Genomic DNA, 264392 nt, shown 5'->3' on the forward strand with positions numbered 1-264392 from the left:
ACAGAGTGTTGCCATGCTGTGCTTCCATCAGACACTCCCAAAGATTAAATGCAAACACCAGAACCCAAAACAATCCTCCTGTGCCTCCTGGTATACAACCTGCATTCAGATAGCAAGAAGATAGAAATTCCCACAGGGAAAGATGGTTTCAATTTCCTTTGCAGGAGCAAATGATTGCTTTGGCCCCAATACCCTGAGAAAGGCAAGGAGCCAGAGGTACTTGTATGGGAAAAGGTGCAGGATGTCACACATGCCCAGGGGTATGGAATACAATATACGTTACTTCTTGCTGACTCTGCTGCCTAAATACTTCAGTGCTGCAATGAAGTAGATGTTTTGAGATCACTCTACTCAGAACGTAATTCCCCTTTCTGGAGGAATTTATCCCACACTAACAGCTCCTGACTCACACCAAAGTCAGGGTGGACTTCGCTCAGTGTACAACTTCCACCTCTGCACAATGGCTCCTCACAGGAAATGTTTACCTTTCAGATACAAACAGAATAGAGTCCTTACTCCTCTGGAAATACGACATGAACACAAAGGGGAACACCCAGAATCCAGGGTTCTAAGCCCCATTTCAGGCATCTGATAACTGCCCTGCCAGCGAGCTTTGGAAGAGCACGCAGCTACTGCAGTCACTGCCTCTCTGCAAATGTCATCATAAGGTCACATTCACTGACTCAAACTGAAAGAGGAATCAGTCAGAGGGAACATGAAATGCTAATACGAAGTGAACACAACCCAAAGACTACATAAACAAATACACATTTCTTGGAGGAAGAGGGAAAGCATAAACATTATCTTTTAGATACTCTTTGCTGTGCAAATACTGTTTATCTTATGTTATAAAGTATGTTAGTAAGAATTCTAATGAAAGACTTGTCTTTTTCTTGACATTTACAAAATCCACAAAATTCAGAGATGTTGGTGCAACCCCATTGCTCCAAGGCTCTTGCAGGGCAGCAGGAGGATGGGGATGGCAATGAGAGACACAGGCTGCTGTGAATAGCAAAGGTTCCAGGAAAAACAGTGTCTCCAAAACAGCGATGATGGAAAAGTGAAATTGATTTTGATGGGAAACAACTTTTCCACCGTTTTTTTAAAGCAGTCTTTGGAAATATACAATGGGTGTTTACCTCTCCATTCAATCCCTTAGGCTAGTTTGTGAACAGTCTCTTTTGATGCATTTCTCTGGTACCCTCTGGTACCTTTGACTGATTCGCTTCTAACTGTTGTGACTGCTGTATGCAATAGGGCTCATTGCATTGCTCTCCTTCCCTTCCGTCAATGGCATGAGAACAACAGGCTTTCTAGATATAGACCTATCTTTACTTTACTATTGCCACAGACAAACAGCCCTCAAAAAACAAGACGCCCCTACTTAAATTCATCAGGTTGCAGAACTCTGAGCACAGTGAAGTTCAAGGAATTAAGACTTTCTATATGCTTGGAGTTAAACCAATGCTAGCAGGTGCTACCAGAGTGGCAAGGCAGAGAAGGACCCTCCTGTGCACAGCCCCAGGGAGAAGTGAGTGGTTTTGGTTCCTGAGAGATGTGCTCCAGCCTTGTTTGGGATGAATGCTGAAGGTGGCTTCTGGCCACCCTAACTGGAAGCAGGTTTGCTGCCACGGTGCTCAGACACTCAAAGCAGGGGGACAAGCTGTTATCCACATTGACTCTTGCCATGTTATGCTGGCCTGCTCCCCATGATGAGATGGCCATGCCTGGGATGGTTGCTGTGCAGAAGAGCAGCGAAAGAACCAGAATAGACTGTGCTAAAGGACACTGCACCATCATCTCTATTTACCCCGTGCTGTTTTTGCTGTGTGGTCAAATTCATATGTAATAAATACAACATCTGAAAACCTGACCAAATGAACTGTCCTTTATCCTACCACTGAGAAAGCTTCCTTGTCCTGCACTGGCTGCTTTGAGCACACATGAGAGAGGACCAGAGGTTTATGCCTTCTTTAAGTTCAAATCACAATGCAACAGGTTTGTTTTGCAGGGCTGACATTTAATTATTTGCCCTACATCTCTCAGGTTAAATTTAGAGCTAAATTTAGGACAAGCGTCTGGACAGAATGTCATATGACACCAGTGTATATCTGTTGTACAACATGCCATACAAACATGTAACGTTCAACTTGGTTAAAAATAACCGTACGCTTACCTAATTCAGCAGGCTTCTGGACTCTATCTACTGAGCTGGTAAGCAGACAGTCCCAAGTATAGTGAGGGAAGAGACATCACTAAAAGCAAGAAGACAGAAAAAATATCTTTTTCTGTATTTGTTCTGTCTGTCTTTTTGTATCAAGTAGTGACCACTGTCTCATAGTAATTTATGCATAACATAGACTATCGTAAAAAAAGACTTGAATAGGTAAATTAGAGTGGAATTGTGAAAAGAATTGTAGAGTTTTTTACCACCAAAGTGAAAGATCTCTGATTCTTCAAGAGCAGAGTTAAATGGCTGTTAAAAGTCCCACCCTAAGCCTGGAAGAGGACGGAATCTTTCACAGTTACAAAGAGGCTTGCTTCATACATACATGCTACAAGTTCAGTTACAGCAGGGCTAGATGACACTAGTCAGCGTGGCTGAGACAGGGAGACCCAGATCCAAACTAAGCATTGTTAGCTTCCTGAGCTGTGTTTGGAGATAATAGCTCAAGGGTAAACCTGAGCACAGGAAAAATAAAACCAAATCTGTTATACCAGTGTCAAAACCACAAAGGAAGAGGGAGAATCTGTTGAACACCTTTATGGATGAGAACGAGCACAACAGCACAGATGAAGGCTGGAGTAAAGAGTTGAAATTCAGCCAAGTTGCCTTGATGTTACTGAGAGCTGTCACGATAAGCAGGACATATTTGCTCCATTTGAGCTGCTCCCTTGCTTTTGTCCTTTAGCATTTATCTAGGCCCACCTTACTGATAAGGAAAGGCTAAGGGTGTTTTCACCAGGCCTTGGATGGTGGGACCGTCAGCACTCTGGCCACATGCAGGTGATGGCCATCAGTGCTGAGCTCTCCTCCAGTGCGAGGAGCTGGCAGCCTTCATGGCTCCTTGCTGTGGAAATATCCTTGTAGGTCCCCAGCTAGCACACAGGGTTCCTGTCCACCCGTGTCCCTGTAGCTACAGCCTGGCAGAGAGAGGGTCACTGGGATAAGACAGAAAATGCTGAACGCTGCTGACCATCAAATGGAGGGGCCAACAGCTGCAATGTGCAAATCAACTTGTTAACAGGGTACACTGGGAGCACCAAGGCAGTGTGCAGTGCTGCTGAGCAAGCACTGAGGGAGTGTGAGGAACTGATGCTCCTGTAGCAGCTGAGCAAGGAGAGGGTTTTGTTTCAAGGCATTAGAAATGGGATACAAACAGCTCCTTGGGTCACTAGGCTAAAGCTGGTCCAGCCCAAACGGAAGGGGTTGGTATCTGACAGTTGCCCAGTAGCTGATGGGAGCGTGTGCAGACTCGGTCTGGGTGTGGGGGCAAGATGATCAATCACATCATGGGCTACAGTGGGTAGTGCCTGGTCTCCTCAGCCAAAAAACTCTCATCCTCTGATCTTTTGGAACCAGAACATTACCATGTCAGTGTAGGGAAATCTATCCATCCACTTGTGCTTGCTCTCCAGATACCAAAGCACTTTGCTATGAGGGCATGCCAGCACAACAACTTTCAAAAGTTCTTAAATCATCTTTACCATTTTTTCCTTTAATGAGTAATTTCCTTTTGACCTGAGACTGTGAGACTATTTAGATGTCTTAACCTACTCATGCTATATATATATATGAGTGTAGATGGGTGCATGCAGAATATCAAAGGTATTTTTACTGAAATGCTGCAAAGACTGAGTAATTTATTGGTTGGCACATTCTATTTTTCATTAAAATGGTTTTGCCTTCTCTGCTGTGATTGTATGTCATGTCTGTCACATTGGTTGTGGTCACAGTTACGTACCATATATTAGTCTCTGATATAATCTTATTTTTCTGTTGGTTGGTACCTAGAAATCAATCAGGCCAGTGTTTATCTTAAGTAGACCCCATAGGCTGACTCTGACAGTGGTGGTTTAGGAGCGTTTGCAAGAAGCTTCTGGCAGGATAAATTTTTCCCCTCAGAGATGTCCTGCAAGCTCATAAAGACTGGTGTAAGTCTTCAAAACTTGGCGCTTTGCAACCTTTCCAGATATTTTTCTGATTATTTACTTCTCAACAAGCCCTGTTTTCATGTAATGCTGAACCCAAATTTGAATCTTGCGAAATTCTTTATCTCCGTGATATTTTGAAGCAACAAGTCCCAGAGCTGCAAATAATACATTTCTGTGCTATTGTTCTCAAACTTTTGGCAACCTCTTGCTGTGTACCAGCAGAGACCCACATGTGGCTTTGAATACCAGGAGCAGGGACCTCCCTCACCGATGGATGCTGGCACTGTGAGCCAGGCACTAGGGGAAAGCAAGGCTGCATGCACCAACCTAGCTTTTGACACGTTGAGTCACACGGAAATAACACTGGGGCACGCTGCGAACACTGAGTTCAAGCTGCACAGGAAACTGTGGCTAGGCTGAACTGGAGCAAGCAGAAAAAAGAGTTTGTCTTAGGAAGTATATATCTTTACCATTGTGGGTGGACAGGTCAGAGTTCTGTGCTGTCTAAGCATCCTCAGAAAAAAATTCATCATAAAGATTTGCAGTGCAGTATGCATATTAGCAGACATCCAACAAAATTACATAAAAATAGAGCTACTGCTACATATAAATAGAATGGCATAACTCATATATAAGCATGGGACTCTGCACCTCTTTTACTTATTTCATAGAGGAAAAACACTCTTTGCTGTGCAAATCAAACAAAATACTGCTGAGAGAACTGCAGTTTGGAGGAAGATTTAAAAAAGATAAAATTTGTGTTTTTCTGCATACGCTGCAGTAGATACACATGCATGAACACACAGATACAAAGAGAGGACTGGGAACTGTGTGTAAAAAAGAACAGCACCAAGCAAGTCGAGCAGCTTCCAAAAAATCAGGGAAATCTAACCCTATCCCTCCAATTCTGTTTGCAGCATTTGCATTCTGGAAGTATCCTGGGAACTGACTATATTGAATTTTTTGCAGTTGATTTTGAAGCTTTCAGGCTGAAATTTTCCCAAGGTGTAACATGTGGCAAGGAGGGGACATTTGCCCAGATAAGGGTGTTAACATGACTTGGCAGATCTCTGCATAGTGGCACACAGAAGAAACATTTGCCAGGGCAAGCCTCGAGGCCCATGATCACCTGCCCCACCATCTCTGCCTGGACGTGAACAAAGCTGCTAGGGGAATAAGGACTGTGGCCATGGCCAGGAATGCAGCTTCCCACAGCTCCCCCCTGCTCTGCAGAGATCAGCAGGAGGTTTGCATCCATCTTGAAATTTATATTGCTCCAAATCATAGTTAGGTGTAACTAAAACAAATGAGGTTGATTGTGTTGATGCAGGCAGAAGCTGTTAAAAACTTTTCTACCCTAACTCTGCTCCCTCCCTTTGCAGAAGTCATCAAAATACGTGCAGCTTAATGCATAGAGCAATGGGTGATGGGAAAGGCACCCACCAAGCTCCCAACTCATCATGAGTGACTGGGGGTCCCCAGCAATCTCACATGAGGTATTTGCCACAGCTGCAGAACAGCAAAAGAAATGTTCTGCTGACCCAGTTGGGTGAATACAGGTAGGTGACTTGATTTCAAACCCCACCATACCCTTGAATTTAAAAGAAGAAACCTTTACAGGGACCATGCTGGTTGGAGATTTTCAGAAGCAGCAGTGTTCCTAAGGAATTTAGGACAAAAGGAAGAATGACTGGGTAGTAACTTCCCTGTACATGTAAACCAGCTCTATCGGTAAACTTAGTGCTGTGCATTTAAGGGTGGCAGCCCAGAAAATAAAATCAAACTAGGATGATGTCAGTAGGCACTGACTGAATTTAAATGTCTTGCAACATAGGGAAGGGAGATTGTAGAAGGCAGTGAGATGATTCATCATTGCAAAATCAGAATTTATAGCAGATAATATAAAGTCAATAAAAACAAAAAGACAGAACAACACCATGCATAACATGACACATATGTGCACAACTGGTTGACTCAGCCCCAGAAAAGCCTAGGACAGATCTGGGAAACTGAGTATGTGCAGCTGCTGCTCACGCCTGGGTCCATCCAATCTATCCTTCAATTGTAGTGCGCCCACCACTGTGGTATCTATTTACATAACACAGAGCTCTGACAAATACATGTATTGACCTGCTTTATCTAAACTGCTGCCCAAACCTACTTGCCTAGCTGCCTACATCTAGCTGACTTGCCCATCGGCCTTCGCAAAATGGTGCAAAAATTCTGAGGGGCACAGTCCTTTCCATGTGTGCTGGCAGCATTTCTTTCCAATAAAGTATCTCTTCAAAAGAATCAGCAACATACCAGACATGCCCATTAGTTTTGCACAGTTCAAGACCATTCTCTTGCAGCTTGCCCTCAAAGACCTCTACCCCCAGTAATAAAAGACTCTAGACTTCTAAAATTTATAACCATAAACAAATCAAATGCATAAAATCACTTAAGACACTTTGAATGGGACCAATCCTGGAACAGAAGCCTCATTTTTCATCCTATATCTGCCAGGCTTCTTCTGTGCCCAGTGGAAAATTAGTAGCTGGAGCCATATCTCATTTTCCCATTTGTAAAACCTATGAGACCAGGTACTTTCTCCAAGACTCCAGCAGTGGTGTCCACTGAATTAATCTCTGCAGAGATGGTAGGACAAACATTTAATCTGAAGAAAACCCCCAGGAGCTGTTTAGCATCCATCCATACAGAAGGATCCATTGAAGAGACCATCGCATTCTGAATTCTAAATGTATGTCAGTCTTGCCTATCAGGATCCGGGCTTGCAGATTTATAAAATTTCAAATCTTTGGAGTTAAATATTGGTGTTAAACTTAAAAGCAGTGTGATATAAAGGCTGCCATGTTGGCAACTTCTGGGTTGGATCTTCCTGTTGGAAAACCCGCCTGCCTTCTGAATGCTTTTCACCATTGTGCAATATGATGCAATGTATCTGCTGCCTGGCCCCCAAGTAGAGTACTAAAGTATAACCTTTGCACCAACTTGTCAAGAAGCTGGACAGGTCTGTTTTATATTCCCCCAGTCTGTATTTAGTCCACTTTGTCCTCATAAGGAGCCCTGCCCATATAGATATAGATATTTATACAAACACCCATTCATTTTGAATGCAGAACATTTCAAAGTACAGTCATCTCTGTAAACACTCAGACCAAAACCCCTTTGGCATTGAAAGTGCTGATGCCAGAGCAATGAAAGAAAGGTTTTCTTTGTCTCAACACAACCCTTTCTCATCTTCGCTATCATGGACTACAGAGCAGAGCTATGTGATTGTATGACAGTCCACCATATATCATTACTATTATCACGGTTAAAAAAATCTCATCACTGCAAGCTGATATTTCTCATACAAGGTCTGATTCCAGAAGCAAATTCTCAATCTGTTTGTAAACATGCAGTGTAGTCTTTCTTTTAAAAGCAAAATCTAATAAAATAACATCCGTTTTCTTGTTACATTTCCATTTAACTTAATATTGAGCCTAAAAGAAATCTTGACATAACAAAAATGACTGAAATGACCCTGCTTCATAAAATAAACTTTTCCAAGTAGTGTAACTGCTTTTGAAACCAATCAAGCTTTATAAAAATCTGAATATCAAACTTCCCCTGTCATCAATTCATAAATTTTTAAAGAACTTTTCAAACCATCACTGCATTCAATATGCTTGTGACAAATCTACTAGAGAAAAGGAGATGGATCCTGCCCTCAGCTCTTCTAACTTACCTGATTATAACATCAATTAATAAAAATGATTGCCTTGCAGTTTACATCAGCAACATTGAGCTTATGACTTGGCCAAACAATTAAATAATTGTGTCTCAACAGAAAGTCAGTAACTAGAAATATTGTCAAAAGAAACCTGATGGAAGTTGTTTCCTGACCAGTCTTTGCTGGCAAATAAGTAATGTTAGCTTTTAAAAAACATGTCAGTTGAGTAATTTCCTGGCTGATGCAAACTGCTTGTCCCACATTGGTGGTCTGCCAGCAGAGAGAGTCCAAGTCTGGAATGAAGATAACCAAGGCGACCTACGATTGTGTCCTGCATGGCCTAGGTGATAGCATCATCAGTACTAACATATGGCCAGTCCCTTTCTCTGGACCCCAGGGGATGGGAGGAGAAATGGTCACCTCCAACCCTTTCTAAGAGATGAGGGATGGGTCTTGCTCTCTTTACTCTCATAGTGTGGGTGTGAGGCCAGAAAGATTGGCAGTCCTGCATGATGTTTGGTTTTTTCTGCATATCCTCTTCTTTAACAGCTTTACACAGAGAAGGTCAGCTATGAACTCTTTTCTAAGGGCAAAATGCCTGCTGAAGCCAAAGGCCATTTCACCATGACAGGTGAACACCAAGTAACAAATTCCTTATTTGGGTGATGCTTTGGTTGATTTGATTGACTGTCCTGTATTTTGCCAGGGAATAGGAAGACAAGGGTATCACTCACATCCCCATCACCTGTGAGGTCGGACAAATCTCTTTGCTTATTCATGTGTATGTCAGAGAATCTCAGGGAACGGCATTCTCTCCTTAACTCAAGGAAAACTCAACTCTTAAATAAACTTCTACCCTCTCAGCACACAGTGTGTGTGTCAGCCAAGCTCACCCCAGATGTTTCCAGCTATTTGTCTGTTGTCATTTGCATCCAAGTTTGAGCCCCTAGAGGAGTGAGCATGTGCCACTCTTGTTCTTCAGGAAAATTACCTTAGTACAGAGTATCGACAGCTGAGGTGAGGAGGTGTCATGAGTGCAGGAAGCCAAGCATACAGTAGGTTCAAAGTGTCTGTTCAAATTTAGGGTGACACATATTTTTATATGGGGACTTCCCCCAAAGAAAATCATAGATCAAAAAATTATGCATTTTTTAATACATACAGCAGCCCAAAAGCAGTTATTCATTTTGAGAAAAAGGAAACAAATTAGGAATGCAATCAAAGAAGAAAAACATACTCTGTTACAGAAATAACTCTTAGTTCCAAGTCTTCAACAATAGCATCTGCAGTTACGGACAGCTCCTGTTTCATTCATGGCATGTTTCAAGTCCTACCTCAGGTACTCCCTCCTCTGTGCAGAAAGTGTGATGTGCCTTGGCACCTGCCCAACCCCTTTCCCCAGATCTGTCCCACGTAACTGTAGGCACTGAGCAATGCTTTACCGTCTTATCACCTTACACCCCCCTGAATCATGAGAGAGAGAGAGGAGGTACCTCCTTGGCACTGCAGAGCTTGGGTGGGCTGCACTGAACTCTCAGGATGTTTATTTTTGTTCATCAGCTTCAGAGTTGGTTAATTTTCTAACTTTGGCACCTCTTTGAAATGCCTAGGGTTAACCAGGATGCCCTCCCCTCAGTTAAAAACCTCGCATAAGGTTACATCTTTTGGGAGGTTAGACCCATACCTAGAAAGTTTGTCTCACACCAGCCAGTGTGCAACAACTTACTATTCATTTAAATCAACGTGCACCAAAAACAGCATAATGGCAGCACTGAGCGAGGCTTGGCTACAGTCTGGGTATTTCCCAGCTTGACCCAGCCAGCTGAATGGGTGTCAGGGACTCTGAGCGCTGCTCAGACCCACATGGTAGTGTCCCACCAGCCTCGCCAGTCATAATGGTGCAAGTACATCCCAGCCCACCACTGTCCCCTTTGCTGCTCCTTAGCTGCACCCCTGATTGAAGTGTCTCTTCTGACTTTATGCTCCTTGGGGGATGTGGCAGGATGGGACCCTGGGTCATGATGGTTCCTAGCATGGCCTGAGGAAGTCTCATGGTTTCTTTTAACAAAATGGGAACTTCTTAAAACTCTCACACCCCTGTTCTGGTTTGGGGTCACCACATAATGTGTGTGCCTGTACTGCAAAGGTGAAGGGATGGAACTTGAGAGATTGGCCAGCTTTAGGACAAAGAGTTCTTGTACTCTGACTTGGCTTTATGCAAGCACAAAGGGATTTGCTGTGTGCCTTTACTGACTTGAAAAGCCAGTTGTGTTCCCAGCAAGATGCTGGAAAACAGTGCAAACACACTCCAGAAGACTCCATTTACAATGAGAGAGGTCAGAGTCAATCGGGTCACAGCAGACCTCGTGCCAAAAGGCAAGAAATTAAAGCAAGGATGGAAGCCGTGTCCCAGTGGAAAGTGGAGCTGGCACCAACCACAACAAGATGTAAGCATCCTTCTCACTCTGTGCTAAGAGGGAGAGCCCTGGCATCAGGGTGTAGCCCTGCTTCATCCCTCGGTGACCCTCTTCTGGCTGTTCATGGGGAGTGTTTGCACACTCACACATGTTGCACTCAGTAGAAAATTTAAGCAGCAGGCATACTGCATTGGAGCAAGGGAAGAGCTGCAAGCAATAGTATTTCTCCAAGGGAGAGTAGTGTGCTCGCTGCCTCTCTCACTTTCTCACAAGTGCGCATCCTGCATGCAGTGGCAGGATTGACTTTCGTGTTTTACCATGACCCGTGAGTCAGTGCTGCAGCCTGCATAGGCTGAAGGCTAGGTCTTTGCTTGTGCTGTAAAATCCTTTGGGTTAGGTTCAGCAATGACACTGGGGCCAGTTATTACATGAGAATCTTATCCCCATGTGTGTCCACATTCCCAGTGTGGACACTCCAATCATTTGGGACTTGATCTGCTGGGAGCAAATAAATCTATCCAGGACGCTGGATAGTCCGGCAGTTTACCAAGTCCCTGAATAGGGTGCCTCATCCACCTGTTAAATGCAGCATTTCATTTCTTTTGTGCCAGAATAGGAATCAATTAAGTTTGATAAGTTTTTTTAAGGCTAACGGTGTGAACAGGAAACAAGCAATCCAAACTACCAAGCAGAAGTAGAGCTGAATGAAATGACAGGGAGAGAAAAATAAACTGGTAGCAGAGCTTGAAAAATTGAGTCAGGTAAAGGGCTAAGCTCCCCCTGCCACAATATCAGACTGTAACATAGGGCTGCCTCTGCCTGTACATGGTCTCATCCAACTTCATGTATCTCCGTTGTTCCAATTATTTGCTTAGTAAAATAAATAAGCGTGATAGTAGAGTATTGGTAATAAAAGCAAGGTACTAAAAGGGACCCATTGATCTTTAAGTCTTGTCCCCTGCTGTTGTTAGTAAACTTTATGTACAATCTTCATTGAGAATATAACGACACCCATCAAAAATGAGCGAGGAAACCTGGGCTAGAAACACTAAGGGGCTGTAAGAACTGCTGATGGGCAATGCAAATCCTGATTTATAGCCAAAGGGGACTCAAGATTTGGGAGCTCAGGTTCCTTCTGCAGTCAGTGGGGATCTAGCCTGGCTGTCAATAAAGAAACTGTGCAAAAATGTGAACAGTGGAGCACTGCCTCCCCCTCCTCTAGTCATGTTTAAAATACAGCTGCAGCCCCATGGTGAGGAACCCTCCATGTTTAACCTCCAGGACATCAGCTGGTGATCAGCCACTTCTGATGGGGCTCAGCTGCGAGCAAAAGCATGAAGCTTCTCAGTCTGAGCAGTGCTGGGCGCATGGGGACACAGAGCTTGCAGCTCCCAGGAGACTCTTAATGCCTATGGGAGACTGCTAAGTGATTTAGGCACCTCCAGCATTAGAGGGCTTTCAAGAGGCTGTAGCTTGCAATGACAATATGCAAAGGGACAGTATCCAACATGGCTCTAGCCCCAGCTCCCATTACACCCAGTGATATATTGTTCAAAACCTCTGTCCTCTGATTACAAACTTTCTTCTAATTGACTCATGGCCCTTTATTTCTTTCGCTGCCAACTTTGTCCTTCAGTTTAACTGACTCTTCATTCTCCCTGGTGTTATGCCCTTGCTTTATTTATAGAAAGCACTGATTTACACTCTGGGATACCTTCTCACTAGCATTAAGCCAGCCAAATTCCCCTTGTCCCAGACAGGCTTTTGGTTCCTCTACTCTGCGCAGCTCTCCCTGCCTGCACCTGTCTGGTCCAAACCTGCCTTTCATGAACACTGCACACAGTATTTGGGAGTAGATCTCACTACTGTCTAGTACCACAGGATGTTAATAATTCCTATTATTAAGTATTATGATTATTAGCATTCCTATTATTTCAGGAGGCCATTGGGAGGCTCAACTATCAGAACTGCCAGATTTCCCCCCGAAAGGAGAGTTGCTTTTATATACTCCTCCAACATCATGGAAATGCTCTTTGTGTGGCATAGCACAGTTAAAAGCTCCTTTGACACTAAAGGAGACCTTTAACAACATCATTAGTTCTCACTGTTTGAACTAACTCTTCTAAAATAGTGTTGTGTATTTCTTAATTTTCTTTGCAGGCAGCAAAAGCTAGAGAGGAATGTTGCTAAATATGAAGTATATGAAGATTTCCTACTGAAAACCAGTGACAAATTGCCTGACAGTAAGCGTTACTCTAAGGCGCCTGCTGGCTCTTTTACTGTAATAAGAGCAGCTGTCGTTGCCTCCCTTTGCTCCTGAGCTGTGGTCCGGTAAATGCAGTCACCAGCCATCAGCTGTGCAGAGAGGTGTGCTGGTAGTGTAGCTGGCAGCTGATGGCAGAAACAGAAGGGACTGAGTCAGACCCACTTTCCTGTGGCTGAGCCTGTGTGCCTGGTCAGCACTGTCAAGCTGTGGGTAGAGGACTAGGGAGCCAGATCCCTTCTGTAGTAGCTGTGGCCCAGTTTGACTACGGGATCTGCATAATCTTATTGCTGGGAACTAGGAGCACACAATTCTCCAGTTGATACCAGCACAAGGCACAGAAATCTTCAACTCACCAATACAACTGTGCTTGGGAAGAAATAAGTCAGGACTGCATAGTGCAGCTTAGCAGCATCACAGCAATTAACTGATCATGTTGTTTGCTCAGGAATTGGGTTAGGCCAAGATGACATGAAGTTGCTGAAAAGATTTGCAAAGCATACGTTTCATTTCTGCCTCACTGAGCTTGTCTACTATTGAAGGTGGGGTATAAAGCATGCCTTTTGCACAGAGAGCTCTTACACCTGCAGACTTCAACCATGCACCGCAGTCAGCAGGGCTGCGGTGCCTGAGGATGAGGACAGTGATGCTTGGATAGCTCCACCACAATATCACTGCAAGCGCAGACTGGATTGAAAGGGGCTATAAGTATACTGAGCCTCCTGATGCCCTTGCTTATCATTCCCATCGTTGGCTGTTAGCTCTGTTGTGCTCCTGGTCCCACATAAGCATACAACATTCAGGGAGAGCCAACCTGAAGAACCCTGCCCAGACAAATTGCAGCCCATTAGCCTTAACACTTTTCTCAGACCACACAGGCACATCCTCAGCCCCCAGGACTTCAGGGTGGGCCAACATGGTTGACCATAGTTGGATTCTCTCCCTCCAGGCAACTGCGAATCTTGCCCTAAAATGGCTCCAGAGCAGTATGGATGGGAAACAGCTCTGAACTTATGCTTCCACCCTTTTTTGAGTGACACAGTCTGGTATTCTCCACTTATTTATTAGAGGATTAGAGTTGCAGTAGAAGAAGCTCCAGACTGTTATAGCTCAATGCTTTTCAGCAAATTGGTTGTGACCCCTGTAGCCCCATGCAAGGCAACTAGGAGGGTTGGGATATGTTGAAACATTTATTACACTATAAAATTAATATAGTCCTGACCTGCCCCCTCCCATATGTCTAAGGTCAACTATGCTCTGTCAGCTTCTCCAAACAAGCAAGTCAGTCCAACAAGCTTTGATACTTTCTTCTCTTGTTTTTATAACAAATACACTTGGGACAAGGGAGTATTTGTGTTAGAATGAGGGGGGCCACCACCCAGTGGAGGCTGTTAAACATGGATCCAGCTTGCAGAAGGCTCATTTGGTGTAGATAAACCCATTTGTGTTTTAAGGTTGTATTTAAACACTTAGGTTATTTTCCTTTAAGTACATTCACTGGTGTGTTGTTTACATACAGGTAAAGGACCTATCTGTCATTACTAAAGTCTCTAATCCTGCTGAGTTACACATACCTTACAGAAGATGCATTAAATACACTTTCTTAAATGCATCTTAAATCTCACCTGAATCCTTTCAGGCATTCTGGGTCTTTGGGTTTTCAGTCCAGTCTCAGTCTGAAGTGATAATTCTGCACCAAAAGGTTTATCAGCAAGAGCTATTTGACACCTAGTCAGGTGTTAAGCCTATAAATAGTTTATCTCTTGGCAACATTTAGACCTTGAGCCATGAAAAGTCACTGGCTTGCTTTCACTATTAGATCAAGTCTGTCTGAAGAAATAGCCTGTTTAAAGAACACAGAAGTCCCCGTGCAGCCTTTAAAAAACAAAAAAACAAAAAAACAAAAAAAACCACAAAAACCAAAAAACAAAACAAAAAAGCCCACAAAAGCCAAACCAAAACCCAAAACAAACAGGTTGTCTTAAAAGCCCATTTCACTCATTGGTGCAAAGTCTCACACTGGATTAATTTCCTTGTTGGGTCACTGCAGACTTTCAATGTATTAATTCTCTGTTCATGGAGCAACACCTTACTTGGTGAAGAGTTTTCTTTCTTTCCATCCTTTTCACCATGTTTTCTAGAAATTAGATTCCCCTGAATTAGAAGCTTAAAGCTCTCAGTAGTAGAGCTATGAAGTCCAATACATTTCCCTGACAAAACCTTGACATGAAATCACTTCAGCCGCCTTGTTTTCTTACCTTTACACATTCTCTGAGTAAAATGGGGTTGTTTCCTTTTGTCAGACGTCCACCCACAGAGGCACTTTACGTAATTTTCTCACACCTCAGATTAGCTGATGCTTTGGACTCAGAAGATTAAGCAGCAGTCTCCACTGTTCAGGCAGGAATGGGGAAGGAGGCGTGATGTGTTTCTTTCCTATTCAAAGTTGCAGGGCAAGAACCTGAAGATGTGAAATTCCCACATTTAAAAACTATTCAAGCACAAAGAACTCCCAATTTATATTTTTGGAATTCATGATTCTTGAGATGACCTCCAGATGCAGTAGAGGGGAGCAAGCTGAGTGCTGAGATACGAGTGCTCCTAACTAGTCATCTTGAATCAATTCCCACTGCCAGACATACTCCCCAGCAGTGAGATTAAGCTGTTATGCAGAGATCCTGTTCATTCAGGGATTTTGTAAGGTGTGGGCACTTCCTCAGAGGTCCATGAGCACTCAGAATAACACATGCTGCAGGAAGAAATCTGTACATCGGCAAGATTTGGCCCCTACCATGCAAACGAAGGACAATAAGGTACATGTGATAGATGATAGGTGACACCTATATCCACTTTTTGGTCCATTTCACTTGTGCCCTTCTATGGATTATTTGGAACACTGTGGGGTCCCCGTGGTGACAGCTATTATCAGGAAGCACAAGACTCCCTTAGCTACAAACCAGAACTTGATAAAGAATTTAGTCATCCTGTCAGATGACTACAAAAAAAAGCCAGCATGACCTGGAAGCCTTGCCATGGGAACATGATACCACAAAAACTGTAATGTTATTAAGCATGTTCTTTATGGTTTATTGGGCGGTATTTAGGTCAACAGAGCCACACCACCTAAAAATCAAATTCTTTGTGGTGCTGAATGCCATCTTCTTGCAAGAAATCCTTAGGGCCCAGGCTCACATATAACAGCTGAAGAGGGGAATGTTTATCCAGTTATTGCTGACCATAAATATAAAATATATCCCCCTCATTTGAAAAGGCTAGAAAAAATCCCTGTTGTCAAATGAGTAGTGTCAGTGGCCACTGCACAGCCTGGATCACCTCACTGTTGGAATTCTCTCATGGATATCAGCTGGGTTCCTGGAGGGGGGCCAAGTGCAATCCAGGCCACAGTGGTACACAGAAGTGGTAACTGAAGCCTAATTTTGAGCCATGTGTAAAAAATGCTGCTACTGAAGCTGATTTCTATGGCTAAAATATTACTCCTTATATTTTTGGTTAAATCAATCATCCTTATTAATTATTTTAGTTGAGATTAATTGGGAAACTGTGCCTTTTACTGGGAATAGAAAGCAGTTCTGCAAAAGCCTGTCTCCTCAGATCATCGCCCTAGATCCGATACTCCAGGCTAGGTTCTAGGGAGGCTCAAGTGGCACCCACCAGGCTTGGACTGCGCCCAGGAGTTACTGTCCCGGCACCGACCTTTCTGCGTGGCAATGGCTGAGTGCTGATGCCAAAGCTGGTCGAGGTTTACCTCGGCATTGGTGGTAAGAGAAGAAGGTGACGTCTGCCAGCAAAGGCAGAGCTGTACAGCCCCTTGCAGAGCCTTGGTGCTTGTGGACCAGCCTAACCTAATTTGCAAATACAGTAAATTTGCAAATACAGTTATAGTCACTTGGAAAGCCATTTGGTAATGAAGCCATCACAGCTGGCCACCTCTGCAAGTGAGCAGCACAACAGTGGGTGAGGTTTCTGCTTTTTTCAGCCAGATGCTGAAACTTTCAAACAATGGGCAACAGCTCATGGAAAAAACCAAAGCTGGAACTACCCATCACCTGGGAGAAAGGTCAGTTCAGACAGCAGGTGAGCGAGTTGCACAGAGGCCAGCCAGAGTCACAGGGAGGAAATGGGGACAAAGACAAAAGCAGCAGCAGCATTGGGAAGCTCCCAAAAGAAAAAGAGGATCTCCCAAAGGGATCTGTCCTGGGCTGGAGCCCTGCTCTCTCACCATGGGAGGAATGGCCTTTTCTGGGAACTTGGCAATCCCAGACTCACTGTGGGGGGCAGAAATTCATGGAGGGTTTTTGTGCCAGGGCAGAGCCAGGCACAAGGCGGGCTGCTGTCAGCCACTCCCTCACAGGCAGCCCTGGCAGAGGGTGGGATTGCTATCAAGCCTGGACAAGAGGCCGGTAAGTAACAAACACGCTTTGAACATGGCACATGTGTGGCACTCCTCCATGAGGAGCACGCACCCCCCAGGGTCAGCTAAACTCCCAGTGACTCACCCTGCTCACCAAAGCACTCTGGCAAACACAGTACCACCCAGACTAGCAGCATCACCAGCGAGATCAGGAGTATCCCAGCAGTGGGAAGCGTCTTGCACAAACAGCCAGGAACACGGAGATCCAAACTGTCCCTCAGCTCTACCAGCAAGGTATGAAGAGACTGAGAAAAAGTCACGTGACACCATGCTTCAGTTTCCCCACAAAGAACAGTATTTCTCCACCTCTCACATTTTCTCTGAAAGTTAGTAGATACATTAAACAACTGAAATACTGGGGGCAGGGTGGCCGGGGCAAGATGCTAAAAAGGGATATATATCAGCAGCAGCACATGCAGCTATGCATGTGTGGTATGCACATTGCAAAAAGCATTGCTAGTCTCTTCTTGCTGCCAGTCTGTAACACTAATGGCAGTGGATCAGGCTCCTTTTAGGTGATCTGACAATAGACAGCATATAAAGCCAGGACGGGGAGACTTTACTTCTTGGCTGAGATGTGTCACAACATGTTCTTTAAAGCTGATCTTTTCAGGATTCAGCTGCTGGGAATGTAAATCTGAGGAGTAGAATATCATTAGAGAAAATCACATAGCACACAGTCTGCTAGGATAAATAAATCCACTTGGAGACTGCCTAAGTTTAGCTATATATGGACAGTTCTAGAAAGCGAGAACTGCAGTGTTTTTTCCATCAATATTTCAAGGGCTTTCTCCAGCCTCTCCCAAAGCCCTGTATTAAAGTGGTTTAGCAGAATAATCCTGCCTTAACAGGGAGATAACAGAGACACAGAGAAGTGCTTGGTCAGAGGAGGAGCCAGGGCAAGGGCCAAGAATAGTGTCCAAAGACAGTTCCCAAACTGTTACAGCTTTAGGTCTAACTCTCAGCCTTGCCTCAGCTCTCTCAATCTTCAGTCAAAATCCTGGCCCTACTGAGACAAGATAAATTATTTTACCTTGCAAAAATAAAGTAGGTGGAAATCAGTTCAGTCTCAAAACCCGGATCGTGGACTTAGTCTGCATCTGTATGCATTTAATAGCAAAGTCAGGAAATACTGAAGGAGGATATGTTAATAACAATAAATAATCCCAGTACTGTCCAAGACTAGTTAATTGGCTACAGAAACAGAGTCCTTTCTTCACTTTTTGTGATCCACCATGCCTGCATTCCTGGCTACAGTGTGTGTCTGCAAGGGGCAGCACAGCCCCATGAGGGTGAGGGCACAGGCTGAGGAGGGCAAACCTATAGACTCAAATCCTGTAGGTTAGGAGGGGACTTGAGTCAATTAATAGTTTCCTGCAGAGAAATCCTCTCCTTTTCATCACTAGGATTAACTTCTTTAAAAATTCATGTCATACACTTAGTGATACAGCCTGATGAATCTGGAAAGTTGCAGTCTGGTTTTGGAGACCCGACTCGGTGTGAGATGCTACAAAGAAGCCACAAAACAAGCTACCAGTGGGCAGTGGTGGAATAATACAGTGTGGTGAGAAAAAGTGGAAAGCATCCACATGGCACTATTTTAGATTAACGTACTGCTGCTTCAACAGATTAAAATTGCAAAGCTCAGCATCAGGCTAGCTGGTTTTCCTTAACTAATTATTCTTCTAATGCTCTTTTTCATTTGTTTTCCCTGCATATCCAAGCTTGGTAAAAATAGATGTAACTGCTGCATAGTGGAAACACTCTGGTGATAAAAAACATTGACATTATGCTGGTCATGCTGAGAATGAGTGGGATCAATGTATATTTTGGTACACTCTGATTCAGGCCACCTGCTTTGGAATTAGTGCAGAACACCTCATTTTAGTTCCTTCTTCTCTGAGAGAAAGAAGGGGTTACAAAATGGACAGAGTATTACATGCTGGATCATTGTGGGAATGGTGAAGAATGATGCTACTGGAATCACTCACAGTACCAAAACCATTTCATGATCCTTCAGAGGCTTTTCAGTGGGAGGCCAGTGGTGTTCAGAGGCATTTGGCCTCTTGCTTTCCCCACACTAGCTCCTCGGCCTATCCAGCTCACTTTGCCTATGGAGTTTACATAAGTCCCTCAAAACTGCCCCTGAACCTGGAGTCGAACAAGGCTGTGCTGAGCCCAGCCCTCACCCTCCTCCCCTCAGTGCACCCAGCTCCCTCCCCAGCCCATTATTCAAGGGCTGAGACCACCTGGCAGCTCCAAGAGCACCAGCAGCCAAAAGAGGAGAATGGGGTTCAATGCTCCCCACTTTCACTCTTTCTCCTTCCTACACTCCCTCCCCAGTGGCAATCCAGCCCTGGGGAGGCTCCTCAGCTCTGGGATGGAAGAGGTAGCAGAGGGCATCAGGACCAGAGGCTTTCCAGGGCCAGATGGTGTGAGCAGGAATGGAGGAGCAAGAAAGGGCAGGATGTGAACCCAGCATTGCAGATCCCATGATATCATGGCAGTACTTTGGTACTGGTCAGTAACACGCATGCTGCACTGTGTTATCACAGCATCCATCACTCTGTATGAGAGGAGATTCATTACCTGTAGAACACAGGGGCTCTAGAGACTTATGCCTGGTGAACATGTTGCCCAAGATTTCCAACGTCATAACAGCAAATTCCATTCACAGCCCTCCTGCATGCTGCCCAATCTCTATACTAGAGCAAGCTTGCTGGAAAACTACCAAACTGGAAAGGAAGTATCTGACACTGCTTTGCACCAGGCTGCAGCGAACCAAGCCCTTGACTTCTTCCTCACACCAGTCTAAACAGGAGAGATGGTTGCTCAAGTTTTGTTTCCTAAGAGTCACTGAATTAGACATTCCTAAGTGACTCACCAGCTGATGAAGCTAGAGGTGCTTATTGCAGGCAGCGTCAAGTTCTTTCAGGTCTAGCCTCAAATTCCTCATCTTTTGTCTCAGTCCAAAGGTAGCATCAGTTTTAATAGCTCTGGCATCGAACCACTCCTGAACACCAGCCCTTTTTGAATCACCAAGAATTATCCAGCTAGTAAAAACACCGTGGGACAGCAGCTGAATACTGTTCATGCCCTGTGCTTATTGCCCAGAATGCTAGCCTTTAGGACAGGTAGGCGTGGGGTGGTAAGAGCTAGCACTGGTGCCTTGGCTAGCAGGAGTTGACCTGGGCCCAGAGCCCAGGAGTGCAGATTCACACATGATCTCCAAAATGTCCTACCACTGTGCTGCAGATCCTTCTCTCTTGCCTTGTGAATCCCAAGGCCCACCCTGGGCAGCTGCTGAAACAGGGCTTGGTGCTGCCTCCATCTCACTCTTGCCCAAGCGCTGCCATGAGATATAATTTGGACCTCTCATCCTGAAGACAGGGAAGGAGCCTCAGATTAATTTCTAATCACCATGCCATTGATAAGAGATTAATATTGTGTCCCTGTGCTACAGAACTTTATAAAAAACCCAGTGACTGCTGCTCTGTTCTGGGGCAGGCTGCATGTAGGCCTGGGTGCCAGTGGCCCTGGCTCCTTGGTGGAAACACCACATCTCTTCAATCCCAAATCAGCTGCCCAAGCTATGGGAAGGTAAGGGACATCACACAAACTCTTTCTATAACGTTCCTAGCAGCAATCTTTAGGTAACCCCTTATAGTGACTGTGGGGTTTGTGAGCAAAGGGAACTAAGTATCCAGCTCTGGGATCAGGTCCCACTTCACAGGCCTTTTTTTTGCACTTTCTATAAAAATTGCCTTCTGATCACAGGGAAGATGAGGAAAATAGCTTTTCTTCAGCTGGTACCACAGCCCCATGTCCAACCAGTCCATTAGAAAACAAATAGCAATTGTTTCTTCTTCCAGAAAAGTGTGATGTAGCAGTTCACTGACTCAGTCAGTGACTGAGATTCTGCTAAGTTCCACATTTCAGATTTTCCAAGGATTTTCTGATACTATAGTTACTATTTATAGTGCTGCCGTATAGTTAAAGACCCAGAATGAACCAGTACCCCTGCGGACAAAGCCATCAAAACTACCCCACTTGTGCTCATTTGGAGAAGGACATGGATTTCCTTTGGAGCTGAAGGCTCAATTCAATAGTATTTGGAAGCTGATATTGTTTGATAAATAGGAATTATCAGAGATCAGTTCACAGCTTAGAAACCTTTAAAAACATTTCCTTTATAACAAACTACTGCACAATCAACCAGGTCAAAGTCAGAACAACAACTGACAGCAAGCTAAGTTGTACAGTCAGATAAAGAAGAAAATAATAATACGTTTAAAGACCTGAGGAAGGCAAATGGTTTTGTTGCTGATGTGTTAAGAGAAATGATAGAAGAGCAGTTTATGCAATGGGCCGTTCTTCATTCTCCCTTCTCCCAGTCGCTGCCTTTGCTTCTGTGACTTGGGTGGTGTGGCTAGAGCACTTGTTGGTGAAGGCTGAGGCAAAAAAGTCATTGAGTACCTCAGCTTTCTCTATATCCTGGGTAATTAGGTCTCCCGCTTCCTTCTTGAGAGGGCCCACATTTTCCCTAGTCTTCCTTTTATCACCAACATAACTATAGAAGCTTTTCTTGTTGCCCTTGACATCCCTGGAGAGACTTAATTCTATCAGGGCTTTAGCTTTCTGAACCTGATCCCTGGCTGCTTGCTTAATTTATCTGTATTCCTCCCAGGCTACCTGTCCTTGCTTCCAACGTCTGAAGGCTTCCTTTTTGTGTTTGAGTTTGACCAGGAGCTCCTTGTTCTTCCATGGAGGCCTCCTGGCTTTTTTGCCTGACTTCCTCTTTGTTGGGATGCATTGCTCCTGAGCTTGGAGGAGGTGATCCTTGAATATCAACCAGCTTTGTTGGGCCCTTCTTCCCCAGGGCTTTATCCCATGGTACTCTACCAAGCAGATCTCTGAAGAGGCCAAAGTCTGCTGTCCTGAAGTCCAGGGTAGTGAGCTTCTGTGTGCCCTCCTCACTGTCCTAAGGATCTTGAACACCACCGTTTCATGGTCACTGCAGCCAAGGCTAACCTTGAGCTTCACATTCCCCAGCAGCCATTCCTGGTTGGTGAGAACAAGGTCCAGCATAGAACCTCTCCTCTTTGGCTCCTCTATCACTTGGAGAAGGAAGTTATCATCAATCCATTCCAGGAACCTCCTGGATTTCTTATGCCCTGCTGTGCTGTCCCTCTAACAGATATTAGGGTAGTTGAAGTCCCCCATGAGGACCAGGGCTTGTGAACGTGAGGCTGCTCCTATCTGTCTATAGAGCACCTCATCTGCTCAGTCTTCCTGGCTGGGTGCTCTGTAGCAGACCCCCACTGTAATGTCACCTGCCCCTGCCCTCCCTTTAATCCTAACTCATAAACTCTCAGTTGGATCATCATCCATCCAGAGCTCCATGCACTCTAGCTGGTCATTGACATAGAGGATGACATCCCCTCCTTGTGTCCCCTGCCTGTCCTTCCTAAAGAGCCTGTATCCTTCCATGCCAACACTCCAGTCATAGGAGCCATCCCACCACGTTTCTATGATACCCATAAGATCACAGCCCTGCAGGCGTGCACACGCCTCTGATTCCTCTTGTTTATTCCCCATGCTATCTGCGCTTGCATGGAGGCATTTAAGTTGGGCCCCAATGAAGCTGACTTACTGGCTGGAGTGGCTGGGATTCCTTTGTGCTGTTCTTCAGGTGCTCTAATGTTGTGCAGGTTCCCTTCCACCCCATTGCTACCGAGCCTATTTCCAGAATGAACCACGTTTTACAATGAGCAGTAGCTACGTTCCAAGTTGATACACAGTACAATTCTGAATCAGAGAAATCTTTAACAATGCTATTAAGGAACCACTGTTTGAATGCTGGCTTTGCTAGTTCAGTAAAATGGGGATTTAATCAGGCATTAATACCATTCCAGCTGGGTTACATCTGGATGGATGCTTTGAACTGTCTCTTCCCCTCAAAAGTCAAGAGGACTGTCGTGACTGAAGATGTGTTCTTCCCTTCCCTAAGAACAATAGCTTGCATGGTTCAGTTTAAGATATATTGATGACTAGGAATACAGTGGGATAAAAATGCATAATGCAGAAACACAAAGCAGGCATGTTACTTATAAAGTGCTTCTTAAACCACATAGGTATCCGTATTTCAACAGAATGGTCTTATCACCTTACTCAGTAGAAGCAACCGTGCTGAGACTTAAAGCTGCTGATCTAGAGACCTAGTTGACTCTGGTCATATTTAAACTCTGTTGCCCAAACTGAATAACAGCTACTAGTTAAAAAAAAAATCTTATGTTCAAAACTATTAAGTGGTCACAGTCTTTGGCAGCAATTAAGCAACAGCACAAAACAAAGCAAAAAAAAGTGTAAAAGAATATTAATAGTCATTAGGCTAATTGATGTTTCTGAAAAACTGCAGAAGCTTTGCAGTACAGACACTTGCAGGAACCAGACTGCTAGTAATGGTAAGTTCACACCACCATCTCAGAAGCCTACCTTCCTTACTAAAACTGGTCACAGGAAGAGGACTCCTCCACACAGGTGGTGGCATTACCAGCTTCCAAGGTGCCTGGAATAGCTAGGTGGAATAGCTAGCCTTTTGGATATCCTGGACAATAGCAGTGAGACAATGAGAGCAGTAAATACTGTGGTTCTAAGGACTGTATTCCTAAAGGACTGGAGAGACTGGATAATATCAGTTAACCTCAGATCAGCCAAATTAAGGTAGAACAAAGCAATGCATCTATTGGCAATAAAGGCAATGTTCTAATTGATTTTTTTTATTGAAGCTGAGGCAGTTTGACAGGTTGTGCCGCAGCACAGGTCCTCCTGACACCCACCCTGGGGCTGATGGGCTCCAACATGCCAGTGAGTCTGCCCCAGTACAGGATTTCGGAAGCCTCCTGCAGCTGCTTGGGGTACCAACAGATGTTGTTAGCAGTGGAACTACAAGTGTATCAGTTCCAGCCAGCCATGCCACAGACTGTGGAGGATTCAGTTGCTGGAAATTCAGAAAAATGTTGGTTTCCACCCAATTTGGATCAAACCCATCTAAAAAAAATCCAAAAATTTCCCACCACCTCTCACTTTTTGGTTGGCTCTGCTTACTACCTGCATGCGTTGTTCTTCATGCAGGGACCCCACCCTGCAGAGAGGTCAAAGGCGTACAGTAATATATCGCATACCAAGCCCAAGATCCAAGACAGAGACAAATACAGATTTGCCTCAAACCAAGCAATTAAAATCTTGTTTTATACTGTTGAAACTTAATCTTAAGATCACTCAGTATTAGAGCAATGGGGTCAAACACTTGAAGTTTTATATTTTTTAAGCAAGATTGATTATGTTAAATTAATATAAAAAGCCTTCAAGAATATTAAAATCCTAAACAAGATTTTTAATAATATCTATCAATTGAATTGCTTAATAGAAAAGGCATCAAGAAAACTGTGTTTTATTTTTACACTAATAAAAAGTCATCAATTGGTGGGATAGCAATCTGATAAAGCTGTATCTATTTATAAAACTATACGCTTAAAAAAAAGTTTGTATTCATAAAGCAAGATCATCACACTCAAGAGAGATTTTTCCCATCATATACCATGTTCTGTGTAGAACAGCCATATCTCTTCCACTCAAAACATATTCTCCAGGGTCAAGGGAAAGAGAAGGAAAGGAATGGGAAGAGAATAGGATAAAAATCAATCTCTCATGAAGTACACCAGATGCTAAGAATGTTGTGTTTCAAAGATTACTCCAACCTGTTAGTTCTGGGATCAGTACGAGAGCTCTATGGAGGACTGATTAACTCACATCTGCCTGTTGCCAGTTGTTGGGTTTTTTGCAATATTCCTTCTTTACAGCTGCTTCTGACTGCTGGCAGAGATGAAAGCTGGTCCCCGGCTGCAATTCAAACCGGCAATTCCTACATTTCACAAATTAACCTACTGCCAAACGGCTGCATGCCCTCATTAGCTACAGACCTGGTACACACATATCTCATTAAAACAAGATACTTATCAACATTATAGGATTAAACATGCACAATCGTAGCTCAGTTCAGTTTCCTAGTTGAAAAAGCATCTTTTTTTACCTGTCACTCAGTGAATGTCTTGTTCTCAGTGTTAAAGAAAATTAAATATGGGTAATGTTTTATGTTATGGATTAAACTAAATCCAGCCTACTTTTGGTTCATACTCTCAACTCCTTCACAGGAACCTGAGGAGGAATTGTAAACTTTAAGTAGGGCTTCTGCCCTACAGACTGGGAAAATTATTGAAAACATCGAATACTGACAGCAAAAATGTACTTACTGACCTACTCTCAGGCAACGGAAGTACATAAAACTGAGTAAGACCACTGACTGTATAAAAGCTTATGAAGCTCAAGAGTAAAAATTAAGACCAAGTATCTGGTAGATTCCTCTTAAATTTTATAGCCCCCATATTTCTAACAGTCATTACTTGAATTTAGTAGATTCCCATGTTTCTGCACTCTTGCCTCGGCTCAGTCATCCCATGAAAACGTTCTTTCAGCTCTTGAAGAGACTCTCTAGGATTGCAGTGTGAGTCTAAGTGAAGAAGTGGGAATCCCTAAATCATTGTTTGCTGAAAAATGGGAGGATTAATCAGGTGCAAGCAAATGCTGTTCTTACTCTTTTTGTTTCACCCTTTTTATAGCCTTACTTTCTGGACTGGGTTTCTTTTACCATTAGTGTTTAGAGCAAGAGCAAGAAACTAAAGCCAGGAAAGGGCAGGTGCTGTGGGCACTATCCCCTGCTGTCTTTCACGGCTGTGCCCAATGCCCCAGAGGGACATGGAGACTTGGCTGGAGAGCCCATGCCTACAGCTTTCCCCTGGGTTTGTACTTTTGCAGGGACCAATAGAACATAAGCAAACTGGGATCCAGCTGCCCCAGCTTCTTCGGCGAAGCCCAACAGAGGGAAGCAATGTCACCTCTGGGTTGTGCCTGTGGATATCCACCCCCAAGATGTGCTTGGCAAACAGCAACATGTGCCCAAACTCCCATGGCCCTGCTGCTGCCCCATGCAAGATCTGCATGCAGGTAACCAGCATCAATGGAGACCTGGTCTCAGCCTGTGACCATCGCAATTAGGAGTCTATGGAGTGTAAGCACCTTAATTAGACCTTAATTATAAAAGTGAAGCACCTGAGTGAGACTTCCCAAAAAAAGAAACCCACAAGAGGTGTCCGCTGAGGCCATTTACCAACAAAAATGTGGAGAGTTAAAATATCCTTGTTTCAGGCAGGAGGTACATGGAGGAAACAATCCAGAGCTGCTGTGTCTGGACAGCTTTGGAAGAGTAACAGGGGTTTGTTCAGCTGATTACAAAATGCTAGTCCTCACTGTCAAGACACACATCTGTCCACTTGCTTCACACCACAGTTTTGGCTAGAAGTATTCCAGCTTGCTTTGTCGCTAGGGTAGACTTAAAGCACAACTTTGATCATCTTCATCCCCAGAACTGAATGTACGCAGATCCACATGAGTGCACAAGGACAAAACGGATGGAAAATGCTCCGGATTTAAGTGAGGATGAAGTCTAGTCTGCTTGATGTTCTTCGTTGCTGAGATATGAGTTATCAAAAAACAAAAAAAGATAAGTTTGGGCAAGTAAAAGAGGCAATGCAACTATCCAATGCTCATAATTTCACCCACAAGCCACAAAGAGGAACATTTACAGATACATTAACTTGGCCTGTGACACCTCTTGCCGAGGCTAACGAAGCACGGTGTATTACACTGACGGTTCGTAATTACTCTGGTCACAGTCCCTCTCGTTTCCTGCCCAGGCGCTTCCCCCGCAGAGGCCCAGGGCTGGCCCCCGGGAGGGGGGGGGCGCCGGAGGCCCGGCCCAGCCCGGCCCGGCCCGGCCCGGCCCGGCCCGGCCCAGCCCAGCCTCTCCCTCCTGCTTTGCAAGGGCACCTGTGCCATCTAGCGACCGCTCCCCCGCGCTGCCGAGACGCGCCACCCGGCGCAGCCGCCGCGGAGGTGGGATCCCGGTGGTGATCCGGAGAGTAATCAGGTGGCTACCTGCTAGTAACTTAGCTGTGTAAAGATGTACCTGGGGTGGAAGGCGCACAAACTCTATTGCGTCCATAGGCACACAATCATCGAGTCATTAAACACCAGGGAGAGATGAACATAAGTTATTCTTTCTGCCCGTTTCTTTTCCCGTTACCTGTGAAAAAGAAAGCGCTGCAGTTTTGCCCTCCGGGTACAACGCAATGGAAATCAACTCAGCAGGCATTCAAAACTCCCTCAATGTCTCTTTAAGTGCTTCAAAGCACTTGGATGTTTCCCTCTGGAGAGAAAACACAAATATGCATTAAACCAGAATTGTTATTCGAGAAGTAAATCAAGCATGGAACGCCTTAATATTGTGTTTGCCTTCTCTAATTAATAAGCCTCTACTTAATCACAGCTTTTGTAAGCCGCTATTCAGACAGGTCTGCAAGAGCAAGATGGTCTCTGCTTATCAGAGACCACAAACCCCTTACTGTCGTATCTGCAGCAAACTTAAAGATCTTCAGTGCAGGATGCCAAAAACTACATGTGACCAGAAGAGAGCAAAGGGAAAATGGTATCTTCAGTGCTGGTGATTCCTGTTGTAGCAGAGAATTTTGTAAGGGTGTCGTGGTTTAGCTCCGGTCAGCAACCAAGCACCACACAGCCGCTCGCTCACTCCCCCCTGGTGGGACGAGGGAGAGAATCGGAAGAGTAAAAGTGAGGTAACTCATGGTTTGAGATAAAGACAGTTTAATAGGTAAAGCAGAAACTGCACACGGAAGCAAAGCAAAACAAGGAATTCATTCACTACTTCCCATGGGCAGGTAGGGGTTCAGCCATCTCTAGGAAAGCAGGGCTCCATCACGCGTAACAGTTACTTGGGAAGACAAACACCACCACTCTCAATAATCCCCCTTCCTTCTTCTTCCCCAGCTTTATATACTGAGCATGATGTCATATAGTCTGGAATATCCCATTGGTCACTTTGGGTCAGCTGTCCTGGCTGTGTCCCCTCCCAGCTTCTTGTGCCCCCGGCAGAGCACGGGGAGCTGAAAAAGTCCTTGACCAGTGTAAGTGCTACTTAGCAACAACTAAAACATCTCCATATTATCATTGCTGTTTCCAGCAAAACTCCAAAACACGGCCCCATACTAGCTACTACAAAGAAATTTAACCCTACCCCAGCTGAAACCAGGACAAAGGGTTATCTAGATGTTTTCATCTAGAAAGTCACTGTACTCCACCATACAGAGGAAGGCAAAAAAAGGAAATAAATAGCAAATAACACCCCAAACCCACCAGTTCTGGTTAGCCTGAATTTTACTGCATTTAAGAAAGGCACCAGATTTTTGAGATATTTTTCCAGGCCAATGGAAATAACAGTATTTTATCTGACATTGCACCTGTATGGCTTCAGAAGACTCAAAAAGTTATAACGATTATATATCTTTACGAGAAAAGTCCTTCCCCAATATTTGCAGATCAGTACACTCTTAAATAGGAGGCCTGCTGTCTCCCACAGGAGACAGGATACTGACCTAGGCAGGCCTTTGATCTGGCCAGACAACCTGTCCTTGAGCTCTGCCTAAGGTATACAGAACAGGAGAGTCACTTGCTAAGTAAAACTCCTGGAAACAGCACTGACAATTTGATAGGAACCTAAAAAGCATATCAAAGCTGCTACATGCAACAGCCTGAAACATCTTTACTGCCACGTAATGCTTTTAGTACGGCTGAAGGAGCCACCAGACAGCACAGCCAGGCTGCTGTGTTTCAGGACAGAGCAGCTGAACGCATCTTTGAGGCAGTGAGCAAGGTGCAACAGAGATGCTGAAAACGAGCACTCCTGCCTGATGTGCCTCCAGGTAATGTGGCAGCTTTTTTAGGTGCTGAAATCAGCAAGAGTCCAGGAAACTTTCCTAGTCATACTACAACTGTGGCCAGTGGAGTACAATGTAGAGGTGAAACAAACCTGACTGTCCCAGAAAAGCCCCTCCTCTCTCTTCTTCTATCAATGTTTTGATCTGTCCCAAGTCTTCTCCCAGTTCTGATCCTCTTCCCTGCAGGTGAGATGGAGGTGGGTGCCAGCAGAGGCTAGCAGCCTCCAGCGCTGAGGCCAGCTCAAACACAGCTATTGCCAGTGGGAGGGTGGCGGGAGCAGCCTTTGGCATCCTGCCCCACTCAGCAGCAAGGTATGCTAGCTGTACGGGGGCGGAAACGCGGCAGGTTTCAGCAATATAAACAAGTATTGCATTAATGCCATTTGACAGGAAGAAAGGCCAAGCTTAGGGCCTCTCTTAGCTCCCCTTAACGTGTACCTACATACTTGGAAAAGCTGTCAGGCAGGTACAGAGGATTTTGCTGGGAAGGGGAAGACACTGAAGGGAAATGCATCACCCAGACTAGGAATCCCCTGTCTTTAGCGGCTTAAATTCAAAGAGCACTGTCCTATGGTGAATCTTTTTTAAAAAAATCATATTAACAAGAGACGTTTTAATAACTTAGATGTTTGCTCCATTATTCACACTGTGAATTATCAGGAATGTCGTTATTAGGAGTACTTATCGCCTTCTTGATCACTACAATGCAACTGTACCTGGCAAGAGTCTGTTTTGGTGCAATAGCTGAATACACAAATATGGGGAAAGCTGCAAATGTAAAAAGAAGAGATTCAATAGGGATTTTATATTCAGCCATGGTAAGAACCAACAAGAGACAGAGTAACAACTCATGCTCTGTTATTGTAATAATGCCTAGAGAAGTGGGGCAGAAGGGTGGGGTGGTAACTACAGCCAGCAGTGAGTGACTTTGAGGTGTACAGTGCTGAAGCAGAATTCAGAGGAGAGCAAGGCTCTTCCTTTTATCTTACTGTATCTCATTTCCCTCTTGCAAGGAGCAGGTAGGATTCCACAAGGAGAATAACCACTGCTCATGCAGCAGCATCGTTCTGGTTAAGTTTTGTACATGGGACAAACAGCATCTCCGTAAGAGACCTCTGCGTGAAACTAATACTGGAGTTAATCACTGTATCAGCTTATCGTTCCATGTATCCACTCCTGCATTGTGCCGTGCACTTTATAATGCAACAGCAAAGTGAATTTGTTTCCTTAAAATTCAGTGCTGGCTAAGGAAATATGTACTATGAGATTTGCCAGGATGGATAAAGGTAACGGCTAAAGCAGACAGACGACTTGTTCACTTCTCGCAATGGCAGCAGCCTTTTGAATTTTAAGGTTTGCTTCCAGAACCTGAGAAAAGTTTTTGAACCATCATGGCATTTTTGTGCAAGGGGCACACAAACACAATGCCTGATATTCATCATTCACCAGATAAAACCAAAATCTTTTAATGTTTTAATTGGGAAAGACGCCTGTCTATCCCACACACACAATTCAGCCTGCTGAACTCCCAGGGTTTTAAAATGACAAATGATTTGACACCCAAATGGGATCAGGCTTATGGGACTTGGACAATTTTGCTTGATGCTTGTTAAGCAACCAGCACACAGGGGCCCGCTCTGCACCTGGCAGTTCTGGCTATTTTAGTAGTATTGGATCACTAACTAATGAGAGCTGTCAGGAATTGGCAAGCACCACTTGTAAAGCTGTCACTCGAATACAGGTCCCCCCCTCAACACTCTAAGGTATTTAATCAATTTTTAAAAAATAAGTGTTTACTTTTCACATTAACTCATCTGAAAAGTTATGCTGATAGCTTAAAAACAAAGCAGAGAGGAAGAACATGTAGTTCTAGCAATTTCAAGGTCGCAAAAAAATCTTTTTCTTGAATTCCCTCCTCACTAACTCCTCCGCTTTGGCAGTTTGGTAGAGCAAAGCACATTTACCAGCCCTGCCTGTACCTGTGCAATAGTCCTCTGTTGGGGAAACAATGCCATACATTCAAGAGCCCGACTTGCTTTTCAGAGCATATAAAAGGATCATAAATATAAGTACGCTAAAGAGCGGGAATGTTTGTTCATGGCATTGTTTGCCCAGCAGTGGAAGCAGTGTCTCATGGTTGTTTGCTCTTGCATCGTAACCCAGCTCTGGGAGGCTGTAATTCATCGTGAACTGAATTCTGGTTTCACCCTCTGTATATGAGGAACAGTTTAATTAAAATGCAGGAAAAACCAACACAGCTTCCATTGACCTATAGTAGATAAACCTCTTTCAGTCAGACCGATGCCTTACAAGAGCCAGTTTTCCCAGACTAGGTTTTTGGTTTGTTGTTTGGGGTTTTTTTAAAATAATAAGGCATTGCAGTGTAATGAAGTATAATGGAAAATGTCACATTACTTCCACTGCAAGCAGAAAGCTGCCACTGGCTGTTGGTAAAACCCAGACCTTTGTGTACAGAAAAGTGGTGGGATAAATGATGCTACCCTTTTCTAATAAAACAGTTCCTCATAAATGTTTCTCAATGTTGATTTTGTGCTGTCATTGATCATATTTTAAATAGGAGAAAACAACATGGAATTTCAGTTTGATAAAGCTGTCCTCATTTTTACGCTCCAAATATCAGGTCTTGATTCCCTTCTTTTCCTTTTTTTGCCAACGAACCAATGTCATTTTTGTTGTCCTTGGGTGGGAAATAGGAAGAAGAAAGGTAAGTCAGTATCAGCTATCATGTTTCAAGGCTTAATGGAAGGTGCATTTTTTTAGCTGAGATTTAGTTGAGATTGAGATTTTCTTGTTTCTTTTGAAACGTGTGATGACAACATTTTTTCCAGCTCACATTCATTTATTATTTGGTAAATGTATACTTCATTTTTGTTGATGAATGAGACAAACAGCTCCGGGGGGGTGGGGGGGTAGGGGGGTGGAACGAATGACAGTACTTTTTTCTTATATAAATATATGTAGTTGTGTTAACTAAAAGCTAGGTCACATTGTGTGTACATGTATACACATATATAACTGAATGATGTACTAGAAAATAGACTTTTGAAAACTTCTATGATGAAAGGGACATACTTTCCAATCATGTTTATACATGTATATATTCACAAGACGAAACTTTTTTCCCAGCTGGAACTTAGGAGATTTTGAGAACCTACAAAAGCAAAGAACAAAATAGTGAGAAATATTGCAGCAAACATAATTCTCAAAAATTTTTTTAACTCACCAAGAAAACCACACTGTGAGGTCATCTCAGAACTGAGAGAATGGAAATGACCCCACTTGAGCCAGCTTAGAACTAACACTATAAGAAACAGTCTGAAATGACTGCACCTTACACCTTGCACCTTATAGGACTCTCATTACCAACACTGGTACAGAAACCTAATAGAGTTATATCCCTGTGGTATAGAAGGAACTTGATTAATTGTATTCTTATCTCCAAATAGCCTCATTTAGCATTAGTAGCTTAGCACTAGTAGCTAAAGTAGTTGAAGCCTCAGGCCGCAAGAGCCAACTGAGAGTAAACTTTCTGATAAAACTAATGCTGCTAACACAGAACTAGCTGAATCTGGCAGATGCGAGCAGAATGAAGAAGATAAACACCAAAGAAACAATTCCAAGAGAAAGAAGGCGGCCAGCCCAGTGACAGTGAAAACCAATAAGAAATCAAGAGACCACCAACCAGGATTAAGGGATTGGACTCGGGGATCGGGTGATGGGTGGTATGGTGTCATGGTTTTAGCTGGGACAGAGTTAATTTTCTTCACTGCAGCTGGCACAGTGCTGTGCTTTGGACTTAGTATGAAAACAATGTTGATAACACACCGATGTTTTAGTTGTTGCTGGGCAGTGCTTGTACTAGCCAAGGACGTTTTTAGCTTCCCATGCTCTGCCGGGTGCACGAGAAGCTGGGAGGGGAGGGGGCACAGCTAAGAGAGCTGATTCAAACTGGCCAAAGGGATATTCCATATCATGTAACGTCATGCCCCATATATTTTCTGGGGGGAGCTGGCTGGGGGCGGGCAGCAATTGTGGCTCGGGGACCAGAGGTGTTGGTCGGCTGGTGGTGAGCGGTTGCATCACTTCTTGTTTGGGCTTTTTTCCCTCCTTCTGAGGTTTCATATATCTCTCGCTTTCATTATTTTCTTTTTCATTGCATTACTATTATTATTATTATTGTTACTACTGTTTATTTTAATTATTAAACTGTTCTTATCTCAACCCATAAATTTTCTTACTTTGGCCCTTCTAATTCTCTCCCCCATCTCACAGGGGTAGGGGAGTGAGTGAACAGCTGTGTGGTATTTAGTTGCTGACTGGGTCTAAACCACAACATATAAGTATAATTGAAGGGCAGGATCTGGCGTAGGGGTCCCTCTGGAGAGGTACCCAGCTTGAGCTGTAACCTGAGAACTAATGAAAGAGAAATTGGAAACCTTCACTTGGATTTTACATTAATCAGTGGGATCCTAGAGTCAGACCCTATTATGGTGGCCAGTGTGCATAAATCCCTAACAGTCTGGCGACCTAGATGGTACATTAGGTAACCAATGTCGGAATGTCCCATCTCCAAACATTCAGTCGGTGCCAGTGGGTGAGTTGAACTGGGATCTTTAGTGGCAGGAGGTACTGAACCTGATGAGTCTTAAATTCCTGCTTCAAAATTTTAAATTTTGGTAAAATAGTGCACTGAAGGAGAATTGAGTGGGCTGATCAGCATAAGCCACAAAATTTTAGAATGGCAAATACTTTTGGCATAGAGAAGGGGACGACTTCAGCTGAAGTATGGGAAAACTTGGGTAAAATTGATGGTACCAAAGGAATAGGGAGAAAGAGATTAGCAACATTATGCCAAGAGGATTGGCCACTCCTTACACGAGAGGGCAATCCAGCAGAAAGGTGGAAACTGTTTGACCAACAGGAATTAACTTTCCTGCATCAACATTTGGAGGACAAGTTCCCTGGACAAATGGAGTATTGGTATGTATGGGATAATTGGGCATTCACTAGGTGAAAAGCAAAGCAATGAAAAAATGGAAAAAGTTCCTTTAGAAATAGCGAGAGTATACAATCTGTTAAAACACCTGTGGATTCTGCTCCACCCTATGCTCTGCTACTTTGGCTTCTATAACTGCCCACTCTCATCCACTCCTATTTTCCAGACACCCTTACCAGTGGTGCCAGTACTGTGGACAGCTGTGCCTGATCCAGGCATGGTGCCTCAGGTAGCCAGTAGAAGGGTCTACCAACCTTGGTGTCCCCAGGATTTGATTGCTTGGAGTCAACAGACTCCCAGACCTAGGGAGGACCCATAGAAAGTGTTACAAGTCATGAAGGGAATACTATGGGCATACAATCCTGCTTGGGGAGATGTGCAGATGCTCCTTGAAGTCCTATTCACGCCAGACAAAAAGCACGCAATTCTTGATGCGAACCATCACTGGACAGAAAAAGGGGGAGATGCAGCTGCCCAGACAGCCCGGCTGACTGTGGATCTTGGGTGGAATCGTAATGCAGATGCAGTCTACAGACAAATTAGCCAGACAAAGCTTTGAAGAGGCTATACCTTTGGCAGGACAAAAACCTGCAAATTGGTCTAAAATAAGAGAGTGTCAACAGAAGCCTGAGGAACACCCCTCAACTTTTCTCTCTAGATTATTTAGACAAGTCAGATTGGTTGGAGGAGGAATAGATCCAGAAGCAGAAGCTAATAGACCTCTCATGGTCTCTAGTTTTGTGGATCAAACAGCTCTGGATATTAAAAAATATTTTTCTAAACACGTCCCCAGCTGGACAGGGAAGTCAATGAACAAGGCAGTGTGTTTGGCTATGTTTGTATACAATGGTCTAGATGAGGAAGGGGTTAAAGAAAAGAGATGTCAGAGGGAAGAGAAAGTAAGTGTCTTCGTGGGTGTGCTGAGGGAAGGGTTTGGAGAAAGTAGAGAGAGAGGCTGGGGAAGAGCAAGAGAAGGCAGATGGAATCAAAGTGAACGTGATTTCTGTCTGGGAGCTAATGACTGTTGTGCTTACTGTGGGGAACAGGGGCATTACAAACAGGAATGTCCCACGAGGCCGAGAGGGCCCTGAGGACCCGGATTTGGGAGCAATCAAATGAATATCGCCAAACAGCAATGACAGGAGGAGGGAGAGTCAGAAAAATGTCAGGGTATATATGGGTCTTGGAGTACTAAACTGAATAATAAGGGTCAAATTGTGGGAAAAATAGAAGACAAAGAAATACCATTCCTAGTGGACACAAGAGCCACTTTATCACTTTTGAATTTCAAGCGTAAGGGGCAGTTCTCAACATATAGAGTATTGCTTCAAGCAGTCACAGATAAAAAGGAATAATCACTTAGCTAGCCAATGTTGCTACAGACAGGTGGCCAGGGGGTGTGGGGAAGATGTGTGATTGCAGAAGAATCACAGAATGGTAGGGGCTGGAAGGTACCTCTGGAGACCATCATGTCCAACGCCCCTGCTCGAGCAGGCACACCTAGAGCAGGGGGCACAGGACCATATCCAGGCATGGTTTTTAATGTCTCCAGGGAAGGAGACTCCGCAACCTCTCTGGGCAGCCTGTTCCACTGCTCTGGCACCCTCACAGGAAAGAAGTTTTTTCTCATACTGAAGTGGAACTTCCTGTGTCCCAACTTGTGCCCACTGCCCCTTGTCCGGTTGTTGGGCACTAATGAAAAGAGTCTAGTCCCATCGTTCTGACACCCACCCTTCAGATATTTATAGGTATTGATGAAATCCCCCCACAGTCTTCTTTTCTCCAGGCTAAACAAACCCAAGTCTCTCAGCCTTTCCTCATAAGGGAGTTGCTCCAGTCCCCTGATCATCTTCGTAGCTCTCTGCTGGACTTGCTCAAGGAGTTCCACATCCTTCTTAAACTGGGGGGCCCAAAACTGGACACACTACTCCAAATGTGGTCTCACTAGGGCTGAATAGAGGGGGAAGATAAACTCCCTCCCTCGACCTGCTGGCCACACTCCTTTTAATGCACCCCAGCATTCTGTTGGCCTTCTTGGCCACAAGGGCACAGTGGCTGGCTCAGGGTCAGCTTGCTGTCCACCAGCACTCCCAGGTCCTTCTCAACAGAGCTGCTTTCCAGTAGTTCAGCCCCCACCCTGTACTGGTGCATGGGGTTGTTCCTCCCCAGGTGCAGGACCTTGCACTTGCTCTTGTTGAATTTCATCAGGTTACCCTCAGCCCAGCTCTCTGGCCTATGTGTTTGTTGGGATAAGACCTATTACAATCCCTAAAAACCCAGATCTGTCTGTCCTCAGAAAGGGTAGAACTTACAGTAGCAAGGGTCTGTCTCACTGCTGAAAACTCACTCAAAATTCCTGGAGTTCCACCTGAATTTATTAAAGTACCTTCAAAATTGTGGAGCTCCTCTGGAATGGATCTGAGTTTGCTGAAATTGGCATGAACAGTCTCCACAAAAACAAAGGGAGGAAAGCCCATAGCAATCAAGCAGTATCAAACTCTCAAGGAAGCAGAAAAAAAGTATTCAGAAACAAATCAATCCATACCTGAAAAAGGGGGTTTTATGATAATGGAGTTCCCCACATAATACCCCTATTTTACCTGTAAGCAAAAACAGGTTAGACAAAGAAGGCGATCCAGAAGATAAGTTTGTATGGGATCTCAGAGCAATAAATCAGCATGTGATTGTACCTCATGTGGTGGTTCTGGACCCATCAACAATATTATTACAAATTCCACCTTGGGCAAAATACCTTACTGTTATTGATTTAACAGCTACATTTTTTAGTATTCCTATAGCAGAAGACAGCCGGCATCTGTTTGCATTTACGTGGAAAGGCCAACAACTAACAGGGACCCGCTTGCCCCAAGGGTTCACTGGGTCTCTTTATGATGTTCCCCCATTTATTTAAAGATGACTTGAAAGATATTATATTACCTGGAGGTTCTATACTTGTACAACACGTAGATGATTTGTTACTTGCCAGTAAGTCATATGAAGATTGCTTGAAAAATACTATTTGTCTATGTACTGCTTTAGCAGAAAAAGGTCACTGTGCATCTCTTTCTAAGCTTCAGATGTGTCAGCAGGATGTAAAATATTTAGGATTTACATTAAAAGAAGGACAAAGATTAGTAGAGCCAGAATGGGTCCAGGCTATTCTGGTAACAGAAACAATTGCGAGGGTTTTTAGGCACAGTAGCATACTGCAGACCCTGGATACAAGGGCTAGGGGAGTTAAGTAAGCCATCGACAGAAGCTACCAAGGCAGAGGAATTGGAGCCTTTACATTGGGGTCCAGAGAGAGAAAAGGCTTTCCAAGCTATAAAAGGAGCTTTAGCTTCTGCTGGGGCACTGGGATTGCTGGATTACTCCAAGGCCTTTGAACTATTTGTGCATTAGGACAAAGGAATTGCCAGCAGAGTCCTTACTCAAACGCTAGGTCCACACCGCCGCCCTGTGGCTTATTACTCAGCTCAGCTGGATCCTGTAGTGGCAGGGAATAATTCCTGTGTTAAAGTGGTAGCAGCAACAGCACCTGTCATAGAAAGAAGCAGCCCATTAGTCCTGGGTCACCCGCCAACTATGTATGTCCTGCATGAAGTAGAACTGGATCCTACGCAACACACTACACAAGCATTGTCCTCACAAAGAGCACATCGCTATGAATTAATGATTTTAAATATGGATGTTATTTTAAAGAGATGTGACGTTTTGAATCCAGCAACTTTACTGCCTGTTCCCTCTGACAGTGAGATGCACCATGACTGTGCTAAGGTAGTGTTTCACTCCCGCCGCCTATGGGAAGATCTGCAGGATCAACCGCTATAGGACTCGGATCTAACCCTTTTCACCGACGGATCTTCATACTCTGTGAATGGAAGATGACATGAGCTATGCAGTGGTGAGAAACTTGAAAAGGTACTTGAAGCAGAACCTCCACAACCACAAAGTTACAAAATTTGTTCTTTAGATGGGGATTATCACTGTGGTTTAGTAGTTTATTTAGTTCCTTGCTAAAAGGTCTTTTACCTGTGGTTATTATGCTTCTGACAGCCTGCTGTGTTTTCACTTGTATTTGGAATTGTTTACAGAATATGCTTATGAAATCTATACAAGGTACTGAAGAGCCTTCATACAAAACCGAATATAGATGGGCAGGGATGCCTGAAAAAAACCAAAGGGAGAACTATTGTAGAAGAAACTTGATTAATCGTATTCTTCTCTCCGAATAGCCTCATTTAGCATTAGTAGCTTAGCACTAGTAGCTAAAGTAGTTGACTCGGGGATCGGGTGTTGGGTGGTATAGGTATAACTGAAGGGTAGGATCTGGGGTAGAGGTCCCTTTCTGGAGGCACCCAACTCAAGCTGTAACCTGAGAACTAATAAAAGAGGAATTGGAAACCTTCACTCAGCCTCTACACTGATCACTGATCATAGGTTGGACCCTATTATGGCGGCCAGCATGCATAAAACCATAGCACCTGTCAGTACTGAAATTGTTTTTACTGGTGTAGGTATTCCCACGAGGAAAGGAAAATAAACTCTATCCTATGAAAACATCCACACTACTGATTACACTGGTATAATTACATCAATAATAAAAGAACATCAGACCTCTAATTACCCCAGTGGTACCAAAGCCCATATGTATTTTGCAGTGCCCTTTCTCCTTTTCCAACACAGGATTTGTGTCTGTGTTCTGTAACTGCAGCCCTCACCTACAGAAATTTGGCAATTTGTACCTTCTAAAGTTGGTTGCTCTGGAAACAGGCTACAATTTCTTCCAGCTTCACAGCACGAGCTGCTTTAACTCCAAGACAAACAAGTGTAGCAGCTCTGTTCACTTGCTTCTCCAGGCCAATGAACTTGCCTCAGGAGTCACAGACTATTTTCCTCTTTCTTATCCACCCTGTGAGGCCAACCCCATGAGGAGATTTTGATTGACTTGAGAAAACACTGAAGCCCTGAAGTACCTTTCACAAAAGGAAGCTGGAATAGGAAATCTCCCATGGGCCAGAAAAATATCACACAACTGCCTGAGTACCAGGAGGCGGCGTGGAAGGGATCTATAGAGTGTTACAAAATCAGGGCTATTTCTTAAAAGAGAGCCCTTCTGTCTGGTGTCTCCATTCTTCTCCTCAATCCTATGACCTCTGACAACATCCTACTGTTCTGCAAAGACTACTGGATATTACGTACTTATTGTTGCTTGCTACATTATCAGTCTTTTACTAGTCACTCAGCTTATGGTGTTCTGAGCATCTTCTTTCACCAAGCCATTCATCAAACAATCTGGAATCACTCAGGCACCCAAAATGCACCCTGCTAGCACAGGACAAAGCAGTGGGTGTTTTAACAACAAGAAAGCAGTGTTTCTTACCAGATTTTGCCCCTGGGATCAGGCAAGATCATCAGAAAGTGTCCATTTCCTTCCTTCTTTCCCTTTACAGACCTGGGTGCACAGACTGACTGCGGTAAGCGTGCAGTACCCGGCCCTTTCTCCGTTAGGTGCAAATTAGTTCCCCATGCCACATGGCCAGCCGTGTGCCTGGGCTGCTGGCATATGGCAAGGCAGCACTCCAGGTTCTGCTTTGCTAACTTGCTGTTTTATTAACATACAGGGGAGGAGAAAAAGAAAAGACTGGAGAATATCAGGAAACTTTGCTGTCCAATATGTGAGATCCTGTCCAAACTATCTCCTCAGCAGATGTCTTAAACTACAGGGACTCTTCCTTCTCTTGATAGGCATGTGACAGTTCAGGAACTCTGTGGCAAGGGTGTCAACTGACCTCATGGATTCACAAAATAGAAATGAAGGCTCAGAAGCTATTAGGGTTTCAGTTTTCTGTTACATAGTACTGGCTGCTCTGTATCAGTTTGGCCCCTACCAACAAAGCTCATGCTTTTATTAATCTACTTGGAAGTTGCTGTTATAGCCAAAATAGACTTAATTAGTCCTTTAATTAATGGGTATTTTAGCAGACATAAGCTGCCACAAAATACAAGATTACTTGTTTGAGGCCTTAGTGTAACTGCTGTGACAGAAGAGCATTACAGAAACCATTTAATACTACATATTTCATTAAATACTACAATTAAATTGCCCGTATGCACTTGATGTAAAACTGTTCATGCCTAATTTGCACCAGTGATACACATGCAAATAAGCAGAGCTGGAGAAAACATTATCCTTTGCCTTTCTCTCTTCCTGCAGTAACCTAGTTCATATTGGAGGAGGGCAGCCAAGTGGTAAAACTTTCCAGTTACTGTTTAATAATTTGTTTAAATTAGCTAAAGTAATCTAAGGTTTCTCCTCCAGGTAGAGGACTCAGGGTATCTTAGTAAGATAAGGACAAGGCAACGAAGGCAGCCGCAAGAGAGCTTTCAGAGTGCTAGACCAGTATTCTTTTTAACACACTGAGATATTTTTAGGGTCCAGGCTCAGCTTGAGCTCCTGTGGGGGTGCAGCATCAGTAGATTAAGCATTGAGAGCTCATGCTGAGCACATCAGATATCGCAGGAGAAAACCAGCAGCGCAGCATGCCACAGGCGAGGATGAAGAAGGCGAGGAGGAGGGCAGAAGTGTCATAGTCCATCTTGGGGAGACTGAGCAAGACAGTGGGGTGGGAGTGCGAGAACTATGCTGTTAAACAGGGAAACAAAAGCAGCTGAACAACTTCACAGCAATTATGGAAATAACAATATTCAAGAGTCCTCTAATGCAGTTCTCATGGTCACGTGGAATTAGAAATTGCCAAAACTGTCCTACCTCATGCAGATTTTCAGACAACAGAGGAGATACATAGCTCTAGTGTCAGGATCCAGCTCTAATTTTGCTGATGAATTGTAAACAGAAATATATCACAAGATGCAGAAAAGCCCCCCTGGTCTTCAGTCTCTTCAGAAACACAAAACCAATGCAAGTTTCCTTTCAATAATGTAAGAATGTGATTAAAATGGCACAGAAAAAGAACGAGGGTGTGTTGCCATTGCTCAGTTCCCTTTTTTCCAGCTTTCCTTACAAGTAACTCTTTAAATTCTTGTTTTTATTTTACAGATGTCACATTAACCCGAAGATGTGTTGTCTTCTCACATGGGTGAGGAAACAGAACCTTACCATCTTTCCCAAAAAAAAACTTCCGCCCTCTATGCTGAATGGCATGAGGCAAGCAGTGCATTGCAAGGAAAGCTTCATACGTAATTGATAAGCTCTGTATGCTTATGATTAAATTGCCACAGCTCTTCTTCAGTGATGCAAGAAAGCAAGAGAAAAGCCCTCCAGAGATGGGGGAGCAGTGGAGGCCTTCAATTATTTACATAGGTGAAAGAGTTTGCTATTCTCACACAACCAACGAGTGGTTGGAGGGGCACTCCACTCCATAGACAAATTTCTCTTTGACTGAGTAAACCGATGCTCCTATCACAGCAGCAACACTGGTTCTATACCGTATGAGACACAAAACCTCAGCCCGATCTAGAGCCAGAGGTGAAGGTTCCTTGTGCTCCTGCCAGTACAGATCCCACTGCTATGTCTTACCTTTTGGGTGCTTTTTCCCCTCTCCTTGCATGCTAAGTGCAAAATGCATCAGCTGTAAGGCATTCAGAAGTCTCAAGTGATTGAAAAAACAGACACAGGCTTTGGGTTTTATAGCATGTATAATTTAACAAAAATTCAAAATATATTTTTCTGACATATTTTTAAAAATAGTTTTAAAAGTTATTTGCCCAGGCCAGGTTAAAATGATTTAAAAGCATAATTATCAGGAAGCACTCTTCAAAAGTGACATTTCACAACATCCGCATCTTTTCTATAAAAGCATAGATCATATTTCTAACATGTTTTCAAACACAAACTTAACTCCAAATTTTAATTAAGAACATACTGAGTAGCAACACTTATTCCTCAAAAATTTACACGTCTGAAGGTCAGTCCTGGCCCATTGTCACCTTCATTTTTTTGCACATTCTAAAATATATTAACACAGGACTAAGGGAATTAGATCCAGTGGAGAACAGAACAGAGACATATTATCAAAGGAGAAAGAAAATTGGGAGAGATTTCTGTAACCAGAATTGTGGACCTGCTGCCTCTCCCACTGAACTGGCTGCAGTAAAAGCCAAACCTCCTGTTACCACCAGCTCAGATTGTACTCACTGTATACAGCCTACCTCCCCCTTTCTTTTAAGGACATTAAAATTAAAATAAAGTTTTATCATTAGAGTATGCCCACAGTGAATTTTACCCAGTAACTTTTACCCATCTCACAAAAAGGAGTAATAAACAGACTATTTAAAAACTGATTACAGAGTTATTAGTACTTACTCTCTAGTCCAGAGAGTAAGAAAAAATAAGTAAGGATGTAAGGAATCAATATCCGGATTCAACAGTAACTAACCACATGTTAACAAAGCCCTTTAAATCAACATTTTGCTTTGTGCCTGCACAACCAAGACACAGGCAACATCCTCTGATACTACGTGTCTTCTAGTGGAGTTCCTCCATAAGCACTGACAGCCTTGATAAGGATTGACCTTGCTTCCGTTGCACTGAGTGATCTTGCTTAGTTACCTAATTTAATTTTATTGATTTCTTCTTCTTGGCTTGCTGTTTGGACACGGTACCCAGAGCAGATTCTGAAATACCCGCTGATGTCTGAGGTAGAAGCAGTTTTCCAGACTGTGTTGGATACTTGGTTTTCATAAGGACTTTAAACAGTGGCTGGGACAACATATATTTTAGTTGTTTTTTCATCCCCTTCAGCATCTTTTGCTTCTGGCTTTCTTCTTGCTCACTAGCTTTTTTTCCTTGGGGCAGAAATCAAAGATACAGAATGTTACAAGAGAAGAACTTCCATTGGCCTCTTTCACCAGGCTTTTGTAGTGCTAGGGGCAGATGCTAATCATCTTCCTCTAACAAGGTCACTCAACTCCCATACAGTCTTCCAGTCATCTGTGACACTTCTCAGATCACCCAGGCTGTCCACAAGCTAACAAGATCAAGAAGAGTCTTAACTACTGAGTAACCACCCCAGGTATCATTCTCCTAAATCATTCAGTTGACTCTCAGCCCAGAAGAGACTCTGGAACAAAAGGAAAAGGGGCCCAGAAGATAAGGTATTAACCCAGGGCTTCTAGCTCAGGTAGAAGCTTCTTCTGTGTATCTTGTTACTTTACACATGCCTCATTTCAGCACATGTAAAACAGGAAGCCCTTTTCTCCTTAAACATAAAGACCGGAGACGGTTAATATGGTCAGAGGCCTGAACTCCAGAGAAAAAATGAAATCAAGGTTGCAGTAACATAAATTGAAAAGACATTACTAAATTCTTGTTAACAGTGTAAGATGCATTTAATTTATGAGATGAATGGCTGAGATTTTAATTAGTCCCCAACAAGCTATGGAAGAATTAGATACTGAATACATTTTAGAGCATCAATCTGGCAAGATTCTGGGTGACAATTACAAAGTACTTCACTCGAGAGCCACAACTTACTTGGACTGGATGTACTGTTTTGAAACTCATTTCAAAGCACAGCATACTCAGACTATTTGAAAACAAGACAGCAGAATGCTAATTATCTGAGAGCGCTCCTGAACAGTTTTGACAGAGACGATTAGTTCTCAACCACTTTGTAAGCAAGCACAAGCTAATCCAGCCATGAATAAGTGAAAAAAAGAATAATCTGCACATGCTTCAAAATTAAGGCATCTGCATATGTAGCAGATAACAGGTTAGAGACAACTTAAGCTGGTGACCCAGGCAGTACCCCTGTTCAGCATGCCTTCAAAGAACTCAAAGGATATCATACCTTCAGCTCCTAAAATCTGAACATAATGTGGCATTTTATGGTGCATCTAAGCAGTGCAAAGCTTCATGGCATTGAACCATTAAGCTTCATGGCACCTGTAGTTGCACAGCCCTACACATTCTCTCAGGCACAGCCTGCAGAATGTTTAATTTTAAAAATATAAGGAATTATTTACTTCTCACACACCACCAAAGACCTCAGCAACCTGAACATAAGTTTTGGTCATTTAGCCCACAGCACTCAACCTACATAAGGCTCAATTTTTGGTGTTTGCTAGTGTTTCCTGTGTGTTCCCAGACAGAGCTGTCAGGCTCCTGTCCTGCTGCCTGACTACAGGGGGGGTGGGAGAGATAAGCAAAAGTGAGGAAATAGCTTTTTCTTTGACACAGAGGGGACACAACTCAAGCAGGACATACTGGGCTGTGAGTTTACCCTAAAATGTTTGCCAGCAGCTAAACAGTCCTTGGCCTATGACATGTGGAATTGTCTGTGGTTTGCCACAATTGTCACACCTCACTCCCTCAGCTCCAGCACTATCTACAGCACAGTCATCCTGAAAAGATAAGCAACACCACATACTAAGTAATGACATTCCTGCCCCTTCTGCCCTGCAGGTTTTAAGAATTCCCCTGCCATGGCAGGGCTTCTTTGGGACACCAGTGCTATGGGACCAACCGAGCATACCCATAAACAAGCATTTCTACTTGCCCATAAACATGTCATCATCAAGATCGATCTCAAGAGCCTCTGCAGCTTGCTGGAGCCAGGAGTTGTGTTGCTTTGCCCGACTGTTGAAAAATTCTGTCTTCTCAATTTGCCGTGCCAAATTCATCCGCTCCTGCAACAAAAGTACACTTTAGATGTTATGATCAGGTTTAAATGCAGAGCACTTTAGCAGAATCAGTGTTTGAGAAGATGCATTGCAATGCAACTGAGGTGCAGAGACACTTTTGTTCCCTACTGGTGTCCCAGCAGATGCCCCATGTAATAACGACACGTCATCATTTGCTGAAGTGTTTTCCTTCTTCAGATCCATGATAGAATCTGACTTCTAAAACATCTCAACTACTAAACATGCCTGAATGTTAACTCCTCATTCTTTAAACGAATCATGACAAACACTTCAGAGACATGAAGGACAAATCATGATTCAGATACCAATCATTTACAAGCTACATATTCAGCTGGATCTTAAAGTTACTAGTCTTTGCAATAAGGGGCAGCTGCTAGCTTCATCCCACTCTGAAGAAGTCAGCTCCTGCAGGCCATAGGGAAGGAGCTACTCATGTCTTCAGAAATGCACCTGATCTTATAGGCACAGGACAAAATGTCCTGTCCTACTTCCCAGCTGCACACAGGTGGAACAAAGATGTTCAGCAAACCTAACCTGACCTGCAGTCTTCCAGCTGGGCCAAGCTGTCTTAAATACCTAATTCATTATGGGAAGAAAATTTGCACTGACAGTAAATAATCAAGTTCTGCTGTTTGGAATGTGCCTACAGTTGCCCAAAACAAACCTGTACAGGACACCCGGACCACCCCAAGGGAATGGTCTGGTGCTACACAGTAAGAGCACCAGCCAGGACTGTGAGGATAATTAAAAGGAAGAGAGAGGAAATTAAACTTGCAGCTGACTAATAAAACAAGCCAGTCACTTCTCCTCAGATCAGTACAAGAAATTTTAACTCATTTTTCCATCTTTGTAAAATCTGACTCCTCTTTTTATCTCTTCTCTACCCTGGTTCACCAATTCTATTCTACTCAAGTGTTAATACCTTCAGACTTTTCCTGAACTTGAATGAAGGCATGCAGAAGCAGGGAAGGGGTGTGCCAGAGACAGACATAAAGAACCAGCAGCACTATTGGTCCCAGCTACAATGGTTTTGTGATTAAGCCCAGGGCAAAGTGTAAATGAGACCTAACTATGGGAAGGGCCTAGGAGGCTGGAGTCCTGTCATTACAATTACAAAAACATCTTTTCTGGAGAAAGGAGCACTGTTATAGATAGGAATATATAGGAGAGAAGATTGTGAGATGGTGGCAGGAAAATTTAAGTGTGGAAACAATATTTATTTGTCCATTAATTGACAGAGCACAATAACAGCCAAGAACTACTCATCAAGAAACACAGAAGGGACCTCTGAAGAAGCACTCTACAAACAACAGATTTCATTCAGTAACCAGAAACATTTGGCAGGTGGAGGGGAGTGGGGGGAAAGATGGGAAAAAAAAAATCTAATTCTCTTTGTTACTACCAAAAGTAGAAAAATGAGTCTGTGGAAGCACTTCTTTGATTTTCTTCCTTTTTCAGAAAGCTCTGTTTCCTGAAAAATTCACACTAAACACCCCATCTGCAGCAAGCCCAGGCTTTGAAACTTGCTGACATTATTCCCAGGGTGAGGATACTGGTAGACCCTGGGCTCAGTCAGAGCCAACTGGATAAGCATGAAGCAGAATACCTTAAGGAAGATACCTGTTGCATTATCTGACTGCTTGCATTTGTCTCCGTTCTCAATGACTATGCAATACGCAGCAGACACTCCAACCCCAGATGGATTCCTTTCAAATGCAGTACTTAAATATGTCCCATTTGTACATGGCTGATGTCACCCAAACTGTTAAGAGAATGCTAGACATTAAATGGCCTCTTATTTGAGAAGTACTGTGGTGACTAGAAGCTTTCTAAATTGTTTTGTAAATCCTAACCATTGGCTATCTTGTGGGAGTTAGTGAACCACTGAGCTCTCCTTAAAAGGGCAATAACCTAGAAAAAGGAAACATACCTGGTTTGACGGGGCTAAATGGCAGCTGTGGCCTCACAGTATAGGAACTTTTAGAAAAGCAGACAACTCACTACTTCAGCTGAGAAGAGACAGATGAAGACCAGTGAAGTTCCCTGGACCTGCCACTGTTCTCTAGTCCTAACACAACAGGCTTTAAACAACATACTTAACAGAGCCATCCTAGCTCCCCCGCCACAAAACATACTCGCTTCCCTGCACTGTTTCTGGGAATCTAGTCAGAAGCTCTACATAACAACGTGCAAGAAAAATTCAAGTGATGTTTATTTCAACACCTTTCTTGGGCCAGTTATTGAGGAGAATCATAAATATTGCTTAAAAATAGATAAAACTGTGGTTAACTTCATTTTCAAATCCACGTCCTGAAGACGTGGAAAGAACGTGATGGGTAATGCAGTAGTATGAGTAACCGAGCAACTACTCGGGCTGCAAAGAGATTGTTGTTTCTTTACCTTGATAGCAGTCATGCATTTGGTTTCAACTGGGAAAAATGGCAGCTCTTCACTCTTCTCCAATGTTTTATAAATCTTCCTAAAATTGATCAAGTCATCAGGGCCGATTAGCAATAGGCTGAGGCCTTCGTTGGCAGCTCGGGCTGTTCTGCCGCTTCTGTGTACGTACAACTCAGAAGTACGAGGGACCTGCAAACATTCAGAAAAACCATTAAGCTGGTCATGAAAAGCTAGCAGCAGCCTGTCATGCTTTGGCCAAGAGGTTGCCAGAGAATATTGGTTTTTATATACACAGGGTACATTGCATGTAATGCAGCTGAAGGTAAAGTAAAAGATGATGTCTGGAGATACTTTTTGTTCTGTGGTCCAGTATTCTTCCTTGCATAATATTTTGTGAGTCCTAACTTCCAATCCTCGGCCATTTCATTTGCAAAGCAGGAAAAAATTGTATGTGTCCTCAGGGAAGAGTTAACAGCTGAGTCATGTGACAACTTTGATATCAAAGTTAAAGAAAAAGCAAGGAGAATCATATCTGTTATGTCATTTCTCATACATAATCACAGATTCACAAAGCACTACCTATCACAGTCAGTCGCTGCAGCAATAAGATCCCTAAGTACAAAGCACTGTATGAGAGTTAAATTAATAATGATTAAATCTCTATGCTTGGGACTATATAATACACATAGTGTATGTGTATATATGACACATAGGACCAAGAATCACAGCTTTATAGCGTTCAGAGTTTGGATCAGCAAAATCTTATTTCAAAACCAAAACAGTAAAAGCAAAAACATTAAAAATATTTAACCTGGTAGTGGATGACATGCTGCACGTTGGGTATATCAAGACCACGAGCTGCAACATCTGTTGTCAGGAGGACACAGCTGAGAAAGTGATAACATTTAATGAACATGAAATTGAAGAGTAAACCATCTGTTAAGGAACATAAGATACAGCGACCTAGAATTCTACAACAGCAATTTAAAGAACAGATTTGTACTATATCATCTGCTGGAAATATGCTATTTGTTTGCCCTTACAGAAAACGATACCCAATATTACATCAGAGGCAGTCTTGAAACAGCAATTCTTAAAGTAAAAAAAAAATTGCAGATGTTACCTTCAGCAGGCCTATTCTGTTTCTAACAAAAAAAATCACTACCGTACTGGATCCTGTTTTCCTATGCTTTTATTCTCTCCCAATTCACAGGAACACTAGTGCATATCACTATTCAGTGACCTAATCCAACCACTTGGCAGTGGGGTATGCTCCCCTTCATTACAGTTCTCAGTGCTCTGCCCAGGCTGGGTTTTAAAACATCTTTAGCTTGATATGGCCATACCATTAACAACACAGTTGATGTTTTGGCAGGACAGAAAGGTTATTACAAGTTTCACCAGTTGAGAAAAATCACATTATTAACATTGTAGATTTCATTAACAGCTTTTTGGGACTGAAATATCTTCTACCAAGCTGCACTCAAGTAAGTTCTCTCAGTAAATTAAAAGCTAGAAATATAAAGGAAAGGGATTCTATTCTGACAATTAGTATTTCTCCTTACCCCTAGAAATTAAGAACTACTCAAAAAAAGCAGCCAACATTACTTTATGTAAACAGTCTACTACAGAGATGAAAGTCTGTCTATGGTATGGAAGAATTAGTTTTTAAAAAAATCTCCCAGGAACTGAAACAAGTTACTTGCAGGTAACGGGAATTTGTTAAGATTTTATGCCAGCTGACTGCATACTCTATTGCTACAAGGTTCAAAGCAGAAATAAACAGAAAATTTTATGATCTGCAATCTGCAGGAGGCTGTGATAGATGGTCTCATATACTTCTTGCCTCGAAAATATGCAGACTCTGAAAACGTCCTGTCTGGCCTAGGCCAATACTATCGATATTACATTCTGCCAAGAGATACTGCAGATCTATCATGGCAATTCAACCCCTCTTCTTCCTGCCCAAGTCTATTACCAAAGTACACATGCCCATGTGGTCAGACAGCACACAGCACTTCACAGAAGGACTAAACTGTGAGGCTTCTGGAGTATGGAAGTACTGAGACCACCAACCTCCTCTCAAAGGCCATCCCAAAGCCACCAGGAAACAATAATTCTTAAAATGGCAGGACAGGCCTCCCTGGGTAAACCTGACTGCCCACTGCTGCTGAAAGGCACCACTGCCCCTTCTCTTGCATTGCTCCAGGATACTTTAATCCTCAGGAAACTAACTCATCTACCTAAACCTGCAAAACCCTAACCCAGCAAAAAGTGCTTAGTTTTCTGATGGCTTAGTGAGATGAAACAACTCAGAGAAGGATCAAATGAGCTGCAGAAGTAGGGCACAGGGGCAGAGAGGTGTGCAGGACGGTTATAAAAGCGTATGGCTGAGAACAGGGCAAGTGACAGCTCGCTCAGCAGCAATGAGCTGCCAGACCACAGATAATTCAGGCTCCAGTGGACCTCAAGAGGCCTCTAATCCAATCTCTGTCTCAAAGCAGGATTAGCTATAAGGTTGGACCAGGTTGCTCAGGGCTTTATCCAGTTGAGCCTTGAAAACATCTAAGAATGAACAGCCTGTTCCAGTGCCTGACTGTCCTCAGAGAGAAAAAGCTCTTTCTTATATCCAGCCTGAATCCCTCGTTCCAACTTCCACCTGTTATCCCTCATCCACCTACCACCTACCACTTTGAAGAGCCTGGCTCCATCTTCTTGATAACCTTCTTTTAAGATATCAGAGGGCTGCCATTAGGTCCCCACAAAGTCTTTTTCCCAGGTAATATAAACCCAGTGCCCTCAGCCTCTCCCCTTGCAAGCCAAGTGCTTCTTGACCATATTGGTGGCTTTCCACCTAAGTCACTCCAGTTCATCACCTCAGCTATCCTGTGAAACCTCATCCTTAGTCATTAATAACCTGAGCTCACGAATGGGGCACTCGTATCCCCATCTAACTCCCCCAACCTGCTCCTACTCTAACAGAACTGTCTCCTCTCCCCACTACCCTTTAAATGATTTTTTTTTTTTTCTACTTCCTAGTAGAGGAGAAAAGTCAACTCACCTCTCTCGCTCTGCAAACCTTTCCAGATTTTTCAGCCTTTGCTTTTGGTGCATATTGGCATGCAAAGGAAGAGGATCGCACTTTAAGATTGTGAGGAGAGAACTGAGGCGTTTTACACAGTCTATGCTGTTTGCGAAGACCATGGTTCTTCCCGGATACTGGAGAAGAAAGTAATAGAGATAATAGTCCTTTTCGTCTGTGTTGCAGTGGATTCTAGTTTCTGTCAGAGTCTCAACAGTAGCCTCTTTCCTTGTTAAGTCTATCACTTTGGGTTTGCCCTTTATTCCTACTTTTTCCATTAACAACTCTAGTTTGGTCTTCTTGTCCAGCTTTTTGGCATTCTTTTTCTGTATTACTCTTGTAGGAGTCTGATGGACTAAAGTCAAAGTGGCTGAAAAAACAAAAGTCTGTCGTTGAGGGTTATACTGTGAATCATTTAAGATTTCCAGCAACTGAGACAGCTCTAAGAAGTGACCTTTCTCAACCATTCGGTCTGCTTCATCAATCACAAGGCACCTGTCAAATAGAAAACACACAGTAAAAATACACTTGTGCAGATAAATACAAGTCTGATACAATCAAAAGAACTTTTCCTGCTAAACACACAGGGGAAGTTCTGCATATAAAACTCAAAGGAACACCAGTTATGTCAGAGTAGCTACAGCAGCCTTCCATGTTTCTTTTTGAAAAATCAGGTTTCTAAAGGGAAAATGAGGTTTTGCTACTGGCTTTATATTGATAGAAGGAAATGTCAAGTAACTACAGTGTATTTCAATTGAACACTGGCAAAGAAATAAGTAAGTGATCTTCCACAGTCTAAATTATTTAAGCAGTTAGTAAACATTATCAGTGCACAGTGACGCCCAGTTCAGCATCCAGCAGTTAGTCTAAAAGACACCTTTACCTGAGGTGCCGAAGATTTGAAAGATGTGGGTGTCTCTCTTTAACTAACTCCCACAGACGGCCTGGGGTGGCAATTACAATTTCTGGCTTTCGATTCAGTACACGTTCTTGCTTCTGTGCAGCCATGCCTCCAACTAGAATTGCAGTCTTTATGCCTAGAACATATAAAAAATAGTTTTTATCTCACTAACTTACCAGTGAATGTCTTTACATACAATTAGTCAAAGAACTATTTTAAGAAGTCTATACCACAACTTCCAGCAAACATTTTGGCCAGGAAACTTCAGGGGTTTTACATAACACCAAACACGCAGCAATGCCCTCAATTTTGCAGAAAAGTCCTCATTATAGTCAGACAACAAAAATAAAGCAGTCTTTCTTTTAGTGCACCTGTCTTCCAACAGGAGGAAGAATCACGTATGTCCTCTACAGCTGTTAGCTGTTTACGTGTACTTCCATATCTGTGCTAATAACTACTTGTTTGCTATGGAATAATCCTAACAAGAATTCTCCCTCCCAATTAATGATTCTCTGGACCACACAGCAGCGCAGACCCTAAATCAGCTTTAAGCAATTTGCTCAGGTACTAAAAGGAGTTTAGCTTTGGAAGCACAGACTCCACACATAGCTTATTTCATCCTACTTTTTCAAAGAATACACTGGCCCATGACAAACTCAAAGCTACTGTGGAAGACTCCTCCAGCATCCAAGCTACCAGAGATGTCTCTTCCCTACTACTTGTGGAACCCCATGGTTCCAGGTGGGAATTTTTTTCAAAGTGATTTGAAACAATAAAGCAAGCCCACATCAAAACGTATTTTGTCTCCTGTTGCAGCAACTATATATCACTTGGGCAGCAGATTTTTATACACAAACAGCAACTGCTCCTATCAGAACTGTACTAACATAAATCGATTGTTTCAGGCTAGGAGTTAAATTTGGCGTGTAATCAGCTGTAGACTGATGAGCACAGCAGGACATATAGACACCAAAGGAAGATGTACTTAAAAGCAGTTCACTGCGCTATATATCCTCTTCAATAAATAAACAATTACTACTTCTGGAGAAGTGGGGAGTTTTTTATCCCTATTGTCGCTATCTTGAACAGTTTCACATCCTCAGTCATGCATTTAACAGAGGTGCTGACCTCTGGTCTGGAAGAGAAAGGAACAGGATGGAACTGCTTTCATCAGGCATGTTACCCAGCAATATGCTGTGGCCTGACTGCTGTAAGAGGAAAGTCAGACAATCCAGCAATGCCTTCTGCCCTTAAAATTTATGGCCCTAATTTATTTTTTAATAGAGCAAAATGATCCATTATCTATATAGATTGATATATCTGTCAAAAAAGGAAGTTGTGAAAAAATATGTATATAATGAAATCTTTTATATATATAACCTAATCATCCAAAACCAGGACAAAGTTAGCTGTAGCTGCATATCTAGTCCTGATTCTGTGTTGCTAAAGCATGAGTCAAAAGCTGTCTGAAGGAAGAACATTTTAAAGCAAAATATCTGACATTAACTGTTTACTTCCACATGCATCTCACTGAGGAATCTTAATGCACTTCTCAAATATTAGCGACTACAAACCCTAACCCTTCAAAAGCCAGCCCAATTTTATGATGCAGAAGAAACTGTGGCACACATTCTGGCTCAATGTCCAATGCCAAGACCCAAAACCAGTGTAATCTGGGACATGGCCCATGGGGTCGACATACCTGTAAACTTTGCAACTGCATCAATGTGGTGTTTTACTTGTACAGCTAATTCTCTTGTGGGAGTAAGGACCAGTCCTAAGAGAGGTCTCTTTTTATGAGCGCCAACAGTGTGTGTCTCATCACTCAAATCAAATTCAGCATTTTCCAGCACCTTCACACAGCCTGTTGTGAAAGATGCATCATCTTCATCTCCACTGTCTTCAACCTGCTGATGGGTTAGTTTTTCTGCTTCATCCTCATTTTCCCATCTTGTTTCATCATGATGTTGATGGGACTCTTTAGAAACGCTGTCATTTCTGGTTGTTGAGCTATTTGATTTTTGCCACTGCAGCACAGAGTGAATCATTGGAATTGCAAATGCAAGCGTTTTGCCGCTTCCTAAAAAAAAAAACCAAACAAGAAGAGTAATAAAAGACCAACAAGTCATTTATTTGAAAATACGAGAAAAGCAACAGCCAATCACACACTGGTCTTAAAACATACAGTTGGAACAGACCCAAACTCTTGATTTTTAGAAGACCAGAAACTTGCAGCAATAGCATCTTTTCTCCTGTTCCCTCTATACATTTCCTTGAGGTCACCAGTAGCTAGTAGTTCCTGGGGAACAGGTATTTTTCCAATCTCTAGCAGGTCAGGCAGATTCATTTGTTCTGAAAGTGGTTTTTAAAAGCTGCTGTTGCAGCCAAGATATTTTTAAAGAACTGTATGCCCGTAAGGAGAATAGCATGCCCTAATTGACAGTTCTGATCAATGTTATCCAAATAAAGGAATAGCAAATGAGGCCAAGGACAAACTGGAATGTACCTGAAGGATTTGCTTCCATCTTCAATTTACGATACTGTGTTTATGACGTTCTAAGAAACTGTATTTTGAAATACTCCATTGTCGAATTTCCTGATTTACCACCAGCTCACATTTTTATAACCAAAACATGTAAATCTGATTTAAAACAGATAATCCACTTTGGAGAGAGGGGGGGTGTCAAATACAAAAATGACAGAATCACAGAATGGTGGGGGTTGGAAGGGACCTCTGGAGACCATCATGTCCAACACCCCTGCTCGAGCAGGCACACCTAGAGCAGGGGGCACAGGACCATATCCAGGCATGGTTTTTAATGTCTCCAGGGAAGGAGACTCCGCAACCTCTCTGGGCAGCCTGTTCCACTGCTCTGGCACCCTCACAGGAAAGAAGTTTTTTCTCATACTGAAGTGGAACTTCCTGTGTCCCAACTTGTGCCCACTGCCCCTTGTCCTGTCATTGGGCACTAATGAAAAGAGTCTAGTCCCATCGTTCTGACACCCACCCTTCAGATATTTATAGGTATTGATGAAATCCCCCCGCAGTCTTCTCTTTTCCAGGCCGAACAAACCCAAGCCTCTCAGCCTTTCCTCAAAAGGGAGATGCTCCAGTCCCCTGATCATCTTGGCAGCTCTCTGCTGGACTTGCTCAAGGAGTTCCACATCCTTCTTAAACTGGGGGGCCCAAAACTGGACACACTACTCCAGATGTGGTCTCACTAGGATGGAAAGTGCTCCCCTAACTTTAATTTCAGGGGTTCACTGTACCAAACCGCAAGTCACATCCCTGCCACATATTCCCTTCTGAACTATCTGTCACTAATAAAGATGTTAGGAGAAGCCTGGCAGCACATCCACCCCAGTGAAGGTTCTCATAAATATATCAATTCATAGATCACAAAAGCAGCATCCAGAGCACAAGACACTAACTACGCCACTCCTATAACAGGCCACTGCTGGAAAGCAGTCCTCTGGAAATCTCATCTCAATTCCTTGAGCACTGTTTGTCCATATCACGAACCCGTAAGAGTTTGCCAAATTCAGCAACACAGAATTTTGCTTATTTAGGGGAGAACCTTACTATTAGTTAAACAGCTAAGCCCAGCATCCTGACCAATACTGCTGCAAAGTCTCATTTCCACTTCCCCACCTTTCTGCATGTCTGGGAGGTCTCTTCTAACTTCTGCACTTGAAGCACAAAATGCTTATAATCTGCATTTGCAGAGCACTTATAAAGTAAGATTCTGTATTACAGGAACATGTTTTTAAGTTGAAGAACACTGCTGATCTTGAATTAAATGTAATGCAATTTGGCTAGTGCAAATGTCAGTACTGCACCCAGCTAGATTATGGCTGTGATAATCAGAACTATTCTGCAGGCACTAGATTCACCCCAAAAATTAAACAAATAATCACCTCACAGAGCACATTATCTCCACAACACGCAGATCACATACCATAGCCAGGCCTGCAAAACCAGGACAAAAGTATATCTTGGTACCCCCAGATACTACAGCTCAAGCTAATTCATGTGCCTTTAAATGGTTTTAGACTGTAAGATTTTACAAAGATAAAATTTGGTTCCTTAACCAAAAACTTCACTAGTTCTAGATGGTAATGAACAGAACTGGTTAGATCTGCTGAGAAAACAACAAGCCGTGACATTCCCTACGTCTGATTCCACAGGGATCTACTGCCCTATCATAATCTTGCCATTCTCCCCTACGTTGCTATCAAAAAGGGAAGATGAATAGCTGTTTCACTTGTCACCTTCCTCCCTCAGGCCCAACGAGAAGGGAAGCTGTAGGATACCAAAAAAAAAAAAAAAAACACCAAACAAAACCAAAAACCCAAAACAAAAAAAACCAAAACAACCCAAAAATACAAACTGGAGAGTTTCGGCCTCTCCAAGCTGCAGCACTTTGTAGCAGACAATTGTCCACGCCTTCTCCCAAGTTTCTACAGGAACACCAATGACCTACTGGGCTCTCTGGAGAGAACCTGGCTTTCTTTCATGAAAGAAGAAAATAGATGAGCAAAACACAGTTCTACTACCTCAGGGTTATGCAAAATTAGACAGCAACAACACAACCTGCCACCAACCGTGCTTTCCATTCTGCAGCTAGAGAGAGTTTTGCTTTCCAGTGCTGCCTAAATGGCACTTTTTTGCAGTACAAAAACAGCATTGAAATTTTCAGTTCCATTTTCAAAAACACTCCTTGCGGGGTTTTCTAATCTGATTAAAGATAATAGCATCAGCCTAGCTTCTAATTAAAATAGAAATGCAAATGACTGCATATCTTATTAGCTACTGTGCCTTCATGTTCGAGAGCAGTAAATGGCTTTATAAGACAAGCAGTGAGATAAGGCAACTGGAACAGATGAAAAGAATGCAAAGGAAGCCTTTAAGCCAACGCAGCTTCCAATTGTGCTTCCTAGTTTTAGTTTTTATGGGGAAAAAAATATTGCACTGCTAAAGGACACAAAACTTCAAAGGAAGGTGTGAGCAGCAAAAAAAGTTGGAGGGAAAGTAATGCTCTGAGACTGGACAGCATCGTTTAAGTAAAAGAGCAGCTATAACAAATTTCACAAAAGCTAGCAAAGCTCAAAGACAAAGGCATGAGCTGATCACAAGCTGGACGAGGGACAGTACCTCTCCAGTTAATGGATCAACGTAATAATTCAAGCACAAGCAGTGAGAAGGGCTAGTGACAACATACAGGCCGAGCCCAAAGACAGGGCACAAGGTGGGCCTGGTTTGCTGTGTTAAAGGCCTAGACCATATTCACAATGCCTAACACTGTGCCTAGTGTTTATTTACCACTCCAAGCTAGTACTGCATCATCTTCAGAGAAACCTAGTTTTCTGCTTTGCCTTGGCATGGGGACATGCACAGAAGTTAGGCTGCTGGAACATGACTTTGTTTCAATAATTCTGCCCTTTGTAGCATATCGCCTTACAGATCCCAAAATAGGAAACAATTTGGGAAACAACAGAAAAAGAGACTTCTGTCAAAAGCATAAGAACTCATGGAGACTTCAAAGCTTTGCACACTGTATTTTGTAAGGATGGAACGTCCTCTTTTTGTAAGTTACAAAGTTTTAATACTTCACAATGAATCATTACCAATATATTGGATATGCAGAAGATACAGTCTCTTCCCCTACATATAAATGCCTCTTCTACTATGTACAAAAACTTGTAACAATAAGCTATGTTTAAAGAGGGGAGATGGAAGCTCCCAGCATATACAACCAGTTTAACAGATATGTACCTGTTTCTGCAGCTCCAAGAACATCCATATTATCCCGGATAGCAGAAGGCAAGGCTAAGGCTTGAATCGGAGTTGGAGCACTAAACCCCAGGTAGCTCAAGGCCCGCAACACTGGTTCAGGTACAAACAGGTCTCTCCATGCAGACACATCAACTTTGTGATCAGCTGAGGCAGATAAAACTTCTGTTGTCCAGTTTTTAACTTTTTTAGAAGTAGTTACTGATGAAAGAGCTTCTTGAGCTTGAGAAGACTTAGTTTTAGCTACCTTTTTTTTCTTTTTCTTTGAAGCGTCTTTTGTGCTTGAAGTGCTCTCAGCTACACATCCATGGTCCTCACAATTTGCCTCTTTATCAACAGGCACATCAACATCTGTTGCATTAGGATCACCACTTTTATCTGCCTTGGTTCTCAAATCTTTATTTTTCTTTTTCTTTTTGGGAGGGACGACAGGTTCCTCTTCCTCCTCCTCACTGCCGCCTTCTGAAACACCCTCAGCCTTTCTCTTCTTCTCTTTTATTTTCCCCACTTTGGAAGAACTTACTAGTTTGTACTCTGTAAGTTCCTCCAGGCATACTATATCTCCAAACTCCTCATCAGCAAATAGGTTGGGGTCGATGTGCACAGCTTTCCATTTTCCTATTACTTCAATGCCTTTTTGTTTAAGTTTAAAGGAAGATTTAAATCTCCCTCCTCTTTTGGCCTTCATTTTTACCTACAAAAAAACCTGAAAATAAAAAATCTGGGTATCAGATCACAAGAATGAGGATTACATCGATGATGTCCAAACTCGCGGGAACGCAAGGCGTAATTCTTTTCCTTCGGGGGGAATAATATGTCACGGCCTTAAATACAGCAACAGCAGGCCAGGCCTGCGGCCTGGCTCCTGGAACAGCTCCGGGATCAAAGCTAAAGCGGCCGGAGCAAACCCCCGAGGCGGCGAGGCGCTCCCGCCCCTGCGCGCCCCAGGCACCCCCCGCCAGAGGCCCGGCCCGGCCTCCGCCGCCGCTCGGGGGGACCCCGGGCACCTGCCGGCACCCCGAGCGGCCCCACCGGCCTGCAGCCCCGCGGCGAGGGGCTCCCGCCGGCGCTTACCGCGCTCCGCAGACCCGGGACCGAGGGCGACCGAGGGAGTGAGAGGGGGTGTGAGGGACGGCGAGCCCGGACGTCCGCCCCGCTACCGCCGCCGCCCGCCTCGTGCGCTCACGGAGGCCGCCATTGCCGCGCCACGTCACTGCGCGGCGCCCGCGGCGCCCACGAGCGCGTCCCAGGGGTCGGTGGGAGGGGGCGGCATGCGCATGCGCCCCCGCGGCGGGGCGGGGCTGAGGGGCGGCGCGCAGCCGGCGGTGCGTGGCCGTGCTCGCCCGGGGGCCGATCTCCGTGGCGCGGGGGGGGGGGGAGGGGGCTCCTCTCAGCAGCCCCGCGACCCAGGCGCTCTGCGCGGCCCCGTGAGCGCTCCAGGCTCCCGCGGCATTCGGCTGTACGTGTGGTGAGCTTAAGGAGGCGAGCCGTAAGCATGTAAGCAGCTAAGGGGAAGGAATGAGCATGCTCCCTCTTCTTCCCCGTTACTGCGTTACTGGGGAGCAGCATCTGCTTGCTGGTGTTACCATCGACCTTACCTGTTACTGCAGCCTACGTTTTAAACAAAGCAAACGGCAGGCTAACTGTGGCTTGCAGCCCCCTTGGACTGACAGCGCTGATGGTGACAGCTGCTTCACGAGCGTGGCAGAGGACGTACCTTTTTTTCTAATCGGGCACTGCCTTTATCTTTCACAAGTACATTAGTAGCTGCGGTGCTGTTTGCGTGAATGGTACTGAAGCGTAGGTTAGGCGTACTGCTGCAGCCCTCACAAGGAATAGGAAAATTTGTTTACCTCCCTTCAACTGAAAATTTTCTTTCGAACTAATAACTTCTCTACAGATCATTTGTGTATTATTGTGTGCATAATACACCTCGCTCAGGAAAGAATGCATAAAGGGCCTCTTAAATTTCAACTCTAAAATTAGCAGCTAAGGTTGAATGTCATCAGCCTTGCTCGTTCAATAAAAACTTGTTATTCATGCTTGCTTATGTGTTAATGTATTCTTTATTATTCCCTGTTCAGAAGAATATTGGGGGCAAAATAATGCAGTTTGGAGAAAAGTTGCAAATGGCTTATAGAAGCAAAAGCGTACCACTGAGGTCACAGCATGATTTTTTTTCCTCCTCCTGTGTGATCAAGTGCTCTTTGCAGCTTGGTCTTGGTGTAGGAAGACGATGTCATAAATTATATACTATGATAATGGAAGATTTTAATTTCTGCTAAAAGACTGGCAGATGCTCTCAACAACCTCTTTTGCTGAGACATGGGGAAGAGAGGAAAAAAACAGGAGGTTTCTAGGTGATAGAGACCAGGATAGTAGATTAAGGTGAAATTACAGCAACAATTACAATTATTTCTTCTCTGTGGTATCTGCAAGTGTTTCTTGGGTTTGTGAGAAGATGGGAAAATGGGGGGTTGTGGTGTTCTGGTTTTTCATCTTTTTTTCTAATATGTTGAGGCAAAGGGCAGAAACGAGCACAAAAAAGCATTTTCAAGAACAGTTTCTGTTCAGGTAATCGTCGTTAGAGATCTGCCAATGCACAACATGAGCAGTTGTTTCCAGTTCTTATCCTCATGTAAGCAAGGCTAAAAAGCATTTGGTGCTTTGTCCGCATGTTCTGTAAGACATGAGTTGGAATCGCTGAGAGTCCCGGAGAGAGTTCAGGGAGCAGGGTTTGATACGGTAGCTTTGTCACTGCCACCAGCAAACCTCATTTACGTAGTGCTGGAGATGGCGATGGCTGACAGTGCTAGCTCACTGGTAAGAGCTGTGACTGCATTTTCATGGTCAAGTTTAATGGGGGGTCTCAGCAGCCTTTATGCATTCCTTCATTAAAAGTATCTTTCCTTCCAGGTTGTGTGGATTAACATTTGTAAGTGACAATTTTTCTAGTTTGCAATTTTTCCACTTTACCTCTTTTTGTTTTACTGGGTATTAGCAAAAGCAAATTTGCAGAAGCAAAAGAAACTGATTACTCTCAAATTCCAGTGTGGCTGACTTAATGCTGATCCTGAATAAAGAGTGAAAAAAAACGTGGACAGGAGAGTTCTTAGCTGTTAATCTGTCCCTACAGGTAAGTTCCTTGCTCACAGTGAGCTCTGTCCTGAAAGAACGATTTAACACGGAAATGACTTGCCAAATGATGTTGAATTATGCTTTTTAATGTAATTACAGATGTATTTTTACAGGGCATAGGAGTATCCTGATTTCTTCCTGAAGAATCCATTTGTCAATGCAGCTGACTTTTCTTCTTGATCAGTATTGAGCTCCATATGCTATTTATAGACTAAGGGACTGAATTGCAGGCCCTAAATCTTAATTTGAAAGAAAGCACATGCCTATTCCTAATGAACATGGAAGTTCGGAATGGTCTTACCTACGCAGAGATGGCAACTCTTCTTACTGCCATGGTTTGAACTGGTTGTACAAGAGGCATTAATGTACTGAGTCATTTTGAAAAGGGATAACCAAGGGAACTAAACATTTGATTAGTTTTAGAGCAAGATTAATCTTTCTGAGCCTTTGTAACCTGAAAGTGACACAGCTTTGGTGTGTTGTGACAAGGCTTTGTCAACAAGAAGTGCACATTTGTGTCCTACCAGGGAGTCAGGTGTTACACTCCTGGTAAGGACAATTCCATTATTGACAGGGCCAAGCGAGCTCTTGGTTAAAATGCCAGTAACAAATGAAGCAGAAGTCAGCTCCGCCACACACTCCCCACCCCGCACTTCTTTAGATCATCAGTTATTCAAATACCAGGAAGTTGTGAATTGAAGATAATAACATGGATTAATAATGGTTAAAGAGTCATGCCATTTGTATGCTTGCATAGCTCACGCCAGTAAATATATATTTGATTATTTTATCGATAATTTCCAGATGATTTAAGCCAATATGTCTGAGGGCCCAAGAGAAATCGAGGAGTTTGATGTCTTTATTACAGAACTTTAGCTGACAACAGAGGCTTCTGTCCTTCCCAGCTGTAAACTTACAGTCCTGCAGATCAGTAGACAAGAGGTCATGGTTTGGTCCCTATTGTGCAATATTAGATATTATATGCTTTGTCAATTAATACTTTGATGTTTTGTAAAATATAAAAGACTCCTACTAAGGTAGGTCAAGCCAGATATATCTTTGAGGCACATATTTAGTTTTGGGATTCAGGTAGCTGAATTCAGTGCCAGGAACAGTTGAATCTGCATGCCAGAAACTGACATAGGTTTTCACTTAGTAATCAAGTTTTTCAGTTTCTCTCGTTTTTTCTATGTCTCTTGCAGGAAGATCAGTATCTGCTTAACCTACTAATTTTAATAGCCATTACTGCTAATAATATAAATCACATTACGGTGACATTCTTAAATACTCAACATTCTTTTAATACTCATGGTGCATTTTGCATAAGAAAAATGTGCAGCCACTGGCCTGTGGGGTACTTGATGCCTCCTGTGCTTGGCAGGCTGTAGAATTTGCTCTTCTGTCTTTTCTGGCAAGCCTGATGAGGCCCGTCATCCTGGTCCTGAAGTGGGAAGGTAAAATCTTGGTTCTCCTGGACTCAAGGCCTTTGTTCTCATATTCAGAAGTTCTGGAATATCATTCTAGGACTGGCAAGATCTCAAGACATAACACCATAAAAATAATAACTCTGGGAGATGGGTTATTAACTGGAGGAGAGTTTTAGGTTGGATTCTTCTTTTTGTCTTCTGCAGCATTCTGGAACATCTGTCCTGTGTTTCTCCAACTGATTAGTTCTCTATTGTTAAACTTAATTTAAAAATGTATACTCCATTGCCTATGCTGCCTTTGGTTTACTTTTTCTTTCTTTGTTCTTTCTTCTAACGTTGCAGATGAGCTGCTTACTTATCTGTGTGAAGCATTTTTGGTATATAGTATGCTTTGTGAAAGACATAGTGCTGCTTCTTCAGCTAATGTGTTCACAAAGCCAGGAAAACAACATAATCTCCAGGCATGGGATTTAAGAGTACTGGCACATTTAACTCTAGTTGTAATAGCAAAGACTTTTTCAAGTCCACATACAGCAAGGTGAGGATTTTTCTGTGTGACTGAAGAATAGCAAAGACACCTTCATTTAAGATGAGGGAAACATTTGCAATGGTTGCAAATGCAGTCAGATGCAACAGATACTTCAGAATGTATTTTAAAGGGAAGAGTGATAAAGAGGGTTATGAAGATAATAGGAAAAGAAATAAAAAGCTGTATTGGCTAACCAAGGGGAAATGGGAAGTCAGGCCATCTCACTTGATAGGGTAACTCATTTTCTGGGCAGAAAAATGAAGTTCATCTGGACATCCTTAAAATATTTTTGATATGAGAATTGATTAATGATGAGGAATAGAAGAGGACTTCGAGGTGAAAGGAGTTTGCTAAAGAGGAAGGGAGATGCATGTTTCATGTGGGGGAGCACATTGGTGTGTATATGGATAGATTAGCCTACCAGGTATATGGAGTTTACTCAAGGAGTTTCTTAAGTCTTGTGGCCTAATCTTATTTCATTAACAACTGTGATACAATATTAAATTTGCTGATGACACAGTTATTAATACAGAGGGGAATTATCGGGCAGATTGAAAGGACCTCAAGGACCACAATAATTGGATGAATTTACTTATACAAAGTGCAGCACCATTCAGCTAAGGCTGATAGTGAGAATTTATACTACTAAGATGGGAGTTAATTAGTTTTAGATCACTGTGGATGAGAATGACCTCATGTGTTAATTGATCACAAAATAACTGTGAGCTGCCAATGTAGTATATTCGGTAAACTAATTCCTGTACAGACATTATTTCTTCACAGGAGGCATTACTTCCCTGAAATTTTCCTTTGCAATACTATTTTCAGATCACCTTAATTCAAGAGAGGTGAAGTCAAACTGCTGCAGATGCTGAGAGGACATGCTAGGGTGATCAGGGGAATTAAGAGCCTCTTTTAGGAGTGAAGACTAAATGCTGAGCTTAGCTTGTTTAACCCAGGATTACAGCAGATATGACTGCAGTCTTTAAATACCAGGAAAGGAAGACTAATTTAAAGGACAACACTGGCACAAGAAGAAACTTGGTAAACTGGCCAACGGTAATTTTAGGTAGGAAATCTGGTTTCTATGGCAACCAATGAGTAAAGAATAGTTGAAGGCAAAAAGTTGTTAGTTTTAATATTAAGTTTGATGTGCATATGACAGTGTTCATGGCTGTCATAGCAAGGAACTGGACTCATCGGCTACCTCTATGTTATAACAGTGCCAGTCTTTGGCTCCGAGGCAGACTGTGCCTTGACCATCTCCATACTGGTAAGCTTTCTTAACCTCCCGAGGCAGGGTGCTTGCATCCTTACTGCCCACAGAGAGGTGTCTGGGCTGGCACTAACCCAGGGAACCATGTGGGGGAGTGCAGGCTGGCCTTGGGGACCGCACTGGCAATTACACTGTGCGAAAGATTGAGCTCCAGTCCCTGTACCATGCCCAGTATCATTTAATCTGTTACTGGTTCCAGAGATGTTTTCCCTTCCCTGGTCATTGTAAAGGGTTAAGAAAATTCCTGGTAGAATACGGGTACAGCCCTCGCTACTGAAATACTGATGGCACTGAGATTTTTGCCGTTATCGATCCTATTTCTAAAATGTAAATAAATTCTGCTTTATGCAGATATTTGAAAAAAAATAGTAAACCTGGGCAAAAAATAGGTGTTCTTTTTTACGATAGAAAATAAGTCACTTAAACTTCATAAAGTAATTTCCTATTATATCCTACTCTCAGGTCAAAAATTGTAAAAGTAGCTGGAAGATACAAAGAAAAATGGCACTTCCTATTTGCTCTGTTGTTAGTCTGTCTTTGTGCATGTGCCATTACTTTTGGACAGAGGGTAGCAGATTAGACACTGCAGGAGGAGAACATTACTAGTTCTTACAGAAAGACACAACGAATGCAGTGATTGCAATCTTAAAAATTTTATATATTACATAAAACCAAACACAAATTTAAGGATCTTTTCTGTGTTCTTGTAAAATATTTTTTTTGTTTTTTAGATCTTATTGGAGGGTGCTGAGTTAATACAGGAGACCAGTTCACAGACGATGAAAGCACAGTGAGTACATTCCAGTGTTTTCATACCCCTTTTAATTATATAGCTGTTACAAGAAGATGACCGAAGTGGCAAAAGAACAATCAGCAATTTTCTGTAAATGACAATAGTAAAATGAAGCAACAGTTTCTTAGCAACAAACTGGAAAACATGCTAAATATTTTTTTCTGCTGAAGTTTGTGTATGCTACGTTCCAAGCATTGTTCTGAAGCAGACCCAGATTTTTGTGTGTGGTTCTTTTAGATTAATGTTCTTACAGGTTTGCCTCGATACAGAGTATTTCTGAAGAACCAGTGGTCGTGGAGACATTCTTACCTGGAGTACGAATGGAATGAAAAATCTTGTTTTGTAAGGCTAAGGCAGTAGATGGAACATTAAAGCTGCATTTTTAAAGGGTTTGGTGAACTGTAAAAAAAAAAGGCAAACCATTGCAGTGAGAGGTTGCTCATTTGGGAACAGCTGATCCAGCTCTGGCCGTCTCCATGGTGGTGAACAGACTGAATTGAACTTCTGCATAGTTTAGGTGCTGAGTCCTGAGCAGAACTGTGATTACACAGGTCATAATCATCTACACAGTGTACATTATGAAAGTATATTTATTTTTCGTGGAATATTAAATTAACAGAAAAAGGGGAAAAGAAGAATGAAATGTTTAATTTAATTTTGACCTTCATGGAAACTCTTCAGTAGTCTAAATAAAAAAAGGAAGCAAAAAAAAAACTCCAAAAGAAAGCGTTACTATCAAGTTGACCCAAAATGTATTGCCTCCCCCCCCCAACATAATCCAATAATCCAAAAATATTCTGCTGAATTTTTCCTCCTCTTTTGCTTTGGCCAATGCAAAAGAAATTCTGGAATTTAATCTACAGTGTGCACATTTTGCCTGAAAGCATTACTTGGTATGTCCTTCTATATCCCCCAAACCAACCAGTTCCTTCATATTCCAGCTGATTCAGGCATTGCAGTTCATGCTGAGACTTCCTAAATTTTCAAGTTCTCTGTGAATAACTGGATTTACAGGTTAATTCTTTGGGAACATGTAAAATGTGAATTGCAACCTTTTTAGAGCAGTTTCTAGAAGGCAGACATCTAACTGCTGGGTAGCAAAGCAGAACTGTGCATCTGTGCAACAGGACAAATCCCTTCACCTAAGAGTCCTTAGGTTGAGTCAGTGTACCTGAAGAATCCTTCAGGTACAAACTCCTCCCATCTATTTTGTCTTCTTTCTGATCTTCACCTGTGTTGCATTTAAAGTTTACTGCTTTAGAAGGCATGAATAATGCTATTTCTTTTCTTCCACTAGGTATGAGTGCCATTTTCCCAGGTGCTCTGCAGTTGTCTCCATCAAAGGATTATTTAAAATCAGCCCTGTTTTGGCTTTGCAAGCTTACAAAGCTCCTATGTTAAAATGGAGGTTCCAATTCACTCTGGATTTCACAAAAGCAGTACGAAATAGCTCTTTATTCTGTACAATAGCTATGACAAGGTTAGAATGAAGCTGAAAGCAGTGCTTTATTTGGGAGAAGAGAGTAGTGGAAAAGGGAGGAGCTGAAAACAGCAGCAGTGGAAGGGAAGTCATGCGTGACTTTCATCACAGATGAGAATGACAGGCCACTTGGGGAGAATGTGCCTGCAGATTTACTACCAGAGGGGAGTAATTGTTATATATGTGGTTTGGGAACAACATATGCAAGCTTTTTTTTTTTTTTCTATCTGGCAAATGTGTGTGTCAAAAAGAGATACGTTTATATTGATTCTGGGCAAGCTAATTCCTTCTGTGATCTTTATTCTGGTCCAGTATTCAATTTACATTTTTTTAAAAAATCTTATTTTTATTCTGCTTTTCACATTTCCAGGATATTTGTAGATCTCTTTGACGTATCTGCTGATTTTAAAATTAATGGGAGTTGCTCCTGCACAGTGTTTCTTGGACTGAGCTGTAAGCACAGATTTTTAAAGGGAGCTGTTTATGTGTTTATAAAAACCCCTCTTCTGTAGTGGCTTACAAAATTTATGTAAAATATAATATGATAAATCAGCCTAACTGTATATCTAAGCTCCACATTCTTCAGTCTTTAAAACTGAGTTACGAAATACCTGATTTCAAAACTCCAATGAGTTCCTAATTCAGGACACGCAAAAGAAAATGCCTTTGGTCTCATAAGATCTTTAAGATTCATGAGAACTATTTGCAAGGTGAAACAACCACAAATTGGCTGTTGAAGAAATTGCAAAAGGATTTTTCCTAACTAATTGAGATTGGGATTTCAGTATGTTTTCCTAATACTTATTATCAGCAGAAGCATGCATGTCCGGATTCTGAATTAGAGAACATTTTATAAAACCTTCCCCCCCGCCCCCCGTGGAGCTACTTTGTTAACTACTCAGAGAGGACTTAGGTTCAATATTATATTTACTGTCTGATGATGTTCCCTAGTTAAAAGGATAATGCAAAGGAGATGTTCAAAATAGCGCTTCTCATTTTAATTTGTCATCATGTCTTGAAAACTCCAAATGGTTTTGGTTTTCTATTACATAACAGTTTAATTATTTCTATGTATTTTGGATTGGGTTTTTCTGCTAGTAATTCTGTTGTATGTTTGAAATTAATGGAGATGCTTTAATTTTTAACTGTTTTACAGGTTTAACTGAGCACAGGATTTGGCCTAATTAGTACACAGATATGTAACACACAAAGGACCACATTTATTTTTTGCTAAATAAAAGCTGAGGTACTTACCAACCATAACATAGTTAAACAAATTCTGGGCAATATACTAGATAGTGTTATCTAATCCTTATAATTCGTGGACATATTTTTATACTTTATCAACAAAACTTACTTATACAATATTTACAGGGTTTTTATAACTCCTGATGTGAGTGCAATTGTTTAGTTGTGTTCCATGTAATCATTGCAAGGCCTGGAGAATTACTTAGCTCAGTAAATGCTATGCCTAGCTGTGGGTGGTGATTCTTGCCCTGCGTGCATTTTGCATCACTAACCCACCCCAGAAGAAGCCATCTTACTAAATTTTTTTAAAAAGATAGCATCTTCCATGCTTATTTGTCCACCAGTCAGGGCTAAAAATGGCATACTTTTATTTTGAAATAAATACTCTCCCTTGTAACCCCAGTGTACTTAGTGAGCCAGGATAAATCCTACAGCGTCCAAGGCCTAGCTGGATATCCACCATTGAGATGTGCCCTGCTCTAAGTATGAGCACTGTGTGACCTGAGGCAGGGAGAGGGCTGTAAAGGTGAAGAAGTTATGAAGACTGGAAGTGAAGCCTTCGGTGTCGATTCACAGTTGACCGTCAAAGGGATATTTGTGTTTGTTTGGTTGTTGGTTTTTTTTTTAATGAATATAAAAGCATTCATTGGAAAAGGAACCTGCTTCGGACTTTTCATTAAAATCAGCACGCTTATAGGTTTTTTTCTGTGTAACTGAGGTTTGGAATAGCTGTGACGGCGGGGCAGGATACCGGTGAGGTGTCCTGGGACAGCTGGCAAGGGATGCCGCTCGAGCCGAGGGGACGGCAGCAGCGGGCGAGGAGCCCAGGCGGGGAGGCCGCAGCAGCGGGAGAGGCGCTTCAGGGCGCCTGTAGCTGGAGGCCACAGTTGTGGAAGAGGAGCCCCGCGGGCGGCCGGAGCAGGCCCGGGGGAGCGCGGCGGGGCGGCGTGAGGGGTCGGGCCCTGAGGCGGCGGGTGGCGGCCGCCGCGCACTTCGGGTGCCGCCGCGCTCGGGAGCCGTTTTGCCCCGCCGAGGCCGCGGCAGCGCCGCGTTGCCCCGGCGACCGGCTGGGCGGTGCTGGGGCGGCCCCACCGCCGGTGCCGGCGCCCTGCGGGCCGCGGGGCTGCCCCGGCCCGGGCGCCGTGGCGCTCGCTCGCCTCCCCCCGCTGCCGGGGTGGGCGCCCAGGGGGGCTGCGCGGCGGGAGCGGGACGGGGGCGGGGAGCGGCACTGCACCACCGCGACCGTTCCTCCTCCCGGGGCGGCACCCGGGCACGGCGGCGGGGGGCTGCTCCGCTCCGCGCCGTGCCCCGGCGGTGAGAGACGAGCCCCGCAGCCCGGGCGCTGCGCGGAGAGCCTCCGCCATCCTCGCCCCGCGCCCGGGGGCAGCCTGGCCCCCTCCCGCCTGGCGACCCGCGGCGAGGGGAAACTTGGCTGGAAACTTCCCCCGCCACCGCCGAGGTACCAGCGGCTGCAGCGGGCTCCCGGCGCCGGGGGCTGCAGCGGCGGCCCCGCTCGCTGCCCGCCCGGGCCGGGGAAAGTTTCCCGTCAGGAGGCCCGGCGGGGGCGAGCGGCGGCCGCTGCCGCAGTGTGCGCGCTGAGGCGAGGCGGCGGCGGCCTCCCGGCGGCGGGAGGAGGCAGGCGGCGGCGGCGGCGGGCGGGCGCCCTCGGGGAGGGTGTTGCGCCGTGTCGGTCCTGCCTCCCTCGGTGCGATGTGAGGCTCGCGGGGAGCAGCGGTTGCCAAAGGCTTTAGTTGTTACATGCCTCCGATAATCTTCTTCTCCAGAATGGATTTTAATCAGAGCAATTTATTTGGATACATAGAAGACCTGCAGGAACTAACTATTATAGAGAGGCCAGTACGCAGGAGCCTGAAGGTATATACTTCAAAATGGAACGATGCTTTAAAATCCGTTTGAAATTGTGTCTCTTTTATTTATGCGCGGCTAACTGAATAGGTAGTTTATCCTTTACAGCACCAGGATACTATAATTTGTTTTCAGTCATTTTGGAGTAAGCGACTTCGAATTCTATATAGCAGGAACTTAGTATTTTCATTATAAGAATATTAAGCTGGAAAAAAAATGGACTAATTTAGGACTTTAATTTATATGTGACTTGATTACACTTTAAGTGATTGACAGTGGCAGTGTCTGGTGTGGAACTGTACTTCTGTTACATCCCATATTTTCCTGCTGAAGGATTTATTTGAGAGACTTCAAGGATTAAATACAAATTACTCATAGAACTATCTTTGGATCTGGGGAGGAAGGGGTTGTTTTAAGAAGATTAAAATTGGGAAATAGTGAGGCATTGTAAACTCATAATCTCTATTTCATGCTTGACAGACACCAGAAGAAATAGAAAGATTGACAGTTGATGAAGAACTCAGTGATATTGAAAGGGCTGTTTATCTACTCAGGTATTGCCTAAAATATTACTGTGAAACGTTGCTGACCATTGTGCTTACATATAGCTTTTTTAGTGTTTTACTTTTCACTCCTTTTATTTTATGTCTTTCGGTAGTAGTTTTTCTTACTTTTTGATACGTTAAACATACAGACAAGATAAAAATGGGTACTGTAATTAAAAAAAAATGTATAGAAAAGGATGCCCATGTACATGTATAAACATTTATTTCATGAGTTTCTAATATGGCCCTCGCCAACACTGAGTTATACTTAATAGTCTTTTCCCCTGCAGTTGATTTTGCAAGATTCCTTGACTGCTAACATTAATAACACCAGTCATTCAGTGACTTCATATTCACTCTAAGGCATAAGCAGTTACCACAGACTGATAAGAGCTGTTCGAGCGTACTGTCTATGTCTGGGCTTTCAGAAGAGGAAACTTGAGGGATTAGTTTTATACTCCTTAGGAAATACTGTAGAAGACACTATATAATACTTCCCTGTGTTCTGGTTTTTCATTTTATGTCCTCCTCCTTGTTCTTCAAAGTACTTGCAGCTACCTGAGTAACTTAAATTTTGATAGTTTAAAATACAGATCTTTCAATTACTCTGTAAGTCATCTTTGAGAGCACAAACGTTCTGAGGGATTTTGATTTGAATATGCATTTTTAAACAATACCTAGTAATTGGAGAACCAGCTGCAGCTCCCTCTTGGTTTGCTTATTCTGCTATTTTAATTGCTCTTCCAGTCTATGCCTGTGCTCAATGTTTAGAGTACCTTAATTTTCTCAGTGCCTTAATTTTCTCTTTTTCGGGCGCGTGGCATTATTTTTAGGTAAGGATTTTTGTCCACTGATACTACTTTTGTACTGAATTTTGACTTCAGGAACTATTAGCAAAGCAAGTTTTAAAATCCATTATTTAATAAAGTTCAGCATTAAAAAAAACCAAACCAACAAACAAAGTGGTCCGTTGAGTCCAGGGAAATTCAGAGGAAACAGTTTGCATGTGGTGCATATTATTGCAAAGGATGCATATCAATTTTGGTTTTTACCTCAACACAATCACCAGAGTTAACCTTTTTTTTTTTTTTTTTAACCTCCTCCTTTCTCTCCCTGTGTGGCAGCAAATTTCTTTGCTCTTTTCCCAATTAGAGATCATGTTTCCAGCAATATGTCTTTACTGGATCATTGCCTTATTAAAGGGTAAAAGGTTCCACTTTGTATCTTTCATCTGACTAATTGCTTTTCAACCTGGCCTTGAACTTCTGACATCTTCACCTGCTTTCTCTCTACTTGAGCAGCTGTTCTGGGGACATAATATTCTTTTCCTTGTGATGAAGTTTTCATTTTTGCCTCTGCATTGTCCTCATTGCTGAAAGGTAGCTTCATCTCTGCTTGATAAGCTTTTTGTAGGGCAATCACTTGCTGTGATTGTCCAGGTATGTTAATACAATAATCCAGTGGAGCTTTTGCTGTTCAATAGTGTATTGCATTTCCTGTACTGAGTGGAGTATAAGCAAGCAGAGTTGAAAAGCTGCCTGTAACATAGGTAGTATCCTTTATATAATGTACAAAGGTATGCATTTTTGGCTTGTCTGGCATTTCTTAATCTATTATAACACAAGACTCCTGCCTGCTCCTGTTTGACAATAATGTCAGTCTGGTCTTTTCATGCCTCATTTTCTCATACAGATGTGTTATTTGCTGACCTTCAGGTTGTCCCTTAAGTGGGGCCCTCCTTGATGATATCCAAAAAGACACTGCCTTTTCTGAAAATCCCACTGTAAAAATTGCTTTGGTGAGATTGAAATGAATTGTTAATGATGTGTGTGTTGTGCTCTGTTTAGGAAGGATGATGCTATCTCTGTATACATTAAAGAAGTACAGTAATAGAAATAAAATCTCTTCCCTTAAATATCTAGAGATAGTATAAAAATACTTAATGTTGTGTCACATTGTCTTTTCTATTGTCACTTATTTATGTAACCCTAATCTGCAAGTTGGAGGTTTTTAGTTTATTGAGGAGGATCTCTTTAGTGTTGCTGGTACAGTACAATGGAGCTGACTAATACTGAGACCTTTGTATGATACAGCCAAGCTAATGTTTAGTAATTATTTTTTGTGAAAGTCCAGAAGGAGTCCTCACATTTTAATGGCTTTCATTCTGAACAAAAAAGCCCAACCATTTTCTTCTCTTTTTGCATTCTCTCTTCCCTCCAGAACCTGTCCCCAGCTTCTCTTCCCAACCCTTGAACTTGGATACTCTGGTCTGCTAATATGCAGAGTTGTTGTATGTTTAGTAGAATCTTGTTTTTCTAGATTTCTGCTTCTGAGGTCTTCTGCTGTTGTAATCTGAAAACATCTTAGTTGGAGAGAATAGTACAGCCTTTTACTATCTGAGGTTTTTGTTGCTTGAATAGTGGTGGGTTGTGCGGTTTTTTGGTTGTTGGTTTGTTTTTTTTCCCTGCTGTCCTGTGACTGGTTCTTGCTATACAGTGTTTATGAAAAGGTATTAATTTCCCAACTTCCGTCAGTTTCATCAGTTCATTCTTCTTTTTCACCTCTTGTGTTACTTCTTATTTTCCAGCAATACTACTGAGTTCCTGGCATGCTCTTTTACTTCTTGATATTGTAAAGATATTTATTTTGCTTATCTAGTATGTATTTGTATCCATCCAATGATTAGTTTGTATTTCCGCAACCTCTTGTCTGTCTGTATCTAGCCATGATGTATTGTCACAGATTTTGTAAATTTCTGGTCATTGCCTTCTCCTGAGTATGACATAAATATATGCCTACAAATGTTCTTAGCACATCATGAGTATGTTAACACACTAATCCTGTTTGAAACCTCACTTTCACAGAAATGCGGCTTCATTTTAATTGGTTTCCTATTTTTACCTGTCATAGTTTGGTTTTACGTTCTAAAGTGCTAATTGTAATTTTGATAATCCTAAAAGTTTATATATATATATATAAAATTATTATTTTTAGGGGATGACTTTGCTTTCAGTCTCCCCTTTTCTGCCAGTACTATTCTTCAGATAACTGTAATGAGGTAGACTGACAAGATGATCTAGCTAAAGCTGATCATTTTTAGTCAGATTTGTTTTCAGCTAAATCAGCTCCTTGATTTGGCTCATCATGTGGATATAGAAACAGTTGTGCAAGCAAAGGGAAAGGATTCAGTAGCTCTCCCGGTGGCCAGAGTCACTTTAATATGACATACGCATGAGTGAACTTCAGCTTTAGATAATTGTTGCACTTTTAATTGGGGAACATTCTGCAATTAGGCTAAGCAAGTTCTAATTTAATAAGAATGTGGTAGCAAATTGGACTGTCATTTGTAATCTCAATTAACCTTGATTCTGGTTGAGGAACTGGGCTTCCTTAGGCCACGTTGTCAGGGATGTTTATGAACTTACCACGGAAATGAAATGGATTTAGGTACCTAAAGAGGGAGAGGCATCTGAGTGCCCAGGATCTGTGTTTTAGAGCTTCAGCCTGAGTGCTTGGGGGTTTCTGGAGGGTCTAACTGGAATCACTGAGGAGTTGTATTCTGACTGTATTTTGGATGTAGCTGGCCCAACAGAAGAACAAGGGGAGCAAAATAGTGATGTGCATCTCAACCATGTCGGTGTCAAGATTGATGATTTGTCGTAAAACTGTCAGCAGATTAAGAAAAGCTGCCAGACTTTTCACTGAGATGACTGAACAGTTTGCATTCCACTTCAGGGCATCGTGACCTCTATGAAGATGATGGCAATAAGCAGCTCAGGGACAGTGATTTTTATTCCTTCTATGAACTTTTGCCTGTAGTCTTAGTTTCCATGTTTGCTGATGTTTGATTGATGTTATTACTTATTTTTATTTGTCATACTGCATGCCTTTTATGGCAGACAGCCACCAGCAAAATATGTGTTCTTTGCCTGAGGTGAATCTGGTTTGGATACAAGGATGCTTACTGGTATGTACACTGTAGCGTGGTTTGTTTTCTGAGGACTTTTCTGTTAGATTTCCCTGGGGGTTTTACATTGTTGCGTGTATTGTGTTATTTTGTATTCAGCTACTTTTTTGTTTATTTGTGCCTGCTTAGTGTTAAAGCTTCCAGACCTTGACATTTCTGACATACTCAAAATAACAGGGTAATAATGAGTTATCAAGGTGGAAGATTGAATTATGCACCCTTTTGGGAACATACTGTACTTTGGTTTTGGAGTGATCCTATCTCTGTGTAACAACCAACACAATCCCCCTCTGAAACGTTGAGCAGAGTTTTGAAGACACAATAGATACTTTATCTATATTGGAAATAATTCAATGTCTATAAATTTAGCATGTCTTAAAAAAAGTTGTACTTTATTGTAGTCATCTTTGATTAGCTAAAGGGTTCTCAAATTCTAAACATCTTTTTATACAGTATATGTTGTTAATTGTGACTGTCAAACCCACTATTTAAAAGTGTTTTTTTTCTTTTAGTTTTTAGTTTTATCGTGTTAGTTTTGGAGATTTTATTTTTTCTGCAGGTGCAGGCAACTCACCTTTGAATTTAAATGAGAGCTTTAATTTAAATGTACGTTTAGGAGCTGATTTTCTAATATAAACATTGTGTTGATTTTTTTTTTTTGTTACATAATTGTGAGAACTGGCTACTCTATCCAGATTACACAGCTTCTGAATTAATGATCCTGAAACATACATAGTATAGTGAAAGATCCAGCCGTCATGCTAAGCACATGGGAAAAAAATTCTCCAAACATACTGGCAAGCTGTAAATACTTAACATAAAAAGTATTTCTAAAGCCTTTTTTTTTTTTTTTTTTCTGTGCATAATGTAATAGTGTCTTTTATTTTGTAAATTACAACTTAAAATCTATAAAAGTTTAATCCTGATTCTCTTGGTTGCATAAATTGGTTGCTTGACCTTGACTCTGTATGCAAATAAATTAATGTATATGAAATTGATTATTTCACCTTAAAGTGAAAGGTGTACCAGTAGTCTTCTCAAATGATGCTAAGTCACATACTTTTATTAAAATTTAGATTTGTGCAAATACTTCTGTTGATGATATTTGCTGAGTTGAAACTACAACTGAGGAATCAGCTGTAAATATACCGAGCAGAGTTAATATAGTGATCTGGGACACCTCAAAAAAAAAAAAAAAGAAAAAAAAAAAAAAAAAGAGACAGAATAATCTTCATTTCCATTTTCCATTTTCTTTTTCAGGCCACAGTCAGCGCAGGAAGATGGCAGTGCCAGTCCTCTCCCTGTTCTAGTATTTGTGCTACATTTGCCCTTGTGCCTGCACAGCACATTGAGGAATTTGAGGCAAACCATAAAAATAAGAGTTAGTTTTAAAGCAGATCAACTGTGTGATCCAGGACTTTGTGCACCTGAAAAAAAAGCCCTGTGCCAGCACAAGAGAAGTGTGCAGCAGCATGGGAACTGGGCTTTGGGAGTGGGTCAAATGGCTTTGAGACTTAGCACTATGTTTGGCTGGTTCATGGTATTCATGGAGCTAAGTTCTTCTGTGTATAGTTTCACAGTGAAATTAAGCTGAATGAAGCTCTTCCTAGATCAGAAAGAGTAGCTCTTGTCTCCTTTCCTTACATGACTGCGTGTTTCTGATATGTTTTGTGCACCAGCACTATTGCAGCCATGCAGTCTTGGTCAGATTAGGGAACTGATACCAATTCTAACAAATTTTTCAGGTACTTGCTTCCAACAAAATGTGCAACTGCATGACTGCTCATGCTACGGTAAGTGGAGCATGAGCAGAGAAGATGTCACAGCTGATAGATCACTCTCCCATCAATAGCAGAAGAGGTTTAGTTCAGGTTATGCTAATCTTGAATCTATACTTTGAATCTGTGAAGCCAAGTACTGGTTGAAGTGATGAGAGAGTATGACGTATCAGCTGTAGTGTATGTAACGAGCCCTTTGACAGTAAATGGACTTCTGGAAGTCTACGTGAGAGCTGCGATGAGTGAGATCGGTGGTAGCCCTCCTTATGCATTGTCAAATTCTCCTCTGGAGATGTCATTTCTATGTATGTTTCAGAGCATCTTTGTGCATGGCATGATAAGGAGAAACTAGGTAGTTGTGTGGATGCCTTTTTAAATAGTAAACACAGTTGAAGGAACTGTGGGTTTTCTTAACTTCTAAAAATTGTTCTGTTGCCCTGGGAAAACCTTATCATGCTCTCCTAGAAAAGATCTACCTAGGGATATCCAGCTAAATATTTACAATGTTTCTTTCTACATGACAAGTCCCATACAGGAATAGTATGTTGCCCAGCAGGAGGCTGAGTTTGTTTTTGTGCAGATGATTAGTGGCATTTAAGAAATAACTTTAACAGCGCCACAGTTCATTTTGAGATGGCGCATAATTAATGTGTAAATATAATAATTCTCCTTTATATCACCTTCCTTAAGAAGCTCCAATTGTTTATAACAACATTTTGTACTGGTAGGGAGCTTTTATTCTCATGCTTACTCAATATTACTAGTTTATGTTTGTATCCTTTGCCTGACTTGGAAAGAGTATTGCACTAGTTCATGTCAGGACCTGGAGATGCAGCCAACGGAAACTGCTTGAGGATGTAGATGGGAAAATGTAGTGTTTTGTGTTAGAATATATCAAAGTACAGACCCCTCAAAGAGTAGGTCAAGCTGTCATTTATGGCAAGTCTGAGAACACTTTCACACGATGGTGCCTTGTAATATAATGACTGTCATATGCAGTGACTGAAACAAATATCTAGAGGATTTTCTTGCAAAATCCTGGTGTTTTGAGGACTACTTTGTTGTAGGCATAGGGAGCCCTTCACATTTCATGGTGAGATACTTCCATGGCCCTGCACTCTGACTCTACTTCATGTGTTGCTGACAGAGAAGCAGCAGTAGTTAGTACTGGTCCAGCTGCTCTACTCCCAAAAGCAGGAGTAGACATTTCAGTTTTGTGAGTGTCAGGGTAGTAGCATGCACCGTTACCTGTCCCAAAAATCTGAATACTCTGAAACTCTTCAGAATAGTGATTCTTAGTCCTGAGACACCACGTTTTTTACATTCAGAGTTCTTTCAGATATTCCTCTGAATCTCCACAAATTGGGGCAGATAACACTACATTATGTATTCATTCACATTGCTGCACTTTGTAAACTTTGTGTGAAGGGGAGTTGTTTTACTGAGGTGAAATTCTGATTATAATTTAAGGACTTCAGGAGCTTGGACTGCAGGCTTGGGCCTGTGTCTGTGCCTCAGCTGATATGCTATGGCAGGAATAATTTGGAATGAGACAATAAATAGCTTCATTGAGATTTAAGATTAATCTTGTTCTCTGGGGTATACTTGTAGAGCTGTTTTATTTATCTGTTTTTAGAGTTAACTTTAGCAACATTAATGTTTTTGTCATTCTCTGTTCCACCAGCTAGCTGGTAGTCTAAATGCCAACACTGTGGTAAAGTTACATGGGATGTTTGTCAAACCTCAGACCCCAAAGCTTTATGTCACAGGAAAGAAACCAGGATTATTTCACCACTTATACAGAAATTTTTTCACCAGGAACACAGAATGGGAATGTAGAAGGTTCTTGAGACTGGGCAATTCAAGGAGGTCTCCATTATTCATTGAGAAGTTTGCCTAACTTGGTAGGGGTTGTCTTATTTAATCTCTCAGGGGCAGCTTTTTGTATAATAAAAGTTCTCTTTTGGTCTTGAAGACAAACTGAAAAGGAAATTGGAAGTGAGGAATTCTCTTGGCATAGTCTGGCAAAAACCACATTACAGCTAAGGAACCAACTGTTTAAATTATACACAATTATAGGACACTCTGTCTGGAAAAGAAGGTTGCTTCAGATTCCAAAACTGACGCCACAAGTGGCATCTGTAGCCAGAGACGGTTATGCCCTCAGGGAAAGATATTTGAAGATAGACTAGTGATGCAAAAGTAACAAGAATCTTTTAATTTGAACGTGATAGTGATGGGAATGCTACCTAACTGAGTTGGTTTTGAAACTCACACTTTGAGAATTAACATGTCACTGGCATTATTACATCTTGATTCCTTCCTCCCCCCCCCACCCCCCCACCCCGCAGTATCTAACTACCTTCCTAGATCAGCTAGATCAGGTTGGGTTTGGGTGTTTCTAGCCTGAACAATAACAGTATCCTTTTCAGGCTTTGAAAATAAGGGTTGTCTAACTCCTATGCCTCAGTCTGTTAAAACTAGTTTTACATGGCTATCACATTCACTGCACTTCTTGAAGTTGCTCCTCTCTCCATTAATAACCTTGCTGGTCTCACAGAGAAGCTTTTTGACAAGTTGGAGTCCTTCCCACTGAATGTTAATTCCTTATAACCTATCAGACAAACACCCCTGTCTATGGAAGGAAAATGTCTTTCTGCTTTATGAGTCATAATAAAATTGAATGAGAAAAGAACAAAAAAAACATTTGGAAACTTCTGTTAGATACCTTAGATATATCTGAGCCACGCTTTATTGCCTCTGGCTGATACTTTTATACAAGCGGGAAAATGTACCAGATATTTCATATCAATGTTATTATTTGAATAGACTCTTGATGATGCAGATATTCTTGTTTAAATTCTAACTTTTAGCTTTTTTTGCATTCAGATAAATGTTTCTGCATGTTTCCTTTTGCAAAGTATTACCCTACAAGGGGTTAATGTTAAGGAATAAAAATATCAGGCTCTGGATATATTTCTCCGTATCTTGGTAGCAATTGTTTCGGGAGCAGTTTTCTTTATTCTGTGTTGTTGCATGGCTGTGGGTTCTGAGAATGTGTACAACTCTCATGTGCGGATTAGCTGAGTCATTCCTTGTCAGTCATACCAATTCATACCAGGAGCAAGAGGAATTGCCGTACTTTCTTGAACTTGTTAACTATTGTTGGAAACGTCTTGCCCATCTACTCCTTACCTGTGAATGGATTTTAGATACCTACCTCTTTCCTCACAGGCTCTATGGATAGAGAACACTTCTTAGTTATTGTATAATTCCAAAATGACACACTTTGTTTACAGAAACATGCTACAGTGTGATTTTAGTCCCAGCATTTCTCTGTAATTCCTACTTATCTGTTCTACTGTTCCTAAAATTACTATAACACAAGATAGTCAGATTCAGGCTGTGTGTAAGCAGGGGTAGATGAACTAATATGAATGGAATTGCATCATTTTAAGTGTGTATGAATCCAAGCTGAGCATAGTAACTAGGGGTCTTGTTTTATTGACTTTATCTACTCAGAGTAGCCAGGAAAAGATTTGTATGTCTTCAGATATTTTTTAAATTTACATTTTATGTAAGATTATATAAAGGCGACCAGCATCACCACATAATGTATAATGTTGAAGAAAGACTGAAGCCTCAAAGAACATAGTCTTATGTTCTTTCTAATGGGGGAAAAAGGTCATTTATCAATTCTTCTTGTCCTTATCCATTTTTCAGTAATCATCTAGTTTTAAGAGAATTCATTTGGCTTTGCAAAGAGATCAATACAGACATTTTTTCCTACGGCATTTTTCTCATAGGTTTTTAAGTTAAATATTCTGCTTGATGGTGAGAAAAAAGCCATAGGATTTTTTTTTTTAATTTCCCCAGTGTGTCTTAAATCAGAATGATATAATTAATTTTTATTTTTTTAAACAGTAACTTACTGTAAGTTTGAATAGAATTGGAAAAGTTGCAACAGGTTTTTCTGTAGCAGTCCAGCAACATGGGAAAGGGTATAAGCAGAAAGTCTTGGAAACCTTTCTTTTATTTTTGCTTATGAGACTAGCTTTGTGTAAAAATTGTCAATTATGCTTTGAGTCCACATTTCTTGAAGTAAAAACAGTGAATTAATTTGGGTAGGTATCAGTTAGCTCCCCCCTGCCCTCCCCACCCTGATGACTATTGTTGAACAACAAAGAACGACATTAAGCACTTGAGCCATCAGTTTATGCTAAGATTAAATAGAAGTTGTTCAAAGCTGCTCCAACACACTTCTCTTTACCAGCTGACAAAGAGCAAGAAAGTTGGCTTCAAGCTGGGCCAAAGCATTGATAACTCAATTGATAGAAACAGAGCTGCACAGTAGGAGGTGTGCTGTTACACTCAGTAATACCAATACATTTTGCTTGCAAGGGGTTATGTCCACAAAATGGAGTGATTTACTGTTTGCCTGTGCTGCATGGCAAGTGCAGCTGACCAGCTTGTGGTCTGACTTTCCAAAGTAGTATATGCTCTCTTGTTTTTTTTATTTTTCTTTTTTTCTTCTTTTTCCCCCTAGTGAAATTGCCAGATAACTTCTGTTACCAAGAATATATTGAAAAGGCCAGACTTGGACAGTAGAGAAATGCTTTAAAAATGCTAACTATGTTCTTGTTGTGAATATGAATTGGGCGTGTTGTCTCTGACAGAATAAACATATGTAAAGGAGAAATGTGAAGGGCATCTGCTTTAATATACATATTTACATGGTAATATTACTTACATTGTTGTGCAGGCCTAGAGATAAAAATGCTGGCTTTAAAGGGAGAAACAGAAAAGATGCCATTTTCACTGCTGAAATTGTAACTGAGTTTTTTGAGGAGGAGGATTTATGTCCATATTAAATAGCAAAACATGAGTCACAGCCTCATTGCTGCTTGCACCAAAATTCTTCTGTTATAAACAGTTAATCTCCTTTATGTAATTTCATTTAAAATCTCAGGATTAGGAGACATATTTTTCTGCCATTTTGGGAGCTAGAAGTTAGTTAAGGTATGGTCTTCAGGGCAAGATTGATTTTTACTTTTGCTTTTTAAAGCTGCATTAAGTGCTAACCACTAAGTCAGTGGAGAAAAGAATGACAACTACTTTAAATTAAAGTGCTGCTTTGGTACATGTTTTAACCCAAGGGTATGGCTATTTCCTTTTATTCTTATCACCATTTAAGGCCAACTTTAAGTGCATTTTAAGGGTTACTTGTAACTTCTTTTGATCTTTGCATGCCTGTTGTATTGCACAGAAAGAAAATACTTGCACCATGAGTTTGTAATAAATGATTAGGTGCTTATTGGTATGGAAAAATCAACTCTTAAGGGCAGATAACTACATTTGTGCTTTGATCACTGAAACTGTCCCACCCATTTGAAAGTGAGGTGTTAGAGATCAATAAAATTAATATCCAAATATTTGTATATTATGTATTGCCAATTCTGAAGGCTTTACGTACTTACTTTTCCAGTGCCTCATCTTACTTCCTGATTAAATGGAGAGGATTTTTTTTTTTTAAATGAACAATTGGAAAGTGGCAGCTTTTGGATTTATTGTGTATAATGCCTCATACCTATATGACCCATGAGCTGAAGATTCTAAGTAGATTTTACTACTTGTTAGGCCATTTGAGGTGTTCATGACTCACTTTATGTACTTTTTGGTGAAGAATGCAAGTACTAGGTATTTTTTTATTCTGTTGATCCCCCTTTTTGAGTCCAACATACAGAAGACTGATTTTATTTTTCCCCAAATGCTATTCTTTCCCTTGCAAGTGCTTGTATCTTAATTTCCTTTTCTTTGCCATCATCCCTATGACTGAGGGTTTGCCTTAAGCTCATTATCTTCAGAAGAATGCACACTGAAAACCGGTTGAAATGGTTTGTGTGACACCTGTGAAGACTATGTTGGCCCTGTGATATTGTATAAAACTTTGGAGTTCTGGATGCACTGAAGTAGTATTGATATTCTAAGCACTGTGTGCTGTTTTTAAGGTAAATTCTACCTGTAAATATGCATTTGCATGGATTCCATATCTAATAAAATATCCATACCTAATAAAAGTATTATTCATGAAAATAACACATTGTGTTAATATTCCATGAGTTTAGACTAAAAATTTACTGTCCCACACCGTTTGGTGGTCAGTTAATCCTGCTCATTTTCAGTAACAAACAAACCAAAGGCGGGGGGGAGTGGTGTGCAAATGGTATTGTATCAGTTGTTGCCTTTTAGTGTAATTATCTTTTTCCATGTTACTTTTGCTGCCATAGAAGGATATTGATACTAACATAGTAAATAGATAAGCCAGGTGTTCTGCTGGTTAGTATTGGTATGCTGTGAAGGGTCTATGCAGTTTGAGCACATTTGACACACATTCAAAGGAAAGAGATAATATTTTTTTCCAGAGATGATTCTGAACTAATTTTAGTAAATGTGGGTGGAATTACTGGTAAAATCTTTATTTATTCTTTCCATTGCAGAATGTCAAACTCTTTTTGGGATAATTACACCATTAGAAATAAGTTAAAATATGAGTATGTGAGGAAAAAATAGTCTAACAAAAGGATGTTTAAGATCATTGTAGTGATTTTGAAGGTAGGGAACGTTACATGCATTATAATTACCGAAGCCTAGTTGGGTAGGCAGGAGGATTCTGATGGTGTGCTCATAATGCTTTTAACAGGAAGGTAAATATGGATGAATTATCTGTATATATCATACTTATTTTTATCTGCTGTTAGAAATTATTCTGCCAGAAAGCTGGAAATTTGCAAGACTTGTGTCATCACTTCAATCTGTTTATTATGTTAATTGTATTATCTGGTTTGATTATCTGTCCACTCCAAGCTGTATGCTGTCAATGGAACAAACCTCATATATTTCTGAGAGACATGACTGACTCGTTCTTCATTTTAATTAAGTAGCTGAATTTCATCCTACTTTCCAAAGTGAATATGAATCGAGTAAAGCAGTTTTTTGTTTGACAGAAAGTGAATGATCAACAGCTTAAAAATGAAGTAATTTTTAGTTATTTGCATGTTTACCTCACAAAGGTGCCTTTGATCTATGGTTGCTTCTAAATGGATGAGAAAGCAATGCCAGAGTTAGATGTTTGACACTGTGTTTCTGATGCATGTAACCGCATCTGTCTGAAGTAGATGTCCAATACTACTTGAAAGTATATAAATTATGAACAGGAGGTGAACAAGCAAGGCTTTCTGCTTCTGAGCTGTCTAAAAGCTAGCTTAGGTCAGCAGTAAGTTTAGAGTTTTGTGTTTGTTTTCTAATTATTTATTTCTTTTGGGTCACCAGGCCCTTTGAGGATGACAGCAATAATTTGGTAGAAATTCTGAAGTCATTCTGAGGTCACAGTCAGATTTCTTTGGTTGGGGAAAAAAGACCTGCTTCTACATCTAAAGCTTCAGAAAAGTTTCTAAAATTTCAGCTATATTTTTCAGTACTCACAATTTTACTCCCTTATTTTTCAAATTGAAGCATGAATTCAGCTTATATTATTACATATGGTATCTCTTTACCTGCAGTATCTCTGTAGATAAATAGATATATTTTTCTTGCATGTGGGGGAAAATTCTGTGAGCAATAGCTTCAAACCCTTGGGTTCAGCCTCATTACCCTTTTTATTTCTCTTTTCCTTGTGGCTTTTCACTTATTTACTGTAGTCAGTACACTGTAGTTCCATTCATTCGGTACTCGGCATTCTTTACGTCTTTACTGTTTTTTTACATTTGAATTTTCTTTTGATTCAGTCTGTGTGATTTTGATGGTCAACTCAATTACAAAGTATGTTTTATGTATAATTTGTACATGTTATAGTGGTTGATGCAGGAACTTAGATCTTTTTTTTTGGTTGTTCTGGATCTTATAAGCCTATTCTAAAAAGTATTAATTTTTTGGAAGATGGCTCAAAAGTCCTACTTTTACTTTAAGTCTTAGATGGTTGTGGTTATTTCAGCCTTTTAACATCTTCTTCAGTATAAAGCAGACTCTTGCTTATATGGAAAAGGCTTTTTTATAAAGCAATACAGATATAGATAAATAGACCAGTAACAGTTACTTTCTTAACCTTTGATGTGCTTTTCTTAATGGTACGCAGAGGAGTTCCTAATAGAATTAGTATAGCATAGTTGGGTTTTGAAGGATTGAAGAGACTCATAACAACAGTTGAGATGAAGGGAAGTGATATCTTCTGTTAGAGCACTCAATAAATCTTGAAAAAATAGACAATTATTTTAGACCTGCTAGGCCATTTCCTAAAGGAGAGGGTGAAATGTACAGGTACTGCTTTCTGGACCAAGAACCTTTAAATATTTCTGAGTAGATTCTCATTGACTTTCTCAACTATTAGATTAGAGTTGCTATGAAAAAATACATAATTCATACAGGATGGAATATGTTATGGTCAGATAGGATGAGAATGCATGACAGAAAGACAAAGAGATCAGTAATGAAGTGGGAGCTGTTGGATCTATTGTGTATAATGCCCCAGACTTTTAAGATGAGTTGAAGACTCTAGATTTGAGCACTTGTTAGGTCATTCAGTGTGTTTGTATCTCATGCCACAAATCACTAACTCTGTAGATGAAATATGCTGATACAAAAAATAAGACTGGAGAATGAAAAGAGATCCTGTATCTAAATTAAACTATAAGATAAATTTAGGTCAGCAGAAGTAATTTACTCTTCCAGAATTTGGTTAGCATCTGTGATTTTTTTTTCTCACTTTCTGTGTAGAAAAATTACAGGCCTTGTACTTTTTCAGATGACTTCTTATATCATATAATGCATGCTGTGAAATGACAAATCTTGTTGAAAGTGAAAATTATAAATTTTGAGTCAGTGAATGAGGATTGGGCAGAGGGAAAAATACCAGCTACTAGCTCATTTTTGTTATATCACCTAGGAATTGGAAATTGCATTATCTTGATCTTGGAGTGAAAAAAGTGGTTTTAATTTTCAAAATCAGACTTAATGTAAAAAACACCAAGATGAATTCTACCCAGAGACCATACAAAATGCAGTATGTATGATAAGTAACGCATACTCCCATAAAGGAGAGGAAACAGTTATCTTCTAGGAGATAGTAATGTTCATAATTGGGTAATATTTGGGAGGAAAAATGTGTTCCTTTTAAGGCACTGTTTCTATTCTTGAAACTTTTCTTAAAATTCAAGGGAGAAGAGCTTAATGTTTCCTCATAGTAATTAGTGTCTAAACTCACAGAAACTGATGATAATAGGAAGAATGAAGTTATTGTGCCATTATAGTACATCTGTTTTGGCACAGGAACAGAAAGGAGTATTTGTATGAACTAGAAATCCTTTCTCTCTTTGACAGTTGTTCAGCAAGCAAACAGAAATAAGAAACTTCAGTTGACCAAACTGATCCTGGTAAACACAGTTACTATGAATACAAAACTACTGTGCCGCTAAATCTGGGTTTTCCATTCTAACTTTAATTGCACTAGACGTTTCATGTGCAATGGTGCATGTTCAGATATGTACTAAGATCAGATTAATTTCTTTTTTTAATATATAGATCATGTAGATTTTATTCAGATGTGCTATAAAATTACCACGAGCACATATAACTGAAGTAGAGGATGAGAAAGCGGTTTTGAAAATGAGATTTTAATAGAAGAGGGTTACAATGTCAGTTGCAAGGAGGTGTTCGTATTGTGATACCATCAGGACTTCTGACTTCTTGAAAATGGATATTAATCAGGTGGTACATTTTCAGATAAAATTTTTTCTATCGTATTTTCAGCAAAATTGTAGAAGCCTGAAAACGAAGCTTCTTTTCTTTATTTGCTCTGGCTAGACAGGTAACAGAGGGAAAAAGGGAAGGGTTAAAGGGCAAAGCTGCTTAATTCTCTGGCCCCATCACAGTCGTGGACTTAGATACAGTCTGGTTTATATCCCTATTCTAGAATCTTGCATATTATCATAAATGTCACACAGATGAAGGCTTGCATGCATAAATGTTATACTGTATTAGTACATACGGGAAAAGGCCATTGGCTTCTAGGACAATTTGAATTAGTTTTGAGGTTGTTGCATATGGTGCCCAGCTAACTGTGGTCTTCGGAAGGTGTTCTGACAGTGAAGAAAGTGCAGCATACCGCTTAGGAGCCCAAATATTGTATTTTCATACATAAGATTGGGTTACAATACATAAAATAGTTAATATGATACATAAGTCTGTAATTATGTATATATGTGTCTAAATGAGTAATGATTTTTAAATTTTTATACTAGCTTTTTTTTGAGAAAAAGCTTCTTTTTTAACAGTTACTGTACAATGCCAGAAATATAAGCCGTTTGATACATTAGATATCTGATTTTAAAAATATATCTCAAATATCTCATGCACCTTTGCAGTTTCAAATCCTAGGGCAAATCCTCAGATACTTCTGTTTGTCATTTGCGACATGGTAGAAGATAATGCACAAACAATTTTTTACGGCTGTTATGGTCTATAAAATCTCTTTTGTAATATATAGTTTCAGGACCGTTAATATTTGTGCAGCACATGCTTCTCAGTCTTTATTCAACCAAGGCTCTTAAAAGAAGTTATTTTAATGAAATGACAGATTCTTCCATGGGGCTGTGTCTGTTTATAATGTACTTATTACAATATATGTCAAATAGATGTTCAGCCACTCCTGTTACATAATTTATGTTTACAAAAGTATACTTAAAATGTAAGCATACATAACATGAAATGAAAGGAAAGTTATTGCTTTACACCAGTATTAAGAAAGGGTTGTACTTTCACAGAAAATACCAGATTGTATTTTACCAAGGGAGTATTCACCTTGAAATAAAATGAAAATTAGTCTTAAAATCACTCATCAATATTTGTGATTTCAAGACATTTTTCTACTTTCTAGATTTTTTCCTTTTTGTTACCAAACCCCTGAAATTAAATAATCAAAGACAAAATACAAAAATAAAACATGTAAAAGTGTTAGTTTTTACTTAGCAAGAGTAGTATGTAAAAGCATTTTAACAAATTTTAAGTCTGTGTCTCCCCGTCTGCAAGGGAAAGATTGCTATATAAAAGTCTTCACAATAAAAATAAAGAAGATTCTCTAAGAAAGTCTTATGGGCTGAGCACTTTTATGTTATTGACAGAAATATTAATCTGGATTTCTAGTTTTCTTAGCAACCAGTATATTGTACAGGAGAACAGAAATTCTGGTAGGAGAATTTAAACGGAGTCATTTGGAATAGGCTAAGTCCTGCCAGATACTGAACTCTTATATAAATAGGAAATTAAGTTTAGGATTTACAAATCACAGTTAAAGAATAGTTTAGGTGGTTGGGGACCCCTGGAGGTCATTTGGTCCAATGCCTTGCTCAAAGCAGGGCCAGCTGCCAAGGCTAATGTAATTTGGTGTTAGATCAGGTTGTTCAAGACTTTGTCCAGATGAGTTTTGAATGTCTCCAAGGATCCCCCAGCCTCTGAGCACCCTATTTCAATGTTTAACAATGTTCTTTGTGAATTTCTTTTTCCTCATATCTAATTAGTTATTGAATACTATATTCACTTCATTAATCAAGGTTTTCTAATCCCTCACGCATTGAAGTTGGTAAATTTTTACTTCTGTTTTCAGGAAGCGCAGATTTAGGCCAACACAAAACATTTTGGGGTTTTGCACTGAGAATAGTGTCACTTACAGGGTGTTAACGCTGTAATCCCCTGCAGCCACCCATCAGAACCGCGAAGCCAGACTTCAGTGGTTGATTCAGCGATGTTTAGCAAATAGTGTTTGCTGAACTGATACAGTTAGCCACAGTGTTAAATAAAAGTCAGTTCATAAACACAGTGCTCTAGTTACAGCTTGGGTATACATTGTACCTCAGTCTTCTTTACAATGCTGTATTCTGCTCCTATCATCGTGCTTTGCAGGCTAGTGCAAATGAAGGAGAGCGAGCGAGATGTAAATCTATCTTCTCGTTTTCAGGCTCCTTTGTGGTAATATTCTTCTGGGAACATTCAGTGACTAATCTTTCTTCATGCTCTAGAAGGAGCTGTAGTCCTTCATTCCCTTTCCAGATACAAATTCCTAATTGACTACCCAGGGACTTTTTAAACCTTTTTGTTCTTATTTTGCAGAATTTGTTTTTAAAAATTATTTAAAAATTAAACTCACATTGAATTTTTAAGCACCCATTTTACATAGTTAGTTATTTTAAATATAAAAAAATCTTGCTGTCTGCCCTGAGCTTGCTGAAAGTTTGCAAATCCGGAAACACCTACCCTGGGTATAATTGTAGAAACATAGTATAGTTATGGTGGGAAGGGACCTCTGGAGATCACCTAGTCCACCTCCCCGCTCAAAGAAGTGTCTCTACCGCCTGTCTGGCCAACTCAATCCAATGTTTGAGCACTCTGGCATAGAATAACTTTTTTAAAGTGCAATTTCCTGTATGTTGAACTTGTCCCCATTGCCTCTTGTCCTGTCGCTGGGCACCACTGGGAAGAATCTGCCTCAGTCTTCTTTACTGCCTCACATCAGATTTTATACCTATTAAATAAGGACACCAAGCCTTCTCTTCTTGAGACTAAAAATCCCTGTTGTCTAAGCTTCTGCTTAAATATTCGATGCTGTAATCCCTTAATCATTTTAGTGGCTCTTCGATGGACTCACTGCTGTCTATGAGTTTCTTGTGCTGACAGAGAAGAAGAATTGCCTCCCTTGAGCTGCTGGCGATACTCTTCGTAGTGCAGCCCAGGATGCTGTCAGCTGCCTTTGCCACAAGGATGCATTGCTGGCTCCTGGTCAGCTTGGTGTCCATTGGAACCTCTGGGTCCTTTCCTGCCAAGCTACTTTCCAGTTGGCTGGCCCCCAGCCTGTACTGGTGCACAGGGTTATTCCTCCACAACTGCAGGGCTTGCATTTCCCATTGTTGGACTTCCTAAGATCCGTGTTGGTTTTTTTCTCCTGCTTGTTGAGACAGCACAACTATCTGGTCTATCAACCCCTCCTCCAGGTTTTGAGTCATCTACATACCAGCTGAGGGTGCGCTCTGTCCCATCATCCAGGTTGTTAATGAAGGTGTTAAACACTATTGCCCCCCATGTAGAACCCTGAGGTAAACCGCTCATGGCTGGCTACCAGCAGGCTGCCTTGCCACTGATCACAACCCTTTAAGCTTGATAGTTCAGCCAGTTTTCAGTCCACATCACTTTCCATTTACCTACTCTGTACGTCATCAACTTATCTATGAGGATATTGATGTCAAAAGCCTTGCTAAAATAAGATGAACAACTTCCACCATCCAAACCAGTCATCTTGTTGTAGAAGGCTGTCATGTTTTTTGGTCAGGTGTGATTTCCCCTTCACAAATCCAGGCTGACTACTCCCAGTCACTTTTTTGGTCCTTTGTATGTTTGTAAATGGTTTCTAGGAGGATTTGCTCCAGTCTCAAGGCAGTCACAAATACAATGTAGACTTCATTTTATGAGGGTAGAAAAGTAAAAAATGCAGGGGCCAGAGGGAGAGGCTTAGTGCTATGCTTGTGCTTGAGAAGTACCAGCTCTTCAATGAACCTAGTAGCTAGACCAGCTCTGGTACCGCCAGCTGGCAGCGAGCAGCTGGTGTTGCAGAGGCAGTGAGTACTAGGACAGAAGTGTTCAGGTGTGAGAGCTTTCCCCCTGGCTGAGGATTCCCAGCACTGTAAAGTCACTGGGATCTCCTGTAAGATGATCTTAGAAGATGAGTCCTGAAGTTTTATATTTAAATGGTATTATCTATGTGGATTTTGCTAGCACAAAAGAGGTTGAGCTAAACTGCTTCTAAGTATAGGGCTCTGCTGAGTTCTATAGTTAGCACTGTTAATAAAGGGCTAGCACCTTCGTTACACTGAGTGTACTGCGACTCTGAAGAAAAGATTTAGCATTTATTTTATGTATTAGTATAAAAATGTCTAAATCTGAGCATTTAGCAGTAATTCGCTATAATCCTGAAGTCTTTCATATTTAAAGAAAATCTATGGTGCAGCTTCTTTGGTAGAAATAGAAGAAAAATCTACAGCAGTTGGAAAATTACAGGCTGTGTAGGTGTTGAAATGCCTCCTGCTTCACATTCTTAACTGGCAGCAAGCCAGATACTAAGCATTTCTGGTTTAAAGGGAAATACTCCCCATTTCTTTAAATTTCTGATGGATAAAGGTTGCATTTTGGTTGCATTTTTTAGTAGTTAGGATTTCTTCCATCTTGATACAACATGAATAAAATTTTCAATTAAATAGCTTCTCCAAGTTACCTTGACCGTCTGCATTATTGCTGGATAGTACAAAGGTATGCATCTTTTCCTTGCAAGTCATATCATAAGAAGTTGTAGACCTCATCCACTCTGTGACCCTTTTCAACACTGGGAGCTCTAGATTTCTCACTTTTGCTTTAAAAAAAATATCACATAATAAAGTTGTTATGTGATATTCAGAAATCTGCCATAAACATGAAAGGCTTTAATATTAATGGACTTAAAATATATAATAAAATGCAAAATAATGCAAAAATGTTGCAATCTCTAAATAGATCAGATATTAATCGTTAATTTAAGTCCATTTTCAGTACTTGACAGAATACTGTCCTTTCACTGAGTTTAAATGTTACTTGGAGATGTGTTTTTATGCAGAGAGCTCACACATATTTACCAAATAATATTGCAGGGATGCTAATATTAAAATCCATCTGAAAGTTTGTACTCTCATCCACTCTTGCTGTTTTTGAATGGCATTAAAAAGGGCTTTGGTGTAGCTTTGCCCTGTCAAGACTTGTTGACGCTCTTGTGTTTACAGACAACAGTTAAAAATACAGAGTGGAGTATATGCTAAGTAGTCAGAAAATTGGTTCCTATTACTTTTTGAGAAAATCACATTAGCTTACTTTTACATCAGTAGTAGTCTTAACAGAGAATTTAAAAACTACAAAAATACTGATACATTTTCTTAGTTGGAATACATACTGTATTTAAAAAATGCAATAATAATAAAAAAGCAGTATTGGATTAATAATTTCCTGTATGCCTAAAGTAAGGTAGATACCAATACAAAAAGATAACCCATATTTAAAAAGTACAGGAAATGGTGCTTGTATTTATGCTCTGTCAAGCCTTAAAATGATGTATCTTAAATTTATCCTGTTTTCAGCTTGTTAAATTTTGTTTATAAATATTTTTGTTACTACAGTGAAATTCACAATATCAGAGTGTATTTTTTCCTTTTTTCTCCTCTGTTGACCTCCATCCCTGGCTGTGCCTTTTGTTCACTCTGTGTTATTGCAAAGGTATAGGCACCATAAAGGTGAAGTCTCTGTGCTGGGAATGATTCCCCAGTTTTGCTCAGTGGGTCAGGATGTTGCAGCCCTGATGGCAGCGATGTGCGATACCCTCAGTAGAGTACTCACAGCTTTCTGCTCACTTGTTAGATATTGTAGAATTTCTGATAACTCTTATATTTGGGTTCTTATCTTTGTAATATTTAAGGTGTATATGGTCCATTAAAAAAAAAGACAAAAATAGTGGTTCCTGGTATTCATGGTGTATAGCGCCCATTTAGAACGGTTATTGCCGTGACTAAGTTTGTGATGGATCCTTCTTGATTCCTTTGGAACTCCGGGAAGTAGGAATGTTTTATTTTGTCCCAGATCAGTTATATTAGTTAGGTGCTATAATTAAACAAGCATTTTTAAAGATGTTACTATATTGCTAGGTAAGAAATCAATGGGACTACTTGCAGTGGTGAAGTTATGCATAAACATGAATGCCTGTAGGACTAAGGCTTGTAATGTGTTTCTGTGGGCAGGAGCCATCATTTAATTACAGTACAGGTACATGCAGGGGAGCTAGTCCTTGTGTCTGCCTTTGTAGGCAGTAGAGGAGAACAGGCACTTGGATGGCACTGTCCATCTCATCTGTTTAGGCTGAGAGATTTTGTTCTTTATTGAGTCCTATTTCTCGTCATTGATTTTAAAAGGAAATTATTTTAGAGGCAAACACCCATAATCTAAGATTAGGTTAATTCTGTCATGTATGCTTTAGACACACACTTTCAAATTACAGGCTTTTTGTGTTATTCTGTTGGAAAAAAAAAAAAGACACACATCTGCCATAGCAAGATTTACTCTTTCTGGAAGGGGAAGGTTTTGCTGGGCCAGAGGTTTTCCCATGTTAAGACCCTTATACTGACTGATAGTTTGTAGTGAGTTAGGTAGTTACACCCTTCTGCAGAACGGAAGCCTAACACAGAAGTGAACTGGGGTGTGTGTGACTCCACCTTGCAAAGCGGATTTGAACTCCTGAATTCCTGCCTTCCAGCCTGTACTTAATCTTCCAGAACGTACTGCTTTCTAACATGGAAAATTATCTTTGTGAGGATAGTGAAGAATACTTTCTTTCAAAAATATGCTGAAATTGCAGTTTGCTGAACACAATTAAGTTAGTGTTGGAGATACCTAATTGTTGTTTGAATGTTTTCACTGGGAAATTATGGAGTGCAAAGAAAAAAATCTTCCCAGTAGGATATTACAATATTTCTGTTGGGGTATTTTAGCTTTGATTTTAATCAAAGCTTTTGCTATTTGCTTATTTTACAAACCTATCCTCATTTTAAAAGCTCATGTGTTCCACTAAGGAAACTTGGAATGATGACAGGATGGGGAGTGCTGTATGGAAGTATATAAAAGTAGTTTTAGTATGATTATACACATAATTTAACAAAAAACCCCCATATTATACATTTAATTGTAATGTCACACTAAGAAAAATGCTTGCATGTGTACAGTTGAGCTTTGCATGCTTATTTAAAATGAGTTACTTAGGTGTTGGAACAAATTTGAATTTGTTTAGCAAAATGGATTTTTGTGCATTTAAGCAGGAAAAAGGATGTGTTGATGTTTAGTTTTATTTTTAGTTTTGGCATCCAGATCCTTTTTCTTTCTGATTCCATTCTAGAAAGTTATCCACTTGGGTAGCCTTTGTTTTCATCTCATGCCCTTTCTTCATCATTGCTGCTTACCCTGTCTCTTTCATCCTGCCCTTTTTTTTTTTCTTTTTTAATTGGGGAATATCAATGAGAGGGACAGGATGAGGAGAAATGTACAAGATCTGTAATCTAACCAAGCTTTTGCATCCTTCTTTAATCATGTTTGTCAATATATATCTGATTATATGTCTGTTTTCCCTACAAAAAGGAAAAAAGGTAGATTTCTGTTGTATGTTGTGTGTAGTTTTCACTTATATCATCTATTTGTCCCCTTCCTGTGTTTTAACACTTGTATTGTTAAAATATAAAATCTTCCACAAAACCACTGCCTTGATCATACAGTTTGAAAAGATATTTTGTTTTATAATTTTTTTTTTCTAAAGCTACACTAAAAATTAGAACATTCCATATTAGGAATGGTACAGAATAGCTTTATGGTTGATATTTTAATATTGTTTTCTACTACATATTATATGAAAAAAGTAATGCCTCTCTTATTATATGAAGAACCTGGGTAGTTTGGGTTTGTTTTTTGTTGTTGGGTTTTTTTTTAATGAAAGCTATGAGCTTATAACCATCATAGAGAGTAATGTATTGTATATGTGTATTTTTGTAAGTTCTGGCCAGGATATCCAAGGAACAAGTGTGGTGGCAAATCTTCCAGTCCTGATGCGACAGAACCCTGCAGAAACACTTCGTCGTGTTTTACCGAAAATCAGAGTAAGTTGTGTGTAATGAGGTTGGAATGTATCTTTTTCTGCCAGTATAAGTATTTTAACAAAGGCAAAAATAATTCCACTTCCATTGCAAACGCATTCTCTAGTAGAGGTACATCCAGTAGATCTTCCACATTAATTCACCAAATTTACAAAGTATTGCAGGTATTATGTTTTCTGAAGATTGTTACAGCTGGAAAAGAAAACAGAATTAATACTATTTACATATTCTGAAGATTTACCAGTGTTTTGACAGCTTTTTGAGAACTCTTCTTGAGGACCAGCCAGTCATAATGGTTCATTTTGATGTTCTCAATTGCCTTCCATCCAAACATTAAGATTTTCATGCTGCTATCCAGAAAATTATCCTTTGCTTTTAGCTGTCTGAAGTTTCATGTGCTGCCCTCCACATTTTTAGTAAGTCAGTACTAGCTGTGATAGATGCATAATGGCCACATATTTTATCCAGTAGTTTTATATACAGATATATTTGTATAAAGGATATTTGGGTGGTTTAACCTGCAGAAGAGGAGGCTCCAGGGAGACTTTATTGCAGCCTTTCAGTACTTAAAGGGGGCTTATAAGAAAGATGGGGACAGACTTTTTAATAGGGCCTGTAGCGATAGGACAAGGGGTAATGTGTTTCAACTAAAAGAGGGTAGATATAGACTAGATAAAAGGAAGAAATTTTTTATGATGAGGGTGGTGAAACACTGGCACAGGTTGCCCAGAGAGGTGGTAGATGCCCCATTCCTGGAAACATTCAAAGTTATGTTGGACGGGGCTGTGAGCAACCTGATCTAGTTGAAGATGTCCCTGCCCATGGCAGAGGGATTGGACTAGATGACCTTTAAAGGTCCCTTCCAACCCAAACCATTCTGTGATTTTATGATTTTAAGGAAGATAAATATATATTTCCACTCTACCCCAGGTATGACCCCTTGCCTAGAAAAAAAAAAAAAGTTCATTTAAGGTGTTGTTCAAGGAGCAGCTTCAACCAAATAAGAACAAACTGCATCACAAATGCAAATGTGAAGAATGCAAAGCCTAGTAACTCTATATAGGCGTAATAACTCTGTGTAAGGTTACAACAGGGATTAAGACTTTGATTATGTTAGCCTGCTTGTTAGAGTGGTTTTCATTGATTTTAAGGCTAGCAGCTGAGTGGAAAATTTGGTTTTGGCTTATTAAAGTATCTGAAAGTTTATTTTGGTAACAGCAAATTTCTGAGGTGTTTTTTTTAATTGGATGAGTGTATTATCAGTCTTTTACTGATACCATTGACAGTTTTTATGTGATTAAACCAAAGTTTTGATTTATAACTGTCTCTGGCCTCGTCTCATGCAATTGATCGCTTTGATATTAACCTGGTCCTAATTCATTCAGATTGCCAGCTAAAGGAACATTGTGTTTGTTAGTAGCTGTTTGAATGTATGTGCTCTCATGTATATATGGGAAAAGAGGTAAAAATCACAAGGATTTCTTGTAGAAATTTGATTTTCAAAGTATTCAGTTGTGTTCATAATTTCCTGGACAGACTCACTTTCCCCATACAATTTTAGAGAGATGTTTGACATTTTTGGTAGTGTGATTCAGTCATGATTTTATCGGGATGTTTTGTAGAGTTTAGGGTTTTTTTTTTCCCATATAATTTAAAATTATTTTCCCTTTTAACACAATTTGCCAACAAGAATGTTATTGCTGCAAACAACTAATGCTTAAGAAGAGTATTTAGAACACTTCAGAAAGATGTAAAGAGTTTAGTTACTGATTCAAGCTAACTATGAATTTGTTGATATAATATACATTGAACTGAGAGTTTGAGTTAAGAATCTCCTCAGCTACCTTATTCTATCTCAAGCATTTCGGGGATGAGAAGAGAAAGTCTTCTGTAGTAGCTTCTGTGAGTTTTCTTGATATATCTGTATCAGATTCTCATTGCCAGGTGTAAGAAAGTATATAATTATATTAGTAACAAATGTGACATGGCTGAGTCACATGCTTATGTTACACAGTTTTCTGTCTACCAAGGAGATGATTACTAAATAGCAAAGTGGGCCCATGCAAAAATTATACTTGTTTGTTCCAGTAAATTCTCATTTATATTTCATTGTTTTCTTTGGTGAAGTTCTGAAGAAATGAATTGTTTCTTTTATTGAATAGCTGTGTGGGTATGTATCTCTCAGCTTTTTTTTTTTTTTTTTTTTAGGATAGCTACTGTAACATTATATTAATAAAAGAATTCCAGAAAAAATATCATATTATGAAAAATTACTTGGTGTATTTCTTACTGCCTGTGGAACTGGTCTTAAACTGAATCCTCTCTCTGTCTCCTAATCTTAAGAAAGAAGCTGCTCAAGGGACAATTCAGTATTTGTAAAAAAAGTATTTTAATGTGTTATATTCTGCTCATTTGTTATTTGATTGACTGAAAGATGAGGAACAAATATATATGTAGGCCTCAACATGATTACTTAGCAAATATTCTTCTGTAGGATATTTAAATGCAAGCCCTACTGCAGGAGTCTTAGGTTCCATGTGGTAGATGTACTTAGTAATAATCCATGCACCGATGTATGCTGGGGACCACCCAGCTGGGAAGTGGCTTTGTGGAAAAAGGACATAGGGGTCCTGGTGGACACCAAGCTGAACACAGGCGAGCAGTGTGCCCTTGCTGCAAAGCATCCTGGGCTGCATTAGGCAAAACATCGCCAGCAGTTTGAGGAAGATGATACTTCCCCTCCATTCCACCTTCTACTCTACTACATCTGCAGCACTGTGTCTAGTTCTGGGCTCCCAGGTGCAAGAGAGACATGGACACACTGAAGAGAGTACAATGAAGGGCTATGAAGAGGATTAAGGGACTGGAGCATATCTTCTATGAGGACAGGCTGAGAGGGCTGAGGCTGTTCAGTCTGCAGAAGAGAAGGCTTGGAGGGGATCTTATCAATCCAAGTATCAATAAATACCTGAAGGGAGGATGCAAAGAGGACAGAGCCAGGCTTTTTTCAGTGGTACCCAGTGACAGGGCAAGAGGTGGTGGGCACAAACCAAAACACAGGAGGTTCCCTCTGAACATCAGGAAATGCTTTTTCACTGTGAAGGGTGACTGAGCCACTGGCACAGGTTACCCAGAGAGGTTGTGGGGACTCCCTCCTTGGAGATATTCAGAAACTGTCTGGACATGTTCTGGCTCCAGGTGGCCCTGCTTGAGTAGGGAGATTGGACAAGATGACCTCCAGAGGTCCCTTCCAACCTCAACCATTCTGTGATTCTGTGAATATCAGACATCACCTTTCAACTTCACATTATCTCCTGAAACTTCTGTGATTCCAGGAGACTCCTGTTTCTTAAGAGGACCTGTTCCAAATGCTGTCTGATTTTTTAAATTCAGCAAATGGCCAAGAAATAGCTGTCCTTAGAACTGACGACCAGTATAGCCTGACAGATTGTTCAGAAAACATTAAAGTACTTCTAGTTATCATGTTCTGTGCTATACAATGCAGGTCGATAGGCATTTTGTTTAAATATACATATGTGCCCATTTTAAATATACATATGTGCCATTCTTTGAGAGAAAGAATGACTTGAAGTTGCAAAGTAATTGAAAGCCCTTTAACTTACACCAAGTTTCTGCAGTTACTACCACGTTATTCTGACATTCATAATGCATTCTTTCCTAAACCAACCTACTGGCTTCCAGAAAGGGTTTTGTTTTTTTTTTTTTTTCAATTTTCTGTTTAACATATGGAATCCATTTTTGTCTCTGTTGCTTCTGCTTTGAGAGCAGAGTTCTTCCTGAAATGAAATGAAGGAGTAATAAATTCTGGGGTTTTTTTACCCTTGTTTGTCAGAGTGTGGAGAAGTGGTAGTCTTTGCCTCTTTGCCTTTAAAAAGTCTAATATGGAAATACAGTTTTTGATTCTAGTCTCACTTTTTTTTTTATATAGGGATGGAGGGGAAAATTAAAAGGATGATCATTAGCATGATCAGAGCCTAGGGCCTGGAAAATATTTATACAGTAGGAGTTGGAGCTCAGTGTATTTAGATCAGGTGGTACTTAATTACTTTGTAAAATTATCTTCCTGCATAATATTAAAGAACATTCAACTGCAAACCAGTATACGAAGAAAAAGAGTTAGGAATTGAAGACTGAAATATTAGAAATGAAGCAGACAATTTTATTAATAAATCTGATCAATCTTGAGCAAATAACTGAGAAAAGTAGTGTTTTTCATCTTGCAGTGTCATTTAAATCCAAACTGAATGTCTTCCTAGATGATAAATTAAATGAAACTTACGTTAATGGGCTCAAGGCAGAGGTAAAAGAATGAAATATAATGAGGTTAGTCTAAGTGTTTCTTTCAGATTTAAGCTTTATAAATTAAAACTTTCTGGAATGTATGAGAGGTAAATTTCTTTCCGTGGCCATACTCTTATTAAAGCAGTTTCTTCAGTGGTGGTCTGTTATCTAATATTTATTTAATCTGTAATAGAAGAACAGTTCTATTGTACCTGTGTTCACTGCACTTCTAACTGCAAAACAGTGTTTGACTTCGTTAAGCATTTGGCCTATTTTTTTTCTTATCCGTGTTTTTATTGGAGTAATAGTCCTGACCATGAAGTGGAAACTGTTATAGTCTATAAAGGCATAGTTAAACTCAATGGCTATTAGTCTTGCAAATGTAGACTGGCATTGCGGGGAAACGAGCTGACTTAAATTACTGCACTTGGTTTCACTTCTGTAGATTGGGAAAAATAATTTATGAATTCAAATTCATGAAAAATGAGTTTGTAGTAGTTTCAGGGTGCTATTTATCTGAAAGTATTGTCACCACATAACTGGGTGGGGAAACCCAGTGAATAAGTGTACTTATTTAGCATACTTGCAGAAACCCAAAAGCAAAAATAAATATTGTTTTTATTAGAGCTGAGGATAAAACAGGTACCGGAAGAAATAAATGCAAGGAATGTTCTGGCTGGATACATTACAAATTTTTATTTCACTTGTGAGCAATTGATAAACCTGGTTACTTTTGTAAATAAATATAGAAATTAATATATGCAAATTACTTATCATTCCTTAAAACCTAATTAAAATAAAATTATATCAAAGACCCTTTCTATATTTAACATAAGAGTGTTAGGTCTGAGAGAAGCAAAATCAAACAAACAATACGTCAACAAATATACCAGATCTAAGTAATGATTAAATTGGGTGTCAGTATTTTGGTTATGCTAATAAAACAAATATGTTGTTAAAATCTAAATGATATATGTAGGCATGAGATAATGAAATACATTTTTTAATTCTACAGTTAAAATGAAGTGGCATCCTTGTATGGGTTCTTTTGCATAGAGATCCCCACTCTGGATTTCTGCATGCGCCTCCTCACGAACCTTGGAAGTCATTGAAATGCAGATTAGCTTAGAGATTCCTCTCAGCATTTCTTGTTGTGCACCAAATGGCTCCTTTCAAATGATGTTAGTGGTATTTTCCCTGTTTTCTATCCTTGGGCACTTCCACCAGAATCAGTGGAGGGAGACTGCAGGTGTCTATCTGACTGACTAATAAGAGATTTCTCCAAATGCTGTGATTGCAGAAAACTATGGCTATTCTTGTTGAAGTGTATACATCAAGCCTTATTTGGTGCTTTCTGATTAGTTTGAAACTCATTTTCACAGTTACTTCTTTTCCTAATATACCTGCCTCCCCTTGAAAGCTTTTCTTTTTCCCTAGTTGATTTTATAGTTTAAGAAGAGGTGGGGTGATTTTTCACTCCGTCTTATACCTAACATTGATCTTAAGGTCCATCCTCATTGTATCTTTGAGCTTCTGTAATCGCCATTATTTCTGTGTCTTTCTGGTCCTAAATGAAGATTTCTGTCATATCAATGCAGTTACTAAAACGATTGACTACATTTCTGCTTGCAGCATTCTTTCAAGAGAACTCTGTTGGTGCAGGGCATAAAGTGCATTAAACTAGAGGTGAATTTTTTGTTTTCCCATTAATGGAATAAGCCAGGCTTTCTAAATTTTGCAAGTTTTGACGCCTGAGTTTAACTTGCAGATGTTAGGATAGTTCAAGAACATCCTAATACCCTTAAATTCCTTTAAATATGCTTGTCTGAATAAGATAGGTAAAGCTTTTTTTCCTCCAGAGTGAGAATATGTGGAGGATCTGTGTATAGAAAAATACATTACTTTTGAAATAATTAAATTTGTATTAAGTAAATTTAAGTCACTCAACTTGAGTTCAGTGAAATTGGAATGAGGAGACCCATACATAAGTGGAACTGTACAGTTCTGAGTGCAAACATCATTGCAGGCAGGTGTGTGAGCAATCCAGAAACTTAAATTTCAGTGTCTCCTGAGGTCCATGAGGATGCACATCCAGAGAATGTGTTTTCACATATGATTATCCAGAGTTGTGTGGATCTACGGAGGAGACTATTTGGAAACCTTATTTGATGGTAAGTAAACCTGTTTGCATTGTGTACAGAGGGAATATATATATAAAATTGAGTCCAGCTCTATTATGTTCTAGTCTGCAGTGGTCTCTTAGCATCTACAGTGGTGCTAAGATAGTTCTTTTGATTATTTTGGGGATGTTTTTTTGAACAAGTGTAAGCCAAAATACCAGAACAGTATGCACAGGTATTCTGATCCCAGAAACATTCAAGTTACAAAATTGGTAGGTGTCCTTATTCTTGGCTGTGGCTGTTGTAATAACAATGGAGGGATGAGAACAGAGGTAGGCTGTGGGTATAACAAGAGTGGTTCCCATGGCTTTTGAATGCAAATATTTTATCACACTTTGGTAAGCTGAGCAATGCTTTTTCTTTTTTTCATTTGGGGGAGCAGGGGCACAGAGAATGCTGTTACAAATATACACAGATGTATACTCAGACAGCTGTTGAGAGATAAGTAGCGGTTCGCTTTGGAATCAGATAAACTAAAAATTACGCATTTGCACGTGCAAACGGGTGGACATTTGTGTAATAAGAACTTCTTGTTTTACTCTGAAGTAAGCAAAGTCTACTAAATAATTCTTCAGATGTTCTGTGCAAACTGAATTTTCTCAGCAAAAATTCCTCTGCTATATAATACTTAGGTGAATAATGGATGTTTTCTTAATCTGGTCTAGGCTGTTTTGTTTTTTTTTTTTAAATTAAAGTATCAGCTTATAGTTTGGTTTTTTTATGTGTGACCTGAGAAAAAACTGTTTATTTCGAGTACTTTATATATGTGGCTTTGTTTCTTTTTTAAAGTGCTAAATAGGAAGTATGGGCTTTAAACTCTTACTGAGTTTGGAATACTTTGTGAAATGAGTGTAATGCTTTAGTAGTCCAATAATGCACTTTATTTTCTCATGAGATAGATATGTTTAGAGAAGTGAACAAATGGAATGTTCACCTACCTGACAGTGTGTGTACTAACAATGAATGCTATGTCATAAATTGCATCCTGCAAGCTCTTTGGCAGGTGCATAAATCTGAAATTTAAATTTCCTTTTTGTTTCATTCGAAAAGTTTAATGATATTTCATTCCCCTATTATCTTTAACTTCTGAAATAACACTTTTAAAGACAGTCTAATTAATTATATTTGTATATGTTAAAGCTAAGCGCTGGTAAATGCTGGGTTACTTTAAATATTCTAGTACACCTTGTTTTATTCTTAAGACTATATACATACACACACACGCATTTTCATTTGTGTTCCATGTCAGTTGGCAAGGGACGAGATTTAAATTGCCTTCTTCTATTTTAGTATCTCTCGCTGGATGAATGGAATATTTGTTTTTTATTTGTGTGCATAAACAGCAGAAGTGCAGTTGTTGGCTGGTCTGGTTTTACCTCTCATTTTGTAAAGTCAAAAAATCCACACATATGCATTGATGAAACTGAAAGTGGGAAGGTCTTAGAATTAACTTTATTTTTCTTGAAGGCTCATTCTATAAGAGATTTTAGTATCTCCAAGTAACTGCCATGAAGAGAAAATAATTTTACAGCCACTTTTGTAGTTTACCCAGGTTGTTGCATATTCAGTCTTAGAAGTGAATGTAAAAATTTGAACGTTCTTTCAGTTTATTTCTGCCTCATGCTCTAAATTGATGTAATTTGCAATTATACAGGAGGTACTGCATGTTGCAGGAGTGGAAATGCAGTTAACAGCTGCTGTTTCATTTTTGACTGTTCTGCAAGAGGAGTCGGTCTCCATTCATACATACTCACACTCCTTCCTGCACATCATTCTCCAGAACATGGAACACAAAGATGCAGGTCAGGGCTGTACAACTCTGCTGATGACTGATTACTTATATATGTTTTGTTTCCTTAGTGACTGCACAATACTTTTTAAAGCAGTGAGTGCAATCAGTGTGATTTTGTATCTAGACTTGCATAAATGAAAATATTTTTGCATGCTGACCACTTACATACTGATATTTAAATGTAATTCTGATTGAAACACAAAAACCCACTTTGTCTGGAGGACTAAATCCCACGGTTGTTACTGAGTCCAAGCTTCTACTGAAGTACCAGACTAATGTGGCTGAGAAAATAGCAGGAGAATGGTTTGACGTTTCTTCTGTAATTATTAGTTTTTCTTAACTTCTTTGACACTATTTTTAAGATATAAAGGAAAAAGGGTCTATTGTAAAACTAGAAAGTTTTACTGGGCATAAGAAAATAATATGCTTCTAAATGAGGGAAATTCTCATTTTAAAACAAACAGGATAGTTATTTTCCTCTACCAGAATTCAAAAGGTAAAAAAATGGGACAGAGTTTGCTTCTTAACTATTCTACTTCTTAATGAGTGTTTGAAGTCTTGCATGTTAATTTAGTAACTTTTAGATATATAGCTCCTTGAAGAGAGGAGTTTAAAAAATGAGAACTAATTTTGTAAAACTGGTGTGTGTTTTGTTATATTCATTGTATGCATAACATAACATATAACCCATTTCTTTCTATCAGGTGTCAGCAATGCGTGGCTAGAAACTCTTCTTGCTGTAATAGAAGCTTTACCAAAAGAGACTATCAGACATGAGGTAATAATATTCTCCCACTTAAGCTAGCAACAAATTAATAATATTTTGTAAGATTGTAGTTCCCTGCAAGACTTATTCGTTTCAGTAAGATTTGTGGCAGTTCTATACCTGTGAAAACAGTAATGCTTGTGGAACATACTGTAAGAGAGGAACGTGCTAAAAGGCGAGACAGGAAAGTCACCTTAAAATTTTTAGTGTTCTTCAGTAAATAAAGACTATTTACTGTAACACTTCTACTCCACTTAGGATTCTCAGTACCATGTTTTCATGTATCCTGTTTTGGTTTACAGAGGATAGTATCTCATTCTGCGTCTTCATGAAAGAGCTACATTTTGCTTGCTACTGGACTAAAATTTTGCTTTTTGCTAAATAAGACTGAATGCTAGAGATCCATTTCACTGTTTCAGTTGGTTTTGATGTACCAAAAACCTAATGCCCTTCCAACAATTAATTTTTCACTGTGTAGCTCAAGAAAGAGGAAGGAAATCTGTCACTAAGTCATAATGTCACTCCCCTTTACTCAGCTAATTTATTCAGTTTTGTTTTGAGTATTCATATTTCATTGTTAAGTTTAAAAGCTTTGCAACAGGCATATTTTACTGCGTTTCTAATTTAAAACTGGATGGAGATTTAAATGTATTACCATTTGTGTAGTATAAAAATACTAATTAAAATTAGTGGGTAATTGAAATCCATCACTGTTTAAAAATACACCTCCAAAGGGTGAAAAGTTAGGTTGGAAAAAAAAAAGAGAAATTATTCTAGTCATCTCCGAAATCTAATGGTAATGTAATTTTAAAGATGCCATTTAAACAAGATGGAGTTCCTCCCTTGATTTGTCTCTAGGAACACATAAGTTTCCACAAAATTTTGCTTTGACAAGATCACAACTGATAAAACAGTGTTGATTCAGCAGCTATTGGAATACCCTAGTTGTTAATACGTTTTTCGTAAGTAAAAATAATAGGACAATCATGGATTTCAAGGACATAAGGAAAGGTATGTGTGTCAGGCCAAAGGTCAGCCTAACCCAGTATCCTGTCTCTGGCAATGGTCACTTCATGGGACAGACTGTGTCTAGGTCAGTAATTGGAGTTAGTATTACTAGGCATGGTGTGTTTGCTGTCATTGTTCAAAGACCAAGTAAGTAATACACGCTTTTGTAGGTAACTAATGATATGTTTCTTTATGCAGCATTAGCGTTAGAAGCATACCTTAAGTACTAATTCTAGTCTGGGTGATCTGTTTCTCCTTATAGTGGTAAGATTTTCTTATCTCAAAATTTCAGCTGGTAAGAGGAGCAGAAAAATGCTTTTAGAATTTTGTTGGACTTTCCTGCCCTCTATATCATCCTCTTGTGGAACTCTGCAAAAGAGATTGAGGGAGGTACTGTGGCAGACTATAGGAGATACCTCTCTGTAATGTTCCTCTTGGCCTGGCACCTGGATTTCTGTGCTTAATATATCTAAATATGGTGTTCTGCAGGCATTTCTTAGTTTGTTTCTGGCACCATAGAGGTGATCCAACAAATGACTGCAGAGCTCCAATAAGATGCAGGTTTTCTGCGGCTGTATGGAAAAGAAACCTTTTCCCTGCAGATCCCCAAAGTATGCATAATCAAGAGGGATTGTTGCCTCAAAACTTTACATCATAAGGGGTGTTTCCTGGGAAAATTTATGAGAAAGAACCTCAAAGAGGATTCCTTTTCCTTTCTCTGCATTTTTATTTTCTTGTGCAGGAACATATTTAACAACTTTTGTGAAAATTACCAGCTAATAGCTATAAATATTCATATACAACTTAGTCTCAAAATAAAGACACAAGTAGACAGATGTAAAACTGTGGCTGTGATGTGAATCAGAAACTGCTGTTTGGGCTGGTTTTATGGCTTGGACCAGTGATAAGGGTTTAGTATGTTATAATTAGCACAAATATGAAATAACAGGTTTCCAATAGACTGTTAATGTACATAGGCATTAGTACTGATTAATTCCATGAAAGGGGTAGGTGACATCTAGGATATGTTTTTCGAGTTTTTTTTTATGTTTATTGGTTTGGGTTTTTTGGTGTTTTTTGTGTTGGTTTTTTTTTTTTTTTTAGAAGGGGAATATGTTATTTACTGCTCGCATTTCTTCTGTTCACTTTTCTTCTTTTTTCTTTCATATAGATCCTGAATCCACTTATTTCCAAAGCACAGCTTTCTCAAACACTTCAGTCCCGCTTAGTTAGTTGTAAAATCATGGGAAAATTAGCCAACAAATTTGAAGCTCATATGTAAGTAGGCTGTATGTATATTGACATTCCACAGTACATACGTGTATTTCTCTGTTAATGGGCAAAAGTAACTACAAGAAAAGTAGACTTTATTGCAAAAACTAAATGCTTTCTTTATAATAGATCCCTTTATCTGGATATTAATTAATAACAAAAAATAAAGATGAATATGTAACTAGCATATTCAGACTTGATGATGTTCAGTTTCTAACTTCAGTTTGTATGCTCTTCCACAGGTTTGAATGGGTGCCATTTTCATGCTGTTCTACCATATTGTTTTTCTTACTAGGAAATAAGCCAAACAGTGGATTTCTCTGCAATTTATAGAGACAGGACACAAAGTCATCACCTTAGAGCATCTTGTCATAAAGGAAAAAATCCTGTTCCTAACTTTTTATTTATCTAATCAAAGTTAACATGTAGTTACATGTTTTTCTATCCCTGGTTATATGGAGATGTATCAGGAGCCAATGTTGCTGCCTGATACTGTCTAGCTCTTAGAGAACTGTGGGTTTGGACAGTGGTGCAGAAGAGGGAAGCAATGATGAAAGTAAATCTGAATAATTTATCTGCCCAAAGCAGTAGGTACAGTACATTCTTTGGACAGTTTATCCAGTCTTATGATAGTAGGACCTTTTCACCAAATGTGTTTCCTGTCCAGGCAATTGGGCATATGTGATTTTTGCATTACAAAAGGAATCCAGTGAAGGCTACTAAATGCACAGAAACCATGCCTAGCTGAGGAAATCTGCCATAATAGTGGGTTTGATCTCCCCCAAAATGTAAGAATTCAGCATAACAGAAAAGATGAACAACAGGACATATGACAAGACATTTAGAAATAAATTTCTTTAATTTATGATTTTTTTCCTTCAATAAAAAAGATCTAGAAGCAACCAAAAGGAAGCTATCTATGCCTTCATTTACTATGTAGACTACACTTGTTGGACATGCAAAAGTTAATGGGCATGATGAAAGTAGTATTTTTGAGAAGGTTACCAGAGCCTTCAAATCTTTATCTTCAAAATCTGTAGAATTCTGGCAGAACCATAATTGCTTTTATTTATTTGATGATACATGAAAATAAAGTGAATTTCCAGATCAGTTGGAATCTTAGGAGAAATTATAATAATGTTAGCCATAATAAGTTCAGATAATCGTACTTGGTTGGGTTTGCTTAATATCATTCCTTGCTTATCAGAAATAGGAACCCCCTCATTTCAGTGAACAGATAGTAACACCATTTTTGTACAGAAGCTGTGTGTTAAGAAGATTGCTGAGAATTTTCTGGGATATATTGATCCTCTGGTAGAGGGCTCTGAGTGCAGTTCAGAGGGCTGAAAAGAGACCTGGACCCACAGGTTTAGAATGTGGCAGGCTGAGTAAGATTCATGGCACGCTCTCATTCCCCTTGCAGGATGGGTCTTGGTAAAGGCTCAGGAGCTGTGTCAGGCCTCAGGAGCAGGCAACATATAAGCATATCTTCACATTCTTCAGAATGGCAACATTTTTCCTCATAAAATTTATACTATAATTAAAAACCTTTCTTTTGTAATACACGACTCCCTGGTTATTTTATAGGGTATTGTGAATGTCCCGACCTTGGAATAGAGCATTAGTTTTTCTACTCTCTATTCCAACAGCTAGTTAAAAACGGGTCTTCTTTTGAACTAGTCCCTACTTTAGAGTATTATAAAATGCCAAACTCCCAAGACTTCATACAATTTTTGAAACTTGAGGCCAAATTTTGCTGTAAGTAGTAAATTACTTTTCACTGGGATGAGTGGAGGCTGTACAAGTTGGCTTGAAAATTTGCTTGTCTGTGGCTTCACATTATTTCTCCTGAGTTTTGCAAACACATGAGGATTTGGATAGAGATATTTTATGAACACTCATGACAGCATCTTGGGCGGTGAAAGAAAACACAATGGGCAATTCTGCCAAGTTGTTATACTTGTTTTTATTTAAATAGAATTCAAAATAGTTATTTTGTTTCTGCCATTGATTTAACCTGAATACTTGGGTCTACTTGCATGAAGTCATTGCAGTACTGAAGCTTTTAGTCGTAAATTATTTTCTCTACTTTCTTGCCAAATATCTCTTTGGTGATACGTGCATACCAAAGATGAGGTATTAGAGACAATTAATTGGGATTTGCAATTCCATTTATATAATTCTTTGTATTCTTACAGTGACTGTTCAAAAATTGTACTGAAGATGGTTATTAAATGAAGACAGCATTTCTAAGCCTACCTACTATTTTTGTAGCTAAAAAAAAATAGGTGAAATATGAGTCAGTTGTAATGACTGTAAATAATCCTTTTTCTGCTTCTTTATAGCACTTATTTGTGTCCTGTGTACAGTATTCTTTTATAATTCCAAATTCTCAGAAAAATCATTCACCATGTGTGATAAATTAGTTTTTTAAAAATTACCACTAGAAGTAATATATGGGTAAAATTTGCATACTACAGAGTGGATTTTATATATTTTTGTTCTGTATATTAATAAAAAATCTTCACATTTTTAGTATTAAAAGAGAGATTCTTCCTTTGGTAAAATCACTGTGCCAGGATGTGGAATATGAAGTTAGAACTTGCATGTGTCGGCAACTGGAACACATAGCTCAAGGAATAGGGTGAGTATGATTTGCATAACTGCTTCTAAATGCAAAATCTTTCTCTAAAATATTTAATGGTAACCTAAAAACTCCTTTTAAGATTTCTAAGTTAATTCACATACACTCAATAATGAATTTGGAGTGTACAGATGTGTTCTTAGGCTTAGGAATTGTCTGTTGGCAGTTGGCTCTTTTCCATTTTCAGATTTTTGTTCCTCTCTGACAGTAAAATTGCTGAACCATGCAAACAACAGTTTTTTGTAAATAAAAAATTCATTTATGGCTTCTTGAAATCATCTCAATTATACATTCCTGTCATTGGGCTTATTTAAAAATGGAAGAGGATTATGGCAAGTATTAGCAGTTCCTAATAATTACTGTGCAGTTTTCTGTGAAAGGCAGAATGTGTTTTGTAAGCAAATTTCAGATCAGTATCAACTTTTACTCTAAGCTTGAAGACCTTCAATATTGCACATATAGGAATAGAAAAACTCTGGAACTTCTATTTTAATAAATAGAACACGTTAACTACCCACACAGGATTGGTCTCTGAACAAATATTTTAAAATTCCAGGTCTGCCCTCCTGTTGTTGTATCAGGAAGATAAAAAAAGCAGTAACTTCTCTTACAGAGAATTATCAAGTAAAGTTCCCTGTCCTGTGTTATACAGCATGGATAGATTAGATCTTAAGAGTCCCTCTAGCTTTTAAAATTGTGAATTTATGAGCAAAATCAAGGATGAGGCTGAAACTGAAATGTAATTTGAAAGATACAGTAAATATGCACTTCTGTTTGTCAGTGCTGGTGTTTGTGGAAAAGCTGCCTTCCTGTGGCTGTGGAATGATTTACTGTGGTTTAAATTGAGTTATTAAAAAAAAAGAAACCCAAAAATAAACAAACAAAAAGCCAAACAAAAACCACCACAAATTCCTGAAGCAACTGATTTACTTCTCAACCATGGAATACTGGAAATATGTACATCTGGGAGGTGTTTTAGCTTACTCAGATATAGGGAATTAATATCCACTGCAAGAACTAAGCATTACTGCCATATGCTTAATTTAACTTTGTTTTGGTAAAGGTCATTCAGGGTAGTAATTTCTAGATTCATAGATAAACTTGTCTTTATTGCATGCAAAACAATTTTATACATGTGCTTTAGGTACCCCTCCTGCAAGGTCCTTGTTGTGCAAATTCAGAGGAAGTGAATAATGGGAAAACACAATATTACCCATCTCAGTAAAGTTACTAATTTGTTTTTGTGCTTATTTTTTTAAATAAAAAAATGTAGGTTAGCAAGGTAAATAATTTTAATGGTTTTCCATATTGAATGGCTTTGAATTTAAAAGAACTTGTGATTACAGAAAAGAAAGGTAGTATTTGCCAATATTGTTGATATTTGTAAAACTGAAAATTTAACATACATTTTACTAAACTGAATTATTGAATAATTTGAGCTTGCATTTATTTTTACTGTATGCATGTATTGCATGAATCTTTATGTTTCTTGAAATCAAGTTCTGTTTAATGGGAGATTAAAGATGAGTGAAAGCGAGGGTTCTGTGTATCTTCAGGGAGTGACCAGGGTTTTTTTTCCACGACTACTGAGTTTTGAAGGGAGGGGTGGTTCTAAGTGTCATATTAGCTTGAAGATTTTTCATTCCACCAAAATGGAAATCCACAGAAACATATGTGCAAAGCATTTTTTTCCCTTTCTTTTTTTTCCTTGATTTCTGGGTCTTGATTTAGGATGTAGTCCTACCCTTCTCTCCCCTGACCATTCTTATGCCATATCTTCTTGTCTATGTCAATCACCTTCCTTCCTCCCTCTTTTCTCATTTGTTGTTGCTCAATCCCATGAGATGTTTTTGGTGTCTTATTTGAGATACCGTCTGCATTTCCATGGATTCCTCTAACCTTCTCAGTTAACCTCTGCTGCTATAGTCAAGAGCTGAGAAATAATCATATGAATTTGGCTTTGAAAATTATTTGTGACATGTAATGCAGCAAAATATTTTTTTTCAAAACAGTGTTATTCTGCGTGAAATAACTCTTATCTAGGGTATGCATATGGTTAGAGAATATTCCTTTCACCTTTAGGAAGCACTCACAGGTTCTATGAATCTGTGTGAATTTGTTTTCAGCAGTTTTATTTTAAATTTAAGATAGGTATATGTCCAACCAGATGTTAAAATAAGAACTAAATGTGTGCATTTGTGTTTTTTTCCTCTCTCCTCCAATGTATATTAAGCAGCGTGAAAGAAGAAGCACAAAAGTTTTCATTTGTAAGAAGGTGGCTATATCTTTTACTAATAAGTGACCATTTTGGAAAGGAAAAGAAAAATTATTCATTCTGTTTAGTGTCTTTAAAATGAACTAAATTGGTTTATTATATCTGGGAGCTGAAAGTCTTAAAACAAGATAGGTGTTGTGCAGCGCCAAATGACAGTATTACTGGCAATTTACCCAGCCTTAGAATAGTGGTTTAATAGGGCTAAATACATAGTTATCAATTAGTGGTCCATTCTGTATATTTTTCTTTAATTCTTTCCTCCCCAACTTTTATTTTTAGCATTAATGTATCCATATACACTGTTTTCTCTCTGAGGTTTTTGCCTAGTCCCTTCCCAATGCTTTAGATGCTTTAATCTTTAATCTCATAAGAAGTGGTGAACTGTCAGTATTTTCAGTATATAAATTATTGCAGTGTTTCATGTTGAGGATGAATAAGTAGTAGGAAAATAAAGGCAATTAAATAAACAGAAATAAACACATTTTTACGTAAATGTTGAAGGCATAATGTGATGGTAGTCCCAATGCTTATTTTTAGTATTTAGTGATGTTAGCACTAAATGATACCATGTCATTTTCTCATAACTTTGTATGAATGATTAATCATCTGTTTGGAAGAATACTGTTAAGCTACAACTTGATTTGCTGGTAACAATAATAAACACTGTAAGGTGCAAATCACTTTGCTGATTGTAAATGTTCAAAAGTATTATTGTTCATATTGATTTACAGAAGGGACAGCTGTTACTTATTTAGTCTGATTGGAAGGGGAATTTGGGGCATTTTTATTTCAGAAAAAATCTGTCATCTTGGAGGCTGTGATTAGTTTTGTATTAAAAACTGATTGAAATGACAGTGTCTAAATTCTTCGTACACAGTTGCTAAGTGTCAAAGAGTTTTGATTTTGTCATCTTGGTTAATGCTCATGTAATGTAATTATATCAGAGCATTTCCCTGCAGTTTTATGATTTGGGCAGTATAAACATTGAGGACCCGATCCCTGGCTATTATAAATTGCTGAGGTCCCATTCCTGAGATGTGGTTTCACAGCTTTTGCTAATGGATGAACAGAGCAAGAGCTCATACATGAGAACAGGACTAAGTGGGCTTCTGAACTCAAATGCAGACAAATTTAAAGATTAGAAATCTTGACTACTATAAATAAAAAAATGACCATGACAGAAAAAAAACAGTGGAAATACTGGGTATGTCTTCTGCGTACTTGTTGATAGTGGGACTGCAGAGAAGATCTTTCTAATCTCTTAAAGCAATCAAGAATCGGGTATACACTGGGACATGGGAAATTTTGCTGGCTGGTAGCTTCTATAGAAGCTATACTTCTGCTCCAAGAAGCAAGACTCTTCCTCTTACTTATGCCAGGCAGCTTACAGTGCAAAAGTTTCTCTGTTGAGAGTATTTCACTCCTCCTTAGTCACATCTCTGATTAAGCTCTGATTTCTAAGTCGGTCCCTAATAGAGCAATCTGCTGCCAATGTATAGATTCAAGTTGTCAGGGCTGTCACACAACCAGATAGTGCTAGTAGTTACCAAGGCAAAAAGAGGCAAGCAGAACACTTTCTGTACTACTTTAAAACAAGCCTAAAGGCTAGTGTTTGGACTAGTTGGGAAACCACGTTTACTCTGAGCAGTAGTTGCATACCCTCTGTAAAGAAGGCTCTTTGAAGCGTAAGATTTCCAGACGCTTCAATCCAACATGACTCATATTTAATTTTTCACTTTGGACCATTGCATTGAGCAGTTTCTGCATATTTGATGAGTTTTCTTACTGACGCAGTGAAGTAGCTGGACTCCTTTGGGTTTTTTCAGACTCCATTTTCTCTGATTTATTTCAGGCTAATTTGCATGCTTTTTTAGTGATGAATTTTCACATTTTGAACTTGCATGTTTGTTTGGCTGAGAAAGAAGAGAGTCGTGAGATTGACTGGAGGTTTTTATTAAATTTTCATTTCCTTACAGCTTTGTCAATTTTTCCTTCTTGACTATCCCCAAAATACCTAAATGAGTATTTCAAGGAAGAATTCTGTTTTGCTGTGACAATATTGTTTCATCATATGTTTTGTCTTGACTGCTTGCCTCGCTTTGCAGGACAGAACTAACAAAAACTGTGGTGCTTCCCGAGTTAGTAGAGCTGGCGAGAGATGAGGGCAGCAGTGTACGCCTTGCAGCTTTTGAGACATTAGTGAATCTGCTTGATATGTTTGATGCAGGTAAGGATTTAATTTAGGCTTACTAGCCCAGTCCTTAATGCTTTAATGCATCTTCTAAATGTATTTAAATGTTTTTTGTTCTGTCTGCATTCTCCAGACATTTCTGAATTTAGTTTATTTCTTTTATCCTTTATGTATTTTATGTCTTGCAGTACTTCATACATAGTAAGTTTTAAGGAAGGTGAACCAGTTGTCCATGAAATCAGTTATCTTATTGCAAGTTTCAAATATAATGTGGCTAAATGGAATGAGTAAAATTGCTCTATAAATGATAGGAATAATGGGTGGTTAGTATTTACTTAACACTATCAATACACAGAATGGAAAATGTTAGCCCAACAGATGCCATTGCTTATGTTTTTTTTGCTGTTAACTAGTTTTTGCCTCTTAACTGAAGTAAAGCTAGTCCTAACTACAGACTGCAGTCTGCCTTCTGAGCTGAAGAGCCTGGACTGAGGCAATGATCTGATATTTGTGTGTGTATCAGTAAATCTTGCAGATTTTAACATCCAGTGTTATGTGTCAAATTTTGGAACAGAAAATATTTCTTCATGTCCCATAAAATGCAGTGTGCACAACTGATAGGTTTTAGAGGTACTGAGCATCAGCAATTACTGTTTAAATCCCTTTAAATTTGTGGCTGTATGGCACTGAAAGCTTTATTTTTTGCAATGAGAACGCGTGTGTTTTATAAAACTTTTCTCTATTTAAAACAGAAAATGTAAATGCTTGTATTTTCTCAGTGCTCTATATCTTTCCTCTAATCAACATGCATATTTCATGCTTCTCCAGGTGTAGGGGTGAGTGTCTTCATGTGAGGAAGGAGAAATTCTGTGGTGTATCTGGTTCTTTTGGCATAGTCGTGGTGGGTTACCTACATGCCTGGCTCTCAGGTTCTCATCACAAGTTCAGTTTGACGCTGATTGGGGCAAACTTTAACGAGAGCTACCGTGACTGCTCCAGTATAGGGGAACGTTCTGGGTAATTGCTGTGCCTTGTCCTCCAGTCAACCGCTTTGTCTCGATTTTTGCAGGGTGATGTAGAAGACAGTAACACAGTAACAGCCAGCTTTTTTGGCTCTGTATCAGTTGTGCTCTCCACTTTTTTTTGTGTGTGTGTTTTTTCCTTTTACAACTGGAAATGTACAAAGCAGTGAAGTACATGAAAAAGCATTTTATACTGTTGATCACTGCTCATTATTTGCCACTCTGCTCTTTATATTGTCTTTTTCCAAACTCTTTAGTTGTTTACCTTCATTAGCAACTCTGTATTTTGCACAACGTTTCCCACTCCCATCTTACTGACTATACTACTCCTTCCTGATACATAAGTGAGGAGCAAATATTTACCGTACAGGAACTTGATGATGAACTACTAAAATACATGATTGCATATAAGCCATATAGAGGAGTATGCAAAGATTTAAGATAGTTTTGGGAAGAATACCATAAAGGGTCTTTTTAGCAGCTAGTGCTTATATCAGTAAGTATGATACTAGGTTAATTTTCAAATTATTGAGCCTTTGCATTGATGCTATCAAGTTTCTGCTTCTCTTTGCACCTCCCAGTCTTCACTCCTTCTCCCCTCAATTGTTGTAACTACTGCTTTAAGCTGTTGAAAAAGCATAGAGAAAGCAATCAGGGATTATTTACAGGTTTGTAAGGAATGTGTTTCTAGAAATTCTGTTTGTGTAGTTTTTGGTTTCACGACTGAACTAGAAAATGAGTATTTTGAAGGTAGATGACCCAAAATTATATCCTAGGGTTTCTTTCCTACAATATAAAAATATTTCTTCAGGTCAACATAAATATTTTGTTCAGCCATATTTATTTGCTGGATTTTGGTGTTGATCTACCATTAAAAAATAATAATCCCTTTAAACCTTGAGTATTTTAAAATACAATGGTTTTATTTAAAACAAGTCAAAACACATAAATGTCTTTGGACATTTACTTCTTTATTTTATAAGGAGGCAGAGTGCCTGGGTTTGACTTCAGTTTCTAAATTATTTCATTTCTTTCTTCTGTCCTTAACTATTTTTGTTTCTCTGTGAATTTACTGTTTACCAAAAGATATTCAATCTCTTCTCAGTAGGCTGAAAAAATTCACTTCTGGTGTATCTGTGTTTTTCTTTTTACTGTTATAGTCAGGTTTGGTCTTGATCTCCCTGTATTCCTACTATTGTAGGAAATATTATTGTAGGAGTACTGCAGTACTCTTTCTCTTCATGTACTCTTGGTGAATAGAGAAGTTAGTGACTGTTCATTTACTCTCTGTCTCATCCTTTACTGTTGGATGCCTTTTCCCTAAAGACAAACAAACAAAACAGGTAAGGTATTAAAATTTAGGACCTGTATTATGGTAGTACGTTTGCCATTCTCTATACCTCTTGTATTCTACCTCTAGTGAGTGCCTGCCAAAAATACTCCAGAGTGTGTTAAATGATATTTTTCATAACTTATTATGGAAGTCCACTCTCTGTGCCCTTTTTTTACATGTTGACAAATGGCTAACTTTAAAAATCTCTTTTGTTTTTCAGATGATAGGAGTCAAACTGTGCTCCCCTTAGTGAAATCATTCTGTGAAAAATCCTTCAAAGCAGATGAATCTATCTTAGTTTCTTTATCTTTCCATTTAGGGAAACTGTGTAATGGATTATATGGTATGATTTAATGTTCTTTAAAAAAAACCCAAAACTTAAAACTTAGGGAAGATTGGGGAATTTGAAGCCCTTGGAAAATATCCAGATTTGAATGTATCAAATGAAATTATAATTAGGAAAGGAAATGTGGAAGTAAAAGTCTGAAATAATCTATTGCATAAATATTGGATTTGCGAATTTCCTCTCTGGGTGTCCGTCTGCTTATTGGTTTTTTTTATGTTTAGACAGGGTCACAGATGGAAACATGGTGGTTTGTGTTTATTGGTTTGACTGATTTATTTTGATTCCTTCGTGGATATTCTGGAGCTTGTGAGTTGGATGACTGAAATTTTGAAACTAGAAACCTTGGAAAACACAGTATGATGTTAACTGTGTATGTTCACTTCTGTCTCTGACATCCTCTTTGAGGCACAGTACAGAGTGTGGCCCATAAGGAACTTCAGGGGAGAAAGGAAACCTGATATCATGTGGATTCCAAGCTACAACTGAGGCCAAATCTGTACCCATAGTTTTTGTGGGTTTCTGTACCTTAGCACTTGAGCATAACAGATCTTTTCTTGGTCATTCTGCCCATCAAGTGCCCTCTACACAGAGCTTGGCTCTGTGGAGGGGCAGCACAGAATCATGGTTCTAAATTCTAGAGAATTTCCCCCCAGGCTCTTAAATCCTTTGATCGTTCTTGCAGATCTTTAAAACAATGCTATGTAATCATGTTAGAGACTGTCAAAGTGACCATTGCTTCACTACAAAAAACCTGAAAAGGCTGTTCTACTGTGTCAAGCTATTATTTACAGAAATGTAGAGCTAGGATAGTCCGTCCTGTTTTTATCATGTCTTCCTAGTTGTTTTTTCTCTGACTGACTATAATTGCTGATCTCTCTTCACCTCTGAACTCTGTCTGGCAAGTTCACATTTTTTGTGAAGTGTTATATCTTAGGAGAGCTGAACAAAGTGAAAGGGTTACTTCATGTGTCTTACAAGCTATATGGGCATTTACATTTTTCAGTATGAAAAATTGCCCTCTTTTTTTGTTGCAATGGTTTGCAATAGCTTGACATTATTTGTTCAAGTGCAGCCTATAAACATAGGTAGCTCAAAAATCTGTGGGTTTTTTTGGTTGGTTTTTTTCTCTTTTGTTATTTTGATAAATCAGTTACCTAGTCAGTCTTTCTCTTTCCTGGATTGTGCAGGAATGCATATCTGGCTAAGCATGGTACCTTACCTCTGTCATAATGGAATAAGAGTCTAAAGGTTTAAGACCATATGTCCAGTTTCTGAAGATCATTTTAAACTCTATCATCTGAAGAACTGTCTCCCTCATAGATTGATGTTATCAGAATATTTAGTAAGTGTATTCTCTAATCCAACATCAAAAAAAACAATTAAAATACTGAATAGTACCAGGATTAGGATAGACCCTTCTTTACACAGTTGCCTATCTATCAGTGAACCCTGGGTAACTTTCCCTTAACTGTTTTTCAGAGCAGTTTTGCAGCAACTACTTAGTTTTTCATCTTTCTCTCCTCAGCCCTTATTTTACTTATGAAAAAAATGACCTTTATTGTCTCTTTTGTATTCATTCAGGATATTTCGTACTGGATAACAGGTCCTGTTATCTAGTACTAGAAGGAAATGGAATCGTTCTGACAAGTTTTCCTTTTGCCAGGATGGATGCTGCTCATTTTCTTGTTTCTTCTTTTTTTTTTTTTTTTTTTTTTTTGGAATACCTGTTCTTTAAAAAACTTGAAAGTAATCTGACTGATCTCTAATTATATGGCTTGTCCTTACCCCCTCCAAATACTAAATATCTGTACCACTTCAAGCCTTTTCCCTTCTGATATCTCACTTGTTTAAGATTTCAGCAGCTAGTATTTTAAATACTTTTGAATACTGGAATGAAGCACATCTGACCCTGCACATTTTGAAAACATCTCATGTTTAAGTATTCACTCAGTAAAAACCTGAGCCTTTCCATGATCATTCTCATGTTACAAATATACTTATAAAATTACTTGTAATTTTTGAAGTCATCTTGCTAGTTGCTTTCCAGTTTGTTCTGAGGTTTCTAATTTTATTCTTACATCTCTCTATCATCTGTAGCAACATAGGCTAATTTTTCAACTTGCTGCAGACATGCATTCTTCATGTAACAGAGCTCCAGAAAGATCTAAAAATTTAATCAAGAAGAAACCAGAATCAGTGGAACAAAGAAATATATTCACAATCCTGCAGCTAAAATCCTGAGTATTTAAAGAATTATGTAAACAGAAATTAGGATTCACCGTGTTATAGTTAGCTGTCATTTTTCTCTAATCACTTTTTCTGTATAAAGTGTACTGATCATAATCCACTAGACGCATGGGAGAGGAGGGAGAATAAAAATTGGCACATTTGATAGATTTGTAAATGGGGTTTGGCTTTTGGACATTATTAATAGCATTTGTAATGAGAAAAGTAAACTTTCCCCCCCCAGGCATTTTTACTCCTGAACAGCACTTACGGTTTTTGGAATTTTATAAGAAGCTTTCCACACTGGGTTTACAGCAGGAAAATGGTCACAATGATAACCAGCTACAACTTCAAACTCTGGAACAGGAAAAGAAGTATATTTCAGTGAGGAAGAACTGTGCTTACAATTTTCCAGTAAGTAACTTTAAGGTTAAATAATTCATGTCATGCATATAGTTCACTAAATAGGACTGCATGAATGATAGAGAAGTTATTGCCAATTTGTACATTGTTAGCTAGATTCTAGCTCTCATGGAAAGTTCAAGTTAATGGCTTAAAGTAGAGGTTTTCCAGAAGAGTTACCAGGAAAGATTTCTCTTTGCAGAGCCTCGGAAAATTATTGGCAGGTTTTGACTGAAAGAGTGCTGTTCTAAGAGGTCACTGGTTGGTCTCATTCTTTCCTACGCATTTTATCCAAACCCTTAGCACGAAGGCAATGAGAAAATGTCTGTGAAACAGAGTCCCCAGGTTCAAACCACTCAATGCTAGGTTTTTGCATTTGCTGTGTCATGGCATTAGAGGGAGTTGAAGACTGAATCTGAATGGTTAGATTCATGCTTTAGCCATGTCCCTGCCTGAATACAAAGTCTTTTCTAGTTTATGTGAGGTCTTGAAACTTACCACTCATGTTTCTGTAAATCTACTTTGTATTTTGACATTCTGCGTTTATATTTAAAGAAAATATGTTTGTACCAAGAGCGAGTAGACAGTTATTTTTATTCTGCCTTTTAAAGACAAACACCATGTATATAGGTGGACATCTGTTGGTTTATTTGAGCAAAAATGAGGTACGTACACACATGATTATGTTGAAATTCAGCTGCTTGCTTTGCTGTTTGCTAAAATGTACATTGTTTTTGAAGTCTCCAGTTGCAGCTTCCACTAGTGTACTGAAACATTAACAATATTTGTAAAACTAATATTTTATATCTTGTATTTTTAATCTATGTCTTCAGAATAAAAGCCTGCAGCATGTCTGGAAGATATGTAAATCCAGTTCAGTTCTCAACTCTAGAACTTGTCTGATGCCTGCGTTTTGACACAGCCATCAAAAATGCGACAATTCCTCTTTAAAATCACAACCTGTTATCTTCCAAGTGTCTTGCTGGTTGCAACTCAATGTTTTCATCTGATAATTTCTGATAGTGTGGTGCTTTAGCTATATAGTTAATAAAAGACTTTATCTTTCCACAGGCGATGATTGTTTTTGTGGATCCAAAGAACTTCCATTTAGAACTATATTCTATATTCTTCTGCCTTTGTCATGACCCTGAAGTTCCTGTCAGATATACTATGGCCCTAAGCTTCTATGAAGTAAGTCTACGAAGGTACTTCGTTAGTACTCACTTGCTTTTTCTTTATGTTGTTTTCTTTGTTAAGCTTACGTTTGTGACTGTTCAACTAAAAAAAGACATGAGAAAACTTGTTGAAATTTAGTTTGTCAAAGGTGTTCAGTCCCTTCTAATATGTAAATACAGCCCATATACACCCATTAGTATTTAAGTTCTAGTAATTAAGTCTAGTACCACAAACATAAGCAATTGTACTAATTAGAATAATTTAAGGTTTTGAATGCTATTAGAAAATAACGAGACAAACAGAAGAAAGGAACTTGCCACTTATGGTCCTGAAAACCTTCCTCAGAACTGTATGGTTTGCTACTATGCTGGTGTTCTGTTGAGAATGTTTAGGTGTATCAAATCTAAGTTAAATCCTCAAATTTAACATGAAACTACTTGTAAATTTATGCAGATATAAAAACATGTATTCTTATTACTGCATTCAGTTTACATAAGTTCCACTGTATTATTTCCATAAAAGTTGAAAAATGTACAGCTGCATAGATATTATTAGCTATATGGGGTGAATTACAGAAATGAATATACACTCTCTCCTGATGGTTATAATCCATACAGGGAGATCTTCAAAGATTTCATAGTGTTTTACTCAGAATCCTTGTGTTTCAGTCCTTGAGCTAGCTTTTTATCCCATTTTGTTGCTGTGGAAATTGGTAAGTTAAGCAGCTTGCCTGAAGTATTTAAATCACTAGTAGAGGCATAAATGAAGCCAATGTGGCTTTATTTCCACCGCCTTAAGGACGATGGATGGATTTCCAGTTCTCTTTACCTGTTGATGCCTTCTCTTAAGAAATGATAGTCCAAGGTAATTGTTAAAATTATAAAATCAAGATATAATTCTACATAATGTTTCATGTCAGATGCATAAAACTTTTAAGGTACTGCCTGAGTATAAATAAAGTGTTTTATCTCATTTAAAAAAACCTGTAAAGTTATACTGTGGTCTGAATATACATTTAGTGCTGGTTGATTTATTTTTAACACCATAATTTGCAGCCACGTGACAGGCAGAAATGAGTAATTTATGGCATTCACTGCTAGGTGGGTTGTTTTATTTTTTTAAAGAAACTGTCTAGCCATTTCTCTAAAGCTTCATTTTGATTGGAAGTAAGGTCTTATTTTGACTTGGCTTATATAAACAAAGAAAACCACTAAAAAACATCATGTAAATACTCCATAGGGCAAAAAGCTCATTCCTCAGTTTTTTCTCATATTTGCTACAAAAACTTTCTAACAGTGTGAAGATGGACTTTTGATGGTTTTTAGAAATTTACGTGTGACTTATGAATTGCAGTAAAAACCCAAAAAAGTAAGGAGTGAATACTTCAGATGGAAGCTTGGGCAAACTTAAAACCCAGAACAGACTAAGCCAGTTTTTATATTTTATCTTTTGTAAATTATGTAGCTGCCTGACTGTTAACTCTCCTAAGGAGCATGAAGTACAGCATTCGAATATTTCAGAAGGAATTTTTCTAGCCTTGCATTGCACTCTTAAAAATTGTTGGTAAATGTGAAATAGAGTTAATTCTAAAAGCATATTTCATGGTTATGTAATAGGACTGTTTCTTGACTCAGATTCTTTTTATAAGCATATTTTTAATGCCATCAATGGGAAAGTACACAACTTTAGAAGGTTGATATTAAACAATTGTTCTGCCTCCCTTCTTCATGCTTGCTGTAAAGTAAGCAGATGTAATATAGTTGTTGTAGTGCCACGGAACTACAGAATGTTTCACCTTGCTATCATACTGTCATTTTTTAGGTTGCTAAGCTTTTAAATTCTGGTGTTTATACAATACATAAAGAACTGGTTACACTATTACAGGACGAGTCACTGGAGGTAATATACTTTTATTGGAACTTTCTTTTGCTTGTTACATTGAGGCAGATTATCTTGATGTTTAATAAGTCTGCAGTAAGTACAGTGACTGTTTGAAATGATCAACAGCTTTTACTTCTGTTTCACAGATGCTTCATAATGATGCCAGCCTTCTGTGAATAAAAGGGAGGAAAATAGGAAGGTGTTTGAATTTAGTAAACCTGCACTGAATTTATTAGCTTTGAAAAATATTAATTCTAAATTGTTTTAATTGCTGTATTATTTATTACCTTACAAATTCCGTGGAAAGATTTGGTTTTGATACTATATTACAATAATAATTGGTAGCGTTCAAGGCTTTTTGCTTTGTTTTATTTTCATTTCTCCAATTGAAGAGGAGATGAAGAAGTTGTGTATGGTTCAAAGATCAAGATTTATAGAAAGAGTTTCAGTCCAAGATCTGGTACGGAGTCTGTGAGTGTTTATGGGACAGTTTCGTTTAGTGTACCTTGGGTTCAACCTATGTAAAACATAAATCACTTAGCTATATTACAGACAACATAGTGAGACTTTTTTTGGATTGAAAAAGACAAACATTTACGTTTGAGGCAAAATCACCATTTCCTCTGCTACTAATATTCCAATAGTTGATATTTTTTGTTTTCTATGTAAGGTTTTTGGATATGGCATGGAAAAATGAGTTTTGCTTTTAGGTGATCCTTTTTGTTTTGGTACCCTTTGTAAGACATTTTCAAGGAAATTAAAAGTGTTCATCGAACATCTATTGATAGTTTGTGAAATTCTGGCCCATCTTGAAAGATTCCTCAAGTTGAACGCCTGAAAGTTGAGGCTCGGAAGCAGCTGGTCATTTTGAAAAATTCCTTGGTTTGATCCCTATACAGTTATCTAAACAATAAAAAAATATTTGGTCCTTTATCTTATATACCACCTCAGTCAGAATTGGTGCCAAAAATATTTAATGATGTAGTTTTTTAGTCTAGTTTCAAGTATTGCAACATCTGAAAGTAAGGTTATTCTGTTAATATAGGCTATATATTCTATTTTAACTTATCAACTGCAGTTTTTCTTAAAGCAGGAAAATTGCTTTTAAGATTCAGCTGACAGATACTGAAAAAACCCATTTCTGTTTGTTGGCTCTTACTTAACTGTCTATGGAATACTGATCTTTAAGAATGAATGTTCATTTTAAAATACTGTGTGTTGGGAATAGTTTAAAAAGCATTTACTGTGGTATTCACATAAATCAAAACTATAGTTTATTTTCTTAAACTGAAACCTATAATACTTATGTTACTTCCATTAAAACATAAATTTTAAATCCCAGTCCTGATCAATGCAAATACGTTGCACCTCATTCTTTATTTTTTTTTAAGATGGATGTGAGAGAACAGTAACGTAAGAGATGTCAGCAGGGGTATATTGGTGAGAGAGAAAAACTGAGTCAAGTTAATTTGCCGACCTCATTCATGCAGCCTTTCTTTAAATAGGTATTAGATGCACTGGTAGGTCACCTTCCTGAAATCCTTCAACTAATGACTAATGGGGGAGAAAATAGTGGATCAGAGAGCAAGGTGGGTATTCTCATGTTTTTTTAATTTGCTTTCTAAATGAAGCTAGTAGCAAAGTTGTTTAGATGTATATTGTATTAAAAGGCTTTCATGATTAGTTTGTGCTTTGGAGAGATATAAAGTTTCTGTGGTTTTTTGATTGTTGACTTTAAACTTAACTCTAATTTTTCAAAACCTTTTTTTTAATACAGAAATGAACATTTCATCCATCAGTCTTAACAAAGAGAATGCTGATTGGTTTTTCTTTGTCAGGAGGAGGGGTTGGAAATGAAAGTGTGTTTAGTTAGGTACTGGAATAGTTTTTTGACCAGTTAAGTGGAATTTACTGCTTTGGGGAGATTGTTTAATCCCAATCATTAAAATTTTTAAGAACAAGTTAGACTAATATCTACCGGAAATGGTCACAGTGTAGCTGATCCTGTCTGAGGAGAGGAGTTAGTTGACACCTTAAAATCTCTTCCCTTCTTACATTGTTATGATGTGCTTTTTAAACATATTAACATGACATACAGATGTAAAATCACTTTAATGTCTATATTTCTATTTCTAGTTATTGTCTATTCCTGACTTGATTCCTGCATTAACAACAGCAGAACAGAGAGCAGCAACTTCTTTAAAGTGGAGAACTCATGAGAAGTTACTACAAAAATATGCATGTCTCCCTCATATCATATCAAGTGATCAGATCTATTACCGTTTTCTTCACAGAATGTTGACAATCATTTTGACAAACGTGAGCCCCTCTGTCTCTTTCCTATTGTTTTTCATTTCTCTACTGTATTTAGAACAATTAGCACTATATATTTGCTATGTGTAGCACTTTATATAAATCTTAAAGTACTGTTTCTCATTGAATTGTGTATCAGGGTGATGTGGATTTTTTATATAAGACTGACAAATTGCTCTGAGATCTGTCCCTGGCTTGAGGAGCAAAATTTAGATTGGCAGATTGCCATGTTTTTCCTCCCACTCAAGACTGCTGTCCTTTCCTTGTGCTCATCAGTTTGTTTTTACGTATATCAAAACTTTTTCCTCTGAGATACGCTTTCTTCTTCCTGATTCCATAGATTACATTGCATTGTGTTCCATTCTTTATCGAAAGAACACTTCATTCTGAAAATGAATGATCATTTAGAGCTACTGGTCTGAAATTTTATTAAACTAATTCAAGAGTAAAACTATCTGTTGTAAGAGAAGAGCTAAGTTTTCTTGTGTAACACCCACAATATAGAAGGTACCTTCCAAACATGGAATACTTTAAGGCGTTTCTGAAATAGTTGAGTAAACAAGTTAAGCAGAAGGGATAAAGAAGTAGGTGTCTCATACATTAGCCAAACTTCATTATTCTCCCTTACATTATACAAATTATTTCAAAAGTTCACAGAATTGTAGAACCATGGAATATCTCAAGTTGGAGGGGACCCATAAGGATCATTGAGTCCAATTCCCTGCTCCTTGCAGAACTACCTAACACTAAACCATAGGACTAAGAGTGTTGTGCAGACACTTCTTGAACTCTGACAGGCTTGGTGCCATGACCACTTCCCTCGGGAGCCTGTTGCAGTGACCGCTAGCCTCTCAGTGAAGAACCTTTTCCTGATGTCCAGTCTGAACTTCCTCTAAGCTTCATTCCATTCATTACAGAATTTATAAAGTTAGGAGAATTTTAGCTATTTTTTTCTACTTCTAGAATTTTTACATGTTTTTGGTCATATTCCTTTAGGCATGTTTAATTGTGTTTCCTTTATTTCTTTCAAGAATGTCCTGCCAGTCCAAAAAGCAGCTGCTCGAACGCTCTGTGTTTATTTACGTTATAATCGCAAGCAAGAACAGAGGCATGAGGTTATTCAGAAACTGATAGAACGTAAGAACATTTTTCCTTGATTACTTAGAGATGCAAGTTAGTTTTGACTGAAGATCTATTTATGGTTATATTTATTCAGTGTAACTTCCTGCCATCATTGGCGGGATTACACTTAGAAGACATTCAATTGCTCATGTTATCACCAGGCAAAACATATTGTACATTTGCAAGAAATATATCTGAAGCTTATGCAAAGGAATTGGGGAAGAGGCAATATGGGAAACTGATAACATGCCAGGACCCCTCCAACCCTACTTCTTGTATCCAAAATTACTTAGCTGTAGGTGCTGCAATGTACAAAGTAGAGTTCCTTTATAGAAGTAAAATTCTCTAAAGGCTTCAGCATAAGAAGTGCTGAGTGAATCTTCTCAGAATTAATTTATGAATGAGTTAGTCACCTTAGTTGACTTCCTGGTCTATGCTATGTGTGTTAAAGATAGGTTAGAGGGTTGAATAGTTCCTATTAGCAATCCTTAATGTTTACACAGTAATTTTGCTACACTTGTGATGTGATTTGAATGGCATACAGGGCTTTGCTCAACATAGTAGCTAGCTAGTTCACTTACTATCTTTGCTTTTTCAAATGGTGTCATGGTTTCAGCTGCGATAGAGTTAATTTTCTTCACTCTAGCTGGTATAGTGCTGTGCTTTGAAATTAGCATGGAAAAAACCTGTTGAGATAACACACAGATGTTTAGGCTGTTGCTGGGCAGCGCTGATACTAGTCAAGGACACGTCTAGCTTCCCATGCTCTGCTGGGTGCACAAGAAGCCGGGAGGGGAGGGGGCACAGCTAAGAGAGTGGATTCAAACTGACCAAAGGGATATTCCATATCATGTAACGTCATGCCCAGTATGCTACCTGGGAGGGGCTGGCCGGGGGAGGGGGGGAGCAATCGCGGCTCGGGGACGGGCAGCGTCGGTCGGCGGGTGGTGAGCGGTTGTATCGTTCGTGTTTCTGCGTTTTTGTTCCCTGTTTTCCCTTTCCTCCCTTTTCCCTTTTATTATATTAACCTTACTGTCATTATTATCATAATCATTTATCATCATCATTCTATTGTAGTTATTAAACTGTGCTTATCTCAACCCACAAGTTCTTTTGCTCGTCCGATTCTCTTCCCCATCCCACAGGGGTGGGGGGGGGGTGAGCGAGCGGCTGCGTGGTGTTCAGTTGCCAGCTGAGGCTGAACCACGACAAATGGCTAAAGGGACAAGTTGAATTTCTGAAAAAAAGTAGTTCACTGACAGAAATGGTTACTGAATTCAGAAAGTTAGGCTTTCACTGAAAGAAAGAATTGAGATAGGCTGAGAAGGTGTACCTTGTGATGGGTGTGATCATCGTCTTTGAGTCAGGGCTTAGCCTTTGAAATGTTTCCTAGCTGACATTAAAAACTTAATAAATATCATCTGTGGATTGTTATTTTTCAGAACTGGGCCAAGGAAAAAGTTATTGGAACAGACTTCGGTTTTTAGATACTTGTGAATTCATTATGGAACTGTTTTCAAAATCATTCTTTTGTAAATACTTCTTTCTACCTGTGCTTGAACTTACACATGATCCAGTGGCAAATGTGAGGTACTGTATGAAGAGTATATAGCAGTGTACAGGTTAAAAAGCTTTAAAAAAATATATTAAGAAACATTGTTACAGGTTTTGTGTCTTGTTTGGATGATGGGACTTGTGTAAAAAGGTACAGAGCCTTCAGAGTGACCAGTATTAAAGGTGTAGGGGACTATGGAAATAATGTTAGAAAACCACAGAAGCAGGTCAGTCTGAGTGTTTGGGGGACTGATTGAAAATGCCAGGTTTTGGGAGTGAGAAAGGAACACTGAGGCAGAGGAGCCAGCAACAGATGAGAATAAAGTAATACACTGCTTCATTGGTGTGGAGAGAGAAAAACATAACTTCACAGTCTCCATTAATTTCCATCCCCTTCAACATCACAATATGTAAAGTAAAACACATTAGCAATTCTTCCAGTGGTCTGAGATTAACAGGTTAGCATAGGTTTTACCTTATATAAAAGTTTTGTACTTCATTGTTAAAATAAATTGGAAAAGACTAGAAAAATATAAGGGAATTTGGTATGTTATTCATTTTTATACAGTGTTTTTTCTGTTATTTCTGTAGTCATTTTTTTCTTCATTAAACAGATACAGACCAGACAGTTATTACAAGTAAGAAAATAGTTAATTTTTTTGTCGTGTATTTTGTGTGGTTTTACACTTTTAATCTTATTTCTGATATGTGTAATTCATGTTGTCATCGTTAACATGTCTGAACAACGAATACTTATGTTGCACAGAGATTTACATTAGCATAATTTGCACATACATGTGTGCATTCAGTAAGCTTCACTAAGTACAGCTTATTACCAAGTGAAACTCTTTAAATAAATCTTATGTTTAGTATAGCTACCACATTTCAGTTCAGGAGAATCCCAACCTAAAAAACTGAGCCATTTTGTGCATATAGGTGAACATTCACATCTCATGTCCATAAATTAAGAGGATTATTATTAAAACAATAATCTAAATTTATATATAATCTGAAGTAGTATATTGCTTTTAACAAACACTTTAATTAGCTCTATTGATACAATATTAATGTTTAATTGAAACTTGAAATAACTTCCAGTCTCTTAACTGACATGAAATTAATTTTTTCATAATTCCTTTCTGGATTGTTCCCTAACTCCTTTTACAAAAGAACACACTATCTGTGGTAGACTGAAGTTTGGAAGTCAGACATTATTGTTAGCTCATGATTTTAAAACAAACATTGGGAGATATTATTCTAGCTTTCTACAGAGTGGTGTAACTCTTTGTAATGGGAATTTGTGAAGGTTAAAATGTTTTGAAGGTATAAAAACAGTAAGATGGATTTGTATAAAATCCTTTCGAATGTTATTAATCACAAAGTTATCTATGGCACAGACTGCCTCTGATCACAAGTCAGTGGAATCTGAGAAGAGCACAGACTATCACCATAAATTGTTCTTGAGGGATTTATTTATTTATTCATATAGATTATAAATGTTCACTATTATATGCTATCACAGTCTGATCAAATGCACTAATTTTTATTTCATTAAATATATGAAATATTTTTTAATCTGCAGAGCATTTTGGTTTTAATTATATTTAAAAAATTGACATAGTGTTTCCATAACCAATGTAGAAACAGTAGCCTTGACTGCTAGATAATCAATTATCATAGAATCATTTAGATTGGAAAAGACAATATCATCGAGTCCAACCGATAACCTAGCATTGCCAAGTCCACCACTAAACCATGTCCCTAAGCACCATATCTACACATCTTTTACATACCTCCAGGGATGGTGACTCAATCACTTCCCTGGGAAACCTGTTCCAACACTTGACAACACTTTCAGTGAAGTAGCATTACCTAATATCCAATCTAAACCTCCCTTGGTGCAACTTGAGGCCATTTCCTCTTGTCCTATCACTCATTACTTAGGAGAAGAGACCAATACCCACCTCACTACAGCCTCCTTTCAGGTAGTTCTAGAGAGCGATAAGGTCTCCCCTTAGCCTCCTTTTCTCCAGGCTAAACAACCCCAGTTCCCTCAGTCACTCCTCATAAGACTTGTGCTCCAGACCCTTCACCAGCTTCGTTGCCCTTCTTTGGACATGCTCCAGCACCTCAATGTCTTTCTTCTAGTGAGGGGCCGAAAACTGAACACAATATTTGAGGTGTGGCCTCAGCAGTGCCGAGTACAGGGGGATGACTACTTCCTTAGTCCTGCTGGCCACACTATTCCTGATACAAGCCAGGATGCTGTTGGCTTTCTTGGCCACCTGGGCACACTGCTGGCTCATAGTCAGCCAGCTGTTGACCAACACCCCCAGGTCCTTTTCCACCGTATAGATTTCCAGCTATTTGTCTCCAAGCCTGTAGTGTTGCACAGGGTTTTTGCAAGAGACGTGCAGGACCTGACACTTGGCCTTGTTGAACCCCATACACTTGGCCTTGGCTCATTGATGCAGCCTGTGCAGAGCCCTCCTACCCTCAAGCAGGTAAACACTCCCGCCCAACTTGGTGTCGTCTGCAGACTTCTTGAGGGTGCACTAGATCCCTTTGTCCAGATCATTGATAAAGGTATTAAACAGAGCTGCCCCCAGTACTGAGCCCTGGGGAACACCACTTGTGACCAGCCACTGACTGGATTTAACTCCATTCACCACAACTCCTTGGATGCAGCATCCAGCGATTCTTCTACCCAATGAAGAGTACACCTGTCCAAGCCATGAGTAGCCAGTTTTTCCAGGAGAATGCTGTGGGAAACGGTGTCAACGGCTTTACTAAAGTCTAGGTAGGCAACATCCACAGCCTTTCTCTCATCCGCTAAGCGGGTCAGTTTGTTACAGAAGGAGATCAGGTTATTCAAGCAGGACCCGCCTTTCATAAACCCATGCTGACTGGGCCTGATCACCTGGTTGTCCTGTACATGCCATATGATGGCGCTCAAGATGATCTGCTCCATAACCTTTCCCTGCATTGGGGTCAGACTGACAGGCCTGTAGTTCCCTGGATCCTCCTTCCAGCCCTTCTTGTAGCTGGGTGTCACATTTGCTAACCTCCAGTCAACTGGGACCTCCCCAGTTAGCCAGGACTGCTGATAAAGGATGGAAAGTGGCTTGCTGAGCACTTCTGTCGGCTCCTTCAGTACCGTTGGGTGGATCCCATCTGGCCCCATAGACTTGTGTGTGTCTAGGTGGTGTAGCAGGTCGCTAACTATCCAAGGTCCCCTTGGATTATGAGGGCTTCTTTCTGCTCCCCATGACGGCCTTCCAGCTCAGGGGGCTGCGTACCCAGAGAGCAATTTCAGTCCTTCATACAGAAAAGATATTGTTAAGTTCCCCTTAGTACTTTGTGCCATTTATTTTGAAAGCAGGCAAAGTTAAGCTTAACAGGGGCAGTCTAGTAACAAAAACATATCCACACAGTGTCAGAGCAGATGGCTATAAAGTTTTACGTTTCTGTTCTTGGTTATGTTATATTAATAATTTTTCTCCCTGAATTTACTGCATTTAAAATTACATTCTCAGTCAATAGAGTAGTTCACAACTTCTGAAAGCACTGTAGCCTGTTACTACTTTTTTTTCATCCTGATTCCTAACCACACTGTCCACCTTGTCCAATGCCTTGAGGAGTGCTTACTGGACCTTTGACTATGCTGATTAAACTCACTAAGCCATCAGAAAACTGCCCACTTTTTTCTGCCCTCCCCCTCTCAAGTAAGTTTGTTTTCTGCTATGTTAGTCAGTTGAGGGTTGGGCTCACTGAATGGATGAAAGGTCTAACCAGCAGCAGAGACAGCACAAGTAGGGGGAGCCTCCAGACCGAAGCAGGGAGATAGGGTAGGAAGAAGAAGGGCTTTCCTCTTTTTGGACCCAGTAAATAGGTAAATCCTTTTAGTCTATCTGATACACTTTCATTCTTGCAATTGTACAGAACTGCAGTCACATGAATTTTGGTGAGACTTAGGCTCCTTTGTACTGATGGACCAAATTTCCATGGTATTTAGGTACCTGATAAGAGTTAGGTGTGTAGATAATTTTGAAAATCTAGAGTTTTGCTTATCTTTCTAGGTTGAAAAACCTCCCAAAACCAAAGAAAGCTTTTTTGACTTTCAGACACAGGACTCTAGTACTGATCAATGGAGAAATTTTTGAAAATGCTACAGTATGTCCAGAAACAACACAGCAACAATCGCTTCTGAAAAATAAGACCTGCTAACTTAATTATTTTATATCAAATTCTAGCATGCAATACAAAAATTAATGTTTATTAAACATCTGCATCAAAAGGTGAATATTTACCTTTTTTTTTTGTTTTGTAGAATGAAGCTATGCTATTTGTTGCCAAAAGTTAAATCCACTTTGAAGATTCCCACTGATAAACATTTACTTCAGCAGTTGGAATTATGTATAAGGAAGCTTTTGTGTCAAGAGAAAGACAAAGATGTCCTCACTATTGTAAAAAGAGTAAGTATTTTTCTTTTCCAGCAGCATTTTTTTCTTGGGGATGTTAAGATGATCAAAGTTATGACTAAAGAATTCCATTGCCCATTATGTAATTTTGAACAATTAAAAGGAGATATAGTATAGTGCATTCCGTCAAATTTAAGAGAGTTGGTGTTTCCTTGGTTACTTCTATTGCAGTTACTTTCCAGTGGCTGGGATTCAGAATTTTGGCTCAATGAACATTTGTGAAAAAATAGCAGATGACTAAAGATAGGATTAAAGGTTGATCCTTGTGAAAATGATCTAGTCTTTGCGATAGAGGTATCTTTTTAATCTATTTATTTTACAATATACAGATAAAGGATTTAGAGGATTTTGAAATGTTACAGATATCTTTGTAATGTGAATATTTAAAAAAAAAGAACATCTTTAAGGGATGCCCATGCTTAGTCTCAAAGATGCCATGAAGTGAAGTAGCTAAAGTAGGTGGCTTCCTTACAGAGCCAGTCTGCAGGAGAGATTGGACGAACACCTGCCTGGAGCATCCTGGCTTATTCAGAGATTCCTGAGTTGATTTATCAGCCTTGGTTCCTAGGTCCATGCTCCAGCCATTCATGCTTCTGTGCTTTCCTTGAGTGTATTTTGAGTTCCATGTAGTCTGTTAGTCCTTCATTGTGAGTCTCAGCAGGGCTCTGAGAATACTCTCTGACAGTTTTTAACTGCATTTGTAGCACAAAAATAGAAACATAGGCTTCAAATGTTTAGGATGAAAAGGTGTGTTTAATTTTGAATACCACTATTCTAAGCATCTTATCTGGACAGTTTTTTAATTAAAAGTCTGGCATGTGTTGAGTAAGGATAAATAATGTTTTAATTTTCTTTACAGACAGTGTTAGAATTGGACAGAATGGAAATTTCTGTAGATGCTGTAAGTACTTACTAATTTTAATACTTACCAAGTACTTTTAATTCCCATTTTCATGTAGTGATTTTTTATTTTTATTGATTTTATTTTGAAGTTTCAGAAAAGATTTTACGAAAATGATTTATTGGATCAAGAAAAAGAGAGACAAGAGCATCTCCTTTTGGAAATGGTATATTTTATCAGTACAATCTGTCCTCTTTATAATAGTTTGTAGCTAAAGATGAATGAGGTGACAATTCTAAGGTAGGGGAAGCGCATATTATGGAGAGACCTTGTAGGTTCATAATCTGTGTGTGGCTTCATTTTACCCTTTACAATAGAATTAAGTCTTTCAAAGTAGCATATAACTTATTTTTCTTTACTACCTAAATTTTGCTCTATCAATTAGAAGAGCAAACTTGAATTTCTTGAAAAATACTCATGCTTGATGCCTTTATAGTTCTAAAATCCCAAGCCCTTCAGTACACCTTAATGAAATCTTTTTGAGGGAGTTTAGCAATTTGTCAGGCATGCATAACATAATGAATTGAATAATGAAACACCTCAGAACTCACATAGAGCTTCCACAGGCAAATAAATTAATATCATAACTTCTTTTGTGCCAAGGAAGCCGAAGGAGGCTCTGTGTGTTACAAGCTTTGCTGTTAGCCAGAAAAAAAAAGAAAGAAAGAAAGGCTGTTGACATCTGCAGCCTGGCAGGAGGGAGACTTAGTGCAGGTAGTATGGAGCAAAAGGAGCTACAAGTTACTTAGGGTTTTGTAGCTGTACGCTTCTACGGGAGAACTTATCTTGGGCCGCATATCTCCGGGACACAGGGCTCTACCCACCCTGGGGACAGTGATGCACAGACATCAATATGATGGATACAAAATGTCCATTTATTTAGCTGCGTCACACGCTTGTATAGCTCTTGCGCTTCCTGTTCCTGCCACTCCTATGGGGAGGAGTCTATCTTTCCGTCACATCCTGTGATCTTCCGGTCGCCGATCCCTGTCTATTGCCCTACAGGGTTTGGAAGAAAATTCTGCAGAAAGCTTTTCTAACTGAGAAAACTATTCCTCTTCAGTCATGGCTGTAATCAAAAGCTGCAGCAGGCACTTCACCACATAGCCTACTACATCTTCACAAAGCCTAGATTAGATTACTGCAGTCCTCTGGTCTGCTGCCTCCTCTCCAGCCTGGGGTGGGAGAAGCTAAGAAGCTGACAGGATTTAGAAGAGGCTGAATTTCATTAGCACATTTCCTCTGACTTGTAGGAATATAACTCCTCTGTAGAGAACCAGAACAGGTTCAAGACTGTCCAAAAAATGTTACTTTTTCCTCTTTGGGACTGTTACAGAGCCTATGTTTGTGGTCCACTTTGATGTCAGTAGGTACTGCAGGCCTTCTCTTGGGCAGTTGATTTTTTCAGTTCATGATACCTGTCTCGTGTACTCTCTGCTACCTCCCATTAGCTGGAGCCAAAGGTTCAAGCTTTGTTCTAAGGACCTGCCTACACATATTCAAGGGCTTGAGCTTAGCTTTAGTGGTTTTTAGTTAGATCCAATTAATGTTTTTATAGTGAAAGCATTTGGGGCTGTAGTAAAATAGCCTCCAGCGTGTTCTGTGTTATTGTCTATTGTATAACATTAAATTTTACCCTGTTTCTACAGCTAGACTTTAGAATAGCACTTGTAGTTTTATGATATATTCTTTTGATATGAGCATACCGTCAGTAGCACAAAGGTCTCATTAAGCATTGCCTGTGAGAGGCACACTTTTGAGGAACTGGAGATGTACACAGTAAATTGTGACATGTTGCAGTCCGAAATAGATGAGGAGCCATTGAACTCAGTTAAATGTATCTGACTGCTACAGATTTTAATACCAAATATGTTAATAAATTTGCTTAATTTTAGTAATTGACTTAGTAGAAACTATATTCCAGCAACCTTGACCTGGATTAATTACCTTTTTGGTTCTTTTCAACTTGGGTAGTAATTAGAGTGAAATGAAACATTAGAACAGAACAATTATGGTTCACTTGGCACTTTTTATTATGAACGTAGTACAGAAAATAAGCTTTTTGAAGTTGGAATGATAGCTATTCACCAAGAATCCTGAAGCAAGTATTGGCTTTTGAAATTATTAATGTGGCTGTGTTAACACTGTCTTCTGTCTGTGGATGTGCTCTCAAAAGGTATTCTAAGGCTAGCTAACATTACAGACTTAAACTTGAAGAACTGCAATACTTGGTTTTGTTTTGCATAAAGGATTATTGGCTGTTGATGTTAATTTTAGACCTTCAAAAAGTTTGAGTGTATGTGACACGCCTTAATATTTGAGAAAAACATTTTCATTATATTGTATATTTGAATTAAAAATATTGCCAGTTCTATTATCAGAGTATCTGTGTAGCACAGAAATTTTACGTTGTCAGCTGCCAAATTCTGTATCTTTTTAACTAAAAAGAAAAAAGCCAGGCATAATTCTTATAAGAAGTTGTAAATGCGTACTTCAGGTCTGAGGTTTCTTCACAATTAAAGTAAACATTTATTGGTGATTTTTGTGTAGGGTATGTACCCTGATTTCATTCTGTACTATTTAATTTGTTCTCTGGATATTCACTAGGGCTTGTACTTATAGCAGGAGAGAGTAGAAATTATCTGTTATTTTGGTGATTTGGAAGCTATCCCTTAATGAAAAATAATATATTTATTTATTTATTAGTATTACCTAAGAAAATTATTCACTTTTTTAGGAACAATTAGAAAAAGAGAAGCAGCAAAATGAAGGAAGATCTACAAATATTAATGATAAAATGTTTGAAAAGAAGCGTAAGTTTGTTTATGTGTGTACATATTGTTTATGCATGCATTACTCCTACAGAGGTAGAAGAGAAGGGAGCAGAAAAGAGACACTTCATACAGTAAATAGATTTTTAGAGAGTGGCAATATTTTTTTCTTCATCTGTTTCTAAGGATATTTGTGGAAACTACTGATGTTCAAAAGAAGACTTTTGATTTTATTAATAAAATACATGACAATTTTAGTTCTCTGGTATTTTTCATTTTGTAATGTAATGTAAGTACTTGTCTGTGGTATTTTTGAAGTGTTAGTCCCACTAACATATTATTACTGTTTACCCCAGAACTATGGTATGTTATGTCCTCTTTTTTTATTTAAAGTTAAAGCTTTAAGAAAGAAGTATTTATACTGACTTTCCTTTAGGCAGAGACAGTAAAACATCATCTGTGTTGGCAAAAAGTATCACACACTCTGTTCCTGGAAGCTCTTCTGGTACATCAGCAGGTAAGAACTCTTTAGAAATTCTTCTAGAATGCTTTTATCTCACATCAGCAGATTAAAACCCAGCAAAACTGCTGTTGGCATTTGTGGGCCAGAGTTTCACGTACTTCACTTAGGAAAAGATTCCATTCCTAGATCTGAATGTGTTTTCTATGGTTTTTATTTTTATTTTATTTTTTAGTATATAAATAGGTGACATAAGCTTTATTTATTGTTATTGAAGTATTTAAATCAGTTCCTTCAGCTAGCATAAGTTGACAGAAAATTATATTAAAAAGCGTTCTTAGTTACTGAGGAAGTGCAATGATATCCATGTTAAAAGTTTTTGCTACTTCTGATTTTAGGCAAAGAAGACAAGAAATCGAAGTTGGTTCGAAGCCAGTCATTTAATACTCAAGCACTACATCCAAAATACAGCAACATAGACAGGTGTCCTAAGTATCTTTATCTTCTTCATTGCTTGCCTCATAGGCAACTATTTACTTAGTAGACAACTGTTATGAAATTATATGCACATGAATCTATGAAAGTAGTGATGTGCTCCCTGAATTGTGACCTAAACTTTCAGCTCTCTGTTTAATTGATCACGAATGCAGTTTTGAACTGAGGGAAGAAATACCATTTTAAGGCATGCTGAGGCCTACAAATTTTTGAGTTCCTTTTAAGTTCCTGTGTGTCAACTTTTATTATATATTAAAAATATTTTTCAATATCAACTGCTAAATTTAAATTAATACATTTCTTAAAGAAATTCAGCATAACTTTCTCATTTAATTTTTTCATATAAACTCAGAAATAACCTCAAATATTATCAAACAGCAGGATGATACAATTGAGAAGAACACTCTTCTGTAATAAGCAATTTGGTTTTGTTTTGTTTGTTGTTTTTTTTTTAAGTAAAAGTTCTGCTACAGGATATACATCTTCAGTATCAGGAATGGGAAAGAGTTGTATGTTATCCTTTAGTGGTAAGTAGGTTATTATATTATATTTTACATTAGGTTTTTTTGTGGGTGCTGAATATGTGGGCACCATTAAACAGGTATACTGTAAGATATCATACTCCTAAGGAATGTAGAATAATAGATATCCAGTATATTTGAGTACTTAAGTGCTAGTCTAGTTAGTGTGTTTTTCAGCTTTCTTTTTTTTTTTTTTGTTACATGTTTGTTTAAAGTTACATTTAAAAGTAGTCAAAGTAAAATGTGTTTGGCATATCTTGATTGGCATTTTGGATGTCATAGAAAAGTTGGTTTTGCAATTTGGCTCCCCCTATTTTATATGAGGAAAGGGATATTATGTGTAACTTCTACTGAATTAGGGGAGAGAAACTGCTGTTGGGAAATGCAGCGCTCTCCATTTGCTGTTGAAGAGTTGGGATGATTAAAGATTAGAATGAGATTAATTGCTTTGTAGAGGAATCTGTCTTTTCACTACCAGTAGACACTAGACAATTAGCTTAGATGATTGCCCAATTAAATTCCACTATTTTCATATATTAAAAGTATTAATCTTCTCTTCTAATTATGTTATTTTAGCATTTTTTCATAAAACTACTTGAAGAAATGTTAAGCTGAAACCGTTCCCTTACAGAAAGTTGAACTTTTGGATTACTACCTTAGGAAATATGCCACTATTGCCACATCAAAACCAACTCACTCTGTTCACTCTTTGTGTGGTTTTTTTTAGACAAAATTCTTTGTCTAAACTGCAACTCTATTTATTTCAGATGATTCATTCAGGACTCATTCCACTGGTAATAGTGGGAATGTTGCCTTCCCTTCCAGTTCTTCTCGCAACTTATTTAACTCAGCTGACCAAAAGAACAATGGAAATAAGGAGATTCAGTCCCGAAAGATGAGCATGTAAGTGGTTGACAAGAGGTTAAATCAACCTTATGGGTGGCATTTTCAAGGGAACTCAAAAAAGCCACGCAAAATTAAGCCTGTATTTATGATACTTCTGCACCCAGATTTTGAAATAATGAAGTAGCAGGATAGAAATGTAATGTGTGCAATTACAAATGTTTTTAAGATTGCATTCCCTTTTAATTAGTATTTCACATTGCTTCTCCTGCACATTTGCATTTAGCTGGTACATTATGGGGAGGGTGGAATGGGACAAAGTGAAGGTTAGTGCATTTCACATAAAATGACTACAATCACAGTGATTTAGCTGCCTGTAGTGGGAGAAATGGAATGTCTATATTGTTAGATGGTTTAATCTTTTCTTTTCCTTCTTTTTATGTGCTTATGTATGTTTAGGTATTATTATGTAACAATTTCATGATGAATTTTTATACTTAAGATGAACTGTTACTGCTCCTTGTTATTAAGGCTTCCTTCTTTGTCTTACCTTAACCATTTAGATTAAAAGATTTCAATGCTAGGCATCTCCCTCAAGCTGATTTTCTTTAAACATCAGCCTAAACTGTTCAGTGTTTTGCAAGAACGAAATCAAAGATGTATTTGTTTGTTTCGGTGATGAAAGTGTAGCAGTCTTAGAAAATCGCTGTGATGTGTACTTACTTAGTCAAATCTCCGTGGACTTTAGCAGCTAATTCCCTGCAGATTCCTTTTACAACATAACTTGTAGTTCTAAATTACTATCATTGGACTGGCTGAAATTTTGAGTGCTCAAATTGAGATTTTTCTTTGCCATCAGAGATTTGCTTTCTTAGCCAAAGCAGAATGGAGAAAGGAAAGGAGGCAGCTATAGCAAGAAAAGGAGGTTGTTTGGGAAAATAGACCTAAGTGTAATAAACCTAGAAGCAGAAGCTGAAAAGTATGGGGAAATATAAGCTGGGCCTTGGAAGTCTGAATAGGCATGAGACCAAGAATGAAAGGAGAGTCCAGAATGAAAGGCTGCGACTTGCTGGTCAAAGATAATGGAGCTGAGATATGGAGCCTGCACCAGATATGAAACACCTTACACTGGTTTGCCAGGTATAAAGAGGAAACGATAGTGATAGTGATATCTCTTGAGTGGTCTTTTCTGGTGACTTAAGTATCTGTATGAACTTGTATTTTTCCACTTCAGTATTTTCAGGTTCCTTTAAAAGACAAACCAAAACAACTCCCCAGCTTTACTCTCAGATATAAGATAATAAAATTCCTAAATTGTAAAATAAAACACTCAAAAGCTAACAAATGTAAAAAAAGTTCTCTGACCAGCTTGCATTCAGCCACTTGTATGCACTATATTACAATACAGCCTCTTGCTGTTTGATTACACAGGGTTTTTTCTACTGGAATTTTACCACCTTCACTGTACAGACAAATTTGTTATGGAATGAAGTCAAGCTTGTATAGTGACCTATTGTTTTTAGAACTGCATTTTCTGTGTAGAGAAGGTTGGAAGATTAGTGACTGAAGGTGGACTGTTTGTGTTGAGTCAGTGGTTTCACAGCAGAAGTACCTTAAGGTGCCAAGTCAAATTGCACTCGATCCCTGTCTTTGCCAGAGTCTAATGCCTTCTCTTAAATATTACCCACAGTACTTACTTCAGACTTTTTGTAGGTGATCATTAGGTGGTCGCTTCAAAGAGCATTTCAAACTCAACAGTTAGATTAGTAGGCACACTGGCATTTTCTGCTGTCTATAAAGTAAATGGGACATGTATCGTGAGTACATAAAATTACATACAGTGCTACACACTTTGAAAATCAGGTGTGCTCAAAAAACCATGTGGTTTCACCCTAATCACTATATACCTCTGGTCTCTCTCTTTAAAACCAGAAAAATAGTTCAAATGTTGTAAATTTTTTTTAGCGACCATTGTAGAAATTCCAATTACTCATCCATCTCACAAGGATTTGGGGAAAATAAGTGGATTAATTTTTACAAAGCAGTTAGATGCAAAGAGTAGTTAGACGTATTTTTTACATCACGTAAAAGTTTTCCAAATTTTAAAGTTTTTTCTTTCTGTCACTTCAAATAAAACTGATATCTTTTGTTTGAATACAAAGGGACAGAAAAAGACCCACACAGCAGTTTGCACCTTTGTCTTCAGGCAGGAAAGCAGAATGTAAGAGGCTCAGCTTCAAGTCTCAATGTACCATTCCCAAGTGAATACCTTAGCAGCGGACTATTTGAAAGTAGGTGTCTGATCAAACACAATCATCTGGATGCTCTGTCTCGTTCAGAAAATCCCTAAACTGCATCGTGTCAAAGCCAAGAGGATATACTAGGGGAAGAAAAACATTTTTGGAGAAAGAAGAGCAGGCTTAGGATGACCTACATTTGGCTCTGAATAAAGTTTTAATATTCTGTGCTCTTATTGGAAAACATGTCTTTCAAGTTGGTATAATATCTGCTGCACTAAAGATTAAATTTCTCTGTTGTAATCTAGCCTAATACTTAATTGTTTTCATAAAAAAAAAAAAAAAAAACCAACCCAAAAAACAAACAACAGAGCAGCTCTATAAGGACATATTAAAAGATACAGACACAGGAATGGTTGGTGGTAAATGTGTTCATCCACATAACCTTGTTGACCACAGCTATGTTTAGGTGTACTCCTTTCATCTTTCTTTTGTTCATAAAATCAGTCCTGATGGTAAATATACATATAGTAAAATACAAAAAAAAGTCAGTTCCAAGAAAACATTATTTTCTGACTTGAGTGACAGAAAAATTTAATATCCAACTATATAAGCAATTGACAGAAATGACACTTACTGAGAGAAGAATTTTAAAATTGTACAATGAGAGTTGCCATCTATGCCCTCATTAAGGCAGGAAACTTGTGAGAAAATAAAACTTGAGTATATATTTAGACTATATCATCATGTAAATTTATGTATGCGCTGGTTAAACATTGCACTGACCATCTTAATTCTGGCAAGTCCTAGCTTTTAGTTTATTGGCTCTGCAAGATGAGTAAGGTAGCTTCTAATATGTTTCCTTTTCTAAGGAATTATGTGCGTTCGTGAAGAATGGAAGATTGGGCAGTAATATGGTGTTTAATAGTTAAAATATAAACAGATGTAATTAATGATTCTCAGTTCAAAGTGATGTATATTTGGACAAAATATTTTATTGCTTAAGTGCAATCTTTTCTGTAAAACTACTGAATATTGGCAGATGTTCACTTTGGACAGCATAGTGCAGTTTGCAGAGACGAAGACTTTCTGATTTCATATATTCATGTTGTTTTCAACTTTTCAAAACCCAAAGTCACTTTGGTGCAGAACTGAGGTCTTTACTTACCATACTCATTAGCTCAAATATTTTGTTTCTCCCATTTCAGAGCTACTTATGGCAATTAAAATAGTCCCTCTTAAAAATAATGTAGATTCAAGAAAAAGAAAGTCTCCATAAATCCTGATCCAGTGCTCACAAGCAGGTGACAAGAAAATGACCATTAGTTTTGGTGTCATTTGCTAGACCTTAGGTAATACCTAGACAATAGAAAATGCAAGAATTATGCTGAAGATGCACCTTTATAATTTAATGTTGGAATTGCAAGACAATACCTGATTTTAAGGACTTTATGGAATAGGGAAGAATCACAGAAAGCGCTGGTTGAGTATTTCAGTCAATTTGCAGAGCAAATGTGCTTTTCTGATTTTCTGTTGAAGAGTTGCCAGTTAGATCATGAATCATCCTAGTGCAGAAATTGACGTGATTCATAAATACTACATTCCATCAAGTAGTCTGATCTTGTATTGTTATGCTATGTAGCTTTATTACCTTCTTTTAAATGTTTTAATTTTTATGAGATTAAGATTTTGTTTTTTAGGATGAGAATTACTGTTTTGCCTGAGTTTACTGTAGTATGACTGATTTCAATATGCAATTGGTTAAAACTGTTTTCCACAACTTAATAGATTCACCAATAAAAATATCCAGCTTTATAAACAGCATGTAAGAATTTTGCATTTTGCCTATAGACATACAGATAACGCCTGATTTTAGTTCACTTTCAATTAAAACCTAGTTCAAGAATGAGGGGTACAGGTCTTCCATCCTGTAAGAAGTGGGAGTAGATTTATTGTTGCATAGAAATAAATTTCTTAATAATAAATTGATATCAGTGTTTTATAAGATGTCCACAACTGACGTTTAAGACATCCACATTGGTGTGTGACCATGTTGTATCAATTATATACATAAGTATCTTAGTGTATTTCAGCCAGTCATATAATTGCTTAGGAAGTTGAGCATAAGATGAAGTAGCTCTGCCACTGATCCACTACACCGTGAGTGGTTACTCACAGCTTCTGACCGTGTTTTCCTTCTGCCATTTAAGCTGGTGAGAGTTCTGAGGCCCAGTGGGACTGGCATGTGATTTAGGTACTAATTCTAAGATGAAGCTATTAGGTATCCTAACACTGGTGTATTATCATGAAAGATTCCATCAGCAATTTTTGAAGGGTGAAACAGAGTATCTTGCTTTGTTTGTAAATGATACTGTGAAATATTGATGCAAATACTTCCTGAGTTCTAAAAGCTAAGCCCTGTTGTTCCAAAGATCTCTGACCATTACAAACTGTTGTTAACTGACATAAAACAACTCTGTGAAGCTGAAGAACAGTGTATTTAATGATTAAAGTATTAAGGCCCTGAAAAGTGCAGAAATTGCCCAAGTGACATGATCAACAGAAGACCTAGAAATAGCACTGTAAAGAGCTCTAAGCTCCTTTCTCTTCCCTGACTCCACTTGCCCCAGATTTTATCATGGGTTAAGGTGGAGATCTCTGGCATTGTTTGTAGCCGTAAGTAGACTGCTTGTGCTGCCTTAACCATCTCACTTAGAGGGATCTCTACAGCATCTTCTGAAGCAGCTCTCCATCTTACTGGAGAAATACACCCTTCTTTTGAAGAATGCCCTCAGAATGTGTCCATTTGGCTTTTTCAGTGGGTGCAGCAGAGCAGCTAGTAGTTTTTAAAGTACAGCAGCTAAGAGTTGTATTAAAATATTGCACGCATTTGCAGTTTATCCTGTTATGTTATTTAATAATATAGCAACAACATATTATGTGTGTTTCTTCTTTTGTATGAAGAAAAAACAGAAAATCCAACTCTTAGATCGTCTGACAGAAAAAGAATGGAACCAGAGACTGGTGGAAGCAACGTTCTGGTGCGATAAGGTGGGAGCAGCAGATGGAAATCTCTAATGCCTGGAATGAATAAAACGCATCTTTCAATGTTAAAACTTTTTATCTTCTAAATAAAATCCCAAGCTGTAAAGTATGTTCTGATAAGTAATGTAATGGTTGCAGAATTCAAACGTTGTAGTGAAATGTTATGAAATATAATTTCAGCTATGTGCTCTTAACTGCTGCGGCTAAAGAGAGGATTTTGTTTTCATCAGTTACGCCTTTGTAGTTCCAATTCTTGGATTTAGAATGCACATATCCATTATTTAATTGGCTTATTTACAATTTTAGCAACTCTTAGCAGCCATGTTTTATTCAAGGAAAAGAAGGAGTTGTTATGAATGTGAAAAAGTAATCCCACATTTTAAAGAACCTTCAAACATAATTTAAAGACCAAAGTCCAGAACCATTGATCAGCCTGTACAAAACATAAATTTCAGTAGCATAGTGCTGTGGATTTGGAGGGAATGTTTTTACAAGTACTAAGTAAAGTTCATAAAAATTCTGTGTAAGTTTCAAAGCAATCTAAAAGCAGATGCCTCCAGATGATATATAAAAAAGTCTTATTTCATAAATTTTGTTGTATAAATACTTGTTTTAATTTTTAGTATTTCAGACTGTATTTTCACTTTAATAATTTATAATGATGAATCTAGTTTTTAATCAGCTGCTATTGCAAGCTATCATGCTTCAGTGCTGTCATCTGCATTTGTTTGTATTAATGCTAATATTTCTATCAAAATTTGTCTGTGGAAAAAGATGCAATTCTATTTTAAAAAGGTCTATTTATGCCAATACTTGAGAAAGAGCCTATGAAGCTATTGTCAGCTTCTCTATTTCAAAATGGAAGCAGCATAAATATATTGATATCCGAAGTATGTATTTTTTAAAATTTGTTGGTGTATGATAAAGATGATCTGATCTGTGAATGCATATGCGTGTGTGGTTACTTTTTATAATGTAAAAATATGAATGATGATTTACTCAAAATAAAACCTAGGACAATGCTGTACATGCATGTTCTTGAAAAAATTTCTCAGGGCATCTTTTATAATTAAAATAAATAAAAGCATCTACCTATAGAAGGTATTTATTTTAAATAGTAATAATGCTGGATCTATGCTGTCTTGTGTGCAGTACAAAACGTGTCTTTGGAGTTAGCAGTGTTTTACTGACTGAATTCTTAAGCTTCTTACACTGCAGTTGGATTTAGGTGTATTCTCTGTCTTTAGTCACAGACATTGTTTGGATTCTGTGGAAACATTCAAGTTTTCAGTTTGTTCTGCAGCCTGGTGTAGAATCTTGTAAATTACAGATCTCTTTAAAATCTTCTTTAAGTATTTTGATGTTTAACCTGCAATATTGATGTGGATATACAAGTGACCTATGCTGGCTCCTCCCACGTTCTGCTTTTGTCTCATTAATGAAAGCAGATACACCCAAGTCCCCAGGGACAACTAACTCAATGTGCCAGCTACAGCTGCTCACCCATGAGCCACAGGAGGCTGCTCAATCTGTTCTCAGTCTGACTTCTGCCAGGGACCAAACTCAGATCAGCAGTACCCAGCTGCAGGACAGGACTCAAAACTGTTTGACCCTCAGATGCCTTTACTGGAGCAATGCAGAACAGCCAGTAAGTTCAGAAACTTGAATCCAAGCTATTTATCCCCTTAATAAGCATGTAATGAGTTCTGTGTACAGTCTGTCATTTGTTTCTTCTTGGCTGTCATTTGTCATTTTTAACTGATTAACTTATTTAATGCTGATAACATGCTCCACTCAGTAAGCCTACAATGTATTGAATTCTTGCTATGTAATCTTTAAATGCTCTGTTTAGACATTTTTTGGTCTGCACATCTTCCTTGTACAGTACTCCTGCTGCCTTTTGTATACTTTCATCAGTCCTTCACTCTACAGACCTCCATCCCAGCAATCTTTTTTGGGGCTCCTTACTCCTAGGTTACTTCTGTTGGACAGCACCAACACTTTTGAACCCTTCATAGCATTGTTTTTACCTGCAACTCAGAATAACAGCTGGAGGTCAAGTGTACAGTGGTAATTGAGTGGCTCTCTAAAGCAACATTACTCCTATTAATCATTCAGAGGTTGGAAGGAGTGATTCTCTTTATTTCTGGGTAGATTCATACTGCAGCGTGGGGTTAGGTTAGATGCATCTTCGTAGTCTAGTCAGATACCACAGCCTGCCTGCTAAATTCCTTTGTGAGTGGCTTACACCAGTGTCTGGGTTGCTGTGGGAAGACATCTAATCGTGAGGTGATTTTTAGAGGCGTTTACTAGCTTTGTCCTGTAACGTATCTTTGTATCTTCTCTTGCAGATGCATCCATATATGTGTGTTTACTAATAGACACCTTTGAAGCTTCTATGCCAAATGACTTTGACAACTCTTCTGCCCCCTTTCGGGCAGCTATTTTGTGAAGGCTGTATAAGCAAGTAGAGTAATGCTTAGATCTGTTATATATAGCTAGATGTAGCTTTTTGCATTGTTTAAAACTTTATTTATAGGACTCTGCCACTAATTAAAATTTACTAAATGTTAAAGATTTTGGTGGTCTGTTGAAATTGCTGCATTACTTGAATATGGTGAATTTTATTATTTAGGTCATGGAAATATTTTTCTCAAACATTTTTCTGAAACATTTTGGCAGAATTCTGCTAACACTGAGGTCAGTAGGCTCCTAAGTCTCATTGCGACTGAAGATAACATTGAGGAATATCAACCTCCAGTGTTTGGGAACAAGCTTCCTGAATATTTTGGCATATGAATCTTTGGTTTTCACTATCACTTGGGCATTAATATAATATTAATAGGATGACATACTGCTAGCTGGAGAGACAAAACAAGTTTTCACATTTTCATACTTCACTGTCTTTTTACTCTAATGTAAGGTAATAGAATAGAAATAAAGCCGCTTACATACCCCAGAATAGAAACTGTTACCTTTATTCACATTTCTGTTGGATCAACCACCCTGCCAATAAACAGTAGTGTTTTAAAAGTTTCTTCAAAAATCATAAAAAGGAATGGTCGGTCCACCTTGATGACAGGAGGCACTGTGAATGCAATTATTTCTGACCCACTAGCTGCTGTGGCCTCAGTTCCTTCTTCATCCACTTCAATTACTGCCTTTTGGACAACCTGAAATGCAGTGTAGAAATAAAATATGTGACAGAAATAAATATTAACATGAAGAATGTTTTTCAAAGTGCAAGGCATTCAGTTGAAATAGGCTTCTATTAAGCTTTGGAATTAGTCGGTCTGTGCAACTCTGTCTGTTAGACTGGTAGACCTATATGCTGTCTACTTCAGCAGCAGAGAACTTGGTACAGCCACCATGACCACAATACTTACAGAGTGGGTACTAGTTCAGGTGTCATTGTGCTTTTCCATGTTTCTGAATATAGGCCTCACTTAGAGATTTTGTTGCAGCTGGTAGCATGAAGCAACCGTTGCATTTGTGTAGTGCTCCTCTTTGACACCTGACTGTACAAGGGAGGGTTTCTCAAAAGTGGGAGGTGTGTTTTCATCAGACACAAACACTGACTGGCTGGTTATGTCATTCACAGCTGATTTTATGAGAGCTTAGGCAAATGCACCAACCGTGCCTTTTTTTTTTTTTTTTTTTCTGTATATTTCTAATTTGTACATTTGGTAGCACAGAGTAAATACGTACAGCAATGAGGCACAATCCTGGATTGGTCTGAAGACCTTCCCTTCCCACTGAAATTGCAGCCTGGAAAGATCTGATTCTTTTCCCTTTTTGTCCTTTCAGTCTGCATGTACGTCTGAGTACTTCCCTGTATTTGGGTCTGTATTGGTGAACTGCCTAGTCAGCTAGTATGTTCCCAACTCCCAGACTCCTTATTCTAGGAATGACTTATGTGAAGACAGTTGAAGGACTTCACCAGTGCTGAGCTCTCTGATAAACATTCTTAAATGATGAAGCTGGCTGTCATGATTCACAGGGGCAGGATGCTCCTCTGGCACTTTGTAGCTGATGAACATGTTGCTTCTAATATCAGTTAGCAGCTACTATTCAAGTGTGATTTTTTCATAACAATAGAGTTAACAGCTGAGAAACAGCATGGAATAGTTATATGATCAAAAGGAAGGAGGAAAAGTGCTGCAGATTGCCATTGTGTTTCCCAAAAGTGAAATAGTTTATACCAAACTGAAAATCACTGCAAATTTATCCATTAAATATTTATTCTTTGGATGTTCCGTTTTCCCAGAAAGGTTATTTTAAGTCAACACAATTTTGAAAAACTGTAGTTCAGGGCCTAGAGTTTTTGAAACTTGTATAGAAATGTTTATCATACCACCTATTAACAGTTTTGGCAAATCACAAAGGCTTCTGTAAAGAGGTGGTGTGGGAGACTTGTAACAGCAGCACCAGTAGATTAGAAGGATGCTTTCTGATAGGTACCAACACTTGGAGGGAGGGTGCAAAGACGACGGAGCCAGGCTCTTTTCAGTGGTACCCAGTGACAGGGTAAGAGGCAGTGAGCACAAACCAAATCATTAGAGGTTCCCTCTGAACATCAGGAAACATTGAAACATTTTTTCACTGCGAGGCTGACGAAGCCACTGGCACAGGTTGCCGAGAGAGGTGGGGCCTCCCTCAAAAGCCGTCTGGACGTGGTACTCAGCAACCAGCTCTAGGTGGCCCTGCTTGAGCAGCGCAGTTGGACCAGATGACCTCCAGAGGTCCCTTCAGACTTCAAACATTCTGTGATTCTGTGAAGTCTCTCCCAGAGTTATGGTCCTGGGTTATCAATGCTATACAGCCCTATACAACCACAAGCATTGCATTATATAAATTCCTTACACAGGTTTATAAAGCTATGTTTTTAAATCCTGTGCCAAATCAATCTGACTTGAGTCTTGTTTTCCTCAACTGTTTATAAATCCAGCTTGTTGCAAAAATTTTGTTACTTTTATTCTAACGTATTAATGCACTTAGCATTAATTGCATTTCATCTTCTTCCAGACACTCCAGTTCTTGAGGTCACCAGTTTCTCTATGTGGTATCTCTTTTACTTTCTTTCTTTGACCATGCCTCTTAATTTTCTACTGTCAGCAAATTGTCTTTTGTACAGACTAGCTGTTTCTTCCTAATGGGATATCTCTGGTCACACAGACCTGTTCCTTCTTGATGTTGCTGTGTCAAGTCCCTTCTCTTCTGTTCTTTTCTGCCTCTCATTCTGCTCTGTTTTCTTATCAGTCTTCTGAAATTCATCTTTGCTCTCCCTTAAATAGTGGTACTGAGTTATCTTCTCCTCCTTTTTTGGTGGGGCTGTGTTCCTCTCTTCTTGGCCATTCACCACCCTTGCCTTTGCCTGTTTCAATGTTCATCTTTAAAAGTTTTGGTGTATGAAATGGAACATTGGAATGGCTTGGAATACAACTGTCTTGTGCCAATGCTTTGCTGTGAGATTCTGTTTTTTCTCTGCCAAGGTTTGCAGAAGGAAAGGCAGGACTGCTTTGACTTCTTTCTCACTGTTAAGTTTTTGAGATTTCTTTATTTGAACTTCCTAAAGTTCTTTATTTGTTAAGAACAACGTTTGTTCCTGGGCTGTGTGTGAAGGATTCCCTCTTTTGGTTTTTTTCCTTCCTCTAGCTTCTGCCATTTGACTGTCATTTACAACGTCTTTCTTGTTCACAGATTTTGTTTAATTGTACTCTTTCCTGCTGACTATATTCTTCTTGAGGCAGAGCTTTCCTCCTGTGGCAGGTTAGCTTTGGAAACTGTTGAGCACACATGAAATGTAACTTCGCCTTCTACACACCTCATACTTGAAGTGGGGGCCACACTGATTAGGGTGTGCAGATTGCATATACCTGGCAGATGAGGACCTTTCCTATTAGTGTCCCTATAAGTGTGTATGACATAGTATGGCTGGGCCATTTATATACTATTATAATTGAAATAGCAAATAATTTTCCAAGGCTTACCTGTGAAACTGCTACGTATCCTTGATCTGTGAGATGACTAAGATCTGCCATACGTGTAAAGAGATTTTTAATTCCAAGAGCATGAAGCAATTTCTTCATTTTGTATTTTTGTTCTAGTTTGAATTTTGGAAATGAAATATCCACTTTTCTGTTTGAAAAAAAAAAAAAGTTCAATGCAAACTTGGACAACATAGTAGGTCACTACTGCTGAAGTGCATGCTGCTCAGGAATTAAGCTTTACACAGGAAAAAAGGCAAAAGCTAAAGAGTCTCTGCTGGAATTTAGGTTGGCAAAATATAATCTCTGACCTTCTGATTGCCAAGATGCTAGAAATCGATTCCTTCTGTGTATAAAGTACTTCCACCAGCACTTACAGTGCTCTGATACCAGGGTGACACACTAATTTATTGACCAGTGAAAAGACTTGTCACTTCAGGAAGAAATTTGGGTTTACATTTTCATATTCAAATTTATCTGTTACTCTGGGTTTCCACTGGTAGGAAGGGTTTCATAAATATACTGCATATCTAGATTTATTGTGCACTTTGCCTGGCAGTGCTAAATTTAAATTTAAGGAGAGAGAAGGGAAGGCCTAAGGAAGAATATGGAAAAACTTGATTGATTATGCCCTCAGAGAGACAGATATCTCTAAATGAGATGAGCCACAGACTTGTCACCTCACAGGAGAAGCTTTCACATGCCACTTGGGCAGTGGTTAGGCCATTAAAAGATCTCCACTCAGTAGATACCTAGTGCCAGGGAGACAGCAGCATGTGAAAAGGGTTAGGAAGACCAGCTAATCTTTGTTGTGCTTTGTTGCTTTGCTGCAATAGACATAAAAGACATTAAGGCCAATGAGTGTCAAAGCAATACCTGGTTTTCATGTTTCCAAGCCAGGATTCCACAAGCTCTGTAGTCAAATGGTCTTCAAGTGAAATATAATCTCCCTCCTTTTCTGGGATGGCAATCAGCATGTGGGCTTTCCCTTTGTAGGGTAGGTTTATCACAGTGCATCTTAAGTTCTCATCAAAAGTTGAATTCACTTTATCTGACTTGAACATCATGGGTACCTGTACACTTCTGTATTTGTTTATGTGGAAAGTCTCAATTTCTGTGAATTTGGAATTAAATGGGTAGACCCACTTGCCTGAGAACAGAAAGAAATTAAATAATTATGTTCATTCAGACTTGTTCAGAAAAATATTCTAAAACACAGAAAATATTCTACACTTCTTTTTTTCTAGTTGAAGTGGATGTCAGTTGTGTCTGGGGTAAGTGGATGACAATTGCAGTATATTTAGTGTATGTGCTTTACATTTTTTACAGCAGGAAAAGGAAATAAACACAAAATAACTCCTTCATTTGCAGGGAAAGAAGGAAAATCTTTTCCTAAGGTTGATTAGTGCCAGTCAAGTACAGAAATGATATCTTTTTAGTTTATTGAATGCCATATGAGCATCTGTCTTTTATTAACATGTCACCTTCTCTGAAATTCTGTACCAGCTGTTCAACAGCCTGTTTTTAAATTAATTATACAGTCTTTTGGATGGGGATTCATCATTGCACTTACTTGTAAGGGGTGCTGGAATGTGACCTCTTCTATAGTAATGATTCTGATCTCTATCATTGCTTTAAACATAGCCGCAGCCATTTGTCTCTTTTTTCTGATTTTCTGCCAGGGAAAGTAACCTTGGCACTTTTGTAAATACGAAAGATTAAACTTAGTCTGTAGGCAGGCTATATGGCTGAGGGGTAATTTTCTTTGTTCTCATGTGTGCATTTATTTTAGTGGAATTTCCATGGTTGGCATCTGCTGAGTGCTTTGGACTGGGATAGTGGCTGTGACTGTGGGTTCTCTGCATAGCATTCCCCTCACCCCCTTGTACCTCTAGCTCTTTATCTTTGCCTTTTCCCTAACTGCGTGCCTCTGACTTCTATACGGCTATTTCAGAGTAAAGGGTGGGCTGTGGCTCCCTGTCATTGCCAGGGCCTCTTTTTGGAGTCCCTTATATATCTTCTAAGCCAACAGTCAGAAAGACCCCAAAAGCAGGAAAAGGAGCATAAGGTATCTGGCAGTAGAGAACCTCACCACGGAAGTCTCTGCCCATCACAGCGGTTTCTTTCCCCTACCCTGTGAGGTAATGTTACAGGGTACTTTGTCACTTTGGTTCCTTTGGGGAAAAAGATCCTTGAATGATTAGAAATAGAAAATTATTTCTGTTTTAATGATTTTGTGTACTATGTAAAATCAGACAATGCTTTTATGGCCAGTGTCCAGCATTCAAGAGACTGTCATGATTAAGGCTTTTTCATTTTAATTGGTGAGTGAAAATTAAACATTCTTTTTAGTCATCAAGAGGGATCATGTGGAGATGGATTGAGATAGTTTGATGCAGGGCTTTTTGTTCTGTTTGAGACTCTTATATGAAAGAAAGCATAGAAGAATTGTGGTTTCCTAACATGAAAAATCATTTCCTATTAAATAAACCTAATAGAAGAAAGTAAATCTAGATAGAGATTAGAGAAAACAGGACACCTGAGTTCATTTAAACTCCCCCTAATGTAGCTGAAGTCCTGATTCTTTTAATAAATAATAATTTTGCAAAATAAGAACAACAGTTACCTTTAAAGACAGTGTAGTCGACAAATAGCAGTTTATTATGACGGTCAAGATCTTCAAAAAACTCAGGTATTTTTCCTTTGGTGCTTTTGTTAATATTTTGATTTATGACAAATTTTGCGTGTGTAAAGTTTTGAAAGTCCACTCTCAGGAATTCCATATCAAAGTACTGCTTAGATAAGTTGAGGAAAGACTCCTTGAGTGTAAAGTCCTTTTGGATAAAAGAAAGAGTACCTTGCACAAGGAGAAGTTCTTCATTCATTGTGATGTTATCTTTCAGTTGTTTAAACAAGGCTGGTAAATGATGGCGTTCCACTCTGTCCTTCAAAGCCTGAAAGTTTAAACCTTTTACTATTTGTCTGTGTGTTTCCCCTTTTGCTGCCAGCATAAATGCAGTCATGAGAGCTGATACGGAAAGGGGAGAGATGATTACATTGTTATCGTGTGTCATTGCAATTTTTCTGTAGAGGTTAAATCCAAAATTTGCAGTCTTTTCAGTGAAGTTGTAAAGAGTGAACTCTTCGAGACCTTGCTCTTCAAAAGACTTAGAGATATTTTTATGATGATGCCGCTCTTCAGAAGTATTGACATTTTTATTTCTGTCCAAGAAATTATTCTCTTTTTCCTCCTTGGGAATTTTAGGTTTGATGCCAGCCTTGCTGATTTCAACACATATTTCACTTAAGAGAAGTAGGTAAATTCCTGTTTTCATGTTGACATTCAGTAATGAGCTCTCTTTTCCTACTAAAAAAGAATGAAAAAAAAAAAAGGCAACACAATGACATTTTAGTTTGTTCTTTTATTCAGAATGCAAAAGGTCATAGATGTAGTGAGGTGGTCTTTCTGTTTCTTCAGTGTATATGCCCTAAACCTAAGATCTGGTTCCTATCTGAAAGGTCAAATTTAAATCAGCGAAAGAGATAAGTTTCCAACATTGTTAAGTGAACCCAGAAGAAATATCATGATCTTCTGATATTGGTGGTTCATGTCAGAAGTATTTCACTGATTTTCCCTTGCTGAGTTGAAATTCCTTTACAAAATCAAGCCCAGTTTTCAAGTACAATATGCAGCTCAAAGATGAAAAATCAGCTTCTTGGACCTGTGCCACAGCTTTTGCTCCCATGAAATTGATGTCATCTATAAGCACAAGAATTCTAGGCAGCATGTGGTGGAGATGACATTTTCCTTGGAGAGCTCTGACACAGACTAATCCCAGAAAATTTGGATGGCGAGCTACTGAAAACCGAGAGACCTTTAAGTCCTTTTCTGCACTGCACTGGCACTGGCAGGTGGATTGTGTTCTCCATAGCACACATCTTAGTCATGGTTGCCATTCCTATTGGATCCATCTTTTCCTGGATAACGGTAGTGGCCTGACAGTTACCATCCCTTCTGTAGAAATGTTGACCCTTAATATTTGTTACCTTATGTGTTTAATATTAGTGGCATGCTGTATCAACAAGATTCAACTCCTTAGGGAAAAAAACACTTGAGAAACACAAAAAGTATCTGACTTTCTAGTATGGTAAATGCCAACCCAGAAAACAATCTGGTTTTGAGAGTTAGAGAACATTATATTAAAAATTGTCTTTTGAATACACTTAAATACCTGTATGTTACTTACATAAAACAAACTACAGCCACTAGGTCTAACTAATTTTTGTTCCAGAAATTGTAACTTCCAAGAACCGTGAAGAAAAATATTTATTTATGTAAATATTTTTGAAATATTTCAGGTATAACTGAGAGAATGCTGGAGTTCTGCAATGCAAATTACTTTTACAAACTTTGAAAAACAGTTTTGCCATGTGATTTATGCCTTGTTTTCCCAGAGAACTTTTTTAGAATGATATATTTACCTGGTTATGTAGGGAAAAAAAAATCAGACAAAACCAGTCTGTGTTTAAGAGACTGACATAAGCCAAACTCATCAGAATAAATCTGGATTAACTCCACTGACATATAGATTGCACAAAGCAGGTCTAAGGCAAGGCAGAATCTGTGCCTATGGGTTTTTACCCATTCATTCATCTAAACAAGTAAAAAACAGAGTTTTGAAAAAGGTAGTCATAGCATACAGGGAACTACAAAGTAATGACACCTAGTCAAGGTGAGCTATTTTCACATATGTGAAGGAAAACAAAGATCCTAAAGTTAATGTGGGACCACTAGCTCTTTGTCAAGCAAATATTCCTTCAGGGATGCTGACTGTTACTGAAAGGTTGTTGTGCTCAAAGACACCCATAGTTAAGTGCTTTTGTACTCTATCTTGCTCTTTGGTTCACTTACAGAAAAGTTCATTTGGGAAAAAAATGAGACCCAGAGCAGATTTTAATGGTATCTGTAATCATACCTCTTGCCTGGTCAGCTCTTCCCTTGATACATTTTTTGTAGATTGTTGGAGAGCTGGGCTTCATGTACTCTCATGGCAAGTGTAAAAACCTTTCTATCCAGTTCATTTATAGTATCGATAAAACATCTGGAGCTTGGTACAGAAGCAATAGGTGAAGCATTTCTACAAATGTGAAGGAGTGTACCAATGTGACCTTGGAGAGTCAGGAATGATTTAGACATAGGAAATTTTTGCCAGTGAACCCGATCAACACTGCACTGCCAAAAGCAACCTTAGAAAGAAAGTCAAAGTTCTGTGAAAACCTAGATAAATATTGTTAAGACATATCAGGTTTTGTATGCAACATACACAGCAGTGGTCAAGGAAACGTTATGGCTACTGTGTTTGAATCCCTAGGGATAACAACCTAATATATGGCTGCATTGGGAGGGCCAGCCTCTAGCAAGAGAACAAGGTTGAAGTTCTAACCTCAGTATCTGTACAGTGCAAGATGTTGCAGCTGCTGGTGTGCTTCCATCGAGACCCCGGTGTGTCCTGGTGTTTCTAGTAAGTTGATGTGAAATTTCTATGTTACTGCTTATGCTTACCAAGGCCTGAAGAGATTATGGGGCCCAGGACTGAAAATACAATGTCATTGGGAGGAATGCTTGCCTTTCATCATTTCATGTCACTTTTCATCCTTTTGCTATAGGTTGTTTATTACTCCATTCAGATCATTCTGATCACATGCCATAGGATTCCCTGTTCTTTTATACTTCACTGTCCAGCAGATGCTGAAGCAGGTTTGTCAGTGCCATCTCCTTCCTCAAAATACCATGTTTCAGTGTCAAATAGCACAAGGATGAAACAGTTGTTCTGTGCTTAAAAAATACAGTTTTTTACACAAGTTGTGATTTCTGAGCAAACTTAATACAGGGTCTCTCATCTGTCCAACAAAATGTTTGGAGAGAACCAGACACATCTTACAGAAGGCCTCAGGCAAACTTTAGCATCAGGCATTGCTTGTGTAAATTTGCACATGCAAACACACTTTTCAAGCATAAAATGTGAATATCCTTATCATTCATCTTTCTATCAAAGCAATATATGAATTCCTCTCCCATACAGCAGTGTTGAATTGCACCTTATGGAAAAATCTTGAATGGCCCTAATCTTTGGAAACACATTTTTCCTATTGTAAATTAAACAGGATGTTCAAGATCACCAAGCCTGCATAGAATCCTTTTGTATAGCAGTGGCATGCAAATAGATAAATGAGATGAAAGGGTGGATTATGTGGCCCATCATTAAAAGTAGTAAGTGATTCAACAGTCTACAAAATACATGCAACTATTTACGGCTTTTAAGTTAAGGATCCATAACAGCAAATTTCGGTCATTGTATAATTTGTGATTTGGTGTATGGGAAAGCTGGTGTTATTTGATTGCCGTTTATTCAGAGCTCAGCTGAATTTCACAGTTGTGTGATTCATGCTGTGGGAGTTAGTCCTGAAAAGGTACGTTGATGTGAGTACTGAGACATTTGGGTGCCAAGTCACAGGGTGCTTTTGGCAGTCAGGTGGTGTGCTATTTTCTTTTGAGATAATGGGTCACGTTCTGTACTTGGTGCAACACATATGGGCTGTAACGAGTTAATCGGGATGCAGTGAAATCCCTGAATGTTATGCCTCCTCTTGAGTGCATGGCAGCCAGGGAACAGAGTAAGATATGTAATGTACTGGGGTTGTGAATATTTTATCTTTATTTTTCTTTCCCATTAACTCTTGCTTTATTTTCAGTGAGATTCCCAGTGTCTGGATTCTGCAGGACTGGAATAGGGAAGGAGAGAACATGACTTCAGTGGCCACCTTGCTGGCCAAATGGTGCATAAGACTTCTGCAGGGTTGGGATACTTACTGTCCCCTGATGGACTGCAGCAGTACTGTTAGGAGCTACTACAGCAAATGCAAGGCATTTCTGCTGCTTATGTAGTGACCCACTTCTGTGGGAAGTAACACAGGCAGCTAGGTACTGTTCCTACCACAATGCTATGCCTGCCCTGGCATCAAAGAAGGAGGTCCTTTCGCCTGGGAGTCATCCCTACTTAAAAGAGGTATCCTTGGACACTGCAGAGTCAGCCTTAGCATAGAGACAGGGACTGGAAAATTTTGCTTTTGATCGTATTCAGTCACAGAGAAAGGGCTTTCTGCAACAGCAGCAGTCCCTCTAAAAGAGCATCAAGCCTAACTGCTCACTAGATATTGCCCAGCATCAGCTCTTCCCTGTCTTTTCTGGGGATAGTGCGATTCCAGTGCAATGTCTGACAGTTGCATTTGGCAGATGTCACTGTTGTGTCTCTCTCTGAGAGGTCTGGGACAGTACTTGGCTTGGAAGGGCCACCAGATCCCTGCTGGGAGATGTGAAGGGACTGAATGGGGAGAGCGGTGAGCCGCCTTCCTAACGCAAATGGGTTTCAGACTGAAAGGACGGGGCAGACGCAGAGCCCCTCTCTACAGGAACATCCCAGACCATTCAGCACTCAAGAAGAGAGTCCTGCACCCTCAGGTGTACACAAATGCTACCGATTTGGGTGTAATGAGTATGACAGGAGTAAGAACCTCACAATTGCACTAAGCATTTACTGCAAAATTGAGATTGCAACAATTTAAAGTAAACATTACAGCAGCTTTGTTGTGCAACTTTAGTAACAGAAATACAGCATGTCCTCCAGGACTAGACAGTTCTGGCTACAATAAAGTAATACTTTTACACATTATAGGCTTGTAGTTTTAGACCTGAGTGAAGCTTATTGCTAATTTTAGAGAACCCACTTTCTGCATAGACAGTTCATTAATAAACATATAATTGGTAAAGCAAAGTTAACATTATTTTCATTTTAAGAAATACTTTTTTCTACTAGTGTCAGATATCAAAGAAAGAAGTTTCTTGCTCAAATGCATTTTTCTTCTGAAGGCTTTAGAGCAAGAGGAAAATCAAATATAATCAAAATAAGATTTAGAACCATTTAAAACATCACATTTAGAGAATAGTTGATATAGTTAAATATATATAATATATATGTGATAAATATATATATAATATATATAAAAATGTAATCCTTTACAACCTAAATGCTTCATATAAATCTTGTCTTACCTATTAGGTAGGTCCTCTGTTACTTTTCTCAATCAACTAGATTTAAAAACAAGGTGAAGATGTCTGTCCCATATAGAAGCTTTTCAACAAATATTTGCTCTTCCAAAGAGTGATAATCTGGGTTTGTCTGTTATAAATTAACTGCTTTATAAACACTGAGTATTGTATTTCCCATAAATGGCATAATGAGGGAGGGTTATATTCCAGTAAATAAGCTATATTTTTAATGAGAAACAAGAGAACAGTAAACTCTTTGCATTCAGCCCTTCGGCACTCCCACAGGATTTGGCCCCACACATCCAATCAACCATGAGAATTATTTTACAGGCAGAGTCTGACTACTCAGTGGTGGAAGCAGTATCCAATCCTGCTCAAAATACCCCCTTTTGTAAAAGGTCACTCTTCACCAAGGCAGGGAGGAGCATGAGGGAGGGAGGGAGCAGGTACAGGACATTTGTAGGGGTGTTGTCAGCTCCCTCACCCTCCAATTTGGCCATTCCTTTTAGAGAAGAGACTAGGGCTCCACTCCCTGTTTCAAGAGCATGCCAGCTCTTCAGTAACATACCACTATGCCAAAATTAAATGACTGATAAGCACTGAGTAATGTTTCTCCTATAGGGAAGCTGATTTTCCTGCAAAAGTTGTACAGAGCTATGGGAAGTAAGAATGAACTTTTTGAATTTTCAGTTGGTCTTCCTTGGAAAGATTTGATAGGCAGGATTTGGGTCCTGAGCATTATTAGTTGGGCAAGGCACATACTATAAGACAGATAATTTATTCAGCAATTTCTGTAGTGTAGGCAAGATCTAAACTTTCGCTCTCTTGATCATTGGCCTGATTCAAAATAAAATATAAATGCGGAACTCCCTATCTTCCCCTCATGCTCCTAAATGATTCTTTTAAATACTCCCAAATGAAACAGAACGTTTCATTTTGATTTGGATTGTAAAAGAAAAAGAATTTGGCCTGAAAACTTGAGATAAGGGGGCTAGTCTCTGTTTTAAAACTGAACTGAAAGAAATTCTTATATGCAGTCTAAGTGGAAGCATTGCCAAGGGAAAGGATGAAATAGTAGAAAGCCCATAAAGGACTTGGGCATCCAGAACTCAATGAAAAAAGGGTGGTTTGTTGCTGATGAGTATTAATTCTATAAAACTGACAACAGTGTTTGCTTACAAAGTGCAAGATTTGATTAGAAAGTACTTAAGACCTGAATGTAACTCCTCCCTGGTCTGACCAGGTTTGTATCCACATTGCAAGGACACATTACTGGAAGGCACTTGTGGGTGTTACGCACTTAAGAAGTTCAACAGAGGCATCATGAAGGGTCACAGGCTCTAGGTAACTAAATTCTTCCTTAGTTAAAATTCTGTTAAAATATTCCTTTTAGGAACCATCCTGGTGATAATAGGCCCCAAGTATAGGCATTGTATTAAAGAATACGGGAACATAAGGCAAGGTTGCTGAGTCAAGGCCCTGCCCTAACATCATGTGGTCTATTCCCTAAACATAAAAAGTTCCACTGTCAATGCCCCAGTGACTCGAGAACTTCAGTTCTCTGTCCAGACGACTGACATTTTTTTTCTACTTCCTAGTCTATATTTATTTATTATTGATCAGTTGGATTTGAAATTCAAATGTCTTCTCATTACATGGAAGTAGTTTGCATCTGATACAGTCAAACAAAACTGCATTACTGCGATGTGCTTCTGAATCGGTGCATCTTCTGGAGACTGCTGTACCATGGTTGTGACCCAAGAAGACAACACAAGGAAAACCTGATGCACACAAAACCATACCCAGCTTTTGAGCTCAGCAAAATTAGCATTGTTCTTAGCAATGGTTATAGCAACCAAGCCTCTTCCTAGCCCTCACACCAGGACCCCAACAAGCATGGTCACCACTGCAAGCCCTGCCTGAGTTAAGATGCAACAATATTGGTATTTAATACTCAAAAGCTGAAGTCTTGTTTATAGATGGTAGTGAAAAGAAGGGTTTGAAGAAATTGCAAAGTCTTTGAATCTCTCAGCTAAAACTTTTCTGGACCGCAAAACCCACATCAATCCTATTTTATCTGGAAGAAAAAAGAAGTCTGCTATGATATGTATTGGTCTGTGTACAGAGATCTGAAGGAATTGCCTTCCTCTCTAGTTACTCACAAAGCCCTTGCTAGCTTTTCATGCTGTGTAACACCTTGCTGAGAGTATCCTCCACACACTATTGGGAGTGACGTATTCCTCCCACCAACTACTATTTATACTGTCAGTCACCCCTTGGATTCAACAGAGCATTCTGAGCAGTAAAACACCACACAACATATGGGTAACACTGCCAAACTATACATATTTGCAGAGTGATTTACTGGGAGAGGATTGCTGGTGTGTCACACTGGCAAAATCGCTCTTTTCCACAGTTTAAGACAAAACCACCCCTGAGACCAGAACAAGCAAGGGCAGTGCACATGTATTGCTGCCCGGTTGTGTCTCTGCTGGGAGCTTGAGCCAGCACAGTACTGGGGCTGGGCAATAGGCAACTGATACGTCTGCAGTTGAGCTAAAGACCATCTGTTCGCTAATAAAGTTTTTTTCTGAATGCATATACAACTCTGCAAATCTTGGTACCAATCTTTTTTGTCAAAGGCCCTGTGACTCTCAGGTACCTGGGGGTGGGTACAGCAGAGGCAGGCTCAGCTGCTTTTTCCAAATATTCAGAGGATTTCTGTTATAAGCCCCTTTCATCCTTTTGCAGTTCTTCTGGGGCTGGCAACACTTCCGCTTCACTGGCTGCTTTTTCTCTTACTTTCTCCCATCTGGTTTAGGAAACCTTCCGTGGCCATGGAGCAACCAGTCATCTTAATATTTGGTTTGGTTTGGGCTTAGGTTCCCTGTGCTAACTGTGGTTCCTTCCAGTTATAAGCTCCTTGGTACCGCAATAGTCCTTGCTTAAGTAATGCCTCTGTTTCACATGTTGTGCCCCGTTTTAGCAATGTTTGTAACTCGACCACAGCTGAGCTTCAAAATGGACTATGAGGTATGACGGCTATGACTGCAGTACCGAGAGATCAGGTTCCATGAAGGAAAGTGGTGATTTAATTAAGTGTATCTGTACCAGCTTCCCAGTAGGAGATTTTGTGGAACTGAGTTTCTTGCCTTGCTCAACCAGGGTAGTAACCAAATAGGTATGTTTCACTCAAGGCCCTTTGAATTTCTGTCCCTAGCTAGTGGCTACCCATTTCATTTCTCAAGAGTGGATGCAGGGTATTTACCCCTGTCTTGATGGAGCTAGTTGAGATCAGTCAGAAACACTGTCCAGGCTGGAGTTTGATGAGAAGGATGAAGGTAAAAAGTGTTAATTTAGGAAACTATTTGGGCTCAATGTGATCTAATCTCTTCCAAGTTTCTGGTACCAGTGTACCAGGAGTAGTGCAGGAGATATACAGAGATTATTTTCAAGGATCTGTATTTCTTCTGAAGTTTCATTGTGAAATTACCTGTAACACATAAACTTACATGCTCTAACAGTTATAAAACAGCTCTTTATACAGTCTTTTGAACATACTTAGTTTGTCAGCAAGATGATTCATCAAAGTGGCTGCTGCTTCTCCCACTCAAAAAGTGCACATTATAACTGAAATCAACTGGATGCAAACACCCTGATGGCTCCATACCTACACTCTTTATAAGCCTGACCCTTTTTGCAGGGAAATAGGCCTGTCCAATTGTTCATATGGGAGGATTTGTGTAGCAAAAACCCACCTGGGGTGGGTTGGGTGTGTTACTGTACCAGATGGGCAAATCAGTAAAGCTGTAGTATTTCATAACATAGGGCTGAAGTATCCCCTTTATATTTTCAACTTCACAGTCAAGCACTGTCTAATTGCCCTTAAACACACAAATAAAATTATAATTGTCTGTTAATGGGACATCTTACTATGTAAGGTTTTACAGGGCATGCAGAAATGATGAAACACTGTAATGATGTGTCCAGAGAAATACTATCAATTTTGAGTAACAGGTGAGACGATCATCCATGAGGTATGGTGGAAGTAGCATGAATCCTGCTTTATTCCAGGGAATGGAGTAAATGACCTTTTAAAGTCATCCCCATCCCTGTTTCCTGTGATTCTCTCAGTCACAGCAAGGGAACATTTGCATTCTCAATAATTTATTTGGCCTGCATTTTTATATACAAAAATTCAAAAGCTGCAGCAGGGAGTAGACGGTGTTTGCCTAGTCCCCATGGAGCCAGCAGGTGTCATCAGAACCTTTATTTCTCTGGTGGGAAGAAGGACATTTTTGTGTGTTTGGACATCTGCCCTTTTCTGTGCCTTACTAAGTTTGTATCATGAGGCAGGGCTTAAGCAGGCAGGACAAACAAGCTTAAACAACCAGCACTGGAAGATACTTCTGTTCTCCTGGGAGAGCATCTCAAGGTTTCTCCATTAGATGTGAAATGCAAGTGCATTTCTATTTTGAATTCCTGAAAAAAATAAACTTTAAAGGCAGGAATTACAAAATGCCTAAGAGATTGTGACATCTAAGGGGAAAAAAGTTATTATTGCATCTTCAAAGTGGCAGAAAATATCGACATCAATGACTTCTGATCACCTGAACTTGGAATACGATGTGTTTTCCCACTATTCCTTATCCAAATTCCATGTTTACATGCACTGTGCATGCATCTCCTTAGTGCTGTGATAATCAAGTTGAGTTCCTGTGACCTGCACTCTGACTGTCTGTCCTGAAGCAATTACCTGATGTAATGAAGAAATGCCTGTACTTTGGCCTCTGTAAAAGACAAGCAAAAGATGCCTACCTGGTCTCGTGAAATGGGTTGAAGTTTACCAAGTACCAAGTGAGTGGAAATTAATGTTACCCACATTACCCTGAGTGGCTGGCAAAGACCTCTACAGTGTGAAGTTGGATTTTTCTGTTTGGTTGTTTTTTTCCTTTTAAACATGGATATCAATAGCAGACTTGCTACAGGTCTGTTACTAGTTCTCACGGCCTGAGTGTGGGTTTCCTGTAGGCTGCATGTGATGGGTATTCAAAAGCAACTCTTCTTCCTAGAGAAAGTATGTACCTACCTGGCTGTGCTTTCGCAAAGTATTTAAGCAGGGATTAGTTTTCATACAGGACTTGGCGTCTTTGTTTAAAATGCTTCAGCACTTTACCTGCTCTTCAACGAGACAAGTCAGTATCTGTACGCTTCTATTAATTTCTGCATGCTGGTCTTGGGACCAGTCCCTTCTTGAGATTTTTAAAGACAATATCTGAGCTTATTGAAAACAGTAAAACTAAAGTGGAGAAGCAAGGGCAGATAAACAAATTTTTAAGAAGGCATGAACATTTTCTTCAAATACTGCATGAAGCTGTCATATGGCAACAGCATAGTTCTTGTGAGTTTGAGTTAAAAGTATAATAAATTACATGCTGCTACACACAAGAGACATCCATAATGATCAGTCTCAAATTTAAGGCCAGAGACATTGGATACTTGTGTCTGTCACTTGATCACATATATTGATTTTCAAGAAACAGACATCTTGTACTAAAGATCCACTATCAGTAGAAAATTAGTAACTAATATTTCCATTGTTTCCTTCCCATAAGGAAAAATATTTAGACAGTGAAATAGTTAAATGGACAGCAACCCCTGTCTATGAGCTCTGTGGGGACTCAGATATGGTTTTCTTTATATTTCATAGGAATATTGCATTTAACATGTGGGCAGTGCCAGATGTGAGGTGTTAATTATTCATTTCCTTGATTTAAGCGCTAATGTCACTTAGCAACCTTACTCATCTTTGAAATGGAACTTTTTAAGGATGCACATACATTGCTAGTGAGAATAACATTTATATTAGAAAAATTATTTTGGAAGTGGAGCAGATAAATGAATCTCTTTCACTCCTTATGGGAACCAGGTGAAGAGTTTATTAGTTGTTCTGAGAGGCTTCTTTAGAGGACTGCGGCACTTGGTTGCTCTTCCCAGTTCCTGATATTTTCTGGCTAATGTGCCATCCAACTTGCAAATGTGACTCAGCGAATTTTCAGCTTGATTTTTTTAAAGAAATTCAGGTTATACTTTCTCTGTCTCATTCTCTCTCTCCTGCCTTCTCTCCACTCCATTTTATACATTTTGAAAGCATTCTCTTTTTGCATCCAATCTGACAAAACAATGAAGGTCTGCAACATGCCAGATTAATACAAATTTCACGAAGTTGAATGACATGATCTAGGAGAGAGACACTTTTACAGCTTGCATGGTGGGAGGAGCTTATGAGCTTGTCTTTGCTAGACATCAGAGAATCCTCTCCAGAGCAGCTATGGAAACCAGGTCTCACAGATTCTGTAGGCCAGATAAATGTTTATATACACATAAAATACTGCATGGGTTTGCTTTTGGATATTTATTTTTATGCTGGTAAGTTAAGCCCATCAATGTGTTGGGGGTAAATGCAACCTTAATGTTCACTTGCTGGGTAACAAACAGTAGTGTGATATGTTCACGCTGAGCAATTTTTATATAAGTATCCAAACCTAGAGGGTGATAGGACAGCTGGAAGGAGGGGAGAAGAAAAGGAAGACAGTCAAGATAGCAGGAAGCTGAGACTTTATCGAACAGGGTTCAGAAATAGTAACCAGCCTTGGAGACACGCAAAACCTGGCCCAAGATTTTATCAGTCCGTGAAGCATAACTGGCCATTAAAGGACTGTTCCTTGGCTAGTGACAGCATTTTACCACATGGTTGGTGCTGGCAATGCAGTCTCTTTGGACTCTGACACACTTGGAGTAGAAAGTTGTGTTCCCATAGCATGTGGGTCATCCTTAAAGGTGATGCTTAAAACACCTTCACCATCAGGGCCTCTGTGAAGATTCGGCTGTAGGTTAGTCTTGCTTTTCTGTGCTACAGCCATAAGCACAATATCAGCACTGCTCTACATGCCTTTTCTTGGAAAGGTTCCCGGTCTCCTACATTAAGGATTTTGTGCCAAACTGAAGCACTTAAAAGCCTGTAATACACTGTATTATATATTCCTCTAAAGAGAGTGTTGTCTCCAGCATGGGAGCAGTCTTACTTCAGACACTTCCTGGATCTGTGGCCAGATCAGAATAAGTCACTGAACACATCCAAGATATCCTTTTTACCTCCCAGAAGGCCTCATCTAACATCTTCAGTTGTTCCTTCTTAGTCATTTTTGACCTATTTTTCTCCCTATATAATGAAACAATTTTTGGATCCCACGGAAGTCGCTCCATAGTGAATGATAGTAACCTTGGTCAGTGGCTGATTATAGAATGAATGTGAGATTTCTGCATCATATAATTTGCCTTTGATGGGGGCATTCATTTTTCTTTTTGGCATTGTAAGGAGCATGGAAGCATTTGCATTGACAGGAGGTTTAAATTACAATTCACCACCCATTCTTCTTCAGGGAGCAGTGGTGTCTGCAAGTTCGAGTCATTGTCCTAAAGGACAGCCAGTCCTGTGGTCAGACTTCTTGTCAGCCAACATTTGTATTTAGTAGAAGATAAACGTAGGGTGAATATAATAATTTCAACTACATTTTATTGAGTGAGTGGCTATATTTAAAAAGACTTTGCTGTTTCTGCCCAACAGGAAAACAAGTGCTCTTGTGAATGCTATGAATAGCATGAAATTAAGGACTCTGTATGAAGAGAGCACTTGAGAACAGACTTCAGTCTTTACCATCATGGTTCATACACTTGCCACCTGAACTCCTATCTACAGCTTGACCATAGTTATCTTATAGCTTAGGCACATCATATCCATAACACACAATGGAAGATCTAAGCTTGGACACAGAGATGTTCTGCAGTCCCTCTTCAGTAAGAATATAGCAATTGGACCTACTTTGATACTTGTGGTAGGTCAGACCCTGTGATAATCCACCTAGTCCATACTCCATATAGGTTGGAATGTAGAGGCAAATGTCTTTGCTTCTAACATGTTCCAGATGTCAGGTCTCAACTCACTAGACTTGTATGGGAGTAACGTGGACCATATGTGACAATGTGCTCAGATGCTCAGGCTGATGCTATTGTGAGCCCTGGTCGCCAAGGTGTCCAACAGCATCCTGGCTTGAACAGGAATAGTGTGGCCAGCAGGAGCAGGGAAGTGATCGTTCCCCTGTACTCAGCACTGCTGAGGCTGCACCTCAAATATCGTGTTCAGTTTTGGGCCTCTCACTGCAAGAAGGATATTGAGGTGCTGGAGCGTGTCCAAAGAAGGGTAATGAAGCTGATGAAGGACTGAAGAACAAGTCTTATAAGGAGCACCTGAGGGAACTGGGGTTTAGCCTAGAGAAGAGGCTGTTTAGCTGAGGGAAGACCTTATCGCTCTCTACAACTACCTGAAAGGAGGCTGTAGTGAGGTGGGCGTTGATCTCTTCTCCCAGGTCAGTAGTGATAGGATGAGAGGAAATGGCCTCAAGTTGCACCAGGGGAGGTTTAGGTTGGATATTAGGAAAAACTTCTTCACTGCAAGAGTGGTCAGGCATTGGAACAGGCTGCCCAGGGAGGTGGTGGAGTCACCATCCCTGGAGGCATTTAAAATCCTGTAGACATGGCACTTCAGGGCGTGGTTTGGGAGACATGGGAGTGTTGGGTTGATGGCTGGACTTGATGATCCTAGAGGTCTTTTCCAACCTTAATGATTCTATGATACTATGAAATTGTTCTTCCCAGGTAATGATGTGTAACGTTATGGGCTACGTACTATGGACTGCCTGCTAGCAGACATATCAGAAGCACTAAAGAGAAACTGAAAAACAGAGAACTGATGTTTTTCATCTGAAGAAAGAAACCTATAAGATACAGACCTTTAGAATAATAAAGAGAGGAAATAAACAGTCTTTTCAGTGTGAATATGTTTTATCATTTTATCAGTAAAATTTAACCAATGTAGGTCTGCCTACATGAGGAAGTAATGCAGTGGAGCTGTGATGGGAAAATATTACTACCCTAAATTCTTTTGTGGACTTTCATTGCAGCATAAGAGTGACTTCTTGGTTGAGCTTAAACTCTTTGCCAGGTGACAAAATTAAAAGAATTTCTTATACCAGAATGAAAGTTTCTGTACAGAAAATTTTGACTCTAGAACTATATTGCTTTAAACTAATCCTTTAGATCATAACAGAACCTTGTTCTTGTGTGCATACAATTTTAATGTGAAGGTGGAATTATTAATCAAATATAATTTTTGGAAAACAATACAACTGTTTCTTCCTTTTTGACCAAAATTCAACAAGGAAGTCCTTCAAAACTCATACTGTCCACTGCTAGCTAGCACCACAGGAGAGGATATATTGCCCCCCCTGTGTCTGTGTGACTCCCATACTTACCTGACCTACAGAGCAGCTCTTATCCTAAGCGTGCCCAGACCTGCCGTGGTCTGACAGGTTTTGAGCTTTCACTGAGATCTGAGGCAGTGAGAGACTCCCTGTAGGAGAAATTATACTGGTACATCTGTGCTTATAGCAGTACAGCTCATGCTGCTCAGGGGAAGTGGCATAAACCGTCTCGGTATGAAGCAGTTGTATAATGATATAACTGTATTACTTCATGGAGCAGGCTGTGGATTTAACTGTCCTTGCTCAGGCAAAGAACAATTTAGTAGTTAATTATGCACATGCTGCAGGTCATGTTGATAACAGCACATCTAGTTCAAGTAGATGTGATAGATGCAGGTGTTGAGGCCAGTCTGCAGCGTGATACTGAAAGCCTGCAAGCAAAGAAGCTCTAACAGTTGAAGTCAGGCTGGAAATTTGGTCCTAAGCACTCATGAAATGTAAATGTCTCTTCTCCTTTTCAGTTCTGCTGAAAAGAAAAATAAGCTGTGCAATGGAGTCTTTGCCCAGAGTTTTATCTCTGAGTTTAAAATCAAGCAATGGGGCTTGGGATTGGAAGCAAAGTCAGCATCTAGCTGCAATGCAAACATGAGGGTTGTCTTAAATTTACCCTGAGAAATAATTTGGTTTAATTATAATAACAGCAGTTAATACTTTTGTGACCCCAAAATGTACAAAAAAAGGTGAGTTTGTGTGTGTGCATGCATGCATGTATGTACATGCATGCACATTTGTGTATGAATGCATCTGTAGGCAAGAAACACAACACCACAAACATAGCTAAATGCCAGGACATCAAGCAAACAGGTGCTGAGCTGGCAAGACCTGGGCTGTGAATTTTTGCTCATTAGGTTTTGCTCAGGAATGGTGGCAAATCGCAGTCAACCTCAGAGCAGATCTGGGGAAAGAAACTGCGAAGAAATCGTGCCTTGGTGGAGCACACTCCACCCATGGAGGCCCTGCTGGCACATCAAGCAGCACCAGCACTGCTCAATGGTGGCAGCAGGGGGTAGGCAGGAGGGAGCAGAGTCCTAAAAACGACCATTCCTTCTGTATCCAACAGTGATGCATTTGAGCTGGAAAGAAACCTCTGTTATAAAGTGCTGTTATCACAGTCTCCCAGTAACCTCAGAAATGTCCAGATTTTGTGCTACCTTGTTACACAGTCTTGGTCACTTACCCATCTGGATGGTGTGTGGGACTCACCTCTTCTTGAGGCATTTAACGAGCCATTGAGATATGCCCTGTGTTGGTAAAGGTAACCTGCATCAGTTACAATATGGTATATGTGGTACACAGAACAAAGCTGAAACAAAATGTGCTGCCTGTTTTGAAGTGTGTATTTTTGATTCTGCAGTGGTATGGTGATCCCAGTTGTCACATCCTAAAAATGTGGGGTTTGCTCATATCAGGTTAAAGGGGACATTTAGAAGTTGGTATTTCTTCTGCACAGGACATCAAGCCTCCGAATGTGGCAGCAAACACACTTATACTCCTGACTTAAGACTTCCAACTTCATGGAAGTCTCTCCTTTCCTCTGCCACCCCATCTCTGCTACCTGGGGAAGGACAGCACGGGCAGGGGGTGGATGACACCGGGGGGTCTCGCATCACAGTCAGCGGCTTTCTGCTTGGCAGTGAAGCTGACAGCTGTAACCCCATGGCTCCTTCCACCCAAGCTCCTGTTTATCCTCAGCCCTCACCGTAGGGATACCCCTGGTTTCTCAACAAAAGTGGCCTTACATGTAGCCAGGCTCGACCCCAGGACCACCAGTCCTGGTGGCCACGGGCAGAAGCAGACTGAGCTAACCTCCCATGCTAACCGCGGAGGCTGAGCTTTTCTGCAGCTGCCAGATTAAACACAGTCTTTGTTTTTTGAACCTTACATTTGTATTCCACTAAAGCCTGGGATCATTAGAGTGCTTTTTTTCTGTGACCAGAGTGTGGAATAATCGCTGGAGGTGACAGAAATTAAACTTATGTTTTTAAAAAAGGTACAGCACTGAAGAAGCTGTCAGGGCGAAGTGCAGCTGCTATGTGAGGAATCCATTCCACGGAAGTTCCCTAGTCACCATAGCTGTCGGCAATGCCAGGAGAACTTGGCGCTCTGACTCTAAGAGGAGTTGCCCGGAGGGTGGAGCGGTGTGGAGGCATCGCAGCCAGGCTCGGTGATAAATGGGAACTCGAGGTACCATGGAGCTGGTGCGCTGCATATTTGCTACACTGGGCCAACAACCTGTCATACTTTTGACAAAATGCTGCCCTTTTGGTGAACTTTGCTCATTCTAATATCATTATAATACCAAAACACACCTCCATCCCAAAAGTTACCCACTTCCAAGGTGTGACCACCCCTCACTGGGCAGCGCTTTGAATTTCTTCTAGTCTATGCTTTTAAAAGTAAAGCAAGGATATTTTACACCAATCATAATGAAGACGTGTATGACTAGCGTCACTCAAGCTCCACCTGAAAGATAAAAAATAGTATAAAATGTGTGAAGAAAAAGAGGGTGTTAGGGAAGATACCATTACATACCACTCTGACTTCTGGGACCAGTCAACAGGCTGAGCCCCTCTTCCCCGCCACTGGGACGCCTTTGGGTAAGATTGCAAACCTCTGTAGAGTCACTTTAAATCCCTAACATATTGGAGTTGCTTTGCTTCATATTAGAGTCACTTCATATTTGTTTTGCATACTTGTAGCCTAGCAGCGTACTCATATCTTTGGCATTTATGTGTGCCTTGTAACCAGCAATCTTACCACCGGTAAGCCAAGGAACCCGTGTGTCTGTTGCTTTAATAAATTGCACTATTCATTAACCTAGCCGTGATGGTTCTCATTGAACGCGACCAGCCTGGGCATCTGCCAAACTAGTTACCAACAACAAATACCCTGATGAGTGGTTACTTCTACAACCCTTAGAAAATAAACCGTTGACCAAGTCTGAGACTAAGACTGGGCTTAGCAACACCTAGACTCCTCTCGGAGGAGGAGTTTAGAAAGCAAGGGGGTCCTGTCTGAACTCATGACTCAACGGTAGGGTCTCTCCCCAGCCACTCCTCAGACTCCTACCATTAATGCAACACAGAGGAAGCCAACTTCATGAAGAAAAATACATATGAGATCTGCCTGTTTGGGAAGATGGCCAAGTCAGCTAAGCTTCCGTGACTGATGCTGGCAGGCTACACTGGGCGGCATCACCCTTGCTGCCCAGTGTGACAGGCTGACCTCGTTTCCACAGCAAAGCTGCTCCGGAAGGGTATCTTTTCCCCACTACTATATGAGGAACTCAGGGTATATTTTGAGAATACATGAAAAATAAATCCCTCTAGTATATATTGCTAAAGCTTTTGTTAAAGTTTTGTATGGCATACAAATATTAAGTTGTGCTAGAGTTGTACCTGTGGCCAAACATGTTACGTTAGGTAAACAGTTATCTCACTTGCTTTGAAGCCAGGTATTTCAATACACTAGATAGTCTAATAAACCCTCAGCTGTATCATTTAGCAGGCGAATATCTTCTCTTAATTTAGCAGGTGAATAGCTTCTCTGTGTAAAAAATCATAGCAAACCCAGGGATACAAAATAATGGATATAACTAGATCAAGCTATAACACAAGTAATTCAAATTCATATCTTCAGATTGCCCAAAGAGCTATCACAAACACAATCAGATTCTCACACTGGTTTCCTACAAGCGATAACCCACGCAACCATGTTCACACCTGGCCTGCAACAAGCTCTCCTCAAAAATGCTGGCTGTCATCCAGCATGCCCCAACAGCAACAAGACCGAATGTTTCAACGTCAGTTCTAGTTAGAGGCTGGGCACTCTGGGAGTGGTGATTTTGACACACGTGAAAGAGCACACAGGTTTTGCCACAGCAACTTCTGTGTAGCTGCCACAGGAGAGTCACAGTCATTTACAGCTGGGCAAATCTGTTTTTAAATAGTTTCTCCATGCAACCATGAAGAAATCAACCTTCTAGAGCTTTTAGATGTGATTTCACCTCCTCTCGGTGAGCTGGTGTCCTGTGCCAGTGAGTAGAGGCATGCTGATGCCTTCTACTAATCTGTAGCTGATTGGCTCAGTTACTGAAGATAAGACAGAATAAATAATGGTGAAATCTTGTTTCTTACATCTACTCAGGAAAAAAAAAAGGTGCTTTTGGTCAAGTTGCTAAATATCTAGTGACTGAATAACAGAGTATCAGTATATCAGCTAAGATAAGAAGGCAAGGAAAAGGAGTCATACAGATGCCTGTTATACTGCCTTCCTTGGTTTCTGGAGTAATGAAGCAGTTCAAAATATTCTCCATGTGACAGGTCTCCTCTGACCATCTCAACAGAGTGGAGAGGAACTTGTTAGCCCAAGAATGATCACCCAGAAGGTCCGTGGGCTGCCTCCTGCCTGGTGTTGTCCCCTTGCACCCAGAGGGAGTGGGGGTGGTCAGGGTCTACTCCATGTGTCTGCCCAGACCTCACCCCTCGGTGATCTGGCTGGCCCCATGCCAGCCTTCCCCTGTGGTCTTGCCACCCAGCTGTGGGGAAGAGCTGGAAGTCCTGTAGTCCGACACCTGGCAGGGCACTCAATGGGAAGGCAGGCCAGGCAAAGGTCCTTGGAGGAGGATGGGGACCTGGCTGCCACCCAGGTCTGTCTCCTTGCCTCAAATGCCTCTTCCTCCTCTTGTGCCAACTCTTGCTTTTTGTCCCATATTGGTCCACAAGATTTTCAGTCCTCAGCAACTGGCAAAGCTCACTGACTGGCTGCAAAAGAGTGGTTTTTTCGGGGGGATGTTTTCTTTCCAAAACATCAGTTCTTTATGTGCCATCACTTCTTAGGCACTGGGAGAAGGGACCTCTGGGACACTGGTGTCTCTCTGTGAAGCTGATCTTGTGCTGAAACACTGCCTTTTGGGTACACCCATGATGTACTCCTGGTCTTGCTCCAAATACCATAGAAGCTGGCATCCAGGGTAGATTTACCATCCCCTTTCTGGACCCAGCATGTGGCCACATGTGAGTCTTTTGTGTATTTCATGGGCTTCTGCCCCCTTCCCTCCTCGGTGACCTCTGGGATGATCCTTCCATGGCCATGGCACTGCGTGCACCATGTTCTCTCCTTCCCTACAGGTGCTGGCATCCTCTGGCTTACTGCTGAAATGGGGATTGTGGTGCTGCAGCCTCGGTGAGCCCTGGGGCTGATCGCCTGCTGCCTTCCCATTTTGCCAAACAGACGAGTTGGACAGGTCTGTTTCACTGATACATCATTGCATGTGATATGTCAGCCCTTCAGGTATTGCCTGGCAGAGGGAAGAGAAGCTGTAGAGAGTCACGGGGTGGAGGGTGGTGGTGCCTCCATGTTCAAAGCTCCCATTTTCCCCAGCCTTGGGGTCTTGGTATCTTGAACACCCTGCAGTAATTAAGACGACAGAGAGCAAGTGAGATATTAGTCATGCTTGTTCACATCTGTGGCCCGTGACAGCCCCTGCCTTAAGTCTCAGTCAGAGGAGCACTATATTTTCTGGCAACACTGTCTCTTCTCAAAAGGCCAGGGCCCTGGTCATGCTCCTCTTCCAGATCCACTAATTGCAGAGATTACCTTGCACTATGTGGGGTACTTTCATATTGCGTATAGGAAGCAAGAAAACAATAGGTCTGTACTGTGCTTTGGCTGTACCCAGGTGTGCAGAGGACTCGCTGATATTACCAATTTTTTTGCATCCAAATAGCATAGTAGGTGGCTTGAATTCCAGCCAATTTCTTATACTCAGAATACTGTTATGGTGAGAAGACCCCCATGCCTTGTATGCAAAGATGAGAATATATTTAAAATTATAAGTCTTATCCAAGAATTATTAGGCTGGTTACAATACTGAGACTTACAGTTCAGTTTATGTATAGTTAAAATTAATTTACACAGACTTTTAGTATCTTCCTCATTCTCTGGTGTTATGCTCACCCTTTCTCTGCCCCACTGGGCTTCAGCCCTAAGGGAAGGGGCTGACAGGACGGCCGCATCTTGCATCCTTGCCAGGAGGAGTACAAGGGCAGTGGGTGCAACCTCTGTGCTATGAGGTCTGCTTGGGGTAATTCTGAAACATTTGCTTGCACGCTCTACACCTAGTTCTTCCTTCATTGGTTCACAGGTCCACATTACACCTGAGTTTACTACCTGGGCTGCCTTTGGGTACTCAATCTCTGTTATCCTAGTTATCCCCCCAACTGTTTCTACCCATGTCCCAAGGCTGCAACCCTTTGATGACCAGTAACTGAGCACTAGCAAGCTGTTTATAGCCCTGAGGCCTCCAGTGTCGCCCTGTGCCTGTACTCTCAAGTCCTTTGCTATCATCCCGCCATGCTTGTACTCCATTTTTAATTCTAGGGCCATAGACACTTAACTTTATACAGAATAACTACTTCTTCTTAATATCTTGTAGTTATAGAAATATCTGTATTTGTAACAATATGTAAATGTTATACCATGCAATTGTATAAAGCTACAGAAAAAATTAGACAAATTAGGTGAGAGCACCTGATTGCTGGATAATTACTGTTACAAACAAAAAAGCTAAAACAAAATGCCAGGCAGGGCAGGACAAGTCCAAGCAAAGCCTGACAAATGCAGAGACCCCAGGCCTGCACTGTTAGTTTAAGAGAAAACAGGTAGCTGTGTTAGAATCAACAACACTGATGTATTCACAAGGCTAAAGGTTATGCTGATCCATGACTTTCTTCATGCTGAACAAGAGCTATTAGATTACACCTGCCTGAAGTGTAGATGGGGAGTTTCTCCCTTGAACTCCTCTTTGCAGCAGGGCTGAAGGACATGGGGTGGGAAGTGAGGGGAGTTTTGGTTCCCTTCCTCCAGGTACAGCCTTGGACAATGGTGAGAAAAGTGCAAAAGGTACCCCAGATGCCTCCTTCCAGAAACAGTGTGTGAGCTGGGGAGGCTGTTGCAGCCGTGGGACATGGTACTTGGAGCACCTGAAGGCTGTTGGGCTGCAGCCAATTGCATGGCCGTGGAGCAGTCAATGAAACAGGGCTTTCTGCCTGGCCATGGGACAACCAGGTTGCCCAAAGCTGGGATCACCACAAGCGCAGCTGTGAGTCCCATCCCTATGCCCATTAGCTGTGTCAGCTGTGTCAGCAGCTAATGAACCTGGTCATTAATTGCTCCCGAGATGCGTCTCTGCCTCATTTATAACCACATGTTGCCCATTGCACTAAATGGGAATAGCTTGGGTGCCTGAAGCCCTGCCTTTTTGCCCAGCCTTTCCCGCTCTGCCGTAAGCGCCCTTGAGGTGATCTGCAGGAGGTTCTTGGGAAGGAGGAGAGCAGGACTTGCTGGTGGGGCAGGCACTACAGCCAAGCCAGCAGTGTCCACCTTCCACACAAACGAACGGCGCTGGTGGTGGGAGGGATAAAATGTTAGCCTGCAGGAGGAGGAGTGGGAGGCTGTGAAAAATATCTGGTGGGGAGAGGAAATTAGAAGAATGAGTGTAATAAGGAAAATCTGTTTGGCGTTGCTTGCAGCAGCAATGGCAGGATTAGGAGAGTAGGACTTGGTGGATGGGGGGAGAGATGAGAATGGGCCACATAACAAATGGTGCAGCACAGCATGGACGTAGGCAGGGAGCAAGCTGTCTGCTGCTCTTTTGTGCTAAGTGTGTTGCCTGCTTCTTTTTCAACACTGTCTCTGGCAAATCCTGCAGTGGAAAATCACAGCATGATGTCAGTATACCAGGAGCAAGTCTGGCAGACAGCTCCCGGACGCAGATCTTGGCATTTGCAGGAAATCCCTCATGGGAACAACAGGCACCCCTTGTTGCCACCGCTGTGTGTTTCCATGGCTGGCTCGCAGGTGACACCTCACCTGCTGTCCCTGCAACCGCCCCAACATGTCTTACAAACACAGAGAGATCATATAGGAGATGCAGCAAGAGGGGAAGCACAAGCTGTGGAGCGCCAGTTCTGTGTGGCAGCATGTTTGTCCCTGCACCTCCCTCCTACAGCCCTGGGGGCTCGTTTTCCTGAAATATGGGAGGGAAACGGAATTCCCACATCCTGCTTCTGAATGGGGCATGTGTCTGTGAGAGCACCAAGGTATTGAGGGTAGGAAAGAAAGGAGTCTCCTTCCCAAACTATGGATTAACATCCTACAAAAGCTGATGTAGCTGATGTGAGGGATTCTCTTGGTCTTTGAATTTCTCTCAGAACCACATGGGGACAACCTAGTCTCCATGTACTCCAAAATGGTTTACAAGGGAGTGAGCAATATTTAGTCTTGCAGCCACCACAGGTTCCTGCATCTGGGACCTCTGTTTCTTCCACATTTCTTGATGTATACTGAGGATCACTCTACTAAAATAAATTGTGTCAGTTTTTTAACCAGTACAAATTGGTGCAACTCTAGGTTATTCAATACATAGCTAAGGATCTCACCTCTTTGAGCTCGCTCATCCCTAAAGGGTTTACTGTTGCTTTGCTGAATGCCCATTCAGCAGCAGTTAACAGTAGGAGTGATAACGGCTAAGACTGACATTATCAATGCTGCAATGTGCAGTTGTATTTCAGGTAGACAAGAAACCTGTACAGTCAGATAAGATACCTTATGAATTATCGCTGTGTGGACGTCGGGCCACAAAGCCACCCAAACAGATGGAGGTGAGTGCAGGAAGGAGCCAGGAGGATAATGTAGAGCATGTGCATCTCTTTCACTGACATTCCTGCTGTTGATGCTTGTAATTTGTTCATACGTTTGTCTGTACGGAGACTGTGTCTAGTCAAAAAACACCGTCAAACATCATGCATGAGGGTTAACAGGAGCTTTTTACTAGGAGCACAGAGCAGAAAGGGGGCTTTCCTTTTGACTGTGAAAGGGGAGGCAGTGCTTTGCACCAAACTGATAAAATTACACTTGCTTTTAATTTCACAGAGGGCACACAAGACCTTGCTGAGGCTGTGTTATCTTCCCAAGCCATTTGACTTCTCCCGACACCATTCCTGATGCCATGACCCCATTTCATCTCCTTCCAAAAAACACAGCTGTAGGGAAGAAAGGGCCAAGTGTCCTCTTTCTGGTACCTGTTGCCAAGACAGGTCTGTTGAAAGTGGTTAGCAGCCAGCCCTCAAGCTGTCCTATGTCCTACCTGGGTGCCTGCTACCACCCCCTGGGTCAGGAGATCTGCTTATTGGGTGCTCCCTGTCTACTTTGTTCGCTGTAAAAGGACAGCACTTGAAATATCTACAATTTTCTAGACCCTCATTACACATTTTCCACAAATCTCAGCTGACAGTATGCTTGTGTAATTGCCATCAACATACCTCACCTGCCTATCCAGAACATCCTTCTTCTGACCACTGGTGGATACGTGTATGAGAAGTCAGCTACTCACATGGGCTATCTAAGTCTGTCGAACGGGCAATACATGGTTAAAAGTCTTCAGGTTCAAGAGCAGATTTGTTCCTCCTGCTATGTTTTGAGCTGCAAGAAACTCAGGAATATTGCTGCTAGGTTAATGTTAAAAGTGATAAAATCTTTCTGGTGGAGAAAGGAGATTTCTTTCTCTGTTGAAGAGAGCTTTTCACATTCCCAGTACTGTCTTCATTAGAAGCTTCAGTCTCCCATGACCCTGCATTGTTGATCCAACTCTTCTCAACTCTTGTTTACTTACTTATGGTAAATTACAACCACTTCTTCTTTGTTTGCAAGTGTGTTAATCATTTTATCCGCTATTCTGGCTGACAACCATCTATTAAGCAGGAGTCTTCCATTATAATACAAATGTCTTTTAATGCTGGCAAATCTTAGGTTTTTCCTTGGCTTTCAGTCAAGTAAAAAAGGCATTCTTAGCTAGATGAATTTAAAACTTTTTCCTTGCTTCCTTTCAAGGAATTGTCATGGTCAATACCAGTAGTTTTTTATAATGGCATAGAATAAAAACTCTTGCTAAAAAGGAACCATACACTAAGCTGGCACAAATGGAAATAAATCATGCCATGCAGTTTCACATCATCTTTAATGAGTAATAGCAAGCAGAATTCATATGTCACTTAAGCTAGTAATAGTCGGGTTAACTATTTTTCCTATGAAGAGCGTACTGTTTGTATCTCTGTCAAAAATCAGCATGAGGAAGGGATGGTTGAATTCAATGGTTGCAGGAAGAGACATTGTCATTTCACCAGCAGTTGCTGTTGCTGCCTCAGTACCTCTCTCATCAACATCCAGAGCAGCCTTATGAACAACCTAGGAAGAAAGAAAACAGACAGTCATTCTGGGCACGAACAGCCACCTAAGAAATGAATCAGACCCTTTTCAAGCCGCCCTGCTTTGGAGCGTCCACTGAGAAGCGAGCAGGGGCAGCAGAGATGTGAGCTGTGGTGTTGTAGTCATGGCTGCTTTAAATGAGGACCAAGATGGAGCTACACAAATGTCCTCAAAAAAAAAGTCCCAGGCTATTTTTCCTGTCCCAAACACTGGATGAAGGATGGTGGCTCCAATTGTAAGAGCTTGTCTGCACCTCCAAAACTGAGTCTCCAGGGTGGGAGGACAGTCTGACCAGGACCATTAGTTGCTCTCCTCAAGAAACTGGAGGTTGATGTTCCTCTCATGTTCCAGATACTCCCCCAAGTGATATCAGCTGATAGGAGTCAGAAAAAACATATGTGCAGCAAAGTAAGCTGATTACCACTGTAACTGAGGGCCAAAAGCCTCTTGTAAGCTTGCAGCCTGAGGTCAGGGTGAGCCCAGCTGCTGGGAAGCTGGGAGCTGTATTTAGCTGGTGTTTCTGGATGCTACCACAGAGTGGTTTTCCTGCATGTTCATGAAAGAAAGGAAAGGGCTGACAGCCACAGGCTTACTTTAGAAAGCTTCAGCTCCAGGGTGCCGGTGATGCCAGAGAGATCTGCCTGGTCTGTGAACACATCCACAATTCCCATCTTGCTAAGGATGTTTTTTATTTCATAGTTCCCGGAAATAGAAAATTTGGGGAAGTAGAGGTTCACCAGCCTGTTAGGTAGAAGAAAAACACAGAAGGTGGTGAGAAGGATCTTTGACCAAGGTAAACAATGGTGAGAAAGCTGTGTAATTCCCATGAGTGACAAACCCCAGGGGGCTGGACCGGCCCTGAGTGTACAATGAGCGCCAATTCAGTTGCTGGTGCTTTTCATGGTGATACAGGCACTATCATTATTATTATTAATAATAATTATATCATCTATCTGGTGCTTTTCTTCAGCAAATCTGAGAGCACTCTGCACAGGAGGACAGTAATGAGAGCCCCTTTTTATAGCCAGAGAAGAAGAGGTGCAGAGGTGACAGCCCACGTTGCTCAAGCAGGTAGAGACCTGAAGTACAACACAGAGTCTTCTGGGGGAAAATTATGGCAAACAGCAGCACTTCAAAGCAAAGCTGTGTTTTTGGCATAGCTGTGGCATTTGGCATGGCTCCAGAGAAGGTCTGTGCCTGGCTGCTGGTGCCTTTGGACACACCCTGTCCTCTAATCATCTCCCTCCTGTGGGCTGGCCACAACTGAGTTTGTCTTTGACTGTAAGCTATCTGTAGGCAGCTCCTGCTTAGTATGCATTCTGTTGGATTTCTCTTCAGGCACTGTCCAGGGATCCTCAGAGCCTCCAAGTCACCTACTGTAGTGATTGCCCTTAAGGTAGCTCAAGCATTTTGCTGACTCACCCAGATATAGCTTAGGTGGAAAAATGGACAGGATCTAAACCCCACTGCTGTAGCCTTTATGTGATACTGCCCAGTGCTCTGGAAGATGATGGGACCAAGTGTATTAGCACTGGCATCAACATAATAGAAGAACTGAAGCTGCCATTTGGTTCTCACAGCCTCTCCCATGAAGAACTTATTCCTATGTTGATCTTCAAGGAACTTGCACCAAGAATTCATTTAGATAAGGATTTTCCTGATTTTGCTGCTGAGAATTATACATTTTTCTTTTTCATATTTGAGGTATCATGTTATTAGCTCATATCCGATTTGCTACCCATTATGTTTTTATTAACTGTGCTGGCATTTCTATAATAATGCACTAAGAATCATGGGTGTGAACTGTACAGCCTTATTAGTTGTGAATCAGGGCAGAACTTGGTAAATTAGGCATGTATTAACTTGATGTTACTCATCTACTGGTGCTAAGATCTCCTCCCTCCCAGACAAACAGGGTTGTAAAGCGTGTTAGCTGATGTCAGTGTCAATGGTAGGAGGTAACAGAACCCCATTAGATTTTTATGGTTTCAAAAACAAAATGCCAGAAAATCAGGACACGCACAATTAATCACTAGCCTGTTCTAACAACCACTTTGTGTTGCAATGGTTCTTGTAAGGAAGATATTTGTGTAGGACATATTATGTATGTATGTGTTACTACAAACCGTTTAAGTTATGGTTTAAGGTTTAGACCTATTTCTGAGTCACAGTGTATCAGTGACATATGAGGGGTAAAACACATTAGCTGAAACTTCAGTATAGGAGATTTGCCTTAGAATTGCCACCTTCCCACTCAGCCAATGGACTGTTTTAGAAACACCAGTCTAGGCTTGCTATTCGGGACTCCTGAGAGCTCACCAGGATGGTCTCTGTTCTGGTGGGGGAAGCAGCAAGTCCCTCAGGCATCAACAAGAGAATAGTTAAATACTAACCAGCTGCAAGATTTTTACAGCCAGGGCACACAAGCCAAAAATAACACACCCAGTTCCCAGAATCAGCAAGTTCATAGTTTTTGCATTCCCAAAAAAGACTATAAATCTAGGTGCCACTACAACTGACAGGCAGAAGATTACCTCTGGAAGAGATGGTCTGACCATTGCTGGATGGTTTCCTTGACCAGAGTTTGCTCTAACTGCTTCATTTTCCCTTTTGCTGGCAGAACCAGAAATGCAGTAGCGGTCCCATTATAATGAAGCCGTACCACAGTGCATGACAGCTCCTCATCAAAATAGAAGTCGAATCTGCCCATCTGGTGCATCATAGGGACTTTCACGGTTGTTTCAGCATCCACAAAGAAATCCCTTTCTTTGGTATGCTCTGGTTTAAATGGATTTTCCCAGTTGCCTGACATAGAGAAGGAGAATGCAACTGAATATCCCATGTCCCATCTCTCAAATTGAATTATGTACAACTAGTAATAATATTCACCCATTCATCCATTTTTTAAATTCAGAATTTTCAAACATAACTTTTTAAAATGTACATCACAGTAAGGCAAGAATCTTTTACCTGGCCAAAAGTGTGTATTAAGTTCCAATTTTACTTTATTTTTCAGATGCCAATAATGAACTAATTAGGCATTTTCTTTGTACCTACCATTACTTTTCTGTTCAGGTCATCTATGTGGCCTTTCTGAAAGTTGTTGTTTAAGGGCTTAACTGACATCATCTGTGTACTCATATACCATATGCATTTAATTTCTATTGACTTTAATCATAAGCCTCAGTTTGTAGATAAAATTAATGTAGGATCTCATATCTGAGCTCTGTTGTGTGAGGCTTAAGAGCGCATCATCTAATGCATAAAAATGCACCATGTTTCCACTTTGTTCTTTAAAATGTCCTCTCCTGTTCATCAATAGCTTCTTCCATGTATAAATATGTTAGTGTATATATATAAAGGACTGATAGGAAAAAAACCTGAGTACTTACTAAAATTAGACCATTGAATCATGCACACTTTTAAAGAGAGGCATTAAAAGAATTAGGTCACGCATGCTTCTCAGGGCCTTCATTGAAAATTAGAAGATCATGGGGCAATTGGAGCTACCAGTAAACTCATGATAGCAAGCTGCACAGGAGGCTGTGGCTTGGAGCAGATCTCCTGTGGCTGCCACAGAGAGAACCAAGCCTGTGCGGGCCCCAGCTACCTCCCCGTGCTGAGCAGGGTCCTGACACCTCTCCACCACCTCCAATATGCCATTAGGGGCTCTTCTGGCCCAGCAAAGAGCATTTGAAATTTTCCCCAAAGTGATTTCCAAATGAGATAGCTGATGTTAGATCAGTTGATAAGAATGAATAATAAGAATGTGAATCCTAGAGGACTTACCTTTAAAGAAAACAAAGCTAGCCAGAAGCATTACAGTCTGTTGATCCATGTTCTTGACCAAATCAGTAATTTTCCCATGTGTTTTTCTCTCTGTATAATCATTGATCTGCTTCTCAGTCTCTGTGGGATTGTTAAAGTCAGCAGTAAAAACCTCCAGCTGATACAGAGATTTGGCATCATCTAAAAACCTTTTTAGAGGTTTCAGCTTCTCTGTTAGAAAGATGGTATTCCCCATGTTGAGCTGGACCCCGCTCCCGGGATGGCTCAGCATGTGCAAAAGGTTGTGGAAGCCTTCATGTATCTCTTTCTCCTGAATCTCTGTAAGGTTGAAGGCAAGTCCTTCCAGGATCTGAGTCTGAGTGGCTGATCTAGCCCCTAGGGCCAGCATCGCAAATGCAATGGAGATGCTTACAGGAGAGAAGATAATGTTCTTATTAGGTGCCTCCAGTGTAATCTTGTTAAAAAATTGAAATGCAAAGTCAGCATTGTTTGGCACTAGTTTGAGGCAAGCGATCGCTTCACTTCCATGATGTATATGGTGTATAGGTTCATTTGAATTATGTCCATTGGGGTGCGTGGGTGGGAGCTGACCATGGGCAACAGTATGAAGCCCAGCCAGTAACAAACTTATGTAGAATGTCATCTTCATCTTCTTGTATTAAATTCCTATGGAAAAAAGGAGATGCTGTTACTAAGGTAAGTAAATTAATTAACTAGAAATAGTTTTTCTGCCGTTCCCGCTGAATAAGAAATCTTATGTCTTTCTTTTGTCCTCAGTTTCCATGTTCTCCAACTCTTGCCAGATTTTTTTTTTTATTATTATTTTCCCAGGTCTCCTGGCAAGTCTCTGCCAACTCTTGCTGCTGCCCTCACCCTAAATACCTGCAAAGGCAAAATTCAGCATGGATTAGCTGAATACACAGCACCCTCAGCAGGCCGGAGAATGGAGCATATCCCATGAGAAAACACACCATGGCTAAGCACTGGGGAGCTGCAATACTACTGTGCTTTTAACATTAATGGTCTAAGGTAATTCCTGGAAAGCACATCACAGAAGTCTGGGTGTTTTGTGAGTAAAGGAAGAAAGAGGAAATTCATGCATGTGGGCAGCAATCAATAGCTACATACAAACGGAATTTGAGCAAACAGGCATGAAGGAAATTTTAAATAAATTTTTGGTCAGATTGATAAGGCACCATACTTCAAGAGAGGACAAATGGTGGCAGCTGTTTTTCAGTAGCAAACTGAATATAAAGCCCTATGTGTCTAAGGAATAGGTGCTCTTTCTTTCTGAATAAAAATGATGTAATGCTTTAAATAAGAACCTGAAGTCTCTTAATAGACAAAACAAACCTTTGGAGTGGGTTCATTTTCAGCACAGCAGGAGTCAATGTCATTAACAAAAACAAGGCCTTATTTATATCAGATGCTCTACTAGTCAAAGGCAATACATTTATCTTAACCTTTTATGCCTTTGCAGAGCTGACACTCTGTACTGTGTAAGCTCTTACAAAAGGACCTTGGAAATGTGGATGTGAATGTCCCAGTGGGCCTCATTTCTGAGGAGGAATCTAGGGCAAAGAGATGGTGAGAGAGTTCCAAAGAGTTTGGGGAGATAATGAGCCAGGTGTACTAAAACTTGTGCGAGGGGAGGCATATTAAACCAACTACCACTTTCTGTGCTGGCATGATTCACCTTGAGAGACTGTTGTCAGAAAGTGCTATGCTCATAGTCCTTCTTTCTCCATAACATCGGAGGGAGCAATTTGCATTGGTAGTTGAATATCCAGTTATAGTTAGACCTGCATAAGAATGACAAAACATTTCTGAGCTATAATCAAATATTCAAACACTTAAGTGTTTGATATAAGTATTTTTAAAACACAGGCCTGTTTGCAGTAACACTTCCTGTGTTATTGATGAATAGAAGAACCAAAAGCGTTCTTGGTAACAAAATATTCAGTTACTGTGCACAGTGGTTTTAAATTATAGTTTGGCCTTCTCTTCTGATTTTGACATTGAAATGATACTTCTCAATATATCTAGCTACTTGTAACTCAACATAAGAACTCCAGTTCTGAATATTTAAAATCAGATATCGGTGAGCCAAGGTATTAGTCAGACTTTGAAAAGAAATCAACTCCCAAAGAAAAGCATCATAGCTAAGCCTAATGTATTTCCATATATCCAGCAGGTTGATTCAGAAGCTGCCTCTGGATAAATTATTTACTGTGAACTATTTACTCAGCTGCAGTCATAATTTGTTAAGAATAACATGAATACCAAAGAATGAAACATTTCATTTTAAATATAAGTCACCACCTGTTCCCTATCTCATCACATTTAATATTTATTACAAAACACAGCAGATAGATGGACTTTTCTATGCACACATTGAACTGCCAATTTCTATTTATTTGGAATGCAAAGTAGACATGGAATTTAACTGAATTGGCCTCAAAATTATGGATAATGGATATAACATGGTTTTGCTCGACGGGTTCTGTAAAATATCAGTTACAGTATTCTGAAGGATTTTTTCCTAGTCTGATATTTTTGCTCTATGTAGTTATGACATGTTTGCATTTTGTGGTTAATTTATGTACTTTCATGGAATTAATTTCACTCTATTACAGCTCTGAATTCACAGACAATTAAATACAATCTGAATCTGAATCATCCATCTGTTCTTCAGTACTGGCCAATCACGAACAGTCAAGACTCATGAGTCAGCCCTCACAAAAACCTTGATAATAGTTGATTTTAAAATCATAAGATTATAAAAGACTCAGAAGCTGCAGTATGTAGAGGTCTTTTATTGTTTAAGCCTTGAACATACAAGTGGCCCACTCTATTAGGCCCTTCTTTGAAATGTAAAGGTACTTTTATAATATAATTTGCATCCTGTAAACCTTTAGAATATGATTGGAAATTGTTACTTCATACTTAATATTTACTATTCCATTTGATATTATTGTGGTTTCTAGGTTAGCAAGTGATCAGCCAGTGATAAACTGACTACAGAGACCCTTTCGGTATGAAGTAGGAGATGCAGATCCTCATGTGGCCTTAATGATTGAGGGATTTTCCTATCAAGCATAATTGCTAACAATGTATCAAAGAGGAAAGAGCCGAGAACCTCTGCTAAAAAGCCCATAGGGAATCAGCCCCCTATCTGAAGTGGCTATTTTTTCAGGAAGCTTCCTATCTTAAGACCTTTACTCATATAATCTCCAGAAAAACAGTTTGTCCATAACCATGGGAGTAATAGTGAAAAACTCTTCAATTTTAATTCTAAAGTGCCACTGACTTGTTTGATAGCCTGGAAGGAAGCCCATTTGACTCTCTACCCCTTTTCTTCTCTTTGGCTATGTTATGCAATGATAATATGTTTGTGGTATTCAAGAAAATGTTGCTTTCATGAAGAGCCTTCAATCAAACCAGACAATGGCACAAAAGCATTCCAACACCTGGAGGAAAGTGTTCCTTTGAGCAATTTATCTGTAATAGATTTGGTGATAACACTTGTTGAATATATTACCTCTTCCCTATCACACAATCTTCCCTACCATGCAACCCAGAATGGCAGTACTTATTTTGGACAGGATATCCTAGAAAGAAAATGGAGAAAACTGGAATGAGCTGAAGTCACCCTAGAATAATTCCACCAGAAGAGCTGGAAGTGAGCTGGACTAAGTTTCCTGACTGACAGAACTTGTTTCTTTGTGGATGTAGCTAATTTGTCACTTTAGGGCTGATTTTTATCTCTGCGATTTGGAGACACAATTCTGAAGAAAATTTTCTGCCTTTAGAGTCCTGTGCAATAGTCCAGGAGATGAAATTCATCCTGTGCTACTCCCATAAGAGGTCATCACTGATAATCTCATTTTAGACAACATGAAAATTTGCAGTGCTCAAAAACTTATGCAGGCATGAAATAGAAAAGCTGTTTGCTCACCAGATGGTGCTGCTTCCCTCCCGATTGCTTCTAAATGAGGCAATCTAAGAAATCTGTTTCCTGAAAGCTGCACTGTGAGGGCACCAAGCACATCAAGACATGGCTGCACCTCCACCACTGGTGTCTGCTCAACTAATCTCAGCTATTCACAGCTATACCCAAAAAATCACTCAAGCACACAAGAAAGTCACAAAAGAAAGGCTTGACTAGTCCCACCTGTGTGTGAGAAAAAGACCACAGAAGCCTACTCTCCAGGACTGCCTACTCACAAGAGCACCACAAACTCACACGTGCTTTCCTGGCTGGTCTGAAAGCTCTCTGCATACGTCACTGTAAGTGCCTGGACATGCTCAGGAGCTTTCCCAGACTGATCAGCTAGACATTTACTTCTCTTGTGATTTGGTTTTGATGCCTCTGCCTGAGGCCCCTGACAAGACTGCAAGCACAAGCCAAGGACATTGGATTCTGCAGAGAAAACAACTGCTGTGAGTATTTCATTAAAAGTAATACTTTTTGCAGCAGAAACATGGAAGTGAAGTTTGCACTGCCCTTTAGAAATGTATGTGACAGTTCACAGAGCTGTTCCCAGAGTCATCTATCTTCTGTAAGACAGCTTAGCATTGGAGAACTCACTGGGGAAGCGCACCCTCCAAGAGTGGCATCACCCACTTCTGGGCTTCCTTTTACCTGGAAATGGGTGAACAGATGCTCTCACTCTTCTACCAGGCCACCATCAGTATTTGATGTTGAACCTGAGTTGCTGCACCTATTCAGGGATGAAGCATCACTGAGGTCAGAGGATAAAAAAAGAAGATAAAAAAGAATGAGTGCAGTGGATAGGGCAGCCAGATGGGACAGAGGAGATTTTCTTCTTTATGGAAAGCAGCAGCAGTCCCAAGAACAGACTGAACCAGGTTCCCAGTTTCTACTTTCCAGTGTGTACCTGACCACTGCTCAGTCTCTAGCTCCATGAACATGTTGGCTTCATTGTGATCGTAACTCCCCCAAGCATGTGGAGAACAACATTTTCTCTCCTTCCCTCTCAGTGATCCTGTAATCTGATTAAAGCAGTTGTAAGATTTCTCATCTAAAAGAGAAGCAGACCTTAGATATCCCATTCCCTAAGCAAAGATATTTCTTGTAGACCTTGAATATAAAAATCAGCAGAACTACTTAAAAAGGGTCAACAATACATTAAAAAAAACCTCAAAGCACTCAGGCTTTTAATAGAGCAAAGCCTATTTTCTCTAGCAGGAGGTACATCTGGGAAAGACCTATTTTTAGGAGCTTAGGATTTGCTGGCTCCAGAGATTGCCTTACTTCCCTGCAAGGCAACTCGACACCCCACTCTGGCTTTTAGATTCTTACTTGTCCTACCAGCCACCCAACAGCATGCAGGCAACTCCATGCCTAAATTGTGATGCCTATGCCCTTTATATCCAGCTGACTCAATAAAAGCCTCTTTATCACTGGAACAGTTGCTAAGACAGATTTCAGTACAAGATACAACCCTAGGAAAGACTTAAAATCAATTGCATGCAGCAAGCGGATACTCTTTTGAAGTCTCTATAGGAACCAAAAAAATCACTACTTACAGTGGCTTCCAAGGACCCTGCTGTCTTCACTAGGACTACCCTGCAGCTCCCTCTCTTATTTATACTGTTAGATAGCATTATGAAAGCAAAGTGTCCTCTAGAAAACATTAACCAGGGCAGACAAGTGTTATTACTTTAGGTATGGTGCAGAGTAAACAGTGAAGACAATTTTTGGGGGGAGGCACCTGATTTTTGCTGTATATGCATGGCAGAACCCTGCCTTTGCTTACAACAGTCATAAGAGTCCTCTTGCATTTCTGCAGAGCCTCCTGCTGGGAATTCAGCCCCTCACTCTAGCAAATATTTCACATGCATCATTAACTTCCGTAGATTGCATGAATTCATACACTAGAAGTAGTGAAATGAGCAAAATTAAACGCATGCATAATACTAGACAAGAGCCTAAGGAAAAGATAACTGGATGCATGCTGCAGCCACATCTCATCTTAGTATTTTGCACAGAGATATTTTGCTTCCTCTACACCAGACTTTTAATAGCTTTTATTCCACTATTTTTTAATTATCTACATTGCCATTAATAAGGGCCAATTTCTGGGGACATCACTAGTAAACTTAAAATTAAAGCAGTAGTACTGATGTTTGTAGTGGCTGAGGGTTGCTATAGGGATGGTGACATGATGGCAGAGATGGGCACTCAGGAGTCCATGGTACCCCGCATGCCCTGGCCAGATTGGTGTCACCTGGTACCTCACACAGAAATGGATTGAAGGATAAACTGTCGCCCTGTGCTCTGCAAGCATGGGCTGGCACAAGGTGCAGGTACTGCTGAAATACAAGCAAGGCGGTGTCAGGCTGGTACACCAGAGCATGCTCTCACATAGAGATGGACATATGTGGTTAGGCCACCTGTGGTTTACATGATGCCTCCTTAAAGCTAAGGTCTATGCAGGAGGCTGTGCTCCTGCAGCACCTGTGGAGGGGCAACCACAGGGGCTGTGCTAATGTGGGTAAAATTAAGGGATGGAAAAAATTCACAGGTCAGTGTCCAGCTGAACACCTTCCACCCAGGAGGAGCGTCCTCTTGAGAAATAAGGGATTGCAGGAGAAAAGGTGCTATAATTCAGAGAATCATAGAATCATTTAGGTTGGAAAAGACCTCTAGGATCATGAAGGCCAACCATAAGCCTAACACTAAATCATGTCCCAAAGTACCACAACTACATATCTGTTAAATAACTCCAGGGATGGTGACTCAACCACTTCCCTGGGCAGCCTGTTCCAATGCTGGATAACCATTTCTATGAAGAAATTTTTCCTAATATCCAACCTAAACTTCCCCTGGTGGAACTTGAAGCCATTTCCTCTCATCCTATCACTCGTTACTTGGGAGAGGAGACCAACCCCCACCTTGCTACAGTCTCCTTCCAGGTAGTTGTAGATAACTATAAGGTCTCCTCTCAGCCTCCTCTTCTCCAGGCTGAACAACCCCAGTTCCCTCAGCTGCTCCTCATAAGACTTGTGCTCTAGACCCTTCACCAGTTTCGTTGCTCTTCTTTGGACACACTCCAGCACCTCAATGTCTTGTAGAGAAAATGTCTTTTTTTGTAGTGTACTTTAAGGGAAGAATCTTTCAGAAAGAAAAGCTTTACAGTAATGGGGTAACTGTTTTGGTGGGTTCTTCTGGACCATTCCTCAGGGCTTAGGAGCAAACGGAATCATTTATTTTCCTCTATTTTTCAGCATGCACACTTGCACATGCAGAACCACCAGTAGGTGCAGTGTGGAGTGTTCCACGCATGTAGGGCTGTCAGAGCTGCTGCAAATCCTTTCTTTTCTGTCTTCTCCTCTCTTTCTCTCTGCAAGTGCCTTTCATCCATGCAAAAGTAAGCAGACCAGTTCAGTATGTGTTTTGATCCAGGCTGCTAGGACATGTGTTTGAAATGTTTACCAGGTGGTAAAATAGCAGCTGGGCACATGCAGCCTCTTCCTCTTTAAAGTAACAAATGACAACAGCCTCTGAAGTTACAGAGCCTTACTTAGAACATGTACAGACTGAAGATGAATAATAGGTGCACCAAGAGACAAATGAGAACAAAGTTAAAGAAAAAAAGTGCAGCTATGAGTCAAGTTACTGAGAAAAGTGAAGAAAAAAACAATTGACTTAACATGACTTCATTTAAAAGCAGTTTAGTTTTGCAACTGAAAGTGCCCTTTACCTGCTGAAGTTTCTATGGGAGTGCAAGAGGGAAAGTGAATGAAATAAAATCTAATTAATATCAGTCTCCAATATTATATGCAATGTGATACCAAATTTCTTTTCCCTCATGTATACAACAGTTTCATTCAATCATGTAAATTATCCTGCAGTTTGCAGAGACTCTGTTTTAATATTTGATAGCAGAATATGTTGCATGTGAACTTGCAGCTTTTTTAGTGCAGGCAGCAGGCTTATGTAGCCACTTCTCTGATATTTTGAAAGACAGCTTGTTAGCAACAGTGCTGTTAGGAATCCTTCTATGTGCTCCTTTTGGTCTGGAACATTAGGTGCCTTATTACTTTGAACCTCCGGTTACTTTGGGGCTATTAAAGTTATTATTATTATTACAAGATCTTAATAATACTATTTCATATTCAGTAAATTGACAACATTAACAAGAGTCATCCAGCATAAATTCCCTTGGAAACAGGCTGGCTGTAGTCCAAAAAGAATTATATAAATTAGAAGAACTCTATGCTTTCTTCTCTGGGCAGAAAAACACTTTCATCTTTTTTAAATATTTAACTAATTACCCTGAAAGCCATTTTAAACCATGATGGGGTTGCGGTTCTGATGATGCCCTCTGGAGTACAGAGAGCACAGGAGTCCCTCCTACAATAGTGCTGAGATTAAATGTCAGCGTGGAGCTGGTGAAGGCTGTATCTCTCTCTCTGCTGCCAGGCTATGTTTAATTTGTGGAGCTCAGGTTCTTGTTGTGTTTCAAGGGGAAATGCACTTGTAGTTACACAAACAGTTCAGCAGTGACTTCCTGGAACAAGTTTCCCACAATGTCAATAGAGATCAGGTGCAACTGTGTCAAGTGTCTGCTCCGGTCCTTCCAAGCGAAGATATGGCAGATCTTCACCTTTGAGTTGCTTCTTCCTTGATTTCATCCTGTACACTGGCCTTGCCCCCTGCCAGCACCACACAGTAGGTCTGGGCTCACTCCAAGGGGGAGCTTCTAGCTCAGACATTAATTCCAGCCCTGATAAGGGAATGCACACATAGGACATAGGACACTGTCCCTGATCCACCGCAGTGAGTCACTACCCTTGCTTTCACTCTAGCATCAGTTTCTTTCTGTGATTCAATAAAGACCCTCTGGGTCCCAAGGAGACTCTTACTTTTCATCATTTCTGAAATTTGGCTTTGTGTCCTCTTCTTCCTCTTCTCAGGCTGTGGTTTCACAATTGCTTTAACCTGACCAAAGTGCAGGATGCTGCTGCCAGAGGTGTCACGTCTTCCTGTGTCCCTCCCATCTCTCCAGGATAGTTGGGGGCTGGAAACCAGGGTGAGTGGGGAGAGGCTGGGAGACGTGAGCTTGTTCAGCCTCAAGAAGAGAAGGCAAGGGGAGAGGCCGTACTTGCTGTCCTCCCCTATGTAATGGGCTGCATTAGAGAGAAGATGGAGCCAGAGGTGCACAGTGGTAGTGTGCAAGGCAGGGGACACAAGCTGCAGAAAGGTAAATGCAAATGAGATATAAGGAAAGTAATGTTCACAGGAAGGTGAAATACAAGGGTGGGTCACCCTGTGAGGCTGTGGAATTGCTGTCCTTGGAGGCATCCAAAACCTGGCTGGACATTGTCCTGACCAACCTGAGCTAGATTCCAGGCTCATGCTACTGTGAGCAGGTGGTGGGATTGGATGACCTCCAGAAGTGCCTTACAACCTAAGTTATTCTACTTTTCTAATAAAAATGACTGTGAAACCATGGTCTCAGGGGTCCCTGCCTCCACTCACACTGCAGGTTTGCACCTCACCCTGCAGAGAAACCTCCCTTTGCTTTTCACTACATGACCCAAGAGGCTCTTCCTGAAACACTTAGCCCACAGAAAATGTCGTCTCCTTCATCTTCTGGCATGCCCCAGCAGAGCCAGCACAAGGCAAGCAGACAGCCTCCCTCCTGGCTGCCCAGACACAGGCTCTGCCAGAGAGCAGAACACAATATGCACACTGGGAACAAACAAATCTGGTGGACCATCTGCCGTGCTCCCAGCACGCCACAGCCATGGCAGGTGGTACACACCCCTCTGTGATGCCGCCCTGGCTCAGGCTTGCAGCACTGAACAGGACTGTGCTTTTCTCCTCAGAGACTTCAAAAGTTTCCAGCACTGATTGTGATCTCAGTAGGGATCCGTGTAGCTGCCTTGATTTCTCCAGATCTGCCTGTAATTAAGACCTCTTGGTGGTATGCTTTTTAAAAGCCTACGTGGGAAGGGAGAAGGAAAATGGTGAACCTTGGAACAGGCAAACTTGAATGGGCTATTTCAAAATCAGAAGTTGCTGCCAAAGAAACACTTGATACTGTCATTTTCTTTCACATATCTCCATCAAGATGGTAATTTTTCAGATGTGTCCTTAGTGGGGCATTCAAGCAGGTGAGATTTAACTCCATTTGCTTCATTAGAGATGCAAGAAGCATGACTGTGGGTGTCTCAACAGGTCTGATTCTTTGCTGTCTAGCCTCAGGACAAGTTAAAGCATCTCCAAAGCTGAACTTAGGTCATTGTTGTGGGGAGAGCTGTCTCTGATTATTGACAGAATCCTTTAGCACAGAAGAACAGAGTCAAAAATTTTCAGATGTATGCTAATTTGTTTTGTACATTGGTGTTTTTGATTATCTGCATAGAATTATGTTCTGCTTTCTTGTGCCATGAATAAACAATATATGTGGGTGGGTCTGAGAACAAATGTTGGCAGTTATCTACCTCTTATCTGGGCAAATTTCATTCCTCTCTCAGTCTGTTTGCAATTGTTCTCTCTGGAGAACCATAGGGAAGAAGAAGATTCAGTGAATCTGTTGCTTCTATGCTCTAAAATTATGTGGTATGAACATGCTCAGTGTTAGATCTTTATTTTGATAATGGTTGGTTCTTCCACCAAAGAACAGCCCTAGGTTTCTGCAGGTTTCAAATGTCTGCATGCCTCTTGCCCCGTGCTGTGACAGATGATCCATAAGAGATTTAAACCATGGAAGCTGCCCAGGGGGTGCCAACATCTGCACGTGCTCTATGGAAACACTTTATTCTTTCAAATTCCTCCTTCAAAGCACATCACCACCGCCAAGATGCCTTTAGATCTCCCTGAAATGGCTAGGAAATTGGAGACTGGCCACTTACAGAAATACGTGTCCCAGCAGACTGAAAACTAGCTTATTCTTTGGCTTGATTTTAGACCCCGTAAGTCTATCATCACCTGTGTGTTAGGCTGATTGCTCCAGCATTTTCATTGTCTTCTCTTCCCCCAGAATATCTTTTCTTTTTTTTTTTTTTTTTTTTTCCCATCCACTATCTGTAGTGATTATCATGTACTTAGCCTAGAAACAGGTAGTACGGGTACTTCAGGTGATAGAATCTTAGGACTCTTGGATGGGCTGGCACATGCCGGGTGCCTCGGCAGGACACATTAGCTGGAAATTCCTGCAGTTAGGAAATGCCAGGACAAATATGGCCGCACTGAGTTTTTTGGCCAGAGACAGGTCTGCTGGAGTCCTGCTCAGCTGACACTGATTTGACATCACATTTCTCTAGAGGCAAAAGTGGAGCCCCCCTGTTCCTCTACCTGGCTGCTGCATCCTGCAGCCCCAGGGCTGCGTTCTGCCTCCCCCTCCTGCCACACCTAGTGTCTCTACACCAGTGATAATGAAAATGTTGCATCAACCTACGCTCAGAGCGCACCTCTGGGAAAGCCCAATTTCTCCTTAATGCTGGATGACTAAAACCTTTGTAAATGGTTTCCAATCTTGCACCAATCTTGTGCATATTTCTGTACTTTATGGAAGAATATGTCGTGTAAGACAACAACGCCTTACTAAACCTAACTATAACCTAGCTGTTGCTTAGCTAAGCTGTACTTTAGCTCAACTATTTCCTAATGACAAGGCTTGTTACCCTGCCACTGGAGGGGATTAGGTTGGTCTGATGTGGTTGGTTTTTGACAAAACCATTTTCATTTTGTCATCTTGGTTTTTTTTCTTGCTATTTATAATCTTGGTTGGTTTTTTTTTTCCTAGGTGCTTTACTAATATTTCCAGCATTTTTCCAAGAACTGCGGTTGAGCTGAGTGGCCTATAATTCTCTAACTCTTTTTGTCTCTGTTTTGTTTTTTTTTTAAATATACTTTTTATCCTTTTCCAATGCTCTGAAAATTTATTGCTTTTTTCTTTTTTTTAATGTTGGCTTGTTTTCACTTAGAAACTTGCGGTCTCCTCTGCCCCTTTGCAGGGGCTGAGAAAGACCTGGGGAGATCAGAGGGGCTATGAGGTGTCCATAACTGGGGTGTGGATCTTGGGAAAGCTGTAAATGGAGGGAGATGTTTGTGAGGGTGACCCTCACATACACACTTTTTCTCTCTTCTTCCCCAGACTACTGCTTGAGTAGGAATTACACACAAGGGTAAAGACAAAGTTGTGTCTGGTTATGTAGAACTCACTATAATCAATGCTGGCAGTGTTAACCACTCCAGCTGAAGGTTTTTAATTAGTAACAGATTAACCACTGTGGAAATACACCTTAATAGCCACCTTCTTTTGTTGATGTGAACACACTTTACTGACCCACTGTAATGAATCTATCAAAGGTAAACAGTCAGTTTTGTATTGCCAAGTATAGAGTGTTCTGAAGGATTTACTGTTTCCCTCAGGTTGAGAGTGCTTCTGGTTGGCCTGTCAACAAACGGAGAGAGGCAGAGGATGATGAGCTGTACCAAAGAGGGAACTGATCCTGCTCCTGGATGTATGTGAGGATCTCCTGCAGCAGTCATCATATCTGATGTGTAGCACAGCCTTAGGAACAGCTTGCAGTGAAATAATGAGAATTCTCACCTTCTGAATGTGAAACATGGGTTTATGAATAAGTACTTGTAGATATGAACTGTTTGTAAGAGCATTGTCCCCTGAACAGACAAACCATGGACACTTCTTACCTAGCAAACAGGACTGTTCTTGCACTCTTGGCACAGGAAAACTTCTAATACTGTTGTGGAAAAACAGTGGAAAGACCACGCACCCTCAGGAGGTCCGAACAGACTGGCAGGCCTGTCCCATGCATCGTTGTCCCAACAGCTGGAAAACTTAGGCATAGTGGTGTGCTCTCATCTTTAATTAAAAAAAGGCAAAATAAATCTCATTCCGGCAGATGTCTGTCCTTGGTCTAATCCAAGCAACCCATGAGATGGTGCTGTGGATTTTGTGGGCACAGCAGAGCAGGAATTGCCTTGTTGAGCTGAGCTTAGTGCTGGGGTGGGAGCAGGTGCCAATTGCACTCCAGTGACTGTGCTTGCACGAAGCAAGCACACAGAATCACAGAATCAAAGAATCATAGAACCATTAAGGTTGGAAAAGACCTCTAGCATCATCAAGTCCAGCCATCAACCCAACACTCCCATGTCTCCTTAACCATGCCCTGAAGTGCCACATCTACACATCTTTTAAATACCTCCAGGGATGGAGACTCCACCACCTCTCTGGGCAGCCTGTTCCAATGCCTGACCACTCTTGCAGTAAAGAAATTCTTCCTAATATCCAACCTAAACCTCCCCTGATGAAGCTTGAAGCCACTTTCTCTTGTTCTATTGCTAGTGACCTGGGAGAAGAGACCAACACCTACCTTGAGAGGTTGCAGTTGTCCCTGGAGCGTATGAAGGTTCTTAGCTAGGAATGATGGATTATTAACTTATTTTTCATCAAAAAACTTTTCAAAACAGGAAGGAATTGTCTGGATCTGAGCTGATGATATGTCTTGTGGCTAGACAGACCCTTCATGGGATGTACCCAGAGGTATGTCCAGGCATTTGTCACCTGCTTGGAACAGCACAGTTTCACTTCCCAGTAATTCCCAACAAGCATGGCCTGCTTTGATTAATACTTTAGTCCCATTCATTTTCCTGAGCAGGTCCATTAGCCTGTGCTATTTGGAGAATCTTGGCCTACACAAACATTTGCCACCGTTCAGAGAAAGAAACCTACAAGAAATATTAAAGCATTTAAGTGATTATATTGTTTAAAATATTATAGAATACTTTGCATACATGTAGACGAAGTCTTTATTCACGACAACTGAAAATTGCTGTTTGTATTGATAAGGAGACATGGCAATATCTGGCACTTGTACGCATAATTAGGGTAACTGAGTGGAGATTTTGGCACAAGTTTAGTTTAACATCCTTGTATTTATGACATGCTTAAACCAGTATCAGCTTACACACACTACATAATCACCCATCTGCTCCAGAAATGCTGTGCAGTGAAAGTTATTAGTTCCCTACCCTCAACTTCAAGCTTAAAATATACTGTGGTGATCTGCTAAACCCACAGAAAAGTATGGAAGCACACATGGGAAAGGATGGCGAGAAAAGTAGCAAGGTTCAGCCTGAAAGACATGTGAATAATTTCAGTGAAATTTAGTATGGAAAAGATTCAGTATGAACATTTACTGAAAACATAAGTAACAATGATTGATGACTGAATATTAGTATCTATTCCACTTCCCCATGGTGCATAAGACTTTTCCCAGTACTTATGTGGTAAATAAAAAAGAGAAATCTCTCTGGGAAGGAGGTGAACTTGATGATCTATAGCTTTCAACAAGAGGAAACGTGGATTTTCAAAACTGTTTTTGCCAGATAATTTAGTCTTATTTCATCTTTTTCTTTAGTAAGCACATCATTAATATGGAGCTATTTTACAGCTGGACAGCAAACCAATTGGTGCTGAGGGCCCACTGTCTCCACTAGACTTGTTTCAGGGGAGTTTCCTTTTGGACCAGGTGTCTCACAGCACTGAGCAGACATGCTGGGAGGTCCTGGAAGGTATTGCCATGTCCAGCTTCCCCCAGAGGGGAGCCAGCTCCCACCCTGGGGCTCTGATGTCCATGGAGACTTTTATTCCTGCCCTAAAGACATCCCACATTTCTGACTGTTTTTGTTTTCTTTATTGCTTAGTCCTCCAGTCAAGGGAACAGTCAAGGGAAATGAAAACTACAGTGCATAATTCAGTCCTTTATCCCCATCTAAAATATCCACAGAGGAAGGAGCAGCTGAAAGGTTGCTCATGAAATTGTTTGTCCCCATGGCTCAGAATTTCTTCTGGCAGGTTATCTTCTGTCCTCTCTCTTTGTTTGTGCTTTATCAGGTGGGTGGAGAAACCCTCTGGCATTTCCCAGGGAAGAAAACCACAGAGGAAGGCCCAGCAGTTGTCCATCCTTGCCTTGGGTGTTCATAATACATTGTCCTCTTGGAGATAATGCACACATTTGGTGATCTGCAGGAAAATCCTCTTCCTCAGGGAGTGCAGCAGTTTTTCTCCAGTTGGTTTCTGGCCATTGAAGACAGAAGCTAGAAGCTCATGTTTTCAGTGTTTAGATGTTTATCTTAATCTCCAAAGAGAACAAAAGGTCAGATTTTCACACTTCCTCTCTAGAATGAAAACTTAAAGAAAAGCCAGGAAAGGTATATTTTGTTTCAGCAGTGTGTACTGAAAAAAAACATTTAATCTTTCCCAGAAAAGGAAATTGAGTTTTGCTTTGCACAGGCCAAGCAAGACTTCATTTCAGTATGAGCTGTTCACAGCTCCCTGAGGGGCCATTACTCCCCATCCATGTTTTGGCTAGTCTGCAGTGCATCCTGATTCCCAGTGATAACCCGGTCTCAGGAAGGGCCGAGGAAAGCCGCTCAGCCCTGGCAGTGGGGTACAAGAGGGAGAAAGAGCTTATCTGGGTACCACAGCTCACAGGATGCACTACGTTTTGTCAAATGGATGCAGAAACATGCTGCCACCTGACACCAGAGAAAACATTTTGTTTTGATTTTCCTGAAGTCTTTGCCAGCTTATACCTGTAGCCATTAAAAATACATATTTTGATGTAATTATATTGGTTTTGCTGAAAAGAATGGTTCAGCTTAAACCTTTTTCACTTGTCCTGGTATTTTTATCAGCATCTGGACTACATTTGGGTATTGCACTGTTGTATTTGGGAGCATTAAACAAGCCTGAATGCTGTTTTCCTACTGGGGTTTCTCCATAGTGGCATGTTTTCTGCAGAATCAGAAATACTGGGGCATTCTGAAAAAAAGGAAGCACCTACAGTTTATAATGATCTTCTTTATAATATTTAAATAATATTTTGCTGCTACCTTTGTATTTGTTCTTCCTTCTTCCATGAGAAGTACTAACTGGGAGATTTGTAGTTATTTGCAGACTCATAGAATCATAGAATAGTTTAGGTTGGAAGGGACCTTTAAAGGTCATCTAGGCCAACCCCCTGCACTGAGCAGGGACATCTTTAACTAGATCAGGTTGCTCAGAGCCCCGTCCAACCTGACCTTGAATGTTTCCAGGGATGGGGCATCTACCACCTCTCTGGGAAACCTGTGCCAGTGCTCCACCAACCTTACTGTAAAAAAATTTCTTCCTTATAGCTAGCCTAAATCACTCTTTTTTAGTTTAAAACCTTTACACCTTGTCCTCTCGCAACAGACCCTGCTAAAATGTTTGTCCCCATCTTACTTATGAGCCCCCTTTAAGTACTGAAAGGCTGCAATATGGTCTCCCTGGAGCCTTTTTTCTTGAGGCTGAACAACACCAACCCTATTAGCCTGTCCTCATAGCAGAGGTGTTCCCTGATCATAGAATCATAGAATCGTTAAGGTTGGAAAAGACCCTTAAGATCATCAAGTCCAACTGCCAACCCATCACTGCCAAGTCCACCACTAAACCATATCCTCAAGCACCACATCTACCCTTCTTTTAAATACTTCCTGAGATGGACACTCAACCACCTCCCTGGGCAGCCTGTTTCAATGCCTGACAACCCTTTTGGTGAAGAAGTTTTTCCTAATATCCAACCAAAACTTCCCCTGGCGCATCTTGAGGCCGTTTCCTCTCGTCCTATCGCTTGTTATTAGGGAGAAGAGACCGACCCCCACCTCGCTACAACCTCCTTTCAGGTAGTTGTAGAGAGCGATAAGGTCTCCCCTCTGCCTCTTCTTCTCCAGGATAAACAAATCCAGTTCTCTCAGTTGCTCCTCATAAGACTTGTGCTCCAGACCCTTCACCAGCTTTGTTGCCGTTCTTTGGACACGCTCCAGCACCTCAATGTGCTTCTTGCAGTGAGGGGCCAAAAACTGAACACAATATTTGAGGTGCAGCCTCAGCAGTGCCGAGTACAGGGAGATGACCACTTCCTTAGTCCTGCTGGCCACACTATTCCTGATACAAGCCAGGATGCCATTGGCCTTCTTGGCTGCCTGAGCACACTGCTGGCTCATAATCAGCCAGCTGTCAACCGACACCCCTAGGTCCTTTTCCTCCAGGCAGCTTTCCAGCTTGGTGGTGTTGTGACCCAAGTGCAGGACCTGGCACTTGGCCTTGTTGAATCTCATACCATTGGCTCCGGCCCATCGATCCAGCCTGTCCAGGTCCCTCTGTAGGCCTTTCCTGCCCTCCAGCAGATCAACACTTCCTCCCAGCTTGGTGTCATCTGCAAACTTACTGAGGGTGCACTCAATCCTCTCATCCAGATCCTCAATGAAGAGATTGAACAGGACCGGCCCCAGCACTGAGCCCTGGGGAACACCACTCGTGACTGGCCACCAACTGAATTTGACTCCATTCACCACCACTATCTGGGCTTGGCCGTCCAGCCAGTTTTTAACCCAGCGCAGAGTGCACTTGTGCAAGCCGTGAGCAGCCAGCTTCTCCAGGAGAATGCTGTCCCTCTGGTCATTTTTTTGTCCCTCCTCTGGACCTGCTCCAACAGGTCCGTGTCTTTCTTGTACTGAGGACTCCAGAGCTGGATGCAGCACTCCCACTGGGGTCTCACCAGAGTGGAGTAGAGGGGCAGAATCACCTCCCTCGACCTGCTGGCCAGGATATGGTTGGCCTTCTGTGCTGTGACTGCATATTGTCGGCTCATGTCCAGCTTTTCATCTATCAGTACCCCCAAGTCCTTCTCCACAGGGCTGCTCTCAATCCCTTCATCCCCCAGCCTGTATTGATACCAGGGGTTGCCCTGACTCAGGTGCAAGAACTTGCACCTAGCCTTGTTGAACCTCATGAGTTTCACATAGGCCCACTTCTCAGGCTTGTCCAGGTCCCTCTGGATGGCATCCCATCCCTCAGGCATGTCAACTGCACCACTCAGGTTGGTGTTGTCTGCAAACTTGCTGAGGGTGCGCTTAATTCCACTATGTCATTGTTGAGGATATTAAATAGCACTGGTCCCAATATGAACCCCTGAGGGACACCACTTGTAACTGATATCCATCTGGACATTGAGCCATTGACCAATACTCTCTGGATCTGACCATCCAGCCAATTCCTTATCCACTGAATAGTCCATTCATCGTATCCATATCTCTTCAATTTAGAGAGAAAGATGTTGTGAGGAAATGTGTCAAAGGTCTTACAGAAGGCCAGACAGATGACATCCATAGCTCCTCCCTTATCCACTGATGTAGTCACTCCATCATAAAAGGCCACTAGGTTGGTCAGGCAGGACTTGCCGTTGGTGAAGCCATGCTGGTTGTCTCAAATCACCTCCCGGCCCTCCATGTGCCGTAACACAGCTTTTAGGAGGATCTGTTCCATGATCTTCCCAGGCACAGAGGTGAGGCTGACAGGTTTGTAGTCCTCCTTTCTACCCTTTTTTAAAAATAGTGCAATTCACCTGACTGCCATGAAGGTTCAAATATCATTGCGAGTGCTTGGGAACTACATCAGCCACTTCCCTCAGGACTCTGGGACGCATCTCATCTGGTCCCATAGACTTAGGTATGTTCAGGTTCCTCAGGTGGTCTTGAACCTGACCTTCTCTTATGGTGAGGGGGGACCTCTACTACACCAGTCTCTGGCTTGAGGTCCATCCACTTCAGAGGTGTGGGAAGAGAGCTTGCCAGTGGAGACTGAGGTAAAAAAGTTTTTGAGTACCTCAGCCTTCTCCTTGTCTGTTAGCAGCTTGCCAGGCGTGTTCATTGGGGCTGTACACTTCCTTTGACCTTCCTTTTCTGGCTGACATACCTATAAGAGCACTTCTTATTATTCTTTGTCTGTCTCGCCAAGTTCAACTCCAGCTGCACCTTGGCCTTGCTGACCTCATCCCTATGCAACTGGGCAGCGTCCCTGGATACCTGTCACTGCTTCCACTGCCTGTGCATTTCCTTCTTGCCCTTTAGTTTGATGAGCAGGTCTTGATAGTACATGTTAAATGCTTTATACAGCTATATGTGCAGTATATAACAATACAAATCTAATTCTGTCAGATGTATGCAATAGAGTTGTAAATTCTCCATGGAGACTGTACATTATGAATTTTCTTGAGAAGTCCACGGTGATAATTCCCTTCTGGGTCTTGTTGTGCATGTGTCTGACAGTGAAATACCCATGCACTTTTCAATCGATCTTCAATGAATTTCTCAACATTTTTAAACCAGTATAATTATGTCTTTACAAGTTACAACATTGTTTTCACAGAATTACTTTTAAACAGGTGATCAGGCACTAGAACTCCAGATACTGTTCTTTGGGAAAAACTTTCCTGCTTCAAGCATCTTTAGGCAAATGTGAAAACTTTCAGAGTTGAGACTACAGGTAGCATTAGAAATTTGACACTTTTCAGGCTTTTCCAAAGCTTTTAGATGTATTACTGCTATTTCTAACATCAGCAGAGCTCAGAACCATATAACCATTGAATTTATACTTGTATGTTTGCAAATTAAGATATTTTAGAAGTACCCTTATCATTATTGTTGTTGCAAATGATAAAACAAAATTGGCCAAGATACCTAATTTGTATATGCTTACTTACAGACATGTGGTGTAGATCCATGCTTCTTAGAGGAAGAGTTACTGTGCTCGTGTTCACAGATACTCATCAGTATTCACTATGTTGCAGCTGAAAACTGCATGCTCCCTCTCTTTAAAAAGCCTCAGGATGATGTCTCTGGAGTTTGTGTCACATCAAACTTCCTGATTTAGAGAGCTCTCAGCATTTTTTGATTCTGCATAAAAGGCTCCAAATGCTGGGTCAGGCAGGGCCACAAGCTCCCAGAAGAAGGTACTTTCCTCCAGGGTGTCCCTGAGCTGGAGTCCTTGCTCACAGCATATGCTCCTAAGTGGGGGCAGCATCACACAGTGCCCCAGGACCTTTCTGGTACCCCAGAAGTGGCTGGGTACAAGCCTGGGAAACATCAGTGACAGAGACCTGGGAGGACTGCACCTGCTGTTCTTGCATTCAGCTTCCTACAACTGAGAAAAATGTTGTTGACAAGAATTATTGCCTTCTCCACAGGATCAAAACCTTTGGCTTCATCAGTGACTTTCTCATGTGTTTCCTGCTTTTTGTAATTAGTGATCTGCTGCTCAGTTTTGGTGAAGTGTAAAAGGTCACTAGAGAAAGCATCTGCTTCATAAACATCTTTCACATCTGTAGCAGATGCAGCCAGTTACCTGTGAACATGACATTTTTCCATATTTCATTTTATTAGGCCATTTTATGAATAATTTAACATCTTAATGAGACGACACGAGTTTGTGCCTATGTCCTTTTCCTCAGGTCTCTGGCAAACTAAAGCAAAAGCCTTCTAGTGTTCAGCTCAGCATGGCAGATCTTTTACCCAATGTTAACACTGCAAAAACAGTGGAAGTGTTGATGGGGAGAAGAAATTTTTTTCAGAAATTATTGTTGTTTGACTTACAGACTGTGCATCATCAGGCTGTCCTCTATCTTTGTAATCATCACCCACACCCGAGCTACTGAGCAGGAGGGATGGTAGCAGTGAAGGATCCCATGAATCCAAAGAGCATTACAGAGCCACTGAAGTTTCTGAGCTTACACTTTGCTGCAGGTCAGGGAGCCCAGGAGGTGGAGTGGGTTTGCTACTGACATGGTGTTGCTTTCCTGTATTTGCTCTGGTCCTGTTATGGGATAGAAGGAATTCATCCCCCTCTAGGAAAGGCTTGGTTTTGGCTAGGTGCCTTCCTAGGCCTAGGGGAAAGTGTTTCTTATGTTTCTGTTCAGCTTGTCCTGCCAACTGTTTATTCCTCTGTCGTGTCACCAGCTGCCTGAGAAACCCATGACTTTTGTTTTCCCAGAATGACTCTAGGTTGTGGCTCTAAGTTGTATGGATACAAGCTGCAAAAAACCCCACTTCCAACCACAGGTATTCATGTACTTAAGATAAACAATATCCAGCATTTTTTTTGCAAAATAAAAACAAGGTGTCTCCCCAAAAGCAAATGTAAAGTTAGTAATACAGAATATCTACACAGAAGGTCTTAAGACATGTTTGTTAGTGCTACATTAACTTCTGTATTTCCTAATGCCTAAACAGACAGTTGTGCAAATTCAGCATTGATTTTGCTCCATTTTTAGCTGACAGTGTTTGCATTTTGTTTGCTACTATTTACAAGATGGTAATCACAGACATGTAGCAAACAGATCTAGCTGGTCCTGACCATCACCATGAATAACCTGGGCATTCACAGATACATCCAGAACAATCTGGCCAAAGAGTGCCCAATGTGCACTGATGTTAGGAGGCAAGAGTCTTCTGGTGAAGAGGAATAGCCTGAAATATCTCTTATTCAATAAAAATGCATTTTCATCCCTACTTCAATTGTTAACCTTGTTTTGCTTATTTTGAGAAGACTTGTGTCTTTACCCTTTCTACCTTTCTTTGTGACAGCTCAGAAACCCAGCTGTTGAAGGGTGGTGGCCATGGAGGTGACTGGAGATGACAAGCTAAAAGGAACAGTTGAACATCACTACTGGTGGTCTCTTTGGGCCCCTGGATTTCAGTTTGTGGAAGACCTGGTGCTCAGTAGGTGTTTCTAAATCTGGCCATTTTTTGCAGACATTTATGCCTGCTCTTGTCAATTATTTCCAGTGCACAGGGAGAAGGTCAGAGCAGCAGAGCTCTTTGAGTCTGTCCTGTTCTTCATATTCCTTCTGCCGTTGAACAGTGTTATAAACTCAGACTATATTATAAACATTAACCAGGCAAAAGACAGATAGTCATTCCTGAGGAACAGCAAATAATGTAGATATTGCTTGTGTTTCTTTTTTTCACAAATGCTGAAGGACATTCCTCTTAGAGGGAGGTCAGCTGCATGGTGAAGAAAGAAGAGCCTCTGACAGGGTAAAATCCTCCTGTCAAAACTCATCTTCATCCAAACATGTTGTGTCGGGTTGCCCAAAGCAACTCCTGAAGCTTTTGCTGAATCTACTGAATATTTTCTCCCTAAATAGTTTTTAGATGAAAATTTAAAGCATTTGGTTTTGACAGTTTCTGAACTGGAAAAGTATTTTAAAAAGGCTCTTTCAAATTCTGTCTGACTCTGATAATACTTCCCCCAGCTCACTAATGCACAGCTTTTCAGCTGGGGTCAGACAAAACATGCTGATTGCGTGGAGAGCCTTTTGGCTCATTTACTGAGAAAATGAAAAGTGGTTTTCTGATTATGTTTTGCATGCAAAGGGCAAATTTGAAACTGGTTGTTAGCACTGCTCTGGCATGGTGTTTAATTCATCAGGGCAGATCTGGGGATGAGACTGGTGGGGATTAGGGAAGGGTGTGGAGGACTATGAACAGGCAGCAGCCTGCCTCCAAGGGGAAAGGCTCTCATCCCACGCACACTCATTTCAGCAGCAGCTGAGTCCTGCTTCTGGTGACTGGAACTCCTGAATACCATGAAAGCACAAGGAACAGATGACAGCTATGATGCATGGAAAGTTCTGGTAATAATCAGTTGCTATGAGATATTATTAATAGCATTGCTCTTAGGAAACCTGCTTGAGTTTTGCTTTTTTTCTCTTTCTTCAGGTGTGTTTGAGAAGAACAATATTGATGGGTGTGAGAGAGCAGCTGGTCCCAGGTGTGAGTTGGAAATCAATCACTTCAGCCAGGAGGCCTTGCATCTTTGGGACTCAGGTAGTATAAGCAGAGGAGGGTGATCTAGCAGGGTGAAATCTGCAGTTATTTGCTCAATAAATTGAATTCACATCTGCAAAAACAGTGCAGGAAGAAGGCTGTGGTTCTGGTCAGGATCAAGAAGGAAAATGTCCAGTAAAATATAAGTGGAAGAAAACCAACAAGAAACCACAGACAAACCATGAGATGATGAACTACAATGTGGAATCTGCAGGTGTCTAAAGCACTTCATTTATAGCTTCTTTTGTCCTTAGACCTGAAACACAACACTTCATTAAAGATCTCAACTCCTCCCTGGTAATGACCAGGGGACAAGGACAGGTAGTGTTCCTGCAGTTGGTGAGCTGTGAGCAATAGAGAGGGGGAAGAACCAGTGGGACTATAGGTCATGCCGTATTGCCTTGCCCTTGTAGTAAAAGCCCATTGGACCCCTGGTGCCTTCTTACCTGGCAACCCAATAGCCAAAGAAAATGAAAAGCGGCCAGGCATTTATCACCATCAGTACAGATAGCAGCATGGATGTCTACTGGTGATGCTATTTAGACATCTTATACTGTTTTCAATTTTTGCCTATGCATAAAGCAAACCATGAGGGGCAGGAACTGAGTTACAGACGGTAACATTGCCTATAACATCTCAGCAGATGAACACCTGCAGTGGCTGCTGTGCATCCCTATTCCCATGCTGCTGCGCCTGTCAGCCTGTGCAGCAGCAGGAAGGAAGATGAGGGGATTGATGGGCAGTGGCTGGTGGATCTTTTCCTCTGAAAGGAAATGGACAAATCCAATTTTAGTAGCACAGACAGCGCAGAGAAAGGCCGAGCACAACATATCTTTTTTTTTTTTTTTTTTTTGCCTATTAAATCGAGATTGGTGGGCCACAAGGGTTTCAGAATCGAAAGAAGGTGTTTTTAGTCAGCTGTTGTTCAGAGTGACAGTTCATTGACACTGGGCAGGGATGTCCTCCATTGACTCTGAACTGATTGTTATCTGAAATGATTAATAACAAGCATTTAGAACGAGGAAATGAACTGTCCCTTCAAATCCTTCTATAGCTCCTTAGGTCTTTGGTCCTCAGGATTTCCCCAGAAAGCCCTCTGGAAACCTGCACTAGAATCTGTTGGGAGGACCTAGTTTTCTTTCCTTTCCTGGTTCTGTCTAAGAGAATAGCTTATTCCCCTGAGGAGTTTCATATTCTTGGACTCACTTCCCGCCATCCCAGGGTGGCCACATTACACTGGCTTGGGGTTACAGGGCTGCCTATGTTACAAAACCCTCTTCCTTCTGTAGGTCTCAGGACCACCCTCACCCCAACTCTGTCCCCTGCCAGAAGCTCAAGATGTAAGAAATAAATGCGAAGTGCGACATCCTAATACCATTTTAAAATATTGAGGATACCACAAAGTCAACCTTTTCGCCTTGAAGTCAAACAGGAATTTCCATGTGTTGTTTCAGCATGTTGTGACAACAGTGAGGGCTCTTTCTATTCTTTCCTGTTTTCTCTCTGTTCTTTAGGATTTGCAGATCAGTTACCCTGATCTTCCATACATGTTTTGACCAGTCAGCACACCATTGCACAGGTACTGGGAATAGAAGCTGCTTTAGGCAAAGGTGATCATCTTGGAGTGAAGGACTCTGGGTCCAAAATCAGATAATTATTACTGCAGGAGCACTGTTATGTGCAGTCACCCAAAGTGGAAAGCCATTTACAGATGATCAGTTAACAATAGTAAAGGAAGCAGATACCAGTAGTGTCCCCATTCACAACCACAGAGTCTCTTGAGACTTCTGATTTATCAGTGTCCTGTATATATCACGAGCATATACACGGTCAAGTATGCTGTATTCTCCCAGTTCTTCTCAGCTAGTGATCCCAAATTCAGATGATATATGAAGAAGGAAATTGAAAGAGTGGAACGTGAATGTATATATGCAAAATTCTTCCAGAAAAGTGCAGTTATTGCTAAGCAGTTTTCCTTTTTCATCCTGAAGAGGAAAAGGCTTTAGGATGGATACTTCTGAGCTAGACATGAGAAAGAAGGGACCTGAGGGATGTGGTCAGAAGGAAGATTAGTTTGGCTGGTGGGTTTGAACACAAGAAACATGTAAAATGGCAGAAATGTTAAGAACAATGTGTGTGTCTGTGTGCGTGTTTAGGCAGCTAGGCAGTCGTGAAGGCTGGACCGTGGCAGGAGTCCCTTAGCTGTAGCAGAAATCTTAGGAAGTTGTCCCAGGGTGTAAAACTCTCTCTTCCCTTCCCTGAGCTGTCCCTGCAGTGTCAGATGGTCTTCCTGGGAAGGGTTACATGCTCTCAGAGGTGGCAACACTTCTCTTTCCCTTAAACATTTCCATCTCAGTTCTCTTTCACAATTTTGCCTTTCTTTTTTTATCTCTAGGTAATCATGGATTTGATTTTCAATTTCTGAGGTTTTTCTGGAAGTTTCCACAAATACTGTTAGCATCATGCAACATCTGGCCATCATCCAGAAGCTTGTGGAGCAGTGATGCTTGGTCATTGACCACTGTCACAGTCATTCAGTAGCTGAAAACCCTGGTGGATCCCTTTCTCCTCCAACCTTTCTGAAGCTGACTCCATGTAGCAATTTTGGTCCCCAGAAAAGCATTGGAAAGACCAGAGGCTCAAGGGAGAGGAAAAAATGACCTTGTCACCTGCCTCTGCTGTGGCCTGCTTTTAGAATGTAAGGCAAATTCAGTGTTGCTGGGAGCTACTTGGGATAAGCCAGGTTTTCATACCATCCTCCCCTCCATTGGGGAACTTTCTGTTGGTTTTGGTGGTCCACTGGGGGCTGACATGGTGCAGCAGCATGGGGCCTGGGGAGCAGCACAGCCCAAAAAAGGATTGTGCTCACATTCTTCTGGGACCATTCACTTCTCTGGATAGTGTAAGTAACATGGGATATGAGAATCTGCCTGTGTGTTTTCCAAATGGTCAAGTCCTGGTGTTGCCCTATGTTGTCATCCTCAGCATGCTTTCATCACTACTTCCTTCTTATCTTCCTATTGGTCTATTTACCCCATCCTCCCTCTTCCCCCCAGTCCATCCCCCACCTCTCAGTCACCTGCACAGAAAAGGCCCTGAGCTTCCTTCTCCACATTGGCACAAATCCTTTCATGTGACCCAGATCCCTCCTCTCCCACCCCACCAACAGCCAGAGGTAGGATGTCTGCTTTGGGTTCCATTCATATGAAGCTGCAGATTTGCTTTTGAGTTTTCTGATTCTCTCTGCAGGTTTTCTGTGGTAAGACAGCCTGGATCTATTTCTGCTCTGACAGTCTCTATGTGCTGAAGTATAGGGAGCTGTCGTCTCTGTACCAAAGAAATAGATACCCTAGTTACCTACTAATGATGGGAACTAGTCCTTCTTAAAAATCCTCCAGCTTTCTATAATTTGTGCCGCGCGATCCATGTTTGCCCCATTGCAGTTTCTTTAAAAGTTTCATTCAAAAATAATTTTCACAACAGTGAAAACTTCATCTGCTTTCTTAGCTGGCTAAAGAAGAGCTTCTCTGACAGCGTAGACTGTTATTTCTGTAGTTAGCTGTGTCAGCTGTACATGAATGAATTAATCTATTGAATGAGTTAATACAATTCATCTGTTGAATGAGCAGATAGCTAATGTGAGTTTAATGTCCCTAGCTACTAAAATCTAACAGTATCCACAGCACTTTCAGAAGGACCTCATCATATTCATCTGGCCTTTACTGCTTTTTGTACTGTTTTTATATTGTTTGAACAGACTTAAACAGTGAGCACACTGTTACACATTAAACCGAGCATATAAAAGTTATTACCGTAGCTGTAGAGCAAGCAGTGACAACATTGCTCTTCTGGACACAGATAAATATGTGATGCATGCCAGGACAAGAATGCAAAACCAGCACTTACTGAGCACTCCTGGGTTCCAATGGCTCCACTGGCTTTTTGCCTTCTCCTGAGGCTCATGCCAGAAATGAAGGGTGATAGGATTTTCACACAGCTTCTCTTGGACAAAGTCTGTAGCAAATATTCTCCTTCCCCTCCTTTTCTGATTCAAAGTCTTCAAAGGAAAGCCAACAGTAGCATGGCTCCAAATTCAGACATTCCAAATAAAGCTGCTTTCTTCACAAATCCTGGAAATCCTGAGAAGTGACAGTGCTAGTTGTGTGACTGATGCATCATTTATTCCTGAGACATCTTTTCTAAATTGCACCTCATACTTGCAAAATCAACCTCTTCTTTTGAAGTTGTCACTTCTATTCTCTTTCCTGTGTCTGGTTGCTAGAAAGAGATAATATTTCAGTCAAAGGATGGAAAATTATTTCCCTCCCACACAGTTACATTTCAAAATCTAGAGAAATTCTAAGATTAATTAAAATCATAATTACAGTCAAAATAGAAGCCAACTATATTTTATGTGGTTCTTTGAATAAACTTAATGACAGACACTAAGCCGATCACAAATATAAAATCTTGCCTAATTAATTTCTTTCCTATCTGAGTGTTTGAACAACTTTTCCTAGTTTACGGCTTTAGGATTAATTAAACTTTTAGACAAAATTTAGCAACATGGTGTCATGATGAGATGTCCTTCTGTTAAGGCTAAGTGGGAAGCCTTTAAGTGGTAAATTGACAAATGAAGATGACTAGTATCCTCGATGTTACTAGAGTTACTTAGTCTGACTGTGCCCTATCTAAAACATCCCTAAGAATTTTAATCCCTATACCACATAGGGTTTGGCATGATGAAGAGTTCAGAGAAACAGCCCACAGTAAAACTGTGCAAGGTTTTGTAAAAACATTTGGAGTCCATTCCAGGAAGACTAGTCCAGAGGAGCAGGCATGTTAACAGTCAGCCAGGAGGGTACTTACTGGCTAAGAACACAGGTCATTGTAAAGAGCTTTATATCAGATACTCAGTTAGAGGAACATAGAGTTGTTAATTACAGTGAGCTCAGTATGTGGCTGGGAAACCTGGGTGTCCATGCACACGAATGACTGTGAATTCAGCTGTATTTAAAATGTGACCTAAATAGTGCTTGGATTAGTGACTACCCTCATGCAGCCTTTGTGACTTCCAAGTCTAACCACCATATTAATACACTCACTGGTTTGATACCTTCTGTCTGCCTGTTAACTCAGTTGGAGCCTGAGCTGGTATTGCCACCTGAACCCAGCAGCCAGGTTGTTGGAAAATTAATATATCAATAGAATGTGAGGGGCACATATTTATTTTCCCTGGGCTTCACAAATACATATTTACCTCACTCAGAGCTATGACTTTGACCCCTTGAAGATTTCACTGGCTTTTCTTTGTTGTTACTGCATTGATAATTTCTTCTCTGTTTCCAAGCTTTTTGCAAACTCTGCACCTTTCTATTGTATCCCCTTCAGTATGAGGAGGTCAACTCCCATTTCTGATTCCCCCTTTATAATTTCCATTTGTACTGCCAAATACTTTATTTTTCACTCCCAATCCACTGATCCACAAACCTATTCTAAGATAATCTCTCTAATCACTCCTTAAAAGACTCCCTTGAACATAGAACCCCTAAGCACTACTGTTTCACCAATATCACCAATAGACTACTCCTATAGTATCTAAGAGACTAAGTAGGGGGGTTTATACTTTTCCATACCAGAGTAGGGTATGCAGGCTCTGATTCAGTATGAAGAGGGGGAAACAGTCTTATTTTAGTTGGGGTGTGATGGCTCCTTCAACATGACTGCTCTGGGGAAGATGCTGAAGGAATTATTCGCCCTGCTCCCTCCCACCAGCCGTGCAAGATGCTGAAGTTATCACCCGTGAGGGAATTGCAAACCTTGATGTTGCAGCCCGTGGGGACGAATATCCTGGGAAGAAAAAACCTCCATCCCATGTATGCCATCCAGCTCCAAGTAAAACTAAGGAAGGAGTGCTTCTCCCTTGCAGAGTAGAACATTAGAGGCAAAAGGGCTTTCCTGAAGGAGGGTGAGAAGTGCATTGCTCTCTTAGTATTGTACAAAAAGCAAGAGACCAAACTGCACTTGTATTGTCAAGATATAGGTTTCTGGCCTGTTCTGGCCTCAAGTGTATGCAAACATAGCAACTGATAAAAATTTGTACTCCAATGATTTTTTTCTGTGTTTATATAGCATTGCATTCCAATAGGCCTTCTATGCCTCTTTCATTTTCCTTTCTGTAGAATAAACAAGAGGTTTACTATGCCTATGGGATTTTACCACCCAGACAGGCAGCCACTCAGTGCTCATGAGGCTCACTATAATTTTTACTCAGTTTGGTCCTCATTTGGGCTTTAACTGATATTTTGCCACCAGGAAAAAAACAAACACGATCCTGGGTCATTTTTGAATGAAAGTCTTTGTTCATGAGGCTTTTGAGGAAGAGTGGAAAATGAAGCTCAAACAAGCAAAAGAGAAATCATTAGGAAATATCCAATGACTCTCTGTTTAGATAGTTATTTAACTTTTTTTGACCACAGAATCCTTATTTCTGCAATGGCATATCAACCCTGTAACCAGATATCCAGATTCACCAAGCAGCACCTATAATTACTGATGCTGTGAAAGTTTTATTAGCTAGTAATATTCCTGGTGAAAGGCAAACATGTGAAAAGAATGGAAACTGGTTTTCTTTAAATCTACAGTTTTGGGAAAGCTAGTTTTCTAAATTGTTTTTCTGAGTTGTTTCTGTTGTTATGCTAAGGCCCTTGCATGTGTTTCAGATCAGTTCCACATCAAATTGTTTCATTTTTAGAAACATATAGAAAGGAATAAACCCTCTATTTCTTTGGTGCAACTCAAAATTCTTCCTCTGAACCCTTACAGCTTGTGGTTCAATATCATATTTACCTTATATCTAATTTACTTTCCTTCTGTAACAACACAGGGAATGCAAGAGATAGGGACCTAGATGGGAAAGTGACAGGCATTCAAATATTGTATTTAAGATACCTTTTTTTTAGTTTAGAATTGTTGATATCCAACTAATTTAAAAGTTACAAGAGGACTTTCACACAACTCACCCCCTGCCTACAACCCTTATGGACTGTCAAACATCCTTACACCAAGCAGCCTGCAAGATGGGAAATGAAATTGTTCAAAACTGATCCTGCCAGGGAGAACAAATTCTGATGTTGCTTTCTCCCATTCCCATCCATGTGCACATGTGGATCTCAGCAGGGCAGTAGATGGGGGAGCAGGGACATTTGGGGAATCAGCTTCTCAATCTTGGCCTCATGCCATCTACTATTTTGGGGAAGGACCTGTTTCTTCCATGTAAACTGCTTCATCAGAGTCAACTTGACCACTTTCTGAACAGTCACAACCCTTCAGCTACTGATATTTTTAGGTCTTATGGTGAATGTCCAGGGTTGTACACTGCCCATCACAGAGCAGAAAAGGTAGTGCTCAATTTGCGGCAATTTGTTCTTGAATGAGAGTTGAACAGAGAGCTGTGCAAAGCACTGTGTGTGCAGTGAATGTCACAGACCCCACAGAGGTCTGGAAAGAATGGCTGTATTCCTTAATTAGACAGAAGTTGTGGATTTCTGTTTCCTTTTTCAGTGCCATATTTAAATGCTAAAATCAATCTCACCTGCGGTACAGACAGTCGATACGTATCTACAGCTCCCATTGACTTCCACGGAACATGTAGGAATGCAAAATTTTGATGTAAATGTGACGTATTTGCCTAAAGACTCAGATCTACAAATGAGGACTAGTAAGTTTCATGGAAAGCATTAACAGAACTAGCAATTGTTAGAGTTTTAAAAGACTAAAAGCCTGATGGTGCCCCTTTTCTACAAACTGCCCCAGGATTGCCTGTACAGTCACATCCTTAAAGAAATGTAGCTGGCAAGAAAATCCACTTGGCTGTGCATATAATAGCTGTTGGCTAAGCCAGCATTTTCCCCAAGGGCTCATGAGAAATTCTTTACTCAAATTCCTAACCACCAAGGAGGTCCAGGTGTTGCTAGAAATAACTCACACCAAGTGGGCTCTGAGTGCCCGGCTCTCCAAGCAAGAAAGGTGGGTGCATTGGCCTTCTCCACAGCCTTATGGAATTCCTTTAACCCATGTGGACCTGAGATCCCTGGATGCATTCCCTTCCTTGCAAGGCAGCTGTAAAAGTGATACCTTAGTAAACTGAGAGGTACTGTAACCCTACAGAAAAGAGGGACTTGAAAAGACCTAGAACAGAAGAATACTCCAATGTAACAAGCTTTTGTAGTAAATTTTTAGTATAAAATTCTCTGTTAGCCAAGGGCAAATCATGGGGTTTTTTTCCAACCCTTTCTGATTTGGTGGCTATTTATAGTTATTATTTCAGTACGTGCATTTCAGAGAAATCAAGAGAGTTCATAGTAATTTTGAAGTGCAATATGTTACTTTTCAAATATGCCAGTTTGCCACCTACAACATTCCCTATTGCTGCTCATAAACCTTAATTTTGCTGGATGGCAGGTCAGACTGTTTGGAAATACAAAACATGACCACTGCTCAGGTAACCTCCATCCTCACTTATGGCTGACTGTAGGCAGTGCCAGGTCAGGCTCCCTGTGACTCCAGCAACAGCACTGTTGTCTCTGAGCACTTCAGTAATGCCTCATTTCTCAGATAGGACCTTGTCATCAAAAGTAGCAGAGATAGGTCATTAATGAAGGCACAGTGAGACCTGTCTGTTAACATATATGCAAAATGGAGGTAAAACATTTTAAAGTTAATGTAGTTTAGTTTTATCTCTCATTGTGCTTTACAGATCCTTTGCAAGCCCCATACTCCTGTATGGTAAGGGGAGATGTTACTGTTTCGGCTGACAAGGGAGATCAACACGGATCAAAATCCATATCCTTGTTTTTCATCTAATTACCTGCAGGTACTCTGTTGGTAGAGGATGAGCTGAAGCTAGTTATCCCCTGATAACACAGGGGCACAGCACATTGGCAGTCCCTTCCATGTGCTGGCTTCAAATTTTCTCTCCCTTGGGGTCATTGTGCCTTAAGTGCGAGGAACATCAGGATGTTGACTTGTGGCCAAGGGTTCCTTGACTTCTTCAGAACAATGTTACTCTCCCACTCCTCTTCTCTCCATGTTGCTCCCAAAAGTGTAAAGGCTCTGTAGTTTGCTTGTGTTATCTTGGCCTGAGGTGAAATATTTTCCCCTTGATAGAATTTCAGTTTCAGCCAAAGCTGATTCAGGTTAGCTACAGCTGGGTCATTGCGTTGCCTTTGGTTTTATGGCACGCTTTCCAAACATCTGTAAAGTTTTCAGTTTTTCTGTTAAATCATCATGTTCTTACTATACTCCCCCTAATTCTACCATGGAGCTAAAATTCCTGAGCAAATCAGCTCAACACTCTTGCTCTCTTCCAACCCTTCAAGCTCCTTTCCAAAACCCATATAAATCTTCAGCAAAGTCTTTGAACTTAACTGCTTATTTGAGAAATCACTGGCCTGCTTTTTAAAACTTTTTTGAGTGGTTGTTCTTATTTGCAGTTGTAGGAAAGTTACATAAGCATTGCTGGGAACTATCCTCTCAGCTGAAATAATTTTTCCACCCTCAAATAACTGCTTTTAACCCATATGGCGCCAAGTGGACTTGCACTATTTTCCATGAGAAAATCTCATAATTCTGATAAGAAGAGGATCAAGAATTTTCGCAAAGGTTTCTATTTCAGATATTTAATGTTTACCACTAAACAAAAATACTGAGATTGTTCCTTGTTTTCATTTTCCAGAAGTGGGCAGAGGGGGAGGGAAGAATTGAGGTAATGTGAACAGTGTCCTATTTACTCTCATTCTTGCCTTCCCTCTAATGTGTCCCAAACAGTGCACAGTTAACTGCTCACCTAAACCTCACTACTCCCAAAGCAGCAAAGCAATGACTGTGCAGTTGTATTAGCAGCTGTGGATAAAGAGACTTGTAGTTTGGCAGCCCTGTGCAGAGCAGAAATCCTTGGCTTAGCTCCAGCAGCAGGGGTTTGCCCCTTCAAGCACCGGTGAAACAATTGATTTAATTTTCCTGAGACAGAAAATGAGTTAGACAGGTATAGCTGACTAGAGGTTTTCTACAGAACATTTTTTTAGCATTTCTAGTTTTCTTTCTTTAAAATCTAGAGACAAGGGGATGTTTATAAAGAAAATATTTTGCATTAAGCAAATCTTTAGGGCTGTGTGAATAGGTTGACTAGAGGTTGAGTTTTTTTGCCCATAGGCCTGTGAAAAGGTCTGTGCTTGCCCACACGAAAGGCCCTATTACCTCTCACTGAAAATACACACACCCCAGTTTTCTCCCATCCATGTGACCCATTAAGGATTTCCCTAGCCAAGCCACAGAGGCAGAAACATTCAGCATTTCTGACCCTGCCTAGCCAGAAGCCAAAACCCTCCAGCATCAGCAGGGATTCCCAGGTACTCTCATGTAAAATTTTGATTCCTGTCCCTCCTCAGCAGGAAGGCAGAGCTGAGACTGGAAACATTGAAAGAGATGTCGTCGCTTAGCTCACACTGCATTTGTGAAGTGTGTGGAGGCCCACCGGTTCTTGATGCTGAGAGGACACTGTGAAGGGATCCTAATGGCAGCTCCTGACACCTCATTAGTGCCATCAAAGTATTCTACCCATCCCTTAAACACCCTTACTCTTAGTGAACTTACTGTTATCTCACTTAGGATTGCATTTCTGTGTATCAGGTGTCTGTGCCCAGCTGCTTGCAGGGTGACCTCTGTGAGGAGAGGCTGGAGCTTGCCTGATGCTGGACACAGCCAGCTCCAGCTAGTTCCACTACAGGACACAGCCAAGCCCCTCAGCCAAGATACTGGGGCCTCTGGGAAAGTGTATTTAAGAAATGGTAGAAACTGCGCAGCAGCTGCAAGGAGGAGTAAAAAATCATGACTGAAGCAGCCCCGCAGCTCTGCAGCTCAGTGAAGAAGGAGGGGGAGGAGATGCTCCAGGTGCCAGAGCAGAGATTCCCCTGCAGCTCCTGGAGAAGACCATGGTGAGGCAGGCTGTCTCCCTGAAGCCCATGCATGACTGTGGTGGAGCAGATATCCACACTGCAGCCTGTGGAGGACCCCATGCCGGAGCAAATGGATGTGCCCTGAAGGAAGCTGCAGTCCATGGAGAGCCCGTGCTGGAGCAGGCTCCTGACAAGACCTGTGGCTTGTGGGGAACCCACACTGGAGCAGTCTGTTCCTGGTAGACTGTACCCCATAGGAAAGACCCATGCTACCAAGGTCTGTGAAAGACTGTCTCCTGTGGGAAGGACACCATGCTGGAGCAGGGGAAGAGTGTGAGGATGATGGAATGACAGAGACGAAGCCTTATTAACTGGCTGCAATCCCTGTTCCCCATTCCCCTCAGAGGGGAGGTAGAAGAGTTAGGAGTGAAATTGAGCCTGGGAATAAAGGAGGGGTATAGGGAGGGTGTTTTAAATTATGTATTTTTTTCTTCCTATCCTACTCCATTTTTAGCTGGCAATAAATTATATTAATCTGCCACAGAGCAGCGCTCCATTTCATGCTGCTTGTAACACTGGCTTCTGCCTACTCAATGCTCAGGAAGGTGTCCGAGTCATCTTGCTGCACCCCAAATGCCAGCTGAACGGAGAGGAATCTCTTGGAGGCACTCATGAGCCTGAGCTTGCAGAATCGGGTGGAGGGCAGCATGATTAGCTGGCATTTGGACAATGGAGGCATGACTTCCCAGGATCCTGTCACCAGTTGCTGGAAACAGAGGGCGGTTTTTGCCACATCCAGTTCTCCTAGGAAGCTCAGTCATTACTGTACATGCACAAGACCATTAAGGATGACCACCTGTGCAGTGATGTGCAGCTTTAGCTGACACAGAAGCTAAATTCTTGCCCTGCCAGAAAAGTTGGGCCCCTTACTCTGGAGCAACTAATGAGGAATGGAGATGGGAGCAAGGCATTGGGAGATAGTAGGAGGCAATTGTCAAGCTGGAGGGAAAAGGGTTATTCTTTACCCAGGAGCATCCACCATCTAGGACAGGAAAACTTTCACAGATCTATGTTTCTGTTTCCCTTCTTGACCACTGAGCCCTGGAAGGATTTCAGAGATAAAGGAGACTTCTCTTGGGATTCACAGTTAAACGAGATGGAGGGAAAAGATGATTTCTCAGCTGAAGGACTTCTGAGCTGTGGACTTGACATGCAGGATATGAGAAACATAGCAAGAATATCAGCCAGGAGTAGGAAGGTTTATGTGCGTGCAAGGGACCGTGGCACCAGTGATGAGTGAGTGAGGCAGGGAAATGTTTTCCGGTTGAAGATACCATGGCTGCCTATTTGGCTTGGGACATTTTGTAAACATAGCCCACTCATACTTGTCTCCAGCTGTCTGTTTGTAAGTGAAGAATAACTTCATATAATATTTATTTATTTGTTAATTAGGATCAATCCTAGACCCTTTTTTCAAAGAAGTCTCTGGGATGTGCACAAGCTCTCTTCTCTGCACTGGGGAGTACTAGTGCTCTGGCCTAGTCTTCCCTGGCAGCTGGGTTCACAATTTTCCCCATGAAGAGGATGCCATGGGTGGTTTTGTCAATAATCATCATCAGGAAGGGCCTGTTGAATCTGATGTGAGGAGGAGGAGGAATGACTGCAGACAATGGTACCAGTTCTATCACAGTCACTGCAGCAGCCTCTGTGCCATTCTCACTAACATCCACCATGGCCTTGTGAATTGCCTGCAAAGGAAGCAAAGATTAAAATCAAGGTACAGAAGAGTGAGAAGCAACTGGGGACAAACTTGCTTGCTTTGACACTGTGAGAAGGTAGTTTTTAAAACAAAACACAAAATGAATGTAGAACTGGTGTGAAAAGATACTCATGTCCAGCCTCTCCAATACAAGCAAAGTTTGCTCTGAGTTCAGGGAGGATTTTCTTCAACACTCTGGCAGAGTTAAATTTGGCTGCTTGCAAAGACTAAGCAGCACAGAGAACATTTATTGTTCTGTTATTTCTCAGAGTAAGTTTTTGCCCATAATATTTCACATAGAAGAAGGGATTAATTTTGCATTGGTTTCTGTGTATGCAAAAAAATCTTTCTGCAAAGACACAATAGTGACAAGATTTATAGGGTATCTTTCTGTAACACAGCCCACTGGTATGACTTGACTTTACAAGACTTTCTACAGTAGGTATAGCAAATTAATATTTCTAAATTCTTGTGGTGTTATTTCATTGTCTTTGATCAGTCCTCCATGTTTTTTCTTCCTTGTCCGTAACGCATATGAAAATTCCTCTCATGAGGTCCTGCTACCCTTCCTCTATTCACTTGTCCTATATCTGTAATCCAGGTGTTTACACATGTAATAATAATTCAGTGTGCAGAATCTCAAAATCATTAAATAATATAGGTTGAAAGGACCTCTAGACGTCATCCAATGTAACGAACCACCCTACGCTGAGTCAGCTCTGACACTAGATAAGGTTGCTCAGGGTCTCATTCAGTCAGGATTTGAACCTTTCCAAGGATGGAAATTTCATAGCCTAAGTAACCCATCCTAGTTTTTGATCACCCTTATGTTGATTTTTTTTTCATAATATCTGCTGACAATTTTCCATTTTCTATCTTGTGTGCATTGTCGCTTGTCTTGTCACTGCGCACCTGTAGAAAGTGCCTGGGTCCATCTTCTTTGTACCTTCTTAATAGGTAGAGAGAACCTCCCTTCACCTTCCCTTCTCCTGGCTGAACAAATCCAGATCTTCCAGCCTGTCCTCTAGCCATGTGCTCTAGCCATGCAGCCATCCTGCTCACCCTCCACTGGACTCGCTCTGCCGCAGTATGTCCACATCTCCCCCTTTCACTGGGGAATCACAAACTGGATGCAGTAGTTCAGAGGTGGTCTCACAAGTGCAGAATAGAAGGGAAAGGATCATTTCCCTTATGACATAAGGCATATATATTCCCTGGGACACTAGGGAAATCACTTTACTTGTCTGTGTGGCAGCTTCTTGGTTGTGAAATGGGGCTATCCCTGTCCCACAAGTCTGTTGTCCGTATAAATTCTGAGGTGCTCAGATAAGGTGTATGTAAGGTGTATACATAAGATAAGAATGAGTATTCCCAAGCTTATGTCATAACCAATACTCTTGTCATGTATTAAGTATTTTACACCAGCTTTACATGAAATTATTCCTGTTATTCTTTCCAGATCTGTTTTCTTCTTCAGAGACTTTCAAGTGAACCTGCAGAATTGCTATGCAGTAAAAATTGTAATATTAAATTGTAGGAACAACAGCCATTTAATCCCTAAGCTTCTCCTTCCTTTATTACCATCAGTGAGTCATGACTACACTCCAGAAGTGGGATCAGCGTATTTGTGGAGATAAAGCCCGCAGGTAAGCGAGGCAGACAAATTACTTGACTACCATCTCTGTTTGCATACTTACTTTGGAAACCTTCAGAAGAGTGTTTTCTGCCACTCCAGAGAGATCAGCCTGGTCACTGAACACCTCTGTCACACCCATTTTCTCAAACAGGCTTTTAACATCATAGGAAGTGGAGATGGAGAATTTTGGAAGGTACAGGTAGATTTTTCTTTTCAAAAGAAACAAAAAAAAGTGAGTTAATTATTGCAATATCCCTTGATGCAGTAGATGTTGCAGGTATACACCCAAATACCCAAATACCTGGGATACCTGGAGCTAAGGCTTGGCTTTCTAAGACAGTGATAAATCCCATGATAGAGAAGCAGAAATTGAGGTACCTGGACCATCAACCACAGCCTGCTTAGTGGTACAGGGACACAGTGCTGGTTTATGAAAGTGGCTGGCTGGAAAGTATCATCCAGACTGGAGGAAAAGAAGCTGTATTTTCTTTTGAACTGGATTCTTCTTCCTCAAGGCAGGTTCCTGAGGGCAAGACACCCATGTGCAGGTTCCTCACAGCTGGTAGCACTCCCACTGCTGTGATTGGGGGAGCTGAGGATAAGGTTCCCCTTAAGTATGAGATCACCTGATATCTTGTCTGATTTAAAGAAACTATGCAAAGCTTGTTCCTCAGAGCTGTGCTTAGAAACTCCTTATGGCATCCTATGCTTTACTTTGCCTGCATGAGTAGTTATAGAATTTTCAATGTTTTAACAAAGCAGCAGTTTAACGATTACCTTTTTTCAAGTGATTGCATCCATTTAGACATTGTCTCTTTTAGCAGAGCATCCTCCACTTGCCTCATTGTCCCTTCATCAGGCAGAATAAACAATGCAGCAGCATTTCCTTTGTATGGCATTTCTAATACCCAGCAAGACAACTTCTCATCCCTGTGGATATTAAAGGCTTTGTTTTGATACATCATTTTGACCTTAACAGAATTCTTGGCATCCAACAAGAAGTCATCGTCTCTGGTGACCAAACTGTTGAAAGGTCTTTCCCAGTAGCCTTTTGACAAAAGAATAAATATAGAATTGAATAAACTGAAAAAGAGACTAATAAAGGCACATCCCATTAGCTGATGCTTAAAGTACTGTATTTGAACTGTAAATGCAACAACAAGCTTATCTGAGTTTAAGGATGCTTGTTCCCTGGCTACGAAAAAAAGTTTTACATCATTTCAATGGTTCTAATAAAAATATCACAAGAAAAATATAGGCTGAGGGTTTTTCATGGAAAAGACCTGAGCCTTTGCCTGCTAAGGCAATGGTAAAAATTCCACAGACTCCCACAGGCTCCAGACTTACACTTTTCATAAAAGTGTCATCTGTGTTTCACCATGTCCTGCACAGCCAAACACCTGTGGCTCTCAACAAATTATCAGAAGTTCCCAAATTCATCCCTTCTGAATATTTTCAGCTCTGAACCTGGCTTAAAATTGATATGACAGTGTCTCTTTTTTTCCTTTCTTTTTCTTTTACTCATGTAGAAAATGATTCTTCCTACCTGGCTTTCAAATATTTCCTTATGTCATTTGAAAGTAGAAAGATGTATTTTAAATTAGATGATAGAATATGTTCACGGTGTGAAAAAAGTTACATTTCTTAGATCTAGATAAGACTTCCAGAACTTTTGTGTATAACTGCTGCCCATGTTTGTCACTCACCTTTAAAGAAAATGTAGTTAACCAGAACCATCACAGTGTCTGGATCAAGACTCTTGAATAAATCAACAATTTTCCCATGGGTTTTTGTTTCTATGTAGTTATTGATTTCCTTTATAGCTTCTGGAGAATTCTGGAAGTTACTAGAAATAACTTCAGAATAATAAAAATTTGTCACATCATCCAAAAATTTTTGAAGCAGTTTCAGTCGATCATCTATGAACAGGGCATTGCCCATGCTCAACTGGACTTCTCGGTGAGGGTCGTTCATCAGCTGGAGGACACGATGAAATCCCTCATGGATCTCCTGCTCCTCCATCTCTGTCAGGTTGAAGGCAAGGCCTTTGTGCAGCTGACTGAGTGTGTTTGATCTGGCTCCCAGGGAGAGCATTGCAAAGGCAGTGGAGATGCTCAAAGGAGAGAATAAAATGTTCTTGTTGCCCACCTCCTCTCTGACCTGCTTGTAAAACCTAAATGCAAAGTCATAATTGCTGGGGGCCATCTTGATATGAGCCAAGTTTTCACCATCAGGCTGGGAATGGTCTTCTGGGGAATGGAGTATTTTTTGTTCCTGCTGTTCATCATTGAGGCTGGACCTATGTTGACCCTGGACTTGAACTTCAAGAAGCAACAAACACAAATACAATGGAGACTTCATTTTCCTTCTGAACAGTTCTGTTAAGAAAGAATAGAGCAGTTTTTAGATCTAGAGAAATTTATCTTTTCTGCATAAAAACAGTTTTTCTATTCTAGATACTGATTTTGAGATGTCAATGTTTACAATTACTTCTCTATTTAGAAATACGCTTCTACTTGGCCTCCTGGACAGCCTATTTCTATCTAGTTAGTTCCATCAGTTTCTGATCAATGAGTGAAAGAAGGAAGATATTAATGCGACATTTCTAGGAAAGAATTGACATTGTGTAGGCTTTTGTGAGGTATTATGCCTGAAATAAATAGTTCTTGCCTCTGACAAGCGCGGCCTCATTGCATTCCTAAGTGCCTTTGGGTGCATGGCTGAGCTCACCTGTTGGCCCCCATGTATTTGGTAGGTACTTTGGCAGAGGGACTGACCTTTGCAGGTAGGTTTCTGTCGTACCCATGGTCTTGTTATGACTTGGGTTTTCAAGCAGTGCAGTGATACAGAGATAATGTCAGTTATAACTGTGAATAAAATCCATCTAGATGCACACCCTTTAAGCTGTTTATATCTTTCTGCCTCTTGTGTAGCAACTCTGAACTCAAGAACCGTATTATTTCAAAACATTACTTTAAATGTTTCAGCAAATTGAGGATAAATTGAGAAAGTTTATTGACTCTCTCTATTGTGCATAAACTATCTATAAGGTTGCAAGCCCAAGACTCAAGAGCTTAGGAAAAGTTATAGTGGAATCTGTCTTGCTGCATATGTACAATTTGATGACCTTTCCTCTTCCTTTAATTGATATAAGCAAATTCTACATAATCCCACAGTCTCTCTTCTGCCCTTCTAGGGGGAAGAACCATGAAATATACTGGAGAAGAATGTTCTCTATAGGGTGCCTCACCTAAGTTATCTCAAATGACAGAACCTCCAAAACACGAAGTAGGCCAGTGGCCTGCAGGAAAACAGAAACTATCTGAATGTTGTTCATAGCAGCTGCATACTTATTCTGGAGCATGAGATTCTGCCCCAGGGTCTGTTTCAGGCTGTGTGTCTCATGCCAGGTTTAGGTCTTACATCAAACTCTTCATGGGGACTTGTTAATTCTGGGTTCCCCCTTTTCTGGCTGCTTAGTATGAAACACTGGAGATACAAGCTGTGGAAGTCCTGAGCATGGGAGCTGTGCTCAGCATGTCTAAAATGCTGGATAAAAACATTGACTCTGAAAAAAAAGGCATTCTAAATGGAGGTAATTCATTTTGGTCTTGTAAGTAGTCTTTGCATAATTCCCCAAATCTGCCTTTGAGAGAGACTGATTTCTCTTCCAGGCCACTTGGCTGCAAGTAGCCTGGTCTTTAAGCACACCGGAGGTAGAGGCAACCTACTCTCATTTGCTCTGCATCAGCCTGGAGTAGTCAGGACATTGAGATTGCAACTCAATTTACTCCTTTGGGAGCAGAGACAAGGAGTTTTTTTTCACCTTGGTATTGACTGTTAAGTACTCATTTTGGACCACATCTCCCAGTCATCATACCACTACAGTGAGAAGCTGGATCACTGACTGAATCCTGCTTTCAACACTTACAACACGCTTCCAGAAGCTAAAAAATTTTCCAATTATTGTACAAAATAGATTAATCTCAGAATTAAATACTGTGTAATAAATGGCAGAGATCACAGACACCATGAATTCAAAGAAATATACTTTTCTAAGGAAGTATAATATGATACTTACAGTGCTGGAACCTTCTTTCACAGAGCTTCTTCTCCATTCTTCATTTTGCTGCGTACTATTAAGTTAATGTCCACTGGTAAACATTAAACAGAGCAAATAAGATTTATTTGCAAGCTAAAGACTGAGTAAGCTTTTTTTTTCTGGACATCAAACATTGTAAGTCTGTTTTCCCGTCATACAGGTAGAACGTTGCCAACACCTAGGGCTCTGAGGGGAGAGAAAGAGCAGGGCCCTTGCCATTCTTGAGCTTGAAATAAACTGTGGGCAAAAGAGCTTTGCAAGATAGTCTGGCATGACTGTGGGCAAAAGAGCTTTAGAAAACAGAATATTAGAAGAACTGGAAACCTAAGACAGGGCCAAAGCAAGGTCTGTTTATAAAAAAGATGCTGTGTCCCACTGAACTCTCTGCATGGGATATCCTGATGCAAGGATGCCATCTAATTGAGCAGCAACAAGTTTGTTCAGGAGTAACTCAGTATCTCTGTGTTGCCCTGCAGCACACACTGCATGTATGCCCTAACTGGCATTACTTGAAGGGCTCATTAAATTGTTAGATGAAGGATAGTTGGGACACTAGTTAGCTTTTAGAAAGGCCTGTGATAAGTATTTTAGAAACTACTAAATTGAAAAGCAAAGTATTACCATAGCTTGAAAAATAGCCAAAATAAGAAAACAAATGGAAGAATGAAATGGACAATCTTTACCATGGCAGAAAGTTAGCTGGGGGGAGGATAGTAGATCTTCTTTACCACTTGTAACATACACATAGTATAGGCATGTTTTATATACATACTATATGTGAGTTATACTTGGATCCCTGTCAGGGGGAGCTAAGAGAAACAGGCACAATTCAGCTATTTAGAAGGTTATTTAAGGTTGAGATGTATGGTACTCATCCTAATTAACAGTGACTAATTATTTCCATTGAATGTACATTTCACCTCAGGTAAATCTACAATTTATCTACACATAGGAATCTACCCACCATAGTTATTGCTATGTAACTACTATCTCTTAAAAGACAGAGGCAGAGTTGGTCAGAACACATTTCTGCAGAGAGGTTTTTTTCATGATGTGTGCAAGTTCCCAGAAAGTTTATTGCAGTATTATGTAAAATGACCAAGGTTCAGCAGCAGCAGGTATGCTGTTGCTTAACTCTAGCAAAGGCAAGCTATTTTTCTCAAGTCTAGGCCTGTGTTCAGCCAATCTTTCAGCCCAGCCCTAATGCTTGGCTAACCCTCTGAAGGATGCTACTGTTTTCAGGGAGGAGCTGCTGGGAATAGCAGAGCTTCTGCAGTAATTCCTCTATTTTCTCTCAGGACATGCAGCAGCACTCAGTATGTCAGGGAGAGAGTGGAAGGTTGCTGCTGTCCCTGCTCACCATTCCCAGACACTCGCTCCTCTCACCCTGGCCCAAGACTCTTCCTAGGCAAGGTTAAGACCCACGAAGGGCCATTTTTTCTGCAAACTTCAAAGCAATCATCTTCTTAGCAATTCCAGATAGATCAGCATGGTTAATGAATGCATTGGTCACACCTAGTCCTTTGAAAATCTCCCTTAGGTCATACATGCCAGAAATAGAGTTTCCAAAACTCGTGTTTTGGAAACACGAGTCTCTCCTGTTGAATGCAATGGAAAATGAGGGTGAATCACCACCACACATAGGTATCACTGGCATACCTGTCAGGTGGCAGCATCTGTGAGGACCCAGGGAGGGGAAATCAGTTTGTTACTTCTCTGCACATTCCTGCTGGTGCAAATGGCTGTGTCCCCAGAACAGCTGTCACTGTGAAATGTGAAGCTAGACTGGAAAGTGTGTGCAGAATTTTGCAGGAAGGAGATCCATCCAGGGGAACTTCACAGAGGAGGGCATGGAGCTCTTGGATGCTTCTAGATAAGCAGTGACTGGGACAGAGGGACTCCTGCTCCAGGATCCAGGGGATTCATATAAAGGACTGACAGATGTGCTTTACCCATTTGCTTGATACTGGTCTATATGGAAGGAATTAAGGAATAATTTAATTATCTCTTTCCCTACTGTCTGCCAGTGACTCTGCTCAGTTATGCAATATGTCTTGGTTCCTCCTTACAGGAGGAGTTTCATCCCATATCATTAAGTTACTCCTGTTGCTGCTTGGTTGTCAAGTTATTATATGCCAGCTTTGCAAGTTATATTTCTGGGTTTTCCAGGGCAAAGCATTTCTGGCTGTGGAAACAAAACATCAGCAAGATGATAAGGATTGAGCAAGAGAAATGTGCACTTTGCATGATAAATCCTTATGCAGCCATTTCTTGTCACCTTATAAAGATGTCTCACGCAAGGTCTGTCTGCAAAAGTTCATATAGACAATCTTCTTGATGTAAATAATTCAAATCAGGAGACTGGCTTCATAGCAAAATTGCTGTAACTAGAATAAAAATCAAGTCCCTCTGTATTTTTATCAGTTTCTGTAAAGGGCATCCCAACTGTGATCTCCATGTTAAACAAATATTCATCCTTTTGTCCTTGGATAAGGAAAATTATTCTGGCTCTATTTAAAAAAAAAAACCATGAGTACAGGAAGAAAAAAGCTGAAGGCTAAGCAAAAAGTCTGTGACAGAACTGGAATGGAAATGAGACCTTTTTTGCTTTGCTTTCAGTTTCTTTCACCAGTGCAGTAGGAATCTCTGAACTAAATTTCATATGAACTCATAGTTTTCTAGACAAAATCTGTATAAAAGGAATCAATTAATCTCATTATTTTCTTCTGTGTTACATCTCAGAAGGAAATAAAGTTCTTTTATTACCAGAGTGTGATTCCATTTCTTACAACAGACATTTTACCTCAGATGATCACTTTCATCAGTTTGCAGAAAACAATATTTTAAGTTTTCTGCTTTGCCTGTACCTAATCTCCTGGCACTGAAAGAAAATGTGTTTCCAAGAGCATCCAAGCATTTAAGGCCTGATGTGAATTCAATTGGAGCTGATCAGCCAGCATTTTAATGTTGAAGACAGGTAATCTCTCACTGAGAGCTCATCTCAGGTTTTACTGATGTATTTTCCATAAAGTTCCCAGATGAAGACATTGGAATTGTAGACCTGCTTGATACTGCCAATGTTTTTCAAAACTAGCTGATATAAGTTTTTAAAAAATCACTAGAATAAGAAAGGGGGAAAAAATAAGTAATAGACTGTAAGACCAAAATTTTGTTCTCCAACTTAATTTGTAGCTTGAGTTTCTTTTTCCAAAAGATGTATCAAAATCAAGTAGTTAAGACTACAGACCAAAAATCTTAATTAAGTATAATGGCAAAAGAACTTAGAGATGACATGTATAACTCCCAGAATTAAAATTAATGATAGTAAAGTGGTGTGTCCTCCCAAGTGTCGGAAAGGTTAAAGGCCAGTCCTTCCAGCACCTGAGTCTAGCTGGTGGCTCTGGACCCCAGGGCCAGCAGGGCAAAGGCAGCAGAGATGTTGACTAGGGAGAAGAAAACACTCTTGCCAGGTTCTTGGGCAGTCATTTGCCTGTAGAGCTAGAAGGAAAAGTCTGTGTTGCTGGGGGATATCCATTGGCAGGTCCCAAAGGATCTCCTTCGCGGGGATGCTGCCTCTGTGGCAGTTTTCTTATTCTGCTTATGGCCACTGGACTGTTAACAGACAGGGACAACAGGCTCGAGTGCAGCAGAGGAGCATTGCATGCAGTCATGGGTAAAGAAAAAATAAAGCCAATTCAAGGTTTCTTGATCTAATTGTAAATAGATTTCATATCTGGGTACCATGCCAGAAACAACTCCTAAATTCCTCCACCTGGCCCTTTGAGAACTTCTGTAACTATTACTTTATCAGGTTATAGCAACATTTGTCTTTCTGAACTGTCAGTAAAGCCATTTCTAAAAGTTTTTAGCAATCAAAAAATACGAGTTTCCCTTTGGTCTGGCACTGTCTATGAGAATCAATTGATCACAGGGGATCTGGTTACATCTCCCTGATTCAGCAGTAGTTTAGCAGTGGTATTACTGCAGTCATGGTCTGCTTTATTTAACATCACTGTCAGATTTGAGGAGTGGGGAGCTGTGCACTTCATTGCCTCCATCTCTGCCTGCCTCTGCACAGACATTGGAACAAGAGCTGCATGACATTGGCCTTGGATACTGAGCCTTTCTCAACAGGGACATTCTCCAATGGCCTTTTTCTGCCAGCTCATTCCAGTTTGCAGAATCAGAGCAGCACCTATCAAGCACCTTGCACAACTTTCAAAAAAATGTCAGGGTCCTGAACCAGTGGCAGACTTTCTGGTTCATAAAACTCTTCGTTTCAATATTTTTAAGGTGGTGGGTGGGACACAGATGATGGACAATGACTATGCCTCCACAGTAAGTTGTACCACATTTTAAACTGTAGTTAAGTTCATTTATATCACAAGGTAATAAAATTAAACTTGCATATTTTATGCTTCATGATAGTTTGTGCTCAGCTGTGAAGTGTTTCAGGTATCTGTGTCATCACTGTATCATCTGAAGACTGGTGTAAATCCTTAATGAGGAGCAGCCTTTTGAAAATAAGCATGCACAGTTACTGTGACAGCAAATGCACAGGACTAATCAGAAGAAACCACCAAAACACATCCATGGGAAGTACGTGGGAGTCTTACAGCTTGTGACTTGCAGTAGTTTTGAAGGATTTCTGAACTGCCTAATCTTATTCCACAGAAGGCAAAGGGTCTTCAGTTCCCTCATTTTTGGGAAGTAGCTGGTGAAGGCCTGTCAGCATGACCAGGAACTTAGTGTCATTCAAAAAAGGCAGATCATCAGCCGAGGGGGGAGCTTATAGGGCTGGATGACAGAGGAACAGTTCCCCACCCCTCAGTCAGTCACTTTGCCTCTGTACTAGTACATTGAGCAGTGCTGGGGCAAGGCCTGGGCATCAGCCTGCAGTCACTCATATTCTTATATTTTTAGTACAGTTTCAGACACAGGTATCACTCATACCAGCTATGATTCTTCCAAACAAGTGCTAAGCATGTTTTCGGAGTTAGCACAGGCCAGGGGATATTTCCAATAAGCAGCCCAGGTGTCTTGCAGGGTCAGAGTTAAGCAACATCAATATGAGCTGTGATGAGCCCATTGACCTCATGGCTAGAGAACAGACCTTGGAGCACTTTACTTACTAGCATAGATGTAAACTCTGGGGATATAATCAATCTCAATGTTTGTTTTACCCCTTCCAGGTATTCATATGCTATCCCTTCTGAGCTTCTATTTGTTGATGAAACACAAGGTCAAATCTATAAAGCAATGCCAGTAGCACCTTTTGGGTGTCTAGCCAACTAAAATTCCCCAACTCTGATTTAGATACTGCTTCCACATTCCTCATGACCCTATAAACTCAAACTTCTGATTTAAAATATTAAAATCCTGATCACCTAACCCAGTCCATTTAAAGATATTGAATGAGGTTCAAAACACTGAGAAGGGGCTGGGGTTTTTTTAACCTAAGACTATGCTGCTGTAGCCCTGAGCAGTGTTAAGTACATTTATCACAGTTAAATATCTGCTATTGATCGTACAGGATGGAACATGGAGGGAGTCTGTCAGACACCACACCAGAATGTCTGTGCTTCTGTTGGCACGCATCTCTTTTCTTGGTGCTCCAGGTCCTCACAAATGCCAAGCCCTGGCTCTGGATTTTGACACAACCTTGGATCCATAGGGCTGCATTAGGAGAGAGATGTCAAATTGGTAAAGACATCCTCAGAGAGGCGAGTAGTCATTTTCTCATGGAAATACAACATGACCTTTCTCCATCAATGACATCCACGTGGGAGAGAAGAACTAGCATATCCCTGAGTGGACTTCATTTGTATTTTAAAACTCCATATGTCAGCCCTCCAGCACCAGAACCTGGTGAGAGCTGGCAGAAGATGGAGCAAACCTCAGCATTTTGTTTCTTTCCTACCCACAAGTGAAGAGTGGCCTCTTTGTTCCATATTTATTTACTTAAAATATTTAAAACTGATTCTCTCAGCTGGATACTTACCTTGTTTTTCAAAGATGGCATATACTGGTCATTTAAAGGGTGATTTATAAAATTCTTCATAATTCATAAATAAGTGTATCTCAGTGGTTACTTCTGCTGGGAGACAAAGCTAGAACAGTATTTTTAAAAATGACCACATTCTTGCCTCAGTTCTTTGGAAAAAAAAATTGTTAGCAACTGTTTTGAAATAATTTTAATCACATTGAACTATAATTGTATGAAGAATGCAATTCAAATCAATAAGGCCGGCCACTGTCTAGTCATTTTTCGGTTGGGTTTACACTTTTTCCCATGAGGAGGATGCTCTGAGTATACTGATCATCAACAGCAAAACTGGATGGTTGAACAGGAGGAACAGAATGAGGAACGAAATCTACCAATGACTGCTGCAGCCTCTGTGCTGTTCTTGTGAATATTCAGCAGAGCCTTGTGAGCAGCCTACAATGAACTACAGGAAGAATTAGAGTATGTGGAGAGCAGGGTGTTAAATGATTAAAATTAACACTAACTTAATCCAGCTACTGTCTTTCACAAAAATTGCTAATAGGCCAGGAACCAGGAAAAAGGCCACTATAGCCCATGGTGGCTTTTTTTAACAATGTTTTCTCAATAATCAAATATTCTCACATTCAGAATTCCTCTGTGTATCCAACACAGACCATATGGACTGCAGCCCTTGTGGAATTAATTGAAAGTAGAATATTCAAGCAAATTTACAAGGAATGACAATTTCAGACAGAAAGGAAGTTGGGTCCAAGAACTGCTCTGTATGTATCCCTAATAGCACATGCATTACACAGAAATACACAGCAATACACAGAACTGCACAGGTTGAAAACACCTTTGAGATCATCACATCCAACTGTAAACCTAATACTACCAGTTCACCACTAAACCATGGCCCTTAGCACCATCTACACATCTTCTAAATACCTCTAGGGATGGTGACTAAACCACTTCCCTGGGAAGCCTGTTCCAACGCTTGACAACCCTTTCAGTGAAGAATTTTTTCTTAATATCCAATGTAAACCTCCCTTGGTGCAATTTGAGGCCATTTCCTCTCATCCTACCACTCATTACTTAGGAGAAGAGACCAATACCCACCTTGCTACAAGCTCCGTTCAGGTAGTTGTAGAGAGTGATAAGGTCTCCTCTTAGCCTCCTCTTCGCCAGGATAAACAAATCCAGTTCCCTCAGTCACTCCTCATAAGACTTGTGCTCTAGACCCTTCACCAGCTTTGTTGCCGTTCTTTGGACATGCTCCAGCACCTCAGTGTCTTTCTTCTAGTGAGGGGCCGAAAACTGAACACAATATTTGAGGTGCGGCCTCAGCAGTGCCGAGTACAGGGGGATGACCACTTCCTTAGTCCTGCTGGCCACACTATTCCTGATACAAGCCAGGATGCTGTTGGCTTTCTTGGCCACCTGGGCACACTGCTGGCTCATAGTCAGCCAGCTGTTGACCAACACCCCCAGGTCCTTTTCCACCGCGTAGATTTCCAGCTATTTGTCTCCAAGCCTGTAGTGTTGCACAGGGTTTTTGCAAGAGACGTGCAGGACCTGACACTTGGCCTTGTTGAACCCCATACACTTGGCCTTGGCTCATTGATGCAGCCTGTGCAGAGCCCTCCTACCCTCAAGCAGGTAAACACTCCCGCCCAGCTTGGTGTCGTCTGCAGACTTCTTGAGGGTGCACTAGATCCCTTTGTCCAGATCATTGATAAAGGTATTAAACAGAGCTGCCCCCAGTACTGAGCCCTGGGGAACACCACTTGTGACCAGCCACTGACTGGATTTAACTCCATTCACCACAACTCCTTGGATGCAGCATCCAGCGATTCTTCTACCCAATGAAGAGTACACCTGTCCAAGCCATGAGTAGCCAGTTTTTCCAGGAGAATGCTGTGGGAAACAGTGTCAATGGCTTTACTAAAGTCTAGGTAGGCAACATCCACAGCCTTTCCCTCATCCACTAAGCAGGTCACTTTGTTACAGAAGGAGATCAGGTTATTCAAGCAGGACCCGCCTTTCATAAACCCATGCTGACTGGGCCTGATCACCTGGTTGTCCTGTACATGCCATATGATGGCGCTCAAGATGATCTGCTCCATAACCTTTCCCTGCATTGGGGTCAGACTGACAGGCCTGTAGTTCTCTGGATCCTCCTTCCAGCCCTTCTTGTAGCTGGGTGTCACATTTGCTAACCTCCAGTCAACTGGGACCTCCCCAGTTAGCCAGGACTGCTGATAAAGGATGGAAAGTGGCTTGCTGAGCACTTCTGTCGGCTCCTTCAGTACCGTTGGGTGGATCCCATCTGGCCCCATAGACTTGTGTGTGTCTAGGTGGTGTAGCAGGTCGCTAACTATCCAAGGTCCCCTTGGATTATGGGGGCTTCTTTCTGCTCCCCATGATGGCCTTCCAGCTCAGGGGGCTGCGTACCCAGAGAACAACTGGTCTTACTGTTAATGACTGAGACAAAGAAGGCATTAAGTACCTCAGCTTTTTCCTCATCCTTTTTCAGTATGTTTCCTCCCACATCTAATAAACTCTGGAGATTCTCCTTAGCCCTCGTTTTGCTGTTAATGTACGTATGGAAGTATTTTTTAATGTCTTTTACGTCTGGGCTTTGGCTCTTCTAATTTTCTCCCTGCATTACCTCACTACACCTTTGTATTCCTTTTCTCCTGAGATGTCTGTTCCTTCTTCCAAAGTTCATAAACTCTCAATTTTTTGCCTTGATCCAGCCAAAGCTCTCTGTTCATCCAGGCCAGTCTTCTTCCCTGACGGCTTGTCTTTTGGCACATGGGGACAGCCTGCTTTTGTGCCTTTAAGACTTCCTCCTTGAAGAATGTCCAGCCTTCCTGGACTGCTTTGCCCTTCAGGGCTGCCTCCCATGTCAATCAGTCTCCTAAACAGGCCAAAGTCTGCCCTATGGAAGTCCAAGGTAGCAGTTCTGCTGACCCCCCTTCTTACTTCTCTGAAAATCAAAAACTCTATCATTTCATGATTGCTATGCCCAAGATGGCCTCCAACAATCACATCATCCACAAGTCCTGTTCTGTTCATGAGCAAGAGGTCCAGTGGGGTGCCTTCCCTAGTTGGCTCACTACCAGCTCTGTCAGGAAGTTATCTTCCACACATACTAGTTTAGCCATTAGAAATTCGACCTTGATACCAAGTATTTTTTTAAATTATTTTTGGGCATTTTTAACCTTTTTGTTTTACTAGCTCCAAAATGTTAGAACTTTGAATGTTAGTAATTGCTGCTTTCAGAATGGCTGGAAGATGCTAGCCTTTCTTTTCACTTTATCTGTTTCTCTTCACTGTGTTTTCAGGAAATGTGGTGTTTTCCTCAAGTCTGATCCATCTTACACAATTAGCACTCATCACCACGACAAGGGCCTTCAATGGCAATAGAAGTTTTAAAATCTTTTGAAATTATAGAATGCACAAGTTAGAAAATGGTCACTTTTTTCTGCTAGATATGTTAATGAAAGGCATCCCCAACACTGATATCCATGGGCACTCCTTTCACATGCAGAAACTGGATTGTGTTTAGTTTCTGGGACAAATGTTACACTCCTCCCAAACTTTGCCTGTCAGATGGAAGACAGTACCCTTATCTCCAGATCTTGGAGAAGTCTGAGAGCATTTAAAGTTACTTTATCAGCTACCCACTCTAGTTCAGAGTATCAGCCAGTCCTAGCAATAAGTAAAATTTCACAACTTAGCTTAGGGCAAGACAATTGGGTATTAAGGAATCACAGACCTTTGTTTCTGCTTACAAACTTACTTTTGAAACCTTCACATTAGGCTTTCTTGTGATTCCAAACAGATCAGCCCAATCAGAAAACACATCAGTTACCCTCAGTTTCATTAACAACTTATTTAAGTTGTAGGTGCCTGAAATAGAGAATTTTGGAATATACACTTCTATCCTCCTATTAGTTCAAAAGAAAATTGCGGTCATTATTGCAATCAAAGCATTGGACCGAAGACTCCCAACTTGCTGGTGGTTATTCTGTGCTAAAATGCTAGTTTTTTAATCTGAAAAAGTTGGCAACAAAAAGAAGATGGGAAGGTGATGGTCTGGAGGATGGGAAAGGAGAACGACATCTGTTGGGCTTTCTTGTATGATTCTGCAATACAGCCACTTGATGAGAGCGCAAGCAGTGGTGCTGCCAGTATTTTTGGGACTAGGTTTGCATTCTCTTTCTAGCCTTAAAGGTTTATCTTTTGGAATCCACACCCCATTCCCTCTGGGGGATCTGATTGTTATGTCGCAGTATTACCAGTCTTAACACATTTTGCCTAAGACAAAGGAAATGGAGACACTTAACATCACCTAGAAAATGTGTGGGGAAAAAATTACATTTCCCAGCTCACAGATCTCTTCCCTCACCCCAAGGTAATGCTGATTCTAATTTTTGCTGAAAGTATCAAATAATCAAATCATTTGGTCTGTCCCTTTATACCTATTCCATTGCCTAAATCTCCAATCAACAGCAAAGGCTAGTAACTGTAAAAGCTGATCATAGTGTTCAGACTTTGGATTCTGACTACCTTGAATCATCCAATCAAAATTCTATATTTAACATCTTTCAAGTGATTTTTTCCCATGTAGACACAGTGTATTTTGTCAGGGCCTCTTCCAGCTGTTTCATTTTTCCTTCAGCGGGCAGGATAAACAGCACTTCAACATCTCTCCTGTAAGAAAGTTACACCAGCTGGCAAGACAGCTTCCTGTCAGAGTATGTTTTATGAAATCAGTCTCGAGTCATCATCTTCATTTCAGCTGAGGTCTTCGCATTCACATGGAAATAATCCTTGTGTGTCCCCTTAATATTGAAAGGATTTTCCCAGTAGGCTTAAAACCTGAAGAGGAAGAATGCAATCGAATGCTTATTTCAATGAGGATATATTAATATAGTCCAGACTAATGTACACCAGACAAACCCATATCTGAAGATTTACACTCATACTTGAAGATCAGAGGTATTCCAGGTTTATTAAAGAACGTGTTCTTTGTCATCTTTGCTGTACTGTGTTCAGTGAGCACTAAATATTTCAGGTTAAATTTCGGATGGACTTGTACAACACCTTTCTAAGTCGGATAAATTAAATGAAGTAACTTCATTATATTACTTTACATTATATTTGAAGAAAATGAAAGCTGACCAGGATCCATCGAGTTACTTTCTGGTTGCAGAATATCGCTTGGGAAGCAAGATCCAAGCAGATTTCTGCCTTTTAAAAGGTAGTGTGTTAAGCTTCTTCCATGCTTTTTCATATGTTCTTCATCTTGTAGCACTAAGGAAAAGCTTAGATGCAAGAACAACCCAAACTTTTGGGCCTGATCATAACTGCACTATGGTAAATCGAATAGGGCTTCAAGGGCTTTAATCTTCAAAATGGTTTTCTCTGGATGTTTATTCAACTGAATTTTCAATGATATTTTATTTTATATTAAATCAGGTCATTCACTGAACAAATACACAGGGATCATGGTTTGCCATTCTGTAAGTATGTTCTCTTTTTTAATATTGAATAAAAATAAAATAAAACTGAAAAATAAATAACAGAATGTAAATTCCACAGTACTCTGATTACATAATAAGTTTGAGCTTTTCTCCCTGTCCCCCCAGTAAAAAAATTATACTCCAATATCATAAAGAAATGCCTCAGACTAGGGCACCTGAGACCAGGGTACCCAAATTTAATGAAGTACCTGAAATAAAATCTGTTTTGCTGAAAGTTCATCTATTTCCAAACATACCTTTCTGGGTGGTAAATTCCATTTTTTCTCCTGCGTGCTGTTTCAAATGGATGTAACGTCTAAGAAGAAGTTAATCATTGCCAAAGCAGTGCATTTGCAAGTACCTCTTGGGATATGTATAACATAATGACAAGCTGTAGAACATTTAGATTCCAACTCCAGAGGTACCTACCCATTTAAAAGGCATGTATTATAAATATATTAAAGTGTTTGGCAATTTTTGTTAATCTGCATCTTTGGAATTTGTTTTTCTACTTCATACAGCATGTGAAACTATTGTAATTATTTAAATAATAAGCAGATAAAGTCTGACAGAAAAATTTACAAATGCATGAATCTGTTGTGCTCTGGCAATTCCCTAAAACTTGAAAATTGCAAATAAATGAACTTTTCTGCTTAGGAGCCTAAACATATGCTAGAAAAATATAGATGTGTAAGAGGTTTCAAAGCACGAGAACTTTCAATGTTCCTTATCAAAATAACCTAATCTTAACACTGGCCTTTCTTTTAAAAATAATTCAGAAATAATCTGGGATATTTGTTTTAGTTCAGGTGAAACTGAGGTACTGCAGTAAGTTAAACTTATGTAACATACTTTTGAAATAAATGTAGTTAATGACTACCATAAGAGTGTTTGAATCAAGGTCTTTAAGTATTTGGTTTATATTCCCATGGGTTTTGCTCTGTATATGATCATTGATCTCTTTCTTAGCTTCAGTAGAATTCTGAAAGTTACTAGAAACAACTTTTCCTTTGTACAGTTTTTTTATGTCCTTCAGAAATGTTTTCCATGACTTCAGGTGTTTGTCCGTTAATAGGGCGTTCCCCGTGCTTAGTTGCACCTGGCTGCCAGGACAGTTCAGCAAGAGGAGGAGATGATGAAAGCTGTCCTGTACCTCCTCCTCCTGGGTGTCAGTGAGGTTAAAAGCCAGCCCTTCCAGCCCCTGAGCCTGGCTGGTGGCTCCACAGCCCAGGGCCAGCAGGGCAAAGACAGTGAAGACACTGACCAGGGAAAAGAAAATGTTCTTGGCAGGTTCTTGGGTGGTTGCTTGCCTGTAAAACCAGAAGACAAAGTTTGTGTTCCTGGAGACTCTCTGTTAGCAGGACTCAGGAGGGTCTCCTGGGGGGGGGTCAGTCACTTTGGGCTCTTTGTTGTGGTGGTTGGTCTGGGTCAGGCTGTAGCAGTGAGGTGAAGCATGGCCACCAGCAAGCACAGCAGGAGGGTGGCCTTCATCATCCTTTGCAGCTACTGTGTGGACAAAGAATGAAATGGTCTTGGATGGTGGAGGTCAGGTGTGTCAACATCTCATCTTTCATTTCTATCTGCTAGTACCTTCAATAGCTACCTGGTAATTACTGTTATGGCCTGACCTGCCCCTTTACTATGGAAGCGTTTTTTAAATCCTTGTGCTTCTGAGTTATCTGTAATTCCTATCCATTGCTGCTTACTTCAGTTCTGCTTTACTCCAGCTATAGAAGTCTCTTGTTACTAGAGAAACAAACGTGACTATTAAAGAAAGAGGGAGAGGGACAGAACAAGTGAAAAGGCTTTTTTTTTTTATCTCTGCAAATCCATTTTATGGTGAGGCAACACATGAGGAGCAACTCTTAATTCTTTTGTATTTATCTCTAAGAATTCTCAGGATTATTATGCGATTAGTGATTGAATAAGGCTTATGTCAAATGACAGTGCTATGCCAGTGGAAAACAATACGAGATTGCAGCACTCAAAAGTGGTATTCTTTCTCTCATTCCTGACTCATTTTAATATACAAAGTGACTAATCACAAGAGAGCTGTAAAAATTTTCTGCTTCAATACCTGATTAAATCTGAATATGTTGCTTTACTTTAAACAACCATTCCTGTGGCTCATGTCTTCCAGCTGCATTCCTCTCTGTGTGTACCTCCAACGCGGTCATGGGAGGGTGAGGTCACTGGAGTGGACTTGGCCCCTTCTGTCTTTCCAAACTTTGTATCAGCAGGAAAGCCTCCTTTTGCAAGGCAAATAGCCCCATGGCCAGAGTACCACTCAGCAAAGAACCTGGATGGTGGCCTCTTGGCCATTTTTAATAACTGTGGCCATTTTTTGTTGTTGTTGTTACATTTGTTTATTGCTTTCTCTTTTACAGATTATACCAAGAACATGTTGGGATGATTTGTAGTGTCTAGCATGTTTCATGTGTCAGAAAATAAGTAAGACCTATTCCAATTAAAAATTGTGCTAATGACTAGAAAAGCGACTCCAAATAGCCTTCATCTAATGTCCTACTTGAAGTGGAACAGCTTCTGGGAAGAAGATCACATAAGTTACCTGCTCAACCCTCAGTCAGTGGCAAAGGCACTCAGACACATGGGTTCAGAAGAGCAGATGAGATGTTTATTTGGATTTCCTCCACCCTCGGTCAGCACTCTGACCACTAAAATTTAGGTGAAAAGGAGCCAGCTTGTTCTTTTGCAGCTTTACTCGGTGACAGCTGAGGAAATCAGGACTTACAGGGTAGGTTGGCATAGTAAAATCAATTTGTGAATCCTGTCTGGACTGTGGTGGTGTAAATAAGATAGCCCATTCACCTCAGTTTCAGTTATCTGGTTGTAAGCTTTAAGGAACATTAGTAATGATAAAAAACAAGATTGACAGTTGGGGAGTCAGAATACTTCCCCCTTGTTAATGAAACAGATTTCTTCTAGATGTGAAAGAGCTATTTGGGATAAATATTCAAAGCAGACATAGTCTATGGAGCTTCTATAATGTAACAGCACAATTTGCTATGAAATATTTAAGTTCTGCTGTCATTGGAAATGCTTAGACACCAGTTTTCACCTGCGAAAGCAGATGTGCTTCATGACCCACTAGATAAATGCCATACAGCTGCATCAAAATCATGAAGGTAAAGATAGCTGGGTACTTACATTACATTCAGAAGGGTCTTGCTCTCGTATGGGTTGTGCTGTTTCTTGCTGCTTTACTCATAGTGCTGTTTTCCTCTGTTAAAAATTAGATGGCTTCAAATATATGTTACCTAGAGGGACAAAGCTGAATGCTGATCAAGCTAGTTTTCTTGGACATTGTATGCATGTGTCCACATCTCTTCACTCCAAACAGAGAGCAAAGACCATGTGGCCCAGCTGGTCAGTAGAATGTAGCGTTACAACACAAAGGGTATGCAATGCCTAAGCAAATATTTACTGGAAATGAGATTTTTGTGCCAAGGCCAGGGTCAGGGTGAGGGAGCTGCGGGGAGCACCACTTGGGCTTAGCCATGCTACTCAGCCTACTGGACTCCACTTAAGTGTCAACATCTCATCTTTTTATTTCTATGAAGTAGAGACCCCACTGGACAATATTCAGAAGCCAATGAGTCCTCTTGGCCTCATTAATAAAGAGGGTATTACATTATTCATGTAAGAACGGTGAATTTTAGCTGTATATTGAACAGTAATCTTGTAATTTTTCAGACACAGTGTGTCCTCACAACATAATTCTCTCTGATTCTGTGTTAAGGACCACCTAATATATCAAGATCAGAAAAGATTTTAGCACCTGAAAAAGCTGTATAAAATATGTGTGCCATCACTGCGAGTGCCCAGACATGACACTGAACAAGTGCAACTGTTGTAACATATATAAACAGTAAGTGCAGGCACAGTCCCAGATCTCTCAAAGAATAGCGAATAACAGAAGAGGGCAACACAATAACATTAACCAGTAACAAATCAAGGCAGTCTCAAACAGTAAGTCTCAGCCTTCTTGTAAAGATATATTTCAGTTTCCTGGGATTCTTCGAAAGGAATATAAATGCTGTGAAGCTGGCTGACCAGCCTTCACAGCTGATGATCTGTTTAGATGCATGGTTTGATCAGCCAGCCAGGAGAATGCTTGCTCAGTCCCTCTATGCTTCTGCTGCACCTTGCAGGACTTGTTACCATCTGCTCAGGAAGGGGCAGCACAATTCACTGGATCCTGAAGCTCCAAGGAACAGTGTAAGCATAGCTGTTCCCAGTCCCCAGCTGTGTTGCTTTCAGAGGTACTTCTTTATCTACTGAGATCCCATGACCTTGCTCATGCAGGTAGGTTCCCTGCATAGTACCTACAGCCTCAGCTCTTCTTTTTTTCTTTTCCAGAATACAGTTGAATTCCGCATACTTGTTTTAGATATAGCCAAACTTTGCTGTTAAGTACTCTGGTTTTGAATTTGTATTTTTTCTTGCTAGAGTACCGGTTGCTGCTGTCCCCTGGAGTGCTTGTGTACGTCAGGTGAGGCTTGATGGGGCAGACTGTTCTCTTTTGCCAGCTGCAAAACCACTGCATTTCAATTAAATGAATGTATAAGCTAGAATTCTTGATTGCATAAATGCAGTCTTTCAGGAAAAGGGTGAGATGCTCACAGTGCACCAGTACTGTCAGGCTGTTGACTGTTCTGTGCTTCTCCTCTAGTCATACACCTGAGCTGCATTAAGCATTTACACTTCTGTTAAACATTACATGGATCAAACCAAAATTATCTGAGGATGCAGATACATGCTAATGAAACTATTTTCCATCCACACAGAGCAGGTAGAAGTCAGTGATCACAGGGCCAGCTGGCTTTAATATTTGCTGTCCCCAAACATGCATAATTGCCATAGGCAAACATGTTTTGGAGAGAAGAGGTCCATGGCCATGAGAAGCTGTTCGACCAGATGTATCGTCCTAGCTTTTTGCGAGCTAATGTCACAAGTGCTAAAACATCTCCTGAGGTGTGTCATGACCTGCCTTGGGGTTTTAGTTTCCTGACCGTGCAGCTCGGACACTTGCTGCAACATGCTAAACCAAGCTAAATTTCTGCTTTATGAAAAGCAGAGTAGAAGACATAGTTAACATGGAACTTCCTTTTTTTCCCCAAAAATGAACTTAGCATCAGTTCAGAAACAGTCCCACAATCAAAGGTTTTCTTTGAGCCTTGGTTTAGTCACATCAGAAGAGGAAGCCTGGGCAGTGGAGCCCATTGTGCAGCTGCCTGGCCAGCTGAAGAGGAAGATAGCAGGAGAGGGACTCGGTGCTGTAAAGAAGAGTTATATGCAAGGTTTGGGGGTAATTCTGGATTCCCTGCATGACTCTGAGGTGAACCAAAGCATGGTTCAGTACAGTGAGAAAACTGTGTCAGTGACACAAATATGAATGTTTTTGCTGTTCAGACATTAATCTGTATTAGTCTCTTCTTGAATCACCACGAAATCACAGAATGATAGGGGTTGGAAGGGACCTCTGGAGCTCATCTTGTCCAACCCCACTAATTGAGCAGTTACCCCTAAAGCAGGGTACACAGGACCACATCCAGGTGGACTTTGAATATTTCCAGGGAAGGAGACCCCACAACCTGTCTGGGCAGCCCGTAACAGTGCTCTGTCACACTCAAAGTAAAGAAGTTTTTTCTTATATTCAAGTGGAAGTTCCTGTGTTCCAATTTGTGCACCTTGACCCTTGCCCTGTCATTGGGCACCACTGAAAAGAGTCTGACCCCATCCTCTTGACACCAGCACTTTAGATGTTTATCAGCATTGATAAGATCTCCCTCAGTCTTCTCCAGAATAAACAAACCCAGGTCTCTCAGCCTTTCACTATGAGAGATGCTTTTGTCCCCTGATCATTTTCGTAGCTCTCCACTGAACTCTGTTGTCGACTCCATTGGCAGCTGAAAGATAACACCGACTGATTTCTGAAACTCTTTCAAGATCTGCCTCTCTTTGCTTCAATTACCACTGCTTTTATGAGGTGATGACTTGAAGAAGAGGTCCATTGTCCTACCAGGCAGGTCAGCAGAGCTTCTGCAAGCCAACAGCTATTCCATCTCAGGGCCTGCTGCTGGGCCTGAAAAATGTGCCTACACTGCCACTTTGATTTACACCTTACTTCTTTCCTGACTATGTTACTCATACTATTTTATTCCAAATGTCTCTGGTATGAGCTGCCTAGCTCTTTTCATCAGCAGGTGCTCAGCAAGCCTTGCAATCTCAGGCAGCCTCAGCCGTGCCCTGCTGTATGCAAGGCCCACCCTCAGCATCACTCTGTATAAATATTTTCTCAACTTTCTTAACTCCCCTGTTATTTGGGGCACTCTGAAAGCAAAGCAAAGCAAAACAAAAAATGGCAATGTCTCAAGGCAGCAGAATGTCAGTCCTGGCCAATGGAAGACTCGGATCAAGTGCTTTCAGAGCAGAAACAGCCACTCCACTCCAGGTCTATAGTATCCACATTATGTATAACATATGTGTTATAGACATGAACCACTCTATATCAGGTGGTGCCTCGCTGTCCTGTCCACAGACAGTATACGCATTGCCAAAATTCACCATTGGTTACCCCAGCACCAAACTCTAGCTGAAAGGATGCAGTCGTTGTGGGGGAAGCAAAGCAGGGTTCTGGGCTGTAGTCAGTATTAGGTTGAAGAACCTACCTAGAGTGTGTCTTGAAGACATATGTGGTTGTAGTCAGATTTTCCCATAAATTTCTATTCTTACAATGGAATTAAAAGGTCTGCCTGCCCCTGGCTTTCAAGTCAACAGGGAAGGAGGATGCATGGAAGATAAGCCACATTCAGCCTGGTGGTGGTTCAAGTAAGAATCTTCCCGGCACTTCTTTTTCCAAAAATATTTCTCTTAGCTCTGTTATTCCATTTGACAGACCCTGCATGTTCATTTATACTGTAGATGGAGATTAATGCGACCTCTAAGTCAGGAACTTGTTACTCTAATGAGTCTTTAATATAATCATTTGAGAGGTAAACATGCATTTCAAACAATGACTATGGAAGATAAAGAGGATGAATGGTATTGTCAAATTATCTGAAAGGAATGTAGATCTATGATTCTCATTGAATCTAGATAGAACTGAGATTCACGTTAGTCAAGCATAATACAGCAGGAGTTCTGTTCCTGACTGCCATTAAAATCATTATTTTAGGATAACAAATTTCATATTTCATAGTTTTAAAATGTATTAAAGATTCTCTTTAGTTTTGTTTTAATAGTTACCTACGTAAAAAGCACTTCCAACTCAGCAGCACAGTGAGAAACACAACTCAGTTATAAAGATGTGCAAATGGTCGTGTTTCTATTTTCGTATTGCAAATTCTTGAAGATAATATTTCAGTTCTAAAACCTCAGTAAAGAAAGGATATTATTCAATTTTATTTCATTCATTAAACCCTCAAAAGTTTCCTGTCCCTGTATGGTATTTATTGATTCAGAGAAACACTGTAGAATTTATGTATTTTGTAGAGTCTTCTGTGTTATGTGGAAAGCAAACTTCTTACACCAGAATGGCTGGAAACAGATTTTCTAAATCCATGTTTATGAATTAAACCAAAAATATCTTAATAATCATCTGCACTTCATGCTTACATTTGGCAGATGGTTGAAAGAAATGTTAAGGTGCTTGATATTTGCTGGCCAAGTCAGGTTTTTATCCAGGAGGCCTGCTGTGACTTAAAGTGTGTAATTTTCAGACTCCAACTCTGAAAACTCTACTTACGCTAGTGGAAAGTTTGTGCATGAAAAGTTCTACTGGTCCTAAGTAGCTGTTATTTAGCTTTTTTTTTTTTTTTTGAGTAGTAATGATTGGCTTAAAAGAGAATTTTTGAAAACCTAAAGCCTAAAATGTTGCATTAGACATGCAAATAGAGGTTCTGGATGCACGAAAATGTCTCACACTGGCTTGCTTCATTTTTCTCTTTAGCATATTTGCTAAAGAAACGCAATTTTGCTCTTAGCTCTAATACAAATACAGTTCTTGTGCAAGGTTGTTCTGATCTGATGTATTGTGTTTATACTTTCATGGGAGACAACCATGTTGATTTTTGTAATTGATATTAAAGAAAACTCTAACCTCATGTTTTTGCTTGGTTAGGGCTGTAAGAGTTGGTGATTTCTGTGAACAGTTCCACAGCATGGTTCATTGAGCCATCTCTAACAGAGTAATAAGGTTTAATTAGCCCAGCCTAATTTGATAGCTTGCTGCTGGCGCACTATCTGTTAGTACAGGTGGCTAGTGATGCATATATGCATATGAAATAAAGATCACTCGTTGTAAGTTTTCTTTTCAAATATTGTGTGGTTGAATTTTTGCAATTTCAAGTAAACTTCTCAGACAAACTTTGCTTCCCCTCATCCAGTTTAAAACAGGTCTCAGTTAATAAGATTAGCATGTTCTTCATTTTGAGTTTTGATAGAAGCTGTTTTCAAATAATGCCAAATATTGGTAATGTCTAGATGAAATTTATATTCTAGTTGTTTGGCTATGTCAAAAGTTTGGATCACCCAAGAAACCACTATCCATATGGCCAAGTCCCCAAGCCTGTAATATCTTCAACAAGCAGCATTGTGTTTACAGCATCTTCATTAATACTTTAAAAATTAGACCTTTTCTTTTGTTCACATGTTGAGCTCCATAGTACAAGTGCAAGATCAGGAAATTGCCTTAGATGGATTTCCAAACCCAAAACTCTAAGCCAAGGTTACCTTACATTTTGCTACAAAGGATTTAACCTATAGTCATGATCAATGATGACCACTGAATAGTGACAGTACAAGAACTAAACCTATACTCAGCAACCCTGGCTAGTACAGTTTCCTTGTGCTTCCCAGCAAAATTCAGCAGGGCTTCGTGAACATCCTGCAAAGAAAGTGGGCAAATTTCATAAGAACAGGGATTGGACAGCGAATGTGTGAAGGGTGATCCCTGATGCAACGACTCCTTGGAGCAATTGCATCTGAGGAAATGTTGTGGTTTAGCACCAGTCAGCAACCAAGCACCACGCAGCCTGGAGGGGCGGGGGAGAGAATCGGAAGAGTAAAAGTGAGGCAGCTCATGGGTTGTGGTAAAGACAGTTTAATAGGTAAAGCAAAAGCTGCACATGGAAGCAAAACAAAACAAGGAATTCATTCACCCCTTCCCATGGGCAGGCAGGTGTTCAGCCATCCCCAGGAAAGCAGGGCTCCATCATGCGTAACGGTTACTTGGGAAGACAAACTCCATCACTGCAGACGTCCCCCCTTTCCTCCTCCTTCCCCCAGCTTTGTCTGCTGAGCATGACGTCATATGGTATGGAATATCCCATTGGTCTCTTTGGGTCAGCTGTCCCGGCTGTGACCCCTCCCAGCTTCTTGTGCCCCCGGCAGAGCACGGGGAGCTGAAAAAGTCCTTGACCAGTGTAAGTGCTACTTAGCAACAACTAAAACACCTCCACATTATCACCACTATCTCCAGCAAAAATCCAAACCAGCCCCATACTAGCTACTGCGAAGAAGTTTATCCCAGCTGAAACCAGGACAGGAAAAGTAGCCCAGCTGCTGGAAATACACCTAGTAGAGAGTAGAGAACTGGAAATGCCACAAAGAGACTGGAGTAGAAAAAGAGGTGTGCTGTGCTCCTCTAACAAAATACATGCATCTTCTCAGTAATAAAATCCAGTTCAAATTCTGTCCAGCTGTGCTGTCCAATGGTTTCTTTATAATTTATTATAAATTACATTATAATCAATCAACATGGCAGAGAAGTATTATAACTTGGGGATCATAATCATACATTAAAACATTATATTTCTTAAACTGTCCCTCTGTACCACATATTTTACTTTTAAAGAAAACATAGTCAACCAGTATGCCAGTGTGTTTTCCCCACAGGTTTTTGCCCTTGTACAACAGATTCTTAGAACCAAAATGTAGGTTGGAAGGAACCTCCAGAGGTCATCTAGCCCAACCTTCTCCTCAAAGCAAGCCTACTCAGAGCAGGTTCCTCAGGGACATGCCTCCAAGGATGCAGATTTTACAACCTCTCTAGGCAACCTCTTCCAGTATTTAATCACCACATGGTAAAAATATGTTCCTCATTAGAATTTTCTACATTCAAACTGTTCATTGAACTTCTCCTCAGTTTCTGCCAGCTTCAGCATCATGCATGTCTTTGTCATTGTTCAGAAACTTTTGAGCTGTCATTTACAGACAGGGCATTGCATTTGCTCAGCTGGACCTTGCTTGGCAGTCACTGAAAGAAAACCTCCATGGATCTTCTGCTGCTCTGTCTTTGTCAGGTGAGGTCTTTGTGTAACCAACTTCACATGTATGCTTTGCCCCCGCAGGAGAGCATTGTGAAGGCAGTAGAAAGGCTCAAAGAAGAGAATAAAATGCTCTTGTCACCTTCCACTGCCATAAAACCTAAATGTGAAGTCAGCATTGCTAGTGGCCACCTTGAGATAAGCCAGTTTCAACGACCTTGCTGCTTTCCAGGAGATATTTAGGTAATTTACAGCTCTCACACTGTACTCTTCACTGGGGTGACCAGTTAATATGTGGGAGTGAAACCGAATCACACAGTGGACTTGTCTGCTGGCTGTCATTTACAAGACAGTGAGAAATGGAATTGACATCTGAGTAAGAAAGCATCATGAAAATTACCCAAATCTGCATAGAATGCCATCAATATTTGTTACAAAGGTTAATCTTATGTTAGTTTAGATCTATGACTGAACTCAAAGATCAGCATGCGAACAATGAGAAAAAAGGTTTTCTAATTAATGTGTTTGAAGTAGTTTCTAAAGAAAGACTGGAACACCCATTAAATCCACAGAGTGCCAAAAATAACTCCTCATTTTTGCCCACAGAAATGACATACAAGGTTTAGGTCTCAGCGGTTAGTTCAGTGTTGCCAAACTCCATGAATACTGAAGTGTTTAGAGAGGCTGCTTTCCCCTTAAACTTCTCTTGACCTTTCATCATCTTCCCCCACCCAAATTCCACCTCCATCCAAAGCACACATGTCACATCCAACTGGAGCACTTTGGAAAGAAAACAGCTGGATTTCTTGGGGATCATGGAAAGAACATTTTGGGATCAATGTCGGTGAAAAAGAAACTAGATAAACATAGTTTCACTGCTACAAAAATTGGAAGATGGGACTTATCAGACCCCTTTTACTGCCTCTGAACTAATTTACTCTTTTAATTTTGTTGTGCTGAGTTAAATGAAGATGTATTATCTGTGGTGCCTTCATTTGTACAGCAACACAACTACAGAAAGGATTTTTTTTAAGAGAAGCAAGAATTAAAACTAATTGTGTTTACCCTCCTCTTTTTCTTAATTTCTTTTTAGTGCAGAAAGTGAATTATTTCTTTAAGGAGCTTCCACATATTATACTCTCCAAAAACTGGCCAAAAAATGACTCACTTCAGATTGGAATAGCTCTGTTTCGTTTATGATTCATAGGACTTTACTGAATGAATTGGATGCAAATGGGTCTAAACTAAACACTGGGTTTCGCTTCACTGTACCAGACCTACAAAATCAGAAAAAGAGAGGTAATCATCAACTCATCGTGCTTGGCAGGGAGCAGTCTTCGAGTAGATTCTGAGGTGGCAATTGCTGGCTGTTAGAACAGATATAAATATGTCTCAGAAGTAAAACCCCATTTGTTGCAGCACTCTAAAACTGCTACACGGCATGGTCCAGGGACAGCCCTATGTACTTCCAAAATGAGGAAGAAGAAGCAAGAAGTGATTGTGTCACATCAGCTGCCAGCTCCTACGTGTGAGCTTGCCTTGGAGAAAGAAAATCAGGAAACCTGCCCTAAAGGCTCAAGGATATGCAAAAACTAGAGTTAAAAGCTTAAACCCAAAACCTTATATATGCCATGGAGTACATAAATAAAAGGCAATGCAAATGAAAGCATCACATAAAAATGACTCAGGAGTGGAAAGTTAACAGGGCAAAATCTTTTTTCTGAATGCTTCCAAGCTTTAAAACTTTAAGGACCTTATATGGCCAGCATGTGAGGGGCAAACCCCAGCCAGCCTTTGGACTCCAAGCAATGCAGAAGTAACAGTGCAGTTGCTCTGGCATGGATCTGAGCCTGTGCCCTGTAACTAAACAGCATCTAACTGATGGAGGTGAAAAGTTCAGTGTTAAATCTTCTCCCCTACAATAATTTCCTTCGATTCTCTTTCCATTGGCATCACTTTCTGGCTTATTTATGCCAAAAGCTTTAACACCTGATAATTAAGTTCCAATCAAGCCTTAGAAAGACTCGAAGTCTACATTGCATGGTGGCCTGCCCAGACAGATGAGCTAAATTAGCCCCAGCATACTGCCAGGCTGCTCTTTCTGCCCTGATTCCCCATCTTATGAGAGCTGCAAGAGGGACCTTGGCTTGTGCCTCTGACTCTCACAGCAGGACGTGGACATCTTGGCCACCCTGGTAATTCCCTTCTCCCTCCCACCTACTCCCCATGGATTTCTGCCTTTTTCAGGGAAGAACAATGCTCTTCAAGACATGACATGTTTCTTCACAGAACCTCCAAGAACATTTCTGTTTTTTCACTATTTCACAAGACCAGCTATTTTCCTGGTCCTTGCTTTGGAGAGAGGTGATTCCCTTTACCACTACTGTCAAACCTACCCTTTTACACAGGTGAAATACGAAACTGTACCATAAGTAACACAGGTAACATGGGCTCTAATACAAGTGTTATCTCATGTTCACACTGCTTGCAAGATGCCCCCTTAGCCAAGGTGTCCTCTTCTGCTCTTTGTTCTATTGCTTGCACTCCACACAGCATAAGGCAGCTGGATAAGAAGGTATAAATAATCCTGGAGGCTGTAAATCAGCTTCTAAGGAAGCTCTCTTCCTTCTTCTCTCTTTTTTCTTTTAAGGAAGCTCTCTTCCTTCTTCTCTCTTTTTTCTTTTTTTTTTTTTTTATTGCAGACATGTATTGGTTTAGGTATTTTTAAAGGTAATACAATGAAAGTCCAAGATGTATTTTTCAATTAACTCATAATAAACACTTGCAGGTCTATTTAAACTGAAGAAATCTCATAAGAAATGTTAAAGTCAGCTACCCAGAGCAAATGAGAGATATGAAGAATGGGATGGAAAGGCAGCAGCCTCAGCTAGAGCATGGTTTGCTATGGAGCCATCAATTTCTGATGGACAGTATAAACCTACTTTTCTTCCCAGCCCTTTTCCCCAGACTAAAATGGCTTATGACTGAAAATGTTTCTGACTTATGAAATTTTTTCTAGTTTATGGCAGTCTCAGATTTCTGGACATTGAAGCATGTGGCTATTCCTGGAAAAGTGAAGCAGGAAGAGCTAGTGAGATGTTCTGATGGCTCTGTAACTTCAACCTCTGAGGCCGTAATCTGGAAGCAGTTCTCAGAAATCAAACTGTTCCTCAGGAAAAGCATCCTGTGAATCTTTATCTTGAAGAAAGCTGCAACCAGACCCTGGAACCAAGTAAACTTCAGCATGCATAGGAGGGAAGTTTCAAACAAGAAAGTAAAGGACTGAAAAGCAACAGTACTTCCAGTGATTGACCTGCCTGTGTGCATCAACACCTAATTATCATAATGCTGTACTGTCTTCATATGTACTTTCCTAATAGGAAAGAAATATTGTGCTATATGTAAGACAAAAATGACCAAACAATGTTGTGTTTGAAGAAGAGAAATACAACTCTTTGCCAAGCCTTTGCAGGAGTCAAATAACCACAGACCTTCCATTGTTCCCCACAGGTATTTTTTCTCCTGGCCAGATGACAGAGCACAACCCAGGAATCTAATACATAGTGGAATTACTGAGTTAACATTATGGCTTTCCATTAAAAAACTTGGAAAGGTTTGTGTGAAATGCCTTCATTTGTTCTGGTCTGTCTCAGCAGCCAGTGGTACAATTAAATACATGCCATTCCAGAAAATATTTTCTATATTCATGATAACAATGAAACTGCTGATGCCTTCAAACCCCTCATTCTGAGTCCCAGCCATACCTCACATAGGTGATTATGCTGCTGGTAACTTCTCTGAGATATGCCAAGGGTATGTATGTGGTATTTGGGGGTACCAAGGCTCTGTGAAGGCTGCAGGAGAGCACTGCCTTGGGCAATACATCTCTCACAAGGGCTTCCTGAGCCTTGGCATTACTGTGATTAGTGGGTGATGGACGTTGGCTGTGTGGATCTTGACAACAGCACCTTTGTAGATGCCAAGTTCCTGGTGGCAACAGAAGCTAGGTTTTCAACGCTGAATAAAAAGCAAGTTCTTTGAGAGCTGAGAAATTCACACAGTACTGCCCAGGAATACCTGTTAATTACTAATTGTGTGACAATTGCTAGACTCTCTGGACACATAATGAAACACATGACATCTGGTTTTGAGAAATCGGACATCCCTAAGTGATGGGTCTGTGACATGAATGGCACAATTTTCCTTCAGGGATAACTAGTTTCCCATTAAGATAATGATGTGGGTGTGCTGAACAATGATAAGCACCAGGAAAGTCATGCTGTCATTAAGGGGAGACTCTCACCTCACTCCTGCATGTCCTAGGAGTGACATGCAGAAAGAACAGGATCATACAGTACAACATAACAGGTTATTCAGTATCAAGACAAAGCATAGAAGTTGTGACTGTTTAGTTGTTATATATTAGAAAACAAACTAAAAGGTGATTACTTTGCAAGGGACCTAAATTATGGTATGATTCTATGATATCTCCTGTTTGATGAGTATGCATTGGCATCAAAACTATGTACCCCAGCTTTGTCAGGAATTTTTCTCATTAAGCAGCCTGTGCCTTCTACCATTGTCAAAATACAGGTTCTTATTTGTGCTTGCATTTAACAGAACAGCAGAGTATGCAATTTTCTTTTTGGCCCATGGCCTTTAATGCTGTTCCTTATGTTATATGTCTTTAGTTTCTTCCTAGCAGATGCTGCACAGCACTGGGAACAATGACAGACCTGCGTACTGGTGCTAACCACTAGTAGTTTCAATATGTTATTTTCCTTGATTTACTTCAAGCATATTATTTCCCTGTTTTCCCCCACACCCATATACACTTTGTTTCTTTTTGCTTGTTTTTTCTTTTATGATCTTTAGAACTGGTCAAAATTGCTGTTGGTTGTTTTCCAATGTCTTTTGAACTTCATGTAGTTTGTAAGTAAGGGTTAAAATTATCTCCACCATGGATTAATCCTGGTTTCTGAGCTCCTTATTTATACTTTTAGGATTTGCTTCACTTCTGTAGATAACTCCTTCCTAGTTATGGGTGCAAATACGCAGTTTACTGCTATTCCCACAATTCTTGTTTTCCTTTTCTCCTTATTTCAGAGAGCTGCTGTTCCAAAGCTTCTGCTGTGCTGGCAATTCTTCTTCTATGGCTGTTAACCTAAAACAGTCTACTTTCAGCCATACCATCACAGATTTCTCTTAGGGTCCACAGAAGCAGTGCTGAGTCTGCAGCTCCTGTGCGGACATGGTTGCATGTACTCCCACATCAGGTTTGGGCGTAGGCTTCAGTGCAGGCTGGGTTAGAAGATGTCCCTTGCACTTTGTCCCTCAGGTGGTGCATCAGGTCAGCTCCATCTTACAGCAACACCACTGCATTGAAGTGGCACACCACAGTACTTGCGTGTAGCAGCAAAAACTCTTGACTAGCTAGGAGGAAAGTCCTTCCTCTGTTGCACTGAGGATTCTTGGTCATGAAATCTACAGTCAGCAAACAAATCAAGAAACAAAAATCCCGGAAAGAAGAAACAAAACCCCAGCAGACTGCAGGAAGAAACACTGTCCTGAATAAAATATAACTGCACAGGATTTGTGACAACCTTAAGGCTGACAGTTTTGGAGGGGGTGGGGGGGTGGGGTGTGTGTGTGCAATCCTTCTGTATTAATTATTTACTACAGAAATTTGCTGTCTGATGCACATTTCTGGTGAGGGACATCCCCTGACTTTTGTCAAAATAGAAAGAATACCAAGGCAAGACACATGTATATGGACCTTACTCCCATTTGAAGATTATACCCTATGAGCGATAGTTTCTTGATATTTTTTGGTTATCCAGTTCTTAATTCAGCTTGATTTTTCTCCACCTGCTTTCAAAGAAGTTAAGCAACAAGGCTACCTCTCAAAGTGAGATCTGATTAGCAAAATATAATATCATTTTGAGATTTTTTCCTACTAACAAACAGAGACTATTGATCTGACATCTGTGAGGAACAACAAACATAAAATCTCTTGGTATTAGCCTGCAGAGTAATTTGTCATTGCAAAGCTGGACTTTGGCATACCGTCCTGAATTAGCCCTGAGGTTTGCCAAGAACTTTTAAATGTTTTTCTGTTGAGTCAGATTATCTACGTTACACTAAGACCAAGTCTTTATATGTTTAGAGGTATGAAGCCAACTGTTTGTAACTAAATATTGAAGAGACTAAATACAGTTATGAGTAAGAAACTTTTGTCATTGGTTTACATGGTTTTGAGGAGGGCTTTGAGAGTGAATGTCAAGTGTTACATGGTCGGCAGCTGGACATGGAAAGGTTCTTATATTCCTTGTTGGTATACTTACAGCTACAATTTACTAATATTGGTAGCATTCATTTGGTGTCAAAGAAAATAAAGATCTCCAAACCAATCAAGATAATTATATTTTAGAAACAGTCACCATAATTTTTGGGTTATATTTTTCACAGACATTTTAAGAGATTAAAGTCTAGAAAGTTGCCATTTACATTTTACTTAATTTTCTACGGGTTTGAGATATCCTATAGCAAAAGATTTAATCAATCTGTAATTTAAGTGCTTTTATTGGCTTTCTGTATTTTTATAAGACATGCTAAGGATGTTAATTTTAAAAAATAAATAAAAAATAATAAAATAATTTAAATATTTACTGGTTTGTGTTTCATTTCATAATTGTGTCACTACCTAGTGTAGCTGGTATGTTAAAATCCTATCAATTGAGGCACTATAAAACAATGCAATAGCAATAATTTAGACAAGAAACTTTAAGTGAAAAGCTACAAGTGTCAAGTCACAGTATATTTTTACTCTATAACAGTAATACACCCTTAATATTTAGAGAGGATGACTACTCAAATATTACCTGCATTTCGTCTGTGTGTCTATGATAGTTTAAGGCAGTTTAACAATCCCTAGGAAAGCTCTGCTGTTCATCCTGAGGAAATGCAAAATCTCTGGTGTTATAATTTTTTATTCTTCCTCTTTTCTACCACAGTCTGACAAGTCCAGCTGGAAAGTGTGAGAGTGAAGGCGGCATTAGTAGGAGAAAAAAGAAACAACAGTGACAACAAATCCATAAAAAGGAAGCTGATACTATGTCATGGACAGCTCCACCATACTTTTGTCTCAGGGCATTGACAATAATATCTATATTAGCAATATAAAACAGAAAGTAATTTTGCTGGTATGGCTTCCTTCCGTAGTAGAATAAACATTATCTGTGAAGCATAAACAGATTCACAGAATCACAGAATGGTAGGGGTTGGAAGGGACCTCTGGAGATCACCTTGTCCAACACCCCTGCTTGAGCAGGGACACCCAGAGCAGGGGGCACAGGACCATGACCAGGCAGGTTTTGAATGTCTCCAGGGAAGGGACTCCACAGCCTCCCTGGGCAGCCTGTGCCACTGCTCTGGCACCCTCACAGGAAATAAGTTTTTTCTCATATTGAGGTGGAAGTTCCTGTGTTCTAACTTGTGTCCATTGCTCCTTGTCCTGTCATTGGGCACCACTGAAAAGAGTCTAGTCCCATCGTCCTGACACAAATATCATCCTAATATTTGTAAGTATCGATGAGATCCCCCCTCAGTCCTCTCTTCTCCAGGCTGAACAAACCCAAGTCTCTCAGCCTTTCCTCATAAGAGAGATGCTCCAGTCCCCTGATCATCTTTGTAGCTCTCTGCTGGACTTGCTCAAGGAGTTCCACGTCCTTCTTAAACTGGGGGCCCTAAAACTGGACACAGTACTCCAAATGAGTACAAGACCTTCTTGTTTTCCTGAGGAGGGCTTCTACTGGGGAGGAGACAGAGAGAGGCAAGCTAAAACAGCTGCACTCATCAGCCCTTTACATTTGTGTGTCCTCCAGTGTCCCAGCCACTGATCCTGCAGCTTCATGTCATACTTGGTTAAAAACCAAAGAAATCAATGGAAGTTCTCTCCAATATTAAAGGAATTCGCATTTAAGACTAGTCATCTGTCATTGTTTTGGCTGGGATAGAGTTAATTTTCTTCACTGTAGCTGGTATAGTGTTGTGTTTTGGATTTAATATGAGAATAATGTTGACAACACACCGATGTTTTAGTTGTTGCAAAGTAGATGCTGAGTAGGTGCTAAGGGTTGGTAAGTAGTGCTTACACTAGTCCAGAACTTCTCCAGCCTCCCATGCTCTGCCAGGGGCAAAAGAAGCTGGGAGGGGAGGGGACACAGCTGGGAGAGCTGATCCAAACTGGCCAAAAGGATATTCCATATCATATGACGTCATGCTCTGTACATTAACTGGGGGGAGTTGGCCACAGGCAGCAGAGATTGGGGACTGGCAGCCTTGGTCGGCAGGTGGTGAGTGGTCACATAACTTGTTTGTTTGGGTTTTTATCCCCTCCCCCTCCCCACCCCAGGTTTTGCCTCTCTTTATCATTATTTTTCTTTTCATTACTTTATTATTGTTATTAATATTTTTACTATTACCGTTTTATTTTATTAAATGGTTCTTTACTGATGAGTTTTCTTACTTTTGCTCTTCCGATTCTCTCCCTCAACCCACCAGGGTGGGGGGAGTGAGGGAGTGGCTGTGTGGTGCTTAGTTGTTACTGGGACTAAACCAGGACATCATCAAAGTCTGATGGATTAATCAGACAGGACTTATACCTCCCACCTCCTTTTCCCCATTTCCCTTCTCCTGCTCTCCCATACACAGACCTTGAGTGCAGAGCAATAGTTACATCATCCAGAGACTATAAACCATTTCAAATACCCCAAGGGAGCATGTTAGGAAGGGCTTCTTACAAAACCGGTGAAAAGTGACTTATATTTTGTTAATGCTACAAGCTATACCCAGCTGTAGACTGGGGAGAAATACCAGTGACTTTTGGACAAGGAAAAATATTTTTGTGTTTTAAGGGATTAATAATGTTTGTAAGGACAATGGTTGAAAGAAAAGTGCTAGTATGTTGCGGTATGTACACATAAATGTTTTGCTGAATCACAGGAATTTGTCCAGCAATGTGCATAAGTATGTGTTCTCTGGTCAATCAGTCATTTTTCAGAGGGTTTACAATTTTCCCTATGAAGAGGACAGTGCGGGTGTATTTATCCAGAATCACCAGGAGAAAGGGCCTGTTGAATCTGACTCGATGCGGATGAGGAAAATCACCAGATCTCCAGGTAACCTCCTTCACCGTGGCCCCCGCTGCCTCAGTGCCGTTCTCATGAACATTTAGTACTGCTCTGTGTATCACCTGAAAGGACACAAAACAAAACAGCCTCCAGCTGACAAGCCGACAAGAGAGCGGCAGCCTGCGACCCTCCTTGCTCTTGCCAAAGAAAGCCCTGCCTGGGGAAGACCCAGCAGCACCAGCCTCAGGGAATGTCATCACCAGCTGCTTCCCTTTCCACCGCAGCGCAATCAGCCATCAGACCACTCCTGTTAGCCTCCTTCACTGTGTGTGCAGAGAGAAACCCTTGAACAGCAGACAGCTAAAGAGTGCTCAAGATGACTGATGGCAAGAAACTCTGGAAGCAAAGAAACCTGGTAATTTAGCCTAGGCTTAGTTTTGCCTTTGGCAACTTCATGTATTATTGTGAATTTACCCTATCATCTAGCTGAAAAAATAACTTTTTGAGAGCACTAGGAGGGCAGGAATAACAGCCTTTTGCTCTCTGTAGGCGGAATTAGAGGAAATTTTACCAAAGCTAATGTACTACCTTTAGATAATTTTATTTAGTAGCCAAAAGAACATTTGATTATATGTACGTCTTCTTCCTTGTCCTTGAACAATGTATGTTTAACCCCAAAGCATGTTTGGCTTCAGGTTTAGGAAAGAAGGCTTACTTTGCCTCCAGACTGGCAGCTGATGACTGAGTGATGCTTCAGAGAGACTGGGATGAGCTTTTAATGGAATATTAATGTCATGTTCCTGGGAACAGACAAATGCTGTAGTCACTGTGTTACACATGCTGACTTACTTTTGAAACCATCAGTCCAGGCTCCTCAGTAATCCCTGACAGATCAGCTCGTTCAGTGAACAGATCAATCATATCCACTTGTTTGACTATCCTTTTCACATCATAGGTACCAGAAATAGAAAATTTTGGAATATGGAGATGTAATTTTCTGTAACAAATAACACAAGTAGGGACAAATTTTCATCTAGGTAACACTCCTCAATGGCTTCAGTATAGCGACAATTCACATTTATTTTTCAAAATGTTAAAAGTCTGCTCTCAGGATTCAGATAGCACTTCTGACCAGTTTAGCTATCTAACATGGAGGGTTGGAGAAGATTGAGCCCATGTAACCTCTGCCTCCACAGTGGGGTTCAAGGAGTGAGGTGGAAGACACAACTATGGCAACTCTGTGGCAAACCAAGCTACTACTGCCAGGCAGCAGGTTTTTTTCCAAAAGATTGTAGCTAGCTGTCCTAAGGTTGTTCGAATATATAACAGGGCCTGGGCTACCACAGAAATAGCAGCAGTAATGGTGAATGAATAAAATTTCTGCTTTTATATACAATGCCCTCAACACCCTAACAACCAGTACCTCAGAAGTAGCTACTCCATTATAGTTTCACAATGCCCATATGCAACAAGGGTCTGTTAACTTCATCATGATGCTAAGCATCTTGTGGCTGAGCCAGGAACCTAACCCAAGTTCAATGCCCTATTTGTTCACTACCCACAGCTCTTTTTCTTTTCCCAACTTAGAAAAGGGAAGTCCTGCACAGAGAGGAACCATTAAGTGAATAGAGTTCCGTAAAATAACCTGGCCTTCAATATTTTGTCTTGGTGAGATAAACGCCACTAATCTATAATTTGGCCACCTCTCACCTTAGCAAAAACACTTACCTGTCTTGGAGGAACCTTTCCCATTTAGACACAGTCCTTCTCAAAAGAGCATCTTCCACCTGTTTCATCTTCCCTTTGTCAGGCAAAACAAATAATGCTGCAGCATTTCCATTGTAAGGTATCTGAACCAGCCAACAGGACAGTTCTTCATCAAAGTAACTTCTGTAGTAACCCTTTCGATACATCATGTCAACTTTTACAGAAGTTTTCTGATCCACAAAAAAATCTTCCTGTTTTGTATATGAAGTACTGAAGGGTTTCTCCCAATGGGCTTATGAGAAAAAGAAACACAGTTCAGTGGAATACAAAGAGGAATGGTCAAGGTGAATAAAACAGAATCTAGTCCCACATTCCTTTGATTAGAACAAATATCTTTTTCAAGTTACTGCCCCCTCAGGTGTTACACCATTGCAGCTCTTTTTTTTTCTAGTTCTTCAAGAAAATTCAAGACAGATAATACTGAAAACACCACCTTTTACTACAGCATGAGTCTATCATCACAGTAAAGAATTTAACAAAAATATTTGTTAAAAAAGTCCAGTCGTTCACTTAACCACGTGAGGACATAAACATTTTTACTGACAAGGACACATGATGGTTTTATAGGAATATTTTCCAGATACTGATCATGGTTTACTCAATTTAAAATATTTAAACTACAGTTTCTTTCTCTTAGGTTTTCATTCCCTGTAATAAGCAGTAAGTATCTAAGTCACAACCTTTGCACCCTTTGATATTTCTTACCTTTAAAGAAGACATAATTAACAAGAACCATTGCAGTGAGAGGATCAAGGTTTTCCACTAGTTTAACAATTTTCCCATTTGTCTTTTCCTCAATATAACTGTTGATCTGATTCTCAGCACCAGAGGAGTTGTTAAAGTCAGTAGAGAAGACTTCAGATTCATAAAAGCTTTTGACATCATCCAAGAATGTCTGTAATGGTTTTAGTGTCTCTTCTATAAAAATGGCATTGCCCAGGCTCAGCTGGAGCTCACTGTCTGAACGGTTCAGCATGTGGAGGAGCTGGCAAAAACCTTCATGTATTTCCTGCTCCTGAGTCTTTTTCAGGTTAAAGGCAAGACCTTCCAGAATCTGCGTCAGCGTCGCTGACTTGGCACCGAGTGCCAGCATTGCAAAGGAAACAGAGATGCTTATGGGCGAAAAGAAAATATTTTGATCGGTTGCTTCGGATGCAACCAGCTTGTAAAATGAAAATGCAAAGTCAGCATTACTGGGAACTAGTTTGAGAAAGGTTTTGTTCATAACCGGATAAACTCCTTCCCCATGCGAACTGCGTTCTGGGTAATATGTCCCTTTAGGATCATCCTGTTTATTGCGGTAGTGAGGATGCTGATGACACTGAGCAATAGTATTCAAACCAGCCAGCAATAAACACAAGAAGAAGGTGAGCTTCATTTTCCTTTTAACTGTTTCTGGAAAAGAATAGACATACAAAACATGACATGGAAATTAAGTTCTTCATGCTGTGTGCTCCAGCCAAGTACAGTGAGGCTCTCAGAACACACCTGTTCTCCAAAATCCCGCTCTTGGTTATTTCCCATTCATGATGCATGCCAGTGATGCCCAGAAAGAATATATCTCCTGACACACTATTTGTATAATCAAGTACTCTCTCAGAAGAGGTAATTTTGATCATATTAGCTTTTAAAAAATAAGGTAGGACTGAATTTTTAAAAATTTGCATGTAACTGGAAGCTTATGACCTTTTCCCCAGAGCAACAGGTACAAGTTGTTTTTGTACTCCATACTGCAGGATGGCTACCGCACCCCTGTTAGTCTTCATCAATTAATCAAATAATTAAAGAATTAAATCCATGTTAAACAAAAATGTGATATAAACACAGATTATACTGTCTAGGACCAAAATTACAAAACAATTTTACGGTTTCTTCAAAGATAAAATACTGGATCGCTGTGTTAGGAAAGTCTATAGGCATCCCTATTGTTTCCAAAACACATTTTTATTTAATTATGTGGAGTTTATTTTCCAGTATCTTCACCAGTTGCTGGCTTTTGGCATGTTTTGATTTTTTGCAGAACAGTTTTATCCCTTTGTTTACATGTAAAAAGGTGGCTTTCCCAGGCAACAATGTAATTCCCCAAAATGAAATGTCCAAACGATCCAAGGGAAAACTAAAAAGGTACTTACAGTGCTACAAAAAGGATCTTGCTGCTTACATCTGGTCTTGTCTGCTCCTTCTTCTCTTCAGTACCATTGAACAGGATTAAGCAGAGTGCTCCCGTTAATCATTAATTAGTTCAAATAAAAATTTCCAGCAAGGATGCACAGCAAGCAGAAATGACACTAGCTATTCTGGACAGTTTGTCCAACCCAGACACAAGCTAACAGTGCTGGGTGGTGGGGCTGCAGACAAGAGAGAGCAGAGCAGGGAATATATTTCCTGCTGCTTCCATGCTTTTGGATTGACAGGAGAAGCCTGCTGCTGTGGGTGCCTGGCAGGAGAGCCGTGCCCTTCATGGCTGGAGCTGAACACTATGACTCCACATGAAGGCCATCCCTTGCCTGGGTCTGGCGGCAGGGGATGAAACCACCAGCACAACTCACCAGGGAGCACAGCCCCCCTGCCAGACCGTCCCTTTTAGCTTGGTCCTGGGGGACCAATAAATGGGAAGGGGACACTGCCAGAGTCAAAACTTTTCTGTCAGGATTTCAAAACAGGGTAAGCCACCTTTGGATTTAGAAAGCCCTTCTGCCTTACTGTATACCTCAGTCACAACCTTTGACACCATGTGTAATGGTTTGGGGTCTTTTCCTAAGGGGAGCAGAGTGTACGTGATTGGTGAATGGTCTCTAGATTTCTTCAGAGGATAACACGTGACATTACATCCCTAGTGAGACACTTCCAGTCAATACAGCTGTTCACTCATTGCTGTTGGCCATTGTCTGTGACTGGGTATTTGGGGAGTTGGTGAAGAATTTTCTCCTGGCTTTTTAGAAAATGCACAACAAAAACACCACCACTAAGAAAAAACACTTACTTTGGATGGTTCCAGAGCCTGACTGCAAAGAGAGCGACATGTGGCCAGAGAATACCTTGATTCCTCAGGTTAGCCTTCTGTAATGTATGCAATTCAAAGGACCCTGGCAGCACACAAAACAGGCTGCCAATTAACCTTTCAGCCAGTGAGTGCTAAAGAAAACATGCTGATGTCACTGGATGATATTCAGGGTTGAGTATCATATATGGACAGACAGCTCAAGGAGAAACTAAGGCAGAAAATTAATTTTTTAATGGATCTGGCTGCCTCTGTGGCACTCTTCTCCATTATGTGGGATGGTTTTGTCATTGCATTTATTTACATTCCCTTAATGTAGATGTGAAACATGCAATCTGCATCCTGTTAATTCCATGTTGTCCGAGCACCCCAAGAGGCTGACGGCAACCATCAGATTTTCAAGTGAGGGTAATATCCCAAATCCATAAATCGCTGAACCATTGCCGAGTAACTGCAAGTGGATTATTAACTGTCAAAAAAACAGCCAGCAATTCATGTGGTCACTAGCCTATTACAGGTTATAAAACAGTGAATAAGATTTACAGGATGGAAAACTGGAACTTAAGTATTTCCAGTCTAGCAAGCTCTGTAAACTCATACCAATACTCCTAAATCTTCATTAATGGAGATCAGCTTGTCTATTAGCAGCAAGCCAGAAAGGAGAAAAATGGAGAGGTAGCCTGAAGGATGACTCCTTTTTAAGTGGAAATGCATGCAAGGACACAGATATCAATACAGATGGTCTTAGCTCATCCTGGCACTGCAGTAATATTGAGATTTTTAACCTGTAGTCTGAGTTCGGGACCTGTAAGGGAACTCTGAAAAGCAATCAAGAAACACAAACCAGCACGTGTCCCCTTGAATACATTCATCTCACCATTGCATTTATTCTTGGAGCACCAAAACAAAGCTGTTGTCTGTAAGGTTGCATGTTACTGAATATCATTAGTATCCACTTTCAGGAGGATCTTTAAACTCTGCTATGCAGTTGATGATGCTCATCCATACCTAGCTTTCCATAAGGGGGAAAGACATTAGGGAGGTACCACAGCTGAGAGGGATGATGCAGGCCTGCTGAAAATGTTCCCCTGCCATAACCAAAGCTTCAGGGGAGAACTGGTTGCAACTCTGAGGATTAAGTAACCATCTTACAGAGTGGAGGAAGGGAAGGTGGGGATGAGAGCTGGTGGGTAAGTGTCTGGAGAAGGCAATGAGGAGGAAAGAGAGGGCAGGTGTTAGTACAGGCAGAAACACAGGAGCCATTAGAATATATCCAGTCCCAGAAGGGAGACAGGAGACCAGAACTTCTGAGTGTCTCTACAGCCATGCCATTAAATGACTTGCAAAACATGTCATGCCTATTCCCATTATTACAGCTGTTTTTATTACATCAAGGCTGGACTGTATTAATTCTGCTATTTCCGAAAGACTGAAAATTTGGCCTTAAAACCACAATACTCTGCTAATGTCCTTTTTGGGGATATAACAGACAATTTGGTACCCTCAGGCTCAGCTTAGTTACTAGAACCTCACAGATGCAATAAGATTCTGTAGTATATCTATATAAAGATATATATACCTTCAAAAAAATCCTTAGATATACATAACCTCTGCTGAGAATCAAAGTTCTTTCTACTTTGCTCATTATTCCTTGTTATTCTCTCCACTTTCTAACCAAAGGTATACTCATCCGCCTCAGAGGTTCTGGAAGCTGGACCTGTTTCAGGCTACCTTCTGATGCTATCTAAAACCACATAAAGCAGGAAAAGTTTATATTGCTTGCAATAGCAAAAACACATTAATTGTGGTCTATATAGAGTATCATGGACTATGATTTACTGCTTGACTATACCAGCGGACAGCAATTCAGTAATGCCATGTTGCCCAGCAAGTAGCTAATCCATCCAGAGGACTTCCTTTTCTAGGTTCCACGATGCCAAAAAACTAGATATATAAAAGATATGCACATAATTCCTTCCTTATACTCCAATACAGCCAATGCTATTCTTTTCTGTTTTCTGGGGTTTCTTGCTTTTATAACTTTACACTTTATTTCCTTTTATTATATAATTTTCTTCCATGCCAAGATATTAGAGGGACAGAATCTTAATAAAAAAAGATTCTTCCACTAATTAGAAATTTCATTGTACTGGAAAAACAAAGCATGTTTTCTCAGCAATGTTTTTAATACTGACAACTCGCATACAGTTTCCTAGAACATAAGTAACTGGTCATGTTGACAATAAGTCTTCCTAAAAGACTGTCATGGTTTAACTACAGCTGGCAACTAAGCCCCACATAGCTGGTTTTTCACTCCTCCCTGTGTGGGACGGGGGAGAGAATTGGAAGGGTAAAAGTATGAAAACTCATGGGTTGAGATAAAGACAGTTTAATAGGTAAAGCAGAAGCTGCTCACAGAAGCAAAGCAAAATATGGAATTCATTCACTACTCCCATTGACAGGCAGGTGTTCAGCCATCTGGAGAAGGGAAAACAGGGCTCCACCACACTAAATGGTTACTTGGGAAGACAAATGCCATCAGGCTAAATGTCCCCCACTTCCTTCTTCTTCCCCCAGCTTTATCTTTTGAGCATGACGTCATAAGATATGGAGTATCCCTTGGGTCAGTTGGGGTCAGCTGTCCCAGCTGTGTCCCCTCCCAACTTCTTGTGCACCCCCAGCCACTCGCTGGTGGGGTGGGGTGAGAAGCAGAAAAGTCCTTGGCTCTGTGTCAGCACTGCTCAGCAATAATAAAAACATCTGTGTATTACCAACACTGTTTTTAGCACAAATCCAAAACAGAGCCCCATACCAGCTACTCTGTAGAAAATTAACTCTATAGCAGCCAAAACCAGCACAAGGACCAGCCTAGAAGATGCTTCTCATTTTCTGTTAACTCTATCCTACATTTTAACTCACATTTCTCCATCAGGGAACCCAGATGTGCTTGTTTCTTCATGCAGGTCTTTCTTCATCTGTCTTCAAGAAATTAATTCCTCATGTACCAATTTTTATAACTGAATTTTGAATATAAAAAGTTGAGAAAAAGTGAACACAAGATGTATTGTAGTCCAGAAGGATTTTGTCATGTGGATGTGGCCTGCTCACTTGTTTGCTTTGTTACTGCTGAACCATATGCAGGAGAACGTCATCTGGCAGGTGTTCTTATCATATTCAAACTTCAAAAGGAATACAGCATAAATTATGAAGATACTAATTTTTTTAAAACAATATTGGTGAAGCAGTTCGCCATCTCTTCAGGAAAGAACATTTCTAAAGATGAGATCCTGTGCCAGGAGGGAGAACTATGGTAACACATAGCAAAAAGCGGTGGCCAGGTCAACACACGTCACTCTGCAAGCTCCCAAGCATCTGGCTCCTGAGCAGGAGCCCCAAGCTACATTAAGTGTCAAAATGGCCCACATGAGGTGCTCAACACCTCTGAACGGGAGCACACTTGTGGGGAGCTGCATTTAGGAGCCTGAAGGCAATACTGGAAAGGGAACTGCACCTTCTTCCCCTTAATTTCAAACCAAGACTCTTGTCCCATGGTTGTCTCATATGGCTGCATAGTCAAGCAGCAAAAGAGGGCAGGGTTCACCATTTTCTTTTTAAACTCAGCGTTACTAATTTTTTGCTTACTAACCTAGTGACTGGAGCACTTGATCACCTCATCTGGATAAAAGACCCTCAAGTCTTACAAATCATTCAACCTTACGTAATCAGACCAAAATTATCCACTTGGCAGAGGAATGACTCATCTTCAGGCTGCAAGAGACTGATGAGAAAGTGAAGGGAAAGGCAATTCCAAGCCTTTCTTCTGAGGATCTTCTGTTTTTAAAAAAAATTACTTATGTGAGATGTGTAGACAATTGTGTGTGTTTTCACCTATTTGTGAAAGACATATTTATGCATGTAAATGCACACACACCTATAGGTATTCATAATACTGTAAAAAGATCAACTAGGATGATATGTTAACGTAATAATATAAGCATAAGCCTGGGAGGTAGGAAACCTAGGTTTCCCTCCAAGAACAATTCAAGTCAAGAAGAAACAAAGGCACTAGGAACTGTTTTTGAACACGATACCTGATTGCACAAGATGTGCAAGTGTTATTAATTCTAGTCACATAAGTAGCGTGTGAGTAGTTCCACTAAAGATAATCATTATCTTTGCTAAATCAGAACCTGTGGCAATAATTAATGCATTATGATTTGAATTGAAAGAAAACCTGAAGAAATGCTATCTCAGATTAATTGTGATTTTTGATAACATAACAATAACTTCAAAACACTTTTTAAGAGCTTTGAAGAATTGCACATTCACTAGATTTTATATGCAGAAATTCCCACATTTTTACTAAAAGCTAGTAAAGATGGGGTTTTTCTCCATCCTGATATGAAGTGATGTAAAAATATTTTATTTAACAAGATTTTGTCAAAAAACCTGAAAATCACTGTCAAGTGTAAATGAAAAGAAAAAAATCCCATAGTATATTGAAAGTAATGCAATGAAATAAGTTAATTAGGCTGTAAGTAACCAGGCTGAGAGACATTAACTCTTTCAGAGAATCTGTCGTCAGAACAGAATAAGCCATTAGTTATCACTATTATATTATTTTATTTTCAGTTAGATGTAGACTCCTTCCAGCAAGCTGTGGTGAGGTAGAAACTCCTGTCTTTAGCTGATCTTGAAGTATTACGACGGTTTAGTATCCAGCACCTCTAAAGGCAAACTATCCTATTGGCTACTTGAGTAACATCCAACTCCTAAACTGGTCTGAAGAAATTGAGATTGAAAATCTGAGCCTACCCCTCTGTTCTAGTCTAATGAAGATTAAGAGCACAATGTCAATGCATGGTAGTGATTCACATCGCACATGAAATTTTCATAGTAATTCTAGAAAAAAGAAAATAAAAACCTAAAACTAACTCAGAGGAAACACAGTGGCACTTGCTACACTCTGATAGAAACAAGACAAAGCAGAATATTTCACAAACTGTTCTGTAAGCAGTAGAGTTAATAAAGCCTGCTTTACTAAGGATTTATGTCTTTCCTCACCACAATAACCACAGCTTTACTCCACAGTCTCCAGGACAACTCCTACCAGGCAGGAGAGCAGTGCTTGTGCTCAGGCTCAGGCTGGGACTAGGGCTCCCTGCCATGCACTCATTGCCTGCTGTGACCAGCAGAACTTAAAACAGCTGATTCCTGCCTGTCTTCCCCACAGCAGGCACAAACTTGGATTTCACTGATTTTCACAGAGTAGCATAATGGTTTTTCTATCTCCTAACTCTCTGTTAAACCTGACTTAAATTTGCCAATAAGCTGCAATGTTATGGAGGGTAGCTAAGAAAAGGCAAGTGCCTACAAACATGAAAATTTGATGCTGTTTCCTTTGGAAACCAACCTGATTGTTTTATTTTCTTTGCATCTGAGGTTATGAGAGTCACATTTTCTCAGTTTTCACAGTTCATGTGACTCCATTTCTCACTAACAAACAGGAATATTTTCGTCATCCTCACTTATTAAAAAAACCCAAACAATTTATTACATATTACCTTTTAATAAGGATGTACCTCCATTCTTATCATCATTAGCTTTTCTTTTATGTCCTCTCCAGGAAGATCTTGTAGACAGTCCAACACTTAGTGGAGTGATTTAGCAGTACAAGATGGATGAAGGGAAGGGTTGGTAAACATGAAAACTGTTTTATAACAGTTTATAAACTGATGAAATCATGCATCATTGACCTGTTGTCCATTGTGCATTTTGGACTAAAAGAGTTTGCTTACTGAGGAAATGCAGATGACCTAAGTTTTCACTGCTTTATACCCAGTACAAAAGCTACAGTTATCGAAAGATAGCACTAAGCATTCACTTCACCCATGCACAAATACGTTTCTAAGCTAGAAGGCACCTGTTGATAGGTTAGATTTATCTCGAGCCAGCACCTATGTAATTGGAGAAAGACACAACACATTTCTTTCTGCAGCCCTAATATGGAGTCTGTCCATCATACCTGAGTAAATACAAGCCTTTTCTGACCTTTCCTATTATATTATCTTGTATCTTCCCTCAATAAGAAAAGCCTGAAGTTGGCAGTGCGAGAGATGGGTGAAAGCTCAGGAACTTTTATTCAATCTCCTTGGGCTGGGGCTGAACACTCTCCCCAGAAAGCCCTCTCAGCCCAGGTCTGTCATGCAGGGGAGCACCAGGAGGAGACGCATGAGGAACAAGTACTGGCCTGGTACACCTTTGGGGTTAAAAGATCTGCTGTGTGGAGAACCATGTCCTTTTATTGGCTTTGAACCTGGTTCCTACATGCTTCAGGTTATGGTCTGCAGCTTTGGCCTTAGAAGGATGGTAAGCATTCGGTCTCCATTAACCCAACCTGTGTCACAAATGATTTTTGTGTTTTTTATCCTAAGTTGCTACTTTTCTAGACTGAAGATCTCTCACCTCAAACAGGAGCTTTTCTGGAACTTTGATTAACCTTACCACCCTTTTCTAAAGATTTTCCAGTTCTCATTTACCCTTTCTGTTATTACAGGGCCAGAACTACATGCTGTAATCCAGGTGTGGATGAACTAGAGATTTAGACAGTGACACAATGTTCCTATCTCCTTCCCCACTATGGTGCTGATCTGTACATGAACTACCTACCATAACACCAAACCCTTATTCCTGAGCAACAGCAGTCAGTTCAGGTACAGCATTACACAAATTCTGCACCTGAAACATAACAAGAAAATAAAAATCTCCACTGACATGGCAATAGCAAGCCAGAGAACTTCTTTTCTTTCTGGTTTCAAAATGAGACAGAATTTGTCATGTCTATTCCTTGATTTTACCAGAAGATGGTGGCACAGGGCTCCTTTTCCTATAAACCCCAGAACCTGAGGCTTCATATTTACAGTTCTACCTGCAGAAAGCAGCGTAGCAGAATCACACTAAAAGCTTGGCTTCTCACAAGCATCTTACTACTCATAACTTGTATAATGAAATGATAATATTTTACTAGAAGAATTTGCCCTACAGACCTTCTTATCTTCGTGTAAAGGAACTCTTATTATGCAAACAACTCTTAGAGTGACAAGTTGACCAGAGAATAAAAGTTCTCCTTTTGGAGTGAAGTTGTCTACACAGAGAAACGTCTTGGCATTACTATTTAAATTTAAATTGATACCTTACATTATTTATCTTTCTGTTGCAGACATGGTCTTAAACAAGTACTAAGAAAATCCCTTATGTAGATATTTTGGAATTATACTTGAAATTTTTTGATCCCAAAGCCAGATAGGAAGTGTTAGGCCTATACTTCGCAAAGTATTATAATTTGTTATTATTTAATAGATTAATATTGTTGGCTATAGAGAAGAAGCAGAAGCAGATCAGCTAGCTGAATTAATGCACTCAATAAAATGAAGTTTATGATATGATTCCATTGCTCATATCCCTTTTCTTAAACAAGTCTTTGACAGTGTAAGCTTTTGGGATGTTGAGGATTCTGACAGGTCACTGAGATGGTTTAATGCAACAATTCTCTTCCCTGTTTCTACAGAGGCAAAAGAAGAAGTTGTGTGGTTGCCCTTAGCCTCTGCAGGTCCCATTCCGGCAGGGTAGCACAATCCCATTTCAAACAATGACTTACATTAACATGCCTCCACAAGACACTTAGTATTCAGCCTGTACCCGCACAGGATTTCTGTCATGATTACTGTACCGTCTTTTCCACCCTGCCAACCTAGAAGTGGCTAGAAGGGCTGGAGCATATTTGCCTCTACTCGATGCCTCTTCTCAGTCATCCTTGACACAACTGTGGGTATGTCAAAATGGTGACACACAACACAATGACAGGCATGGGCATAAGGTAGTAATCTCTGGCTGGTGCAATTGGGGCCCAAGATGTCTTAAAATTTCATCCATAAGATTTACCAGAGGGCTAGAGCTCAGACTTGAAAGATAGAAGGTACAGGAACAGAAAATAAATTCAAGTTGTACATTCCAGTATCTGTCCCTGGAATATGCAAGGTATGGTATGGCTTTTTTGATGGCTAAAGAATCTGCATTTGTATGAACAGCAAATTTAGATGACATCTAGGCATATGCTCATTTTGCATTCATTTGCATTTTAGAACCTACTTTTCATTACATCTTTCATTTCCTCTGTGCACAGATGTTTTCTCTTGCTCTGAGATTCTTTCCTGGCTGCAATCAAAGTTCTAAGGACGACCACAACACTTAGTGAATTACCTTATTTTATGTTGGTTTTCCTTCCAAATATTTCCCTTCAGCAGACCATCTTCCACGTGGTCTGTGTGTCCTACATGGGACAGTAAACAATGCAGCAACTTTTCCTTAATAAGATATTAGCACAAGTCAGGCAAAGCCTTCTTCAGACCTTCCATATGAGCATCGCATTGATGTTAACTGAAGTTTTCCAACCACAAAGGATACGTTCTTGTTCAGTAAAGAAATACGTATTTTGTTTCCAAATGGCTTATGGAAAATAAACTGAATGCAATCAAATATAAGAGAAACAAAGACTCATTTGTATAAATCAGGCTAGGTCACTTGTAATAAATTCAGGATTGAACTGAAAAGCTACTTTCATCATAGAAACTGTCTTTTACAAGAAGCCAGAAAAGTCTTTTGCAGCAACATGAGTTCTAAGCTAAGTTTCTCATACTCAAGAACATTGACATGAAATGAAGAAATTATATTGTTTTCTTCAAAAATGTTAGTCTGAGGAAAGCACAATTACCAAGTTATCTAAAAATGGGTTCTCAGTTAAACCTGGGACTGGGAATTTACAAAGGATATTTCCAGACCAGTCTTTGATGTCTAATATTTTGTAGGGAATGGGTGATATCACCACTGCATACATGTGCTCAGTTTAAATCTAATGAAAGCAGCCCCATATGGGTAAGAGCAGAGTTGCACTACCCAACAGGGAATGTTGGATGGATGGGTATGATCAGGAGGATGAGTCACAGGATTTGGACATACATAGTCTGTGGTGGTCTTCATGCTCCATTCCCTCCTGAGAATTTGCACTCATCCTAGCTCCCACTGCAGTGAATATTTAGAGTTTTCATTGAAATATTTACATTTTAAAATGCTTGTATTTCTCTTCCACTTTTTTTCTGCTGGGGAACGCTTGTGCCACTGTGCCTTGAAGACAAGACTTGAATGCTGGATTAGGGAGTAACACTGCTATGCGCATATTTTTTTTTATACCTCCAAAAGATAGTTCGAGTCATGTCAAAGATGAACTGGGTTGTGAGGCACTGAGACTGCCTTGTAGCTGTCATGTAGGTACTCCTCGTTCCCAGAATCCACAGTCAAAAACCACGCTGCCCAGGAACTATCATAATCATCTGTTTTTTAAGAGCATAGTGATTCTCTGCTTGAAATGAGCATGAGCACAGGGAAGAAGCCTGCTGCTTTTGTTGTGCTGAATCTACTGAAACAATTAGAATAGGGTTGGCTTATATCTGGGTGAATTCCCATTTCCCTGACATAGTAGCTGTGATCGAGGGCTGAACAGATGACATAACTGTGGGGAGAGGGCTGGTGTGCCAATTCAAGGGCATGTTCTCCAGATATGAGGGCTGGGTCTCAAATCACATAGCTGAGAATAAGAAAGGAAAGTCCAAAGTACTGGTAGCATCTGAATAGCAGGGCTTATGTGAGTAACTGTTCTTTCTGTGATTCTGATTGCTTTGTGCCTTTTGGCATTGAGTCAGTTCCTTTCCTTACCCATGAAGTGTAAAATTGAACACATATTGTATTAGTCCTGAAATCCCACTGCTTCATGGTTTGTGACAATATACTACGTGGACTCTGCCGTGGCACAAAGCAAACAGAGCTTTACTGACTGAAGCTATCCCATCAG

General features: G+C 40.5%; 6 protein-coding genes, 2 long non-coding RNA genes and 1 pseudogene across 17 annotated transcripts; 2 read left to right on the top strand and 7 right to left on the bottom strand.

Moving 5' to 3' along the window:
• Positions 1 to 26219: 26219 nt before the first annotated feature.
• Positions 26220 to 29090, bottom strand: LOC135315027 (uncharacterized). Of its 2 annotated transcripts, XR_010374463.1 has the most exons (3): positions 28984 to 29090; positions 27067 to 27183; positions 26220 to 26569 (listed from the first exon to the last, which is right to left on the bottom strand). It is a non-coding gene; the product is annotated as an uncharacterized LOC135315027 (long non-coding RNA). The 2 variants fall into 2 exon arrangements; XR_010374462.1 differs by lacking the exon at positions 28984 to 29090 and having other exon boundaries at positions 27067 to 28171.
• A 12458-nt stretch (positions 29091 to 41548) lies between these two features.
• Positions 41549 to 58008, bottom strand: DDX24 (DEAD-box helicase 24). The gene is made up of 9 exons (XM_064460665.1): positions 57825 to 58008; positions 56733 to 57456; positions 52659 to 53036; positions 50939 to 51092; positions 50035 to 50550; positions 47785 to 47860; positions 46974 to 47162; positions 44429 to 44558; positions 41549 to 42716 (listed from the first exon to the last, which is right to left on the bottom strand). Exons 2-9 carry the CDS (start codon positions 57436 to 57438, stop codon positions 42481 to 42483), a joined length of 2385 nt encoding a protein of 794 aa, XP_064316735.1. The 5' UTR covers positions 57439 to 57456; positions 57825 to 58008; the 3' UTR covers positions 41549 to 42480.
• Positions 58009 to 67865: 9857 nt separating this feature from the next.
• Positions 67866 to 141130, top strand: PPP4R4 (protein phosphatase 4 regulatory subunit 4). 3 transcript variants are annotated; one of them, XM_064460671.1, is made up of 26 exons: positions 67866 to 68100; positions 68426 to 68516; positions 68988 to 69061; positions 92445 to 92547; positions 100681 to 100828; positions 101523 to 101596; positions 103764 to 103870; positions 106401 to 106508; positions 110889 to 111010; positions 113550 to 113672; positions 116146 to 116315; positions 117375 to 117494; positions 119301 to 119378; positions 120866 to 120949; positions 121497 to 121679; positions 122705 to 122810; positions 124238 to 124385; positions 128680 to 128824; positions 129690 to 129731; positions 129823 to 129897; positions 132469 to 132544; positions 132939 to 133019; positions 133361 to 133445; positions 133914 to 133984; positions 134746 to 134881; positions 140023 to 141130. In XM_064460671.1, the coding sequence occupies exons 2-26, from the start codon at positions 68427 to 68429 to the stop codon at positions 140045 to 140047; spliced, it is 2574 nt and encodes an 857-aa protein (XP_064316741.1). In that variant the 5' UTR covers positions 67866 to 68100; position 68426; the 3' UTR covers positions 140048 to 141130. The 3 variants fall into 3 exon arrangements, with proteins under 3 accessions (XP_064316741.1, XP_064316740.1, XP_064316743.1); XM_064460670.1 differs by lacking the exon at positions 67866 to 68100 and having other exon boundaries at positions 68134 to 68516; XM_064460673.1 differs by lacking the exons at positions 67866 to 68100; positions 129823 to 129897 and having other exon boundaries at positions 68135 to 68516.
• On the bottom strand, positions 137636 to 154353 carry SERPINA10 (serpin family A member 10). Of its 2 annotated transcripts, none has more exons than XM_064460675.1 (6): positions 154201 to 154353; positions 148717 to 149454; positions 146967 to 147240; positions 146094 to 146241; positions 143079 to 143276; positions 137636 to 140139 (listed from the first exon to the last, which is right to left on the bottom strand). In XM_064460675.1, the coding sequence occupies exons 2-5, from the start codon at positions 149423 to 149425 to the stop codon at positions 143085 to 143087; spliced, it is 1323 nt and encodes a 440-aa protein (XP_064316745.1). In that variant the 5' UTR covers positions 149426 to 149454; positions 154201 to 154353; the 3' UTR covers positions 137636 to 140139; positions 143079 to 143084. The 2 variants fall into 2 exon arrangements, with proteins under 2 accessions (XP_064316745.1, XP_064316744.1); XM_064460674.1 differs by having other exon boundaries at positions 148717 to 149457; positions 154201 to 154341.
• Positions 154354 to 173576: 19223 nt separating this feature from the next.
• On the bottom strand, positions 173577 to 183252 carry LOC104053139 (alpha-1-antitrypsin). Of its 4 annotated transcripts, XM_064460667.1 has the most exons (6): positions 183186 to 183232; positions 182534 to 182648; positions 177633 to 178298; positions 176378 to 176648; positions 174437 to 174584; positions 173577 to 173822 (listed from the first exon to the last, which is right to left on the bottom strand). In XM_064460667.1, the coding sequence occupies exons 3-6, from the start codon at positions 178279 to 178281 to the stop codon at positions 173619 to 173621; spliced, it is 1272 nt and encodes a 423-aa protein (XP_064316737.1). In that variant the 5' UTR covers positions 178282 to 178298; positions 182534 to 182648; positions 183186 to 183232; the 3' UTR covers positions 173577 to 173618. The 4 variants fall into 4 exon arrangements, with proteins under 4 accessions (XP_064316737.1, XP_064316736.1, XP_064316739.1 ...); XM_064460666.1 differs by lacking the exon at positions 182534 to 182648 and having other exon boundaries at positions 183186 to 183252; XM_064460669.1 differs by lacking the exons at positions 182534 to 182648; positions 183186 to 183232 and adding an exon at positions 182278 to 182506.
• A 29427-nt stretch (positions 183253 to 212679) lies between these two features.
• Positions 212680 to 233676, bottom strand: LOC104046315 (alpha-1-antitrypsin). Of its 2 annotated transcripts, none has more exons than XM_064460676.1 (6): positions 233469 to 233676; positions 218760 to 218832; positions 216385 to 217056; positions 215456 to 215726; positions 214740 to 214887; positions 212680 to 213031 (listed from the first exon to the last, which is right to left on the bottom strand). In XM_064460676.1, the coding sequence occupies exons 3-6, from the start codon at positions 217037 to 217039 to the stop codon at positions 212822 to 212824; spliced, it is 1284 nt and encodes a 427-aa protein (XP_064316746.1). In that variant the 5' UTR covers positions 217040 to 217056; positions 218760 to 218832; positions 233469 to 233676; the 3' UTR covers positions 212680 to 212821. The 2 variants fall into 2 exon arrangements, with proteins under 2 accessions (XP_064316746.1, XP_064316747.1); XM_064460677.1 differs by lacking the exon at positions 233469 to 233676 and adding an exon at positions 225886 to 226244.
• Positions 230290 to 231794, bottom strand: LOC104052236 (thyroxine-binding globulin-like; annotated as a pseudogene).
• On the top strand, positions 233049 to 247245 carry LOC135315029 (uncharacterized). 2 transcript variants are annotated; one of them, XR_010374465.1, is made up of 7 exons: positions 233049 to 234626; positions 234771 to 234813; positions 240537 to 240625; positions 243609 to 243821; positions 244100 to 244202; positions 245281 to 245348; positions 245696 to 247245. It is a non-coding gene; the product is annotated as an uncharacterized LOC135315029 (long non-coding RNA). The 2 variants fall into 2 exon arrangements; XR_010374464.1 differs by having other exon boundaries at positions 245281 to 247245.
• Positions 247246 to 247565: 320 nt separating this feature from the next.
• LOC104051789 (alpha-1-antitrypsin) lies at positions 247566 to 253104 on the bottom strand. Its single transcript, XM_009512908.2, is given in 5 exon segments — positions 247566 to 249842; positions 250570 to 250717; positions 251449 to 251719; positions 252193 to 252894; positions 252897 to 253104. Coding segments are annotated over 5 exon segments (1443 nt in total). The 5' UTR covers positions 253012 to 253104; the 3' UTR covers positions 247566 to 249635.
• Between the last annotated feature and the right edge of the window lie 11288 nt (positions 253105 to 264392).

Source organism: Phalacrocorax carbo, chromosome 9 (genome assembly GCF_963921805.1).
Source record: "Phalacrocorax carbo chromosome 9, bPhaCar2.1, whole genome shotgun sequence".
NCBI lineage: Eukaryota > Metazoa > Chordata > Aves > Suliformes > Phalacrocoracidae > Phalacrocorax > Phalacrocorax carbo.

Bases quoted from the DNA above. Each gene is read 5' to 3' on its own strand.
- DDX24 (XM_064460665.1), bottom strand. From the start codon at position 57,438: ATGAAGGCCAAAAGAGGAGGGAGATTTAAATCTTCCTTTAAACTTAAA. The intron at 51,093-52,658 runs GTATGTCGACCC...TATATGTTCTAG, and splicing joins TGCAGTTGCAAAGTTTACAG to GCATAAAGACTGCAATTCTA. The intron at 42,717-44,428 runs GCAAGTAGAAAT...TTCTGCCCCAAG, and splicing joins TGATGATGACATGTTTATGG to GAAAAAAAGCTAGTGAGCAA.
- PPP4R4 (XM_064460670.1), top strand. From the start codon at position 68,400: ATGCCTCCGATAATCTTCTTCTCCAGAATGGATTTTAATCAGAGCAAT. The intron at 100,829-101,522 runs GTCAGGGCTGTA...TCTTTCTATCAG, and splicing joins CATGGAACACAAAGATGCAG to GTGTCAGCAATGCGTGGCTA. The intron at 116,316-117,374 runs GTAAGTAACTTT...ATCTTTCCACAG, and splicing joins ACTGTGCTTACAATTTTCCA to GCGATGATTGTTTTTGTGGA.
- SERPINA10 (XM_064460675.1), bottom strand. From the start codon at position 149,425: ATGAAAACAGGAATTTACCTACTTCTCTTAAGTGAAATATGTGTTGAA. The intron at 147,241-148,716 runs GTAACTGTTGTT...TTCTGTTCTCAG, and splicing joins CGACTACACTGTCTTTAAAG to GCAAGTGGGTCTACCCATTT. The intron at 143,277-146,093 runs GTAAGCCTTGGA...ACTGCATTTCAG, and splicing joins GATACGTAGCAGTTTCACAG to GTTGTCCAAAAGGCAGTAAT.
- LOC104046315 (XM_064460676.1), bottom strand. From the start codon at position 217,039: ATGAAGTCTCCATTGTATTTGTGTTTGTTGCTTCTTGAAGTTCAAGTC. The intron at 215,727-216,384 runs GTGAGTGACAAA...TTTTGTCAAAAG, and splicing joins TAACTACATTTTCTTTAAAG to GCTACTGGGAAAGACCTTTC. The intron at 213,032-214,739 runs GTAAGTATGCAA...CTTCCTTTGCAG, and splicing joins CTCTTCTGAAGGTTTCCAAA to GCAATTCACAAGGCCATGGT.
- LOC104053139 (XM_064460666.1), bottom strand. From the start codon at position 178,281: ATGAAGATGACATTCTACATAAGTTTGTTACTGGCTGGGCTTCATACT. The intron at 174,585-176,377 runs GTAATCTTCTGC...TCTACCTAACAG, and splicing joins TCAGACCATCTCTTCCAGAG to GCTGGTGAACCTCTACTTCC. The intron at 173,823-174,436 runs GTAAGCCTGTGG...CTTTCTTCCTAG, and splicing joins TGGAGCTGAAGCTTTCTAAA to GTTGTTCATAAGGCTGCTCT.